The sequence below is a fragment of the Chroicocephalus ridibundus genome, chromosome 6 (genome assembly GCF_963924245.1).
Source record: "Chroicocephalus ridibundus chromosome 6, bChrRid1.1, whole genome shotgun sequence".
NCBI lineage: Eukaryota > Metazoa > Chordata > Aves > Charadriiformes > Laridae > Chroicocephalus > Chroicocephalus ridibundus.
The window spans coordinates 22,709,490-22,976,020 of NC_086289.1; the positions used below are offsets into that span (position 1 = coordinate 22,709,490).

General features: G+C 48.9%; 12 protein-coding genes and 1 long non-coding RNA gene across 23 annotated transcripts; 6 read left to right on the forward strand and 7 right to left on the reverse strand.

Annotated features, from left to right (window-relative positions):
* Positions 1-3,860: 3,860 nt before the first annotated feature.
* TLL2 (tolloid like 2) lies at positions 3,861-130,332 on the forward strand. Of its 7 annotated transcripts, XR_010071649.1 has the most exons (28): positions 3,861-4,072; positions 38,626-38,736; positions 62,234-62,311; positions 65,082-65,252; positions 67,240-67,357; positions 67,755-67,933; positions 68,231-68,336; positions 73,845-73,969; positions 79,255-79,370; positions 81,326-81,428; positions 84,634-84,750; positions 89,868-90,013; positions 91,043-91,238; positions 95,369-95,494; positions 97,190-97,350; positions 98,124-98,304; positions 99,642-99,767; positions 100,610-100,737; positions 101,383-101,596; positions 102,637-102,887; positions 108,670-108,786; positions 111,980-112,027; positions 113,215-113,268; positions 113,528-114,843; positions 116,222-116,623; positions 129,433-129,554; positions 129,633-129,735; positions 130,305-130,332. XR_010071649.1 is itself a non-coding variant. In XM_063339078.1 (21 exons), the coding sequence occupies exons 1-21, from the start codon at positions 3,919-3,921 to the stop codon at positions 108,709-108,711; spliced, it is 2,949 nt and encodes a 982-aa protein (XP_063195148.1). In that variant the 5' UTR covers positions 3,861-3,918; the 3' UTR covers positions 108,712-109,110. The 7 variants fall into 7 exon arrangements, 6 of the variants coding, with proteins under 6 accessions (XP_063195148.1, XP_063195146.1, XP_063195149.1 ...); XM_063339078.1 differs by lacking the exons at positions 111,980-112,027; positions 113,215-113,268; positions 113,528-114,843; ... (2 more) ...; positions 129,633-129,735; positions 130,305-130,332 and having other exon boundaries at positions 108,670-109,110; XM_063339076.1 differs by lacking the exons at positions 108,670-108,786; positions 111,980-112,027; positions 113,215-113,268; ... (3 more) ...; positions 129,633-129,735; positions 130,305-130,332 and adding an exon at positions 104,111-107,135.
* LOC134516946 (uncharacterized) lies at positions 15,142-17,522 on the forward strand. Its single transcript, XR_010071504.1, has 3 exons — positions 15,142-15,173; positions 15,929-16,062; positions 17,142-17,522. It is a non-coding gene; the product is annotated as an uncharacterized LOC134516946 (long non-coding RNA).
* LOC134517569 (cytochrome P450 2C9-like) lies at positions 117,657-123,926 on the reverse strand. The gene is made up of 9 exons (XM_063339198.1): positions 123,706-123,926; positions 123,198-123,360; positions 122,550-122,699; positions 122,091-122,251; positions 121,538-121,714; positions 120,873-121,014; positions 120,256-120,443; positions 118,968-119,109; positions 117,657-118,247 (listed from the first exon to the last, which is right to left on the reverse strand). The coding sequence occupies exons 1-9, from the start codon at positions 123,883-123,885 to the stop codon at positions 118,066-118,068; spliced, it is 1,485 nt and encodes a 494-aa protein (XP_063195268.1). The 5' UTR covers positions 123,886-123,926; the 3' UTR covers positions 117,657-118,065.
* A 2-nt stretch (positions 130,333-130,334) lies between the features above and the next one.
* LOC134517511 (zona pellucida sperm-binding protein 4-like) lies at positions 130,335-163,297 on the forward strand. 2 transcript variants are annotated; one of them, XM_063339081.1, is made up of 9 exons: positions 130,335-130,460; positions 131,987-132,388; positions 145,287-145,389; positions 145,959-146,114; positions 147,633-148,034; positions 160,502-160,623; positions 160,702-160,804; positions 161,374-161,529; positions 163,058-163,297. In XM_063339081.1, the coding sequence occupies exons 5-9, from the start codon at positions 148,010-148,012 to the stop codon at positions 163,105-163,107; spliced, it is 456 nt and encodes a 151-aa protein (XP_063195151.1). In that variant the 5' UTR covers positions 130,335-130,460; positions 131,987-132,388; positions 145,287-145,389; positions 145,959-146,114; positions 147,633-148,009; the 3' UTR covers positions 163,108-163,297. The 2 variants fall into 2 exon arrangements, 1 of the variants encoding a protein (XP_063195151.1); XR_010071651.1 differs by lacking the exons at positions 130,335-130,460; positions 131,987-132,388 and adding an exon at positions 145,086-145,208.
* On the reverse strand, positions 133,422-139,693 carry LOC134517577 (cytochrome P450 2C9-like). Its single transcript, XM_063339219.1, has 9 exons — positions 139,468-139,693; positions 138,960-139,122; positions 138,312-138,461; positions 137,853-138,013; positions 137,300-137,476; positions 136,635-136,776; positions 136,018-136,205; positions 134,730-134,871; positions 133,422-134,012 (listed from the first exon to the last, which is right to left on the reverse strand). The coding sequence occupies exons 1-9, from the start codon at positions 139,645-139,647 to the stop codon at positions 133,831-133,833; spliced, it is 1,485 nt and encodes a 494-aa protein (XP_063195289.1). The 5' UTR covers positions 139,648-139,693; the 3' UTR covers positions 133,422-133,830.
* Positions 149,094-155,321, reverse strand: LOC134517584 (cytochrome P450 2C9-like). Its single transcript, XM_063339231.1, has 9 exons — positions 155,116-155,321; positions 154,608-154,770; positions 153,960-154,109; positions 153,501-153,661; positions 152,948-153,124; positions 152,283-152,424; positions 151,666-151,853; positions 150,378-150,519; positions 149,094-149,657 (listed from the first exon to the last, which is right to left on the reverse strand). The coding sequence occupies exons 1-9, from the start codon at positions 155,293-155,295 to the stop codon at positions 149,476-149,478; spliced, it is 1,485 nt and encodes a 494-aa protein (XP_063195301.1). The 5' UTR covers positions 155,296-155,321; the 3' UTR covers positions 149,094-149,475.
* Positions 163,298-164,488: 1,191 nt separating the features above from the next.
* On the reverse strand, positions 164,489-170,140 carry LOC134517188 (cytochrome P450 2C9-like). Its single transcript, XM_063338439.1, has 8 exons — positions 169,909-170,140; positions 169,401-169,563; positions 168,753-168,902; positions 168,294-168,454; positions 167,741-167,917; positions 167,076-167,217; positions 165,800-165,976; positions 164,489-165,082 (listed from the first exon to the last, which is right to left on the reverse strand). The coding sequence occupies exons 1-8, from the start codon at positions 170,086-170,088 to the stop codon at positions 164,901-164,903; spliced, it is 1,332 nt and encodes a 443-aa protein (XP_063194509.1). The 5' UTR covers positions 170,089-170,140; the 3' UTR covers positions 164,489-164,900.
* A 4,576-nt stretch (positions 170,141-174,716) lies between these two features.
* On the forward strand, positions 174,717-178,357 carry LOC134517190 (zona pellucida sperm-binding protein 4-like). The gene is made up of 5 exons (XM_063338445.1): positions 174,717-174,810; positions 175,634-175,755; positions 175,834-175,936; positions 176,506-176,661; positions 178,190-178,357. Exons 1-5 carry the CDS (start codon positions 174,717-174,719, stop codon positions 178,237-178,239), a joined length of 525 nt encoding a protein of 174 aa, XP_063194515.1. The 3' UTR covers positions 178,240-178,357.
* A 1,316-nt stretch (positions 178,358-179,673) lies between these two features.
* Positions 179,674-185,888, reverse strand: LOC134517595 (cytochrome P450 2C9-like). The gene is made up of 9 exons (XM_063339249.1): positions 185,664-185,888; positions 185,156-185,318; positions 184,506-184,655; positions 184,047-184,207; positions 183,494-183,670; positions 182,829-182,970; positions 182,212-182,399; positions 180,924-181,065; positions 179,674-180,206 (listed from the first exon to the last, which is right to left on the reverse strand). The coding sequence occupies exons 1-9, from the start codon at positions 185,841-185,843 to the stop codon at positions 180,025-180,027; spliced, it is 1,485 nt and encodes a 494-aa protein (XP_063195319.1). The 5' UTR covers positions 185,844-185,888; the 3' UTR covers positions 179,674-180,024.
* A 4,489-nt stretch (positions 185,889-190,377) lies between these two features.
* LOC134517302 (zona pellucida sperm-binding protein 4-like) lies at positions 190,378-194,333 on the forward strand. The gene is made up of 4 exons (XM_063338677.1): positions 190,378-191,503; positions 191,582-191,684; positions 192,254-192,409; positions 193,938-194,333. Exons 1-4 carry the CDS (start codon positions 191,345-191,347, stop codon positions 193,985-193,987), a joined length of 468 nt encoding a protein of 155 aa, XP_063194747.1. The 5' UTR covers positions 190,378-191,344; the 3' UTR covers positions 193,988-194,333.
* A 1,039-nt stretch (positions 194,334-195,372) lies between these two features.
* Positions 195,373-201,613, reverse strand: LOC134517618 (cytochrome P450 2C9-like). Its single transcript, XM_063339302.1, has 9 exons — positions 201,419-201,613; positions 200,911-201,073; positions 200,263-200,412; positions 199,804-199,964; positions 199,251-199,427; positions 198,586-198,727; positions 197,969-198,156; positions 196,681-196,822; positions 195,373-195,963 (listed from the first exon to the last, which is right to left on the reverse strand). Exons 1-9 carry the CDS (start codon positions 201,596-201,598, stop codon positions 195,782-195,784), a joined length of 1,485 nt encoding a protein of 494 aa, XP_063195372.1. The 5' UTR covers positions 201,599-201,613; the 3' UTR covers positions 195,373-195,781.
* Positions 201,614-205,490: 3,877 nt separating this feature from the next.
* On the forward strand, positions 205,491-211,706 carry ZP4 (zona pellucida glycoprotein 4). Its single transcript, XM_063338446.1, has 12 exons — positions 205,491-206,482; positions 206,844-206,965; positions 207,044-207,146; positions 207,716-207,871; positions 208,227-208,414; positions 208,597-208,694; positions 208,959-209,086; positions 209,291-209,480; positions 209,554-209,701; positions 210,912-210,990; positions 211,314-211,430; positions 211,564-211,706. The coding sequence occupies exons 1-12, from the start codon at positions 206,284-206,286 to the stop codon at positions 211,704-211,706; spliced, it is 1,671 nt and encodes a 556-aa protein (XP_063194516.1). The 5' UTR covers positions 205,491-206,283.
* Positions 211,707-214,971: 3,265 nt separating this feature from the next.
* LOC134517686 (uncharacterized) lies at positions 214,972-248,270 on the reverse strand. 4 transcript variants are annotated; one of them, XM_063339466.1, is made up of 9 exons: positions 247,915-248,270; positions 236,581-237,434; positions 229,185-229,346; positions 226,151-226,331; positions 224,983-225,137; positions 223,712-223,738; positions 222,069-222,187; positions 217,477-217,596; positions 214,972-216,980 (listed from the first exon to the last, which is right to left on the reverse strand). In XM_063339466.1, exons 1-8 carry the CDS (start codon positions 247,961-247,963, stop codon positions 217,500-217,502), a joined length of 1,644 nt encoding a protein of 547 aa, XP_063195536.1. In that variant the 5' UTR covers positions 247,964-248,270; the 3' UTR covers positions 214,972-216,980; positions 217,477-217,499. The 4 variants fall into 4 exon arrangements, with proteins under 4 accessions (XP_063195536.1, XP_063195537.1, XP_063195539.1 ...); XM_063339467.1 differs by having other exon boundaries at positions 236,581-237,431; positions 247,915-248,268; XM_063339469.1 differs by lacking the exon at positions 247,915-248,270 and adding an exon at positions 247,661-247,805 and having other exon boundaries at positions 236,581-237,431.
* Positions 248,271-266,531: the final 18,261 nt, after the last annotated feature.

The window sequence follows — 266,531 nt, forward strand, 5'->3', positions numbered from 1 at the left end:
TTTCACACGGCTTTTTATGTTCCTTATGTGCACTGGTGAGGCACCTGCCCATCAAGATGACACAAACTGATCTTCTAAACACCGAGAAGCAGTCATTACTCTGCACGCGCTGCTTTGGCTCCTGGTTGCAAAATGCCATGATCGTTACTTGAGAGCCATTTCTAGAAGGGTCGAGCGGCTCTCGCGTTAGGGAATGGACATCCAGAAAGAGCCTGCTGTAGTGGGGGAACTTTCCTGTTCCTGTGTGGATAACAGTAATAGATGCCTTTGAACTCCCTCGCAGGCTCATTCTAATTGCACAATTAGGAACCACAATTTATTTTGCTCCCTTCTTCCTCCTTCAAATCTGTGGGATTTTCTCTTGTATGCCCGTCCATGTCTGTAATGGAGCTTATATATGCAGAAGAGGCTGACTCCCCAACATAGGCCGCAATCCTGGAAGAGGTGAGCAAACAGTTTCCATGTGGTCAAAAGACTTTGTTCTTACTGGATGGCAGCCCAAATCTCCACACTGCTGACGCGGGCAGTGCTTGCTCTGCTGATCCATGATGCTGGTCAGGGAAGCAGTTGACCCACCTTTGCCAGTGTTCAAGCTTTTATTTTTCAGCTTTCCATACCCTCAGAAAGTAACACTGCCGGGACCTTCTCTACACAAAAGAGAGAAGGGAACTCTTATCTCATAGGTGTTGGGAGTTCTTCTGAAGCACAGATGGGGATCCGCCTTTCCTTTTCATTAGGCTCTGGTCTTTGACAAAGTCATAGAAAGTAGCAACCTAATGCAGAAAAAGTAAGAGTTGTTAGCGAGAGTGGATATTTGTCTATGTTCCTCTTAAAAAAAAATACAGTGATGGAAATGCCCTCGGTTCTTCATGGCAATCTGCTCTTGAGCTTCCTTCTTTTACTGCTAGAAAGCTTGCCTGAAACCTTAATCTTTCTTGGTGCAGCTGATGCTTATTTTTCCTTTACATATTTGAAGAGGGCTACTGTTGTTTCCTCTCTACTCTGTGCAGGCTTCAGCTCAGGTCTTCCAGAGGGGTACCTGAAGCCCCTGGTAATCTTAGGCTAAGACGGTGAGAGCAAGAGCAGCAGCAAGATGCTTCTATGCATGTGAAGCCTTGGGTTTACAAAATTACCATTCCTTTCATTGTTTCTGTTCAGGACACTCATCGACGGATGGGTCAGCTGCGTTTCAAATCCTCACAAGTTTGGTGAGAACATGTACTTATTTAGGGCTCCTGTTGAAAGTGCCCATATTCTCCAGACTTGATCTCAACAGCTGGATTTGGTGTGAAAGCCCCAGTTTGCTGACCATCAGTGAGGGGTGAAGGGCAGAGAGTTTGGAATGAGCATCCTCAGGGAACCTGATGAGATCTTCACCAGTGGTAGAAAACTCTAGTGTGTTCGATCAGCAGAGCTTTTGACCATGGTCTTCATGCCAGGGTTTGATGCAGCCTTTTTGGCCTCTGTGAAGGTTTGGAGAGGATATTAATTTCCTGACTTTATCTTTTCTGGGAAGCCAATATTAAATGGGGGAGGGGGGGAGAGGCAGGAACAATTTGCAGTAGCTTGCGTTGCTGCTGAGGAGATGTCTGAATCACATTGTGCCTTTTTATGCTCAGGTATCATTCATTGCTGTAGACGAGAAGAGAAGTGACAAATTTATGGACAGCTGATGACAAGCCATCATCTGTCTGAGCGAAGGCAGGGTTTGGAGCTGGCACTGTAACGGGAAATACTGCTTGAAGATCCTGCTGCGGGGTCTTGGAAGTACGCAGTTGATGAAGCAAAGAGTTATGGCATGGGGAGATTGTAGTGGTATCTGTGTTCACCCCAAGAACCCCCCACCGGGCTTGTACGCTCGTCAGACCTCCTCTGCTCACCGTATAGCGTCTGTAATGTCTTTGCCTAATGCCGCTTCTGTTGAGCGGCACGAGGATGGGTGAGCTGCTATTGCTGCAGCCTCAGACCATAATGCCTTGTCTGAGCGGCGGCTGCCCTGTGCAGTGCTGAATTCAGACTGGAGCACCTGGACCTTGTGAGATGACTCACCAGGGAAGTGGTGGAATCACCATCCCTGGAGGTATTTAAAAGATGGGTAGATATGCTGCTCAGTGATATGGTTTAGTGGTGGTTTTTGTCAGTGTCGGGTTGATGGTTGGACTCGATCTGAAAGGTCCCTTCCAACCTAGGCAATTCTATGATTCTATGACTCTTCAGACTCTTCAGCATGCAGTGGGGTGGCCAGGCTTTGGGCATCTGCCATTTCCCTGCAAGGTCACTGTTTGAGTAGCAGGGACATCCCACCTGTGCAGACAACCTCCACCACAACCCAGCAGCCCTCAAGCACAATGCTTTACAGAATCACAGAATGGTTTGGGTTGGAAGGGACCTTAAAGATCACCTAGTTCCAAGCCTCCTGCCATGGGCAGGGACACCTCCCACTAGACCAGGGCTTTCCAAGGTGCTCTGCTGTTAAAGGTGTCTGAGACACCGCACAGCCGTGGTCCACCACATCAGACACCACAGCATGGATTTTGATGCAGCTGAGCATCTCGCACATGATCCACCCACCTGATTTCCCAAGCCTGGCTGTGTATGGAGTATCCCAAAGCCCATATTCTCAGTAAAACGACCCGGTTGCCCCTGAAAGCTGCTGCAAGGCGCTCAACAAGAGGGGGAGAGGGATAGATGCACATCCTTACCTTTTGTCCCATCTTTCTTAATTTCCCTGTACTTACTTACTTATTTGGCCCTTGAGGCCAAGAAGGCCAATGGCATCCTGGGGTGTATCAAGAGGGAGTGTGGCAAGCAGGTGGAGGGAGGTCATCCTCCCCCTCTGTTCTGCCCTGGTGAGGCTGCGTCTGGAGTACTATGTCCAGTTCTGGGCTCCCCGGTTCAAGAAGGACAGGGAACTGCTGGAGAGGGTACAGCAAAGGGCTACCAAGATGATTAGGGGACTGGAGCATCTCTCTTATGAAAGGCTGAGGGACTTGGGTCTTTTTAGTCTGGAAAAAAGACGACTGAGGGAGGATCTTATCAATGCTTATAAATACTTAGAGGGTGGGTGTCAGGAGGATGGGGCCAGGTTCTTTCCAGTGGTGCCCGGGGACAGGACAAGGGACAACGGGCACAAGCTGGAACATAGCAAGTTCCACCTAAACATGAGGAGGAACTTCTTTACTTTGAGGGTGGCAGAGCACTGGAACAGGCTGCCCAGAGAGGTGGTGGTGTCTCCGTCTCCGGAGACATTCAAAACCCTCCCGGATGCGTTCCTGTGCAACCTGCTCTAAGATGACCCTGCTTTGGCAGGGGGGGTTGGACCAGATGATCTCCAGAGGTCCCTTCCAACCCCCCGCCATTCTGTGCTTCTGTGTGATTCCCTTAAATTCCCAAACGAAATTTCTTAATTTAGTCAGGGAGGGGGCGGAGGGCAGGGTGCTTCCCTATCTTTCTCCACCCGGGGGGTCTCACCCCCCCCCCCCCCACTTACAGGGGGGGCTGCGTCTGCCTCGTATATCGTTTCCTCCCGCCGGCGGCCGAAAAACCCAATAATAATAATTAAAAATTATGGGGAAAAAAAAAAAAAACCAAACAAAAAATAAATTACGGGTATTACAGGCGAGCTTTGGCCGGTCAAGTGGGGCGACGGGGTGTGGGGGGGTCCCCGCCCCCGACGGACCCCCGATGCCCCGCCCGGCCCGGGGCGCGGGTCCCCCGCGCCCCGGGCCGGGCGGGGCATCGGGGGTCCGTCGGGGGCGGGGCAGAGACGCGGGCGTGGACTTGATTGGCTGAACATCCCTTGAGTGACAGCTGCGGTACCCCCCCTCCACACACACACCGCCCGCCCCGCCGCCGCGGGAAGCGGCGGGGCTGCAGTGCCCGCATCCCCGGGCAGCCGTGCCGCCTTCTCCCGTCGCTATGGGCCGCGGGGTCGGCCCGTTCCGCCGTTTGCTGCTGTCGCTTCTACTTCTACCCACTGCCGGGACGGGAGGACGGGGAGATGCCTTAAGGGTGGGGGAACCGGAGGAGGCGGCGGAGGAGATGATGGAGTACCGCGACCCTTGTAAAGCCGGTAGGGGGGAGAGCGGGAGCGGGCGGTAACTCCGGGAGAAGTTTGCAAGGACGGTGGTGGCGGACAGGTGTCCCTCACAAGCGCTTCTCGGTAACCTCCCGGTGTCGCCCGCCACCGGTCCCGGGCTCACCTGGCCGCGGCGGGAGCCCCTTCGGCATCCCGCCGTTCTCCCGCATCCCAGCGGGCACCCGTCCCGCCGGTGAGGAGGTGGTGGTGGGGGTGTGTGTGTTTCTGGTTGCCCCGCTGCCCCCATTACCTGCGGGTCGCAGCCCCGGGTGGTTTTTTTGTTTTTGTTTTTGTTTTTTTTTGTTTTGTTTGGGTTTTTTTTGTTTGTTTTTTAATTGGGTTCTTTAAAAAACTGTTTTGCTTCTTTTCTTAAAAAATTATCTCACGCTCCCCCCATCTTTTCTCCCCCCCTACCTGTTATCCGCCCCCCTCCCACGCCCGATCGCCTCTGCAAAGCCGTAGGGAAATGCCCGGCGGTACTTGGCGTTTTGGTGGGGTCGTTCCACCCCCGCTCCCCCCCCCCCCCCCTTGCCCCTCCCGCCCATCTCAGCTTTTTCTGTGCATTTTTGCAGCCTGTCGGCAGCTGTTCCGACTTGTCCCGGGGTCCCTCCGGCCGGGAGTTGCGGTGCGAGCCCCGCGGAGGCAGGAGGACGACGGAGCCCCGCGGGCTACCGCTCTGCCCAGGGGCTCGCCCAGGGCTCCCCGGCGGGCAGGGACGGCCACCACCACACCCCCGGGCTCCAGCCGAGCTTCCCTGCGAATCCCCAGACTTTACAGCTGCTTGTGGGCAAGTTACCGCATCCCTCCAGCTGCTGCCTCCCTCCCTTTTCCAGAGTTTTTCGTCCCCCTGTTAGACTGCGCTCAGTTCTTCCTCAGCTCGTTGTAACCCTTTCTAACTGCTTCATTTCTCCCAAGAGCTTCTGTCATCCCTATTAGCTTAATTCGAACCCGGGTTTTCTCTCTGGAAAACTGGGTCATACTCTCAGTGTGACTGTTACTCCTTTTGGTTCCGGCTATCGGCAAATGTTGTGGTCTTGAGAATTGCTTCTCTGCTGGGAAATTGGCAATCGATACCTTGTTAGTCTTGTTCCATTTACAGATAACTTTGCGCAAAGTCCTGTTTTCTTAATACTGTAGGAATTGAAAAAAAAAAAAGAGTTTCTTTGTGTGTGGTGGTTTTGGTCTCTCTTTTGAGTTGGGGCTTTCCCCCCGCCCCAAGTGCTCGCCTAGGTGTTCCTCAGTGTCCCTTCGTGATAGCTTCCTGTGTTATCAGCTCTCTCCTGACTGCTTTTAGGGGACTTGTAGCCGTATCTGCTCGCATAGACGAGCAATGTCTATCAGAGCTCCCCCGTCTTGTATAGCAAGTTGTTTAACTGACCTTGCACATGGGCTGTCATGAGTGGTTGATTTTATTCTGAAATTCAACTCGGTCCTCTTCTCTCCACGGAGTATTTTTTTGTACAAAACATTCCCTTGATCAGTTAGTCATCTGTGACTTGATATATGGTTTGGTGGGGGGGGTTAAATTCTTTTTAATCAGTATGGGACCCAGCCCACACAAATATGCTTTACTGTGTTTGTGTCTACTTCTGAATGGCTTCGTATCTCTCTCTTTCCAGTGAAAGTAGTTATTAATGAAAGAGCTATGTTACAGACCTGGAGACAGGCAGGTACAGTGCTTTGGCCTTCCCGTCTGAAAATGTATTATCCTTGCTTTCTCCTCAAAAGTACAGCGTCACCTCTGGTGTGCCTCACTTGCACTTGGGACTGTTGGGTGTTACTGTCAGGTCAAGTACGCGGAGGATGAGGAGTGCTCCTTTAAGGACCACATAGAGAACGTTTACTTTAATTGACTGACTGACATCAAACAGGGAACCTGCAGCAGAAAAGGAAAAAAAAAAACATTTCCCCAACCTGCCACTTACCTGCCTTTACTGTAAGACCCTTTCTTTCTCCTGCAGCCCCCGCATCTTCCAGGCTCTCTGCCTCTCACTTCTGCATGTACACAGAGAAGAGCCTGGACTGCAAACGCAGCTTCCCTGCGTTGTATGTCCTCACCTCTTCTCCTGGTGGGGAGAAAAACATTATGTGTGTTATTCCTGTCAATTCAATTCAGTCAGGATCAATTGCAGAAATGATCTGTATATTCTGACTTCTCAGGGCTTGCCTCTAATACTTTTCTAATGTCTTCTTTCCCATAGAGAGGAAGGAGTGAACAAGACCTCTGGAGGTCACACAGTGCTTTTCTGGAGCCCAGGGCCAGGCTGGTGTTTCTGCCAGTGCTGGCACCTCTGTCTGCGGCGGGGGCTGCCAGGCAGCCTGGCCCGGTGTTGCTTTGGCTTTTCTGTTGTCTGACCTGAGGCTCCAGAACTGCCATTTAAGTCTGCTTTTCTCCCCGAGTCTGCGTGGGTGTGGAGGACAGTACAGTGCCTTCTGCTTTGCTGCAGCCTTTCTCACCAGTGAGCACTGCTACCCCCTCTCCCGTGTTTCAGTCTTCTTTTCTATGGACCATATGACTCTGACTCTTGCAGCCTGACCAGACTGGCCGTGCTTTCTGGCTCTCTGATACAGTTTCACAGAATCACAGAATGATAGGGGTTGGAAGGGACCTCTGGAGATCATCTAGTCCAACCCCTCTGCCAGAGTAGGTTCACCTAGAGCAGGTTGCACAGGAACGCATCCAGGCAGGTTTTGAATGTCTCCAGAGATGTGGGCTGTAGCAACCTAAAGTGCAGAGCACTTGGGCTGTAAGACACTCCTCCCATGCCAGGTACCTATCTCTGTGCACTGAATGCCTCCAGTTTTTCAAGTCGTCCCCAAAACAGAGCAAGCAAGGCTTCTACTACACAGACCTGTGTTAGACCCTGCCTCTCCTCCTCCCCCTGCCTTGCATTTGCAGCCTTCTTCCTCTTCCAGTGTTAACAGAGCTAAGCAGGTGTTCACTGCTGAACATCCCAAAGGGTCAGTCCAGTCAAGGCTAACAAGTGACGAGGTCTGTTTCTGTAAGTGAGATGAAGTGAAGACACCTCTAATGGAGTTGTCCCTCCAAGATGGGCTATGTCAGGACTGTTGTCTAATAAGAAGTCTATCACACTCTCTTCCTGATGTGCTATAGCAGTGACAAGTCTTCTTAACTTCCTTGGGCCTGAGTTTCTCCACTGGTGGGACAGCGTCAGTATTTGTCTAGAAGCATGCCTGGCGAGAGGGCAGCGATTGCAGACCTGCTGTGAAAAGCTCAGGCGCCTGCTATGTTTTGCACGGGGAAGTTTTTGATGGTCTGTGGAAACAGAGCTGGCACCGTGAGACTTGCGGGAATGTTTCCATTGCTGCTGTAGGCACGGGCTCCTGGGCATGTCTTGTGGCTGCAGATTGTATGCAGGCTCTTGGACCATTGCGAAGACAAACTGCTGCTCCGCTTACGTGTTTTCCAAAGCTGTTAAAACTACAGTGCTTTGCTACTTTTTTTTTTTTTTTTTGCTGCAGGCTAATGGCTGTGACCCAGAGGCCGTGATGGATTTAGATCTGGCAGGTTATGAAATGAAACTTGCCAGTTCCTCATCCTTGGAGCTCATGCCCTGAGCTTGAGTGCAGACGGTCGATGGTTGATCTGCTGGTCTGGGAGCGAAAAGCCTGGCACATGCTCCTCTCTGTTGCATTAGCGAAGGGTGTAATCATCTCCAGCAGCAAGGCAGGATGGACAGCACAGGGCAGTAACCTCCTAAATCACTGCAACTGCTGAGCTACTGGTATAAACACGTGTCCAGTTACCAGGGCTCAGCTGATGGGCCGTAACCCCACTGCTGCTCAACCTCATAACTCCAGCCATCCAGGATTTCCTTTTCTTAATCTGTGGCTGCTTTCCTGCAGCCACAGCCTTTTTGATAGGGTAGGAAGAGAGGGCAGGATGCCTGAATGGGTGATAAAGGGGCAGTTGCGGCAGGGCTGTGCCGTGGGTTTGAGCTGCGGGGGGAGGTGGCAGTGCTGACTCTGCTGGGTGGGTTTTGCTGAGTGTTGTGGCAGGTCACTGGAGCACGTCAAAGGGAACGGTGCAAAGGTTCCTGCCCAGATCTGCTCCCTTATAGATGGAAAAATGTCATAAGCCTGACACGTGCTTTGGACGGATCTGCTGCTCAGAGGGTCCAGCTAAAGACACCCAGGCCAGGGTTCAGGTCTGAGTGAGGCTGCCCGACAGACAGGCAGCAGCAGAAACTATGGATGCCTGGTAAGCAAAACAAGCGCATCCTTCTGGGGCTCCTCAGGCAAACTGGAACCAAAGGAATTAAATAGGCTGCAATTCGTTCTGGTAGTTATATTGGTGCAAGCTTATATGAACTTTAATTGGAGGTGAAGAGCATAATCTCTGAGGTTCAAAGTGACCTCTGGAGATGGTATAGTCCAACTTAAGTCAGCGAGGGGAGGTGGGAGACATAAATAGGAAGGAGAGCTGGGCATGGAGTAATTTGTCCCCTGGATATTTACAGGCTTGATGACCCATTCCATCCAGCGGCAAGCCTGTGATGAGGCTCTTTTTCACTTGCCAAATGAGCAGGTGAGGAGAAAAAGCTGCAGTTTGGTCTCAGCATCTTGGTTCCTAAATGCTTTGGCTCCTAGTATAGTGCCTCCTGCCCTTTGTGAGCTGGTGGTGCAGTGTTGCTTCCCAACGCCTGGCATTTCCATCGGTAGGTCATTTTCCAGGATGGGGACCATTGAGGGTCCCCTGTTTCTTGACACGGTTCTGTCTGCTCCAGCTAGGCAGTTTGTTCTCGTGTGACATGTCCTGTCTATAGGTTGACCAAGTCCGACCACGGACCATACGGCAAGTCTTGACCCTCAGGCCAATCGGGCCATGGTGTTTCTCTGTGCAGGTGTTTGTGTCGGGAGACGGGCAGACCTGCCTGCCCAGCCACGTCCTCCTGAGGCAGGAGCCACAAGGGTCTGGGGCTCCTGCTGCCTGCGCCTGTCTCAAGTGCCCTTCAGGAGGGTTTGCGTTGCTGAGGAGGAATTGCATATAGGTACAAATGAGCCTTGCAAGCAAGTTCGGCTTCTTTCCATGAGATTTGGAGCCAGAGAAATGGCCTTTGCCCTGGGCCATTGCTTGTGGAGCTCCCAAGCAGGCGGCCCTGGTGTGGGGAGGCTGAGGAAGGGGATCGGGGCTCTGGCAAGCAGATGGCACCGGCAAAGTGAGTTGGTCACTGGGGATTTTGCGAAGTGCTGGGAATGTGAGCTCGGAAGGGGCAGAAGTGAGGCAAGAGGTGTGAGGAGGCACCGCTGGGGAACTGAGCAGTATTCCCATCTCCCTTGTTTCTTTCTCACTAGAAAAGTTGTTAGAGGAGCAGTTTGGCAACGATAGAGCAGCTTTTCCTGCCAAACCACTGCCCCTTTGTGGGTGGATGCTGTTCGCCTGGTCGCAGGGTACCACTGTGCATCCCTGTTCCTGCTCCACCTGGTGATTTGATACACCAGCTTCTAAATACCCCACGCCAGAGCTCTCACACCACGACTGAGTGCTGTCCCGAGAGAAGCTCTCACAGAGAGACATAAACTGTGCTTTGCTGTTGTTCTGTTCCTCTGAGCTCTCCCTCTGTAAAGGCACAGCGCCTTTTGTTCTGGAGGCAGCAAATTTCCTTTGGGTTGCGGTGCAAACATCTGAAGTTGTGCGCAGATATTTCTGTGGGCAGCTGAGGAATTTACTGTTAGGAACCGAAAGCCTTGCAGGGGTAATCCAATGAGAAAGGGGAGAGAGGATTTGTAAAGTCTGGGTCACTCAAATATTGCTCGGGTTTTGAGCGGGATGCAGATGCTGTTTCCTCTGTTGGAAGCATGGATCCGTCACGTTAGCAGGGGAACTTGAAAGCTTGTTGCAGGCCATGCTGTGGATTCAGCCCACTCAATTCTTGATGAGTGCCTTCCTGCAGTCTCGCAAGTTGTCCAGTTTGGTTTGGCAATGGTGGGAGCACTGGCAGAGCACGTGCCAACCCTCCCTTTGCTTGGGAATCCCAGATTCCTGTGGAGGAATCTCATTTGCATCTTATGGATTTTCCATAAGGCTTTGAAGCCTCTGAGCTGGTGTGGAAGGTGTAGGTGAGCGGCAGTGCAGCTGCGGTGAAGGTACCAGTGCCTCTGGTACCTTCATGGGGCTCTGAGTTGTAGGAGATGGTGGTGGGTGCCAACAGCTCCCCCAAGGGCGGTCAGTATGGTGGTGGCGGTACTGGGAGCTGAATCCTGGTCTCCTGACACCTGAAGCCATGTGGGCTTCCAGAAGAGAAAGTTTCCTTTCTTTGCCACCAGTACTTACACGTGTGCCTTGAGGGAAGAGTCTGGGATACAACCCAGTCCGTGGATTCCTCAATGCTGATGCAAACAGTTACAGAGGAATGAGAAAGCTCTCACCAGCAACCATTCCCCTTACGTTTTCCCCCACCCCCAGTAGGTTGTGGAAAGGGTTAAATGCTCAAGGAGGAAGTTGACTGAGTCTTTTTGGGTGGTCTGAGAAAGAATGAGAGAACAGACTGTTCAGCCTTTAATTTACCTGCTTTGGGAGGTGACAGCAGGAAAACAGGTGGGTGAGGACCAGAGACACCCTGTCTTTATAAGCATTCAGCAATGCAGCCGTTCGCCGTTGGGGAGGCCGTGTTTTGCAGTGAGGGAGAGCTGCAGCAGAAGCTTTCTCCTCAAAGGGAAGGTTTAAGGTGGATTTTGTTATAATCCTAGACTATAATCCAAGAACAAGTTAATGGCTGCGTCTTAAAGAAAAAATAACCACCGACCATTTTCTTGCAGCTTGAGGTTCCCAGGTACAGGAGCTCTTTGCCTGGGGAGTTTGAGAGCAAAACCTTATGATACCTGGGCAAAGGAGCACTTGAGATCCGTGCCTGAAGTCCTTCCAGTGTTTAGCTGTCTGTTTGGGATCTGACAAAAACGTGCTTGATCTTTCACGTTTTGTGTGGCGTGTTGGATCTGCTTGTCCTGCATAAGATGTAACACTTGGTGCTATAGCTACACCTTGGGGTTTAGCAATGAACAGGACAAGGGATGGGCAAGTTTAGGACAGAGGGCTTATATTTCCCTAAAGAAGCCTGGCAGGGCGAGGAAGAGGTGTTTGGAGTTGTCATGGATACTTCTCTGCAGTAGCAGGGGAGCTTTTATTGAAGTTTGTGGTCTGGGTGCAGTTCACAGGTGTGTGCCCTTGACCGCAGCCTGCACAGGTTTGACCAATGAAGACTGCTCGTTCCTCAGGTGTTCTGTGGCATAAGATTAGTAAATCACAGAGCCCCAGCCCAAGGCATTTGGAAACTGTGCTGCTGTTCTTACAGGCTTTAAAAGTCCACAGAGACAGGGATCTTGGTTTGAGGCACTTTCCACTTGTGTAATTATACTCTGCCTTCGCAGTTGTGTTTGGAGTCTTTCTTCTCCCTATGTAGTATGTCTACGCCTCGCTGAAGAGCTAAGCTAGTCCAAGAACGAGCTGCACGGTACTGGTAAGCCACCTCTTTCTGACTGCTGTCCCTGTGCCGGCGGGTGTCTCCCAGGGGAGCGGCTGCTGCCCCGGTCTGAGTGGGGAAGAGCCGGGTAACCACAGGTACCTGCTGCAGCCTGGCCAGGCTCGCGCGTTTGTACTTGGGAAATCGCAGGTGCCGCGTGCCTGATACGCCGGATTTTCTAGCCTCTTTTCTCTAATATGTCCATTTCCTTTTTTTTTTTTTTTTTTTTGTCGTGTTGCCTTTGCTGCAGAGACCCTTGTGGTCTCTGCCTGCTTCCCTCTGTGTTTCCTACAGACCTATTTCAGATGTTCCCCCGTCTCCCTTTTCCTGAAGCTCTCTCCAGTCCCTGCCTGAGGATTGCTCAAATCCTTCTTTGCTTTCTGTGATGGTTTCTCCCCCGGCCCGTGGGGTGCCCCATCTCCTCTCCCAGCCCAGCAGTAACTCAGGCTGTTCTCCCAGTGATCAGGAGGTTCTTCCATCCTCACCCACCTGACAGCAGCCCTGTGTGACGGTGTGCATTTACCTGCTGCGTTGGGCACGATGAGCCCGTTCTGTGCAACGGGCTGTTTGCTGTAATAGGGGGGCTGCTGTCCCAGTGTCCCCTTTCCTTCCAGAAACCAGAGGGAAACGGTGGGGCCGGCTTCTGTAAATCAGAGTCCAGAGCTGTCTGTGCCAAGGAGATGGTGCTGGGACTGGGGAGAACACTGACCTGACAGGAAGGTCTGTATGCTCTTTTTGGAGACGGGCAACCTTGGAAGGAAGGAGACACCTCTGATATTGAACAACCTGGTTGTCTTGGATTACTAGCATTGCAGGTACGAACCTGCACCCAAACTGCTTTCAATTAGTGCCGAAATGTGCTTTCACTGCTCAGAAGGGATGGATGACTGAGCAGAAACTGGCTGCTGTTTTGATTCAGTGACTAGGTCTTCTGTTTAGGTTTTTTTTCCCCCCTCCTTTGTTGTAGCTGAGCCTCCCAGAAATGCTGAGCTCCAAGGGCGCCTGTACTTTGATGTTCAGATCCACTCTAGCACTTCCTGAACAGGAAGGTTCCCCGTCAATAGGAACTGCTTAAGTGTGCAAGGAAGCCCTTGATTAAAGAACTCTCAATGATTGATTGCTTTCTTGGCCAGTTTGTGTCAGCCCAGCTTGGAATGGAGAGAAATGTTTAACTGCGTGTTGAAGGAAGCCCACGCGAAACCCCAGCCACTGGTAAATCACCCTCTGGTTTGGCTGATACAAATTGTCAGAGACCTGCAGCTGCTGCCGGTCCATGAATCAGCTCAGCTTCAGACCCAAGCGGAAATTCACATCCTCTCAAGTCATTTTGTATTCGTGCAAATGTCAGCACCCAAGCAAAAAGCATCTGTTTAACCTCCCCATCTGCAAACCCCAAAGCTGTTTGCAGAGCAGAGCGTACCACCGTGTTATTTTTACAAGTTCAGGTCTGCTGAACAATTTTTCTCCTCCTGTAGGGTTGGTGTTGGAGTACAGTTGAGTCCCTTTGTCTCCTTATTAGAAGCTGGTTGATGCGGTCCTGGAGGGTGCTGAGAATTACCTTTCTCCAGGCCTCGTGTCATGGCTGTGGGTGTTGCCAGTCTCCCCCTTGTCGTCAGCGCGACTTTGAACTTAGATAGCATTGCCTCATCAGCAATGTTTTCATTTGCTCAGAGCTTTGACAAAATTAGCTATTTTGGTTGGTGTTTTGCGTGCTGAATTTCAGGTGAGACTTGCTGGGGGTCGTTTGTTCATTTCGGAGTTTGGAGGAGAGAAATTGATGTACAAACCGTGCCCTGTCTCCTGCTAGCAGTGGCCGTACCTGACAGAAGGGCCTGTCCCTGCTCCAGGGGCAGGTGTCTGTTGTGGATGTAGAGGACTGTCCGCACTGATGTGTGTGTTGGCGGGATGCTGTGGGATGAAGGTATTGGTTCAGTAAGGCATGGATTTTGCTTTAAAATTCCCCAGATATAAAAACTCTTTGATGTACTGGACTTCCAAAGTCAAAACTCCATCTTGCAGAAATGCCAGTGTTAGGTCTACTTGAGAACTTGTGACGTAGCTCCTTGAAGGCAGCGTGTGAAGGTAGGCTTGAACGATGTGAACTGGAACTCTGCCTCTCTCGACCAGCTGTCCTGTGCAACGTGTCTACCCTGAGACCACATCAAATAGGGGTAACAAAGGGGACTTTGGCTGCATTGTCCATGTCTCTGTTGCAGAAGTTGGGTGGCAAAGGAGGCAACTGCTGCAGGAGAAGCTTGGACAGCTGAATGGCCAAGGTGTTTGAGCTGTACTGGAGTCAAGAGTCCCCGAACTGAGAAATGGCAGTTGGTAAATGATCCTGGCAGGCGGTGGGAGGACCTAATATATTGATCTATGAGTTAAGTGGTCTTGAAAAGGATGGAAGTCATGCACCTGCATTTCCCTCAGCAAGTATCTTTGGCCTAAGTAGAGCTGTTCCTTGAGTGGCCTATTGCCAGCTCGAGCTACATGTGGACAGGAGAGTGATAAAAGATCAAGGGTCTGCCCTTCTTTTATGCAGCCTGTCAGTAGGGCTCCAGTCAGAAGAAACCACCCTTCAAAGTTATATGCACCTGGCTTCAGATGTGTTTGATAGTCCGGAGGTCTAATTCAGGCTTCTGTGGCCACCAGATCTTGTATCCTGCCGTTGTCCAGTTGCTTCTCTGTTGGTTTGTCTGCTGCCTGTGAGTTCCCGACAAGAGTAAGGCACAGCTCTTATCCTAAAAGTGAGTTTTGAGAAGTTTTGTCTGCTGGGCCAAAAACTTTGTGAGTTATTTGCACAGTGTGACTTCTGATGCTGTCTGGTTTTTGTGTTTCTATTGCAGTTACTCAGAGACCTATAGACCATTTCGTGTTGTCCCTGCTGGCACGGCTGACCTGCGAAGGCAGAGGTGCTCCAGTTCTTGGGGCTGACCCTTCGCAGGGGCCGGGGTGGCCCGTCGGGCTGTTTTTGCAGGGGAGAGAAGGCTGTTGTTTGCTGTGCTGTTGATGTTGGGAGTGTATTTTGCTCTGAGCTGCAGCTGGCCCATGTATCAGGCTGCTGATGTGTTGTGCAGTTGACCGCTGCCAGGATTTAATCTCTAACCTTTGATTGTTCTTGAAAGCATGTTCTAGGAATTGCATTCCCACCCACACTGCTCCTCTGACCCCTTCCATTTCCTGGGTGTCTAAGTACAGCACAGAAAAGATTCATTAACCTGGCAAGTAACCTCTTTTTATGGGGGAAGTGATTTTCCGTCACGCTCTGTTAGATCCTATTGATTTCTGTTTTTCCCCTCTTTGGCCTCTTCTGCCATATATTCTCTTCTTTGTTCATGCTTCAGTAAGAAGGTGATATGTGATATGCTGGGGTGGGTTTTTTTTGCTGTTTCCTGGGCAGAGAGCTGGGATCTCCTAAGGCCATTGCTCGAGTGCCCAGGTCTCTGCCTTTTCTTGGAAAGCTTTGTTGTTAAGGTAAACTGCTGGTTAGTCATGGGATGCTGGCATGAGAAGTAAAACTCCTGGCTGCCTTCTTTTTTTGTCTGGACGTTGAGAAGAGCATTTTCTGTTCTTTTGCCCACTTCACCCATTGTCCAATCCCTCATCTCCTGGCAGAGGTGAGTTTGTGGTGGGGTTTCCAAGCACGCATGAAATGGAGACCCTCAAACCATCAGGTGTGCCAGCTCCTTCTGTCCTCCTGGGTGGTGTTGGGGGCTGGGTCCTGATGCATTTGTCGTTCCTGTATATTTCATAGCGATGCCTCTGCTTGGTGTGAAATGGAAGGAGCGGCCAGGTTTGGGCTGTCCCACTGGCCCGTCGTTACAGGTGTGGACTGGCAAGTGTGAGGGGAGGAGGCATGTCCTTGGAGCTGGGAGGGAGGGCGTGGGGGTGTCCCCTGTTCCAGGAGGAACAGGACGTTGTGTGCAAAAGTCCACACAGGGAATGTGGAAAATGTTTTCTTCCCAACAAGTTCCCCTCCTCCTGTGCACATCTGTATATTCTTCCATCTGGACAGTCATCTTTATCTTTGCAATAGCTGCATGAGCGTAAAATATTGCAAAAGTAAAAGCTAAATACACGCGCTCTGGGCAGGTTACCTCAGTTTTGAGAAGTCTGTTGCTGTTTACTAATGTATTTGATTTTTAGAGAGAGCCTTTCTGTGATTCAAGGCAGACTGATAGGTGGTATTTCACTAGTTGGAGAAATAGTTTCCCTTCCAAAAGTACACTTTCATCTTTTGTGTTAATTTCTCAGCTCTTGCTAAATTCCTCCTCTTGATGTATGAATATTTTGTGGTAGTCCTGTGTATAGAAGTATTGCAATCGAAGTGTCAAAGACTTAAAATCGAAGGGAGCATTCTTGTTTCTTTTAGATTTTCGTGCTGTTAGAAGAAGCTGTATTCTGAAGAAATGGTTGGCCTGTGCACTGCCTGTCCTGTGGCTGCTCAGGTTCTGCTGGTCAGAACGAGCTCTGCCCAAGGGGAGGAGTAAAGCTCGCTACAGCAAGGTTTGTCATCCAGGTTGTCCTAAAGGAAGGTGCATGAAGAATGGCTCCTATTTACAAGTGGTAGGCTGCAAAGGCTGAAATAGGCAATTAAACCCTGAGGGGTCAGTGAAGGGACCGTGAGCTGTGTTTGCAGACCAAGCAAACTGATCCGTGGGGATGTGGAGCGGAGCGCTGTGCTCCCAGCTCTCTGCAAAACAGGGCCTGGCTGTTTGGTGCTGGGCTGTTTGAAGGCTCGCTTTCACGGTTCAGCACATTACATGGGAGAAGGGGGAAAAGCTAATGGGAAATTTTTGTAGAGAAAGAGGGTGTTACTTTGGTGAGTGGAATACACCATGAAGCTCCTGAAGACCTTATGGGATCATAGTCTTCGCTTTTAGTTGTGAGTCAATGTGGGGAAACAAACAAGCTCAAGAGTCTTAAAATGCATTAGATTCAGCATTTACAGTTGGTTTCTTCATATTACTTTGAACTTTCAGTTTCTTTGTTGTTTGGTTGGTGTTTATTTTAAAGTTTCCTCATGTCCTTCATTAACCCCAAAGACTGCGAATATACCTTGAAAGGGGGAACAATAATCTGTACTTGTTAATACAGTTTGGAGTAGAGACTTTGGAAGGTCTCGTAGCAACGTTGCCAGCTTTCTCAGTTTCGCTATCAGCAGAAGGCGGCGCTGTCAAAGGACCAACTGGTGTGGGGCTGGCTAGGGGAGGTTTGGGGCACTTTATGGCACGCTTTGGAAGGATGTTTGCTATTCAGTGTGAACGCTGGGCTGGAGCTTGGTGACCTCTCCCTGCAGGACTGCTTTCAGAATGGCAAAATGCTCTTTCAGTCAATCCGAAGGCTCAAGGGATTATGTTTAGGGAGGTTACAGGTCTTCCATCCCATGTGTAAGGAGTGGACCTCTCTCCTGCTCTGTGATGCTGCTGTGCCACGCATGCAGCTGCTGCTTCCTTGAGGTCTGGCCTGAGCATGCCATCATCCTCTGGAGAAAGAAACTCTGGAATGAGCCGTGTCCTGGAGGGGCTGGAGGTGAGGGATGGGGTTGTGTTGCAGGTGGTACCTCTTCTCTCATTCTTCTGCAGGTGGTGCGGCAGGGATGGTGATGGATACAGAAGTCCTGTGCATCCCGGGGCTCTTGTTATTCATTGTCAGAAGCCTGCCAGCAACCTCTGTTACACTGTCACAAGCCAAGGTCCTGGCGTTGTCTCCATCCCCCTGCCTTGCCCCGAATTTTGCTAACATGCATGAATGCAGAGTCCTGAAATTCAGGTTCATGGTTCCAAAGTTCATGGTCTTGAGAATAAACAAAAAACTATTGTGGTGGCTGAGAGCTGGGTACCCCATTAACCCAGAATCATGAATATTTATCATGCTGGATTACAAAAGAACATAGAGACTATATTGTATTTCCTATAACTTTATTTCCATGGCATCTTTTCTTGGCGGGTCACTTTAATGTAAGCTTTGCTTATTTAGTTGCACACTTTAAGCCGATTAACTTTTACTAATAAAATGTGTGTTGACTCCCTTTGTCCCGGCTCCTGTTTGTTTGTACCTACACTCCTGTGACAAAGAGTCACAGAGAACTGCTTTAAGCTCCGGCTAAATCCCCCTGCTGGAAGCTTTGAACGAGCTGAATGTGTCTGGGGGTGATTTCAGCCTTGCATTTTCTCTCTCCCCCTCTTGCTGCCTGGAAGTTGGACCCTGCAAAGCAAACTCTTCTGAACACCACACCACCCCCCCCCAATTTCTGAAACTGTTTGCGGTGCTTTGGGGTTTGGCAGGAACGATCCAACCTGTTATTGTGGCTCTCTGAGCTGGGTCAGAGTAAAACTGCTAGTGGCTGGAGTTGGAGAAGCTTTCTAGCCATCAAGACTGAAAGACTGATCTGTGGCTTTGTGTGTTCAGTAGTTTACCACCTGGTATAATAACCACATTGTTCCTTCTCTGCTCGCATACCTTGTCCTGCCGTTCAATGCCCAGCATACTGCGTGTTTTGTTGTGACTTCTCTCTAGGAGCATCCCAGAGAGATGATTACATACTGACATTTTATTGAAGATGCTTTATAAAAAATTCTCCTTCTCCACCAAAGGCGGTTCAGACCAGAATTTTAAAGTTAGTTGGGAGCCTAAAGGTATGGATAAGTACTTGGAAAATACTTTCTAAAGGCCTTTTATAAATCTGTTCCTTTGTATTTGGAACTTTGCTAAAGCTAAAATGACCCCTTAGGAATGTACTGTTAATACTTAAGAATGGCTGATCTGCCTCAAAACAAACTCAGTGGCTTGTTTCCCTCAGGCCAGCAGCAAATGCCGAGGGAGGTGTAGATAAGCAGGGTAAAACAGAGCGAGTCCAAAAAGTGTCCCCATCTGTAGCAGACTCCTCAATCCCTGAGCCAGAGGTGTTTCATTGTCCTTAATGATCCTGGATAGCTTTGTCTTCCATCTGCTTTCTTTTTGAACCTGCATAAGCTTTTAGTGTCCGTAGCCTCCTGCGATGAGATGTGCCAGAGCTTAACTGCAGCATCCCTTTACTCTTTCATTATCCACTTGTGAGTCGGTGCATCAGGTGTTGCAGAGGTTTAGTTAGTGTTGTCTTCCAGTTTCCGTTCTTCTCTCCTTTTAGACCAAAGCTTCTCATGTGTTGTCTCTGTCTTGGGGAGATTGAGAGAAACACAGCTGGTTTTAATAGCAGAAAATTCTCATCCTTAGCTATTGTAAGAAAACCTTTTCTTTAAGAACTCCAAGATCACACTGGCTGGGGAAAAGGAGGGGAAATGGTGAGGGCAGTAGCAGACGTGTTTTGTGCCTCATGGGAATTGCTTAGTGCTTCTCTGCAGCACGTTTTGCAGGTGGGCCATTGCATTGGACCACTCAGGTTTGAGGGATAATTTCGAATGTGCCCATTAATTTACTCGCAGTGGAGAGGGGATGGCCAGAGGAGGTACATGCCGTTGCTCCCCCATTGCCTGTCCTCGCCAGGGAAGTGTCTAAAAAATTGTGTTGGGAGCTGATGGAAGGAAGGACGGTATAGGAAGGGGATGTACTCACTACTGTGGTATCTGGGAATCTAGTACTGGAAGTTTGAAACCCCTGTTACTCTGTTGGAGTTTTTGGTGAGGTGTTGTGGCTGAAAGCATGGTTTCAGAAAGCACCTTGTGTTTGTGACGGCCCTGATTTCGGGGAAGGACATTGTGCCTTTACTGCTGGACCCCTGAGAAAGATGATAAACAAGTTGTTCTTTACCCAGTCTCAGCTAAGCATTTGGCTGCTGTGATGTGGTTGTACGGTGGACATAGACAGGTAACTCCGAGTTGTGGCATCTACAGATGGCTGCTGTTGGTATTCATCATATGGACAGTCAGTAGGTGAACCAGAGAGGTTAAGAAGAATAAAAGATAATCTTCATAGAATCAGTAGTAGATCTGTAGTAGTGCTCCGCCAGCTGTGTTGGATGAAGCGGAGGTGTCGAGATCTGTGAGAATAAATGCGCGTCCTCTATCAGTATCAACAGAAGGAAACACGAAGGCAGTGCTGTGGGTGGGTTGGTTCTCTGGTTTGCCCTGAACCCAGAGCGTGCCAGTCTAGAGTGAAGCTTTGATTATATGAGCTTATAACTGCCTTTCAGCTAGTTTGGGATCCTGCTTAGGAGCTAGGGGTGACTAGAGAAGAGCAGCTTTAAAGAGCAATTGATAGGAACACTTCCTAGCTTGTGAAAGTTCATAACCTGTCCTCATTCTGATGGCACCTGGAAAGCATGCAGTGACAGTGCACCTCCTCAGGTAGTTTATACGCAGTATTGTCTACTGATGGCAAAAGCGAGTGTATTTAGTGCAGTGCATTGGTTTTTCTCTTGGAATATTTTTGGTTTTCTTTATCGCATCTAGATCTCTGAAGTTCCTTGGGTTGCCCTCCCCAGACTTCCAATGGCTGTTTGCCCTGCATCTAGGACTGGTGGAGCAGATGAGGTTTCACATGAGTCATGACTGATTTTCAACATCTAGTGTGTGGATGCAAAAGGGCCTACTAGCAATAAGCCCAGAGAAATACATTGATGTGTTCCCCCTTTCCCTTGTTCTCTGACCCATTGTGTCACCTTCTGTCATTGCTCTTGTGACCTTTCATGTGCAGTCAGACCTGGCGAGGGGACAAAACCAGCCTTAGCATGTGAAGCCATCACCAGCCACAGAAATACTGGTTCCCCATGTGACGATACCCAGTTCCTGCGGGGCAGCTGGGCCATGTCCTGCAGCAGGGACACCTTTGACGTGAAAGGACACCGTGAACTTTGGTCATCCCGCCTAACCAGCATTAAATGCAGAGTATAAATCTCTGTGCTGGATGCAAGCTTTTTCTTTGTGGTGCTGGCAGTATCTTTTTTGTTGCAGCAGTTCCAGCTAGAGACAAAAACTTAAGGGTCTTGGTGCTCTCGGTTTCCTCCTGGCTGAGTGAAATAAAAATTGGGTTGAACATGTTCACATCACCCCTCTGTCCGCGTTGTAGTTCAACAGTCTCCATCGTATCGACATATTTCAGGAGTGGTGTATTTACTGCAAATGCTGTGGAGTATTTGAAAGTGTCTGATGGAGACTGATGTTGGGCAGTAATGTCCAGGTAAAGGAATAAAACATGGGCACAAGGCTACTTGTATAGTTGAGTGCGGAGAAGCAATTGTCAGGTGTTGGTTGCTTTGTTTGAGGAATGGTATGTGAGGAACCGAGTTATGTTTTCTGCACTACCTTAAATATTACAATTCTAAACTTCCACAGACTTCTAGACCCTGGTAATACCTCTTTTTCCCAGTGGATTTGCCTCCTCTCAGCTGCTTAGTGTCTGATGGTGAGGGAGCTCCGTCCTCTCTCGCGGGTGCGTGAAGAGTGGGTAAAGCTTTGCTCCCCACGGTGCTGCAGGTCTGTGCAGAATCTGGAGGGGAATCAGGAGGGTGCAGCTTGAAGACCTCTGTGCTAGGCAATGCTGCTTTATGGTGGTTTTAATTTTGCAAGGTCAATATTAAAGTACAGGTGTGTACCATGGAGGGAAGCACTGGCATTTGGTGGGTTAAAAGTTGTGGTGTTGATGTGGCTGTGGAGGGATAACTGACAGGAGGGGAGCAGATCTGCTGCTGCTGGGTTGTTACAATAGCTGGAAACTCTTTTTGACGGCGGCAGCCCTTCTGGAAAGTGCTTGCGTTGTGCTTTCCGCTGATCCAGAACTGGCACGGGAATCCCGCTGCCTGAGAGAGTGAGCTGGGGTCAGATCTCCCTGCTCATCCTTCCTACTAACGGTGGGAAGGAAAGGGGTTTGCTATAGCTCCCGTGGGCTCTCCTGCTGAGCTAATCCCATGATTTTCTGGAGGGGCAAGATGTGATGAAAACCAGCAGCGGCTGGAGCAAATGCCTATGCGCTGGGTCCTCTTTCTGACCCGGCACAAGTGTCCTTCTGCAATAAATGAGCCACTTCCTATTTCCCACTTCACCTTCCTTTTTCCAGCAGTGCCGGTGACCCTGCCGATGCCCAGGGGTGCTCCTGGCAAGGCCTGGCTTACTGCTGTGGGAAACTGGAACCAGTTTCTACTTTGCAGTTCTTCAGGCTGGAGTTTTTCCTGACGTTGGTCTGCCTGGGGCTGGGAAGTGTTTTCAGAGCCTGAGCCAAAAAAAGGGCTTCACTGCCACAGAGCAAGGCCAACGCAGGGAGACTTTACTGGCACTGTTAATTCCTGGCAACTGCCTGAAAGCAGCTCTCTCCCCTCTCCCCTTTGCTCCCTGCTTTTGTCAAACTGCAACCTCCCACTTCAAAGCCAGGCACGCTCCTGACACCAGGCTGTTTGCTATCCAGAGGGCACAAACAGCTTGTCAGGGAAAGAAGTTGTCTTCATTCCCCGTGTAAAGTCATTTCATTAAGGCTGGGAAACGTCAAAATCGAAGTTGCTTTTGCACCAGCTCTGCTTATGCATTGTGATATTCGCTAATTATATGACTTCATTATGCCACTCCTGGAATAGGTCCAGCTGTGGGGCGGAGGGGACTGGTGATGACAGGGATCCTTTCTCTTCTCGTGCAGAGCCAGGAGGCGTGCACTGCGCGAGGATGAAAAAACCTGTCTTTTAGACAGCTGAGTGGCACCATGGCAGAGCGCGTGCTGATGCTCTGCATCACTGTTCCTCCATGGTCCCGAGGAGGAGAGTCTTCCCTCCCATCTTCTTTCTTCTCCCAGTATTGGTGGGCTGTGGAAAGCGAGGAGAATCAGGGACTGGGCTGGTTGAGAGCAAACTGGCTGTAGCTAATCTTCGCTAACAGACCATCCAGTTTCCATGAAGGTTTTATGTATTAGTGATCAAATGTGACTGGAAGGCACCGAGTTAACATTTATGGAGATGTGGAAGGTTGACCATACTTGCCTATGCATGAAGCATAAGCCTTGTTGAATGTCATCTTCTGCTGGATGCTTTAAGCGAGGCTTGCTGCAGGAGGAGACCGAGCTTGGTTAGGCTAGCTTATCTTTCTGGCCTTCCCTAGGAGGTAAAGGATTAACAATGCCTCCTTCAAATTCCTTGACGCTGTGGTTTTATGCCGACACTTCATACCTGCTGTGATGTGATACAGTGCTGAGTGCCATGAAAGGCCTTTAAATGGCAAACAGCTTCTACCTGAGATCCTCCTGACTTCAGAGCCTTTGATTCCATCTGGAGCTGGGTCTACTAGCAATTATATTTTGTCTGAATTCCACCAGCTTGCCTTTGGAGATGACCGTGTGTTGATTTTCCTCCTCTACCCAATCTCCACTGTACTGATGTCTGTTCATGAGAAGGCTTGTGTGTTCTGCAGTGATGTCCCCAAAAGCTAGGTCTTACGGTGAGGGGACAGACTGTGACAGAGAGCCTGAGTGTGTTCCTAGGACCTTCTAAGGCAAGCCTTCCATTACTGTAGCCTCATACTTGCATGTGCTCCAGGCTTCCTGCAGAGTTCAGGGCATGAAATAACTCCTGTAATTTGGACCCACAGGAAGAGGCTGAACTGGAGAGGACCTTGCACTAACAGTGGAGGAAGCAGAGGTGGCTGCCATTAGCATGCGGAATCGCACAGCATTTTCATTCATTCCAGCTGTTTAATGGGATTACATGAGGAGTGGCTTCTGCCTGCAGGCACTTAGTGCCTATGGAAATCTGCAGCTGTCTGGATCGGTTACGTGCAAATCCGATGCCTCCCCTTTATGCACAGGAATTTATGAATGACGGAAACCATGTGAATCAATTGCATGAGTAATTTTTCATGTGCGTCACCCTACATCAGATTCCAGGGGGACTTTCAGTTAAGCGTGTCTGTGGTCCCCGACAGCTTCCCCAAAGAGGGAGGAGATGCTTCGTGATGGCCACTAGGTGTAGGAATAGGATAGCTTGGGTGAACGTGAATCCCCTTGCCTTGGGCAATGGGAGACAGCCCAGTGTGTGAGTGAATGTGGAGCGGAATGCCCCCATCTTCTGCTCCGTCCAGCTGCCCTTTCTGAAGCATTGTGAAGTGTCGAGGACTTGAAGCCCAACTTCAAGGGAGGGAAGGGAACTCCAGCACCCGGGTGCTGGCAAGTGGCAGGTGGTCTGTCTAATGGATGGAGCACTGGGCTGGGGAGCGAGGACCTTGGATTCTGTGACCAAAAAAATGGCTTCACTTCTTCAGGGCAGCCTGAGAAACATTCCTTTGGATGACTCTTTGGGGCATCTATTTGGTGCCCGCTTCAGCAAGTTCTGTCTAAAGAGATTGAGGCAGGTTTTACTGTGCAGGGCCTGTTCCAAAGGACACAGATTCTGCGTTGCGCTTTCTGGGGGTTCTAGTATAACATGCCATTATCAACAAGGAAAATAGCAGCATCCATGTACTTTTCCGCTTTGAATTATTAAATCCTTCTAGTAGCCTCCCTGCATTTCCAAATAGAGAAATTTACTGTCTGCTTCCGTGACCAGATCTACTTTTTGGAGACCGCTACCCCTGAGTGAAGGCCTTGTCTGCCCGTCTGCTCAGTCCTCTCATCTGCCCAGCTGCAGACCATTAGTTTGGATGTGGTCTAGCTGTAATATGACAAATGACCTGTTGCCAGGCTGGAACTGAGCAAGAAGACACAATGGGTACATTAAAAGTGAGATGCTAATTTTGGCTGCACAAGAAAATGTGGAAACATGAAATTATAGCTTACATGGAGCCCCAGTGCCTCATTTGTGCTATGGGGAGTACTAACAGCTACACCCTGGCACCCAATGGTACTGTCTGGATGAGGGCTGAGCAAAAAGCATGCCTGTCTTATGAATAACTTCTCTGGAACCAGCAGCAGGGAGTGGTTGCAATGCCTGACCTGACAGATCATCTTCACATGTTGAGGTGTTTGCTACAGGTCTACTCACCACGGTCCATAAACCGTGTTGCTGTGGTGGCACGATCCCAAGTGGAGGTAGCGTTTGGACCGGTCAGCAGCATCTGACTGGGGAAGGGGCTGGGAAGCCCAGGCAGACCTGGGAACAAAGGAGCTGTTGCTCCAAGCTGCGCGATGAAACCTTTCTCTGTGGAAGCCAGACAATCTCCCCATTTATTTGCAAGTGGCATTCAGTCACAGTTTTTTGGCAACATATGGAAACTGTTTAAATTAGCCGTACGAGCATACATGAAACAGATGCATATTCTTGAGCAGGCTTTTGTCATTGCTGTTTGAGCGAGTGAAGGGTGCAGCTGGCTCGCTTGGGAAGTGGGGAGCATGTCCTCACCCAGACGTAGCTAAGTGCTTGAAGTGAAACAGAGAACCAGAACGTTACAGGATGTGCGTTGATAAAGCCCAACTTCTCATGGGCACCTACTGCATAAATAAGATGAATGGATGTGATGACACTTAACCCTTCACTGCTTTCCTGACTGCTCAATGCTGGTGCAGGATAAGTTGTGTCAACAGAAGACTGTATGGTCCATGGCTGTCTCGCTTGTGTCTTCCACTTGTATGCTAGTATATCCACACACTAGATTAAAGCTCTGAGGTTTGATCAGAGTACAGTTCTACACCTTTTTGAGCAATCTTAGTAAACAGAGAGCAATGAGATCTTGCTGAAGAAAGCAGAGCATTGTGACTGCTGTGGCTTTTGGGTGTGAATCTTGAGAGGAACTTTGTATGGGGAGAAACTGCATCCAAAATGTCTCCATAACTGGAGCCATCACAGGTTCTGAACTTTAAATCCTTGTGGAGCTCTGTACACCGGGAGGGTTGCGTTGCTGCACAGTCGCAGATGCTCACTGTGGTGTGTATGGCTGGGACAATAAAAAATGAGTATTAAGAACACTGACTTTATACATGCCAACTGCAATGGGATAGACCAAGATGAGAGTTCTGATACTGCAGTGAATGGTTGCTGTGGATGTTTGGATGGATGGATTTAGCTGATATGGGACAGTAACAGTGAAAGACAAGGATGGAGAGTTTATGGCAGTGGGGTTCAGAAAAGGGTGAGGAAGCAGTGAAAGAAGCGCTCTGGGAGCAGTGCTGATAGGGCTGACTGGAAAGGAAGAGGTTTTAAGGCATCAGAAGGAACAACCCGAAGGAAGGCCATGGCAGGATGCAAATCTCTCCTATGATGGCAGCACTGTGATTTTGTGTGCTGCACAGGGATGTCTGCAAGGGCAGTATTTGTATATGGGTGTGCTGCTGACGGTCTTGTAATGCTCCCAACCACAAAGCAGACTTAAAGAGTGTCTACTGGGGCGAGCTGCTTGGGTCCTTTGCCATGTGTCTCTAAAGGTGCAAATCCAGAGTGGTATTTGACCAGGCTTCTGAGCTGCAGAAGGGGAAGGAGGAGATCCTGTTTACTTTATACAAATCATGAGAAAAGTCTGTTTTTTCAGGCTTTCTTGTAGGAGTTTAAAGCAGGCATGGAATTACTAGGGGGATATGGGGTGTTTTAGGGGGCTCTAGTTGCCTCCCTGAGCCAAGTGTCCCTTGCAGCAGCCCGTACTCTGGGCCCTGTCACACTGAGCTGGCAGCACCGTTCCCATCCAGGGTATTGCTATATTCTGCAGGATTGTCCCCTTCCGGGAAAGCCAGCTCTTTGGATTACATGGCACTGGAGGTCAGGTTTCTGTGACCAAGGTGGGTTGCTTGGCAAGTGCCTGTTTCTGGGCAAATTGGTGGTACGGGAAGTTTGCCTGAGGTGCGTAGCGCAGGTGCGAGAGCCCCTTCTCAGACGCTTGATGGGCTGAGCCCTTCCCCGGGCGTGTGGGCACCAGGAACTGCCTACAAGCATGGGCAGCACCGCTCCAGAGGGGATTCCCTTTGCTGTAAGCTTCAAAGGCTTCAAATGTACGACCCATGTGTTTTCAAACTTAACAGGTGAACCAAACAGCTGTTAGTGGTGACTAATTCTCATATTTTGATTTATGGTCTAACCTCTCTTTTTTTTTTTTTTTTTTTTTCATTCATATGTTTCTTTGAACCGTTTTTGCCCGCAGTGGGATTTACCCGGAAGCATCCTTGTCACAGGCGTTACTCTAGTAATGTTTTGCATACTGCAGGGGGTGGAGCGCTTCATTTTCCAAGGTTATTTTTAACTCCTAAATACTTGTGGCGAGGCCAGTCCAGGATGGTGGCTGGATTCTTCACAAGGAAGGGCTGCGCTCCGCTGCCAGGGTGAACGATTTCCACTCCTCCTGCTCAGGGTGCCGCTGTAATTTTCTGTGCGTAATATCTCCCTCTGGGGAGTGTTTGTAAAGTTTGACTTTTTTTTTTTTTTTTTTTTTTTTTTTTAGAGGGAAGAGGCAGGAAAGGAGATAAAACCTGCCGATCCACTTTTGTTGTGGTTTGTTTGGGTTTTTTTGGTTGGGAAGGGGAAAAACTACCTTTTTGTATTTTTGCCCCTTATTAACGCAACATAAATGCTGTGTTTCAGACTGCATCACAGCTCCGCAAGCGCCTGGAGTGGTGCTGGTGCCTTGTGCAGCCGACCTGCTTCCTTGTTTTCTCCCCCAAACTTGGGTTGCTTACTGCTTTGCTGTGTTGTGCTATGAGACACGCTCACCTGTTTCCTCTGCTGTCACCTCTCGCTTTTCCTTGACACTTTTGATTTCGCAGTTTGCGAGGGTCCCACTCCTGTGGGGGGCTGAGCCTCTCGTTCCTGGACTGAGCTCCATGGAGGTTCTTGTTGGTTTGCAGAGCAGGGCTGTGGCATTTGCCCAGTGCCCAACATCACATACATGGATGGCATATTTTTTCTTGTCCATTCTGCTGGGCACCGATGCCTGGTTTAGGGCATGAACCCCGCTATAGTCTGGGGATGCCTTTGGTCGCATCCCATGCCCCTACCATGCCTTTCAGTGCCGCAGCCACTCTGGCTGCTAATCTCATTCTGATCTCTTCATTGTTGTGGTTTTGGCAACCCAAATTCCCCACCCAGGCCTGAGAATTTAACATCAGCACATTTGCATGACTGATCGGATTTGTCTCGCTTCTATGACGACATTGTTTCTATGGAAAATTAATGGATTCTCACGTTGTATTTTTAATGGCTGAAACCACCCCCCTGCCACCCTCTCCTCACCGAGCTCTCAGAGGGGAAGTCTGTAAACAGCTCAAATTAGCCATCCTCCATAAATAGCTCTCATTTCTTTCCTGCCTGCTGGCCATTTCTTTTCGCTCTTCCAACAGTGCTGCAACACTCCTCTCCTGGTGTTGGTGGATAAAGAACAATGAGTAAAATGAGCCTGTGTTTGCTTTCCTTGTCTGGCCCTTGAATAGATGTGATCTGCCACAAACCCTTTCCCTTTCATCCAGGACCATGTAGTTTTAAGTTGTCAGCCTGCCTTAAAGTTTGCTCCAAGCAGGCCTGGGCTGCTACCTTCCTTTTTTGAGGACGCACCTCAGCTAATGGCTCTCTACTTCTCTTCATTTTAGCCATGAGCCAATTTCTTTTGCAGGTGGGCAGGTGGCAGTGAATTCCCTGCCTGTCTGTTTGGGGTCACCCGTTCCCCTGACGCAGTGCTTGGGGTGAGAGCCATGAGGTTTCAACACCTAGTGCGTCAGGCCACCTGAAGGAAGAACATCCATCCCCAAATGATGCAATTAAATAAGCTGTAATGGTTCACTTTGCATTGTGGGCACATCTGCTGAAACGTCCTCAGTAGGGGGACAAGTGCTTAGCCACTGAACCACTCCAAATGAAGTTTAGGGTTAGAGCAGTTTTAGTCTTAAATTTCCTTCTGCCACCTCAACTTAATTTCAAGGAATAAATCCAGGGCAAGTCCCATGGTATGGGAATTACCCGAGGAGAAGGTCTGACCTGGATTGTCTCCTCCCAGAAGACTGAAGCTGGTGGCCAGAAGGCTCAGAAAGTCTCTCTTGTGGGGCAGCTGCTGAGGGGGGTGCAAATTTTTAGGTCAGGGTCTCCTAACCCATGCTACCATGAAAGTTGTGTTGAACAAGGACCTGAATGCCTGAAACAGAAACTGCTGGCAGCCAGTCCCTGTGCCTGTCCTTGAGGCGATGTTGGGATGAGCAGGTGATCCCTGACTACCAAACTGCTGGGAAATCAGGCCTTTTGTTCCCCACAAGGCAGAGGAGAAGGTCCTTTGAAAAGAGCTTGTTCCATTGCCACACAGCTGGGCTGCACTCAGTTGTCCTTATTCTCCTGCCTACCCCAGGCTTGGCTTGTGCACTGGGGCGTGCTGGCTGCTACAGGTCTTGCTTTCAGCCCCACAAGCCCAAGGTGAGGTGGTGTCTCTCACTGAGGATGGGTGGAGTTATTGGGGAGCCCAACTGAGCTTTGTGTTCCTACTTTCTGGTTTTAGGTCCAGATATCTAGAGTACAAGACCACCCTGGACGTCATGTTTGTGATTGCAATAGGCTTTGCATTAGTGCTTTTGAAATTAAGGTGCACTACTGCAAATGTCAGGCAGGAAACTAGTTGAACCCTATTGCTTAGCTACTTAGGACAAAAACGTTGCCAATTTTTTAGGCAAAAATGCTGCAGGTATGGAGATAAGGTGGTTGATTTGAATTCTCGTGGTAGGGGGAGAAAATGGGGCAGGAGAGGATCTGCTCAGTGCTGGGAGCAGCTGGGCTGAAGCAATCGGCTGTGCAAAGTGTTACTTTTCTGAATGCGATTGTTGCTGGGGGCTTTGGATTATGTTAGCGTGGAAAAAAATGCCTCCAAGTGAAGGGCCACAAATCATAGCTGGGCCAACAGAGAGGGAAAGAGGACTATAAAACAGGAAATCAATTTAATACTCAGTGGGTGTTTGCAGCGTGCTCACCCTTCCTTCAAATTGCCAAAGGAAAGATTAATTAAAGTTATATTGAGCAGCAAAAATGATGGAGGGTGTGAGATGGGGCTTGCGTGGTACAGCTTTCTCCATAATTAATTGACAAAGGCATTCTTGGATTTCATTACCCAGAACCTCGCCATCTCCTGCTCTTAAAGGGCAGCTGAAGCGATGCTGGAATTCCAAGCCAGCATTGCTGCCTCGCAGCTTGGGCTAACGAGGAACGTTTCATAGGCAATTGGGAAGGTGCTGCATCTGTGAAGTAGTGCCACTGTGCTATTTATGGGTCCTGTCATTTAGGATCAGACCATGACATGCTTTTGTTTGCTTGTGGTTTTGTTTCCTGGTTCCCACTTCTGCTGAGAGCTGTACGCACTGCAAGGTGGAGGTGTTGGCAGGGAATGGAGGTAGCTGGTGGCCAGGTCTCTCGTCTCTGCTGCCTTTATTTAGTCAGAATAACTTTTAAGCAGGGTATGACAAAAGCTACAGGAGGCCAGGGCTTGGCTGGACCACTTGCTAACTGTCAAACAGGGAAAGAATTGCATGCGGCTCCCCTTTCCCTGCATCATGATCCAGCTGCCATCTGTGTCCCTTCTGTACTTTTCATGAAAAGCTGCACCTGATCAGCGCTGTCTTTGTGAGAGGCTTTTCCTGCTTCCACCAGCTGCTTTTTGGGGCTGTTGTGTATTACTTTCCCTCCCTCTCTGGGATAGGCTTTGGAGGCACCAGGGCTTTGCCTTTGTGATGGAGTTTCAGAAGCCAACTCCTGTAATCTGAGATGCAGCTCAACCTGCCAGGTACTACCTATCTGTGGCTAGAGCATTCCTCCCAGATTTTCCCTTGGTTTGACGCCAGAGCTTCCCTTAAATCTGGCTGAATGTGAAGCTTTCTGCTCTTGTCCTGAAAAGGAGCCGCGGCAGTCCTCTCTGAGGGTGTTTAAACACTTTGCTGTGCAAGAGGGAGTTTCTACATACCACGCTGTTGTAAGGGCAAAGTTCTGCTGTCTGCCCAGCGGTCCATGGTCTGGCAATCCTGGAAGTTTGTTTCCTCTGTTTTTTTCCATAATAAATTACTGACTATGCTCACTAGTGTAGGGCTGGGAGATGTAGAGCAGGCTGAAGCTTTGGATTAATTGGATGCAGCAGCTCCAGTCTTTATTGGCAATATGAGCACCATGAGCATGCCCGACTTCTCTTTGTTGTGCGTTATTGCTGTGATGGCTGATAGCACCTGGCGGTGGGATACTGCAGAAAAGAACGTTTTGTTTTAAAAAAAAATGTGTATTTATAACAGTCTCTTGATGCAAGGCCAGCACTGGATGCTCCTAAAAGCAATTGTAATCGATTGGGCCAAGAAGAGGAGAAAGTGATCGCAGCTTAGTGCAAATGCTGGGTTTGGCACTTCTTAAACCAGCTAGGACAGAAGAAACAATGGTTGAGTTGGTCAAATTACATGAAGTTGGCAAATCAAGGGTTTCTTTTTTTCTTTTGTTTTGTTTTTGGCAAGGGCATCTTGCCAAGGCTGTTGGCTTAAAGAGAAGATACCAGGTCTGTTCTGAGTCACTGTTGGCTTTTCCTCTGTGTGGCTCTGAACTTTGTGTAACTTGGAGAACAGACAGACTTATGAACACTAGCCCTGTTTAAAAGCAAATTCCCTGCACTCTCTTCTACAGGCTAGGTGTTAGCTGCTCAGCTTATGGATGTGGGTAGCTAAAGACAAAAAATGTGTGCTTTCTCATCGTCCCTGGATGGTCTAAAGACAGATTGTTGCATCGTAGTCCACATAGTGCAGTAAAAGATGGTTTTTCTAGCCTACGTTATGTGCAGAGTGCCTCCTCAAACAGTAAGCAATAGCAACAGTAAGCAATAGCAAATGGAGATGTGTCCAGGCAAGGATGGAATGGCGTGATGTCCAGTTGAGAACTAGACACTAGGGTGGAGGGAAGAAATGCTGAGCTGGCAGAAGTTGCAGAGGAAAAATCTTACTTTGAAGTGGTGGCACAGGGTCGGGGCATGCTGCTTGCACTTGGGAACACGCTGGATCTCAAAGCCCTTCCTGGCTTGTGAGAAAAGAAGGTGCTGAATTGATCCCCCCTCAGCAGAGTGGAGCATCCGTGGCCATGGTGGAGTTGGACAGGAGCCGGGAAGGCTACCTGTGTCCCTCTGGCAGCAGGAGGGGGCCAGGGTTGTCTGGGCAGAAGGCAGAAGGACAGACAAGTGACATGCAGAGCTTGCTTTCACTTGCACAAGAGTGAGGTCTCCAAGCGAATTTAACTGCCTGTGGGGTGGGTCTACGCGTGCCTGTCTGTGTTGTGGGGTAGAGATCAAACTCCATACGTTTGTGCGTCCATGATAGCTTCTTCCTAAAGTCTGTTGCCTGCCTACATGTAAAATGTGGCCAAGAGGCACTCTGCAGACTGCATACAGCTTTCAGGGAGAACAGTTCAGAGATGCACAGCCGAAGCCCTGTCTCATATCAGCATTGCCATGGGACATGCACCATCACCTAGAGCAGAAAGCAGAGAGTGCAAGAATGTTACGAAGCCGACACAGCTCAATTTACTCCAGGTGGAAACAGGAGGGGCTAAGCCAGTCCCTTGGGTTTGCACACCACATCACAGGCGAGTAGCATCCTTAACCCGGTAAGGTGGTCAGAAGCACAGGGCAGCAGACATCCCCCTGCTGTGCTTTCTTAGGAAGAGGCAGGTGTTTAACCATTTAAGAGCCCGTAGAGGGAGCTGCTTTGCTGCCTGTGGTATGGATTTCCAGCTCTGTGTGGTCACATACACCCTCCTGCATTGCTCCTTGTACCAGGAATGGATTCGTAGACCACTGGATTGGAGTGACTGCCATGTTGATGTGGAAAAGATGAAGAGCTTCGTTGAGGGAGCAACCAGCAGCAGGAGAGTTATGAATATTAAAATGAGAAGATCTTTCTCCTAACCTAATTAGGGCAGGCGCTATAATCCGTGCCACTGAATTGTTTGGTTCTTGGTTAAAATAACATGGCATTCAGCCAAGGGACGGCATGTATTGTTCCTTAAAGCTGGTCCATGTGTAGGGTCACATGTATGTTTGCAGCTTTGGACAAACTCAAGCCCAAAGTATTTCTTTGTTCCTGCATTGTCACCTTCCAGGAAGGGAAATTCACTGAACGTGAATAGGAATTTCTGGCCTAATTCGGTTACCTGCAGATAACTTCCCAAGACGGGGTACTGTGGGAGCACTACACATGATAATTTTGTCACTTTGGGATTTTGCAGAAATCTGAACAGGGATTCAGACTCAGATTCCCATGAGGTTTTGACGTTTTTGAAATACTTGTTGCCATTTAGAAGTGGCCAGTCTTCTTAGACATTCCTCCACAAACTGAGACTCATTTCTGAAATGGGACGTGCTCCCTGGGCAGGGAAGCTACTGCCCACTGAAAGCTGAATTGCCGAATCCCTATTTCCCAGAGGACACCCCACTGATGCCAGATGCCAGCTCTGGCTCCAGACACCCTTGCTGTTCGGAGGGGTTTGCCACCAGAGCCTTCAAGCCAGTTTATCCCTAAAGCTGGCCAGTGGGAAGCTTCTGATCGTTCCTACTGAAGAAAAACGAACTGACCCAGATGAAGACATAATGGCTGAATATGACGGTCTTGATGCTTTTCTTTTGCTCATTACTGCCGCTTGTTCCCCACCCTCCTTTGGCTCACATGTTCGATGCTCAGGATCGGACCCTGTTTCCAAAGTGTTGGTTTAGGACTCTTTCTCTCTCTTTTTTTTTTCACTGGTTTCTGCCTTATTTTGAGGCTTTGCTCCTTCCTCTGATGCAGTTGTTACTTTGTCCAAAGGAATGTGGTGAGTTTTTTCCTCAAGGCATAAATCTTTCTTAGCGTACTTCAGAATACCGTTCTGCTGGTTCCTGTGCCAGCAGGTGGTTCAGCAACAGCAGCAGACCTGTTATCTTGCAAAGAAAGGAATATGGAGGTGCTGGGATTGCGCTTTGGTCTGTTGATTTATTTCTTGTTAGGCTGCACAGCATTAGCCCAGCTCTCCTTGCCCGTATCCCATGTGGCCAAGCTGGGACATTGATATTCCTGTGTACTATATTTGGGTATGGTGCGTTCACCTCTGGAAGAAGAGGAGCTGGTGCCCTATGGGTCTTTTGGTAACAGAGATGATGGAAGGCAGATATCTGGGTGGGCATAGACATTGGCCCTCGCAAATACGTGTGGGATTGATCTCATGGGTGGGTTCACAGCGTACCCTTTGATTGCTCTGTGAGCCACAAACAGCTGGTGTGGCTCATCACTTGGGTAATACAGTTGAGTCTGCTGCCTGAGTTCCCTGACAGTAGCATCTGTTGATGCTCACAAAATTGGAGATGCCAAGGTTAATTGTGCAAACGCTTCTTTCTTGGGTATTTTACACTGGCAGGAGCAGTCATGAGGCATCCCTCCTGGAGAACCATCTACACACAGAGGTTGTGAATACCGGCAAAAACCGAGTTTGAGTCACAGAGGTTGTGAATACCGGCAAAAACCGAGTTTGAGTCACAGAGGTTGTGAATACCAGCAAAAACCGAGTTTGAGTCATGAGTATTGATGAAACAAGACTGAGGCATCTGCATGGGTTCACATTGCTATTTGTTTTTCATGCTCATTGCTGTACTGCGCTGTAGGAAACCTGCAGAGCAAGAGTAAAGTCCTTCCAGCAAAACTGTGTTAAAACTATGCGGGAAGAACTGAAATGAAGTCTGTCAGCGTGAGCTGTGCCAGCTGGCTGCGAGTTCAGACGAGACCCTCGAGCTGATGACATACACTAACATCATGTGGCTCTGGTCCCGCAGAAAGAGGGCTCCTTTGGCTCGAGCTAGAGGGTATAGTCTTCAATCTAGGTTCAGATCCCATTCAGCACCTAAAACCTGTCATTTCTTAATAAAAGCTTCAGTTGGTGAAAGAGTCTGTGTTTGAGGTGGAGTGGGCTGGAGGGAGATTTCTTGGCAGGGAGGGTATGCCTGTTTCCAAGGCCTCTTTTTCTGTGAATTTCTGTCACAGCTGGTCCTGATGCGTGCTACAGGGAAAATTGCAGCGGTCTCCCATAGCATCCAGAGGGTGACTGCTTTGCTGATCCCTGTCATCAGCGTCAATCTGGGGCCTGTACTGATGCCCTGGTGCAGGAATGGGGGCTTCCTGGCAAGGGGTTGTGGCAGGCAAATGGGTGAAAGTTTTGCTCCAGCTTTGTGGCTGGGGATCAGTTCAAACACAGACATCAGGTGACGTTTCTCAAGCGTGGAGTTATATTTTTCTTCTGTCAGCTCAAGTGGCTCTTGTATTGTATAAACGTGGAGCGGTGAGGGTGAAGGATACCCGTCCCTGGGTATTTGTCTTGAAGCATTAGAGATCGGCCTGTTTTTAACAAATCACAATATTGCATTTTTGTTTGAGTTGTATTTTTAGGAATGATGTTATTCAGTCTTCTGGCTGAATACCAGAAGCTTTTCTTGGTGATTTTTTTTTCCCTAATTTTTCTTTGGGGAGAAAAAAAAAAAGGACAAGAATTTTGTTAGAAGACCTGGGTGAGACCCACTTCTCATGGAAAATTTTAGACTGTTGTGAACACTTTAGTACTGACTTCTTGTTAAGAGACAGCAAAATTAGTTTTCTGCCCTGAAATCAGATTGTGCTACTTGGAACTCGGAAAGGGAAAAAATGGAAGCAGGGAATGGGAGAAGGGAATTGCTTGGGGGTGTTGGAGGGGGGGGAGGGGGACGGGGAACAGATTGGAGGTGATTTGCAGGGAAGAGCAGTGAAGATTTTATGAAGAAGAGACTTTGGGCTATCACACCACTTTGAAGTGTGCCAAAGCACCACCCCCCCACCCCCCCAAAAAAAAAGTTACTGTGGGAAATGAGCACTGTGAAGGCATTGGCGGGTTTGGACACTGTGGTTGTGTGTGAAGCACCTGGAGGAACTGTTCATCCTGTCCCCTGCCTAGAAAGAGATGTTCTCCTTCCCAGTGCCATCTGCCATACCGTCCAGGCATTGTGGCACCTCTGTGCTCCACGTGCAACGCAGACACCAGCATGTGGACTGTTTTCCTGGGGGGGAAACGTGCTGAAAATGGAAACAGCTTGCCAGGCTGCTTTTTTTCATGTGGGTGCTGGATTCATTTGTTACAGTCGTCCTTCCCTTTGCCCCAACAGACAAATGCTGTCTGGTTGCGTATGCTGGGAGGTGGTGAGGTTACATATTCAGGGCAGTTGGTGCAGGTTACTAGTCCAGCATAGAAGCAAACTCTCTTATATTGGCTCCATCAACCTCAGTAAGAGCTGCTCTGTGCTTACTATCCAGAGTGATTAATGCATCTTCTTAAAGAAAAGCTGGCACGCTGTCGCACCAAGTGTTAAGAGTTTGCACCTGGCTGTACACTGCAGAGCTCTCTGCCAAGAGAAATACTGGTTTCCAAGTTCATTAGCCTGCTGTTTGGAGATTTAAAATTTTTTTTTGTTTGTTTTTGTTTTCTTCTTTGGAAATCCTCCCACGTTAAATTAAAAAGGAGACCTTGGTAAAGAAAATCAGAAGGGATGCTTTGAGATGCTTCATTTGCCAGCAGTCTCTAAACTTGTGACCCTTTAAAATAAAGTACTTGGGCTTTCCTGTGGGACACCTCCCGTGGGGTGGAAGCAAGCATCTTTCAGGTTTGCGTGCCTTTAGGAAGGAGCCTTTGACAGCACAGGAGAAGTTGCAGCGCAGCATTCTCAGCCGGGACTTCCAGCGAGGAAAGTTGTTCAGCTGGTTCGGGGCTGTGATAAATCATGGTTCCCCTGGAGCACGCTGGGACTGCAGAGAGCTGGAAATAAGTGCTAGGGAAATTCAGCTTTTGTAGTGGGCCATCTTTCAGGATGATGTATGGCTTTGTAACAGAAAGAGATTCCTTTGCTAGGGCTGGGAGAAAACTGTTGCCTTCCATTGGGAAGGAAAATGTAACAGTTCTGTTGATCCGTGCTGCAGGCTTGCCCTGAAAGCTATGCTTGGCCATGGGCTACCTTAGCTGGGGAACAAACCGTGTGGTACTAATGGAAAAGAGCCACTGAGCGCCCAAGGTGGTGGCAATTAGTTTGGGACTGAAATGGGATGATAGGTTTGGCAGGAGGGTAGGGAATGGATATCTAGTTGGCCAGTCTAATAGTGACTTACTGAATGTGGCTGGGGAGGGAATCAGATAGCACGGGATGCCGTTTGCATCTCTGCCCCTTTGTCCTGAGCAACATTGTCCTGAGCAGATAATTTCTCTGGATGGATAAAATGTCTTCTCTTCAAACAGGAGGATGTGTCTCTGCTTTCTTCCACTGGCCATTCCCAATCAGCTGGGGATGTTTGGCCATACTTGTTAGCTGCCGGGGTTCTGACAGTATTTTAGGTTCTTCACTGTTCATTGTGAGAGCTTGGATTGCCAAAAAGTTGGGGAGAGCTTGAGTTCTGGGTTTGTGTAGCAAACAGAGGCTCTGTCCAAGTTAAAAATGATGTCAGTCTGTGTATAGGTTTGTCTACACTAACTATGGTCTCTTCTGGACCTGTCACTGTATTTCTGTACTCTGGGGTTTGGTAGCACTGTCAAGGAGACCCAACCAAAAATCCAGATCCAGCCTCCTTTGAGGCTGTCTCCCATTCCTCTGCTGTGGCCAGGTAACCAGGGGAAACACCTTTCTTCCAGGGAGAGGGGGAAGCATCAGAGTCCTACTCTGCTCATGCCAGGGCTTTGCTGCTCGTAGCAGCTCTTGGCTGAGGCAGTTTGTGGTAGCTGGGATGTGCCCCAGTAGAAGGCAAAGACTTCTTGCTGTTCCCATGTCCCAGAACAGTGACATTGGCAAATGCTATTCTACCGACTGGGGTGCTGAGACGCAGAATAGAGGAGGCAAGCGCTGCTTCAGAACAAGTGCTGTGTTGTATCAGAAAAAACTTCTCTGAGTTTACCTTTCATAACGCAGTTGCCGCAGACCGATTGCAGGTTTCTGATATTCAGGCAAAGGTCCATGTTTTGTTTGGTCTTGGTGGTGAAAGTGAGATGATCAGTTAAACCCAGTAGTTTCTCAGGCCTAACATACTTTGATCATTGGTGTTATTAGTGTAGCAACGGGACGTTCCCCCCCGCCGCCCACCCAAGTAATGTAAATGTTGTTGACTTAACAAGAGAGGAAAAAATGATTCCATCAAATCTGGTCACTGTTGCAGACAGCTACTCAATATTGCTCCTTGTCTGACTTACTGAGTTCTCTTGAACTATACCACTGATTAATTTGCTCTGGTTTGGGGTTTTGGTTCTTTTGTTGTTGTTGTTTTTTATTATTGTTATTATTAATTTTTGTCAACCTATGCGGTCTTCTCGTATAAGTTGTAACAGCTCTGTTTGTAACCTGTTTGTTATCTCTGAAAGATCTGTTCTGCTTGGTCAACTGCTTCATTGCCTGTGTTTATTTTGTTCAAATTCCCAAAATGGTAACTATACACTGCAGCGTCAACTCGGTCAGGATACTCCCAGGGTATAATTTTTTCCACTCAAATGATTTCCAGTCTGTTTCTCTGGGCTGTGAATGTTGAGGTATCAGTTTGTTTACCTTATTTTCATGGCTTCTGGCTGAAACTCAAGGATTTTTACAAAATTTAAAACTCTGCAAACTTAAATCTGGGTAACTGATCCACAAGGGGACAAGTAACTGGTGTTTCTCTGCTGAAGTGGAAATGGTAGGCTGGCTCTCAGCTTGGATTTAGAGCAATGCAGTGCGTCTGAGTGCTAACTATGTGTATGAGGTTCTGCAGGCTGACAGCCGTAGCCTTTAGATGTACGCGGCTGGGCTTGAGTCCTTCACCACTCTCCTGTCTTATGCAAATTGTTGGCCTGGGGATGGTGTGGATGCACCATCTCAGGATCTGAGCTGCAGCTTGGCTAACTACTTCGCACTAACTAGGGAAATACCAGTGATTGTCCTCCTTGTAGGCTTTGAAGAAGAGTGAACACCACCACCTTAGTGCCTAGTTGAGAGCCAGAGCTGTAACAACAGTTAACACAAGGAATCCCAGCTAATCAGCTCCTTTTGGTGGATCTGCACAGTGGCTTTAATTTAAATGCTGTTGCCTGGCCTCCAGCGATGTCCACTCCATCTGTACTTTTAAAACTACTGCTGTGTGTTACCTTTTTTTGGCCCATGGAGTACGTCCTTTTAGGTGCCATACAGGCCACATAGGAACTGCACTTTCCTTCCAAAATAAAAAGTAAACTAATTACAGTTTGTTTCTCTCCAGCTGCCTTTTGGGGCGATATCGCTTTAGATGAAGATGATCTGAAGCTGTTTCAAGTAGACAGAACTGTTGACTTAACAAAGCACTCAGATGGCAACGCAAGACACACTTCAGGTAAGGGCAGCCCCGGGGTGGTGATGCCTTCTTTCCCCTGGTTTTGTCCTTAGGGAGGAAGGAGTTTCCTCTCACTCCTGATGCCTGTTCCCACAGGCAGGGAGGTGCACGCAGAGCTTAGTTATGGGTCAGAGGGTGGGATCCAGCTCTGAACTTCGTTAAACAAAAACCGAATCGCAGTTTGATGTAGCCAGTCTCATCTTGTCTGAGAGAGAAGATTTTCAAATTTACAGCACCGGTCTCTTTCTACAAGCAACTGCTTTTCTGCAAATGTGTAAGGAAATGTGTTTGAAATAGGGACGCTCAGTTTGGCATTAGTTTTGACTCTGCTCCTCCCCTGCTTTTCATGCAATGTATGATCTTAGTGGAATAATGCATTTTCTCAGCTGTCTGCCTAGGTAAAACCCACTGCAGTCTTGCATACGGACTGCCCTGGAAGTGGTGTTATAACTGGAATAGGTTAACAATTGTGTTGATTTTCTATAAAGCAAATGGATGGGGTAACATATGCTTATGTTGCCCTCCTACACAGGGGCACACTCAGTCTCCTGCCAGACCAGAGCTGTTTCTTGACTCAGGAGCTCCGACTGGCCTCCAGCTCTAACAGTCTCTGAAATACTCTGCAGCTGGTTTGGAGGGCTCCCTGCAGTCTTGTTGCCTCTGCTCCACTTTATGCTGCAAGAGAGAAATTGTTGGAAGTCAGAGCTCTGAGAGATACCAGAGGGACTGGAGACAGAGCAGGTCAGGACAAACTTCTCTCTCTGCCGTTACACTCTTAGCAAGTAGGTAGCAAGTAGGGTGAAAGGTTGGGTAGAGCCAGAAATCACTGAAATCACATGTTCACCTGACCCCTGTGCATCTCAGCTCATATTGTGTCCTTTGTAAGGACTGGTGGCTGGTTCTGTTTCCTTGTGGCTGCCTAGCTTTGGTTTCAGAGCATCTAAGCACTGTGTATGTCCTGTTCCTGGGGATCAGTGCTCCAGCATCCTGTTGGGATGAGTATGAAAGATTACACATCCAACACAGAGGCATGTTTTTGATGTTGATTTAACTGACTAAACTCATGCGGATGCTGACATTCTGGGGAGGGAAGGGCTGTCCAGATTGTTCAGATTACGGATTTCTTCCTGGAAATGCAATTATCCTGCACTGTCGTGTCACATCACCCATTCGTGTTGTGTTTCAGGCTGTGGCGCATTCTCAGGTAATAGGTGATTAGGAGCAGGTTGCCTTCAGAGGAGAAGGTAAATCAGAAAATGAGGACTATGTGAGGCAGGAAGCACTCATTTCTTCCACATCCCTTTGGCAGTTCCTGAAGTTAGATGAGGAGACTACCGTGGAAGTAAAGCCAGACGGTGTTTGACTGTATTAGTTTGCTCTGGTGGCTTTTTTAGTTGTCATATCTAGCATATTTCTTTTCACTCAGCACTGGTGCCAGACCTGCACTGTCTGGCAAATGAACTGAATTTCATAACCCACATCTGTATCATGTAATGCCGTGTCGTGGTTTAACCCCAGCCGGCAGCTAAGCACCACGCAGCTGCTTACTCACTGCCTCCGGTGGGATGGGGAGAGAATCAGAAGAGCAGAAGTGAGAAAACTTTTGGGTTGAGATAAAGACAGTTTAATAGGTAAAGCAAAATCTGTGCATGCAAGCAAAGCAAAGCAAGGAATTCATTCACTGCTTCCCATCGGCAGGCAGGTATTCCGCCATCTCCAGGAAAGCAGGGCTTCATCACGTGTAATGGTTTCTTGGGAAGACAAGTGCCATAACTCCAAATGTCCCCCCCTTCCTTCTTCTTCCCCGTAGCTTTATATGCTGAGCGTGATGTTACATGGTATGGAATATCCCTTTGGTCACCTGGGGTCAGCTGTCCTGGCTGTGTCTCCTCCGAACGTTTCGTGCACTCCCAGCCCTCGATGGTGGTATGAGGAGCAGAAAAGGCTTTGACTGCTTAGCAACAACTAAAAGTGTTAGTGTGTTATCAACATTATTCTCATCCTAAATCCACAACATAGCACCATACCAGCTGGTAGTAAGAAAGTTAACTCTATCCCAGCTGAAACCAGGATGTGCAGACACTGGTCTCTTACAGCCATGGCTCATGTTGTGTGGTTGGACTCGTCTTTTCCTGGCACCTTTCACTGACTGAGTCAAAGTTGTGGATGCCCCATCCCTGGAGGTGTTCAAGGCCAGGTTGGATGGGGCTTTGAGCATCCTGGTCTTAGTGGGAGGTGTCCCTGCCCAGGGCAGGGGGTTGGAACTAGATGATCTTTAAGATCCCTTCCAACCCGAACCATTCTATGATTCTATGATCATACGATGCTTTGCATTAGGCGAATGGTGATGTCGTGTCACTCCTTGGCCCTGTCCTCATCTCCGACAGGCTCCATTCGTCCCCCTGGCTTCCAGCCCCTGGAAGCGCGAGCTGACACACGGGCAGCCCCTGTTCTGCGGAGCAGGCAGAGGGGTCTCTGTGTTCACCTGCCCTGCAAGGGGGCTCTCTGCAGGGGCAGGAGGGGTTGGTTCTTCTCTTGCAGGGCTTGCTTGACACTCATGTGAATTGTAAGAGGGTGGTCTACTTCAGCATGGTGGGGATTGGGACCCATTCTTCCCTGGGAGAAAGTCTGCTCTCCGCTTTTTTATTTCCAGTGGGAAGAATGCAACCTCTGTACAGAAACAGCCTAAGACCTTTTATGAATGGGACCACTTGAATGATAACATTTCATAGTTTCCTAAAGCTGTTAATCGGATTAGTTGTATAGTGGAGGAAGTACTTAATACGTATATACAGACACACAGCCTCTTCATATCTGGGAGCTGCAGTTCTGAACACATTTTTAGGCTAGGCATTCTTCTTCCCCTGTGTTGTTTCCTTGTCCCCAGAAAATGCTGTTTGACTGGGAGGAGGGGTGAAAATTGTGCCATTTGACACTGTTGGGCTGCCTGTAGGCATACACCCTATTGGCTTGTGTGGAGCATCTGCAGCTGTCAAGCTGTGGCGGAAGAATGAGGTTCCCATGTTCTTATGGGTGGAGGTGGACGTGGTTCTTCACTGGATCCAACTGGAGACTATTGTTTTTAGTAAAAGCTCTGCCTTGGTTCGTGAGGGCTGAGGCTGTCAGGTGTTTCAAGGTTTCCCATTTCAACTCCTCCTCTTCACCTTCTTCCGGTCTCAATCTAGAGGGATACCTATGCCCTTCTCTAGGCCCTTGAGAGAGGAGCAGGGAATCTGATCTGAGAACTGTCTGGATTCTGCCGCAGATCTCTGTGCTGAGCTCTTATTTTGCTGAATCAGCGGTGCCCTTGGCTTGGCTTCTGGGAGAGAATGGATGCCTTGAAATCCAATGTTTCCAAGCATTTTCTAAGCAAATTCGTAGCAAATTCGTAGTGTTTCATTCCTGCTATCAGGGATGTAAAGCAATGGACCGAATAGCGTTGTCCTCCTGGTGAAGTCGCAGAGCAGGGTCATGGTCCCTCCCTTCTGAGGGACATTGGCTCAGAGCTCTTTGGCAATCCCCTTGAAGACTGTTCATGTGGGGTGTGCAGACAGGGATAGCTGTCTCTTTGGTTCCCAACTTGATACCTTGCTTTAGAGCTGTAGCAATTATGTCCCTGTTTGGCTTTCACTGGATGTCTCTGTCCTGTGTGTCTGGATTACCAGGACGTCATGGTAAGAACTCGGCAGAAGGCCATGCTATCCCTGAGCTCTGCACCGAGCAGCTCCGATGTGGCCACTCAGACGGAGCTTACGTGGGAACATGCTGCCACCCAGGTGTCAGGTTGCAGGGTGTGCCCTGCTCTTGCGCCTGTGTTGAATGGCAGTGGTGAGCAGACCTGTGGGAGGTGTGCCCAGGTAGAGGAACTCCTTCACCTAGTGATGGAGCTCCGTGAGGAGGTAAGTCGTCTGAGAAGTATAAGGGATTGTGAACAGGAGATAGATAACTGGAGTCGCATCCTGCCTTCCCTGAAAGAAGCACCTCAGGCAGACAGAGCTCCACATACAGAGCACTCCCCACCCTCTAGCAGCACAGCTGAATGTGGAGATTCAGAGGACAGGGGCCAGTGGCAACAAGTCCCTGTCCGGCATGGCAGGTGTGCCACCCAGGTGACCCCCACACCATCCGAGGTGCCCTTGCAGAACGGATATGATGTTCTGCAAAGGGAACCGGAGGATGAGAAGGACATCAGCTTACTGAACTTGGAGTTGTCACTGAGGCCGAGACGGATTAAGCCTCGTATAACAACATCTTCGGTTAGGAAAGAAAGACGGGTCCTTGTAGTAGGGGACTCGATTCTGAAGGGAGTAGAAGGTCCCATATGTAGACCAGACCCAATCTGTAGGGAGGTCTGCTGTCTCCCTGGGGCCAAAGTTAAGGATGTCCGGAAGAAACTCCCTACCCTAGTTAAGCCTGCTGACTACTACCCTTTATTGATTTTTCAGTTAGGCAATGATGAAATTTCAGGAAGAAGCCTGAGGGCAATGAAGAAAGACTTCAGGGCCCTGGGACGGATGGTTAGGGGATCAGGAGCACAAATAGTGTTTGCTTCTATCCCAACAGTTGCAAGGATAGATGAGAAGATTAATAGGAAATGCCAGCTGTTCAATGCCTGGCTCAGAGACTGGTGTCATCGGCAGGACTTGGGGTTCTTTGATTATGGGCTGCTTTTCAGGACGCCAGGCCTGCTGGCAACAGACGGCAAAAGCCTGTCTCAGAGGGGGAAAAGGGTTTTAGGGCAAGAGTTGGCGGGGCTCATTGACAGGGCTTTAAACTAGATTCGAAGGGGGATGGGGATAGATCCAAGCTTGCTAGCAAAAAACCTGAAGGTGGCATGCTGGCACTAGACTTGGAAAAGATAGGGGGCGTTACCAGGCTCCTTAGGAATAAGTCTGGGGGTGGCAGAATTTCGGCTCCCGCCAGTAAAAAGGAGAAAGGACCTATAGCCCAGCTGAAGTGCTTATACACTAATGCACGTAGCATGGGTAACAAACAGGAGGAGCTGGAAGCCATTGTGCAGCAGGATAATTATGATGTAGTCGCCATCACAGAAACGTGGTGGGATGACTCACATAGCTATAGTGCTGCCATGGATGCCTATAGGCTCTTCAGGAAGGATAGGCAAGCAAGGAGAGGCGGGGGTGTGGCCCTGTATGTTAAGGAGTGTTATGAATGCTTTGAACTTAATGATGGTGATAATGAGACTGAGTGTTTATGGGTAAGAATCAGGGGCAGGGCTAACAAGGCAGATATCGTAGTAGGAGTCTGTTATAGACCGCCCAATCAGGATGAGGAGGCAGATGAAATATTCTATAAATGGCTGGGAGAAGTCTCAAGATCGCGAGCTCTTGTCCTTGTGGGGACTTCAATTTGCCGGACATCTGCTGGGAATACAATACAGCAGGGAGGGAACAGTCTAGAAGGTTCCTGGAATGTGCTGGGGATAACTTCCTGACACAGCTAGTGAGAGAGCCAACTAGGGAAGGTGCCCTGCTGGATCTGTTGTTTGTAAATAGGGAAGGTCTTGTGGGGGATGTGATGGAGGCTGTCTTGGGAACAGTGACCATGAAATGATAGAGTTTTTGATTCTGCGAGAAGCAAGGAGAGGGGTCAGCAGAACTGCTACCTTGGACTTCCGGAGGGCGGACTTTGGGCTTTTCAGGAGCCTGGTTGACAAAGTCCCCTGGGAGGCAGTCCTCCAGGGCAAAGGAGCCCAGGAAGCCTGGATGATTTTCAAGAAGGAAGTCTTAAAGGCGCAGGAGCAGGCTGTCCCCATGTGCCAGAAGACAAGTCGTTGGGGAAAAAGGCCGGCCTGGCTAAACAGGGAGCTAGTGTTGCAACTTAGGGAAAAAAAGAGGATCTATGGCCTCTGGAAGGAAGGGCAGGCCACTCAAGACGACTACAAAGAGGTAGTTAAGCTATGTAGGGAAAAAATCAGGAGGGCCAAAGCCCAGCTAGAGCTAAACCTCGCTTCTGTTGTCAAGGACAACAAAAAAAGTTTCTATAAATATATTAGCAATAAGAAGAGGACTAAGGATTATCTCTGTCCTCTAGTAGATGGGGCCGGCAACATAGTGACCAAGGATGAGGAAAAGGCTGAGGTACTTAATGCAGTCTTTGCCTCAGTCTTCAGCAGTAGGACCAGTTGTTCCCTGAGCACCCAGACCCCTGAACTAGAAGACAGGGATGGGGAGCAGAATGAAGCCCCCATAATCCAAAGGGAAATGGTGAGGGACCTGCTTCAGCACCTGGAGGTGCACAAATCTATGGGGCCGGATGGGATCCACCCAAGGGTATTGAAAGAGCTGGCGGAGGTGCTCGCCAGGCCACTTGGTATCATTTATGAGCAGTCCTGGACAACCGGGGAGGTCCCAGCTGACTGGAGGTTAGCAAATGTGACACCCATCCACAAGAAGGGCCGGAAGGAGGATCCAGGGAACTACGGGCCAGTCAGTCTGACCTCAGTGCCTGGGAAGGTCATGGAACAGATCCTCCTCAGTGCCATTACACGGCACATGCAGGAGAACAGGGTGATCAGGCCCAGTCAGCATGGGTTTGTGAAGGGCAGGTCATGCCTATCAAACCTAATATCCTTCTATGATAAGGTGACCCACTTAGTGGATGAGGGAAAAGCTGTGGATGTTATCTACTTGGATTTTTGCAAAGCTTTTGACACTGTTTCCCACAGCATTCTCCTGGAGAAACTGGCTGCTCATGGCCTGGACAGGTGTACTCTTCGCTGGGTAAAAAACTGGCTGGATGGCCGTGCCCAGAGAGTGGTGGTAAATGGAGTTAAATCCAGTTGGTGTCCAGTCACAAGTGGTGTCCCCCAGGGCTCGGTGCTGGGGCCGGTTCTCTTTAATATCTTTATCAATGATCTGGATGAAGGGATCGAATGCACCCTCAGTAAGTTCGCAGATGACACTAAACTGGGCGGGCGTGTTGATCTGCTTGAGGGTAGGTTGGCTCTGCAGAGGGATCTGGACAGGCTGGACCGATGGGCTGAGACCAATGGTATGAGGTTCAACAAGGCCAAATGCCGGGTCCTGCACTTGGGACACAACAACCCCATGCAGCGCTACAGGATTGGGGCAGAGTGGCTCGAAAGCAGCTTGACAGAAAAGGACCTGGGAGTGCTGGTTGACAGCCAGCTGAATATGAGCCAGCAGTGTGCCCAGGTGGCCAAGAAGGCCAACAGCATCCTAGCCTGTATCAGGAATAGTGTGGTGAGCCGGACTAGGGAAGTGATCATCCCCCTGTACTCGGCACTGGTGAGGCCCCACCTCGAGTACTGCGTTCAGTTTTGGGCCCCTCGCTACAGGAGGGACATTGAGGTGTTGGAGCGTGTCCAGAGAAGGGCTACAAAGCTGGTGAAGGGTCTGGAGGACAAACCTTATGAAGAACGACTGAGGGAGCTGGGGTTGTTTAGCCTGGAGAAGAGGAGGCTGAGGGGAGACCTTATCACCCTCTACAACTACCTGAAAGGAGGTTGTAGAGAGATGGGGGCTGACCTCTTCTCCCTGGTGACAAGTGATAGGATGAGGGGAAACGGGTTCAAGTTACGTCAGGGGAGGTTTAGATTAGATATTAGGAAACATTTTTTCACTGAAAGGGTTATTAAACATTGGAATAGGCTGCCCAGGGAGGTGGTGGATTCACCATCCCTGGAGGTGTTTAAAAAAAGGGTAGATGGGGCACTTAGGGACATGGTTTAGAAGTGGCTCTTGTCAGGGTAGGCTAAAGGTTGGACTCGATGATCTTAAAGGTCCCTTCCAACCTCAACAATTCTATGATTCTATGATTATTTTGCATGAGTGGTCACATAGGGGATTGGCATTATACAGGGAATTGCATCACTTGTGTTATGTATTTGCAAAGCCTTTTGCAGTGCAGAATATGACGTGATAGTCCCTATTCATATGAGTAGTCTCCTTTGCTCCAAAGGAGCTTCCTTTCCAAGGATTTGTCAGGAAGAGCACAGGTTGAGCAGTTTAAAACTGGAGAAGGCTTTGCAGTAGCATCTTGTGTGCGAGCATCATTCTCTGATACGTTTATAGCAGTGGGGGTTTTCTTCAGGCCATGTTGAGGGAAAGGCAGGCATGATGGCAGTCTACAGCTAAGTCTAGCCCACTTAATCCAAGTAGTTTTTAGGTGTCTGCATGTTGATCGCTGTTGACTTTGTTAAAACTCTGAGCGCTGAGTTAGTGAACTGGGCTCTGAGTTCATCTGCAAGCAGCGCAGCTGAACTCTGAGTGAATGCCAGGAGACATCCTCTTATAAGAGGGCTCAGGACTACCAACTAGTTTGTTGCTCATCTGGGCCCTTTCAGGATTTCCCTGAAGATTAATTCCAAAGTGCCTTCCTCCAACCCAATTTTAAATCGTTCCAGTAATGTGACCAGTGCTCCTTGCCACAGGTCTCTCAACCTCAGCTTTGCTCCACCTGAAGTTTAGTTTTACTCTCATCAGTGATTTGGTAAAAGAACCGTTTAAAGTTGCACAATTTGACCTCTCTTTGAGTTGAGGTAGTTTTTTTCTAATTTTCTGAACCAGGAAGAAAAATGTGGTTTTTTTTTCCCCCCATTAGCTGCTCTTCTTTGAAACCTAGGCCCTAAACTCAGAGAATTGCTTGTGTTCTTTTTGTTTGCTGTTTTTTATATTATTAGAGATTCTACACGTCAAACTATGCCCTCCACATCATCTGTTCATCCTGCTATAACCATCTGTAATGCCACATAAAGATCTGCCAAACAGGAAATTTCCTCCTCCCCCTTAAAAATGTTTTGCATCTAGAAGCAGGGAAAACCACTAAGGGATGTTGTTGAAACAAAAGTTTTGCTTTGCATTGAAAACGTTTGTTAGCTGCCTCTCTTTTTCCGTGAGATCAAGTTTAGATGTTATGTTTACTATGAAAATCAGTTGTTCTCATGCAGTGGATACCCTCAGGATTTGGCCCCGCAGAGATACAGTAATGGTTCAAAACATAATGAAATGCATCAGGTACCTGGAGATCTGCCAGCGAGCGCTATCCTCAGCAGGCCCACGCTTCACCAACTCCTAATCACTGTGATGAAAGATTTTTATTTTTTTTTTCAAAGAGCTTGCAGTTTGGAAAAGTTTCTCATAGATTTTATTTTTTTTTTTTTTAACTTTGGTGAAAATGTTTGCTTTTACAATGTAATTTTAGTTTAGAAGAAGCTTGTGTCAAAGCTTTGAGGCTTCCTGTGCTGCTGAGAACCCCCGGATGGCTTTGAAATGTGGGGAAACAAGAAAACCCCCAGACAGGTTGTGAAGCTGCAGTGTCACCTCTCTTTTGGACCCAAGTGAGCCCGCTGGTGCAAGGTGATTGTCTCTGCTTTATTGCTCTATCTGCTGAAGCATTCGCCACAGAGGAAGAAGGCCTTTTCTTTTCTTGCCATGCCTACGGGAAGGATGTGCCTGTGTAATCCTAGTGGGTTTAATTTAAGTCTTTTCAGGCAGTTTAGGGATTAAGAGGACTTTTCTGATATATTACCTCTTTTCCTGATTTTTTTTTTTTTTTGCATTACAGAGGCAGTTTCTAGTCCTGAAAGGCACCTCTGTGAGTGAAAAAGGCAAGTTTGTCTCTTCTGGGTTTGGCACCAGCAGACGAGGTGACAACAGGAGCCTGGCTGCCCTCGCTGATGCCATGCGGAGCTGGACTTGCTGCTGAGGCACTGACTCTGTGTCCCGCTGCCGCCAAGAATGCTTTTCAAGAACAGTCAAAACAGGTTTTCTATGCCTCTGATCCTGAGAGGTTTTTAGGCTCATGGCTGGAAGGCCTTGGTGAGGCTTTCACGCCGCCACAAACGAGCGGCAGGAAGGATTTACAGAGCATCTCTGCTAGCTAGAGTAATACTTTGGATAAGAGTGCAGCTGGGACAGGGATATGTTTGATCCCAGGATTTCTACTGATATCGGAGGGGAGATGGAGGCTGCCGTGAATGGCTGGAGGCTCTGGCGGAAAATTCGTGCAAGTTGTTCTCTGGCAAACGAGGCAGACAGGAGTTCTGCATTAAACCTTTTCTTAAGAAGAGCAGGGAGTCGGTTTGTTGGCACACGCTCCGCTGTTCTTGAGCGTGCTGGGGAAATGCAGGCAGCTACTCTGCTGCTTCACCAGATCGGCACAAGGCTCACACCTGCAGCAAGGTGCTTTGCTTTTTCTTGCTTTGGGATGCCCATGGTCACCCCATTTCACGGGACTCTTCCTGTTTGAGGACTGTGGCTCATAGCTTTTTTTTGTAGCACAAGAACTCAGGAATCACAAATTTCAGGGCGATGTGCATAAACTGCTTTGGGGCATGGAGGCAAACCTTGAAGGGATCAGAAGAATGTGCAGTCCTGTGTGAGCGCATGCCTGAAAGTCTGTATGGTGCGAGGCGGATGGCTGCAGTGCTTTTTGAGTTACATAGCAGCTTTTCGTTCACCTGTGGTGGGCTGTCACCCCCTGAAATGTACCTCACTGCTCTCTGGTTACATGCTTGAGGCAAGGCCTTGATTCCCACCTGAGCTGGGATTGTTTGCAGCACAGGTTGCTCAAGTGGAGCTCTCCTGCTAAGAGTGCGCTGTTTAGCCTCAGGGTGAAGAATACGGCCTCTCCTCCGGTGCAATGCTTGAGGTGCTGGAAGCGGTCACAAGCGGGGCTTCTGCTGCCTCTCTTTGGGAGATGTTGCTCAATCCAGGGGCCGTGGCCAGTTGTAGTGCTGCACATTGCTTCCAAGTCCCCTTTGATGCTACTGATGTGTTCCTAGTGAAATTGAAGTTAGTGCAAAATGCACTTCCAGAAGAATGCAAAATCCAGGGATTTTAGACCATGACTGACTGAGATTCCAGGGAAGATCTGATTTATGGATTTGAAGGAGAGATGGTTAAATTCATCTGACTTGGCACATGCATGCCAAGCTCAGAGCTGGTTTTCCCTTGTAACTCGTGTTTGGTGCTCTGCTGTAGTGGCACTTGGTTCGGAGTAGAAGGGATGGACCTTAGCGTTGCTGGATTCAGAGCTGCCTGGGGCCCAAACTCTAGTTCATTTAGGCTTAGAGCATATCTATGAGTTGTGCTAACTTAATCTGAGCTCTGTTGGTCATAACTGCCAGGAGCAATGCAAATAGCTATGTACGTGCTGTAACATAACCCACATCTGTGAACTCTCTACAGGGGTCTTCTCTTCCACTGGGAAATCTTTAGTGAAGGTTGCTTCCTCTTCTGCGGGTAGAGGAACATCTTTGTTCCAAGAGACCTGTCTGAGGGCTCTGTCCATCTGTTTGCATATCTCTTTTCAGTTTTCCACAACACGTGGTGTGCACTCTAGGGATTTCTCTTTGCGGTCCTTGCAGCCTCTTAACAGGAAGAGGAGCCTCAGCCCGCTCTGTGGAATGCTGGGTGCCAAATGCCTGACGCTGGCCTGACGCTGGCCAAATGCATGACTAGCCCCAATGTTTACCTTTTTGAGTCCGTTCAGTCAGGGGGTTTACCAGAGCAGACAACCATGAAATGAATTTCCCGTAGTTCTGTAGTTTCCTAAGGCAAGGCAGGAGCTTCCCTTTGGAAGAAGCAAGTCAGTCCTTTAGGGCTGAGAGTGCTCTTGTTGACGCCGCTCTTCTGAGTTACCCCCTTTCCCAATTACACATTTCTGTGCAATAAGCCAGTAATCTTCTCTTTGCAGAAAAGCAGATACTGTGTTTCTTCCAGCCTGGAGTCTTGCCATCCTATTGCAACCTTCTGAGACCTTCCTGGTTTTCTCCAGCATAAAGATAATTGCCTAGAAAGCCCACGACCCTTGGCTGTTGCTGATGGACCTTCTAATTCCCCCTGTAGTTAAGGCTCTTCTGCTAGCAAATGTTAATCTTTAGGGTTGATATTTTCACTGCAAATGCTTTGCTTTTTGGATTCCTGAGTGCCAACTTGAAGTCCTTGAGGGACTTTTCTCTATAATTACTGATCTTAGGGGTGCCCTTTTGCCAGTCATAGGAACAGAGCCTACCAGTCTGCTGCCTGACAGTAGGGAGAGGAGAGAAGGTGATCAAGTCAAGGTGCCAAAGCATGGGAGGTGTATAGGTGCAAAGACGGCAGATCTCCCTTGCAAGGTTGGAGAAGCAGCCCTGCATCGGGACAGCGTGGCTGCCAGGAGCAGGGAAGTTGGCTTGTCAGGGGTGTTTGCCTGTTCGCATCCTGCTACTGGATTGATCTGTCAGTCGGACGGTGCCTGTGGGAGGGGATCGCACAATCTTCGGGTCTAGAGCCCTGGGGATTTGGCGCATGGCACATGTGCTGGCCCATCCAACGCACTGCAGCTCCGTTCACAGGCACGGATTCTGCTCTGGAGGGCTTTGCATCTTACACTTCCAAAGGCACAGCTCAGGCCGGCTTTGTGCTTTTGGCTGGGCTGTTTTGCCCTTTCCGCACTGCTTGCTTCCAGTAAGGAAGAATTCCCCTAGCTGTTTGGTGTGAGGGCACAAGAGAGATGCAAAGCAGCAGCTCATTTCTCTGCTCCTGCCCTTGTACGAACAAGGGATTCTTCTGATTTCCTCACTCCACAAGCTCCTGTGGGTTGCACATTGGGCTTGATTCCTGCTTATCCTTGGGTCGCCCGTAGCCCCTTCCTCCTTGCCTAGAGGGCTGTATTCTTCTCCCCCAGGAGGCAGTTTCACCTTGCCCCCTGCCCAGAGAGGGTTTTGTGTGTTCAGCCGTTTTTCCCTTCCTGTGTTCATTGAAGGGAGTTCATTCTTTTCCTTACTTGCCTCTTCAGACACCTCCCTTAGGTGATACCCATGGAGAGCTGTCTCACATGCTGACAAATGCTGTCTCAGATGTTATCCCTGCTTCCCAATGTGGGTTTTGTTCCTACTTTTGCTGTGTTTTGTGCAGTCCCTATGTGACCTTGAAGTATGATGCGGGAGAGAGAGTGGTCTTTGTGTGATAGATAACATTTGAGTCAAGATCAGATGTTAATGGAGGGCTCTCCACTGCCTCCCTAGGCCGTGCGGTGCTGCTTGTGATGTGCCTGAGCAGCAACAAGAGGTGCTAGAGTCTTTACTCCACCTGCCCCACCAAAGGGTATGCAGGCTACGATTTTCTCTGAGTCTTTCCAGTATGATGCCTTGCTTCAAAACCAGTTGGGACCAGTGGGGCCTGCAGTGTTCCTTCAGCCAGTGTTCCAAACTTGGCTTGTGACAAGCAGAGAAATACTTCACTTGCTGAAAGAGAAATAGTATCTCCTCTTTCCCCTCTGCTTGTGATAAAGGTCCTGCAGGGCAGGGTAACGAGAGTCCCAAGCAATAGGTGAAGGTACCATCTGTCCCTTCCCAGAGCACAGCCTGAATGACACAGCCCTACTACTTGCTCTGCGTTTCCCGTGGAGTGAGATGTATTTTTTTTCCTCTTGTCTAGGTTCCTGATGGCAGCTGGTCATATGCACCACAAAGTTTGTTTTGCAAATGCACTGTTGCCTGAAATCAAGTTTTCTGGATGGTGGCCTCCCGCCTGTCAAAATAAGTGGTTTTATTTCTGCTGTGCAGCCAACATTCAGCCTTACATAGTTTTTCTTTTAGTGGTTTTACGAGCGCTGCAATATTGCTCAAATTAATCCACACAAGCAATAAAGCTTTCTCCATTGTAACGAAAATCCCCAGCTATTTCAAACTCTGCCACTTATTCATTCTTAGCGGAAACTTTGGTTGTGTTTATCCTGTGAGCCCAATTCATATGCTTCTTTCAGAAATCAGCCAGGAAGGCAGTAACTCAGCATCACTCTTGTCAAATGCTGCACATCAGAAATTAATCAGCTTGGATTTTGTTAATGAGCAATTAACTTTCATTAAGCACCCGAAGACATCTGCAGAAACTATGTATGTTGATGCCGTGGTTGAAGCTGCTTCCAAACAGCTCCTTCCTCTTCGATGTGGTGCGACCATCAGTGTTGGCCATAGCTGCAACAGTGTCGCTGCGCGGGTGATGCTGAATCCCTGCTGCTCCCTGCTTGACTTTGTCTGGTTTTGGCTCCCAGACCCACCGCTTTCCCCATCCCCTAAGTTCTCTTCTGGGCACATCTCAAGCACCTGGAAGTTGGTGCTAGATGGCATTATTAACCCTTTAAGGAGATGTGGTAGTCACCATGTAGAGCATTTATAACATCTGATTTCTATTTGCAACTGTCTTGCTCTCGATCGCTCTTAATTAAATTTTCTTTCGCTCTTGTCTACAGCTGGTGTAACACTCTGGGAGGCTGTTCCTTTTACTGATGCCAGAAGAGTCTTGAATAGTCTTTTGTGTTTAAGTGGAGGTTATTAAATAGCTTTATATTAATTAACTGTGATGCAGGGAACACATGGGCAAATGTACTTGAGGAGATCAGTTTATCCATATGGAAATTACATTGGAAGTTAAATCCATTACTCTAATTGTAAAATTTGACAGTGCTTAGCCAATAATTGCAGAATTGCCTAAATCATGCATTTGTTTCAGAGCTGGGCAAATGCCTGATTTCCTTGAATAGTTGCTCAAATGAAAAATTGAATTTGCCTCAACTGCGTAGGCTGTCGTTTCCGAGAGCGTTTTAGCAAATGAATTTGAGGCAGAAATGGCCAGCAAAAGAGTGGGGTCTAATAAGCTCTGAGAGCAGCCGTTGCAGGATGGTCACTCCGCGAGGCTGGCTTGGACGCCGTGACCCTCAGGCTCTCTGCTTTCAAGCAGGAATGTTGCTGTGCCCACAAAATAAATGTTTCTTACCCCGTTCGGCGAAATAGCCGGCAGTTCCAAGAAACAATCGGTGGCCAAAATGGCTTGATGGATAATAGCAAACAACAAATAAATTAGAAGAAGTTGTAAACTGCTCGTGGTTGATTGTGAACAGAAAGGGGTTACATTTGTGGAATAAATGCGTTCACTTCGAGCTGCTTGTTCGGGCCTAATTTGGAAAGAAGGCTGGCACTTGTAGCTACAGTGGACAAAAAGACCTTCGCTGCAGCTCCCCTTTTCAAATGGCAAGGACAAAGTATTTATTCAGCTGTCAAGTGGGGAAAGAAAGCAAATTAGTTTTAAGCTGAAATGCTGGATTGTGTTTGCTGCCGTAGTTCTGAGGCCAGATGGTGACTTGGACAGCCCTGGGGAACGGGTAACAAGTTTCTCCGGGGCAAAGATCAGAGGCAAAAGAAAATATTCAGATTATCTTGCTGTTCCACTTCCCAGAGTGGAGAAGATAGCGTGAGATGTACAGGGCTGTGCCGGGGAGGGGATTAGCCGCTCTTCTTTTTGCAGTTGATGGTGTTGCCGAATCCTGGAGTCGGTTTGTGGCAGAGAGTGGGTTTGAGACCGACCAAACTATCCCCCAGCAAACTGCAGCCATCCCTGGGACGGACGGGGCAGCTTCTCTGCCGGCAGCCCTCAGTGGGCAGCTCGCTGCAGTGAGGGAAGCTCCTCTGCCGCTTACCCGCCCAGCTCCCCCGCTGCGTATTTAATGACTGCAAATGATTTGGGCATCTGTTTGACCATGGGGCTGGAGGTGGCCTTAAGGCTACTCAGCAGTGGCCACGTTTGGCTTGTGCTCCCAAAGCTTTTCAAGCCCCACTAGCCCTACTTCATGCCTTAGTTTCCCTGCTGTTGGCAATCAGTTTGGGGTGTCCCTTAAAGGAGCTGTGGTGGAGCTGGTAGGTGACCAAGTAGACAGGGTGTCTCTGCTATGTCTACTTAGGGTGCTTAACTGCCTGTTAAACATGGCACTGGCTCCTGGGGGGTAAGAAGGCACCAAAAGTCTCCAAGAAGCTCCAGGATTGGGAGCATCGGAATATCCGGGCAGAAAGCAAGCTGGAAGTAAACATCTCTATGCTGGCACCACACACTCTCCGTGCAAGGAGTTTTAATTGCATTCGAACATAATTTAGCTTCCAGTGTAGTGTTTTCATTTTGAGTTAATTTTTATCCAGTATAAACAAGGTAAGGAGAAAACAAAAGGATTAGGAAGGCTGAGTGGGAGGAGCGGTCTGGCCGGGCTGCGGAGAGCCCCAGGCTCTGACTGGGAGCCCACAGCTGGAACGCGGACCGGGGCAGGGGGACGCTGCAAGGCAGCGCAGGAGCTGTGCCTGGCCCTGCCTGGAGTAGAGTGAGGCTGAAGCAATTAGTCTGTGCAGGTCAGAGGGAAGGGGATGTTAGCGGCGGGGGGCGGGAGGGTTTGTACAGCCTGCTGGAACAGTGGTGGGTGAACCCAAACAGCTCTTACGGTTTCCTTGCCACCTGCAAGTTCACTTCTGTTTTTCTTTCCTTTCAAAGGAGGGACACGGGAGGAGGAGGATTATCGTGAATTTAGAGCAATGTAGTAGAGAGCAAGACACCTGCTAGAAATAGATCTTGACCCTCAGAGTAATGAGAAATCAACGGGGTCGGGGGGTAGTTGGTGCTACACATTTTGGTGTTGATAGTTGTTGCTTTGATGCGCTGGGAGGGAAGAAGTTGCTATTTGTGTCGGGGGACCTGACCATGCAGCAGAGACATGTACATGGCCAGAGTACTTGTGTACTCGGTTTAGTTTTTAATTTTCACTTGCCTTAGTAAAAGCACTGGGACTTGCAGGACTCTCTCTCACTGGAAGAAATTGGTGACACGACACAGGTTGTAGGTAACTTTTTTCTTTCTTTTCTCTCTCATCTGTCTGTCTTTTTACCCCAGGGAACAGAGGGGGTGGTTGCTGCCTGCAGGAAAAGATCCCTTCCAGTCTTCTCAGTCCTTCCTTGTCCCCAGAGAGCTTTGCTCCCCTAAGCATTGACTCTCAGTTGAAAGGTTGGTGGAGAGATTGGGTCAGGTTGTCTTGTTTCTTGCAACACCTTCTGTAAAAAGAAGATGCATCACAGTATTAAAATGATGCTCCCACTTCCAGAACAGCAGGGAGTGCCCAGGGAGAAAACAGGGTGTCGGGGAAGGGTGCTGCCTATGCTCCTGCTGTGCCACACCAAACACAGATGGCGAGCAGAAGGGCTTGGTACTTTAAGTACTTTGCAGCTCATGTTGTGGCAGCTCTGCATTTTCTTAGCTGTGTTCACCTTCCACTTCTCATGAACTTCCCAGGGAGGCCGGTGTCCTCATCCCACACAAGCATTTGCAGAACTGATGTGGAGATGACACATCTGCTTGTCAAGCCTCTGGACCCTGTGGCTCTCCTGAGTTATTGCAGCTAGTCAGCTTACTCCGAATATGAAAAATAGATTCCTGCAGGGAATTTGGGGTTCAGAATTCTTCTCCTTTTTAATTTATTTTTCTTTAAGTAAATTGAGGGAACTTCAGTTATTCCACTGACAGGAAATGCTGAAGGATCTATCTCAAATCATTTGCTCAGATCTCCAGGGCCCTGGGGTTTATGAAAGGTTTTTGCTATAGAGTCTCCACCATCTCTGGGAAACATCTGTTCCACATTCTGAATGCATTTTCCCAGCAGAGCTTGTTTTAATAAAATCATCACTTTCTCTGTGGTTAGAAAATCCAGTGCAATAAAGTGTTTTTTCTGTGCTAAAAGGTTGTTGACCACTGGTTAATGAAGAAGTTAAAAAGCAGCATATAACATCAAGCTTGACTTATCCTGTTCTTCCAGAAGCTTCTCTGATGGGCATAATATGACAAAGTTTTCCAGAACTGAAGCTCAGTGATGTGTATTTAATGTTACCTGTGCTTTTTGGTTTTGTTGGTGCTTCCTTGTAGCTGCTGTTTGAAATCCAGTCTCCGAGCTGTGGCGTGTGAGTAGCACATATGTTGAATAAGCGTATGGAAGTGAGGTGTTTTAAGGCATGGGCAGGGGAAGTGAAATTATGAATAATTTTTTAAAAAATGTATTTTATGATGCTTGTTTTGCTGGTTGTGTCCTAGCTCTGAAATGGCCTTTCTTGCACACTAAGGCATATTAGAAAAAGTCTTGCTGAGGTTCAGTCCGCATTAGACCAGATAATTATGTGTACAGTCAAGTTATTCGCCTGGTGAAGTCCTCAGTGCTCCTTTGTCTTCAGCAGAGGTGATGAAGGTAGTGATAGTAGCTACCTTCCAAGTTCAGGTATGGAGCCCTTCCCCTGTGGGGACAGGAACCAGGGAAGGAAGAGGAGATCCACTGAACATGGAGGGAGTCTTCATCGGTCTGGAGAGGAAAAATTGTCCTGGCTTGAAACTCCTCTGGAGCTGTTAGGTTTTGATTTTAGTGGGAACACTTACACTTTGGAAAAAAGGGAGATGTTTCAATGTAGGAACATTTTGTGTTCTCAAACTGCAATTTTTCAGATGCCTACAATTCCTGTTGGATTCTAGTTGGATTTTAGACTAAAATTCTAGATAGGAGTAGTCTGAAAATGAAGCTTGAAGTATCTCGGGATAGACTGATGTTTCTCCTTTGCTTTCAGGTGGGTAACTCATCTGGCCCCAGAGTAGCGTTTTCAGATAAAAGCTAGAAGACAGGTGGTGTTAAAATGTTTTAGAAGTCGGCTGCCTCTTAAGCGGCTTTGAGGTCTTACAGGGACTCAATAGGAAGGTGGTGGGTATTTCTAGGCCCACTACATGTATCCTGATTCACTAGTGAGCTGCTTTGCCTAGCTTTCCTCTCCTTTTTCAGACAAGATGCCCCTCACGGTTTGTAATCAAGTGGAAGCAAGCACAGAAGCTTTATTTATTAAGAGATCTGGTTGCCCCCTCTTCGGTGGTTCAGACTACTTGAGTTTTAAAAAACCCCAGAATTAGAACATGCACAGCAATAAATATCTTCAGCTCTAAGTTGCATCTTGTGCAAGATAAATTTCCAGGTCCAATATATTACTACTTCTCCTAGTCTCACCCTGTCTTGTGGGAATTATGGGTACTGAATGGAGTCTGCTTCCTGCTCTTTCATCAGGTTACACATCTTTTATCCTGTGCTAGTGGTACAAGGGAACTGCAAACAGCATAGTTTTGATGGCATGCTTTTGTGCTCTCTCTCTCTTAATATGTTGTATTTTATTTTGGTTCCAGCTGAACAACTTGGACTTCTTTTAACAAAATTGGATTTTCATTTTCCTCTTTTGGAAGAGTGGGAGAAACTACTTTTTTCCCAATGATGCTACAAGCCCGCTGCTTTCTGCTTTGCTGGACCCCTACCTACCCCTTCAGGCTGCCTCTCTCATTCCTGCAAACAATTTAGGCACCTGTTCTTCATCCAGGGTTGCAAGCATAGTGGATTTATCTCAGATTTACGGTGCATTTGAACTACTGGATGTTTCTGTCAGTCAGCGAAGCTTCCTTGTCAGTGCTGGTCTGTGGGAAACAGAAAAAATGAGTTGTTGTACAAGTGCACTGTAGGTAGAAGATGAAATGTTCCCAGCCTGGATCGGATTGAGAATCTCCTGTGTGTTCTCTGCCAGGTCGTGCACAGAAATTAAGTTATCTAGTTAAGGAGTCCATCAGTGTCCTGCTGAGGTCATAGCTGTTAAGCAGGACAAATTGTTAGGAAGGATTGAATCATAAAAATGTGGGAGTTAAAAGAGCTTAGGAGATCTGGTACAGCTCTCTGCACGAAGGCATGATCTAACAAATTCTGTATGATCCCTGGCTGTGGTCGTAGCAGACAAAGCTTAAACAGTTGGGCTGGAGAAAGGTGATGTCTGGTCTGGCACAGCAGCAGGTGGGAAGTACTGAGGATGAAAGTTATCTTGGAGGGCTTGTTAACCACTGGATATATATTAAAAAACAGAAAAGCCAATCCTGTTTTGTTCGTCTCATTATGGGTTACTGTAAGCGGTAGACCAAGCCTGCCTATTTATTACAGTATTGGCCTTCCACAGAGCATTGTGTCAAACTGAATATCTCCATTCTCCCCTTCAGTGTTTCTAATGATAATAGGTTTCAATACATACGTGGGCATTTCATGCTCTGGAGCAGTAACGCTGGCATCTGCTCTGCTGTTGGAGGTGACAGAATGGACCGACAGAGAGATACAACTTCAGGAGCACGTTGAGGAGGCAACAGAACCTGCACCCTATGTGCAGCTGTTTCCAGATGCAAGGTGCATTTCTTGGCTTCCTTATTTATTGATTATGGCACATCAGTTACTTATCTTTGTTTTGCTGCGATCATGCATTAGCCTTCTCTTGGGAAGAATCAGAAGAGAGGGCTAACTGTCTGTCAAGTCACTTTAATCTTTGGGATATGTTTAGGTGTCATAAGGGTAGGAAATGTCTAAAAGCTCAAGCAAATATAGTAACAGTATCTTCCAAACTTCTCATGTATGATTCAAAAACACCCTTGTGGGAGAGAAGGTTATGGGTGCTCCCTGTCTGCACTAGTGGGATTAGTAGTGTTTGAAAATATCCGATATATCTGCACACCCATATCTGGCCTTTGTGTAGTGCTCTCCCTTTTCATCGGCTACAATGAGACAAAATATGCAAAGATGTTGTAGATTTCATTAGTCACACTAGTTTATTCAAACATCTCCTTTGCATAAGAAACCAAGGCTTGCACTGATCTCTGGGAAAGAATGTGCTCGCAGCTTGGAAAAGCAGCCTGCGCAAATGACACGGCAGCACGGCAGAGGTCAGCAGCTCGGGTGCAGGAGAGGGGCCCCGGCTGTAGGGTTTGGTGCCATCATTTGCAATTCAATCCCATACAGTTCCTTCTTAGGAGAACAATTCACTAAATGCGGAGTTGTTCTTTTTTCCTAATTCAGCATATAATTCACCTCCCAAATTCAATTAAGAAGCAATCTGTTTGTGACTGGAAGCAAGCTGCATTTATTTAGAAATACAAAATTATCCTTTGCTTCAGCAAAGACCGCATGCCTTAATAATTCTGGTGGTGAATGTCTGGTTGGGGTTTCCTTTAAATGGAATGGGATATTGTGTGAAGAATAGCATACTTTGGGGCGGGGGGGTGAGAATTCCTGGGGATGTAAAATTTAACTGAGAAGAGGAACTTTTGTTGGGATTGGGCTTAAGGAAGTGACGAGGACTGGTCATGAAAGAAAACAAAGGGAAATCTTAGGATGGGACATTGAGGCTGGAAAAGAGCGATAGAGTTCAGAGCAATCCATCTTGTTGAATCAGGCTTGTTCCTGTTCACACATCTAGTGGCTTTTGTCCAGTCAAGCGCTGTTAAATTATGGCACTTCCTCTGGGAGACAATCCCCTGATTTAGTGCGTCTCTTGGACCAGGAAGCTTTAACCTATAGTCAGCCGAGAGTGAGTATTTTACTTTCCTCCGGTTTATTTTATTGCTGTCTTTCATCATCCCTTTCCTGATATTCTAATTAGTTATAGTAGTATAATGTCAGAGAGGTAGAATTTGATGCCCCTCCTCCAAGGTGTCAGAGACGTACCTTTTCCCCTGTCCTTGCCCCCTTGGAGAAGGGTTTGTGAGAAGCCAGCTCCAGAGCAAAAAGAAGAGTTTTCCAGCTGGCAAAGCAAGACTGGTTTGGGGGCTGGAAGATGTCCAGCTCTCTTGAAAGTGGGACATCTCTCTTGAAGTGTCCACACAGCATCCAGCAGTGCTGTATGACTAACAGTGTCTCCCTTTCTGCATGTGGTGGTTGATCATGCTATTCCTGTTTTACCTTGCCATCAAGACTGTAAAAACTTGCTCTTGCTAATACCTCTGCAGAGATCAGCTCATTCAGCCTCCCTTCTGCTCACAGGGGAACCACAATAACAAGGTGGGGAAGGAGGGAGGGGGACAACAGCAGTGGTATCAGCACCACCTTCTTAAGGCTGTGATTGTAGTCCCAAAGCATGTTTTATTTATCTGTTGTACATCTTGCTGTCTCACATGTTGTGCTTTTCTCACCCTAGGCACTGTTTTTGAGTTCTCCCTCGTACTGCAGTCACTACAGAGAGCTTTCGTGCCAAAAAGGTGCTGGGCTGGTTTTCCATGTTGCGTCTGTGACTGTTCAGTGGCTTGCTGCCCAGGTTTCTATACTCTGTATAGTTGCTCTCTGGCTTCTGTGGTGTTCCCAAGTTGGACCTTGCAAAATGGGAAGCCCAGGAAACCTGGGAGACAGACAGCTATAGAAAGAAGACCCTTGTTCTTTTCTCTTTCCCCCTCCCCCATTTTCCAACCATTCTTCTGTCCCTTTCACTGCATTTTTCTTCTACTTTCTCTGTCCTGAATGTTGTCTTGCTGCTGGATGATCTCCTAGTTCTCCCTCCCTCCCCACACTCAGCAGCTGCTGGTACTACATAGAATTCAAATCTCAAGACTGTATGATCATTGGTCAACCTGCATTTAAGAGATGGCCAAAATACGAAAGCTATCCCAGGAACTTTAAATGCTTCCTGGAAGGTTGCATTTGGCGCAGCTCAAGTTACCAATGTAGCAAGAGGCTGGAGCAGGTACGCTGAAACAGTGGGAAACATCCCACTCCCCTTCCTTGTAGAATTCTGGTTTAAACTGTGAAGATTTGCACCTATTGAAGTGTCCAGATGCTGATTTTTAGAAATTCATATGTATTTTTTTTGCATGCGGGCAGGAGACATCTAAACAAGCCTTGAGAGGCTTTGAGTTACACAGTTTGGTGCACCTCACGTTGGAGATTCCATCCTTTCTCCCTGCTCCCCTTAGCGGGACAATCAGCAGATCCCTGGGTATATTTTATGGTAGACTGCAAAATTGTTAAGCACTCTGAACTTTTTATTCATTTAAACATTTTTAAGAAATTGAAAAATACCACAGAAAACCAATATTGTGAAAAAATAACTCTGCTTCTTTACCCACTTTGAAGTATTTAGCTTCTCAGAGTTTTGGGGATTGGGGGGGGCTTTATTGGTTTTTTTGTTTGTTTTTTGCTTTGCTGGATAATATTAGGGGAATTAGTTTAGAAACAGGCATTTTAGGGGAAGTGGAAAATGATGGTGATGAAAGATCAGAAAATATTTTGTGAACAGAAAAATATAGTTACAAAATCGAGACAGAAGATGCGTAATTCGGGGTCCTTCCAGTGCTCTAAAAACTGCTTTGATTAAAGCAAGTATCCATGAGCTGCCTGCGAGCATTCAGAACTTCGCTGTGTCTGGCACCTTGCTAGCCCGGTAGCTAAGTGAATATGAAGTGGAACTTGGTCCTCCTCCTGCGTTACCTGGTTGTGATTCTCTCTTAAGTAGATCATTCTTTGCCTTGACAGAGTACCTTTTTAGATTTGAGATTTAATAGTGGTACTTACAAGGAGGATGGTAGCAACAGTATAGCTCCTATTCTTAGTAAATCTCCGTGGAACTAGCCTTCCCTAGAGTGACTTTCTGCCTATTCAGAATATGGAAAAACTAAGGCACAGGATGGGAATGAGTTGCAAGGTGTCACTGTGAGCTAGGAACGAGTCCAGGAAAAGAGCCCAGCTTTATCAGGCTCTTAGTCCTTGTTCCTTGTACAGGGAAAGCAGTCAGTTTCTGTGGCTGCAGACCCACAAAAGGCATCACTGATGGCTGCTGTCCTTCCCATGTCAGAGCTCCGCCAGCCTACTCACCAGGAGATGCGTCTCTGCTCTTTTTCCTTTGCAGGAGGCCTGGGAGAACAGACTCTTGTGCCAAGTGAGAACGCCACTTCAACCGATCGTAGTAACAAAGCAGTTAAAAAGGGTAATGTGGTACCCCACCCAGACCTTTGGGTATCTTTTATTTACTTTTTTATCCCCTGTAAAACCAAGTTTTGTCCTGTGTTACATGTGTGTGCCTCCGTGCCTAGGAGACCAGCCTTGCCCAGGCATCTGCATTTGTTGCTGTTGGTGGACTCTCTGCAAGGGTGGGTTTGCCTTGTATAGTGTGGTGGGTTGACCCTGACCAGCAGCCAAGGACCCACACAGCTGCTGGATCACTATTCCCCTCCTCCAGCAGGATAGGTGACACAGCAGGAACAGCAAAAGTGAGAAAACTCAATGGTTGAGATAAAGACAGTTTAATAACTGAAGAAAAGAGGGGGGCGGGGGGAAAACCCAAACCAAAAAGAAGTGATAAAAAGCCAATTGCTCACCTCCATCCACAAGCAGACAGATGGCCAGCCAGTTTCTGAACAATGGCAACCTTGGAAGACAAAATCCATTTGACCAACTTGGGTCAGCTGTCCCAGATGCATCTTCTCCCAGATTCTTGCCTATCCCATGTCTACTTGCTTGGGGATTGGAGAGGGCTCAGCAGAGTGGGAAAAAGAAGGCCTTGACACCGTGCAAGCACTGTTCAGCAATAGCCTGAACATTGGTGTGTTATCAACACAGTTTTAGCCACAAATACAAAACATAGTACCTTACAGGCTACTATGAGGAAATTTAGCTCCATCCCAGACAGACTCAGTACATACAGGTAGCCATGACTGTCACCGGCACGGCAAAACCATTTTACTCCAAGGCAGAGAGCATAACGCTAGCTGGCTGCTCCTTGCTGTAGGGATGTTTCAGCTAAACCAGTTTAAGCTTCTGTTCCTCTAAAGCAAGGCTGTCACCCAGGCCAAGTTTTGCAGTTGGCTTCTCCTACTCATGTAGGTAAGGTGTTGCTTACAGGATCAGTCCAGACCTCTGATCTTTGAGCATTGCTTGTGTCTTGAGACCCTCTCCCTTCTTCCAGCTGTGGCCCTTGCAATGGCCCCAGCACTACCTCTGTGGAATACGTGTATCTAAGAAAGGGAGAGCAGCTCTGATTTCATTGTGGGAACCCACAACTCAGAGGGTCCAGCAGCTGGTTTGGGGATGGAGCAGCTTCTGAAATGCTGGGTGCAGCCAGCATGCTGGGGAGGTGCTCAGGAGGAAGAGGAATAAAAGGCAAAGTCCCGCCTTTGTCCTTTAATTCAGAGCAAAGCCTCCATCAGGAAGGGGTGGACCTGGTAAAGAAGGAGGGAGAGTTTGAAGTTCATTCCTTTCACCCCCCCTGCACTGCCTTAATTTCCTTCCCATTGTTTTGATCCCCTCAGCCTTGACAGTAGTGGTTTGCTTCCCTGTGCTGCTGCTGGAGGGATGAATGGGAGAAGAGGCTCTTGGCAGCTCCTCTAGTCGCTGGAGGAAGGTCTCGGTGGGGCTTGTGCTTTTTCATAACCCAACAGCCAATGTCCCTGACTTGGGAAGCAAAGCTGTAGCCAGTCTTGCTGATTTCCATACAAAGCACAAGACCGCAACTAAAGCTTAGATGCCTCCTCTTGGAGCTTCATAGAGGCCCACCAACACTGAGAAGCCACCACCAGCAGTGCTGTCTCTCAAGATGGCAAGAGAGTTCCCTTTAGGCCAGCACCCTCTGCAGGTGTAGCAACCCCTGCACTCTATTATTCCTTTGCCCAAGTCCAGCTGATGGGTTGGCTATGCAATACAGGCAGTTTATCTAAGAAATGGTGTCTACACAGTCCTTACATGTGCTAGTAAAACCCAGCTGGACTAAGGCTGCTTTGAAGTTTGGGGTCACCCATGGCAAAGGAAATAGGGGATGAACAGCCAGGAAGTTCTGAAAGGAGGATATTTTCTGCTGGATCAGACCCGCACCACATTAAAAGTGCAACTTGTGTAGAATCAGAGCAGAGCTGGAGCAGCACAGATGCAGGGCAAGGTGCGTGTCCTGCCTAGAAGCCTGCATGAATCCTCAGGCAGGTTTTGTGGCCAGCACCGAGCACCACAGCCAGGGCTCCTCTGCCTTTTTAGCAAGAAATGAGACACGTGTTCTGTTTTCCCTTTTGTATTTTTGCTCCTTTTCATTAAAATGAAGATATTCATCATGGATGGAGATTTGTGCTAAGTAGAGAATGCCTCAGCTTTTCCACCCTGAGCATCCCTCCTCCAGCAGAGACTGTCTGATCTGTATATGTTTCCAAACCACCCAAGACCAAGCACGTGAATACAAACAATTTTATATAATACTTTTCAGCCTTGAGTATAGGTTTCAGTCTGAGGGGTCTGTCCTTTTCTTCCAAGGGCAACTTGAATGAGTAGTTGTTGCTATTGTGAAGCTAAACCTGCCAGAACAAACCTTCCTCTGCAGGTCTGGATGAGTAGGGCAGGTTGAGAATATATAGTGACACCTGGGCTTGTTTGACCTCTCTCCTCCTATTCCCCTTGTTTAAGTACTGTGTCCCCATCTATAAAGTTGCTGTTGGAGAGAGTGGGTGGATAGAGATGGGGGGTGTCCCTCCATACTTTTCTGGGAGAACAGGTTTGGCATAGTGCATATTGACGCTCTAAGGCAAGAAGGGCCAGGTTGCTACAGATTAACTATCTCTAAATCCCAAACAAATCACTGGCAAATCTGGCAATGGCTTCTGGTTTGGATTAACATCTTGCTTTTTCTGTTTTTCTTTTTCTGAAGCTCCAGGGTATTACCTGAGGGCTGCACGTGGAACTAAAGAGGATTTAAACAGTGTTGCCACTCTGTCTTGCAGACGGCAGGCAGAACACAACGCTTGCGAGGAGGCCGAAGAGGAAGGAATATAAAGATGAGTCTGGGATGGATACACGCTCCTCTCCCAGAGTGCGCAGGGCAACCACAGCCAGGGCTGAGAGGATCTGGCCAGGGGGAGTCATCCCCTATATGATCGGAGGAAATTTCACTGGTCAGTAGTGAAAACATTGCTCCCTGTTTGCTCAGGGGTGAGTGTCTCAAAACGCGTGGGAGATCTCGGGAGCAGAGTTTTCCCACAAATGACTTGGATCCTTGGGAACCTTTCTCCTGAGGCAGGGTGGGCATGTGGATGCACAAGAAACTGTGCACTGTGGAAACCTGAGACTGAAGTGTGCGGTGAGGTCGTTCTTCTCTTGGAGTCCAAGAAATAATTGAGTGACTCAATTACTTTTCTTGATTGCTTCAGGGACCAGCACTTGTGAGCTGTGCTCACTCCCTGTGTTTCCCGAACAGGATCCTCTCTGCTGCTGGAAGAGCAGAAGTACCCTGGGTTGCTTTCTGAATCCCCACTCAGAGAACTTTCCCTGTGCACTTTGCTTCCTGACCTGCTGTTTTCTGGGCATCGAACTTCAGGGTCTCCCGTAGGTGTAGGAGGGAGAGAAACAGTGAGCTGTGTCCCACGGTGCATGAGGAGGTCTCTGAAGTATCCTTTTTAGGATCTTTATAGCATCTTCTGGGCACTGTCCAAACTAAAGTAACTCTTGTAAGTCTCTCATGCAAAGCAGACAGACAACTTGCTCTGATGCCACCTCTCCAAAGCTCAGTGGTTCCCCATTGGATTGGTTTCATTGACTCATGGATGACAAATGTTCTGTGCCTTACTGGAGCCAGCTCCTTCCCGTCTCCCCCAGGCTGGCTCTGCCATCTTCCTCATAGATCCAGCAGACCTTATTCCCTTGGGTTCCCATAATATATTTTGTCGGAGCACCCACACTGCTGCCAGGAGTCTATGAAGCCCCAGTGGAAGGGTCTGTTCACCTCCTACAAAGGGAGGGGCTCATGCAACCTGTCAGGATATTGAGTAGCCTGCTAGCCACAGCTGTCCCCCCACACTTGTCAGAGAACAGCCCTCTCCATCCCTTGGGATCTGATGAGAGAATCTTCTCTGTGTTACAGTGTCCCACTGCCCTAACTAGAGGTAGGTAGCGCCATCCTTCCCTTTGGGTGACAGTGTAAGAAGCAGCTCTTACTGTACCACAGTTCCTTCTTGCAATCAGCTTGGTGTTTTTCCTCAGCTTAATCCCACCCTGGAGCTCCTCTCTGTATTCCTTGGGTCTTACTGATGTACTTCTGGCCTTTCCCCCCTCTCTAGTCGCTCTTGAGAGTGGCAGCTTGCTCTGCATCCCTGTGGGTACTGGAGGCTGTGCTGGACAGGCAGTACTGTAGGGAAGCCTCCTGAGGCTGTGTACCGCTCTGGGGCATCGCTTCCCAGTTGTCTGTATGACCATTCTGGATGCTGCTGAGTGACTGCTGGAGGTACCCTGGTCCCTAGGGAGGGGAGGTTCTGTGGCCTCTCTTCTTGCTAGTGTGAGACAGGCGTATTACCTTACTTCTCAGGTGTCTCTGTTAAGTCCTGAGCTGTCCCTCAGTCGGAGCACAGAGCAGCAGTGTATCTCTGCACCTTCTTACACTGCCCTGAGACTGATCCTAGCTCCTACGTAGTTTATGCTTCTAATTTTAAAGATAAACTACCTGACGACAGCTTTGCCTTTGCCAGAGGAGCATTTGTAGCACCCATGAGATTCCTGGATCTAGAAAGCTGTGTGTGGTCATGTTACATTGTGTCATGAGAGCAAATTTGGCACACCACTGAGTAGCTGGTGTGCAGATCAGAACACCCGGCAGCTCTGCCAGAATGACCTCTATGTAGTGAGGTGACATTTCTCACATGCAGAAATATCGATGTGCTTCAGCAAGTTTACTACCTGCTTAATTAGAACAATTAAATCATGAAGCACAAGGAGAGAAAAGGATGATACAGTAAGTTAGTGCTATATTTGGAAGTGAGTCCTGGATTCCTAGAGTTATAAGATTGTTCGTTGGAAAGATTGACTGTTCCCCTGTCCAGATGAAGTCCATTAGAGATTTTCCTGAAAGCCAGGCTTTCACTGTTTGCTCTTCTTGGATTTCTTTTTCAGGAACGCAAAGAGCTATCTTTAAGCAAGCGATGAGGCACTGGGAGAAGCACACTTGTGTGACGTTTGTGGAGAGAACTGATGAAGAGAGTTTCATTGTGTTCACATACAGAACATGTGGGTAAGTGACACACACATTCCCTACAGCTATCTGTGTTGCAAACAGATGGGTTTCTAAGTCTAGCTCTGGTAAGAATAGACCAATGGCTACATGGAGGAATCTACCACAGAGATGCATCTGGTCACTTCCAGTAAGGATTGCCAGGATAATTTAATATTTGCTCAGAAGAAGGTGCTAAGCCTTTCTGGATTCTTTTTCCTGGGATAACACTTAAGTGTATATATGCATTTTTTGTCGATAAACACTTAGGTGTTTTCTTTATACATACAATCACATGTGTAAGTGTATGCAACTGCTGGCCTGTCCCGTACCCTGCCAGATGCCATCCTCTGTTCCTATGTCTTAGACTTCCCCAATTCACTGATGTGCTTCAAGGGGTTTTGGGTTTGTTTTCCAGATGTTGCTCATACGTGGGTCGACGAGGAGGGGGCCCTCAGGCTATATCCATTGGAAAGAACTGTGACAAGTTTGGTATTGTGGCTCATGAGCTGGGTCATGTGGTGGGTTTCTGGCATGAGCACACACGACCTGACAGGGACCAGCATGTCACGATCATCAGAGAGAACATACAGCAAGGTAAAATAGCACTTCAGGTTATTCCACCTGGCTTTGGATGGGTGGAAACCTTTCTTGCTGGACTTGTGGAAAACCCCTAGTGGTGTGTAGGTTGGGATGGAGAAGAAGAAATATTGCTAGTCCTTGCCTAGAACAAGGGTCAAAATAGTTGGGTGAATAGAGATTTTGGATGTCCATCTGGAATTGTTGGAACATAGGAGCATATCACTTTCATTCTAGGTGCTCAGAGGTGGAGGGCTTGCTTTTTTTTTTTTTTTTAAGTGATTTGTATTTTTCCCTTTGTGTCTGGCATCACAGGTCAGGAGTACAACTTTTTAAAGATGGAAGCTGGGGAAGTGAACTCACTGGGGGAGACCTATGACTTCGACAGCATCATGCACTATGCTAGGAACACATTCTCCAGGTGACAATCCAAGATTACATGTCCTTAGGACTATTTTCAGTAGTTGTCTGTGGGATACGTGGAGCCTAGAAGGAGACCTGTGATCTGTTGTAGAGATATGTGGCAGTTGCAGTGAGCTCTGCTGCATTGCAAAGCTTGGAAAACATTTGAAAAAGCAAAGTGGGTGAACAGAAGTATGGTGGACTCCTGTTTTCCTGTCCACACTATATTAACCCACTGCTGATAATCTCAGAGACCTTCCAAAGCCATGTTAGCATGTTTTGCAACCTTCCCAGACAGCGTGTATGTATGTGTATGTGTGTACCCTTCAAGGGGGTTATGCTAAAAACACCTTTCAATCTCTTGGTTGTCCAGCTCGTGCTTTGGAGTCACAATATTGCCTTCTGAATCCCTAGCAACTTTGCCAAGGGAGAATTTAAACTCTAGATCGTGATCTTTAATTGTGTGGCTATTTTTTTAACTGTTTATGCATGTGCTTTAGATGTGGCCTCTCAGATCTATGATTCTATGTGACTGGGTTCTTTATGGAGAATTTTTCAGTTCTGTTCCTGTCGCAAATAACTGGCTGATTTCAAGGGCTGTTTGCCCTTGATTTCCATCTCATCCCTGCAGATGGAGCCCATTTTATGATCAGACAGCTCTACTGGCTGTAGAGGTGAAACGAGCAGTTATTTATGTCCTGGATTTGGAATGAGAGCTACTGGATGACCAGCTCCATTTTGTTGTGTTATTTAAAGTTTTTTCCATAAATCCCACTACTTCTCCTTCGCAAGAGCTTTAATTTGCTGCATACCATGAGTAAAGGGGATCAGAGGCAGAATGCAAGTATTCACGCTCTTGAGAACTTTCTGTTGCAAAAATTAAGTCTTTGGGGCTTTCTAAAAATTTTCTTACTCACCTGTTGTATGGAATTGCCAAGCCTATTGTTTTCTGTTTTTGTTTCTGGAACTTCATGTCAAGCAGGGGGAAATTACCAAGCTTGCTGAAACGCTGCTTGTTCTGGCAGGGGAAAATGGTAGATGGGCAAGGGTGCTTTGCAGCCTTCAGAGATTTCTTTGGGTCAGATACCCAAAGCAAACAATTTTTCTTCCCTTGAGGCATCTGCTGGACCCTTCCAGCATTTGCTAGACTCTAAATGGTTAGAATTGTCTTGCACAAAAGCAGGATTAAGTTATTACTGCCATTTATATTGTGGATGCCTTTGAGTCTGTGTCTCTTGAAAACCATGGTCCTTCAGAACACTGCTGGGCCAAAAAGGGATAAAAATGGCAAGAGTCCTTCTAAATTTAAATTGGTGCTTAATAGGATTTTTAAGTCTGTTTTCTTTAAGCCCTTTGTCCCTATGACCCACCCTCACCCCAGTAGCAGTCTTTGTGTAGTGATTGAACTGAGCACTAAGTGCCTCTGTGGGCTGATTGTGCTCTCACAGTAAATAGGCAGGGCTGGGAACAGGCTTTTACTTCACCAAGACCTGTCTTGACATCTGCTCCCCTAAAGGAACGATGCTTCCTTTGACCAATCAGTAGAGATTTGTGAGTGTATGCATGTCACCTTCCCTCCTTACTGAGGTTTGCGGATGCTGGCCAATTGCAACCAAAACTGACAAAAGCATGAAGTCCACGAAGATAGTAAGTTCCAGCAAGGTTTCATTAAGATCAGTGGCTAGGATAGCCCCTGCATGATGCTGCTAAGGGAAGAACTGTAGTGGGCATGTTAATACATTAGCATACACCAGAAAGTCCACCTAGGAAAAAGATGGTCTAAGCAGCATCCCACCAGCAGAGATGGGATGTGTGAGTGAGGAGGAGGTGAAGGACACAGAGCTGTGTCTGTGACTTGTTGTCTTGAAGAAACTCTTATGTGGCACTTGGCACAACCTTGTTGTTCATGACTCCTGACGAACATTGATGATAGCAAATCATATGGCGTTTGCCATGGTCAAATGCGTCTGCAGATCCTACACCCTTTTTATTCTGAACTTTGTGCTTAGGACAGAAAGGTACAGTTTTTCTGAGATACAATGAATCATAGAACCATAGAATGGTTTGGGTTGGAAGGGACCTTAAAGATCATCTTGTTCCAACCCCCTGCCATAGGCAGGGACACCTCCCACTAGACCAGGCTGCTCAAAGCTCCATCCAGCCTGGTCTTGAACACCTCCAAGGATGGGGCATCCGCAGCTGCCCTGGGCAACCTGTTCCAGTGTCTCAACACCCCCACAGTAAAGAATTTCTTCCTAATATCTAATCTAAATATCCCCTCTTTCAGTTTAAAACCGTTAGTCCTTGTCCTATTGCTACATCCTCTCATAAAGAGTCCTAGCAGTGGAAATTGTTTCCCGTGGTGCTTTTGAAAATTTCTGCAGGAGTCACTGTTTGTTTTCAGTTCACAGCAAAACATATTTCTCGTTTGCATCTGTGGCTAATAGGAATAGAGTATGGCACAACAGACTGTAATGGCAGCAGTAACCGGTTTTTACCATGGGAACTTCTGTTCCTGTCTATGTCAGAAAGTTGCCTGTTTTGCAGAGTATGACTGCAGGCTTTTATTTCCTGGTGCATTCCTTACAGACGTGGCAGCAAATTAAATTGACTATTGCTGCCTCATTAAACAATTTATTTTACTGCTGTCAAGACTCATAAATGGCAGCTTAGCAATAAGAAAGTTTAAACGTCCATGGAGCCCTAAGCAAATAGCGGGTTACCTTAATTCTCTAAACCTCTTGCTAGTAGACATGGCAGCACAGCCTGGAGTTACAAAACATGACCTCTGCGAAGCTCCCATTTGAATCAGGATGCAGGTAGCACTGTCTGCATGTCAAAGGGCATCTTCTGGATGTATTGGCAACACACCATCCTAATCCTGAAAAGATATATACGCATGGCACTTACATCCTCCACAGGTTTTACTGTGTGAAGTAGGGTTATGTTGTCTCTCCTCTGCAGGTGGGCATATAAATACAGAGTTGGGACAAAATGTAGCTGTCTGCAGCAGAGTGTTTAATCTGCCTTCAGCATCTGCGTCCTTGAGTGGTGTTTAAAGCACCTGTATCTATTGGCCCATCAGATGGGATGGTGAATATTCAGTGTTTCTCAAGATCGGTTGATAATTTCATAATGTTTACATAACACTTTACACATTCAGGGTACTATGCGGATGCTAATGCCTTGAAAGCATCTCTGCTTAAACTCTGTCATTCTTAGCTAGTAGCTATGGTGGGTTGTTGTGCTTGACTTACCACTGCATTGGGCAGCTAATGCATGCTGCCCATGCCTGGACAACAGGAGAACAGGACATCCAGGATTCCTGTGTTCTTTTCCTACCTCTGGGAGGACAAGTTAGGTACCTTATTCAAGAATGGTTCTGGTGTTAGAGTGCCTGAGTTGCTCTGTTTAATGATGTCTGCTTGGTGTTTATTAATTTGTGAACCAAAGTATCGGTGCCCTTAGAAATGCTTGCAAACGTGCAGCTTAACATCGTAAAGTGTTGTTAAGCAGATAGGGTTTGGGTGGACAGCATGGGCCTGCTGGGACCTGTGTGCTTTAGGCCAGAAGGACTCTTCATTGTACTCAGTTCCTTTGATTGTAAAATGAGAGGAACTGTTCTTACTGCCTCCTAATTTGGAGTCATGTTCAGCAATGCACGTGAAGGAAGCACAGAATTCAGTTGGTGGTAAAAGCAAAACCAGAAATCTTATTGACCCAAGCTAGGGTACAGCCTTCTGGAAGAAAATGTGTGTGGCAGGTAAGAAGGGATCACAAATTAATTTGAAGCTGTGAGCTGTTTGTGTTGTGTGAGCAGTACCCTAAGTGTATGCTCTGTGCAGGAAGCTGGGGCTGTGAGTGCACAGTCATCAGCACTGGAATGGGAAAAAATCAAAAGTGTAGGTGTGCAAGTGATGGTTTCTCTATTAAACTTTGTCATTCTTCCCTGTTTGAGTCTGGAGATCTGCAGAAAGCATTTCACTGGCCACAGAAGTATGTCCCTGCCAAATGCTGAGTTCTTCTGTGAAGTCCTGAGGAGGCTTGAAAACTTAGTGAGCAAACCGACCTGTTTCTCTGTTTGTGGTGTTTCTGGAATTGGACAATTTATTTTCAACATAAACTTAAATAAATTAAGCCCGAGGCATGCAGCTGGCATGTAGAATGCCAGCCTGAATTTGTCAATCAAAATTTGATGGGCTTACCTCTGAGCACTGATTTTAGTGCTGATCGGGAATTTTCCTACTACTGGAAAAAAAACAACATCCCCTATGCAAGAGTTGATTCTAGCTTTTCAAACAGATTGAATTCCTTCCCCTCTATTTCTTCCTTCAGTTTGAATATTTACATAAGCATTTTTCCCTGCAAAATACGTTTAATAGAATGATATTTTCTGTTCAAGAACATTGGCTGCAGCTCTGGACAGCTGTGATCCAAATAGTCTGCTTGCAGTATTTATTTAAAATTAACCAATAAAAAAAAAAACCCTCTCAGACTTCTTCCCAAGGCTCTTATGCTGCTGAGCAGCCCAATGAACAGAATTACTGGTGTACTTAGAGCTTAACCCGTACTTGAAGACTCTTGTGTCAGGACTAGACAGCACTAAAATTATTGCTTCTGCCCTGATTTCCCATCAGACTTTACGGACAGTTGTATGCCGACCTTCAGAAAGAGAAGTCTGCCTCCCAGGGCTGATGCTGAAGCTGTTAGCTTTGGTACATCCAAGCCTGTTAGACATTCAAGGGTGCAGTGAAATGGTTTCTGTGGACTGGAGAGCCTGGCCACGAGAGCTTGGACTTTACCAACCTGGAGTTCAGGTTTCTTATTCCTCCCTCCCACTTTAGCCCTGCAGTCCTAATGCTGCCTTGGAGTCTCTCTTGCGTGCAAGCTCGTGCTTGGATGCACAGACTTTGCATTTTGATAAATCCTTTTCTGGACCGAGATCAGAAGTGCAGTAGAGAGCTCCTGAGTATGAAGTACCACGTGGAAGAAATAGTTGCGAGCGAAAAGAGGCATAGAGAAATGGAGTTATTAGCTTGGAAACTCTTGCAGAACAAAGGTAGAGCACTTGATCTTTTTCTCTTGTCTGTGGCAACTGCAATCACTGCCAGCCGAACCCCATCTGCTACTGAACAAACTCCCCTTCCCTCTGCTTCTCTGGCTTAAGTGTCCAATCTGTGCTCCTGCTGAGCCAGATGTGCCATGAACCTTCTGCAAGAATATTTCATTGCCTTTTCTGATTTATGGTAAGGAATGTGTCTATACTCAAACAGCGTCAGCAGCAATCTTGATATATCAAAAGAGGAATTTACTGGCTTGGCAGACTCGCCTGTACATTTGGAAGCTATCTGCTCTGGCGAGAAGGGCACCTCAAGACATGCAGTTATCACAACCTGCATTACTCTTGCTTGTTAGCGTGGGATATATGGTGAAGGGGATGGTGTGGGAGGCCTGCCAGGGTGACTTTCAGTGCATCGTATCACTTTCCCTACTTCACTGCACTTTGTCTCTTTGTTCTTCCCTTTAGAGGGGTTTTCCTCGACACCATCCTTCCCCGTCGTGATGATAATGGGGTCCGGCCAACTATTGGTCAGCGTATTCGCCTGAGTCAGGGAGACATCGCTCAGGCAAGGAAGTTGTACAAATGCCCAGGTAAATATGGCTTGTGGAGATGGCGACAGCTTTATTGTAGACATATGGTTTATCATGTTTTACACATAGACACATGGAAGGCACTGGAGTTCAAGAGCAACTTAACAATCCCTTTGATGAAAGAGACTCAGGAAATGTAGACCATCAAATGCTTCAAGCTGGAGCTGTGGGAGAATTGAACTTGCCTAACACGTGTCTACTATTAATACTTTGCCAGTATTCGGTTTGGTTTAGGGCTTCAGGTTTGTCCAGTGTTCTTTACTGAAACAGGTAAGAGTAGGCTAGGGAGAGAGGCTGGGACAAGGCTTGTATTTTGCTGCTATTTTTGTGTACGTACACAGTCTGGAATGAAGGGTGTAGGCTCTGTTCATAGAAGATGAAATTGATGTACACGACTGTGGACAGAGTGGGGACTAGGAGTTAGCAAAGTGGCAGAGGGCTATCTGGTAGATCGAGGTCTCTGCACACCAATCGTCAAACTTCTGTTGAGTTATTTATATAGGGGGTGTCCCAGGGATGAGCCTTAAGGAAACCATAAGTGTACCTCTGCGATTATGGTGTGTTGCTCCGAGGCTTGGGACATAACCTGGAAGAAAGCTCAAAGATGCTGGTTTGTGAAACAGCCAAGTGCTAGAAGCTGTTGCTTTGGACTGTTTACGGGAGGGCTGTATCTCTTCCTCCTGCGAGAGGGTTGATAAACCATGAAGAGTTTTGATAGAGAACCCATATATGTATGTGTGACGTGCCAAAGACCAGTGGTCTGGGTCCTGCTTTATCTGGAGTCTGAAAAAGACTGTCAAAAAGAGCATTGGGGTCACATATATGATTGGGAGAATAAATTTACCTATCAGAACAAAAGGATCCTTTTAAAGTGGAGACGTTAGACAGTGAAAATTTATGCAACAGTTTTAGCTGAATAGGTTAATAGAGAAAGCTAGATTTCAGAGAATAAATCTGCCAGACTTAAGGACAGGTTGAATGTGAGGATGTAAAGAGAGGCTCGAAGCAAAGGTAGCACCCAGTCTGGTGCCTGTGGCATGGACTGCAGCCAACTAGGAAGGGAGATAGCATGGGAGGTGTGGTGCTTGGAAGGAGAAAATTTAATAAGCTCTGTTGGATTTCTGCTGGTAGTGAAACATCCATGAGAAGATATTGGAGAATGAGAGAGTTGCCCTAATTTGACAGAATGACCCTGTAACATTTGTAATCATGCAGGGAGGAAAAAAAGGACTTTTGCAAGCATGGCCCAGGAGTTTATCTAAATGAGTCGGTCTGGCCAGCGTATGGATCCAATTGAGGGTGGCTTTTACTGATCATAAACCTAGTACAATCACAAATGACTGATCTCTTGGAATAAGCATATCACAGAGCGAGGGGAGAAGGGGAGCAGAGAGCTAAGTTTTACCATTATACAGAGTCACGTCTTAAGTGAGTGGCTGGATAGCACTGCTCTGTGAACCCATCGTGAGGCCATGGAAAATGGCCAATAGCTGGTGTGCAAATCTGTTTCTTCTCTGTAGGATCTCACTGAGGATCAGCAGTGCGTCAGGGGCCTTGATGTTTGGGGATCACTGCTTAGCTGACAGTGAGTGATATAACTTTCTTAGGTGTGCTAGTTCTAACTAACATTGGTGGGTTTTTTTACCACTCATAATTTTCTCTAATTTGCTTTTGGTTGAGCAAGGTGTAGCTCTTGGAAAACTACCTCGCAGATTGTTTTAGGTATTGGTTCATTTGAATACTCAAAAAAAAAAAAATTACGTATGTCTTGCACCATGTTTTTTGATTGAGTCAGACTTAATCCAAGTAGCCTTTTCATTCTGATAGCTGGAAGCATCAACTACAGATTCAGATTTCTTGAGGCAAGCTGAAAAGCCTCTTTGGCCTGAAGTTAAAGTCAAACTACAAGCTACAGAGCAACTTACTTTAAAATGAGGACCCTTCTGAGTTTCAAGTTTCCACTTGCAAAGCAGAACTTTTCTACTTTTTATTTTTTTTCCACAAAGTTTTGCAGAGGTTATTGCAGTTCAGAAAATATTTTGCAGCAGAACGACATGAGCTTTAAGACTACTAAACCAATTTCCTTCCAATATCTATTGTTTTGGTTTCTTTTTTTTTTTCTTTTTTGCTTTGCATCAAAATGCATACACAGGTTGCATTTGAAGAGGAGGAGAGAAGAGAAGGGGTGCAATATATTTAATAACATGAACATCTTCAGCTGCCATTTGAATCAGTAGCTTGAAAAGTTCTCTTCTGCAAAATGCAAACCACAGGAGTTCAAAAACAAGGGACTTAAGTTGTGGGTTCGAGCAGGGTCTGAATGAGACTTTTGGTTGAGGACAACTTTGTTCAGTAATCAAGCTGAGGATTTTTAGGTAAAACACAACAACATAATCCAGAAGTTGAATGGCAGATGGTTTCACTTTTAGAAAGAGAGTATCCATCTGAGAATGCCTGAGAAAATTCCCCAAAAAAAGAGCTAGCATGGTGTAGGATGAGTTACAAGTATGCACTGGTACGAGCCAGAACGACTGCTGTGTCTATTGTAAGAAACAGGGCTCTCCAACTCATTAGACTGGAGCGCTTGTGGCTACTACAGTTAGGGCTGGCTTAGCTTTTCCATTCTAAAACCCTGCTGTTTTAAATTGCTCTTAATTCCCCAAAGCTTATACCTGCTGGGTTAAAGTTAGTGCCAAACCAGGAGAAACCAGATGAAATTTGCTGAAGGAATTTCTGGAAGGCAAGACGCATTCTGCTGCATAGTAGTAAATGCTAGATTTGATGTGGCTGCGTGGTTGAGGATTTGATGAGTATAGTCACTACAAAAGACTTCAAAACAGCACGTCCTGCTGTCTTGTGCTGTGCTAAAGGAAACAGGCCTGTGTGGCTGTGCTAACTGTGCAGGAATGGCTTACTATAAATTGGGAATGGTCCTGCTTTATATCATCCCATCCAATTCTCTGTGCAGCTTCAAAAAGATGTAGTGTACCAGTAACCAGCTGCAGAGCAGTAAATACTCAACTACTCAATTTACAAATGGCTTCTGAAGCGTTCACCTTTTTACTTTGCTTTTCACCTCTGTTCCTCTCTGGCAGCTTGTGTGTGCTGAATGGCCAGCCTCTCCCAGCTTATCTGGGGAGTTTCCTCTGCAAAGTTTGGATAGTTAGCTAGGTCTCCTTTCGTGACGTTTTAGCAGCGTAGTGTTTGGTGGCAGATATGTTAGTACCTGTTCCATAATTACAGTCTTGCCAGGTACTGTGTAATTGCACTTAGGAGAATTGAGTCTGGGCTGTCAGAAACCTTCACTGTAGTTCAGCTGACAGCAGTAATCCTCTTTGTCCTGTGTCATTATGGTCATGTAGTATGTGTTTCAAGTGATGTAGAGCTCTCTTTATCGTTTCATATTTGTTTAAATAGATTTTTGAGCAGAAAAAGAACATTTGTATATCTTGGTGAATTGTGGATTGGAATCCCCTATTTATTGGGACACCTTGTGAGATGTTGCCGTTCCTAGAGCCATGCTAAGGTGGTGGTCACTCCAGACCATGCATTGACCACTGGTGATGCCAGAGGATCAGCTGAAGAATGGCTTGCTGTCCTCAGAATAAATATTGCTGGGACTCATCTTCTTTGAGTTTATCTGCTGTGGCAGCATGCATTTCCTGGTTGAGGGTCCTAGGAGCATCCTGGGAGCTGGAATTATCCTAACAGATTCTGACATAGATAACAAGGCAAGAGAGGGTTTGGACCCTCATTTATTTTTTTTATTCCTCTGGGGCAGATGTGTGCATTTACCTGCCTGTTTTGCCCACTGGTGCTTTTTTCTAGTAGTTTAAAATGCCTTTGGCTTTCCTGACAGGAATCACTTTGCCAGATGCCATGCTGACCTGTACCTTGAAATGTGTGCAACTTGTTCCTAGTAGTGACTCCACCTTCCAGAGCACCCCTAGGAGCTGTTTGTTTGAGCAAAACTCTTTTTTGTGTCCCTGCCTATTCATCTAGTCTGACCTGTCAAGCTGTGGGTCAAACTACTTCAGGGAAATTAAGAATTTCTGGCCTAGGTGACTCCCTCTTCCCTTTTTGAAGATATTAAACTTTTTGAATGGGACCAGTCTCTTTTCACCTCCAACTTCCGACCCGCCCATCTAAATGTGATCATGGCTGAAAAATTAGTGAGTGTGTGATAGCATCAGGCAGAGGAACATCCCCTGGCATTTCCATGAGAAAGGGAGCCAGATGTTCGGCCTTGTCGGATCTTTCAAAGCACTGCTGCTTAAGGAGGGATTTTTGGGAGCTTCCTTACCGTCACTGAGGAAACGAAGCTGCAGGTCAAGGGCAGCTTTGTAACATCAGTGGGTTATGAAATTAGAAAATACAACTGGAAAGCAGGCAAGCCAAGGTCCCTGCTCCTTGGGATGGTATCTGCATGTGCCTAGTGTGTACTCTGAAGGAAACGGCAGCTTTGATATTTGTGATCCTCCGACCTAGCCAGTCAGCTGCTCTGCAGATGAGATGGTCACTCCTTGTTCCAGCTCAGTTCCTGGCTCAGAGAGCAGGAACTACAGTAGTCTCGGCTTTTCCAGATGTTGGAAGCCGCAGTTTCCTAAAGGAGCATATGTGTGTGCACATTATTTGTTTCCCAAAAGTTGCTCTGGGATCTACATTTCATCGACTGCAGCAGGCCACAAAAACGGGAGGGTGGAGAGCAGAGTGAGCTGCAACGCTCATGTTTTACCCTGCGCAGAGTGACAGCAGGGTAGGTGCTGGACAGATGAAGCATGAGGGCAGTGGGGCTTGCCTTGCTTTTGTTGGGAAGTTTTAACCCCCCAAAAAGACGCTTAACAATGGTAACTAAGGAGAACATCATTGAGCAGCTTGTAATGAAGGGAAAACAGATTTGTTGGCAGCAGTCTTGGGGTTGTGAGGTGGGGTAGGGTTAATAGTTTGCATTTGATTAGTGGATGAGATATTTCTCAGTAGGGTTGAAACTTGAAAGTGCTGGCATGTGTAAGGAAGATGAAGGAAGAAGGCTGCCATTCAAAAGCTGTTTCCCGTGTGTCCTTGCACTGATCATCCTCTATCACGGGAATTCTGACAAATATCACATCACCCCTTTGGCAAGGTCTCAGGTGGTCAATGCCCTTTGGCTAGTACCATGAATGAACATCCTTAGAGTACCTGTCACCAACCTACACGCAGCAGCCATGTGCAAACATTTTGGTAGACCCTGATGTGTTTCAGAGAGTCACTCCTTATTGCGGGTTTTTCCTCCCCCTCTCTCGCAGCTTGTGGAGAGACCTTGCAGGACTCAACAGGGAATTTCTCAGCCCCTGGCTTTCCAAATGGCTACCCCTCCTATTCTCACTGTGTTTGGAGGATCTCGGTGACCCCAGGGGAGAAGGTAGGTGCCACACCAGCACAAGGTGTACCCAGCACTTCCCTTGCCTGTGGTTTTGCCTATGCTGACAGTGTTAGCAGCTTTCAAAAGATCTCTGCATGCCTGGAGTGCAGGGCTGGAGCCTGGAAAGGCTCCTGAACACCATCGTTATCCTGCTAGAGATGGGTTCAGGAGTGCGTGGTCCTGAGGAGAGAAGAGGTAATGGTGGAGCAGAGCCCCCTCACAGGTCTGGGCTGCGTGTCGATCTCTGATCCTTCCTCTCTATTCAAGGCTGAACCCTGCATGAACTTTTCCTGCCACCCACTAGCTCTGGCCGAGCTCACCTTTCAAAGCCAGGTGCCAGTCAGATGAGTTAGATAAAATGTGCCAGCAAGCTGGGCTCCCGAAGGGAGCCAAGGAGCCGTGAGTGACATTGGTGGCCTGCCCCTGTCACGCAGGCATAATGTCCCTGTCAGGAGACTCCCGCTCCCCGCCTCGAAACGCCGAGCCCCGCTGCGCATCAATCACCCACCCTGTCCACTTTCTTCCCAGCTCCTTTTGTTTTATTGATCTTCCTGTGGAAATGAAATCTTTCCTTAATCCACTAACGCCAGCCTTTCAGGCCTTTCATGCCGTACCAACCAGGCTGCAGGAATGCGCAGCCCGGCTTGGGAGCTCCTTGGCAGAGTGGCTTTGCTGAGGACCACCCTCAAGGCGCACTTAAGACTCGGATTCAAACAAAGAAGAGCAGAGCTCGCTCGTTTTGCAGCAGCCGCCTTGCTCTGGGACCCGGTTCTGTCCCCTGCAGGCCCAGTCCCATGCAGTGCTGAGCTCCCGCCATTAGCTGCAGGCAGAGCTTCACCAGGGGCAGAGGTGCCAAGAACTGTCCACGTTTTGGAACTACGGCCCTGGGAGTTTTGCAGTGTAAATCTTACTGCAAATTCTCCCTTCGTCTCCTAGCCTCTTCAGAAAGTTGTTTCCGATATAGGACCCAGCATCTAAATGCTGAACCACTAGCGCTAAAAAATAAAAATAAAAAAAGCAAGTTCAGATTAAATGCTTCAATGTATCTGTTTAATCAAATGCAGAAATTGGTACAAAGCAGCATCATAGCACTGAGGCATTGGCTTAGAACAGATACTGGGCTTGTAGTATTTGTCTGCGCAAAAACAGATGAATCTTCTTTTGCTGTCCAAAGTCAGAAAACTGCAAAACCGCAAACAAAGTAAGCAACATTGGTACAAACTGCACTCTGGACATCCAACCAGGGCTTTGGGGGAGAATATCTATTTTAATCTAATGATGTTTCTGTGTCAGACTATGGATGAAAATTAATGCATGGGCTAAATCTTGCAAGGACAAAAATGCCACAAGTACACCCCATCGGTGACTTCCATAGGCCCAGAGCAAGGCCTGTAATCCTCGTTACAGAGGAAAGAGACCAAAGGGATAGAATTGTCATGCAAAGCTCTGCTCCATAAAGCCACTGAACACAGTTGCATCACGGTGATGGTGTGAGTGTAATTGTCAGAATACGGAAACTTGTCAGCAAAATTAGCTCTTTCTTACATGCATCATTTATACAAGGGTATAGACCCCAAAACATCTGTGTTTCAGGGAAATGTATTTATGATGTTCACACTAATCAAAACCAAAGATTGAATTTTTAATTTTAAAAAACCCAAATTGGGCTTTTTTTAAGTAGCATTTTAGTAACTGAGGAGCAGTGACTGTGAATTACAGAATGGCTAGTAAAGTGCTGTCTTGCTGTCATGTACTTTCATGGTTTTGTTAAAATACTTTGAGAAGCCTTTCTTTTTTGAGGAAAGATGATTAAAAAATCCAACCAACTGTCCCACTGTCTTTTCCTGCACACTCACTTATGCACTGCTGTAGCAGAGATGAAGCACATCATCTGTAGGATCTTCTCTTTAAAGTAGCTCCCTTCCCAAAGAGAAGCGTGTACTCTCTCCTTTCAGATTATGTTAAACTTCACATCAATGGACCTATTTAAAAGTCGCCTTTGCTGGTATGACTATGTGGAGGTACGTGATGGCTACTGGAGGAAGGCTCCATTACTGGGTGAGTAGCTGGTTCATTTTAATTGCATTTCGTGTGGTGTTCTCGATGCTTGTGGGAGGGAAACAACCAGAAACAAACCTTCCTTTACCTGTAGGGAGCCTGTGTTCAGCCAGTGTACTCGCCATCCATTAATGTCTCCATCCGGAGATGTCAGCATGCTGTATTCACACCAGACGATCCATGCTCCAAACCCTTTGGTAGCAAAGACTTTATTCCTTCCTTTTCTAGCTTGAGAAGTTAGACAGAGAGGGAAGTGAGCCAGGGGCACGGATAGAACTAAAGATGTGGTCTCTGGAGTTTTAGTATTGCTTTTTTCTAAGACCTGGGTGGAACCATCAGGCAGTCAGAATGAAGCGGCCATAGAGCTCCTGGCTCAGGCTCCTGCCATTATTTCTCAAGTATTTGTGTTTACAAATACACAGGAGACTGTACTTTGAGTCTCTGTACTTCTAGCAGGGACCTTGCTAGACCATGCCTAGGATGTCAAACTGTGCAAGGGAGCTCCTGCTCCCAAAGATATCAAGGAAGTGCAGCTCCTCTGTGTCCTCCCCATTCCTCTGCCTCCTGCTATCGTAACTGCAAGTCTTCTGTCACCCTGATTGGGCAGTCAGGAGTCCCACCTCCTTTCCACCTGCTGTGATCCTGACTCCATCCCCTGACCTTGGTGTTCCCATGTGTGAAGTGCTGCACTGCAAACAGCCCCTTCTGTCTGAAAGGAAAGAAGCAATCAGAGATTGGCTAGTTGGGGCTTTGAGCAACCAGGTCTAGTGGGAGGTGTCCCTCCCCATGGCAGGGGATTGGAACTAGATGATCTTTAAGGTCCCTTCCCACCTAAACCATTCTGTGATTCTAGGTTGTGTAGCATCACCAGCTGTGATAGAGGTACTGTGCCCTGTGCTGCAGCACAAGACTGGGCTAGTCAGCGTGGGGTCAGTGGGTTTAGGAAGGTCTGGGTGCTCTCCTTGGCTCCACTGGACATCCCAGCCCTGGTACCAGGTGAGGTGCTGAGGCTGAAGCCGTGCTGCTCTCCAGAGTTTCTATGCCTTTCGGTGCAGAGTTGGCAGCCGTTTTTACTGCTTCCTGCCTGTTTTGGGGTTGGCAGTATTTATTGCTCTTTTCTTCTGCACATGCGTCAGGTAACGTTGCTACAACAGCTGCAACTTAGCTCCTCGTTATTTATTTTTTTTGCTGAGTAATTTAAAGGTATTTCAGAAGCCAAGCACCTCCCTGTCCCCCTAGTGCAGGTGGACTTGTGAGTGTTTCCATCTGGAAGGAGACACTGCATGAGTGGCCACAGCTCCCGCAAGGGGCTGAGCCCATGAAATTAGCTCGGAAGAGGCAGACAGACGGCAATTCAGCAGGGGGCGGGGAGGGGGATTAGTGTGAATTGTGAAAGCACGGGCTTCTTGCGGAGAGAAAAAAATACATGTGCGCTGCATATTTTCCCAGGGAAGTGTGTGAAAACCCAGCCTTTAAATGGTGTGTAACTTTTTATGAATGGGCCCTTTATCACACTCTGAGGAGTTTGCTCATTCTCGTTTCTCATCTGTGTTTCCTCTCCTTGACACCCTTGTTCAACTCCAAGTCTAAATCCAGGAGGTAGTTGCTCAGTGACCCTAGAGGAAGGAGCTTTGCAGCACTGATGGTGTTTGTTAGCATCCCCTTTGAGAGTTGAGATGGGAGATGCTATTAGCATGACACAGGGCTGTCACGCTGCCCCAACAGCAATGGGCAGCCTGGGGGCACAGGGACTCAGAATTTGAGTAGTCGAGTAAAGCTAGGGTCTGAGATAATATCTGGATGGGTCGCTCCTCGAGAGAAGAAAGTTGGTGGTGAAACTACCATTGAATAGAACGAAAATTTGCAACTCACATGATCTGTGCTGGCTGCCCTGTCACAGAGGCATAGACCTTGAAGGTCATAGTCTTCCCGAGGCTGCCAAGTGGTGAAGGTGGGGCAGGCAGAGTCAAAAGTGGCAATAGCTGACTGTGAGCAGCTGACTTAGCAAGAGGGCCCTAGGCTTTTCATGCACAGGATCCATGCCAACTACTCTGCCCTCCATACATAGGAAAAGCAGCAACCTTCTCTACCTGCCAGCCAACAGGCCTCGAACTATCTGTCTCCTTATCCAGTGAAGGGAACCACCAGTGCAGCCTGCTAATGAGATCTAAGGTGCTGTCTTGTAGGTAAGGCATTAACCAGGTTTTTACCCAGTAGAGGTTATTCAAAGAAGCCTTTGCCTGGTGTTGCAAGGCCAGGATCCCTATCACCGCTGTCCTGACTGAATTCAACTGGAGGAACTGCTCTCTGCTGCTGTCAAATTCCCACTGGGGATTCAGTTGCACAGGGTGCCAAGGCCATGCTGAATTCAGTATATAGCCTTGCTGGTGTCAGCTGAAGTGAAAACCTTGTTTGCACTATGTGCTTTCAGTGCATACTTGGTGCTTGCTCTACTTCTGTGAGGAACTTCTGGCTGGAACAGGTAGTGGAGCACCAAATTAGGGTTGTTGAGGTTGTTTGGGCTGTAGATGGCATCCGCAGCTGTTCTGCTTCAGGATTCATATTTGCTGGAAGGACTCAAGTATTTACCAGTGCTGGTGCATGAGAGAGCTCAAAGCTGGATGAACCATGGAGCAAAAAGGTGCTTGGTCTCTTTCTCTTGAAAAAGATTGAATGACTGCAGAGGCTTAACTGGGAAGAAATGAGAGCAGAGGATGAGATAAGGGGTGTTTTCTCATCAGCATGGCCATATCCTGCCCTCAGTTTGATTTGGACAATGTGCTCTTGGGTGCAAAATGCTGAAGGAATTTCCAAGGCCTAGCAGGTGGAAAGGGTGTTCCCTAATGTCACAACTCTAGAAGGACAGCGCATGGTTCTCCAGCCTTGAAGCTCATTTGCCCAATTATGTGATCAAAGCAAGAGTCCTTTTGAATTTACCAGGCCTGAATCTGTGACTACTGGATTCTGCTCCCAACTGAAGAAAACCTGTATTCATTTCATAATTGAAGAGAATATAAATTAATGAGGGGGTGGGGGAGGAAGCAGAAACTCATTCAAAAGCGTCAAGTGGTGGGAGTGAAAGGATGTCTTACACAAACACGCCTCTTTTAACCACAGACTATTTGCTTCCTGGAGCCGCAGGTGCCTGCTATGCTGTGCTTCCCATCAGCCAGGAGATCTTGATCATCTCTTTCCTGCCTTCTAGGTAGATTTTGTGGTGACAAGATCCCTGAACCGGTATTCTCCACGGACAGCAGGCTATGGATTGAGTTCCGGAGCAGCAGTAACATCCTGGGCAAAGGCTTCTTTGTGGTCTATGAAGGTACAACCTTTAGCTAGAGGTCATCTGTCGTGTTGCATGGAGCAGCCAGAACGAGATGCAGGGGTTATAGGATCAGCAGGAGCTCCGCTTCACCATGCGGTTAGGCACAGCCCCTGGTCTTCTTTTCATGGGAATTGTTGGATTTTGCAGGCTGTTTCAGCAGACAAGGCATGGATCTTCCAACTAGATCATCACAGTTTTGAGGGTGACAACAAGATGGCAGTGCAGAGCAATAGCTCCTGTTCACAGCCCAGGTTCTATTTGCCCTAACCAGCCCCTGCAAGCAGCGGTGTTGGGCATAGCAGCAGTTCCTTACAGAAATTTAACAGGCAAAGTTCTGTTTCAGATCATACGTTTTATGTCGCTTAATGCAGCTTATTTGGGGGGGGGGTTGCTCAAATGCAGAGATTGTTCTTTTGTTTCTCCCTTGTATGTTTTACTTACAGAAGATTAGAAATTAGCATGTCAGATCTTCTGCAGGTTAGTTGTTTTGTAAACTTGCATGGCACTGGGATGCTGAAACCACTTCAGAGCAAGAGCAATACTACCAAAGTCACTAACAAATCACTATCATCCCTTCTCCATATATGCCTATTTCTTACAATAATGATTCTAAAATGTATTAAAAGCCTTCGTTGTTCTCTGGGCAACAGGCATTTTCTTAGAAGTACCAGTGTTGTCAACAGTATTGAGGTTGACTGCATTGGTACTGATTTTGCATCTTCTTTCTGCAGCCACAGGAGCAAGCATGTCACTGGAAGCCCAGTGCCCAAGTGTCCAATATGCTTATGAATAATGATACTAACAGAGTGACGTGAAGAAAACACGGGACTGTTGGGGAAGTGCAAATAAAGTATATAAGGATTTCACAACAGTGTGGGGCTAACAAGTCTGTTTCACAGGAGAAATATCTGGTTTCTGCAGGAATTGTTGCCCCAGAGACAGAGGTAGCTTGCCCGATTATTTTTTTTTTATGTCTCTCCTGAGAAGCAGCTGTTGCCTGGACCATATGGTTTGTAACACCCCTTTTGTAGTAGTTCGTTGGAATTAGAAGTGATCAAACTAGCATGCCTCTAATAGACGGTTTTATTTTGGCTTATTGTTTTGGTGGGCTAGGCAGCTTAGTTCTTACAGTGGGTGATTCCCCAGTGATATCTGCTCCAGCTTTAAAAGAAAAAAAACAAACATAAGGTGAGGGATGGTTTTGGGAAGCAGCTTTTCTGTTCTTCATCGTGTATGTTAGTATGGCATCACGCTTCATATTGAAAGAAAAAAAAATTTACATTGGCTACGTGCCACAGTCACTTTGCAAAACTTCCTTTTCTCTTGATAATTTTCCGTATTTCCTCTTGATTAATAAATGACCCCTAAAGGTTCAGTAAAGACGAGCAGTACCTGCTTCATTTGACTTTTGAGGAGAGCAAATGAAAGTGCAGCGTGCATCTAGCGGTCAAACTTTGTATCCCTCTGACTGTTCATATTTTCCTGCTTCTTCAAAGCTCTGGCTTTTTATGTAACCCTTTCCTGCAAGAAATTTCCCATTGGAAATATATGAAATCTATTGCTAAGCCTGAGAGCAAGCACAGAGTATGACTGTGCATAGAGTACTCAGGGAGCTGGCGGGAGAGCTCACCAAGCCTCTCTCCATCATTTATCAACAATCCTGGTCAACAGGGCAGGTACCAGATGACTGGAGGGTGGCTAATGTGACGCCTGTCTACAAGAAGGGTCAGAAGGAGGATCTGGGGAATTACAGGCCTCTCAGCCTGACCAGGAAAGGTCATGGAGAGAATCATCTTGAGTGAGCTCTCAAGCAAGTGCAGGGCAGCCAAGGGATCAGGGCCAGCCAGCATGGGTTTGGGAAGGGGAGGTCCTGCTTAACCAACCTGATCTCTTTCTATGACCATGTGACCCGCCTTCTGGATGCGGGGAAGGCTGTGGACGTTGTCTATCTGGACTTTGGTAAGGCCTCTGACACCATCCCCCACAGCATTCTCCTGGAGAAGCTGGCAAATCATGGCATAGACAAGTGTACTCTTCCCTGCGTAAAAAACTGGCTGGATGGCCGTGCCCAGAGAGTTGTGATTAATGGGGTGAGATCCTCTTGGCATCCGGTCACCAGTGGTGTCCCTCAGGGCTCAGTTTTGGGGATAGTTTTGTTTAATATCTTTATCAATGGTCCGGATGAGGGGATTGAGTGCACCCTCAGTAAGTTTGCAGAGGACACCAAGCTGAGTGAGAGTGTTGATCTGCTTGAGGGTAGGAAGGTTCTACAGAGGGGCCTGGACAGGCTGGATCGATGGGCCAAGGCCCACTGTATGAGGTTTAATAAGGCCAAGTGCCGGGTCCTGCATTTCAGTCACAACAACCCCAAGCAACGCTACAGGCTCGGGGAAGAGTGGCTGGAAAGCTGCCCAGCAGAAAAGGACCTGGGGGTGCTGGTGGATGGCCAGCTTAACATGAGCCAGCAGTGTGCCCAGGTGACCAAGAAGGCCAGCAGCATTCTGGCTTGTATCAGGAATAGCGTGGCCAGCAGGAGCAGGGAAGTGATGGTGCCTCTGTACTCGGCACTGGTGAGGCCTCACCTCGAGTACTGTGTTCAGTTCTGGGCCCCTCTGTACAAGAGGGACATTGAGGCGCTGGAGCGTGTCCAGAGGAGAGCTACCAGGCTGGTGAGGGGTCTGGAGACCAGGTCATAGGAGAGGCTGAGGGAGCTGGGCTTGTTTAGCTTGGGGAAGAGGAGGCTGAGGGGAGACCTCATTGCCCTCTACAGCCACCTGAAAGGAGGCTGGAGAGAGGTGGGTGTTGGCCTCTTCTCCCAGGTGAATAATGACAGGACCAGAGGAAATGGTCTGAAGTTGGGGCAGGGGAGGTTTAGATTAGGTATTAGGAAGAATTACTTTACTGAAAGAGTGGTCAGGCACTGGAACAGCCTGCCCAGGGAGGTGGTGGAGTCACCATCCCTAGAGGTATTTAAGAAATGTGTAAATTTGGCACTTCAGGGCATGCTCTAGTGGCAGGGATTGCAGGTTGTTTGGTTGGACTCGATGATCTTAAGGGTCCTTTCCAACCATGAAGATTCTGTGACTGGTGGAAGCCAGCCTGTACCACAGAAACAGTGATGGCCCATTGCAAACTTCTTTTCCTAGCCTGGCCTCTTCTGGTCAGAGGGGCAGGTAATAAGATTATCTGCATCTCTGTCCGTAATTTATTTGTTGAAATAGGAGTTTCCAAAAATCTTCCTTAAGCCCTATTTTCCTCTGATGCAAGCTCTGGTATTGGCTTGTTTCTTTCCTTTGTTGTCAGGTAGCTTGCTCAGCTCTTTCATGACTTAAGTGTCTAGGCAATAAGGGTAATCTTTATTTCCAGGAAGGCTTGTCCTTAAATGTTCGATTTTCTATGTATTTTTGTCCAACAGCTGTCTGCATTGCTGTTAGTTCCTGTTTTTCTTTTGAACTCTTCTCCCTCATGTACTAAAAAGCCAAAGTGGGTTTTACCACTGCTTCTCTGTCCTCTGCATGTAAATGCTCGTGCATCTGAACATTGCTGGGAGCTTTATGGGCAAGCACTGATTTTTTGGATTTGGATTCCTCCAGGTCTTGGCCCTAACGTTTTCAGTAGATGGGAGGAAGGAGGGCCACATGTGTCCACATGATGGGAGAATTATTTCACACTAAACGACAGTTAATGTAGTGAAAGTGCCCTCAAAGTTCTGTCATATTGTTCCGTTTCTTTCATGAGATTCAAGATGGGAAGATGCTCATGGTTTTCCCCTACAGCACTGCTGGCAGCCCCAGATTTGTCATCATTATTACTTTCTCAGACTATCAGCAGATGTTCTTTCCATTTTGCACTAAAGCTCTTCCAGTACGCTTAGCTGCTCAGATGAATTTCAGCATGAACTAGTGCAGTGGACAGAGAAAATACTGTTTGCTGGCTGACAGTTTTATGGCTGAAAAAAAAAAAAACAAATGTCAATTCTGTGTTCTTGTAGTCCTCTTTCTCTTAGGTGGAGGAGACAATTCTCTAAAGGGTTCCTCAGAGGTTCTCTCTAGCACCAGTTGTAGCTCTGAATTCAAATGACAACCAAAATTGTGCTCTGCAGCTGAATTTGGGGTACAACTATTTGGAGGTGCCTTAGCATTGGTTCTCTAAACAAGAAGTTAGCACTGTGCTACTGAAACAGTGCTTTTAACTAGGTCGCGGTTAAACATTAGCAGCTTAAAAGGCAAAACCAAGACAATGTTACTCAATTCAAGCAATTTCCAGGACAATGTAGGGAGCCCCAGATCTGAACTGCTAATGCAATGAGTTGTGGGAAGACCCCAAGTGTGAAAATGGTTGACGTCTGGCAGGTGTCATTGCAGTGCTCTCTCTCTTGTGCTTACTGTCAGTGCTCCTTGTTTGCTTGACTTTAAACACAGCCAAAACATTCATATGCCTTCTTTAGACATGTGTGTCTTGCATCATGGGGTTACACAGGTTTTAGCCTGTGATCTTATTTTCATTTGTTACATAGTCTTGCAGACAATTATGCTGAAGTGCAATTGTCTTTGAGGTCTCTGCTAGTTTTGTGTTAAACTAGATTTTTGTTAAATTTTCTGTTCTTGGTCTTCAAATTTACTCATTCATACATTTCGCACAAAACTTTAATTTGTTCATGCACAGCAGTCAGCCTTTGGGTCTCCTTGTGAACAGCTCGACTCACGCTTGTTAATATTGCCATCGTGTGGCTGGATTAGATTTGCAGCTGGTTTTTATTTGTTTGGGTTTTTTTGTTGTTTTTTTTTCCCCAGCTTTTCTTGGTTCTTAGTGCTGGTAGCAGGTTTTAAGCAGCTATGAAGGTGACCAGGAGTGTGGAACACACAAATCCATAAAAATTCTCTATCTCAGCCAGTTCACCTTCTAAGGAGGTTGTCACAGCAAGATGGGAGACACTGTCACTAACACAAAATGTTAAATTAGTAAAAACTTCTAAGACTTGTGTGTTGCCTTTGTGGAAAAAGCAGTATTGATACAGATTTGAATGAGGAAGAAGGCTAAGTATGGAACGGGCTTTACCTGAGGAAAAACCTGCAACCTCATGGGTTTTTCTGTTTGGTTTTTTTTTTATGAAGCTATTTGTGGTGGAGAAATTCACAAAGATGCTGGCCAGATCCAATCTCCCAATTACCCAGATGACTACAGACCTTCCAAAGAGTGCATCTGGAAGATCACAGTTTCTGAGGGCTTTCATATAGGAATCACATTCCAAGCCTTTGAGGTGAGAAATATCATTGTGTATTATATTACAGATATCATTTCACTTCTGTAGATCCTTTAAAATTAAGAAGGGAGTGATGTAAATAACAACAATAATAATAATAAAGTAAATCTTTTGAATAGTTCAGAACAACATTTCTCCTCACCAGGAGTTTGTTCAGAGAGTTTGAAAACAAGTTTTACATACTATGAGGTTTCACAAACTGTTACACTGGACAGAAAGTATTAGAAGGGGCACAAAATTGCTGATGATGTTAAGTCGGGATTAATGAGTCCTTAAATTTTCGCTCTGGTCAAATGAAATTAAGGAAAAAAAATCCTGTTGGTGTCGCTGGGACTTGGCTGATTTCAGGATGTTTGTGGTTCTCTAAAGAAACATCATGTTCCCAGATGGTAGACAGGATCTGAAGAGCTCAGAAAAGGTTTTCTCTTATTGATTATAGGATGTCTTACACTCTTAGTTAGGTGCATATAACAGAATACATATATTCTGTTATATATAATCAGAATTATATCTGAATAATCAAAATAATCTGAATATAATCAGAAATACAATCATGTATTTCTGACTGCTGATTAAGAAGTCACAGACAGGAGTGGACAGAACCTGGGCTGGTGCCTAAAACCCTTCTAGCCCATAGGTTCCTGTGGCTTGTGCACACTTACTGTGCTTGTCCTGGAAAGGGATGACACCGTTACCTCCTGGCTGTCACCCCTTGAGCCTTTTTGTTTGTAGTTGTTCTGCACTGTCACTTACAGTTTCTCATGGAAAAGCTTGCAGGTAGTCAGGGATCAGGTTTTGCTGGAGGGTAGCCATGAAACAGCAGCAGAACTGAGATGTGCCTGGGCTCCAATGCAATTTCAACTGCAGCAGAGTTCAGTGGCAACCATGAGGCAAGTACCTAGTTGTGACCAGTTGTTTGGGATCCTTCTTTGTAAGCTGATCTCTGGCCAAAGTCTAACTGGATAGCTAGACTGACTCAGAGAACTCACGCTAGTGAGCTACAGGCACACCCGTTTCCCATTGCAGATTGAATGGCATGATGCGTGTTCTTATGACTACCTGGAGATCCGAGATGGCCTCACTGAATACAGCCCACTGATCGGTCACTTCTGTGGCTACGAGAAGCCAGAAGATATCAAATCCAGTTCAAATAAAGTATGGATGAAGTTTGCATCTGATGCAACCATCAATAAAGCAGGCTTTGCAGCAAATTTCTTTAAAGGTATGTGATCTAGTACCTCTCAAAGGCAAAGTTGGGCATCACTCATTGCTTAACTTACTGCCATCCCAAAGTGATGAGTTACCATTGTATCTGCACATAGCTAAGAGCTGTTAGACTTGTCTGTACAACTGCTAATACCAAGTTTATATACAAATCGCTTTGAGAGTGTGGAGGTGCTTGATGCTGAGGCATGAACACCACCTCGCTGTTTAAGACAGAAAGCCTACCTCAAAAAACCATTAACCTTTCATTTATGTGTCAGCACCAGCACAGGAACTAACACAGCAGGACAGAATGTGACCCCCAGTTATCCAGGCAAGGGGACACTGACATTTTCAAAGAAAAGGTACTAGTGCTGTATAAAGAGTGTTAAAAACAACTCTCTGCTTAAGTTCTATTACAAAAGAAACTTCTGGAGAGAGGGTAAATTTGATTGCAAGTAAAATCCCGGGGAAAGTTTCAGAGTGCTTTAGGACACAAATGTGTTTCTAAACTGAGATTCTCTTCAGGAAGATGCAAATGAAGACTAAAATTCTTGTTAAAAGCTGGACCCAAGCCATGGTCCTTTGCCAGCATACTGGTGACTTGATAGAGGCAAGAAACAAATATCTAACCACTTGGGAAAATACCTGCAGAGCTGCTGCGAGGTCACATTTCTTTTGGGTTCAGTAACAATTGTTCAGAAATAATAGCTGCAATGCCAGTATTTGGATTGCATAAGACCTTTATTTGTTTCTACTTTAACTTTTGTCTTGCATTAAAGGTGTTACGGTCCGTTTGGATCTCTCAAATTTACAGGACAATGATGTGCCCTGTGAATTAAAACTTTTTTCATGAGCTCATTAAGAAATACAACAAACAAACACGGCAGGGTTCAATTCCTTTTGCTCAGACTAGTCTATTACATGAATTCACTTATTCAACATTCAGGTCATAACGTTTCATAACTTATAACCCATAATTCTTAATCTGTGTGCTTACGTGCAAAAAAGAAAAAAAAAAAGAATTCGTTAAATAAAGTTTAGTTCACAGAGTATGTTGTCCTGTAAATTTGAGAGATCCAAATGGACCATGACAAAGGGTGATTACAAGATCACTGGCAAATACTGCGGTGTTTAATTCCAGTCCCTGAACAACTCTCACAGTGCCTAGGCTTCCTTGTTTAAATTTCTCAGGTTCCATAAAGACACAGAAAATACTTCTTCCTAAGGACATTTTGACTTCTTCAAGAGCTCTGATAGTGCAGACTGGCTGTGGCAGAGATGTCTTCCAGGGATTAACGCATGGAGACTTCCTGGCCTGCAGCAAGTCAGTTTATAGAATTTGAGGTTCTCCTGCAAGTTTGTAGGGGAAGAAAGTTGCACACCTGAACCTGGGATGCTTTCCTTGTGATACAGATAGCCAGAAATAAATTTATTTCTTTTTTAGGTAAAAAAATACATAAACATGCACTGCTAGTACAATTGCAGCCACAGGTATTGTCTGTGGAGTTTTTGCTGGCAGACTAAACCTTGCAGTGTCTGCTCAGACTTCATATGTTTGAACCAGAAGCCGTGTAGCTCATGAATCGTTAGTGTTGCTAAATCCATGTCAGTAAGACCAGCTGAGGAGCAAAGTGTATTTTCTTGGACCAAGCACCACAGTAGCCATAGCCACACAACTTCTAGCCAGCTTGCACTGTGGGCAGAGATGATGTCTGTTTGCAAAAGCTGGGTAGGCACGCCTGCAGGGTTCAAGTGGAGTTTCAAGCTGGCATCTGAAGTCTGCAGCCCTTTACTTCTATATCCAGAGGGATTGTGACTACCAGCCATTCCATGAACAAAGTAAATGAACAAATTAGATGGCTCTGCAGGCACTCTTCAGACTGCCACCCACAGCTGCTTGAGCAATGGGACAGCTTTGCCATAGTGAATTATGAAAGGAATAGAGCTTCAATTACATGTCTTGCAACATTGAAAGAAAATAACTCACCTTAAAAAAACAGAGTTCAGGACGAAATTGAATGTTATGCTTTGTGAGAAGTTGCAGTGGTAACTTCTAACTTTTCAGAGAAAATAAACTTTCAAAGAGCTCAGGGAGGGTAAGTTATTGGTCATATCCATAAGACAATGTGAGGAAAATATGAAGAGCAATTACGTCATGTCCATCCCATCGTGTCTATCTCAAGCGAAAGCTCTAGGATTATTCTTTATTACTTCATTTTTGTTACAAATTGTTTGTATCACTGAAGCCTCTTTCATATATGGTTGAAGTGTTGGTAGTGATGTGCTTGTCTTACGCTCACATTGTTTTTGAGTTGTTGTTTCTTCTTCATGGCAAACATTAGAGGAAAGAAAATACTTTGCAAAATATACTTGCCCATAGCCAGGATGTGTCCCTCCCATGGTAAAGATTGATGACAAAAGGGTGTTTTGATGATTGTGGGAGTTGCAGCCTCTCTTTTCTCTCAAGCAAGTGATTTAACAGTCAGATCAGAAGCTACTGAACCTGTACCCAAGAATGGAGCAGCAAAGAAATATTCTACTTTCTTCATAGCGAATCCACAGACAGAAGCCAGAAAATAAAATCTGTTTGTACTGGAACTGTTGCAGTGCAGGATTCTTGGCTCTGCAGAAAGACAGCGTTATCAATGGAATAGAATATTTCAGTTGGAAGGGAGCTACAATGATAATCTAGTCAAGACTGTTCCTATTTGATGTACGAAGCAGTAACTGTTACTGGAAGATTATATTGAGTCTAGGTGTCAAGGTGTCAGCAGTGGGAGGCTGCAGGGGCTGCCCCGTGCCAGACAGATGGTTCAAGCTGGCTCCACAGTGGACCCACCGCAGGACACAGCTGGGCCCATCAGCTGAGCTGGTGGCACCTCTGTGAAAATATGTTTAAGAGGTCAAAAATGATGGGGGGGAGAGAGGAGGAGGGAACAGAAAGTGTGAAACAGCAAAGGTAACACCAAGGCCTGAGGAGGAGATGGTGGAGGTGCTTCAAGGCAGAGCAGATATTCCCTGCAGCCCGTGGAGGACCCATCTTGGACCAGGCGGGGAAGTATGAAAAGGAAGGAACGGCAAAGTCATGTACTGATTGCAGCTCCCCATCATCTCCTGCCTTTGCATGCTCCTGGCTTTGCTGAAGGGATTGAGTGTAAGCTGCAGTGGTACAAGGCAGGAGAGAGGAGTGTGGAATGAAGCTGAGCCTGGGAAAGGAGGTGCAAAAGGTGTTTACCCCAAGTGTTTTAACATGTTTCTTTTTTTTTGTTTGTTTTTTGTTTCCCAATACCCAAATCAGTACTCAAATATTTACATTAATTGGCAATAAATTAAGTTAAATTCCCCAAAGTTGGGTCTGTTTTGCCCACAGTGGTAATTGGTGGGTAATTTCCCTGTCTCAACCGAGGAGCTTTCCTGCTCCTGTTCTTCATAATTTTTCCCCCATTCCACTGCAGTGGGGGGCTGGGCAGTGAGCAAGCAGCTGGATTGGAGTTTGGCTGCTAGCTGAAACCAACCCACCACAACCATCTTTATAAAACCATCTATTAAGGGATGCACATGGAATCAGGGATCAGGGTGAGAAGGCCGTACAGCTGGCTGGCTGTATATTAAAATGTCAGTTCAAGTTACTGAGATGTGATTGGAAGAACCTGACTTCAACGTCTAGGGTAGCAAGACTTGGTGTGTCTATGAAAAGGAAGAACTACTTGCGTGTCCTTCCAGGTCCTTTGCTGCACCCTGTTCAGTGGGGTATGTCCTTCCATAGCTTCATTGCTGTGGGCACCATAATGGGCTGGTTCCTGGTAGCTCCAGTCCCTCAAAAGCATAAGGAATTTAAATACCAAAACAAAACAAAAAAAAACCAGGGGTAAATGAGAACAAAATGCAGTGAAGTCTTTACAGGAGACCATGTTTCCCTGCGCCTGTCTAGAAAAAGCACTCTTGACTAGTAACAGTAATTGTAGTCTTTTATGGTTTTGGTGGTGGGAGTGCTTTAGCACTTGTGAGGTTTGCTGCAGTGCCTGCTCCCTGGGCTCGGCTTGTCAGCTAGTGCTCTGCTCCTTCTGGCCAGAACTGTTGCAAGAGGAATAGGATGGGGTTTGGGTTTTCGGGAAAGGGTGACTTGTCCTGGTTGTCTCCTGACAGAGATGGATGAATGTTCTCTGCCAGACAATGGTGGCTGTGAGCAGCACTGCGAGAACACACTGGGCAGTTACAAATGCACCTGCGAGCCTGGCTATGAGTTGACAGCTGATAAAAAGAGCTGTGAAGGTGAGTAACCTACAGGTTGAGGCATCTGTCTATAGGGTGGGTACTACAGCTAATAAGGAAATCTAAACAATCTTGGAGATGATTTTCCTTGCCCCTACATCCTCTTTGTTTCTATTTATCTTAACCCATGTGAAAAATTTCTTTTTGTCAACATCTTCCATTGAAAAACAAGTTGTGGTTGGAAAGCTGAAATTACTCTGATTCTCTACTGCTAAACCTCTCTAAACCCAGTTGTTCTTCATGCCCAGAGATCTCCATTCAGACCAGATCTCCCACGGTGCAGCGTAAGGGAGGGCGGTCATTACAACCTAACTGTTGAGTGACCCAGAAGTATTTCAATCTAAGGCTGAAATTATTCTATTTTTTAAAAGAAATATCTTTTGGATAATAAAATATCAATGTTTTGCTTGCATGCAAAACAGACATTCTCCATACTCAGGAGTCAATTCCCTTCCTCTGTTATGGGGAAAAAAAAACCATGTCTTTGATAGAAACTGTTTCTTTCAGCTTTCTATTTATACAGCTAGTCTCTCGCAACAAGTGTTTGCTCCCACCAGCAATACAGCTGCTGGTGTGGTGAGAATCCACCCATTGTTCTTGTCTCATAGCTCTGCCTTTCAGCTGAGAGGTGGAGGGAGCTCCACGCTGTGAGTGGTGCTCAGCCGGTTTGCCCTGACTTCTGCTTTTGTCAAGCTGTTTGGGGAAGGCTCCTATCAACTTGGCAAGGGCAGAGTTAGGTGTGTGCAAAAAGCTTTTGGAAGCTTTACTTTGTTTTTTTTTTAAATAATTTCTTGCACTTTTGAGCAAGCCAGTTGGTATAGCTTGGCAAACATTTTTTGGACTTCGCTCTTAACCTCCTATTTTAAACTTCATTTGTGTATTAAATTGCTTTTGTTTCTCCAGACATACTTGCTTGGTACACTTTTTGTATTGAAGCTGCACCCTTGGCTTAGTTCTCTTAATGTAAAATGATGTTGGGAACAAGACACAGGAAGCTCTTATCCCTGTGGGTTTTGAAGATCTGGCTGTATCTCATTACTCCCAAGAAACAGCAAGAAAAAATTGCTTCATTGCAAATAGAATTTTGCAGCAAAAGAGCAAACTGAGGTTGATTCCTTTGAGTTAAAAGCCATGCCCTCCCACAAGAGGATGAAGCTGAAATGTCCTAAATTTTTAAAAGAAATGGGATAATAAAGCTAAGTCTTTGGCTTTGTCTTCAATTTTCCCTAGAGAAGATGCAGTCCACATATAATGAGCTACTGAAGAGTTCACAGGGGTGTCTTCCCTAGGATTCCATTATCTTCTCATTATTCCATTACTGATAAACTTGAAATAGTAAGGTTTGTAGGACTGACTGTGGGTCAATTTACCAAGCTCACCTTTCCAACTGTATTGTACGTGTCAAGTCAACTCATCCACAGTAAGCCCAAGGCTACAGAGTAAAAAGGAGATCAATCTTGCACGGTTTATGTGGTGCTCAGGGCCATAGCCTGGCTCTGTGTGTTTCACTGGTGATTTATAGCAGTTGAGGTTTGTCTTCTTCACAGCTCCCAGCATTTTAAACCTGTTCTGGAGGCTGGGATTTGAAATATGCCACCAACCAGGATCTGATTCATTTCCTAGCTAACAATGTGGCCCAATCTGTGTGTCTGAACAGAACCAAGTAAAACTTGTGTTCATTTATTGCCTCTCCAGCTGCCTGTGGGGGCTTCATCACCAAGCTCAATGGGACCATTACTAGCCCTGGATGGCCCAAGGAATATCCTACTAACAAAAACTGCGTCTGGCAGGTGGTAGCTCCAGCCCAGTACCGGATCTCTCTGCAATTCGAAGTGTTTGAGCTGGAAGGCAATGATGTACGTAACCGGTCCCTGCAACTCAGAGGTGTGACTATTGGCTAACTCAGAACTGGATGAATCCTTGGGGTACAAGGAAGAGGAGACTCTGTCTTACTGGTGGAGCTTCTGGTTGTTTCCCTGCCCTTGATATAATAAGCCAATAACAGTGATTGTTCTCCTTGAAGTCCGGATCTGCTTTCTCTATGGAGTGGAAGGATTAAAGCTGTTCTGTTATAAATAGGCTTCTTTTCTCTGCCAGTTTTGCGTAACTATAGGTGTTTTCCATCCTTAATAGGTGTCCCATCCCCCCTCTTCCCCAGAGCTGCCTTTGCAGGAAAATAATTGGAAATGAACAATGAATACAGTTCTTCAAGGATAAACAAAATAACCAGTAAGAGAGTCTGTTCTCTGCCCTGCTAAGGACAGGGTGGAATTTGAACAAAGCATTCAGGTCTCGCTTTCCCCACTGTAAATGGGAGCAGTAGCTCTTCCTTAATTCAGCAGGCTGATGAAGTTCATTCAGCACTGACGTGTTCTTGGGTAAGGTGTGAGTAATTATTTTAGATAAATTAAATGGAACCTTTGCTATTCTGATAAACACACCCATGCTTTAAGACCAGGGCAGCAACAGAAGGGGGTGAGAACACAGACAGAGGAGAATTTGGGGAAGTTAGGAATGTGTTTGAATATAAGGCTGTTTCTGTTCCCTCTCAGTCAAGCCTCTGTCACCTGCCTCTGAAATGTTCTGTTCCAAGTCCATCGAGCTGAGAAATCACCTCTTCTCTTGGCAGGTCTGTAAATATGACTATGTTGAGGTTCGTAGTGGGTTGGCTTCTGACTCCAAGCTGCATGGCAAATTCTGTGGCTCAGAAAAGCCTGAAGTAATCACGTCGTATGGCAACAACATGAGACTGGAGTTCAAATCAGACAACACAGTCTCCAAGAAAGGCTTTAAAGTTCACTACTTCTCTGGTACGTGGCTGTATTCTTTCACTTGCTTAGCTGTCTCCTCTGACTGAACCTCTTGGTTTTGGTGAATTTTCTTCAACCTCCTGTCAAATCAGGCAGAATCTGACATAGTTAATTAAATCTAAAAAGCATGGTTGCTCTGTGCTGTGTCACCTGTCGTCTTGGTTTCTCAGTGCAATGTATGGTCCAGTTTCATAGTGTGGTGTCAGCAAGATGCATGGATTTCATCAATGCCTCCAGTCCTTCCACAGCAGGAAGCAATGGGAAGCCTGATCCTAGAAGTTATTTCTGTCGCTGGTGTCATTAAAGAAAAGCTTTTTCCTCTGAAACTACAAGAGTTAGAAAATTTCCAGAAGTCTTCCATATAGCAGTTCTCCCCATCAAAGCAGTGCACGCTAGTGGAAGTTTCTAACACTCTGTTCTGAATCTTTTGTAGCTCTTGGTGTCAGTGACGTACCTTCTTGTCAGGCAGTTAAGGAGGTTAACTGTACATCGTATGGAAGTGGAAATTCAATTTTGTGCTGTGTTTTCAGCAGAGACCAAGCAGTATTAATGTTTTTGAGGAGGATGATCAGGCAAAAAGGCCTTGAATTAAGACAGTTGCAGAGTAGAATCAGGGCTAGGGGTTTGGCTTATTAAATCTAACAAGAGGAAGGATGAGGTGGGGCATGTTTCATCTAGAAATGCATTTGGGAGTGAGGAGACACATGAGGTTAATGAGGTCCAGGGAGGGCACTGACCCAAGAAAAATTGGAGATAAACTGCTCATAAATTAAATTGGACTGGAAACCATGAGCATATCTGATGGTCAGAACAGTGAGATCCAGGAATGCATGGTCCTAAACACACAGGAGTGAACATCCACTGGGCCATACTTCAGCTTCAGGGAGCAGTTTGTTCCTTAGATCCTCTTCTCCATCTGGCTGCTTGTGCTCTTGGACAGAACTTTTCAATGATCAAGGCTCATCAGAGCATCTAGGAACTTGAAAATGTAAAAATTGGCCAGTAAGTTTTTGCCTAGGCTAATGAATTTGTTTGATACTTTTCCTGGACCCTGTTCTAAAAGAATGAGATACTGCTATAGGTTTCTTTTAGATAGGAGTCTTTAACCATTCCAAACCTACATTATATAATAAAACACATTCGTGATGCATTTTATGGAATGAAAGGCAATTGAAGAGAATTGTATCTGGGCTAAAAAGCTGACTGGACTAATCCAGCAGCAGAGGTAGGAGGTTTGTACTGGTATCTGCCAGTCTGGGTATGGGACTTCCAGCTGGCAACTGTGGTAGTCTGTTTCTCATTGTCAACTCGGTGTTTGTCGGTTTGATCCTGCCCAGACAAGGACGAATGCTCCAAAGACAACGGTGGTTGCCAGCACGAATGTATCAACACCTTTGGGAGCTACATATGCCAGTGCAGAAATGGCTTCATGCTGCATGAAAACGGCCATGACTGTAAAGAAGGTAGGATCCCTGCTCCCTGTCCTCAGGAAAGACAAGGTGCCTCAAACACAATTTGAGCCAGGATACTTCCTGCCCAGGGTTGGAAGGATGTTCGTACAGCATACGAGGCTGGGGCACTGAAAAAAAGCCAGCTAGCTGAAAAGCTACCTAGAAGAAGGAAGAAGAGGGCTTGTTTTCAGCTGGATCCATTCCCCAGTCTGGCCCTCTATATGGCCATGGGGGTGGACAGGGTGGGGGCAAGAAGTTGGGCTAGCAAAAGGAGAAGTTGGGGGTCATCACCATTAGACTAGCTACTGCTGCTTCATTTAATTATTGGGTTTGAGTCAGATGAGTTGATCTAACTGCTTGCTGCTGCCAAAATTATCTTTCTCCCTACACCCCTACCCCTGCTGTGTGCTGCCATGGCCTTCCTGTGTACAGTCTCTGGTCCTTGTCTCATCCCTCCGTGAGCTGATTCATCTTTCCAAGTTGGCAAAACAACTCAAGGCTGAGATAGCACCAGAGTCAATATGGTGGTGGGGTTGGACACCATGTCACTGGGAACAGGGCAGACAAGAGGATGAGCCCAAGAACATGTCTGGGAGTGAGGAGATGGATGAGGTTAATGAAGCCCAGGGAAATGGGATGGTCCATTTCACCAGCTGTCAAGTTAGCTCAAAAAAGTATAGGACAAACCCACCAGAACTATGTAGTAATACTAAAAGGTCTTGTTCAGTGACTGAAGCCTTCCCTGTTTCTGCCCTGTTGAGGGTCTCAGTGGGCAGAGAGGGGCATGTAGGACATTACGTGCTTCCCCTGTGAGACCTGCCTTGATGCCTTCATCTTGTGATCTCTCTCTCAAGCTGGTTGTGAGCACAAGCTGAGTGGTGCAGAGGGAACGATGAGCAGTCCAAACTGGCCTGACAAGTACCCCAGCAGGAAAGAGTGCACCTGGGACATCTCTGCAACACCTGGCCACCGAGTGAAAGTAGTGAGTAACCAGTGAGCGGGAGTGCGAGGGGAGAAGCAGGCTGGATTGTGAGGGACTGAAGTGACTTTCCCCCACCACTGCGTGACTGGGAGGTTGATCCCCATAGGTCCTGTGTGGGGTGCTTGGTGGAGGGCATCCCAGGAGGCTACCCCTGGCCTGCAAAAGGGCAGAAGGTCTCACAGGGGCATGAGGCAGGGGTGAGGCAGTCGGAGGAGACTCCAGCAGATGAAAACTGTGGAGCATTGCTCACTCTGTTTACAGAAGGTGTAACGTGCCCTCCCGCCCCTACCCATCCTTGTGAGTCACTCTGTTGGGACCATCTCTGCATAAGGTGGTATCAGGGTGTGCTAGGCAGGGTTCCTGGTAGAAAAAAATAAGGGTATATAAGGCTTGTAGTTGAAAACTGTTGTCATGCACCCACGTGAGGCAGCAAAGCTAAGGCTACACAGCACATTCATATGAACTTCTGAGCTTTGCCACCCTGAGATCACTCTAGTCTGAAAGCACAATATTCTGTACTAGTTTTTGGGAGGACTGGGACAGGCATAGCATTTGATCTGTTTCTCACTTGGCATCTCATCCTCTGCTAAATTGCATGCTCAGATTTACAAATGTCTGTCTTAATTCTCCTTATTCTCACTGTAGACCTTCAATGAGTTTGAGATTGAACAGCACCAAGAATGTGCCTATGACCACTTGGAAATGTATGATGGGCCCAACAGCAAGTCACCTGTCCTTGGCCGCTTCTGTGGCAGCAAGAAACCAGACCCGGTAGTGGCTTCTACCAACAAGATGTTCCTCAGGTTTTACTCTGATGCTTCTGTGCAAAGAAAAGGTTTCCAGGCAAAGCACAGCACAGGTAAGCTGGTTGCCTGCCAATACCACACTGATGTCATCAAATCTCACTGCATCATTTACCAGGCAAAACAAGACACGCTTTTCTCCCAAATAAGCTTAGCCTGAATTTTAAGTGGTTGTAAATTGTGCTAGCCAGTTCCTAGACCATTATTGGCACCATCAATGCCAGCTTCCTTATCAGCTCAGAGGTCTCTTGATGTCAGGCATTCCTGCTCATTTCTTTAGTTTAAATTGGAGGTGTTTGGTTGAGCAGCAACCCGTTCTGTTCTTCATCAGCCCTCAGAAAATGAGGTGATGCCGGTGTATTGGCCCACACACGGAACAGGCTGGTTATGGTGGAAGCAGAGATGTGCTGTGGACAGACACAGTAAGCTTGATCTTCTATCTGTGGCAGCCCAGAGGTGGGTGTCTTGTACCAAGGTTCACTTTTTTGAAATCCCTGCGGCTGTAAACAGATGAAATGTGCTCTGAGCAGCAGCGCTTGAGAGTGGCGAGGAGACGTCTTCCTGATCGGCTGCAGGGAAACTTTGCACCAAATCACATGGGTTTAGCACAAGCATGGGGCTACCTTTCTGCAATGCGTGGGCAGAAAAGGGTTATTTTGGTACTCAGTTTTTTAACGTGCTTTGACTTACTGCTGGTAAAATACATGAAGTCAGAATTTCAGCTGCAGGACGAGTGCAAAGAACATGTTATGTCTTCCTTTTAAGCAATTGCTCTATAAAATAATACGTTGTTCCAGAGCATAGTGTGGCAGGAACCCCATTCTGCCAGTTTTAATTGATTGTCTCTTTCCCTCCATGTTCTGTACCAAAAGGACCAAGCTTCTCTATGCTATGTGGGTCAATGGATTCATGGGTGACTGGAGAATTCGCTGGTTTATGGTAGTTTGGTGCAGTGGTTAATTACCTTCCCTGTTGTACATACACTTCATGCTGGAGGTTTTCTCTCCCTATGGCTGGCCCAAAATTGAGATGGCAAGTCTTCGTTGTGAGGCAGGGCCTTTGATGAGACTGTGTTTTGTGCTCTTTTCGTTTCCAGAGTGTGGTGGGCTCTTAAAGGCTGAAGTACGAACTAAGGAGCTGTATTCCCATGCTCAGTTTGGAGACAACAACTACCCAGGTCAAGCGAACTGTGAATGGGTGATTGTAGCTGAAGACGGTTACGGGGTGGAGCTGATATTCCAGACATTCGAGATCGAGGAGGAGGCCGACTGTGGGTATGACTACATGGAGATTTATGATGGTTACGACAGCACTGCACCCCGCCTGGGACGCTTCTGTGGCTCAGGGGTAAGCCATGGTGGTGGAGATTTCATAGGCATAACTGAAAGTGGCAAGGAAGGGTACTCTTATACCGTTTTTGGAGAGGGGCAGCTTTCACAAACTGGAGATGAGATTGCCTGGTGTGTCTGGGTTTTGTTTCTTCTGCTGCTGCTAGAGATCACAGCCATTTTATCTGATGCACAGAGCTGTCTGAAAGCCTTGCTTGACTGACTTTCCCTTGTTAATGCAGGGCCATGTGCAGCAGCACGGGACTGCTGCGCTGCTGTGCCCCAGCCCTGCCACAAAAGTGTTGTGTAAATGTTGGAAACAACTTCCAAAGGCCAGTTTCATCCTTAGTTACTTCCTGCCTGAAGCCAAGTCTCATTGTGGCCATGCTATGGCAAGGGAGAAGGGTGGAGGGACTTGCAGAGCTGCTTGTTGACTCCAGGGTGGCTTGCTGTCTCCTAAACTGTTATCTGTGTCCCCATTAAGAGGTGTGACTCTGTTAATGTGAGCAATAGTGTGTGGTATTTAAAACCAGAGGTTCTATGTTTAATTTCTCTAGGACTTCAGCAATGAAATGGAGAAGGTTCTTATTGCATTTAGAGATATCCAAGGAGCAGGTGTGTTGGAACAGTTCTTGCAAACTGGGGAAATGGTCTGGAAAATAAACAAAGGCATAGCAGCTTGGTGTGAAGAAGCTCAGGGCAGCAGGGTAGTAATCTACCTAACTCCACACTGTCAAATGGAGAATGGCTGGGAAAGTGTTAGTCCTGCAGAGAAGCACAGGGGTGCTGTAGCAGGTCACAACAGTGGTGGAGATAAGCAGAGTTATCATGTAAGATACGTGGCTAAGTTATTTTGCTGCTAATGAACCCCGAGAGGGCCTCAGCTGCCAAACAGGGTCCAGTTTGGATTGTGTTATTTCCTGAAAAGATTAGGACAAATTAGAGAAAACTCAGAAGACTGGAACAAGAACATCCAGGGAGTCCTGTGAATGTGACCTACAAAAAACAACTGGAAGAACTGGGATTGTAGAGCGGGCTGGCATCAGCCTTCAAACATAAAGGGCACGCATGCAAAGAGCAAGGGAGTGTGCTCAGGAAGTCGGAGCAGGGCAGGAGGTACTGGGCGCTCAATGTTTGTGTTTCCTGGCCATTCTGTGGGATTAAATTCCAGCATCATAGCACAGGCAGTTATTTAGCCTGCAGACTTGACCACTCTGTGCTGTCTTCTTTACTTTTCTGCAGCCTCTGGAAGAAATCTACTCTGCAGGGGATTCCATCATGATTCGATTCCATACAGATGACACCATCAACAAGAAAGGCTTTCATGCCCGATACATAAGTACCAAATTTCAGGATGCATTGCACATGAGAAAGTAGTTTGACTGCTCCTCACAGCCATTCCCATCTGAAGACTGAGACATTTAACTGTGATCTTTGTCTTTTTTTTTTTTCAAGCTTCTGTGCACGTGGCCAAAAGCGGTGTACAGTATTTTCTGTAACTGAAACTAAATCCAGTCTCAAAGGTTTGCCTCTGAAATTATTAGCATGACCCTTTCTTGTTAACATACCCAGGACCAAAAATTGTCTTCTAATCATACCTGCCAGGGCATAAATGTTGTATTTTGCACAGCTTGCCATGGGGCTGAGTGAAGACTGATATTGAATTGAGGAAAGCCTTCATCCTTGCATATCCTGTTTCTAGGTGACATTTCCTAAGCATCCTGTACACATGAGCTGTCTGAACATATTTTCTGGAGCAGATGATGTGGACAGCCACCCTGTAGGATTTTCTCAAAGGACCTTGGGAGTCACCCGCTCTCCCCTACCAGCCCAAAATACTTTGTGCAATAAGTGAACAACCAGATGGTTGGGACTCCATCACTCCTTCTGTCCCATCTATTTATTGTCTTGGTTATTGTGGATTGAAAGGTAGGCAGGGGCATGGGAACAGTCTCTTTAGGGCTGCTAGCTACTTGGATCACAGTGAACAAGAAGGGCCCAGTGCCTGTTTTGCAGTAATTGTCATGGAATGACAATGTCATATGTTGAATGGAAGTACTTTGATACAGTGGCCAAGGGAAAGGTGGTGGCTGACAGGGGAAGTGCTGTGGTGGCATGCAAGGCATGACTGTGTAATGGTGGCAGAACTTAACAGCTGAATTACTGACAGCGTGCTCCAGTTACACCACCAGACAAGGCAGCTCAGAGGGCCATGGCAGCAGTCCAGGCCTTGTCTTAAATAAGGAATCTCTCCTCATCACTGCACCCATGTTTTCTTTCTCAGCCTTCTTTACGCTGCTTCCTTTCCTTAGTACCACTTCCATGTGAGCCCTTCCTTTTCACAGCTGAGCTGCTCTCCCCAGGGCTCCCCACCACAGCCTAGGAGTGCTCTGCAACATCAGCTAGCCGGGGTGTCTTAACGAAGGAAGCGCCAGGCCAAAGATAGTCAGGGTGTTCCTGAGGCAGAGGAACACAGGCCATCTCTGGTGAGCTCTGGGAACCTGTCAAAGATGTGCAAGCTCCGGGCACGGGACTAGGAACAGGAGAGCTCTGCTGGTTTCTGCTTCCTCCCTGTTTCTCGCTGGCCTATGGCCCAGTCACTTAACTTCATGGCAGGGGTGGAAGCGAGATGGTGACTTAAGCACTTTGAGCTATAAGGCTCAGACATGCTCTGTGTTGCAGTTCTTTATGTACGTGGAAGCTACTGCGCCATGGACTTGCAGATTTAACGGGTAGCTTGGCACTTCTTTGGGAAAAAGTAGGGAAAACTGTGCTTTTGGGGGACCTGCTGTAATTGAGCTGTTGATATGGAAGAAAAAAAAGAGAAGAAAAAAAAAGACTTTATTCTGAATGATATTTCATTAAGGCACTCATGGGCAATTATGAGCTAAAAGCTGAGGTATGTTAGCTTTAATAAAGTATTTATAATCCAAGGATTACTATGTTTACATAACCAATGTACTGTCAGGCTCCGGGGTGACACCTCCTCTCTGGTGTATGACTGCGGAGAAGTGTGGGGCCAGCGCCACTGTCAGGCACAAACGACATTCCTGGAGATGGGGGCATTTCCAGATGGATAATAAATAGACCCAACCCTCTCCAGAAGTCCTTGAACAGAATATGGTCCAAGTATTGTGAATACTAGGAGAAGCAAATGCATGAAAATATTTTCTTGCTTAGAACAAGAAAAATAAAGTAATTTATACACACACACACAAGATTATATGTATATAAAATGTGCATGTAGAAGACCGGTAGTCAAAGCCTTAATAAGTGTCATGTGAATAATACAGTACCATTGACTATAGCTTTATTGCAGGCTGTATAAAACCATGTTATTTCTGGTTTGGTTTTTTAGCTCTGTTTTGTTCCTGTTTTCAAATTTTGTGGCCTTTTACCGGGCAAGACCTCTGATCTCAAGCTGTTTGACCATGCAGGTCTGGGGAAGTGAGCTCTGCTAGATGGGGTCTGCGTTTGTCCTTCTCTTCCTTGCTCCCATTCAAGCAAAATCGCAGTGATACAGGTCTGGAAATAAAAGTGTGACACCGATCCCTGTGAAACAGAAGGAAAGTTCCAGGTGGCAAGCGGTGGTTCAGGTTTCCTGTCTCTCTAAGGGGAGCAATGACTCTGGAGAGAAGTGACTGTAGGAGCTTCCCGTGTACTTTAGCATCTCTGTTCCATGTTCTGTTAATTTCCCATCTTCCCCAGACCGGTTCACTGCAGATGCTTGCAATGTTGTTTGACAGATCTACTACGCTTGTTAGCATTCATGCAGGTGTCTCTTGTGACAGTGTGCTCACAACTGTTGTACTGTGCATTTCAATCAATAGTCTATGTAGAATATTTCTGCTGTACTGACTGGGCTTAACAGTCGATAATTCTAAATGTGCGAAAGTTTCTTAAGAAAAAAGAAAAAAATGTCAGATCCTCTAAGGTGTGTATACGTATTCTGGTCTTTGTGTGGTTCTACATTTCACTAACTAAAATAAATTTCTAAGAGGGGGAGGAGAGGAGGGTGTTGGGGCAATCGCAAATGTATACCTGTGCCCAGAATGAGTCTCTGCATTCATTAAAGACCGTGGATTCAGTTGCGCATTCTGTTGTATGCATGCATTTACCACTTCCTCAAGGGGAGGAAACTTCTTAATACATTCCTTGTTCTGCCAACTGTTGTTTGTGTCTACTGCTAATACTGGGTGGGATTTACTCTCTGCAGGAAGTGACTTTCCCTTGGGCCTTTAGCTTTGTCTTGGCTTTTGCAATCAAGAGGGCATTTAGGAAGTAGGGCAGAGGAACAAGTTGGTCAGCCAAAGGACTACATCATTGTGTTTCATGTTCTGCATTCGTGCTTTAGTGGGCTCAGATGCAGATCTGCAGTGATAAACATTAGGGATCTGGGAATTAGTAGAACAGGAATAATAAGTAGACTTCAAAAGAGGAGGCTCATTTACTACACTACAGGGGGTATGGCCTTCAGCAGCAGGTCCCAAAGAACCCTGGGACATGAAACTCCTGTGCAAAGGACAGCAGCATGAGCATCAGGCTAATGTTCCTTACTGCAAAGTTGTGGTCTGCACTCTCATTGTGGCAGCAAAATGTTCAGTAGCTAGGCAGCACCTAAAATGCTTTTCTTTCTGTCCACTGCTTGTTGTCTACCCTGCTTGCTAAGGATTGTGCCTGTGTTCTTTCCCCAGCACAGAGCCAGTTCATGCATGTCCCACTACCCAGAACATTTCCTGTGGTGTGTGTCACAGCTGTTCAAACATTCGTGGTGACTGAATTTCCTCCCAGCTGTTCCCCAAGGGAAAGCAGCAATGGAGATGAAGTTAGGAATAAGCATCCCCGTGTAGCCTCCTGCACCAGAGTATCGTGGTGCAGTATAACCCTGGAATGAGTCTGGAGGCTGACAGTCAAGTCATCAGGTGGACATAATTTCCAAAATGAGGGCCAGAAGCCTTCAGTCACGCAGAGAGTTACAGTCTAAAGCAATGTTGAAACACTAGAAATGATGCAGCCCAAGTGGAGCTGGTAGGAAACAGGAGGTAAAATAGAAGGTGGAATATGAACTGGAGTTACAGCTACTAGAGAAACACACAGACATTTGCAATTGTAGTGAGGTTGGTTCTTACTGTGTGCATGATCTCTCTGTTGTACGTGTAAAGATCTTTTGCAGGCTTACATCTTCCCTGCTGTTCAACTACCATGTTCCCTTAATGTCTCTTTCCACACTGACTGCCTGCCACCAGTGTTGTGTGACATGGCCAGTCCTCATTTTCTCTGCTTATTTCTAGAAACAGGACTTCATTTTCCAGAAAGCACCCAAGGACCATCCAGTCACCGTGTGTAAGAACGTGAAGGGAATATCCATTGTTTGCCAGGAGATTCATCATCTTTTAAAAACACGAGTACCCAGTGTTATAGCACACTTCAAAGAGCGATGCCTCAGACCAGACAGGCTTGTTGGTCTTGGCATCAAGCCAGCAGAAATCCTCCACTTTGTCCTGGCCTTTCCAGCAAATGTGCTCTGGCAGACGAGGTGCAAGCCTTAGAAAGCAAAAGCAGGATTCCCCTCAGGCTGATTTGTGGTACATGTTAAACATGCTCTGGGAGGCAGGAGCGGTTTTCTTTGCCATGGGGCAGGCAGCGAAGAGGTGGAATGCCCAGAGCCCTGAATCCCAGCTTCCCAGGCGCATGCCAGACCCTGCCCCTGGCAGGGACTTGGCTCTATCAGGTGTGCTGGGACCCAGCCAGCTTTTCTGAGTCAGCCCGAGAGAAATGCTCTCGCCTCTTCCTCTTTGCAGGTTCGCAGTTCTATTTTTAGCAGGAAGAGAAACTCATCCTAAAAGGAGCGCTAGTCCTGGCATCCGGCAGTCTGCCATTAACGCCTGCTGGGACTTCTCGGGGAGAAGACCGAAATGGTGAGTGGAGTCGTCCTGTTGAGTCGGTTGGGTCTTGTCTGCATGGAAGTAGCGGGGGAAGGTCAGAGTGCAGGAGAGGTGAGGCCACGGGACCGCTAAGCTGTTGGATGAAAAGCTCCCTGGGAGTGTTTAACCCTCCCGTTTTCTGTCCCAACCAGATCAATCAAGCTGGTCCCTTTGTTAGCTCTGCGTCTCCTTGTGGCGCAACCAATGGTTTCAGACACCTGCTTGGATTTTAGCATCTGCCCCAGCTTTTCTGTCCTGGAGGTATTGCCTGGTCTTAGGGCAGTTGGAGCAAAGAGGAGGCTTGTGCCCTGGATCATGCAGTGGATCTTTCTGGAGGAGATTTCCTGTCCTGGGAGATGAGACCTGCTGAAACGTATGCTCTCTGTTTAGAAATGGCCAGGTGAGAGTGGCTTGGAGTGAAACCTCCTTCCTCCCAGCAGCTAGGCAGCTCTGAGGCTAAAGCAATGTTCTCTGAAATATAACAATGAATTAATTTCAGGAGCGTTCACTGAAAACATGCTCTCGAAGGACCTTGAATTGACAGCAGAGCTTGGGGAGTGCAGCACCAAGTTAGTTGTTAACAGCATACAAACAGAAATAATAGATTAGTGGCTTTAGTACCTCTAACCTCTGTTGATCTTTCACTTCCCCATATTGGTCCCCTTGGGATCTCTCTTTGTCTCCCTTCCGCAGTCCTACCCAGTAAACGGCAAGTAGCCTGTGCCAGCTCCATCCAAGAGCTGACCAGGTGTTACCCCTGGAGCTGTATAGGCGCAGAAGAGATGATCCCTACCCATGAGCAATCACAGTTTAAGCAAATGCAAGAAGAGCTAGGGGAAAGGGAGTATTATCTGTACGTTGGAGAACTGATGCTGAGAGATGGAAGCATCTGTGGTAAATCTAAGAAGTAAACCCAGAAGTAAATCTAATGTCTGGACCTGTGTGTTAACTGCAACTTCTGCTCCTTTCAATGAGAGGCTCTCTGTACTGAGTCATAGGATATCCCAAATCCTGCATTTTGTAATTAAAGGCAGTCAGAAGAGAGCACAAATACCCAGTGCCCTGCAAGTCACCTGGTAGAGATTTAAGTGCAGAACCGGGCGTTTCCTTTAAATAAGGCCTTACTTATACAGTCTGTCTGCCAGTGTCCCACCTCAAGAAACTACGTATTTAATCCTGGCCTGGAACTGTGATCGAATAAACTAGGAAAAACATTTCTACTCAAATTAAGGCCTACCAACCAGGTTATTGTGAGTAATAGACCTGTTCCTAGATGGCAGCTTACATTTGTAAATAGTCAGTTGCACACACAAATAGTTTCACAGATAACTTGAGCACAGAAAGGTGGCGACCATATGTAAATATGTTACTTAGGTGGATCCTTCTAGTCAAGCCTTCACTTAACCTGTATGCACAATCCTAGAAATAATAGTGAAGTCCATTAAGTGCCCTGTCTTTAACCAAGAAGGAGGAAATAAAATAGATTTACAGCTTCTGAGAAGAGGCAGATATGAAAGTCCAAGCTCAAACGTTAACAGGTCAGCTGTTTGCAAAGGTGTGTTTCAGTAAGTTCAAGGAAGGCACAGTAGAAAATTTGGGTGAGAAATGTCACTGCTATATTTCATTCCCAGCTGGCAGCCTCAGTGCAGCAATACCTGCACCTCTAAGGAGTTTGAAAGAGATCTTTTTCGCCCGGTGACCCATTGCTAGCTGTGTCTGCACGCTCAGAGGCATTCATTTCACCACGTCTGTGGTCCCATAAGCTAAGCTGTTCAGAGGTTACGCTTCCAGTGTAACAATGCCCACAGCTTGCGTATAAAGGTCACACTTCTAAACAGGCCTCCAGATGGTGTGTGTAATGGGAGGGTGAATCCTGGATCTTTCAGTAATTTCATCCCCTCTTTGACTTTTCTGTGGATTATGGTCCTCAGCACTCAGTGGTGTGCCCTGCTCCCAGACTGTAGGACTTAGGCTGAGCCACATCTCTCATAGCTTGCATGCATTTTGAGTCTTTCTTCTCCATAACCTGCAGTATCCAGACTTTCATTGGCAAACTTTCACTGCGTTGACCTCCTTGTTGTGAAGTAGCCAGGCCCTCCTCAGTGCATGGCAGCAGAGCTTCACGCAGTCAGAAAAAGGACAACTCTCTGCCAGCTTCCTCTCTACTGGCTTTTTGTGGATGCAAAGCAAAGCTCTTCCAGCCTTTTCCTGTCACCTTCCAGAGACCTCATCAGTTTTGCTCTTTCACTCCAGTTTATTTAATTCTTACCTGTTTCTGGGACTGGCTGGAGTTCAGGAATAACACTGAATCTAAGAGCTTAAAAGAGCTGTTTTATATAGCTGTGCATACTGCTTGCCCCTGGACTGTAGGAGAGGCTCCTGCACTGCTTGACCTGATAACCCCCCTCTGAAGCTGAGCTTCTCCGCAGTACCATTCCCACACTGTCACTAGCACCGATTCCAACAGGCAGCCCCAGCTGCCCACAGAGCTCACCATGGGGTGGACCCAGTATTGCTTCCAGCAGTAGAGATGCACCAGTGAAGGAGATTAAGAGCAGCTTTCAGCTGTCTCCAAGCCACTTTCTGTGTTCCTCCCAGATGGCAGAGTCTCTGTATCTCAGCTGACAGACGGACAACGCATCTAGCAGGGACTCTTTGGAATACCTTCCTTCCTATGCGTGGAAACAATTTATTCAGGAAGGAGTAAATGTGTTTCTATCATTTTCAGCTGTCCTTGAATCAACAGGAGCAGGCACGTGTCATTAGTTTGGCGCTTAAAGGCTGCAGGTCCAAGTCCTTGCTGTTTTACAAGCCCTCACTGTACTTCATCTCCTAAGCCATAGTGGGGTTAAACAGCATTACGCTTTCTCACTGGGGACGTGTCAGGGTAAATGTGTTAAATGATAAGACCTAGACTACTCAGAGGTCCTGCGTGGTATAAACAATTTAGGCAAACCAGTTCATGTTTCCTCATATCACTTTCATCAGTAGCATGGCATGGGTTTTGTTTTCCCTGGAGTAACTAGCATGACTTCCCTGTTCAGCTCAAATGAGTATATTCTCATGCCATCATTTCCAGTCACTTCAGAAGCTCCCCTCCCCAATCCTTCACCTGGACAGTGGCATCTACCAACTGCTAATGCTCAGTTCTGGGTTTCTTGATTTTATTTATTTTCTTTCTCTGCAGGAGGAAACAACATCTTTCTCGCCGTTTTACAACAGAGTTGTAAATTCAGTAAGTACACTGCATAGGATGAAGATCAACTGACTACTCGCCATGGTGTTATCTGTAGGAGCTGGGGGGTGGGATTCTGGAAGAGAAATTGCTGCCTTTATGGGTGAGTGTTGATGCAGATCTTCTGACAGACTGTCCTACTGCTGCTGACATTGTATTGTAGCAGTAAAGACAGGTGAGATGCTTAAAGTACACAACAGGAATCTGTGCACAGGTATTTGTGCCTGTTTTTCTGTTTATTTAGAAATGAGAAAATCCATCTAGAGGTGACTTTGCTAAGCGTGTAATGCAGCTGAACTTTCTTCCTGCTCCTTTCACCAAAGGGAATGTGAATGTCATTTCAGACTTAATTTCTGTTCTCTCCCAGTGAGAGAGGGGGTGACGAGGGGTGTAGGCTGTTAGCCATCGCAGCAGTTACCAGAGGGTCCTTTACATGTCCTGCCACTCAATTAAGATATGTGTCACTGTCAATTTTTTGCTAAGAGACATGGGGTTCCTCTCTTTTCCCACAAAAAATCATGGGCATGCAAACATCTTTCAGTAACAAGTGAGGCACCTGCCGTCATCACTGCCTGTGTGATGGACTTCCTCCTTGCTGGAGCTGCCTTGTCATTTGGACCTGAATGTGACATTTTGCAATGCCTGTAAAAAGCCAGAGGGTTTTGGTTTCGGCTACACCAGGTTTGCCAGTGCCCAGCACTGCATGCCTTGCACCTGCAAGCCAAGGTAGTGATAGATCCTCTGGGCAAGGTCACACAGGCAGCTGCCCCCAGCATCGTGGCAAGGACAGAGAGTAGAATGTTGCAAAAGCACATCTTTTCTTGAGGCTTCCTGCTCCCCTTTGTGCTGCTTTACCTTCTGAATCCAGCTTTCTCTGGCATATAGTTGTGTTTATCTCTTCTATATGCTTTGTATATGCTTTTTTTTTCAGCCTCAAGCCCCTTTTTGAGAAAAAAACCCATATATTCCTTCCATTCGGTCAAACCCATTTTTGGATGAATCAGAGTTTGTGTTCTTGCTTACAACTGGCGAGTAGAGGCCACGGCCTCAGGGCGCAGCTGAGTGCTCCGTGTGTTACTGGCCACACGCTGTTGTTGGAGTCTTGCAACTCCTCACTCAGCCTCTCTCCTTGCTTGCTTTATGTGAAACATTTTTTTGTACGTGTTCTATAACCATCTTATTCCTAGACTTCTGCACATACAACTGGAAAAACAACTGTCCAGGCAGATCATTCTTCTGAGGTAAGAGTTTGTTTCGTTATTTGATGCAGTTGATTATTTGGAATGTTTTCCCTCTGAAATCAAATCTCTGCTTCCCCTATCCATCCCAGTATGCAGTACAGCTGGGCTGGATGCCACTGTTTTGATCCAGGGTTGCAGTTTTATTCCTCACATTGGGTTTTCTTGCTGTTGTATGATAGCCACTCGCTTGGCTACTAAGCACAGAGTTAAAGGATCACACTGCATGCATTTGACCTGACTGTCTTTCTTTGTAAGTTAGTATGAGCCCTGGGTGGTTGAAGTGGCAGCAGCGATACCCAGCGTTCTGGCCTTGGTCCTTTTAGTCATCTTGGCAGTGGTCTGTGTTCGCCAGTGGAAGAACTACAGCTGGAATCAGGTGACTACCTTCCATCTCGTGGGTGCCTTGCTACTTCCAAGCTTAGGTCTCCGCATCAGAAACTTGATTCAACATCCTCTGCAGCTCTCAGGAAGTTCAGGACCACATCTCTTGGCACTCAAAGTGTCTCTGCTCTGACTCTCAAAGTCTGGACCTCAGCCTGGGAGTTGAAGGTTCATAAAGATAAAAGAGAAATTCATGTGAAAATACTGAAGGAGCAGTGCTAAGTGGTCTGTTAACTAGCAGGAAATTTAAAAAAACCCAAACTATCACCACTGTTCTTCAGTGGATTTCTCTGTCGTGTCCCATAGGAAACCATTCATTTAGGGATCCTCTCACTCCAAAAAGGTGTTACTTAGCTCCGGAAATGCTGCCAAGGTGTTTCATAGTATGTTTAGCCTGGTCACCTTTGTTTCCACTGTTGCAGCCCATGGGGTGGGTCTTTGTGCTCTGCCTACCTCCCCAGGGCTGGGGTAGAGTTTCTGTAGCAGCACACTTCCTTCCTCGCCCACATCACCAAAGACACAGTCAACCTGCCTATAGAGGAAGAATGCCATGACGCATTCTGGCACCCAGACGTTGACAGTTCTACTTAACAGGGCCCTTTCCTTCCCCTGCCACTTTACAGATGTTTTTAACCAGCTCTGGTACTTGCATAGATCTTTATTTCCTCACTTTAGACAGGAAGGTGTAACAGTACTGAGGGAGATGAATTCCTTGTAGTTGTTGTTGGTTAACATCACCTCTTTTTTTTCTGGATGTAAATGTGAAAGTGAGGTTTTTGCCCTGTGTTAAAAGACCAAACAGATTTTAGATGTTCTAATAAAGGCAATACTCAGGCACTGAGGTTTCCCCTCTGCAAGGCCATTCGCATGGGCAGGCATCAAGTGGGCCCTGTGATAGTTCCAAATTGAAGAGTCTTTTGGCATCCAGCTTAGAATATGTTGGGTATTATCCCCAATATTATCCCTTGTGTGGTTATTTGTCCCTGAGTACGTCCCAAGTTCTGGAGCTGTTTAGTAACAGAACGTTTTCTCACTGCTCTGTGCTTCTCATGCAGTTGTTTGTCAATTGTAGCTAGATGTTGTTTGTCACTGCTCTGTTCATTGCTTCAGATGAACCAACATCCCAATGGGCAGGAAGAACATGAATATGAAAATGAACATAAATATGGATCATCCCCTCCCAGACGTCCAGACGTAAGTCATCTATTAACTGATTCTCAACATAACACACGTGCTGCTGAGTGCGTTCCTAAATGCAGGACTGGCTTCAAGGGTAGCCCTACAGAGCTGTGGTGGGTTGACCCTGGCTGGACACCAGGGGCCCAGCAAAGCTGCTCTATCACTCCCCCTCTGCACTGGACAGGGGAGAGAAAGTATAATGAAAGACTCATGGGTTGAGGTAAAGATTGTTCACCAATTACCATCACAGGCAAAACAGACTCACCTTGGGGAAATTAGTTAAATTTATTACCATTCAAATCAGAGTAGGATAATGAGAAATAAATCCAAATCTTAAAGCACCTTCCCCCCACCCCTCCTTTCTTCCCAGGCTTAACTTCATGCCCAGATTCTCTACCTCCTCTCCCTGCGCAACACAGGGGGATGGGGAGTGGGGGTTGTGGTCAGTTCATCCCATGTTGTCTCTGTCGCCCCTCTCTCCTCACGGGGAGGACTCCTCACACTCTTCCCCGGCTCTAGCATGGGGTCCCTTCTAAGCATGGGTCCCTTCTACGGGGTGCAGTCCTTCAGGAACACTGTTCCAGTGTGGGTCCCCCACACGGTCACAAGTCCTGCCAGCAAACCTACTCCAGCATGGGCTCCTCTCTCCATGGCGTCACAAGTCCTGCCAGCAAACCTGCTCCAGCATGGGCTCCTCTCCCCATGGGGCCACAGCTCCTGCCAGGCGCCTGCTCTAGCGTGGGCTTTCCCACAGGGTCACAGCCTCCTTTGGGCATCCGCCTGCTCCAGCGTGGGGTCTTCCACAGGCTGCAGGTGGATATCTGCTCCACCATGAACCTCCATGGTCCGCAAGGGCGACAGCCTGCCTCACCATGGTCTTCACCACGGGCTGCAGAGGAATCCCTGCTACAGCGCCTGGAGCACCTCCTCCCCTCCTTCTTCACTGACCTTGGCATCTGCAGAGCTGTTTCTCTCACATATTCTCACTCCTCTCTCCAGCTGCAGTTGCTGGGCTGTTTTTTTCCCCCTTCTTAAATATGTTATCCCAGAGGTGCTACTGCTGTCACTGATGGGCTCGACCTTGGCTACTGGTGGGTCCATGTTGGAGCCAGCTGGCATGGGCTCTATCGGATGTAGGGGAAGCTTCTAGCAGCTTCTCACAGGAGCCACCCCTATAGCCCCCCTGCTACCAACACCTTGCCACCTTGCTTTCCTTCTTGAGGGAGAAGGAGGGTTGAACCTGGAATGTGAGCAAATACGATATTTTACTCAAAATACCACCAAACATTTCCAAAGAGAGGTGGAAAATGCTGCATATTGTATTCTCTGCAGTACTCACAAGGTCTCCGAGTACCTTGTGACTACCATCACAGAAATTATGTTTTACCTCTAGGACTTTTATATGAACATGATGCAGGGGACAAGAAATACCTACGTAAATGAAGATCAAGACAAGCGCTGCAAACCAGACATCCAAACACAAGCAAAGCCCGCGAGGACAAATAAGCCCAGAGGAGAGCCACCTGTGGTGGAATCCATTTATGAAAACCATCCACCCTGTCACTGAAGGAAAAGCACCGAGTAGGGGCTGGGACTAGAGATAACAGACACGATCCTTTTCCTGGACACCAGGGGTCACGCGGTTGCAGTTTATGAACAAGAGAGTTTTCTCTTTGTGCGTACATGAAATTCTACGGAGGACAGGACAAAAGAGACTTTGGAGAGGGGAAGAACTTGTTTGCAATGACGCCTCTGAGATGCAGAAGCTAAATGAGATTCCCCTGGAATACCCAAGGTCTCTGGGAGAGTTGGTTTTGCTGTCCTCCTAAATTTAAGTTCATTCATTTTAATAAATATCATCTAAATCCTCGCAGTGATTCTGATGGTAGAAAGGAGCAGCCAGAGAGTTGTTTGCAGTCCCCATGGCTCAGGTGGCTGAGCTTCTCCCAACAGCCTGCAAAGACAGGGATGCACTCTTTTCATTTAGCAGAAGGAGTCCAGACCATAAGGGAGATGAAGTGATATGCCCAAGAAAAGTGGGAAGAGAATACAACTCCAGCTGCAGAACTTACCCCCTGTGATGGCAACTTCCCATCATTCTCAGCTGTTCCTTACCCACCATGGCCTCTCACTCACACTGTTCTCTCCTCTGTACCTTGGCATTTCAGCTGGGAGGTGGGACGGGAGTGTGATTCAGGCAGGAGACACCCTCCACAGAAATGATCTCCTCAGCAGCCCTATCTTGATTCGCGTGGGGGTCCTGCGTGGCCGCAGTGACAGGCAGGGCTGTCCTCGAGGACAACAGAAGGCCTGGGGGAGATGGTAGGAGAAGGACAGAGAGGAGCCATAGGGCAGGTGCTCCCAGCTTGTGGGAAGGCTGGACCGTAGAGTGCCTGAGAAATGAGAGGAGCCCCCTGGACCAGCCAGAGGTCCCATCGAGGGGGTGAAGGCAGCTGGAGCTTCAGCCTCTGAACTGAGGGGAGAGTGTTCTCCTCCAGGAGGGATGCTGCAGCTATCTTACATCCAGCTGTGAACAGCAGGATCGGTAGCCCCAAGAACAGACGATAGAGCTGCTGATAGCCCCCAGGCTGCAGGGGCCCCTTCTCCTCCCACACCATGAGCCATCCTGGCTGGTGGTGTGCTGCCACTGCCCAGGGGCTCCCTGCGGGCAGCAGCACCGTGTCCAGTGGCTCAAGCAAGCAGGACCCTTGCCCCGGGAGGGACAGCCCTTCCCACAGGGCACTGGGCACAGGTGCTGCAGATCTACCCTGCAGTGGAGCAGCAGATGGGGTGCTGCCCCAACCCAAAGGAAATAATGGCTCAAATAATCATAAAAAGATTTTTCTTTATTGGGTCATTAATGTACACACGTGCAGCGCTAACCATCTGCAAAGCATGCTGCTCTTGGTGGGACACATGCTGCAGGAGAAGCAGGTCGTGGGCAGCCATGGGAGCTGTGTGTGTGAGCAAATCAGCTATTTGATGCAGCCATTGCGCTCAAGGAGCCCACGGAGAGAGCATCAGTGCAACAGGCTGCAATGTCACCCAGGGCCTCCCTGGGATGTGGTAGAGCAGTTCCAGGAGGCTTTGAAGGTGCCTACTCTGTGCACCTGTGTTTGGGCTGTCTTCCTGGAAGCCTTAGGGAGGTGCGCCAATGCTTCTGCCATTGGTTTTAGTAAGGGAGATGTAAAAGGAGTAGCCAGGCTCAGGATACCGTGCAAAGAGTTTCTGTGCTTTTTAGCGGGGGACAGCACAGAGCTGGTAGGCAGGAGGTACGTTGGCTGTCCCACTCAGTGTTGGGGTTATGCTGAGTTCCTGGGGGTCAACGACAGGCTTCAAGGTAAAGTTCTGCAAGATGATGGCCATGAGTAGGAATATCTCCATGCGTGCCAGGCTCTCTCCGGGGCATATTCGCTTCCCTGGAAGTGAAAACAGCAAATAGTGCTCGACAGGTGTTGCCAAGTAGACAAGAGTTTGTACTAAGCAGGTATGTTAGGCAGCTTTATTTACCAGATACAGCTCCAGCAGTGAGACGACTGTCGGGATTACTAAGGACGTTTGCAAGAGAATAGTTTGTTGGAGAAAGATGGACGCCCACCCTTGGCAGTTTGGTTGGGTGTGTGAAGGAAGAACAAGAGCAGAAGAAGTCTTGAGCATAGAGGGGGCGTCGCAGAGGGCAAGGTGAGAGAGAGTAAGGGCACATGAAGCAGAGATGAGAAAACAGAGGGTAGGGGCTATTTGTAGGTGAGTGGTTGCGTGTAGCCCGAGAGGTACTTAAGAGGTGCTGGGAAAAGTGCAACTACCACGGAAAGAGAGGATGGTTAAGGATGACTTTGGTGGTTGTGTCGGAAGGTGACAGGTTTTTTAGAAAGCGTCAATAGATCCCATTCACATCATTACGTCGGCAACTCCCAGTAGGAGGTTTGAGAAGCCTCCAGGCCTGAACACGATGGGAGGTGCAGCTGGGGAACGGAGCAGCAGGGAGGGGTTATCCAGAGAGCAGTGAGCCCTATGGAAGCACCGGTGGGACCACGCTGGGAAGAGGGAGCGTGTGTTATAGGGAAAGGCAGAATGGTCCCCAGAGGAGGAGGAGGACGACGGCGACAGGGAGAGGAAGAGAGAGAAAGCCAGTGCTTTACCTGCTGAGAAGGGCATGAAGAACTCGCTCTTCCTAAAGGTGCCGTTCTCGTTCAAGAAGTGTCCAGGGTTGAACTCATTTGGGTTTGGAAACTCTTTACTGTCGTGGAGGACAGAAGTGAGGACAGGAAAGATTGTGGTGCCCTGAGATAACACAAGGAGAAGAGCAGAATATGAAGGGGAGGTGAGTTAGGTCACTTAATCCGACTGCCTGCCAAGTTAAGACTGAGCATCCCAGCACAGTCCTACTAGTGCCTTTGGTTTCCTTTTGGGGACCTTGCCTTTGGGCAGGCAGCTTTAGGGAGAGCCTGCTAGATGGGACAGCAGGGACAAATGTTGGCTGATCTTCCTGAATGCTCCCTCTCACTTTCAGACCATTTATCCTCACTTTGCTCTAGTCGTCTGGGGACACCCCACCTAATTCTTCCTCTTTCTCAGTGTTTCACCCTAATGAACTTGTAGACGTTCCTTCTTTTCTGTGAGCCCCGAAAAGCAAAAGGTTGCTTTCCCGTCTCCTGACAAATTTCTTCTGCCACAGTCCTCTTCCTTCCCTCTTCCTGACCAGCCATTGGTGGGGGTGTGAGAGAAGTAATCCGACAGTGATGACACAAGAGCCATCTGCTAGAAGCTGAGCAGGTCCCTGGGTCCTGCCTTTTGATTTTACACAGACAGCTGAAAATTAAAAGGCCAACAGCCTGTGTGCTGCTGTTCCCCTGCTGTACGCAGGCAGCCAGAAGAGCAACGAGCGCTGCTGCGACAGGCCAGGCCATGGGTTGCTGTAGCCCATCAGCCTGCCTCTGGCAATGGCCAGCAGTGACTGCCTCAAGAAGTGTGTAAAAACAGGCAAAGAGGTTTTGCTCGTTCCCTTGATTGCAAACGTAGTCTTCAGCACTTTGTGGCTCTGGGGTTTTCTGTGCTCAATAACCACCAACTGACTTTGCTTCCAGGCATGCGCACAGGCTCTCCTGGAGGGTGGTGAGCAGTTCCATGGCTTTGCTGCCTTTTGTGTGAGGAGTCACTGCTCTGGTTTTTTTGTGAACCCACCGTGTTTCTGCAGATGGATAAAGCTGCGGAGCAAGTGAGCAAAGGTGTTGGGCAGAGCTACTGTTCCAGTCTTGGCCCACGGAGTGGCAGCAAGGGGCTGCAAGTGAGCTACAGGAGCCTGAGGATAACACCTTCCTGAAGGGCTGGGTGATACTAGGTCAGGCCACTGCACTTCTAGCTTCTGGCTTGTAACTGCCAGCCTAAGAGCAAAAGTGCTGCCGAACTTGAGGGACCTTGCCCACTAACCTTGGGAATGACATACTCTCTGAAGCAGAGGTCTTTGGTCACAGCGCGAGGGACACTCAGGGGGACGAGGGAGATGAAGCGCTGGATTTCATGGACCACCGCATCTGTGTAGGGCATCTGGGTCCGGTCAGCCACGCAAGGTTTTCGTGATCGTCCTACTACCCGGTCAATCTCTTCTTGAACTTTCTCTGTCATGAGAAGCACAAACCATAAAATGGGTAAATAAAACCAAACCTACCTAAACAGGTTGCCCTAAGCAGCCCACAAATCACACATCACAGGTGACAGGAGCACTGATGTTGGTTTGGGTGTCGACGAGAACACAGTTCCACTGCGGCCCATGCAAAGAATGTCCTCCCAGTGACTTGACTAAATAGGAGTACTGGGCGGTAAAGACACACAGTCAAGTCCTTGGCTGTGAGGGGAGTGCAGCTGATGATGATGCCAGTGAAGCTGAGGGATCTCTAATGCCTGCCCTGGGGAATGACAGTGCAAGGACTTTGCCCATTTGGGTAAAATGTGCGAGAGAGAGGAGGAAAGTTGGGAGAAGGATGTGGTGCTAGAATCGTGCCCAGCCCAGGGGAACAGCTAGAGAGGAAGAGGTCACAGACTGGTACCTTGTATCTTCGGGTATTTGAGAAGAAGCAGAAGCCCATATCTTACAGTCGTGCTAGTTGTCTCAGTCCCGCCAATGAACAAGTCGAAGGCGCTGGTTATCAGGTTCTTCATGTGGAAACTGGAATTGGGGTGCTCTTTCTCCTAGGGAAAAGGCTGGTCTGTTTCTCTGGCTGGGGTGAGAAAAGTTGCCCTTTCTTGTGTCATCCCAGGCCTTCTTTCTCACCCAGAGCTCTTGCATTTCTCTGCTAAGCTGCAGCAGCCACCTGGGACATTGCAATGCTCTCTTTGTGCAGTAAGCTCAACGCCAGCGCGGCCTTCTTTCAAGCTGTGCACCAAATGGTACGTAGCTGCATGTCTGCCCTTGCTGTGCTAACTGCTTTCCAGTGGAAGAACTGCAAGACCAGACTGCACACATCCCTGTGTTTCAGTGAGAGCAGATGAAGGTCTTGCTGTCCAAGCAGGTGCAGGTAGGGGCTGGTGAGTGTGCAGACCCAGAGCTATAAGCTCTAGCACAGGCAATATCTGGGGTATTGCTGGTGCCTTCCCACTGCACAGCCTAGCTGCCTGGGAAGGGATCATCCCAATGTCTGTGTTACTTAGGAGAGGGAAGGGGCTCAGCGTAGGTGTGTTGGGGATGAGCTGGGGCTGTACGCTGTCTCCTTACCTCCTGCATTTTGGTGAGGAAGCAATCAATGAAATCCTGAGGGGAGCTGGGATCTAGGGTGGCTTGGTGTATCTTCACCTCCTCTGCCACAAAGGCTTTTAGAGCATCAAATTCTGTGAATATTTTGTTGTGTGGGCCAGGCAAGTAATCCAGGATATTTGAGAACATCTGGTAGAGCTGGAAAGAAAGAAACAGGAGGGTCCCTAGCATGACCATTGCCCCATCCTTTGATATTACCAAAAAGCCTAGGAAGTTCACAACCCTCTCAACTGAGACAAGCAGAAGGGCAGTGAGGCTGGGCAGTCTGACAGGGCAGTAGGGGCTTGCTTAGTGGTAGGAACCTTAGGCGGAGAAGAAGGGTGTCAGGACTAGGGGGAAGCACCCTCAGCTCTCCATTGGTGAGGGTGCGTCTTGCTCTTGAATGAATTCCCTCCTGTGCAGCAGAGCACTGACGGGGTCCTACTTAGAAAACTGAGATGGGACTTCACTGGGAGGAAGGCTCCTTGCTCCCCTAGGAGAATGTTGACACACTAAAATGCCTACTGGATTGTACCTGTCCCCAGTAGGAGTTCATCATCTCAAAGATGTTGTTCATGTTATTCATCAGGGCCAGGAACTTCTTGTCTTTATAGTCATATCGTCTCCCAAAGACAATGGAGCATATGACGTTGGAGACAGCACAGCTCAGCGTGAAGGTTGGGTCAAAAGGCGTTCCTGGGATTTCAGAAAAGTTACAAACCATAAAGAAAACCAACTATGGCTACTCATGGCTACTGTGGGTAACCTGGGCTCTGGTTGTTAGTGGAAATACCAGAACAGAGTCTCTGAACGACACAGAAGGGTCCCCAAAAAGAACAGTATGTGATCACGGAATTATTTACTGCTCTGTAACGAGGGGCAGCTGGTGCATGGACAAAGCACGTGCTAATTCTATTCTATGCTAAAGACATGGGTCTCCCTTAATACAGTCCTTTTTCTTGCAAACATAAGCTATATTGAAACTGTAGCATACCCTTTGTTTTGTTGATCTCTTCTAGCAAGTGCTCAGATTCCTCCTGGATCCTCTCTTCAATGCTCCTCTTCCCCATTCCAAAGTTGCGCAGAGTGCTGAGAGCAAACCGACGGACTTGTAACCACTCCTGGTTGTTGCTAAAAATAATCCCTGCAGAGGAAGAAGGAAGAGCAAAGACCTGGCTTGGGTGTGCTGGGTGTGAGATGAACAGAGGCTCACAGTGAGAGCGAATCCTGTCCCTGGGAGAGCACTGTCACGGTAGTGTCATAGAGTACTGTGGTTTGGAGACGCTCTATGGAGGTACTGTAGTCCACCTGCCTGCTTTTGGCCTTCTCCACCACATGCCCAACCTCCTTGTGAACAATTCATCGCTCGTATCTGCACATAATTCCCCTTGCTGCAGCTGGGGGCTGTTGCCGCTTGCCCTTTCACTGCACATCACTAAGATCAATCTGACTCCATTTCTCTACTACCCGCTTTGGGTGATGAAAGGCAGCAATTACAGCCCACTCTGCCTTCCCTTCTCCAGGTAGGACCCACCCACTCCCCACAGTCCTCCCTCCTGCGTGGTACATTCCAGCCCTGATCTGCCAAATGAACGCTCAGCCCTTCCCTTCTCCTCAGAAGGAGCTCACTCAGCAAACATACCTAATCCGTTGTTCGCCCTGTCTCCTATTGGCATGTGTCCTCTGGCAGCAAACTCGTCCGCGCGATCAACCAAGGCTTCTTTCACCACATCATGTCCGTGCAGCACCACCACTGGGTCAGAGCCCAGGTGCACTGTGAACACTGGTCCATACTCTTCACTGAGCTGTCAAAATGCAAGACAGAAGATGGCCATGGAGCAGAGCGGCAGGAGGAGTTGAAAAGTGGCCTTGCTGCTGCATCCCACGGCAGGCAGTGCAGCCTCACAGAGCAGCAACGTCAAGTTTTCGTCCTCTCCTGACAAATATAGGTGTGGAGAGGGTTCCCAGCTATCAGGCCCTGTGCAACAATGACAACAGCAGTGCGGGGGAGCAGCTGAGATCCTCATGGCTTTTCTGCTCCTCTGGGATAGCTGCTTATCAAGCTATGGTCACAGACTGTCCCCACGCACAGGTCCCACACACTTCTCGCCCACAGAAGAAAGTAAGAGAGAAGAAGAAAGTGGCCTCACCTTCTGGAGGGTTGTGGCCAAGTCCTTTGGTTTCACCTGCAGCAAGTTACCTAGGATGGGAAGGGGAGCCGGTCCCGGAGGCATCTTCCCCTTTCCAGACCTCCCTCTCCATGCTGTGATGGAGAGCAGGCAAGCAATGCAAACCAGGAGGACAACAGTGGCTGCTCCCAGGAGCTCCATTTGCTTCTGTGGCTCAGGAGGGAGTGACTCTGGCTGCCGGAGCCCGAGTCTATATACCGAAGGGCTATGTTAGCTATGCTAGCTATGTTACCTCAACAGCAGGTTTTGGATCACGTGGCTGAGTCAGTCAATATTAGTAGTCAATCATTTGTTTGACTGCCCTGTGTTATGAAACTAGGACTTCTCTCAGTGTTAATTGGCCATCAAAGACACACCTTATCTCAAACAATTGCAGAGGCCAACTGAGGTTAAGAAATTTACAATGTGTTCCTAAAACTTGTTTTGTTTCATCTAAAGTTTATTATTAAAGAGATCACACTAGGGGCACACTCTTCGACTCAGGCGCTCCTGGAAATTCACTGTCACGAGAGTATCTTCGAAGTACTTCAGTGCTGTTTGCATTTTCTGTTCTTTGGTATTAATCGTACAAGCTCTCAGTGGGGTGAGCCATCCTTGCTTGTTCCTGAAGTCTTCCTGACATTATCAGTGGAGTTCGCACTGCGTGTGATGTGCCAAAGAACATACTGACGTGTTCTCCTCAATGCACAGCAATTGCCTCGGTCTCTCTCCCTAGAGATGTCTGGCCTCACAGGAGGGGAAAGTATAAAATATCCGTCTGGCAAGGGCAGAAAGGTCTCCAGACGTCACAATAGATGAGAAAGGATTTGCCGGGAGAGATAAGAAAAAGACATAAGAAAAGGGGACTAGACCTTGGGACTCTGACCTCTTTGAGGTCTCCTAGAGGAAAGGGTGAGAGAAGCAGGTAGAGAAGAGAGAAATCTTGAGATGGGTCTCTTGAGAGGGTCTCTGGGCAATGGCTTCCCAAGCTGAGCCAGAGGTGCGCTTGTGAGAGGCTGGGTATAGGTCAGTGCAACCTGGCCACTACTCCTTGCACTTGCAATGACCCAAGCAGTGCACCCAAGCTACTGCTAGAAGCTGGCACGTACGAGTTCCCTGTTTAGTTGTTGTCTGACTCCAACATGAGGAACTGCTCCCCTGGAAGGGCCAGAGGTGCTCTGGGAGACTGCAGAGCATGTCTGGTGTGTTGCAAGGGCTTCAAAAAGAGCTGGGGAGGCTTCCTGCCCACTCTGGGGCTGTGTACCTGCGAGGTCCCAACAGCAGTGGCAACGGCGGGTAGAAAGGACCCTCAGGGCTGTGGCACTGCCTGTGCTCAGCTCGCTCAGTCTGGCCATATCCCTCTGTCTTTCCTGAGCTGCGACGCTTCTGCAGGCAGACAGGACTCATCCCACTGAGCGGAAGGTGTTGCGAGGACAGGGGACGTGGGACTTGGTGGGAATCAGCGAGGGGCCTGGGTGAACCAGGTGCTTGGTTGCAGTGTGCTGGGTTTGCTGTGCCGCAGCGTGTTAGCGTGAGTCTCCCCTTCACTCAGAGGAGCTAGCGAAGTTTTGCAAAAGTTTCTGCAGCTTCCCCGTAAGTTCTTACGTCATCCTTGCTCTCTTGCATTGGTGCAATAATTTGCTAGCTGTTCTTTTAAAATGTCATTTCACTTCTTAAAACCTGTAGTTCGTTTAAAATGTCATTTCACTTCTTAAAGACCTGTACTTGATACTTTGGTGGAAAAACTGAATTGCCAACAAGTTTGGGCTAGTTGCTTATCGGCTGACATGAACTCCTCTGCATCGGCTCAGATGTTGCCAGGGCAGTTCATGGGAGTTCATGTCGCTCTGGGTGAAAGCGGAGTTCATGGGAGTTTACACGGCTACAGGAGGTCTCTCTGCTGCCTGAGTTCATTGCCTTGCCACCTTCCCTGTAAAGTGCCGTTGATCCTGGGGACGAGGGCTTACTTCCTAGCTCTACCTCACAGTTTGAGACACACTTTGGGCAAGAGCCCTGGAACTGGGAATACTTTCAAGCTTTCTCATTTTTGTCAGAATAAAATCATTATATTCCAGATATTCCCAGCGCCCTGGCAGACACACTGGGGGTTTACAAGGGAGGAAAACACATCAGACTAGTCACTCAGACCCGTCCCTGTGGGAAAACACAGACCTTTTCATGTCACAGTAGTATTCCAGGGTTTTCCGAGTACTCACTTCTGTTTGCAGATGCTAAGAGTAGGCAGGACTGCTCTGTCCTCTCCGTTCACGTGAAAGTCCAGGAAGGCCAGGCTGAAATGCCCTCCTCTCCATCTTCACCAGGAGCTTTGGTTTTAAGTGAATTGGAGGCACCTATTGGGGATAGTCAAAGAAAAGGCTGCCAGTGTTGTAGCTTTTTCTCTTTTTTTCTAAACTAAAGCACAAGCTTGAAGCAAAACTGCCATCGTTGTGTAGAAGGCTTACTGCCTGAGCCTTCTCTTTTTGGACCTTGATTCAGAAGGTGGCACTGCAAAATGCCTCTCCTGCCCACTGTGCTGCCAGCACCCCTCATCCCCGGGAAGCTTGGTGTGGATGTCCCTGCTGTCGGCAAATACTGTTCACCTTCTGTGGAGGATTGTTTTGACCGAGCCTCTCCTCCATGCACTGCCAGTTTGTGCCACATATGGTGCACAGTACAAGCCAGACACTGCGATCTCGTCAGAGGCACTCCCACAATGCGCAGGGCGTTTTCTACGCCTCTTTCCAGCACTTCTTTGTGGTGGTGCTTAATACTTACTTTTCTTTCCACAGAAGCTCTAGAGAGCTTTCTACAGCCAGGGCTACTCCTACACTGCCGCTATGTCTGTCCCAGTCTCCAGGCTCAAAATTGTTAGGAGGAGAGGATTCTCCTGATGGATATCCCAGGAAGATTTTAGCTTGCTGGGGTCAGCTTCAGGCTAGTGGCCTACGGAGATTTTTTGCCTGCCCTACCTTCATCTTCTGCGTCGTCCTGTTTGTGGTGGTCTTGAGTGCTAGCTAAACTGGTGCTTACAGCTGGGTCACTGTACTGCGTGAGAACTATTAAATGGATGAGGAAGAGATTTGCGAGGAAGAGAGACCTGCCTGTTTCCTCTCAGCCAAGCTGCTTTCCGCTGCCTATCCCAACTTCTTCTGAACAAAGCATCTCGTTTCCGTGAATTTCAGGCTCATTTTCGTCACCTCCCATCTCCACGTCCTCCAACACAGCTGTCAAGTGTCTGCGCGTCGAAATTAGGAAAGGGCACTTACCTGAAACCGTTCTCAGCACAGGTATTGCCTGGGGGATCTACAGCGTTCCCAGTGTTGTTTCACAGAGAGTTATTCTTCACGTACCTGTAGATAATTTTTCCTATGAGCATAAACAAAGTATTGGTGGGTTAAAGTGTAATGAAAGCTATCTCTATAGCTCCAAAGTGCTTCATTTATTTGTTATTTTTTACCCATTTATCAGCAGATAATGCAGTGAAGTGAAGCATTCAGCAGTCACGCGGTGGCTGTGAGATTTGGGCAAGCTGTCCTGGCACAAGCTTCTACAGAGATGAAGCCTCCCTCCCTGCCAAAGTCCAAATGTTTTCCCCAGGTTCCTCTCCACTGTGGCTGCCCGGTGCCCAGGCAGGCGCTGGGACCAGCCCATTTGGTTCGTGAGCGCGGCTCAAACAGCAGCCACGCAGGCAGCCTGTCGAGATCCATTTGCTTCAGTCTCTGCCGGGCAGAGCAGCGGGAAAGGTCTTGTACTTTGTGGAACAGCTCTCCTGGTTGGTACATGAAAGAAGCAGCGCGCAGGGCAGGCACAGTGACGTTCTTCACCCGGCTGGCCGGCTGGGATCACGGCATCCTGTGCTGCTGTAGAGGAGCGACGGGCTGTGGGCTAAGGTGGAAGAGCAAAGGAAACACCTCCCTTGGACTCAGCTACGACCCATGCCTGCTGCTGAGGGCTGGCTGGAGGGGTGGGCACGCTGCCCGCTGCGTGGGGCTGGGCAGCCGTCCGGAGGGTCTGCTGAGAGCAGGAGTGTGGGTGGCTACCAACGGCAGTGCGTTATTAAGGGTCAAGATTAGACGATCTCGGGATGATCTAGTCCCAAAGAAATAAGCAGATTACAAAAGAACACGGCGGCACAGGCTACGCCAGCGCTGCTGCTGCAAAAAGCAGGGCACAAAAACGCACGCACCAACTATGTGCGTGCCACCCCTGCAGCAGCGTGAAGACATCCACGCCTCCATTGCGTGAATACAGAAACATCTGTACGGAAAGATGGCCTTCCCATATGGAAATAAGGCTTTTACTCAGTGTGGGTGCTGTAGCCTGATGTGTGGCGAGGGAGAGAGAAGGCTCTACGTGAGACACGCTGCAGGTACAGGCAGGCGATGGGTGCTGGCAGGCAGAGGCTTTCTCTGGGATTACAGAGGCTCCCCTTACCTGTGTCTCAGGCCCATCCTGTCAGCCCACTTGGCCAGCCTTTGGGGGTGGGTGTCCCACAGAGCACATGGTCCTGCCACCTAGCAGCCATGCCCCGAACAGCCCTGGACTGCAAACGGGGCTGTAGTCCACAGCCAGGACCGTTTAAGGGGAATCACCTCCTTTTAGGTGTGCAAAGCCTGCCCGAGCGCCACAGTTTTCCACAGATTTCATGTGGAGGGCTATTTCTGTGCTTCTGTGTTGGCACCCCATGTCCGGCATTTGAAGCGGCGGCTCCTTTAAAAGAGCAAAAGAGCGTTGTCACGCAGCTTCTTGCACTCATGCCATGTAATGAGCAATTAGAGCAGCAGTAGGGTACATGGGGAAAAGCTGGTGGATCTCCTGCATGGGCCAGCAGCGGGAAGAACTCGGGGTGAGAAAAAAGGGTTTGAAGACCCTCCTGGGGCTGGACAGTAAATTGCACAGAGGAGTTCCTCTCAGCTTAGTGACATGAATGCAGGCTCGTCTCTTGACATAAGCACAGCTCCTGCTTGCACACCTTCAAAGGGTGCAAGCAGATTGCGCTGGGTTCAGAGCCAGGTGAGAGCAATGGAAGGTGTTAAACTGCTGGGCTGGGTCCACCTGGACACTTTGGGAATTTGTGGTCCCAGCTGGCTCTGCAATTTAAAAGGCTAGGCTGAGAGCAGCTGCTTTATGGTCCTTAGCAAGAGAGCAGGATGGGTGTTGCAGGGCAGTCTAGGGCTGCATTTGGAGCTGTGCTCTTCTGGGGCTTTCTTGGTCCCCTTGTTTGGGTTGTGGGGGCTCAGGGTAGTGTTTTTTCTGATCCCACCCTGCTGGTTTGTGGCCAAGAAAGCCTGCAGTTCACCTTACCTCCAGGCTGGGAAGGGAACGCTTCCTTTGTGCTGACTACTTGGGGTAAGTGAGGGTGGTGTCAAGAGGCTTTCTTACTGCTGTATTTTGGCACAGTGCAGGTGTATGCCTGGAATGAGGAGAAAGGGGCAGCTTTGGTGTGAAGTGTTGTCTAACGGCTTCAGTGCATCTTGTGTAACCAGGGGGCTGTTTGTATGACCTAGCAGTCACGGGCTTTGGTGGCGTGCCGTGCCTAGATCTAGATGGTCTTGGCTGCTGGGTCTTGGCTCTTCCCTCACGCACCCCTGCTGGCCCAGCCCCTAATACTGGCTAGGGCCTTTTTTCCGACAGAAGGGTAGGATTGTAGCGGACCCCGTCTTCAACGTGGGATGCTGAAACCTCTGCTGCTGCCTCCTCTTTCCCTAGATACCGAGGGGGAGGCACACGTTCTGCAGAATGACTCTGAGTGTGGGCTCTTGGTATCTGGGACTCCAGATGGCTCCAGGAAAGTATTGGTCTCCTATACTGGCTGTTATGTCTTTGAATGGGTGAGTGACCTTAGGGGTTCTGCTGGGACTGTGGCTGCTGCTGCTCTGGCTGCCCTGACTGGTGTGGCTCTCCCCTAGGATGGCAATTACCTCATGCTGGTTGGGCTTGAAGGAACAGACGATGCTGGACAAAAGGTTCTTCATGAAGAGAAGCTGCTCAGGTGCCCTGTGGACCTTCCTGGTAAGACTGACAGCTCATTAGGAAGTCCCGCTTGTATCTTGTGGTGATGAGTGCCCTTCCTTTTGGATGTCTGTTCCTAGTCAGTCTGGGGCTGGGCAGAGGGACTTACTGCTGTGCAGGAGACTCCCTGGAGAAGGGTTTCAGACAGAAGAGCCACCAACTTGCTGAGGGCTTGTGCCTCCTCTGCAGGGTCAGCAGGTGAATGTTCCTCATGTCTCCTAGACGTGTTCTGACTGCATCGATCCCTGCAAGTTCAGGGACTGAGCTGGAGACTGGGTACAATGATTTTTCCAAACTACCAGAGTTGATCCGGAATACTTTATCTTGACAGATCCCATACAGTCTAGTCTCTTGTGCGTGGCTTCAGGGGGAGTCTCTGTTCCAGGGAATGCAGGTCCCTTCTAAGCCGGCTTCCGTGCCAGCTCCAGGCTGTGTGTTTCACCCTCACTTGAGCCTAACTTCCCTCGATTTGCATGCAGAGTCACCAAGACATCTGCCAGCAGTGTCCTCTGTGTCTTTACCCCGCTGCTCCTTGTGCCTTAGCTGCAAACTCCTGCTGTTTCTTCCAGCCCTGGATGCTCCAAGCAGTGGTGTCTGTTCTGCTGTCCTCAGCCAAGACCGGCTGCCGTGTGCCTCCTTGCCTATCAGCCAGGGAGACTGTGAAGAGCGAGGCTGCTGCTATGACCCTAGGGACAGGGTGAAGCCTTGTTACTTTGGTAACACAGGTAAGTGTGCCTCCTCCTGGAGGAGCCGTGAACTGGGATTCCTTACTTCCCTGGTAGAGCAGTATTGGTGTGTACCGGTGCTGCTGAGTGCGTTCCTAAATGCAGGACTGGCTTCAAGGGTAGCCCTACAGAGCTGTGGTGGGTTGACCCTGGCTGGACACCAGGGGCCCAGCAAAGCTGCTCTATCACTCCCCCTCTGCACTGGACAGGGGAGAGAAAGTATAATGAAAGACTCATGGGTTGAGGTAAAGATCGTTCACCAATTACCATCACAGGCAAAACAGACTCACCTTGGGGAAAGTAGTTAAATTTATTACCATTCAAATCAGAGTAGGATAATGAGAAATAAATCCAAATCTTAAAGCACCTTCCCCCCACCCCTCCGTTCTTCCCAGGCTTAACTTCATGCCCAAATTCTCTACCTACTCTCCCCGCGCAACACAGGGGGATGGGGAATGGGGGTTGTGGTCAGTTCATCCCATGTTGTCTCTGTCGCCCCTCTCTCCTCACAGGGAGGACTCCTCACACTCTTCCCCTGCTCCAGCACGGGGTCCCATCCAAGCATGGGTCCCTTTTATGGGCTGCAGTCCTTCAGGAACAGACCGTTGCAGTGTGGGTCCCCCACATGGTCACAAGTCCTGCCAGCAAACCTGCTCCAGCATGGGCTCCTCTCCCCATGGGGCCACAGCTCCTGCCAGGCGCCTGCTCTAGCGTGGGCTTTCCCACAGGGTCACAGCCTCCTTTGGGCATCCGCCTGCTCCAGCGTCGGGTCTTCCACAGGCTGCAGGTGGATATCTGCTCCACCATGGTCTGCAAGGGCGACAGCCTGCCTCACCATGGTCTTCACCACGGGCTGCAGAGGAATCCCTGCTACAGCGCCTGGAGCACCTCCTCCCCTCCTTCTTCACTGACCTTGGCATCTGCAGAGCTGTTTCTCTCACATATTCTCACTCCTCTCTCCAGCTGCAGTTGCTGGGCTGTTTTTTTCCCCCTTCTTAAATATGTTATCCCAGAGGTGCTACCGCTGTCACTGATGGGCTCGACCTTGGCTACTGGTGGGTCCATGTTGGAGCCAGCTGGCATGGGCTCTATCGGATGTAGGGGAAGCTTCTAGCAGCTTCTCACAGGAGCCACCCCTATAGCCCCCCTGCTACCAACACCTTGCCACACAAAACTAATACAAGAGCTCATGGTAAGGTCTCTCCCCGTGCTTGCCTGGGGATCCTACGTGACTGCTCTTTCTGGTTGCACCTCTGTCCATTTGAGGCAATCCTAGATGAGAGGCCAGCAATGGTTTGCCATTGTTTTAGAGTACACAGGCATTAAAGCTGCATCCTGCGTGGGCAAAAATGGAGGGAGAAGGAGGGATGAACCTGGAATGTGAGCAAATATGATATTTTACTCAAAATACCACCAAACGTTTCCAAAGAGAGGTGGAAAATACTGCATATTGTATTCTCTGCAGTACTCACAAGGTCTCCGAGTACTTTGTGACTACCATCACAGAAATTGTATTTTACCTCTAGGACTTTTATATGACCATGATGCAGGGGACAAGAAATACCTACGTAAATGAAGATCAAGACAAGCGCTGCAAACCAGACATCCAAACACAAGCAAAGCCCGCGAGGACAAATAAGCCCAGAGGAGAGCCACCTGTGGTGGAATCCATTTATGAAAACCATCCACCCTGTCACTGAAGGAAAAGCACCGAGTAGGGGCTGGGACTAGAGATAACAGACACGATCCTTTTCCTGGACACCAGGGGTCACGCGGTTGCAGTTTATGAAGAAGAGAGTTTTCTCTTTGTGCGTACATGAAATTCTACGGAGGACAGGACAAAAGAGACTTTGGAGAGGGGAAGAACTTGTTTGCAATGACGCCTCTGAGATGCAGAAGCTAAATGAGATTCCCCTGGAATACCCAAGGTCTCTGGGAGAGTTGGTTTTGCTGTCCTCCTAAATTTAAGTTCATTCATTTTAATAAATATCATCTAAATCCTCGCAGTGATTCTGATGGTAGGAAAGAGCAGCCAGAGAGTTGTTTGCAGTCCCCATGGCTCAGGTGGCTGAGCTTCTCCCAACAGCCTGCAAAGACAGGGATGCACTCTTTTCATTTAGCAGAAGGAGTCCAGACCATAAGGGAGATGAAGTGATATGCCCAAGAAAAGTGGGAAGAGAATACAACTCCAGCTGCAGAACTTACCCCCTGTGATGGCAACTTCCCGTCATTCTCAGCTGTTCCTTACCCAGCTTGGCCTCTCACTCACACTGTTCTCTCCTCTGTACCTTGGCATTTCAGCTGGGAGGTGGGACGGGAGTGTGATTCAGGCAGGAGACACCCTCCACAGAAACGATCTCCTCAGCAGCCCTATCTTGATTCGCGTGGGGGTCCTGCGTGGCCGCAGTGACAGGCAGGGCTGTCCTCGAGGACAACAGAAGGCCTGGGGGAGATGGCAGGAGAAGGACAGAGAGGAGCCATAGGGCAGGTGCTCCCAGCTTGTGGGAAGGCTGGACCGTAGAGTGCCTGAGAAATGAGAGGAGCCCCCTGGACCAGCCAGAGGTCCCATCGAGGGGGTGAAGGCAGCTGGAGCTTCAGCCTCTGAACTGAGGGGAGAGTGTTCTCCTCCAGGAGGGATGCTGCAGCTATCTTACATCCAGCTGTGAACAGCAGGATCGGTAGCCCCAAGAACAGACGATAGAGCTGCTGATAGCCCCCAGGCTGCAGGGGCCCCTTCTCCTCCCACACCATGAGCCATCCTGGCTGGTGGTGTGCTGCCACTGCCCAGGGGCTCCCTGCGGGCAGCAGCACCGTGTCCAGTGGCTCAAGCAAGCAGGACCCTTGCCCCGGGAGGGACAGCCCTTCCCACAGGGCACTGGGCACAGGTGCTGCAGATCTACCCTGCAGTGGAGCAGCAGATGGGGTGCTGCCCCAACCCAAAGGAAATAATGGCTCAAATAATCATAAAAAGATTTTTCTTTATTGGGTCATTAATGTACACACGTGCAGCGCTAACCATCTGCAAAGCATGCTGCTCTTGGTGGGACACATGCTGCAGGAGAAGCAGGTCGTGGGCAGCCATGGGAGCTGTGTGTGTGAGCAAATCAGCTATTTGATGCAGCCATTGCGCTCAAGGAGCCCACGGAGAGAGCATCAGTGCAACAGGCTGCAATGTCACCCAGGGCCTCCCTGGGATGTGGTAGAGCAGTTCCAGGAGGCTTTGAAGGTGCCTACTCTGTGCACCTGTGTTTGGGCTGTCTTCCTGGAAGCCTTAGGGAGGTGCGCCAATGCTTCTGCCATTGGTTTTAGTAAGGGAGATGTAAAAGGAGTAGCCAGGCTCAGGATACCGTGCAAAGAGTTTCTGTGCTTTTTAGCGGGGGACAGCACAGAGCTGGTAGGCAGGAGGTACGTTGGCTGTCCCACTCAGTGTTGGGGTTATGCTGAGTTCCTGGGGGTCAACGACAGGCTTCAAGGTAAAGTTCTGCAAGATGATGGCCATGAGTAGGAATATCTCCATGCGTGCCAGGCTCTCTCCGGGGCATATTCGCTTCCCTGGAAGTGAAAACAGCAAATAGTGCTCGACAGGTGTTGCCAAGTAGACAAGAGTTTGTACTAAGCAGGTATGTTAGGCAGCTTTATTTACCAGATACAGCTCCAGCAGTGAGACGACTGTCGGGATTACTAAGGACGTTTGCAAGAGAATAGTTTGTTGGAGAAAGATGGACGCCCACCCTTGGCAGTTTGGTTGGGTGTGCGAAGGAAGAACAAGAGCAGAAGAAGTCTTGAGCATAGAGGGGGCGTCACAGAGGGCAAGGTGAGAGAGAGTAAGGGCACATGAAGCACAGATGAGAAAACAGAGGGTAGGGGCTATTGGTAGGTGAGTGGTTGCGTGTAGCCCGAGAGGTACTTAAGAGGTGCTGGGAAAAGTGCAACTACCACGGAAAGAGAGGATGGTTAAGGATGACTTTGGTGGTTGTGTCGGAAGGTGACAGGTTTTTTAGAAAGCGTCAATAGATCCCATTCACATCATTACATCGGCAACTCCCAGTAGGAGGTTTGAGAAGCCTCCAGGCCTGAACACGATGGGAGGTGCAGCTGGGGAACGGAGCAGCAGGGAGGGGTTATCCAGAGAGCAGTGAGCCCTATGGAAGCACCGGTGGGACCATGCTGGGAAGAGGGAGCGTGTGTTATAGGGAAAGGCAGAATGGTCCCCAGAGGAGGAGGGCGACGGCGACAGGGAGAGGAAGAGAGAGAAAGCCAGTGCTTTACCTGCTGAGAAGGGCATGAAGAACTCGCTCTTCCTAAAGGTGCCATTCTCGTTCAAGAAGTGTCCAGGGTTGAACTCATTTGGGTTTGGAAACTCTTTACTGTCGTGGAGGACAGAAGTGAGGACAGGAAAGATTGTGGTGCCCTGAGGTAACACAAGGAGAAGAGCAGAATATGAAGGGGAGGTGAGTTAGGTCACTTAATCCGACTGCCTGCCAAGTTAAGACTGAGCATCCCAGCACAGTCCTACTAGTGCCTTTGGTTTCCTTTTGGGGACCTTGCCTTTGGGCAGGCAGCTTTAGGGAGAGCCTGCTAGATGGGACAGCAGGGACAATTGTTGGCTGATCTTCCTGAATGCTCCCTCTCACTTTCAGACCATTTATCCTCACTTTGCTCTAGTCGTCTGGGGACACCCCACCTAATTCTTCCTCTTTCTCAGTGTTTCACCCTAATGAACTTGTAGACGTTCCTTCTTTTCTGTGAGCCCCGAAAAGCAAAAGGTTGCTTTCCCGTCTCCTGACAAATTTCTTCTGCCACAGTCCTCTTCCTTCCCTCTTCCTGACCAGCCATTGGTGGGGGTGTGAGAGAAGTAATCCGACAGTGATGACACAAGAGCCATCTGCTAGAAGCTGAGCAGGTCCCTGGGTCCTGCCTTTTGATTTTACACAGACAGCTGAAAATTAAAAGGCCAACAGCCTGTGTGCTGCTGTTCCCCTGCTGTACGCAGGCAGCCAGAAGAGCAACGAGCGCTGCTGCGACAGGCCAGGCCATGGGTTGCTGTAGCCCATCAGCCTGCCTCTGGCAATGGCCAGCAGTGACTGCCTCAAGAAGTGTGTAAAAACAGGCAAAGAGGTTTTGCTCGTTCCCTTGATTGCAAACGTAGTCTTCAGCACTTTGTGGCTCTGGGGTTTTCTGTGCTCAATAACCACCAACTGACTTTGCTTCCAGGCATGCGCACAGGCTCTCCTGGAGGGTGGTGAGCAGTTCCATGGCTTTGCTGCCTTTTGTGTGAGGAGTCACTGCTCTGGTTTTTTTGTGAACCCACCGTGTTTCTGCAGATGGATAAAGCTGCGGAGCAAGTGAGCAAAGGTGTTGGGCAGAGCTACTGTTCCAGTCTTGGCCCACGGAGTGGCAGCAAGGGGCTGCAAGTGAGCTACAGGAGCCTGAGGATAACACCTTCCTGAAGGGCTGGGTGATACTAGGTCAGGCCACTGCACTTCTAGCTTCTGGCTTGTAACTGCCAGCCTAAGAGCAAAAGTGCTGCCGAACTTGAGGGACCTTGCCCACTAACCTTGGGAATGACATACTCTCTGAAGCAGAGGTCTTTGGTCACAGCGCGAGGGACACTCAGGGGGACGAGGGAGATGAAGCGCTGGATTTCATGGACCACGGCATCTGTGTAGGGCATCTGGGTCCGGTCAGCCACGCAAGGTTTTCGTGATCGTCCTACTACCCGGTCAATCTCTTCTTGAACTTTCTCTGTCATGAGAAGCACAAACCATAAAATGGGTAAATAAAACCAAACCTACCTAAACAGGTTGCCCTAAGCAGCCCACAAATCACACATCACAGGTGACAGGAGCACTGATGTTGGTTTTGGTGTCGACGAGAACACAGTTCCACTGCGGCCCATGCAAAGAATGTCCTCCCAGTGACTTGACTAAATAGGAGTACTGGGCGGTAAAGACACACAGTCAAGTCCTTGGCTGTGAAGGGAGTGCAGCTGATGATGATGCCAGTGAAGCTGAGGGATCTCTAATGCCTACCCTGGGGAATGACAGTGCAAGGACTTTGCCCATTTGGGTAAAATGTGCGAGAGAGAGGAGGAAAGTTGGGAGAAGGATGTGGTGCTAGACGCGTGCCCAGCCCAGGGGAACAGCTAGAGAGGAAGAGGTCACAGACTGGTACCTTGTATCTTCGGGTATTTGAGAAGAAGCAGAAGCCCATATCTTACAGTCGTGCTAGTTGTCTCAGTCCCAGCAATGAACAAGTCGAAGGCGCTGGTTATCAGGTTCTTCATGTGGAAACTGGAATTGGGGTGCTCTTTCTCCTAGGAAAAAGGCTGGGCTGTTTCTCTGGCTGGGCTGAGAAAAGTGACCCTTTCTTGTGTCATCCCAGGCCTTCTTTCTCACCCAGAGCTCTTGCATTTCTCTGCTAAGCTGCAGCAGCCACCTGGGACATTGCAATGCTCTCTTTGTGCAGTAAGCTCAACGCCAGTGTGGCCTTCTTTCAAGCTGTGCACCAAATGGTACGTAGCTGCATGTCTGCCCTTGCTGTGCTAACTGCTTTCCAGTGGAAGAACTGCAAGACCAGACTGCACACATCCCTGTGTTTCAGTGAGAGCAGATGAAGGTCTTGCTGTCCAAGCAGGTGCAGGTAGGGGCTGGTGAGTGTGCAGACCCAGAGCTATAAGCTCTAGCACAGGCAATATCTGGGGTATTGCTGGTGCCTTCCCACTGCACAGCCTAGCTGCCTGGGAAGGGATCATCCCAATGTCTGTGTTACTTAGGAGAGGGAAGGGGCTCAGTGTAGGTGTGTTGGGGATGAGCTGGGGCTGTACGCTGTCTCCTTACCTCCTGCATTTTGGTGAGGAAGCAATCAATGAAATCCTGAGGGGAGCTGGGATCTAGGGTGGCTTGGTGTATCTTCACCTCCTCTGCCACAAAGGCTTTTAGAGCATCAAATTCTGTGAATATTTTGTTGTGTGGGCCAGGCAAGTAATCCAGGATATTTGAGAACATCTGGTAGAGCTGGAAAGAAAGAAACAGGAGGGTCCCTAGCGTGACCATTGCCCCATCCTTTGATATTACCAAAAAGCCTAGGAAGTTCACAACCCTCTCAACTGAGACAAGCAGAAGGGCTGTGAGGCTGGGCAGTCTGACAGGGCAGTAGGGGCTTGCTTAGTGGTAGGAACCTTAGGCGGAGAAGAAGGGTGTCAGGACTAGGGGGAAGCACCCTCAGCTCTCCATTGGTGAGGGTGCGTCTTGCTCTTGAATGAATTCCCTCCTGTGCAGCAGAGCACTGACGGGGTCCTACTTAGAAAACTGAGATGGGACTTCACTGGGAGGAAGGCTCCCTGCTCCCCTAGGAGAATGTTGACACACTAAAATGCCTACTGGATTGTACCTGTCCCCAGTAGGAGTTCATCATCTCAAAGATGTTGTTCATGTTATTCATCAGGGCCAGGAACTTCTTGTCTTTATAGTCATATCGTCTCCCAAAGACAATGGAGCATATGACGTTGGAGACAGCACAGCTCAGCGTGAAGGTTGGGTCAAAAGGCGTTCCTGGGATTTCAGAAAAGTTACAAACCATAAAGAAAACCAACTATGGCTACTCATGGCTACTGTGGGTAACCTGGGCTCTGGTTGTTAGTGGAAATACCAGAACAGAGTCTCTGAACGACACAGAAGGGTCCCCAAAAAGAACAGTATGTGATCACGGAATTATTTACTGCTCTGTAACGAGGGGCAGCTGGTGCATGGACAAAGCACGTGCTAATTCTATTCTATGCTAAAGACATGGGTCTCCCTTAATACAGTCCTTTTTCTTGCAAACATAAGCTATATTGAAACTGGAGCATACCCTTTGTTTTGTTGATCTCTTCTAGCAAGTGCTCAGATTCCTCCTGGATCCTCTCTTCAATGCTCCTCTTCCCCATTCCAAAGTTGCGCAGAGTGCTGAGAGCAAACCGACGGACTTGTAACCACTCCTGGTTGTTGCTAAAAATAATCCCTGCAGAGGAAGAAGGAAGAGCAAAGACCTGGCTTGGGTGTGCTGGGTGTGAGATGAACAGAGGCTCACAGTGAGAGCGAATCCTGTCCCTGGGAGAGCACTGTCACGGTAGTGTCATAGAGTACTGTGGTTTGGAGACACTCTATGGAGGTACTGTAGTCCACCTGCCTGCTTTTGGCCTTCTCCACCACATGCCCAACCTCCTTGTGAACAATTCATCGCTCGTATCTGCACATAATTCCCCTTGCTGCAGCTGGGGGCTGTTGCCGCTTGCCCTTTCACTGCACATCACTAAGATCAATCTGACTCCATTTCTCTACTACCCGCTTTGGGTGATGAAAGGCAGCAATTACAGCCCACTCTGCCTTCCCTTCTCCAGGTAGGACCCACCCACTCCCCACAGTCCTCCCTCCTGCATGGTACATTCCAGCCCTGATCTGCCAAATGAACGCTCAGCCCTTCCCTTCTCCTCAGAAGGAGCTCACTCAGCAAACATACCTAATCCGTTGTTCGCCCTGTCTCCTATTGGCATGTGTCCTCTGGCAGCAAACTCGTCCGCGCGATCAACCAAGGCTTCTTTCACCACATCATGTCCGTGCAGCACCACCACTGGGTCAGAGCCCAGGTGCACTGTGAACACTGGTCCATACTCTTCACTGAGCTGTCAAAATGCAAGACAGAAGATGGCCATGGAGCAGAGCGGCAGGAGGAGTTGAAAAGTGGCCTTGCTGCTGCATCCCACGGCAGGCAGTGCAGCCTCACAGAGCAGCAACGTCAAGTTTTTGTCCTCTCCTGACAAATATAGGTGTGGAGAGGGTTCCCAGCTATCAGGCCCTGTGCAACAATGACAACAGCAGTGCGGGGGAGCAGCTGAGATCCTCGTGGCTTTTCTGCTCCTCTGGGATAGCTGCTTATCAAGCTATGGTCACAGACTGTCCCCACGCACAGGTCCCACACACTTCTTGCCCACAGAAGAAAGTAAGAGAGAAGAAGAAAGAGGCCTCACCTTCTGGAGGGTTGTGGCCAAGTCCTTTGGTTTCACCTGCAGCAAGTTACCTAGGATGGGAAGGGGAGCCGGTCCCGGAGGCATCTTCCCCTTTCCAGACCTCCCTCTCCATGCTGTGATGGAGAGCAGGCAAGCAATGCAAACCAGGAGGACAACAGTGGCTGCTCCCAGGAGCTCCATTTGCTTCTGTGGCTCAGGAGGGAGTGACTCTGGCTGCCGGAGCCCGAGTCTATATACCGAAGGGCTATGTTAGCTATGCTAGCTATGTTACCTCAACAGCAGGTTTTGGATCACGTGGCTGAGTCAGTCAATATTAGTAGTCAATCATTTGTTTGACTGCCCTGTGTTATGAAACTAGGACTTCTCTCAGTGTTAATTGGCCATCAAAGACACACCTTATCTCAAACAATTGCAGAGGCCAACTGAGGTTAAGAAATTTACAATGTGTTCCTAAAACTTGTTTTGTTTCATCTAAAGTTTATTATTAAAGAGATCACACTAGGGGCACACTCTTCGACTCAGGCGCTCCTGGAAATTCACTGTCACGAGAGTATCTTCGAAGTACTTCAGTGCTGTTTGCATTTTCTGTTCTTTGGTATTAATCGTACAAGCTCTCAGTGGGGTGAGCCATCCTTGCTTGTTCCTGAAGTCTTCCTGACATTATCAGTGGAGTTCGCACTGCGTGTGATGTGCCAAAGAACATACTGACGTGTTCTCCTCAATGCACAGCAATTGCCTCGGTCTCTCTCCCTAGAGATGTCTGGCCTCACAGGAGGGGAAAGTATAAAATATCCGTCTGGCAAGGGCAGAAAGGTCTCCAGACGTCACAATAGATGAGAAAGGATTTGCCGGGAGAGATAAGAAAAAGACATAAGAAAAGGGGACTAGACCTTGGGACTCTGACCTCTTTGAGGTCTCCTAGAGGAAAGGGTGAGAGAAGCAGGTAGAGAAGAGAGAAATCTTGAGATGGGTCTCTTGAGAGGGTCTCTGGGCAATGGCTTCCCAAGCTGAGCCAGAGGTGCGCTTGTGAGAGGCTGGGTATAGGTCAGTGCAACCTGGCCACTACTCCTTGCACTTGCAATGACCCAAGCAGTGCACCCAAGCTACTGCTAGAAGCTGGCACGTACGAGTTCCCTGTTTAGTTGTTGTCTGACTCCAACATGAGGAACTGCTCCCCTGGAAGGGCCAGAAGTGCTCTGGGAGACTGCAGAGCATGTCTGGTGTGTTGCAAGGGCTTCAAAAAGAGCTGGAGGCTTCCTGCCCACTCTGGGGCTGTGTACCTGCGAGGTCCCAACAGCAGTGGCAACGGCGGGTAGAAAGGACCCTCAGGGCTGTGGCACTGCCTGTGCTCAGCTCGCTCAGTCTGGCCATATCCCTCTGTCTTTCCTAAGCTGCGACGCTTCTGCAGGCAGACAGGACTCATCCCACTGAGCGGAAGGTGTTGCGAGGACAGGGGACGTGGGACTTGGTGGGAATCAGTGAGGGGCCTGGGTGAACCAGGTGCTTGGTTGGAGTGTGCTGGGTTTGCTGTGCCGCAGCGTGTTAGCGTGAGTCTCCCCTTCACTCAGAGGAGCTAGCGAAGTTTTGCAAAAGTTTCTGCAGCTTCCCCGTAAGTTCTTACGTCATCCTTGCTCTCTTGCATTGGTGCAATAATTTGCTAGCTGTTCTTTTAAAATGTCATTTCACTTCTTAAAGACCTGTACTTGATACTTTGGTGGAAAAATTGAATTGCCAACAAGTTTGGGCTAGTTGCTTATCGGCTGACATGAACTCCTCTGCATCGGCTCAGATGTTGCCAGGGCAGTTCATGGGAGTTCATGTCGCTCTGGGTGAAAGCGGAGTTCATGGGAGTTTACATGGCTACAGGAGGTCTCTCTGCTGCCTGAGTTCATTGCCTTGCCACCTTCCCTGTAAAGTGCCGTTGATCCTGGGGACGAGGGCTTACTTCCTAGCTCTACCTCACAGTTTGAGACACTTTGGGCAAGAGCCCTGGAACTGGGAATACTTTCAAGCTTTCTCATTTTTGTCAGAATAAAATCATTATATTCCAGATATTCCCACCGCCCTGGCAGACACACTGGGGGTTTACAAGGGAGGAAAACACATCAGACTAGTCACTCAGACCCGTCCCTGTGGGAAAACACAGACCTTTTCATGTCACAGTAGTATTCCAGGGTTTTCCGAGTACTCACTTCTGTTTGCAGATGCTAAGAGTAGGCAGGACTGCTCTGTCCTCTCCGTTCACGTGAAAGTCCAGGAAGGCCAGGCTGAAATGCCCTCCTCTCCATCTTCACCAGGAGCTTTGGTTTTAAGTGAATTGGAAGCACATATTGGGGATAGTCAAAGAAAAGGCTGCCAGTGTTGTAGCTTTTTCTCTTTTTTTCTAAACTAAAGCACAAGCTTGAAGCAAAACTGCCATCGTTGTGTAGAAGGCTTACTGCCTGAGCCTTCTCTTTTTGGACCTTGATTCAGAAGGTGGCACTGCAAAATGCCTCTCCTGCCCACTGTGCTGCCAGCACCCCTCATCCCCGGGAAGCTTGGTGTGGATGTCCCTGCTGTCGGCAAATACTGTTCACCTTCTGTGGAGGATTGTTTTGACCAGACACTGCGATCTCGTCAGAGGCACTCCCACAATGTGCCGGGCGTTTTCTACGCCTCTTTCCAGCACTTCTTTGTGGTGGTGCTTAATACTTACTTTTCTTTCCACAGAAGCTCTAGAGAGCTTTCTACAGCCAGGGCTACTCCTACACTGCCGCTATGTCTGTCCCAGTCTCCAGGCTCAAAATTGTTAGGAGGAGAGGATTCTCCTGATGGATATCCCAGGAAGATTTTAGCTTGCTGGGGTCAGCTTCAGGCTAGTGGCCTACAGAGATTTTTTGCCTGCCCTACCTTCATCTTCTGCGTCGTCCTGTTTGTGGTGCTCTTGAGTGCTAGCTAAACTGGTGCTTACAGCTGGGTCACTGTACTGCGTGAGAACTATTAAATGGATGAGGAAGAGATTTGCGAGGAAGAGAGACCTGCCTGTTTCCTCTCAGCCAAGCTGCTTTCCGCTGCCTATCCCAACTTCTTCTGAACAAAGCATCTCGTTTCCGTGAATTTCAGGCTCATTTTCATCACCTCCCATCTCCACGTCCTCCAACACAGCTGTCAAGTGTCTGCGCGTCGAAATTAGGAAAGGGCACTTACCTGAAACCGTTCTCAGCACAGGTATTGCCTGGGGGATCTACAGCATTCCCAGTGTTGTTTCACAGAGATTTATTCTTCACGTACCTGTAGATAATTTTTCCTATGAGCATAAACAAAGTATTGGTGGGTTAAAGTGTATCTCTATAGCTCCAAAGTGCTTCATTTATTTGTTATTTTTTACCCATTTATCAGCAGATAATGCAGTGAAGTGAAGCATTCAGCAGTCACGCGGTGGCTGTGAGATTTGGGCAAGCTGTCCTGGCACAAGCTTCTACAGAGATGAAGCCTCCCTCCCTGCCAAAGTCCAAATGTTTTCCCCAGGTTCCTCTCCACTGTGGCTGCCCGGTGCCCAGGCAGGCGCTGGGACCAGCCCATTTGGTTCGTGAGCGCGGCTCAAACAGCAGCCACGCAGGCAGCCTGTCGAGATCCATTTGCTTCAGTCTCTGCCGGGCAGAGCAGCGGGAAAGGTCTTGTACTTTGTGGAGCAGCTCTCCTGGTTGGTACATGAAAGAAGCAGCGCGCAGGGCAGGCACAGTGACGTTCTTCACCCGGCTGGCCGGCTGGGATCACGGCATCCTGTGCTGCTGTAGAGGAGCGACGGGCTGTGGGCTAAGGTGGAAGAGCAAAGGAAACACCTCCCTTGGACTCAGCTACGACCCATGCCTGCTGCTGAGGGCTGGCTGGAGGGGTGGGCACGCTGCCCGCTGCGTGGGGCTGGGCAGCCGTCCGGAGGGTCTGCTGAGAGCAGGAGTGTGGGTGGCTACCAACGGCGGTGTGTTATTAAGGGTCAAGATTAGACGATCTAGGGATGATCTAGTCCTAAAGAAATAAGCAGATTACAAAAGAACACGGCGGCACAGGCTATGCCAGCGCTGCTGCTGCAAAAAGCAGGGCACAAAAACGCACGCACCAGCTATGTGCGTGCCACCCCTGCAGCAGCGTGAAGACATCCACGCCTCCATTGCGTGAATACAGAAACATCTGTACGGAAAGATGGCCTTCCCATATGGAAATAAGGCTTTTACTCAGTGTGGGTGCTGTAGCCTGATGTGTGGCGAGGGAGAGAGAAGGCTCTACGTGAGACACGCTGCAGGTACAGGCAGGCGATGGGTGCTGGCAGGCAGAGGCTTTCTCTGGGATTACAGAGGCTCCCCTTACCTGTGTCTCAGGCCCATCCTGTCAGCCCACTTGGCCAGCCTTTGGGGGTGGGTGTCCCACAGAGCACATGGTCCTGCCACCTAGCAGCCATGCCCGGAACAGCCCTGGACTGCAAACGGGGCTGTAGTCCACAGCCAGGACCGTTTAAGGGGAATCACCTCCTTTTAGGTGTGCAAAGCCTGCCCGAGCGCCACAGTTTTCCACAGATTTCATGTGGAGGGCTATTTCTGTGCTTCTGTGTTGGCACCCCATGTCCGGCATTTGAAGCGGCGGCTCCTTTAAAAGAGCAAAAGAGCGTTGTCCCGCAGCTTCTTGCACTCATGCCATGTAATGAGCAATTAGAGCAGCAGTAGGGTACATGGGGAAAAGCTGGTGGATCTCCTGCATGGGCCAGCAGCGGGAAGAACTCGGGGTGAGAAAAAAGGGTTTGAAGACCCTCCTGGGGCTGGACAGTAAATTGCACAGAGGAGTTCCTCTCAGCTTAGTGACATGAATGCAGGCTTGTCTCTTGACATAAGCGCAGCTCCTGCTTGCACACCTTCAAAGGGTGCAAGCAGATTGCGCTGGGTTCAGAGCCAGGTGAGAGCAATGGAAGGTGTTAAACTGCTGGGCTGGGTCCACCTGGACACTTTGGGAATTTCTGATCCCAGCTGGCTCTGCAATTTAAAAGGCTAGGCTGAGAGCAGCTGCTTTATGGTCCTTAGCAAGAGAGCAGGATGGGTGTTGCAGGGCAGTCTAGGGCTGCATTTGGAGCTGTGCTCTTCTGGGGCTTTCTTGGTCCCCTTGTTTGGGTTGTGGGGGCTCAGGGTAGTGTTTTTTCTGATCCCACCCTGCTGGTTTGTGGCCAAGAAAGCCTGCAGTTCACCTTACCTCCAGGCTGGGAAGGGAACGCTTCCTTTGTGCTGACTACTTGGGGTAAGTGAGGGTGGTGTCAAGAGGCTTTCTTACTGCTGTATTTTGGCACAGTGCAGGTGTATGCCTGGAATGAGGAGAAAGGGGCAGCTTTGGTGTGAAGTGTTGTCTAACGGCTTCAGTGCATCTTGTGTAACCAGGGGGCTGTTTGTATGACCTAGCAGTCACGGGCTTTGGTGGCGTGCCGTGCCTAGATCTAGATGGTCTTGGCTGCTGGGTCTTGGCTCTTCCCTCACGCACCCCTGCTGGCCCAGCCCCTAATACTGGCTAGGGCTTTTTTTCCGACAGAAGGGTAGGATTGTAGCGGACCCCGTCTTCAACGTGGGATGCTGAAACCTCTGCTGCTGTCTCCTCTTTCCCTAGATACCGAGGGGGAGGCACACGTTCTGCAGAATGACTCTGAGTGTGGGCTCTTGGTATCTGGGACTCCAGATGGCTCCAGGAAAGTATTGGTCTCCTATACTGGCTGTTATGTCTTTGAATGGGTGAGTGACCTTAGGGGTTCTGCTGGGACTGTGGCTGCTGCTGCTCTGGCTGCCCTGACTGGTGTGGCTCTCCCCTAGGATGGCAATTACCTCATGCTGGTTGGGCTTGAAGGAACAGACGATGCTGGACAAAAGGTTCTTCATGAAGAGAAGCTGCTCAGGTGCCCTGTGGACCTTCCTGGTAAGACTGACAGCTCATTAGGAAGTCCCGCTTGTATCTTGTGGTGATGAGTGCCCTTCCTTTTGGATGTCTGTTCCTAGTCAGGCTGGGGCTGGGCAGAGGGACTTACTGCTGTGCAGGAGACTCCCTGGAGAAGGGTTTCAGACAGAAGAGCCACCAACTTGCTGAGGGCTTGTGCCTCCTCTGCAGGGTCAGCAGGTGAATGTTCCTCATGTCTCCTAGACGTGTTCTGACTGCATCGATCCCTGCAAGTTCAGGGACTGAGCTGGAGACTGGGTACAATGATTTTTCCAAACTACCAGAGTTGATCCGGAATACTTTATCTTGACAGATCCCATACAGTCTAGTCTCTTGTGCATGGCTTCAGGGGGAGTCTCTGTTCCAGGGAATGCAGGTCCCTTCTAAGCCGGCTTCCGTGCCAGCTCCAGGCTGTGTGTTTCACCCTCACTTGAGCCTAACTTCCCCCGATTTGCATGCAGAGTCACCAAGACATCTGCCAGCAGTGTCCTCTGTGTCTTTACCCCCCTGCTCCTTGTGCCTTAGCTGCAAACTCCTGCTGTTTCTTCCAGCCCTGGATGCTCCAAGCAGTGGTGTCTGTTCTGCTGTCCTCAGCCAAGACCGGCTGCTGTGTGCCTCCTTGCCTATCAGCCAGGGAGACTGTGAAGAGCGAGGCTGCTGCTATGACCCTAGGGACAGGGTGAAGCCTTGTTACTTTGGTAACACAGGTAAGTGTGCCTCCTCCTGGAGGAGCCGTGAACTGGGATTCCTTACTTCCCTGGTAGAGCAGTATTGGTGTGTACCGGTGCTGCTGAGTGCGTTCCTAAATGCAGGACTGGCTTCAAGGGTAGCCCTACAGAGCTGTGGTGGGTTGACCCTGGCTGGACACCAGGGGCCCTGCTCTATCACTCCCCCTCTGCACTGGACAGGGGAGAGAAAGTATAATGAAAGACTCATGGGTTGAGGTAAAGATTGTTCACTAATTACCATCACAGGCAAAACAGACTCACCTTGGGGAAAGTAGTTAAATTTATTACCATTCAAATCAGAGTAGGATAATGAGAAATAAATCCAAATCTTAAAGCACCTTCCCCCCACCCCTCCGTTCTTCCCAGGCTTAACTTCATGCCCAAATTCTCTACCTACTCTCCCCGCGCAACACAGGGGGATGGGGAATGGGGGTTGTGGTCAGTTCATCCCATGTTGTCTCTGTCGCCCCTCTCTCCTCACGGGGAGGACTCCTCACACTCTTCCCCTGCTCCAGCACGGGGTCCCATCCAAGCATGGGTCCCTTTTATGGGCTGCAGTCCTTCAGGAACAGACCGTTGCAGTGTGGGTCCCCCACATGGTCACAAGTCCTGCCAGCAAACCTGCTCCAGCATGGGCTCCTCTCCCCATGGGGCCACAGCTCCTGCCAGGCGCCTGCTCTAGCGTGGGCTTTCCCACAGGGTCACAGCCTCCTTTGGGCATCCGCCTGCTCCAGCGTGGGGTCTTCCACAGGCCGCAGGTGGATATCTGCTCCACCATGGTCTGCAAGGGCGACAGCCTGCCTCACCATGGTCTTCACCACGGGCTGCAGAGGAATCCCTGCTACAGCGCCTGGAGCACCTCCTCCCCTCCTTCTTCACTGACCTTGGCATCTGCAGAGCTGTTTCTCTCACATATTCTCACTCCTCTCTCCAGCTGCAGTTGCTGGGCTGTTTTTTTCCCCCTTCTTAAATATGTTATCCCAGAGGTGCTACCGCTGTCACTGATGGGCTCAACCTTGGCTACTGGTGGGTCCATGTTGGAGCCAGCTGGCATGGGCTCTATCAGATGTAGGGGAAGCTTCTAGCAGCTTCTCACAGGAGCCACCCCTATAGCCCCCCTGCTACCAACACCTTGCCACACAAAACTAATACAAGAGCTCATGGTAAGGTCTCTCCCCATGCTTGCCTGGGGATCCTATGTGACTACTCTTTCTGGTTGCACCTCTGTCCATTTGAGGCAATCCTAGATGAGAGGCCAGCAATGGTTTGCCATTGTTTTAGAGTACACAGGCATTAAAGCTGGATCCTGTGTGGGCAAAAATGGAGGGAGAAGGAGGGATGAACCTGGGATGTGAGCAAATATGATATTTTACTCAAAATACCACCAAACGTTTCCAAAGAGAGGTGGAAACTACTGCATATTGTATTCTCTGCAGTACTCACAAGGTCTCCGAGTACCTTGTGACTACCATCACAGAAATTGTGTTTTACCTCTAGGACTTTTATATGACCATGACGCAGGGGACAAGAAATACCTACGTAAATGAAGATCAAGACAAGCGCTGCAAACCAGACATCCAAACACAAGCAAAGCCCGCGAGGACAAATAAGCCCAGAGGAGAGCCACCTGTGGTGGAATCCATTTATGAAAACCATCCACCCTGTCACTGAAGGAAAAGCACCGAGTAGGGGCTGGGACTAGAGATAACAGACACGATCCTTTTCCTGGACACCAGGGGTCACGCGGTTGCAGTTTATGAACAAGAGAGTTTTCTCTTTGTGTGTACATGAAATTCTACGGAGGACAGGACAAAAGAGACTTTGGAGAGGGGAAGAACTTGTTTGCAATGACGCCTCTGAGATGCAGAAGCTAAATGAGATTCCCCTGGAATACCCAAGGTCTCTGGGAGAGTTGGTTTTTCTGTCCTCCTAAATTTAAGTTCATTCATTTTAATAAATAACATCTAAATCTTCGCAGTGATTCTGATGGTAGGAAAGAGCAGCCAGAGAGTTGTTTGCAGTCCCCATGGCTCAGGTGGCTGAGCTTCTCCCAACAGCCTGCAAAGACAGGGATGCACTCTTTTCATTTAGCAGAAGGAGTCCAGACCATAAGGGAGATGAAGTGATATGCCCAAGAAAAGTGGGAAGAGAATACAACTCCAGCTGCAGAACTTACCCCCTGTGATGGCAACTTCCCGTCATTCTCAGCTGTTCCTTACCCAGCTTGGCCTCTCGCTCACACTGTTCTCTCCTCTGTACCTTGGCATTTCAGCTGGGAGGTGGGACGGGAGTGTGATTCAGGCAGGAGACACCCTCCACAGAAACGATCTCCTCAGCAGCCCTATCTTGATTCGCGTGGGGGTCCTGCGTGGCCGCAGTGACAGGCAGGGCTGTCCTCGACATCAACAGAAGGCCTGGGGGAGATGGCAGGAGAAGGACAGAGAGGAGCCATAGGGCAGGTGCTCCCAGCTTGTGGGAAGGCTGGACCGTAGAGTGCCTGAGAAATGAGAGGAGCCCCCTGGACCAGCCAGAGGTCCCATCGAGGGGGTGAAGGCAGCTGGAGCTTCAGCCTCTGAACTGAGGGGAGAGTGTTCTCCTCCAGGAGGGATGCTGCAGCGATCTTAATCCAGCTGTGAACAGCAGGATCGGTAGCCCCAAGAACAGCCGATAGAGCTGCTGATAGCCCGCAGGCTGCAGGGGCCCCTTCTCCTCCCACACCATGAGCCATCCTGGCTGGTGGTGTGCTGCCACTGCCCAGGGGCTCCCTGCGGGCAGCAGCACCGTGTCCAGTGGCTCAAGCAAGCAGGACCCTTGCCCCGGGAGGGACAGCCCTTCCCACAGGGCACTGGGCACAGGCAATGCAGATCTACCCTGCAGTGGAGCAGCAGATGGGGTGCTGCCCCAACCCAAAGGAAATAATGGCTCAAATAATCATAAAAAGATTTTTCTTTATTGGGTCATTAATGTACACACGTGCAGCGCTAACCATCTGCAAAGCATGCAGCTCTTGGTGGGACACATGCTGCAGGAGAAGCAGGTCGTGGGCAGCCATGGGAGCTGTGTGTGTGAGAAAATCAGCTATTTGATGCAGCCACTGCGCTCAAGGAGCCCACGGAGAGAGCATCAGTGCAACAGGCTGCAATGTCACCCAGGGCCTCCCTGGGATGTGGTAGAGCAGTTCCAGGAGGCTTTGAAGGTGCCTACTCTGTGCACCTGTGTTTGGGCTGTCTTCCTGGAAGCCTTAGGGAGGTGCGCCAATGCTTCTGCCATTGGTTTTAGTAAGGGAGATGTAAAAGGAGTAGCCAGGCTCAGGATACCGTGGAAAGAGTTTCTGTGCTTTTTAGCGGGGGACAGCACAGAGCTGGTAGGCAGGAGGTACGTTGGCTGTCCCACTCAGTGTTGGGGTTATGCTGAGTTCCTGGGGGTCAACGACAGGCTTCAAGGTAAAGTTCTGCAAGATGATGGCCATGAGTAGGAATATCTCCATGCGTGCCAGGCTCTCTCCGGGGCATATTCGCTTCCCTGGAAGTGAAAACAGCAAATAGTGCTCGACAGGTGTTGCCAAGTAGACAAGAGTTTGTACTAAGCAGGTATGTTAGGCAGCTTTATTTACCAGATACAGCTCCAGCAGTGAGACGACTGTCGGGATTACTAAGGACGTTTGCAAGAGAATAGTTTGTTGGAGAAAGATGGACACCCACCCTTGGCAGTTTGGTTGGGTGTGTGAAGGAAGAACAAGAGCAGAAGAAGTCTTGAGCATAGAGGGGGCGTCACAGAGGGCAAGGTGAGAGAGAGTAAGGGCACATGAAGCACAGATGAGAAAACAGAGGGTAGGGGCTATTGGTAGGTGAGTGGTTGATTGTAGCCCGAGAGGTACTTAAGAGGTGCTGGGAAAAGTGCAACTACCACGGAAAGAGAGGATGGTTAAGGATGACTTTGGTGGTTGTGTCGGAAGGTGACAGGTTTTTTAGAAAGCGTCAATAGATCCCATTCACATCATTACGTCGGCAACTCCCAGTAGGAGGTTTGAGAAGCCTCCAGGCCTGAACACGATGGGAGGTGCAGCTGGGGAACGGAGCAGCAGGGAGGGGTTATCCAGAGAGCAGTGAGCCCTATGGAAGCACCGGTGGGACCACGCTGGGAAGAGGGAGCGTGTGTTATAGGGAAAGGCAGAATGGTCCCCAGAGGAGGAGGAGGACGACGGCGACAGGGAGAGGAAGAGAGAGAAAGCCAGTGCTTTACCTGCTGAGAAGGGCATGAAGAACTCGCTCTTCCTAAAGGTGCCGTTCTCGTTCAAGAAGTGTCCAGGGTTGAACTCATTTGGGTTTGGAAACTCTTTACTGTCGTGGAGGACAGAAGTGAGGACAGGAAAGATTGTGGTGCCCTGAGATAACACAAGGAGAAGAGCAGAATATGAAGGGGAGGTGAGTTAGGTCACTTAATCCGACTGCCTGCCAAGTTAAGACTGAGCATCCCAGCACAGTCCTACTAGTGCCTTTGGTTTCCTTTTGGGGACCTTGCCTTTGGGGAGGCAGCTTTAGGGAGAGCCTGCTAGATGGGACAGCAGGGACAATTGTTGGCTGATCTTCCTGAACGCTCCCTCTCACTTTCAGACCGTTTATCCTCACTTTGCTCTAGTCGTCTGGGGACACCCCACCTAATTCTTCCTCTTTCTCAGTGTTTCACCCTAATGAACTTGTAGACGTTCCTTCTTTTCTGTGAGCCCCGAAAAGCAAAAGGTTGCTTTCCCGTCTCCTGACAAATTTCTTCTGCCACAGTCCTCTTCCTTCCCTCTTCCTGACCAGCCATTGGTGGGGGTGTGAAAGAAGTAATCCGACAGTGATGACACAAGAGCCATCTGCTAGAAGCTGAGCAGGTCCCTGGGTCCTGCCTTTTGATTTTACACAGACAGCTGAAAATTAAAAGGCCAACAGCCTGTGTGCTGCTGTTCCCCTGCTGTACACAGGCAGCCAGAAGAGCAACGAGCGCTGCTGCGACAGGCCAGGCCATGGGTTGCTGTAGCCCATCAGCCTGCCTCTGGCAATGGCCAGCAGTGACTGCCTCAAGAAGTGTGTAAAAACAGGCAAAGAGGTTTTGCTCGTTCCCTTGATTGCAAACGTAGTCTTCAGCACTTTGTGGCTCTGGGGTTTTCTGTGCTCAATAACCACCAACTGACTTTGCTTCCAGGCATGCGCACAGGCTCTCCTGGAGGGTGGTGAGCAGTTCCATGGCTTTGCTGCCTTTTGTGTGAGGAGTCACTGCTCTGTTTTTTTTGTGAACCCACCGTGTTTCTGCAGATGGATAAAGCTGTGGAGCAAGTGAGCAAAGGTGTTGGGCAGAGCTACTGTTCCAGTCTTGGCCCACGGAGTGGCAGCAAGGGGCTGCAAGTGAGCTACAGGAGCCTGAGGATAACACCTTCCTGAAGGGCTGGGTGATACTAGGTCAGGCCACTGCACTTCTAGCTTCTGGCTTGTAACTGCCAGCCTAAGAGCAAAAGTGCTGCCGAACTTGAGGGACCTTGCCCACTAACCTTGGGAATGACATACTCTCTGAAGCAGAGGTCTTTGGTCACAGCGCGAGGGACACTCAGGGGGACGAGGGAGATGAAGCGCTGGATTTCATGGACCACCGCATCTGTGTAGGGCATCTGGGTCCGGTCAGCCACGCAAGGTTTTCGTGATCGTCCTACTACCCGGTCAATCTCTTCTTGAACTTTCTCTGTCATGAGAAGCACAAACCATAAAACGGGTAAATAAAACCAAACCTACCTAAACAGGTTGCCCTAAGCTGCCCACAAATCACACATCACAGATGACAGGAGCACTGATGTTGGTTTTGGTGTCGACGAGAACACAGTTCCACTGCGGCCCATGCAAAGAATGTCCTCCCAGTGACTTGACTAAATAGGAGTACTGGGCGGTAAAGACACACAGTCAAGTCCTTGGCTGTGAGGGGAGTGCAGCTGATGATGATGCCAGTGAAGCTGAGGGATCTCTAATGCCTGCCCTGGGGAATGACAGTGCAAGGACTTTGCCCATTTGGGTAAAATGTGCGAGAGAGAGGAGGAAAGTTGGGAGAAGGATGTGGTGCTAGACGCGTGCCCAGCCCAGGGGAACAGCTAGAGAGGAAGAGGTCACAGACTGGTACCTTGTATCTTTGGGTATTTGAGAAGAAGCAGAAGCCCATATCTTACAGTCGTGCTAGTTGTCTCAGTCCCGGCAATGAACAAGTCGAAGGCGCTGGTTATCAGGTTCTTCATGTGGAAACTGGAATTGGGGTGCTCTTTCTCCTAGGGAAAAGGCTGGGCTGTTTCTCTGGCTGGGCTGAGAAAAGCGACCCTTTCTTGTGTCATCCCAGGCCTTCTTTCTCACCCAGAGCTCTTGCATTTCTCTGCTAAGCTGCAGCAGCCACCTGGGACATTGCAATGCTCTCTTTGTGCAGTAAGCTCAACGCCAGCGCGGCCTTCTTTCAAGCTGTGCACCAAATGGTACGTAGCTGCATGTCTGCCCTTGCTGTGCTAACTGCTTTCCAGTGGAAGAACTGCAAGACCAGACTGCACACATCCCTGTGTTTCAGTGAGAGCAGATGAAGGTCTTGCTGTCCAAGCAGGTGCAGGTAGGGGCTGGTGAGTGTGCAGACCCAGAGCTATAAGCTCTAGCACAGGCAATATCTGGGGTATTGCTGGTGCCTTCCCACTGCACAGCCTAGCTGCCTGGGAAGGGATCATCCCAGTGTCTGTGTTACTTAGGAGAGGGAAGGGGCTCAGTGTAGGTGTGTTGGGGATGAGCTGGGGCTGTACGCTGTCTCCTTACCTCCTGCATTTTGGTGAGGAAGCAATCAATGAAATCCTGAGGGGAGCTGGGATCTAGGGTGGCTTGGTGTATCTTCACCTCCTCTGCCACAAAGGCTTTTAGAGCATCAAATTCTGTGAATATTTTGTTGTGCGGGCCAGGCAAGTAATCCAGGATATTTGAGAACATCTGGTAGAGCTGGAAAGAAAGAAACAGGAGGGTCCCTAGCATGACCATTGCCCCATCCTTTGATATTACCAAAAAGCCTAGGAAGTTCACAACCCTCTCAACTGAGACAAGCAGAAGGGCGGTGAGGCTGGGCAGTCTGACAGGGCAGTAGGGGCTTGCTTAGTGGTAGGAACCTTAGGCGGAGAAGAAGGGCGTCAGGACTAGGGCGAAGCACCCTCAGCTCTCCATTGGTGAGGGTGCGTCTTGCTCTTGAATGAATTCCCTCCTGTGCAGCAGAGCGCTGACGGGGTCCTACTTGGAAAACTGAGATGGGACTTCACTGGGAGGAAGGCTCCCTGCTCCCCTAGGAGAATGTTGACACACTAAAATGCCTACTGGATTGTACCTGTCCCCAGTAGGAGTTCGTCATCTCAAAGATGTTGTTCATGTTATTCATCAGGGCCAGGAACTTCTTGTCTTTATAGTCATATCGTCTCCCAAAGACAATGGAGCATATGACGTTGGAGACAGCACAGCTCAGCGTGAAGGTTGGGTCAAAAGGCGTTCCTGGGATTTCAGAAAAGTTACAAACCATAAAGAAAACCAACTATGGCTACTCATGGCTACTGTGGGTAACCTGGGCTCTGGTTGTTAGTGGAAATACCAGAACAGAGTCTCTGAACGACACAGAAGGGTCCCCAAAAAGAACAGTATGTGATCACGGAATTATTTACTGCTCTGTAACGAGGGGCAGCTGGTGCATGGACAAAGCACGTGCTAATTCTATTCTATGCTAAAGACATGGGTCTCCCTTAATACAGTCCTTTTTCTTGCAAACATAAGCTATATTGAAACTGTAGCATACCCTTTGTTTTGTTGATCTCTTCTAGCAAGTGCTCAGATTCCTCCTGGATCCTCTCTTCAATGCTCCTCTTCCCCATTCCAAAGTTGCGCAGAGTGCTGAGAGCAAACCGACGGACTTGTAACCACTCCTGGTTGTTGCTAAAAATAATCCCTGCAGAGGAAGAAGGAAGAGCAAAGACCTGGCTTGGGTGTGCTGGGTGTGAGATGAACAGAGGCTCACAGTGAGAGCGAATCCTGTCCCTGGGAGAGCACTGTCACGGTAGTGTCATAGAGTACTGTGGTTTGGAGACGCTCTATGGAGGTACTGTAGTCCACCTGCCTGCTTTTGGCCTTCTCCACCACATGCCCAACCTCCTTGTGAACAATTCATCGCTCGTATCTGCACATAATTCCCCTTGCTGCAGCTGGGGGCTGTTGCCGCTTGCCCTTTCACTGCACATCACTAAGATCAATCTGACTCCATTTCTCTACTACCCGCTTTGGGTGATGAAAGGCAGCAATTACAGCCCACTCTGCCTTCCCTTCTCCAGGTAGGACCCACCCACTCCCCACAGTCCTCCCTCCTGCATGGTACATTCCAGCCCTGATCTGCCAAATGAACGCTCAGCCCTTCCCTTCTCCTCAGAAGGAGCTCACTCAGCAAACATACCTAATCCGTTGTTCGCCCTGTCTCCTATTGGCATGTGTCCTCTGGCAGCAAACTCGTCCGCGCGATCAACCAAGGCTTCTTTCACCACATCATGTCCGTGCAGCACCACCACTGGGTCAGAGCCCAGGTGCACTGTGAACACTGGTCCATACTCTTCACTGAGCTGTCAAAATGCAAGACAGAAGATGGCCGTGGAGCAGAGCGGCAGGAGGAGTTGAAAAGTGGCCTTGCTGCTGCATCCCACGGCAGGCAGTGCAGCCTCACAGAGCAGCAACGTCAAGTTTTCGTCCTCTCCTGACAAATATAGGTGTGGAGAGGGTTCCCAGCTATCAGGCCCTGTGCAACAATGACAACAGCAGTGCGGGGGAGCAGCTGAGATCCTCGTGGCTTTTCTGCTCCTCTGGGATAGCTGCTTATCAAGCTATGGTCACAGACTGTCCCCACGCACAGGTCCCACACACTTCTTGCCCACAGAAGAAAGTAAGAGAGAAGAAGAAAGTGGCCTCACCTTCTGGAGGGTTGTGGCCAAGTCCTTTGGTTTCACCTGCAGCAAGTTACCTAGGATGGGAAGGGGAGCTGGTCCCGGAGGCATCTTCCCCTTTCCAGACCTCCCTCTCCATGCTGTGATGGAGAGCAGGCAAGCAATGCAAACCAGGAGGACAACAGTGGCTGCTCCCAGGAGCTCCATTTGCTTCTGTGGCTCAGGAGGGAGCGACTCTGGCTGCCGGAGCCCGAGTCTATATACCGAAGGGCTATGTTAGCTATGCTAGCTATGTTACCTCAACAGCAGGTTTTGGATCACGTGGCTGAGTCAGTCAATATTAGTAGTCAATCATTTGTTTGACTGCCCTGTGTTATGAAACTAGGACTTCTCTCAGTGTTAATTGGCCATCAAAGACACACCTTATCTCAAACAATTGCAGAGGCCAACTGAGGTTAAGAAATTTACAATGTGTTCATAAAACTTGTTTTGTTTCATCTAAAGTTTATTATTAAAGAGATCACACTAGGGGCACACTCTTCGACTCAGGCGCTCCTGGAAATTCACTGTCACGAGAGTGTCTTCGAAGTACTTCAGTGCTGTTTGCATTTTCTGTTCTTTGGTATTAATCGTACAAGCTCTCAGTGGGGTGAGCCATCCTTGCTTGTTCCTGAAGTCTTCCTGACATTATCAGTGGAGTTCGCACTGCGTGTGATGTGCCAAAGAACATACTGACGTGTTCTCCTCAATGCACAGCAATTGCCTCGGTCTCTCTGCCTAGAGATGTCTGGCCTCACAGGAGGGGAAAGTATAAAATATCCGTCTGGCAAGGGCAGAAAGGTCTCCAGACGTCACAATAGATGAGAAAGGATTTGCCAGGAGAGATAAGAAAAAGACATAAGAAAAGGGGACTAGACCTTGGGACTCTGACCTCTTTGAGGTCTCCTAGAGGAAAGGGTGAGAGAAGCAGGTAGAGAAGAGAGAAATCTTGAGATGGGTCTCTTGAGAGGGTCTCTGGGCAATGGCTTCCCAAGCTGAGCCAGAGGTGCGCTTGTGAGAGGCTGGGTATAGGTCAGTGCAACCTGGCCACTACTCCTTGCACTTGCAATGACCCAAGCAGCGCACCCAAGCTACTGCTAGAAGCTGGCACGTACGAGTTCCCTGGTTAGTTGTTGTCTGACTCCAACATGAGGAACTGCTCCCCTGGAAGGGCCAGAGGTGCTCTGGGAGACTGCAGAGCATGTCTGGTGTATTGCAAGGGCTTCAAAAAGAGCTGGGGAGGCTTCCTGCCCACTCTGGGGCTGTGTACCTGCGAGGTCCCAACAGCAGTGGCAACGGCGGGTAGAAAGGACCCTCAGGGCTGTGGCACTGCCTGTGCTCAGCTCGCTCAGTCTGGCCATATCCCTCTGTCTTTCCTGAGCTGCGACGCTTCTGCAGGCAGACAGGACTCATCCCACTGAGTGGAAGGTGTTGCGAGGATAGGGGACGTGGGACTTGGTGGGAATCAGCGAGGGGCCTGGGTGAACCAGGTGCTTGGTTGGAGTGTGCTGGGTTTGCTGTGCCGCAGCGTGTTAGCGTGAGTTTCCCCTTCACGCAGAGGAGCTAGCGAAGTTTTGCAAAAGTTTCTGCAGCTTCCCCGTAAGTTCTTACGTCATCCTTGCTCTCTTGCATTGGTGCAATAATTTGCTAGCTGTTCTTTTAAAATGTCATTTCACTTCTTAAAGACCTGTACTTGATACTTTGGTGGAAAAACTGAATTGCCAACAAGTTTGGGCTAGTTGCTTATCCGCTGACGTGAACTCCTCTGCATCGGCTCAGATGTTGCCAGGGCAGTTCATGGGAGTTCATGTCGCTCTGGGTGAAAGCGGAGTTCATGGGAGTTTACACGGCTACAGGAGGTCTCTCTGCTGCCTGAGTTCATTGCCTTGCCACCTTCCCTGTAAAGTGCCGTTGACCCTGGGGACGAGGGCTTACTTCCTAGCTCTACCTCACAGTTTGAGACACACTTTGGGCAAGAGCCCTGGAACTGGGAATACTTTCAAGCTTTCTCATTTTTGTCAGAATAAAATCATTATATTCCAGATATTCCCACCGCCCTGGCAGACACACTGGGGGTTTACAAGGGAGGAAAACACATCAGACTAGTCACTCAGACCCGTCCCTGTGGGAAAACACAGACCTTTTCATGTCACAGTAGTATTCCAGGGTTTTCCGAGTACTCACTTCTGTTTGCAGATGCTAAGAGTAGGCAGGACTGCTCTGTCCTCTCCGTTCACGTGAAAGTCCAGGAAGGCCAGGCTGAAATGCCCTCCTCTCCATCTTCACCAGGAGCTTTGGTTTTAAGTGAATTGGAGGCACCTATTGGGGATAGTCAAAGAAAAGGCTGCCAGTGTTGTAGCTTTTTCTCTTTTTTTCTAAACTAAAGCACAAGCTTGAAGCAAAACTGCCATCGTTGTGTAGAAGGCTTACTGCCTGAGCCTTCTCTTTTTGGACCTTGATTCAGAAGGTGGCACTGCAAAATGCCTCTCCTGCCCACTGTGCTGCCAGCACCCCTCATCCCCGGGAAGCTTGGTGTGGATGTCCCTGCTGTCGGCAAATACTGTTCACCTTCTGTGGAGGATTGTTTTGACCGAGCCTCTCCTCCATGCACTGCCAGTTTGTGCCACATATGGTGCACAGTACAAGCCAGACACAGCGATCTCGTCAGAGGCACTCCCACAATGCGCAGGGCGTTTTCTACGCCTCTTTCCAGCACTTCTTTGTGGTGGTGCTTAATACTTACTTTTCTTTCCACAGAAGCTCTAGAGAGCTTTCTACAGCCAGGGCTACTCCTACACTGCCGCTATGTCTGTCCCAGTCTCCAGGCTCAAAATTGTTAGGAGGAGAGGATTCTCCTGATGGATATCCCAGGAAGATTTTAGCTTGCTGGGCTCAGCTTCAGGCTAGTGGCCTACGGAGATTTTTTGCCTGCCCTACCTTCATCTTCTGCGTCGTCCTGTTTGTGGTGGTCTTGAGTGCTAGCTAAACTGGTGCTTACAGCTGGGTCACTGTACTGCGTGAGAACTATTAAATGGATGAGGAAGAGATTTGCGAGGAAGAGAGACCTGCCTGTTTCCTCTCAGCCAAGCTGCTTTCCGCTGCCTATCCCAACTTCTTCTTACCCATTTATCAGCAGATAACGCAGTGAAGTGAAGCATTCAGCAGTCACGCGGTGGCTGTGAGATTTGGGCAAGCTGTCCTGGCACAAGCTTCTACAGAGATGAAGCCTCCCTCCCTGCCAAAGTCCAAATGTTTTCCCCAGGTTCCTCTCCACTGTGGCTGCCCGGTGCCCAGGCAGGCGCTGGGACCAGCCCATTTGGTTCGTGAGCGCGGCTCAAACAGCAGCCACGCAGGCAGCCTGTCGAGATCCATTTGCTTCAGTCTCTGCCGGGCAGAGCAGCGGGAAAGGTCTTGTACTTTGTGGAACAGCTCTCCTGGTTGGTACATGAAAGAAGCAGCGCGCAGGGCAGGCACAGTGACGTTCTTCACCCGGCTGGCCGGCTGGGATCCCGGCATCCTGTGCTGCTGTAGAGGAGCGACGGGCTGTGGGCTAAGGTGGAAGAGCAAAGGAAACACCTCCCTTGGACTCAGCTACGACCCATGCCTGCTGCTGAGGGCTGGCTGGAGGGGTGGGCACGCTGCCCGCTGCGTGGGGCTGGGCAGCCGTCCGGAGGGTCTGCTGAGAGCAGGAGTGGGGTGGCTACCAACGGCACTGCGTTATTAAGGGTCAAGATTAGACGATCTCGGGATGATCTAGTCCCAAAGAAATAAGCAGATTACAAAAGAACACGGCGGCACAGGCTACGCCAGCGCTGCTGCTGCAAAAAGCAGGGCACAAAAACGCACGCACCAACTATGTGCGTGCCACCCCTGCAGCAGCGTGAAGACATCCACGCCTCCATTGCGTGAATACAGAAACATCTGTACGGAAAGATGGCCTTCCCATATGGAAATAAGGCTTTTACTCAGTGTGGGTGCTGTAGCCTGATGTGTGGCGAGGGAGAGAGAAGGCTCTACGTGAGACACGCTGCAGGTACAGGCAGGCGATGGGTGCTGGCAGGCAGAGGCTTTCTCTGGGATTACAGGGGCTCCCCTTACCTGTGTCTCAGGCCCATCCTGTCAGCCCACTTGGCCAGCCTTTGGGGGTGGGTGTCCCACAGAGCACATGGTCCTGCCACCTAGCAGCCATGCCCCGAACAGCCCTGGACTGCAAACGGGGCTGTAGTCCACAGCCAGGACCGTTTAAGGGGAATCACCTCCTTTTAGGTGTGCAAAGCCTGCCCGAGCGCCACAGTTTTCCACAGATTTCATGTGAAGGGCTATTTCTGTGCTTCTGTGTTGGCACCCCATGTCCGGCATTTGAAGCGGCGGCTCCTTTAAAAGAGCAAAAGAGCGTTGTCACGCAGCTTCTTGCACTCATGCCATGTAATGAGCAATTAGAGCAGCAGTAGGGTACATGGGGAAAAGCTGGTGGATCTCCTGCATGGGCCAGCAGCGGGAAGAACTCGGGGTGAGAAAAAAGGGTTTGAAGACCCTCCTGGGGCTGGACAGTAAATTGCACAGAGGAGTTCCTCTCAGCTTAGTGACATGAATGCAGGCTCGTCTCTTGACATAAGCGCAGCTCCTGCTTGCACACCTTCAAAGGGTGCAAGCAGATTGCGCTGGGTTCAGAGCCAGGTGAGAGCAATGGAAGGTGTTAAACTGCTGGGCTGGGTCCACCTGGACACTTTGGGAATTTCTGGTCCCAGCTGGCTCTGCAATTTAAAAGGCTAGGCTGAGAGCAGCTGCTTTATGGTCCTTAGCAAGAGAGCAGGATGGGTGTTGCAGGGCAGTCTAGGGCTGCATTTGGAGCTGTGCTCTTCTGGGGCTTTCTTGGTCCCCTTGTTTGGGTTGTGGGGGCTCAGGGTAGTGTTTTTTCTGATCCCACCCTGCTGGTTTGTGGCCAAGAAAGCCTGCAGTTCACCTTACCTCCAGGCTGGGAAGGGAACGCTTCCTTTGTGCTGACTACTTGGGGTAAGTGAGGGTGGTGTCAAGAGGCTTTCTTACTGCTGTATTTTGGCACAGTGCAGGTGTATGCCTGGAATGAGGAGAAAGGGGCAGCTTTTGATGTGAAGTGTTGTCTAACGGCTTCAGTGCATCTTGTGTAACCAGGGGGCTGTTTGTATGACCTAGCAGTCACGGGCTTTGGTGGCGTGCCGTGCCTAGATCTAGATGGTCTTGGCTGCTGGGTCTTGGCTCTTCCCTCACACACCCCTGCTGGCCCAGCCCCTAATACTGGCTAGGGCCTTTTTTCCGACAGAAGGGTAGGATTGTAGCGGACCCCGTCTTCAACGTGGGATGCTGAAACCTCTGCTGCTGCCTCCTCTTTCCCTAGATACCGAGGGGGAGGCACACGTTCTGCAGAATGACTCTGAGTGTGGGCTCTTGGTATCTGGGACTCCAGATGGCTCCAGGAAAGTATTGGTCTCCTATACTGGCTGTTATGTCTTTGAATGGGTGAGTGACCTTAGGGGTTCTGCTGGGACTGTGGCTACTGCTGCTCTGGCTGCCCTGACTGGTGTGGCTCTCCCCTAGGATGGCAATTACCTCATGCTGGTTGGGCTTGAAGGAACAGACGATGCTGGACAAAAGGTTCTTCATGAAGAGAAGCTGCTCAGGTGCCCTGTGGACCTTCCTGGTAAGACTGACAGCTCATTAGGAAGTCCCACTTGTATCTTGTGGTGATGAGTGCCCTTCCTTTTGGATGTCTGTTCCTAGTCAGTCTGGGGCTGGGCAGAGGGACTTACTGCTGTGCAGGAGACTCCCTGGAGGAGGGTTTCAGACAGAAGAGCCACCAACTTGCTGAGGGCTTGTGCCTCCTCTGCAGGGTCAGCAGGTGAATGTTCCTTATGTCTCCTAGACATGTTCTGACTGCATCGATCCCTGCAAGTTCAGGGACTGAGCTGGAGACTGGGTACAATGATTTTTCCAAACTACCAGAGTTGATCCGGAATACTTTATCTTGACAGATCCCATACAGTCTAGTCTCTTGTGCGTGGCTTCGGGGGGAGTCTCTGTTCCAGGGAATGCAGGTCCCTTCTAAGCCGGCTTCCGTGCCAGCTCCAGGCTGTGTGTTTCACCCTCACTTGAGCCTAACTTCCCTCGATCTGCATGCAGAGTCACCAAGACATCTGCCAGCAGTGTCCTGTGTGTCTTTACCCCGCTGCTCCTTGTGCCTTAGCTGCAAACTCCTGCTGTTTCTTCCAGCCCTGGATGCTCCAAGCAGTGGTGTCTGTTCTGCTGTCCTCAGCCAAGACCGGCTGCTGTGTGCCTCCTTGCCTATCAGCCAGGGAGACTGTGAAGAGCGAGGCTGCTGCTATGACCCTAGGGACAGGGTGAAGCCTTGTTACTTTGGTAACACAGGTAAGCGTGCCTCCTCCTGGAGGAGCCGTGAACTGGGATTCCTTACTTCCCTGGTAGAGCAGTATTGGTGTGTACCGGTGCTGCTGAGTGCGTTCCTAAATGCAGGACTGGCTTCAAGGGTAGCCCTACAGAGCTGTGGTGGGTTGACCCTGGCTGGACACCAGGGGCCCTGCTCTATCACTCCCCCTCTGCACTGGACAGGGGAGAGAAAGTATAATGAAAGACTCATGGGTTGAGGTAAAGATCGTTCACCAATTACCATCACAGGCAAAACAGACTCACCTTGGGGAAAGTAGTTAAATTTATTACCATTCAAATCAGAGTAGGATAATGAGAAATAAATCCAAATCTTAAAGCACCTTCCCCCCACCCCTCCGTTCTTCCCAGGCTTAACTTTATGCCCAAATTCTCTACCTCCTCTCCCCGCGCAACACAGGGGGATGGGGAATGGGGGTTGTGGTCAGTTCATCCCATGTTGTCTCTGTCGCCCCTCTCTCCTCACGGGGAGGACTCCTCACACTCTTCCCCTGCTCCAGCATGGGGTCCCATCCAAGCATGGGTCCCTTTTATGGGCTGCAGTCCTTCAGGAACAGACCGTTGCAGTGTGGGTCCCCCACATGGTCACAAGTCCTGCCAGCAAACCTGCTCCAGCATGGGCTCCTCTCCCCATGGGGCCACAGCTCCTGCCAGGCGCCTGCTCTAGCGTGGGCTTTCCCACAGGGCCACAGCCTCCTTTGGGCATCCGCCCGCTCCAGCGTGGGGTCTTCTACAGGCTGCAGGTGGATATCTGCTCCACCATGAACCTCCATGGTCTGCAAGGGCGACAGCCTGCCTCACCATGGTCTTCACCACGGGCTGCAGAGGAATCCCTGCTACAGCGCCTGGAGCACCTCCTCCCCTCCTTCTTCACTGACCTTGGCATCTGCAGAGCTGTTTCTCTCACATATTCTCACTCCTCTCTCCAGCTGCAGTTGCTGGGCTGTTTTGTTCCCCCTTCTTAAATATGTTATCCCAGAGGTGCTACCACCGTCACTGATGGGCTTGACCTTGGCTACTGGTGGGTCCATGTTGGAGCCAGCTGGCATGGGCTCTATCGGATGTAGGGGAAGCTTCTAGCAGCTTCTCACAGGAGCCACCCCTATAACCCCCCTGCTACCAACACCTTGCCACACAAAACTAATACAAGAGCTCATGGTAAGGTCTCTCCCCGTGCTTGCCTGGGGATCCTACGTGACTGCTCTTTCTGGTTGCACCTCTGTCCATTTGAGGCAATCCTAGATGAGAGGCCAGCAATGGTTTGCCATTGTTTTAGAGTACACAGGCATTAAAGCTGCATCCTGCGTGGGCAAAAATGGAGGGAGAAGGAGGGATGAACCTGGGATGTGAGCAAATATGATATTTTACTCAAAATACCACCAAACATTTCCAAAGAGAGGTGGAAAATACTGCATATTGTATTCTCTGCAGTACTCACAAGGTCTCCGAGTACCTTGTGACTACCATCACAGAAATTGTGTTTTACCTCTAGGACTTTTATATGACCATGATGCAGGGGACAAGAAATACCTACGTAAATGAAGATCAAGACAAGCGCTGCAAACCAGACATCCAAACACAAGCAAAGCCCGCGAGGACAAATAAGCCCAGAGGAGAGCCACCTGTGGTGGAATCCATTTATGAAAACCATCCACCCTGTCACTGAAGGAAAAGCACCGAGTAGGGGCTGGGACTAGAGATAACAGACACGATCCTTTTCCTGGACACCAGGGGTCACGCGGTTGCAGTTTATGAACAAGACAGTTTTCTCTTTGTGTGTACATGAAATTCTACGGAGGACAGGACAAAAGAGACTTTGGAGAGGGGAAGAACTTGTTTGCAATGACGCCTCTGAGATGCAGAAGCTAAATGAGATTCCCCTGGAATACCCAAGGTCTCTGGGAGAGTTGGTTTTGCTGTCCTCCTAAATTTAAGTTCATTCATTTTAATAAATATCATCTAAATCCTCGCAGTGATTCTGATGGTAGGAAAGAGCAGCCAGAGAGTTGTTTGCAGTCCCCATGGCTCAGGTGGCTGAGCTTCTCCCAACAGCCTGCAAAGACAGGGATGCACTCTTTTCATTTAGCAGAAGGAGTCCAGACCATAAGGGAGATGAAGTGATATGCCCAAGAAAAGTGGGAAGAGAATACAACTCCAGCTGCAGAACTTACCCCCTGTGATGGCAACTTCCCGTCATTCTCAGCTGTTCCTTACCCACCATGGCCTCTCACTCACACTGTTCTCTCCTCTGTACCTTGGCATTTCAGCTGGGAGGTGGGACGGGAGTGTGATTCAGGCAGGAGACACCCTCCACAGAAACGATCTCCTCAGCAGCCCTATCTTGATTCGCGTGGGGGTCCTGCGTGGCTGCAGTGACAGGCAGGGCTGTCCTCGAGGACAACAGAAGGCCTGGGGGAGATGGCAGGAGAAGGACAGAGAGGAGCCATAGGGCAGGTGCTCCCAGCTTGTGGGAAGGCTGGACCGTAGAGTGCCTGAGAAATGAGAGGAGCCCCCTGGACCAGCCAGAGGTCCCATCGAGGGGGTGAAGGCAGCTGGAGCTTCAGCCTCTGAACTGAGGGGAGAGTGTTCTCCTCCAGGAGGGATGCTGCAGCGATCTTAATCCAGCTGTGAACAGCAGGATCGGTAGCCCCAAGAACAGCCGATAGAGCTGCTGATAGCCCGCAGGCTGCAGGGGCCCCTTCTCCTCCCACACCATGAGCCATCCTGGCTGGTGGTGTGCTGCCACTGCCCAGGGGCTCCCTGCGGGCAGCAGCACCGTGTCCAGTGGCTCAAGCAAGCAGGACCCTTGCCCCGGGAGGGACAGCCCTTCCCACAGGGCACTGGGCACAGGCACTGCAGATCTACCCTGCAGTGGAGCAGCAGATGGGGTGCTGCCCCAACCCAAAGGAAATAATGGCTCAAATAATCATAAAAAGATTTTTCTTTATTGGGTCATTAATGTACACACGTGCAGCGCTAACCATCTGCAAAGCATGCTGCTCTTGGTGGGACACATGCTGCAGGAGAAGCAGGTCGTGGGCAGCCATGGGAGCTGTGTGTGTGAGAAAATCAGCTATTTGATGCAGCCACTGCGCTCAAGGAGCCCACAGAGAGAGCATCAGTGCAACAGGCTGCAATGTCACCCAGGGCCTCCCTGGGATGTGGTAGAGCAGTTCCAGGAGGCTTTGAGGGTGCCTACTCTGTGCACCTGTGTTTGGGCTGTCTTCCTGGAAGCCTTAGGGAGGTGCGCCAATGCTTCTGCCATTGGTTTTAGTAAGGGAGATGTAAAAGGAGTAGCCAGGCTCAGGATACCGTGGAAAGAGTTTCTGTGCTTTTTAGCGGGGGACAGCACAGAGCTGGTAGGCAGGAGGTACGTTGGTTGTCCCACTCAGTGTTGGGGTTATGCTGAGTTCCTGGGGGTCAACGACAGGCTTCAAGGTAAAGTTCTGCAAGATGATGGCCATGAGTAGGAATATCTCCATGCGTGCCAGGCTCTCTCCGGGGCATATTCGCTTCCCTGGAAGTGAAAACAGCAAATAGTGCTCAACAGGTGTTGCCAAGTAGACAAGAGTTTGTACTAAGCAGGTATGTTAGGCAGCTTTATTTACCAGATACAGCTCCAGCAGTGAGACGACTGTCGGGATTACTAAGGACGTTTGCAAGAGAATAGTTTGTTGGAGAAAGATGGACACCCACCCTTGGCAGTTTGGTTGGGTGTGTGAAGGAAGAACAAGAGCAGAAGAAGTCTTGAGCATAGAGGGGGCATCACACAGGGCAAGGTGAGAGAGAGTAAGGGCACATGAAGCACAGATGAGAAAACAGAGGGTAGGGGCTATTGGTAGGTGAGTGGTTGATTGTAGCCCGAGAGGTACTTAAGAGGTGCTGGGAAAAGTGCAACTACCACGGAAAGAGAGGATGGTTAAGGATGACTTTGGTGGTTGTGTCGGAAGGTGATAGGTTTTTTAGAAAGCGTCAATAGATCCCATTCACATCATTACGTCGGCAACTCCCAGTAGGAGGTTTGAGAAGCCTCCAGGCCTGAACACGATGGGAGGTGCAGCTGGGGAACGGAGCAGCAGGGAGGGGTTATCCAGAGAGCAGTGAGACCTATGGAAGCACCGGTGGGACCACGCTGGGAAGAGGGAGTGTGTGTTATAGGGAAAGGCAGAATGGTCCCCAGAGGAGGAGGACGACGGCGACAGGGAGAGGAAGAGAGAGAAAGCCAGTGCTTTACCTGCTGAGAAGGGCATGAAGAACTCGCTCTTCCTAAAGGTGCCGTTCTCGTTCAAGAAGTGTCCAGGGTTGAACTCATTTGGGTTTGGAAACTCTTTACTGTCGTGGAGGACAGAAGTGAGGACAGGAAAGATTGTGGTGCCCTGAGATAACACAAGGAGAAGAGCAGAATATGAAGGGGAGGTGAGTTAGGTCACTTAATCCGACTGCCTGCCAAGTTAAGACTGAGCATCCCAGCACAGTCCTACTAGTGCCTTTGGTTTCCTTTTGGGGACCTTGCCTTTGGGCAGGCAGCTTTAGGGAGAGCCTGCTAGATGGGACAGCAGGGACAATTGTTGGCTGATCTTCCTGAATGCTCCCTCTCACTTTCAGACCGTTTATCCTCACTTTGCTCTAGTCGTCTGGGGACACCCCACCTAATTCTTCCTCTTTCTCAGTGTTTCACCCTAATGAACTTGTAGACGTTCCTTCTTTTCTGTGAGCCCCGAAAAGCAAAAGGTTGCTTTCCCGTCTCCTGACAAATTTCTTCTGCCACAGTCCTCTTCCTTCCCTCTTCCTGACCAGCCATTGGTGGGGGTGTGAGAGAAGTAATCCGACAGTGATGACACAAGAGCCATCTGCTAGAAGCTGAGCAGGTCCCTGGGTCCTGCCTTTTGATTTTACACAGACAGCTGAAAATTAAAAGGCCAACAGCCTGTGTGCTGCTGTTCCCCTGCTGTACACAGGCAGCCAGAAGAGCAACGAGCGCTGCTGCGACAGGCCAGGCCATGGGTTGCTGTAGCCCATCAGCCTGCCTCTGGCAATGGCCAGCAGTGACTGCCTCAAGAAGTGTGTAAAAACAGGCAAAGAGGTTTTGCTCGTTCCCTTGATTGCAAACGTAGTCTTCAGCACTTTGTGGCTCTGGGGTTTTCTGTGCTCAATAACCACCAACTGACTTTGCTTCCAGGCATGCGCACAGGCTCTCCTGGAGGGTGGTGAGCAGTTCCATGGCTTTGCTGCCTTTTGTGTGAGGAGTCACTGCTCTGGTTTTTTTGTGAACCCACCGTGTTTCTGCAGATGGATAAAGCTGCGGAGCAAGTGAGCAAAGGTGTTGGGCAGAGCTACTGTTCCAGTCTTGGCCCACAGAGTGGCAGCAAGGGGCTGCAAGTGAGCTACAGGAGCCTGAGGATAACACCTTCCTGAAGGGCTGGGTGAGGAAAGTTGGGAGAAGGATGTGGTGCTAGACGCGTGCCCAGCCCAGGGGAACAGCTAGAGAGGAAGAGGTCACAGACTGGTACCTTGTATCTTTGGGTATTTGAGAAGAAGCAGAAGCCCATATCTTACAGTCGTGCTAGTTGTCTCAGTCCCAGCAATGAACAAGTCGAAGGCGCTGGTTATCAGGTTCTTCATGTGGAAACTGGAATTGGGGTGCTCTTTCTCCTAGGAAAAAGGCTGGGCTGTTTCTCTGGCTGGGCTGAGAAAAGTGACCCTTTCTTGTGTCATCCCAGGCCTTCTTTCTCACCTAGAGCTCTTGCATTTCTCTGCTAAGCTGCAGCAGCCACCTGGGACATTGCAATGCTCTCTTTGTGCAGTAAGCTCAACGCCAGCGCGGCCTTCTTTCAAGCTGTGCACCAAATGGTACGTAGCTGCATGTCTGCCCTTGCTGTGCTAACTGCTTTCCAGTGGAAGAACTGCAAGACCAGACTGCACACATCCCTGTGTTTCAGTGAGAGCAGATGAAGGTCTTGCTGTCCAAGCAGGTGCAGGTAGGGGCTGGTGAGTGTGCAGACCCAGAGCTATAAGCTCTAGCACAGGCAATATCTGGGGTATTGCTGGTGCCTTCCCACTGCACAGCCTAGCTGCCTGGGAAGGGATCATCCCAATGTCTGTGTTACTTAGGAGAGGGAAGGGGCTCAGTGTAGGTGTGTTGGGGATGAGCTGGGGCTGTACGCTGTCTCCTTACCTCCTGCATTTTGGTGAGGAAGCAATCAATGAAATCCTGAGGGGAGCTGGGATCTAGGGTGGCTTGGTGTATCTTCACCTCCTCTGCCACAAAGGCTTTTAGAGCATCAAATTCTGTGAATATTTTGTTGTGTGGGCCAGGCAAGTAATCCAGGATATTTGAGAACATCTGGTAGAGCTGGAAAGAAAGAAACAGGAGGGTCCCTAGCGTGACCATTGCCCCATCCTTTGATATTACCAAAAAGCCTAGGAAGTTCACAACCCTCTCAACTGAGACAAGCAGAAGGGCGGTGAGGCTGGGCAGTCTGACAGGGCAGTAGGGGCTTGCTTAGTGGTAGGAACCTTAGGCGGAGAAGAAGGGTGTCAGGACTAGGGGGAAGCACCCTCAGCTCTCCATTGGTGAGGGTGCGTCTTGCTCTTGAATGAATTCCCTCCTGTGCAGCAGAGCACTGACGGGGTCCTACTTAGAAAACTGAGATGGGACTTCACTGGGAGGAAGGCTCCCTGCTCCCCTAGGAGAATGTTGACACACTAAAATGCCTACTGGATTGTACCTGTCCCCAGTAGGAGTTCGTCATCTCAAAGATGTTGTTCATGTTATTCATCAGGGCCAGGAACTTCTTGTCTTTATAGTCATATCGTCTCCCAAAGACAATGGAGCATATGACGTTGGAGACAGCACAGCTCAGCGTGAAGGTTGGGTCAAAAGGCGTTCCTGGGATTTCAGAAAAGTTACAAACCATAAAGAAAACCAACTATGGCTACTCATGGCTACTGTGGGTAACCTGGGCTCTGGTTGTTAGTGGAAATACCAGAACAGAGTCTCTGAACGACACAGAAGGGTCCCCAAAAAGAACAGTATGTGATCACGGAATTATTTACTGCTCTGTAACGAGGGGCAGCTGGTGCATGGACAAAGCACGTGCTAATTCTATTCTATGCTAAAGACATGGGTCTCCCTTAATACAGTCCTTTTTCTTGCAAACATAAGCTATATTGAAACTGGAGCATACCCTTTGTTTTGTTGATCTCTTCTAGCAAGTGCTCAGATTCCTCCTGGATCCTCTCTTCAATGCTCCTCTTCCCCATTCCAAAGTTGCGCAGAGTGCTGAGAGCAAACCGACGGACTTGTAACCACTCCTGGTTGTTGCTAAAAATAATCCCTGCAGAGGAAGAAGGAAGAGCAAAGACCTGGCTTGGGTGTGCTGGGTGTGAGATGAACAGAGGCTCACAGTGAGAGCGAATCCTGTCCCTGGGAGAGCACTGTCACGGTAGTGTCATAGAGTACTGTGGTTTGGAGACGCTCTATGGAGGTACTGTAGTCCACCTGCCTGCTTTTGGCCTTCTCCACCACATGCCCAACCTCCTTGTGAACAATTCATCGCTCGTATCTGCACATAATTCCCCTTGCTGCAGCTGGGGGCTGTTGCCGCTTGCCCTTTCACTGCACATCACTAAGATCAATCTGACTCCATTTCTCTACTACCCGCTTTGGGTGATGAAAGGCAGCAATTACAGCCCACTCTGCCTTCCCTTCTCCAGGTAGGACCCACCCACTCCCCACAGTCCTCCCTCCTGCATGGTACATTCCAGCCCTGATCTGCCAAATGAACGCTCAGCCCTTCCCTTCTCCTCAGAAGGAGCTCACTCAGCAAACATACCTAATCCGTTGTTCGCCCTGTCTCCTATTGGCATGTGTCCTCTGGCAGCAAACTCGTCCGCGCGATCAACCAAGGCTTCTTTCACCACATCATGTCCGTGCAGCACCACCACTGGGTCAGAGCCCAGGTGCACTGTGAACACTGGTCCATACTCTTCACTGAGCTGTCAAAATGCAAGACAGAAGATGGCCATGGAGCAGAGCGGCAGGAGGAGTTGAAAAGTGGCCTTGCTGCTGCATCCCACGGCAGGCAGTGCAGCCTCACAGAGCAGCAACGTCAAGTTTTCGTCCTCTCCTGACAAATATAGGTGTGGAGAGGGTTCCCAGCTATCAGGCCCTGTGCAACAATGACAACAGCAGTGCGGGGGAGCAGCTGAGATCCTCATGGCTTTTCTGCTCCTCTGGGATAGCTGCTTATCAAGCTATGGTCACAGACTGTCCCCACGCACAGGTCCCACACACTTCTTGCCCACAGAAGAAAGTAAGAGAGAAGAAGAAAGTGGCCTCACCTTCTGGAGGGTTGTGGCCAAGTCCTTTGGTTTCACCTGCAGCAAGTTACCTAGGATGGGAAGGGGAGCCGGTCCCGGAGGCATCTTCCCCTTTCCAGACCTCCCTCTCCATGCTGTGATGGAGAGCAGGCAAGCAATGCAAACCAGGAGGACAACAGTGGCTGCTCCCAGGAGCTCCATTTGCTTCTGTGGCTCAGGAGGGAGTGACTCTGGCTGCTGGAGCCCGAGTCTATATACCGAAGGGCTATGTTAGCTATGCTAGCTATGTTACCTCAACAGCAGGTTTTGGATCACGTGGCTGAGTCAGTCAATATTAGTAGTCAATCATTTGTTTGACTGCCCTGTGTTATGAAACTAGGACTTCTCTCAGTGTTAATTGGCCATCAAAGACACACCTTATCTCAAACAATTGCAGAGGCCAACTGAGGTTAAGAAATTTACAATGTGTTCCTAAAACTTGTTTTGTTTCATCTAAAGTTTATTATTAAAGAGATCACACTAGGGGCACACTCTTTGACTCAGGCGCTCCTGGAAATACACTGTCACGAGAGTATCTTCGAAGTACTTCAGTGCTGTTTGCATTTTCTGTTCTTTGGTATTAATCGTACAAGCTCTCCGTGGGGTGAGCCATCCTTGCTTGTTCCTGAAGTCTTCCTGACATTATCAGTGGAGTTCGCACTGCGTGTGATGTGCCAAAGAACATACTGACGTGTTCTCCTCAATGCACAGCAATTGCCTCGGTCTCTCTCCCTAGAGATGTCTGGCCTCACAGGAGGGGAAAGTATAAAATATCCGTCTGGCAAGGGCAGAAAGGTCTCCAGACGTCACAATAGATGAGAAAGGATTTGCCAGGAGAGATAAGAAAAAGACATAAGAAAAGGGGACTAGACCTTGGGACTCTGACCTCTTTGAGGTCTCCTAGAGGAAAGAGTGAGAGAAGCAGGTAGAGAAGAGAGAAATCTTGAGATGGGTCTCTTGAGAGGGTCTCTGGGCAATGGCTTCCCAAGCTGAGCCAGAGGTGCGCTTGTGAGAGGCTGGGTATAGGTCAGTGCAACCTGGCCACTACTCCTTGCACTTGCAATGACCCAAGCAGCGCACCCAAGCTACTGCTAGAAGCTGGCACGTACGAGTTCCCTGTTTAGTTGTTGTCTGACTCCAACATGAGGAACTGCTCCCCTGGAAGGGCCAGAAGTGCTCTGGGAGACTGCAGAGCATGTCTGGTGTATTGCAAGGGCTTCAAAAAGAGCTGGAGGCTTCCTGCCCACCCTGGGGCTGTGTACCTGCGAGGTCCCAACAGCAGTGGCAACGGCGGGTAGAAAGGACCCTCAGGGCTGTGGCACTGCCTGTGCTCAGCTCGCTCAGTCTGGCCATATCCCTCTGTCTTTCCTGAGCTGCGACGCTTCTGCAGGCAGACAGGACTCATCCCACTGAGCGGAAGGTGTTGCGAGGATAGGGGACGTGGGACTTGGTGGGAATCAGTGAGGGGCCTGGGTGAACCAGGTGCTTGGTTGGAGTGTGCTGGGTTTGCTGTGCCGCAGCGTGTTAGCGTGAGTTTCCCCTTCACGCAGAGGAGCTAGTGAAGTTTTGCAAAAGTTTCTGCAGCTTCCCTGTAAGTTCTTACGTCATCCTTGCTCTCTTGCATTGGTGCAATAATTTGCTAGCTGTTCTTTTAAAATGTCATTTCACTTCTTAAAACTTGTAGTTCGTTTAAAATGTCATTTCACTTCTTAAAGACCTGTACTTGATACTTTGGTGGAAAAACTGAATTGCCAACAAGTTTGGGCTAGTTGCTTATCCGCTGACGTGAACTCCTCTGCATCGGCTCAGATGTTGCCAGGGCAGTTCATGGGAGTTCATGTCGCTCTGGGTGAAAGCGGAGTTCATGGGAGTTTACATGGCTACAGGAGGTCTCTCTGCTGCCTGAGTTCATTGCCTTGCCACCTTCCCTGTAAAGTGCCGTTGATCCTGGGGACGAGGGCTTACTTCCTAGCTCTACCTCACAGTTTGAGACACACTTTGGGCAAGAGCCCTGGAACTGGGAATACTTTCAAGCTTTCTCATTTTTGTCAGAATAAAATCATTATATTCCAGATATTCCCACCGCCCTGGCAGACACACTGGGGGTTTACAAGGGAGGAAAACACATCAGACTAGTCACTCAGACCCGTCCCTGTGGGAAAACACAGACCTTTTCATGTCACAGTAGTATTCCAGGGTTTTCCGAGTACTCACTTCTGTTTGCAGATGCTAAGAGTAGGCAGGACTGCTCTGTCCTCTCCGTTCACGTGAAAGTCCAGGAAGGCCAGGCTGAAATGCCCTCCTCTCCATCTTCACCAGGAGCTTTGGTTTTAAGTGAATTGGAGGCACCTATTGGGGATAGTCAAAGAAAAGGCTGCCAGTGTTGTAGCTTTTTCTCTTTTTTTCTAAACTAAAGCACAAGCTTGAAGCAAAACTGCCATCGTTGTGTAGAAGGCTTACTGCCTGAGCCTCCTCTTTTTGGACCTTGATTCAGAAGGTGGCACTGCAAAATGCCTCTCCTGCCCACTGTGCTGCCAGCACCCCTCATCCCCGGGAAGCTTGGTGTGGATGTCCCTGCTGTCGGCAAATACTGTTCACCTTCTGTGGAGGATTGTTTTGACCGAGCCTCTCCTCCATGCACTGCCAGTTTGTGCCACATATGGTGCACAGTACAAGCCAGACACAGCGATCTCGTCAGAGGCACTCCCACAATGCGCCGGGCGTTTTCTACGCCTCTTTCCAGCACTTCTTTGTGGTGGTGCTTAATACTTACTTTTCTTTCCACAGAAGCTCTAGAGAGCTTTCTACAGCCAGGGCTACTCCTACACTGCCGCTATGTCTGTCCCAGTCTCCAGGCTCAAAATTGTTAGGAGGAGAGGATTCTCCTGATGGATATCCCAGGAAGATTTTAGCTTGCTGGGGTCAGCTTCAGGCTAGTGGCCTACGGAGATTTTTTGCCTGCCCTACCTTCATCTTCTGCGTCGTCCTGTTTGTGGTGGTCTTGAGTGCTAGCTAAACTGGTGCTTACAGCTGGGTCACTGTACTGTGTGAGAACTATTAAATGGATGAGGAAGAGATTTGCGAGGAAGAGAGACCTGCCTGTTTCCTCTCAGCCAAGCTGCTTTCCGCTGCCTATCTCAACTTCTTCTGAACAAAGCATCTCTTTTCCGTGAATTTCAGGCTCATTTTCATCACCTCCCATCTCCACGTCCTCCAACACAGCTGTCAAGTGTCTGCGCGTCGAAATTAGGAAAGGGCACTTACCTGAAACCGTTCTCAGCACAGGTATTGCCTGGGGGATCTACAGCGTTCCCAGTGTTGTTTCACAGAGAGTTATTCTTCACGTACCTGTAGATAATTTTTCCTATGAGCATAAACAAAGTATTGGCGGGTTAAAGTGTAATGAAAGCTATCTCTATAGCTCCAAAGTGCTTCATTTATTTGTTATTTTTTACCCATTTATCAGCAGATAATGCAGTGAAGTGAAGCATTCAGCAGTCACGCGGTGGCTGTGAGATTTGGGCAAGCTGTCCTGGCACAAGCTTCTACAGAGATGAAGCCTCCCTCCCTGCCAAAGTCCAAATGTTTTCCCCAGGTTCCTCTCCACTGTGGCTGCCCGGTGCCCAGGCAGGCGCTGGGACCAGCCCATTTGGTTCGTGAGCGCGGCTCAAACAGCAGCCACGCAGGCAGCCTGTCGAGATCCATTTGCTTCAGTCTCTGCCGGGCAGAGCAGCGGGAAAGGTCTTGTACTTTGTGGAGCAGCTCTCCTGGTTGGTACATGAAAGAAGCAGCGCGCAGGGCAGGCACAGTGACGTTCTTCACCCGGCTGGCCGGCTGGGATCACGGCATCCTGTGCTGCTGTAGAGGAGCGACGGGCTGTGGGCTAAGGTGGAAGAGCAAAGGAAACACCTCCCTTGGACTCAGCTACGACCCATGCCTGCTGCTGAGGGCTGGCTGGAGGGGTGGGCACGCTGCCCGCTGCGTGGGGCTGGGCAGCCGTCCGGAGGGTCTGCTGAGAGCAGGAGTGTGGGTGGCTACCAACGGCCGTGCGTTATTAAGGGTCAAGATTAGACGATCTCGGGATGATCTAGTCCCAAAGAAATAAGCAGATTACAAAAGAACACGGCGGCACAGGCTACGCCAGCGCTGCTGCTGCAAAAAGCAGGGCACAAAAACGCACGCACCAACTATGTGCGTGCCACCCCTGCAGCAGCGTGAAGACATCCACGCCTCCATTGCGTGAATACAGAAACATCTGTACGGAAAGATGGCCTTCCCATATGGAAATAAGGCTTTTACTCAGTGTGGGTGCTGTAGCCTGATGTGTGGCGAGGGAGAGAGAAGGCTCTACGTGAGACACGCTGCAGGTACAGGCAGGCGATGGGTGCTGGCAGGCAGAGGCTTTCTCTGGGATTACAGGGGCTCCCCTTACCTGTGTCTCAGGCCCATCCTGTCAGCCCACTTGGCCAGCCTTTGGGGGTGGGTGTCCCACAGAGCACATGGTCCTGCCACCTAGCAGCCATGCCCGGAACAGCCCTGGACTGCAAACGGGGCTGTAGTCCACAGCCAGGACCGTTTAAGGGGAATCACCTCCTTTTAGGTGTGCAAAGCCTGCCCGAGCGCCACAGTTTTCCACAGATTTCATGTGGAGGGCTATTTCTGTGCTTCTGTGTTGGCACCCCATGTCCGGCATTTGAAGCGGCGGCTCCTTTAAAAGAGCAAAAGAGCGTTGTCACGCAGCTTCTTGCACTCATGCCATGTAATGAGCAATTAGAGCAGCAGTAGGGTACATGGGGAAAAGCTGGTGGATCTCCTGCATGGGCCAGCAGCGGGAAGAACTCGGGGTGAGAAAAAAGGGTTTGAAGACCCTCCTGGGGCTGGACAGTAAATTGCACAGAGGAGTTCCTCTCAGCTTAGTGACATGAATGCAGGCTCGTCTCTTGACATAAGCGCAGCTCCTGCTTGCACACCTTCAAAGGGTGCAAGCAGATTGCGCTGGGTTCAGAGCCAGGTGAGAGCAATGGAAGGTGTTAAACTGCTGGGCTGGGTCCACCTGGACACTTTGGGAATTTCTGGTCCCAGCTGGCTCTGCAATTTAAAAGGCTAGGCTGAGAGCAGCTGCTTTATGGTCCTTAGCAAGAGAGCAGGATGGGTGTTGCAGGGCAGTCTAGGGCTGCATTTGGAGCTGTGCTCTTCTGGGGCTTTCTTGGTCCCCTTGTTTGGGTTGTGGGGGCTCAGGGTAGTGTTTTTTCTGATCCCACCCTGCTGGTTTGTGGCCAAGAAAGCCTGCAGTTCACCTTACCTCCAGGCTGGGAAGGGAACGCTTCCTTTGTGCTGACTACTTGGGGTAAGTGAGGGTGGTGTCAAGAGGCTTTCTTACTGCTGTATTTTGGCACAGTGCAGGTGTATGCCTGGAATGAGGAGAAAGGGGCAGCTTTGGTGTGAAGTGTTGTCTAACGGCTTCAGTGCATCTTGTGTAACCAGGGGGCTGTTTGTATGACCTAGCAGTCACGGGCTTTGGTGGCGTGCCGTGCCTAGACCTAGATGGTCTTGGCTGCTGGGTCTTGGCTCTTCCCTCACGCACCCCTGCTGGCCCAGCCCCTAATACTGGCTAGGGCCTTTTTTCCGACAGAAGGGTAGGATTGTAGCGGACCCCGTCTTCAACGTGGGATGCTGAAACCTCTGCTGCTGTCTCCTCTTTCCCTAGATACCGAGGGGGAGGCACATGTTCTGCAGAATGACTCTGAGTGTGGGCTCTTGGTATCTGGGACTCCAGATGGCTCCAGGAAAGTATTGGTCTCCTATACTGGCTGTTATGTCTTTGAATGGGTGAGTGACCTTAGGGGTTCTGCTGGGACTGTGGCTGCTGCTGCTCTGGCTGCCCTGACTGGTGTGGCTCTCCCCTAGGATGGCAATTACCTCATGCTGGTTGGGCTTGAAGGAACAGACGATGCTGGACAAAAGGTTCTTCATGAAGAGAAGCTGCTCAGGTGCCCTGTGGACCTTCCTGGTAAGACTGACAGCTCATTAGGAAGTCCCGCTTGTATCTTGTGGTGATGAGTGCCCTTCCTTTTGGATGTCTGTTCCTAGTCAGTCTGGGGCTGGGCAGAGGGACTTACTGCTGTGCAGAAGACTCCCTGGAGAAGGGTTTCAGACAGAAGAGCCACCAACTTGCTGAGGGCTTGTGCCTCCTCTGCAGGGTCAGCAGGTGAAAGTTCCTCATGTTTCCTAGACGTGTTCTGACTGCATCGATCCCTGCAAGTTCAGGGACTGAGCTGGAGACTGGGTACAATGATTTTTCCAAACTACCAGAGTTGATCCGGAATACTTTATCTTGACAGATCCCATACAGTCTAGTCTCTTGTGCGTGGCTTCAGGGGGAGTCTCTGTTCCAGGGAATGCAGGTCCCTTCTAAGCCGGCTTCCGTGCCAGCTCCAGGCTGTGTGTTTCACCCTCACTTGAGTCTAACTTCCCTCGGTTTGCATGCAGAGTCACCAAGACATCTGCCAGCAGTGTCCTGTGTGTCTTTACCCCCCTGCTCCTTGTGCCTTAGCTGCAAACTCCTGCTGTTTCTTCCAGCCCTGGATGCTCCAAGCAGTGGTGTCTGTTCTGCTGTCCTCAGCCAAGACCGGCTGCTGTGTGCCTCCTTGCCTATCAGCCAGGGAGACTGTGAAGAGCGAGGCTGCTGCTATGACCCTAGGGACAGGGTGAAGCCTTGTTACTTTGGTCACACAGGTAAGCGTGCCTCCTCCTGGAGGAGCCGTGAACTGGGATTCCTTACTTCCCTGGCAGAGCAGTATTGGTGTGTACCAGTGCTGCTGAGTGCGTTCCTAAATGCAGGACTGGCTTCAAGGGTAGCCCTACAGAGCTGTGGTGGGTTGACCCTGGCTGGACACCAGGGGCCCTGCTCTATCACTCCCCCTCTGCACTGGACAGGGGAGAGAAAGTATAATGAAAGACTCATGGGTTGAGGTAAAGATTGTTCACGAATTACCATCACAGGCAAAACAGACTCACCTTGGGGAAATTAGTTAAATTTATTACCATTCAAATCAGAGTAGGATAATGAGAAATAAATCCAAATCTTAAAGCACCTTCCCCCCACCCCTCCTTTCTTCCCAGGCTTAACTTTATGCCCAAATTCTCTACCTACTCTCCCCGCGCAACACAGGGGGATGGGGAATGGGGGTTGTGGTCAGTTCATCCCATGTTGTCTCTGTCTCCCCTCTCTCCTCACGGGGAGGACTCCTCACACTCTTCCCCTGCTACAGCACGGGGTCCCATCCAAGCATGGGTCCCTTTTACGGGCTGTAGTCCTTCAGGAACAGACCGTTGCAGTGTGGGTCCCCCACACGGTCACAAGTCCTGCCAGCAAACCTGCTCCAGCATGGGCTCCTCTCCCCATGGGGCCACAGCTCCTGCCAGGCGCCTGCTCTAGCGTGGGCTTTCCCACAGGGTCACAGCCTCCTTTGGGCATCCGCCTGCTCCAGCGTGGGGTCTTCCACAGGCTGCAGGTGGATATCTGCTCCACCATGAACCTCCATGGTCTGCAAGGGCGACAGCCTGCCTCACCATGGTCTTCACCACGGGCTGCAGAGGAATCCCTGCTACAGCGCCTGGAGCACCTCCTCCCCTCCTTCTTCACTGACCTTGGCATCTGCAGAGCTGTTTCTCTCACATATTCTCACTCCTCTCTCCAGCTGCAGTTGCTGGGCTGTTTTTTTCCCCCTTCTTAAATATGTTATCCCAGAGGTGCTACTGCTGTCACTGATGGGCTCGAACTTGGCTACTGGTGGGTCCATGTTGGAGCCAGCTGGCATGGGTTCTATTGTATGTAGGGGAAGCTTCTAGCAGCTTCTCACAGGAGCCACCCCTATAGCCCCCCTGCTACCAACACCTTGCCACACAAAACTAATACAAGAGCTCATGGTAAGGTCTCTCCCCGTGCTTGCCTGGAGATCCTACGTGACTGCTCTTTCTGGTTGCACCTCTGTCCATTTGAGGCAATCCTAGATGAGAGGCCAGCAATGGTTTGCCATTGTTTTAGAGTACACAGGCATTAAAGCTGCATCCTGCGTGGGCAAAAATGGAGGGAGAAGGAGGGATGAACCTGGGATGTGAGCAAATATGATATTTTACTCAAAATACCACCAAACATTTCCAAAGAGAGGTGGAAAATACTGCATATTGTATTCTCTGCAGTACTCACAAGGTCTCCAAGTACCTTGTGACTACCATCACAGAAATTGTATTTTACCTCTAGGACTTTTATATGACCATGATGCAGGGGACAAGAAATACCTACGTAAATGAAGATCAAGACAAGCGCTGCAAACCAGACATCCAAACACAAGCAAAGCCCGCGAGGACAAATAAGCCCAGAGGAGAGCCACCTGTGGTGGAATCCATTTATGAAAACCATCCACCCTGTCACTGAAGGAAAAGCACCGAGTAGGGGCTGGACTAGAGATAACAGACACGATCCTTTTCCTGGACACCAGGGGTCACGCGGTTGCAGTTTATGAAGAAGAGAGTTTTCTCTTTGTGTGTACATGAAATTCTACGGAGGACAGGACAAAAGAGACTTTGGAGAGGGGAAGAACTTGTTTGCAATGACGCCTCTGAGATGCAGAAGCTAAATGAGATTCCCCTGGAACACCCAAGGTCTCTGGGAGAGTTGGTTTTGCTGTCCTCCTAAATTTAAGTTCATTCATTTTAATAAATATCATCTAAATCCTCGCAGTGATTCTGATGGTAGGAAAGAGCAGCCAGAGAGTTGTTTGCAGTCCCCATGGCTCAGGTGGCTGAGCTTCTCCCAACAGCCTGCAAAGACAGGGATGCACTCTTTTCATTTAGCAGAAGGAGTCCAGACCATAAGGGAGATGAAGTGATATGCACAAGAAAATTGGGAAGAGAATACAACTCCAGCTGCAGAACTTACCCCCTGTGATGGCAACTTCCCGTCATTCTCAGCTGTTCCTTACCCAGCTTGGCCTCTCGCTCACACTGTTCTCTCCTCTGTACCTTGGCATTTCAGCTGGGAGGTGGGACGGGAGTGTGATTCAGGCAGGAGACACCCTCCACAGAAATGATCTCCTCAGCAGCCCTATCTTGATTCGCGTGGGGGTCCTGCGTGGCCGCAGTGACAGGCAGGGCTGTCCTCGAGGACAACAGAAGGCCTGGGGGAGATGGCAGGAGAAGGACAGAGAGGAGCCATAGGGCAGGTGCTCCCAGCTTGTGGGAAGGCTGGACCGTAGAGTGCCTGAGAAATGAGAGGAGCCCCCTGGACCAGCCAGAGGTCCCATCGAGGGGGTGAAGGCAGCTGGAGCTTCAGCCTCTGAACTGAGGGGAGAGTGTTCTCCTCCAGGAGGGATGCTGCAGCGATCTTAATCCAGCTGTGAACAGCAGGATGGGTAGCCCCAAGAACAGCCGATAGAGCTGCTGATAGCCCGCAGGCTGCAGGGGCCCCTTCTCCTCCCACACCATGAGCCATCCTGGCTGGTGGTGTGCTGCCACTGCCCAGGGGCTCCCTGCGGGCAGCAGCACCGTGTCCAGTGGCTCAAGCAAGCAGGACCCTTGCCCCGGGAGGGACAGCCCTTCCCACTGGGCACAGGCACTGCAGATCTACCCTGCAGTGGAGCAGCAGATGGGGTGCTGCCCCAACCCAAAGGAAATAATGGCTCAAATAATCATAAAAAGATTTTTCTTTATTGGGTCATTAATGTACACACGTGCAGCGCTAACCATCTGAAAAGCATGCAGCTCTTGGTGGGACACATGCTGCAGGAGAAGCAGGTCGTGGGCAGCCATGGGAGCTGTGTGTGTGAGCAAATCAGCTATTTGATGCAGCCATTGCGCTCAAGGAGCCCACGGAGAGAGCATCAGTGCAACAGGCTGCAATGTCACCCAGGGCCTCCCTGGGATGTGGTAGAGCAGTTCCAGGAGGCTTTGAAGGTGCCTACTCTGTGCACCTGTGTTTGGGCTGTCTTCCTGGAAGCCTTAGGGAGGTGCGCCAATGCTTCTGCCATTGGTTTTAGTAAGGGAGATGTAAAAGGAGTAGCCAGGCTCAGGATACCGTGGAAAGAGTTTCTGTGCTTTTTAGCGGGGGACAGCACAGAGCTGGTAGGCAGGAGGTACGTTGGTTGTCCCACTCAGTGTTGGGGTTATGCTGAGTTCCTGGGGGTCAACGACAGGCTTCAAGGTAAAGTTCTGCAAGATGATGGCCATGAGTAGGAATATCTCCATGCGTGCCAGGCTCTCTCCGGGGCATATTCGCTTCCCTGGAAGTGAAAACAGCAAATAGTGCTCGACAGGTGTTGCCAAGTAGACAAGAGTTTGTACTAAGCAGGTATGTTAGGCAGCTTTATTTACCAGATACAGCTCCAGCAGTGAGACGACTGTCGGGATTACTAAGGACGTTTGCAAGAGAATAGTTTGTTGGAGAAAGATGGACGCCCACCCTTGGCAGTTTGGTTGGGTGTGCGAAGGAAGAACAAGAGCAGAAGAAGTCTTGAGCATAGAGGGGGCATCACATAGGGCAAGGTGAGAGAGAGTAAGGGCACATGAAGCACAGATGAGAAAACAGAGGGTAGGGGCTATTGGTAGGTGAGTGGTTGCATGTAGCCCGAGAGGTACTTAAGAGGTGCTGGGAAAAGTGCAACTACCACGGAAAGAGAGGATGGTTAAGGATGACTTTGGTGGTTGTGTCGGAAGGTGACAGGTTTTTTAGAAAGCGTCAATAGATCCCATTCACATCATTACGTCGGCAACTCCCAGTAGGAGGTTTGAGAAGCCTCCAGGCCTGAACACGATGGGAGGTGCAGCTGGGGAATGGAGCAGCAGGGAGGGGTTATCCAGAGAGCAGTGAGCCCTATGGAAGCACCGGTGGGAACACGCTGGGAAGAGGGAGTGTGTGTTATAGGGAAAGGCAGAATGGTCCCCAGAGGAGGAGGACGACGGCAACAGGGAGAGGAAGAGAGAGAAAGCCAGTGCTTTACCTGCTGAGAAGGGCATGAAGAACTCGCTCTTCCTAAAGGTGCCGTTCTCGTTCAAGAAGTGTCCAGGGTTGAACTCATTTGGGTTTGGAAACTCTTTACTGTCGTGGAGGACAGAAGTGAGGACAGGAAAGATTGTGGTGCCCTGAGATAACACAAGGAGAAGAGCAGAATATGAAGGGGAGGTGAGTTAGGTCACTTAATCCGACTGCCTGCCAAGTTAAGACTGAGCATCCCAGCACAGTCCTACTAGTGCCTTTGGTTTCCTTTTGGGGACCTTGCCTTTGGGCAGGCAGCTTTAGGGAGAGCCTGCTAGATGGGACAGCAGGGACAATTGTTGGCTGATCTTCCTGAATGCTCCCTCTCACTTTCAGACCATTTATCCTCACTTTGCTCTAGTCGTCTGGGGACACCCCACCTAATTCTTCCTCTTTCTCAGTGTTTCACCCTAATGAACTTGTAGATGTTCCTTCTTTTCTGTGAGCCCCGAAAAGCAAAAGGTTGCTTTCCCGTCTCCTGACAAATTTCTTCTGCCACAGTCCTCTTCCTTCCCTCTTCCTGACCAGCCATTGGTGGGGGTGTGAGAGAAGTAATCCGACAGTGATGACACAAGAGCCATCTGCTAGAAGCTGAGCAGGTCCCTGGGTCCTGCCTTTTGATTTTACACAGACAGCTGAAAATTAAAAGGCCAACAGCCTGTGTGCTGCTGTTCCCCTGCTGTACGCAGGCAGCCAGAAGAGCAACGAGCGCTGCTGCGACAGGCCAGGCCATGGGTTGCTGTAGCCCATCAGCCTGCCTCTGGCAATGGCCAGCAGTGACTGCCTCAAGAAGTGTGTAAAAACAGGCAAAGAGGTTTTGCTCGTTCCCTTGATTGCAAACGTAGTCTTCAGCACTTTGTGGCTCTGGGGTTTTCTGTGCTCAATAACCACCAACTGACTTTGCTTCCAGGCATGCGCACAGGCTCTCCTGGAGGGTGGTGAGCAGTTCCATGGCTTTGCTGCCTTTTGTGTGAGGAGTCACTGCTCTGTTTTTTTTGTGAACCCACCGTGTTTCTGCAGATGGATAAAGCTGCGGAGCAAGTGAGCAAAGGTGTTGGGCAGAGCTACTGTTCCAGTCTTGGCCCACGGAGTGGCAGCAAGGGGCTGCAAGCGAGCTACAGGAGCCTGAGGATAACACCTTCCTGAAGGGCTGGGTGATACTAGGTCAGGCCACTGCACTTCTAGCTTCTGGCTTGTAACTGCCAGCCTAAGAGCAAAAGTGCTGCCGAACTTGAGGGACCTTGCCCACTAACCTTGGGAATGACATACTCTCTGAAGCAGAGGTCTTTGGTCACAGCGCGAGGGACACTCAGGGGGACGAGGGAGATGAAGCGCTGGATTTCATGGACCACCGCATCTGTGTAGGGCATCTGGGTCCGGTCAGCCACGCAAGGTTTTCGTGATCGTCCTACTACCCGGTCAATCTCTTCTTGAACTTTCTCTGTCATGAGAAGCACAAACCATAAAACAAGTAAATAAAACCAAACCTACCTAAACAGGTTGCCCTAAGCTGCCCACAAATCACACATCACAGGTGACAGGAGCACTGATGTTGGTTTGGGTGTCGACGAGAACACAGTTCCACTGCGGCCCATGCAAAGAATGTCCTCCCAGTGACTTGACTAAATAGGAGTACTGGGCGGTAAAGACACACAGTCAAGTCCTTGGCTGTGAGGGGAGTGCAGCTGATGATGATGCCAGTGAAGCTGAGGGATCTCTAATGCCTGCCCTGGGGAATGACAGTGCAAGGACTTTGCCCATTTGGGTAAAATGTGCGAGAGAGAGGAGGAAAGTTGGGAGAAGGATGTGGTGCTAGACGTGTGCCCAGCCCAGGGGAACAGCTAGAGAGGAAGAGGTCACAGACTGGTACCTTGTATCTTTGGGTATTTGAGAAGAAGCAGAAGCCCATATCTTACAGTCGTGCTAGTTGTCTCAGTCCCGGCAATGAACAAGTCGAAGGCGCTGGTTATCAGGTTCTTCATGTGGAAACTGGAATTGGGGTGCTCTTTCTCCTAGGGAAAAGGCTGGGCTGTTTCTCTGGCTGGGCTGAGAAAAGTGGCCCTTTCTTGTGTCATCCCAGGCCTTCTTTCTCACCCAGAGCTCTTGCATTTCTCTGCTAAGCTGCAGCAGCCATCTGGGACATTGCAATGCTCTCTTTGTGCAGTAAGCTCAACGCCAGCGCGGCCTTCTTTCAAGCTGTGCACCAAATGGTACGTAGCTGCATGTCTGCCCTTGCTGTGCTAACTGCTTTCCAGTGGAAGAACTGCAAGACCAGACTGCACACATCCCTGTGTTTCAGTGAGAGCAGATGAAGGTCTTGCTGTCCAAGCAGGTGCAGGTAGGGGCTGGTGAGTGTGCAGACCCAGAGCTATAAGTTCTAGCACAGGCAATATCTGGGGTATTGCTGGTGCCTTCCCACTGCACAGCCTAGCTGCCTGGGAAAGGATCATCCCAGTGTCTGTGTTACTTAGGAGAGGGAAGGGGCTCAGTGTAGGTGTGTTGGGGATGAGCTGGGGCTGTACGCTGTCTCCTTACCTCCTGCATTTTGGTGAGGAAGCAATCAATGAAATCCTGAGGGGAGCTGGGATCTAGGGTGGCTTGGTGTATCTTCACCTCCTCTGCCACAAAGGCTTTTAGAGCATCAAATTCTGTGAATATTTTGTTGTGTGGGCCAGGCAAGTAATCCAGGATATTTGAGAACATCTGGTAGAGCTGGAAAGAAAGAAACAGGAGGGTCCCTAGCATGACCATTGCCCCATCCTTTGATATTACCAAAAAGCCTAGGAAGTTCACAACCCTCTCAACTGAGACAAGCAGAAGGGCTGTGAGGCTGGGCAGTCTGACAGGGCAGTAGGGGCTTGCTTAGTGGTAGGAACCTTAGGCGGAGAAGAAGGGTGTCAGGACTAGGGGGAAGCACCCTCAGCTCTCCATTGGTGAGGGTGCGTCTTGCTCTTGAATGAATTCCCTCCTGTGCAGCAGAGCACTGACGGGGTCCTACTTAGAAAACTGAGATGGGACTTCACTGGGAGGAAGGCTCCCTGCTCCCCTAGGAGAATGTTGACACACTAAAATGCCTACTGGATTGTACCTGTCCCCAGTAGGAGTTCGTCATCTCAAAGATGTTGTTCATGTTATTCATCAGGGCCAGGAACTTCTTGTCTTTATAGTCATATCGTCTCCCAAAGACAATGGAGCATATGACGTTGGAGACAGCACAGCTCAGCGTGAAGGTTGGGTCAAAAGGCGTTCCTGGGATTTCAGAAAAGTTACAAACCATAAAGAAAACCAACTATGGCTACTCATGGCTACTGTGGGTAACCTGGGCTCTGGTTGTTAGTGGAAATACCAGAACAGAGTCTCTGAACGACACAGAAGGGTCCCCAAAAAGAACAGTATGTGATCACGGAATTATTTACTGCTCTGTAACGAGGGGCAGCTGGTGCATGGACAAAGCACGTGCTAATTCTATTCTATGCTAAAGACATGGGTCTCCCTTAATACAGTCCTTTTTCTTGCAAACATAAGCTATATTGAAACTGTAGCATACCCTTTGTTTTGTTGATCTCTTCTAGCAAGTGCTCAGATTCCTCCTGGATCCTCTCTTCAATGCTCCTCTTCCCCATTCCAAAGTTGCGCAGAGTGCTGAGAGCAAACCGACGGACTTGTAACCACTCCTGGTTGTTGCTAAAAATAATCCCTGCAGAGGAAGAAGGAAGAGCAAAGACCTGGCTTGGGTGTGCTGGGTGTGAGATGAACAGAGGCTCACAGTGAGAGCGAATCCTGTCCCTGGGAGAGCACTGTCACGGTAGTGTCATAGAGTACTGTGGTTTGGAGACGCTCTATGGAGGTACTGTAGTCCACCTGCCTGCTTTTGGCCTTCTCCACCACATGCCCAACCTCCTTGTGAACAATTCATCGCTCGTATCTGCACATAATTCCCCTTGCTGCAGCTGGGGGCTGTTGCCGCTTGCCCTTTCGCTGCACATCACTAAGATCAATCTGACTCCATTTCTCTACTACCCGCTTTGGGTGATGAAAGGCAGCAATTACAGCCCACTCTGCCTTCCCTTCTCCAGGTAGGACCCACACCCACTCCCCAGAGTCCTCCCTCCTGCATGGTACATTCCAGCCCTGATCTGCCAAATGAACGCTCAGCCCTTCCCTTCTCCTCAGAAGGAGCTCACTCAGCAAACATACCTAATCCGTTGTTCGCCCTGTCTCCTATTGGCATGTGTCCTCTGGCAGCAAACTCGTCCGCGCGATCAACCAAGGCTTCTTTCACCACATCATGTCCGTGCAGCACCACCACTGGGTCAGAGCCCAGGTGCACTGTGAACACTGGTCCATACTCTTCACTGAGCTGTCAAAATGCAAGACAGAAGATGGCCATGGAGCAGAGCGGCAGGAGGAGTTGAAAAGTGGCCTTGCTGCTGCATCCCACGGCAGGCAGTGCAGCCTCACAGAGCAGCAACGTCAAGTTTTCGTCCTCTCCTGACAAATATAGGTGTGGAGAGGGTTCCCAGCTATCAGGCCCTGTGCAACAATGACAACAGCAGTGCGGGGGAGCAGCTGAGATCCTCATGGCTTTTCTGCTCCTCTGGGATAGCTGCTTATCAAGCTATGGTCACAGACTGTCCCCACGCACAGGTCCCACACACTTCTTGCCCACAGAAGAAAGTAAGAGAGAAGAAGAAAGTGGCCTCACCTTCTGGAGGGTTGTGGCCAAGTCCTTTGGTTTCACCTGCAGCAAGTTACCTAGGATGGGAAGGGGAGCCGGTCCCGGAGGCATCTTCCCCTTTCCAGACCTCCCTCTCCATGCTGTGATGGAGAGCAGGCAAGCAATGCAAACCAGGAGGACAACAGTGGCTGCTCCCAGGAGCTCCATTTGCTTCTGTGGCTCAGGAGGGAGTGACTCTGGCTGCCGGAGCCCGAGTCTATATACCGAAGGGCTATGTTAGCTATGCTAGCTATGTTACCTCAACAGCAGGTTTTGGATCACGTGGCTGAGTCAGTCAATATTAGTAGTCAATCATTTGTTTGACTGCCCTGTGTTATGAAACTAGGACTTCTCTCAGTGTTAATTGGCCATCAAAGACACACCTTATCTCAAACAATTGCAGAGGCCAACTGAGGTTAAGAAATTTACAATGTGTTCATAAAACTTGTTTTGTTTCATCTAAAGTTTATTATTAAAGAGATCACACTAGGGGCACACTCTTCGACTCAGGCGCTCCTGGAAATTCACTGTCACGAGAGTATCTTCGAAGTACTTCAGTGCTGTTTGCATTTTCTGTTCTTTGGTATTAATCGTACAAGCTCTCAGTGGGGTGAGCCATCCTTGCTTGTTCCTGAAGTCTTCCTGACATTATCAGTGGAGTTCGCACTGCGTGTGATGTGCCAAAGAACATACTGACGTGTTCTCCTCAATGCACAGCAATTGCCTCGGTCTCTCTCCCTAGAGATGTCTGGCCTCACAGGAGGGGAAAGTATAAAATATCCGTCTGGCAAGGGCAGAAAGGTCTCCAGACGTCACAATAGATGAGAAAGGATTTGCCGGGAGAGATAAGAAAAAGACATAAGAAAAGGGGACTAGACCTTGGGACTCTGACCTCTTTGAGGTCTCCTAGAGGAAAGGGTGAGAGAAGCAGGTAGAGAAGAGAGAAATCTTGAGATGGGTCTCTTGAGAGGGTCTCTGGGCAATGGCTTCCCAAGCTGAGCCAGAGGTGCGCTTGTGCGAGGCTGGGTATAGGTCAGTGCCACCTGGCCACTACTCCTTGCACTTGCAATGACCCAAGCAGTGCACCCAAGCTACTGCTAGAAGCTGGCACGTACGAGTTCCCTGTTTAGTTGTTGTCTGACTCCAACATGAGGAACTGCTCCCCTGGAAGGGACAGAGGTGCTCTGGGAGACTGCAGAGCATGTCTGGTGTGTTGCAAGGGCTTCAAAAAGAGCTGGGGAGGCTTCCTGCCCACTCTGGGGCTGTGTACCTGCGAGGTCCCAACAGCAGTGGCAACGGCGGGTAGAAAGGACCCTCAGGGCTGTGGCACTGCCTGTGCTCAGCTCGCTCAGTCTGGCCATATCCCTCTGTCTTTCCTGAGCTGCGACGCTTCTGCAGGCAGACAGGACTCATCCCACTGAGCGGAAGGTGTTGCGAGGACAGGGGACGTGGGACTTGGTGGGAATCAGCGAGGGGCCTGGGTGAACCAGGTGCTTGGTTGGAGTGTGCTGGGTTTGCTGTGCCGCAGCGTGTTAGCGTGAGTCTCCCCTTCACTCAGAGGAGCTAGTGAAGTTTTGCAAAAGTTTCTGCAGCTTCCCCGTAAGTTCTTACGTCATCCTTGCTCTCTTGCATTGGTGCAATAATTTGCTAGCTGTTCTTTTTAAATGTCATTTCACTTCTTAAAACCTGTAGTTCTTTTAAAATGTCATTTCACTTCTTAAAGACCTGTACTTGATACTTTGGTGGAAAAACTGAATTGCCAACAAGTTTGGGCTAGTTGCTTATCCGCTGACATGAACTCCTCTGCATCGGCTCAGATGTTGCCAGGGCAGTTCATGGGAGTTCATGTCGCTCTGGGTGAAAGCGGAGTTCATGGGAGTTTACACGGCTACAGGAGGTCTCTCTGCTGCCTGAGTTCATTGCCTTGCCACCTTCCCTGTAAAGTGCCGTTGACCCTGGGGACGAGGGCTTACTTCCTAGCTCTACCTCACAGTTTGAGACACACTTTGGGCAAGAGCCCTGGAACTGGGAATACTTTCAAGCTTTCTCATTTTTGTCAGAATAAAATCATTATATTCCAGATATTCCCAGCGCCCTGGCAGACACACTGGGGGTTTACAAGGGAGGAAAACACATCAGACTAGTCACTCAGACCCGTCCCTGTGGGAAAACACAGACCTTTTCATGTCACAGTAGTATTCCAGGGTTTTCCGAGTACTCACTTCTGTTTGCAGATGCTAAGAGTAGGCAGGACTGCTCTGTCCTCTCCGTTCACGTGAAAGTCCAGGAAGGCCAGGCTGAAATGCCCTCCTCTCCATCTTCACCAGGAGCTTTGGTTTTAAGTGAATTGGAGGCACATATTGGGGATAGTCAAAGAAAAGGCTGCCAGTGTTGTAGCTTTTTCTCTTTTTTTCTAAACTAAAGCACAAGCTTGAAGCAAAACTGCCATCGTTGTGTAGAAGGCTTACTGCCTGAGCCTTCTCTTTTTGGACCTTGATTCAGAAGGTGGCACTGCAAAATGCCTCTCCTGCCCACTGTGCTGCCAGCACCCCTCATCCCCGGGAAGCTTGGTGTGGATGTCCCTGCTGTCGGCAAATACTGTTCACCTTCTGTGGAGGATTGTTTTGACCGAGCCTCTCCTCCATGCACTGCCAGTTTGTGCCACATATGGTGCACAGTACAAGCCAGACACAGCGATCTCGTCAGAGGCACTCCCACAATGCGCAGGGCGTTTTCTACGCCTCTTTCCAGCACTTCTTTGTGGTGGTGCTTAATACTTACTTTTCTTTCCACAGAAGCTCTAGAGAGCTTTCTACAGCCAGGGCTACTCCTACACTGCCGCTATGTCTGTCCCAGTCTCCAGGCTCAAAATTGTTAGGAGGAGAGGATTCTCCTGATGGATATCCCAGGAAGATTTTAGCTTGCTGGGGTCAGCTTCAGGCTAGTGGCCTACGGAGATTTTTTGCCTGCCCTACCTTCATCTTCTGCGTCGTCCTGTTTGTGGTGCTCTTGAGTGCTAGCTAAACTGGTGCTTACAGCTGGGTCACTGTACTGCGTGAGAACTATTAAATGGATGAGGAAGAGATTTGCGAGGAAGAGAGACCTGCCTGTTTCCTCTCAGCCAAGCTGCTTTCCGCTGCCTATCCCAACTTCTTCTGAACAAAGCATCTCGTTTCCGTGAATTTCAGGCTCATTTTCATCACCTCCCATCTCCACGTCCTCCAACACAGCTGTCAAGTGTCTGCGCGTCGAAATTAGGAAAGGGCACTTACCTGAAACCGTTCTCAGCACAGGTATTGCCTGGGGGATCTACAGCGTTCCCAGTGTTGTTTCACAGAGAGTTATTCTTCACGTACCTGTAGATAATTTTTCCTATGAGCATAAACAAAGTATTGGTGGGTTAAAGTGTATCTCTATAGCTCCAAAGTGCTTCATTTATTTGTTATTTTTTACCTATTTATCAGCAGATAATGCAGTGAAGTGAAGCATTCAGCAGTCACGCGGTGGCTGTGAGATTTGGGCAAGCTGTCCTGGCACAAGCTTCTACAGAGATGAAGCCTCCCTCCCTGCCAAAGTCCAAATGTTTTCCCCAGGTTCCTCTCCACTGTGGCTGCCCGGTGCCCAGGCAGGCGCTGGGACCAGCCCATTTGGTTCGTGAGCGCGGCTCAAACAGCAGCCACGCAGGCAGCCTGTCGAGATCCATTTGCTTCAGTCTCTGCCGGGCAGAGCAGCGGGAAAGGTCTTGTACTTTGTGGAGCAGCTCTCCTGGTTGGTACATGAAAGAAGCAGCGCGCAGGGCAGGCACAGTGACGTTCTTCACCCGGCTGGCCGGCTGGGATCACGGCATCCTGTGCTGCTGTAGAGGAGCGACGGGCTGTGGGCTAAGGTGGAAGAGCAAAGGAAACACCTCCCTTGGACTCAGCTACGACCCATGCCTGCTGCTGAGGGCTGGCTGGAGGGGTGGGCACGCTGCCCGCTGCGTGGGGCTGGGCAGCCGTCCGGAGGGTCTGCTGAGAGCAGGAGTGTGGGTGGCTACCAACGGCCGTGCGTTATTAAGGGTCAAGATTAGACGATCTCGGGATGATCTAGTCCCAAAGAAATAAGCAGATTACAAAAGAACACGGCGGCACAGGCTACGCCAGCGCTGCTGCTGCAAAAAGCAGGGCACAAAAACGCACGCACCAACTATGTGCGTGCCACCCCTGCAGCAGCGTGAAGACATCCACGCCTCCATTGCATGAATACAGAAACATCTGTACGGAAAGATGGCCTTCCCATATGGAAATAAGGCTTTTACTCAGTGTGGGTGCTGTAGCCTGATGTGTGGCGAGGGAGAGAGAAGGCTCTACATGAGACACGCTGCAGGTACAGGCAGGCGATGGGTGCTGGCAGGCAGAGGCTTTCTCTGGGATTACAGAGGCTCCCCTTACCTGTGTCTCAGGCCCATCCTGTCAGCCCACTTGGCCAGCCTTTGGGGGTGGGTGTCCCACAGAGCACATGGTCCTGCCACCTAGCAGCCATGCCCGGAACAGCCCTGGACTGCAAACGGGGCTGTAGTCCACAGCCAGGACCGTTTAAGGGGAATCACCTCCTTTTAGGTGTGCAAAGCCTGCCCGAGCGCCACAGTTTTCCACAGATTTCATGTGGAGGGCTATTTCTGTGCTTCTGTGTTGGCACCCCATGTCCGGCATTTGAAGCGGCGGCTCCTTTAAAAGAGCAAAAGAGCGTTGTCACGCAGCTTCTTGCACTCATGCCATGTAATGAGCAATTAGAGCAGCAGTAGGGTACATGGGGAAAAGCTGGTGGATCTCCTGCATGGGCCAGCAGCGGGAAGAACTCGGGGTGAGAAAAAAGGGTTTGAAGACCCTCCTGGGGCTGGACAGTAAATTGCACAGAGGAGTTCCTCTCAGCTTAGTGACATGAATGCAGGCTCGTCTCTTGACATAAGCGCAGCTCCTGCTTGCACACCTTCAAAGGGTGCAAGCAGATTGCGCTGGGTTCAGAGCCAGGTGAGAGCAATGGAAGGTGTTAAACTGCTGGGCTGGGTCCACCTGGACACTTTGGGAATTTCTGGTCCCAGCTGGCTCTGCAATTTAAAAGGCTAGGCTGAGAGCAGCTGCTTTATGGTCCTTAGCAAGAGAGCAGGATGGGTGTTGCAGGGCAGTCTAGGGCTGCATTTGGAGCTGTGCTCTTCTGGGGCTTTCTTGGTCCCCTTGTTTGGGTTGTGGGGGCTCAGGGTAGTGTTTTTTCTGATCCCACCCTGCTGGTTTGTGGCCAAGAAAGCCTGCAGTTCACCTTACCTCCAGGCTGGGAAGGGAACGCTTCCTTTGTGCTGACTACTTGGGGTAAGTGAGGGTGGTGTCAAGAGGCTTTCTTACTGCTGTATTTTGGCACAGTGCAGGTGTATGCCTGGAATGAGGAGAAAGGGGCAGCTTTTGATGTGAAGTGTTGTCTAACGGCTTCAGTGCATCTTGTGTAACCAGGGGGCTGTTTGTATGACCTAGCAGTCACGGGCTTTGGTGGCGTGCCGTGCCTAGATCTAGATGGTCTTGGCTGCTGGGTCTTGGCTCTTCCCTCACGCACCCCTGCTGGCCCAGCCCCTAATACTGGCTAGGGCCTTTTTTCCGACAGAAGGGTAGGATTGTAGCGGACCCCGTCTTCAACGTGGGATGCTGAAACCTCTGCTGCTGTCTCCTCTTTCCCTAGATACCGAGGGGGAGGCACACGTTCTGCAGAATGACTCTGAGTGTGGGCTCTTGGTATCTGGGACTCCAGATGGCTCCAGGAAAGTATTGGTCTCCTATACTGGCTGTTATGTCTTTGAATGGGTGAGTGACCTTAGGGGTTCTGCTGGGACTGTGGCTGCTGCTGCTCTGGCTGCCCTGACTGGTGTGGCTCTCCCCTAGGATGGCAATTACCTCATGCTGGTTGGGCTTGAAGGAACAGACGATGCTGGACAAAAGGTTCTTCATGAAGAGAAGCTGCTCAGGTGCCCTGTGGACCTTCCTGGTAAGACTGACAGCTCATTAGGAAGTCCCGCTTGTATCTTGTGGTGATGAGTGCCCTTCCTTTTGGATGTCTGTTCCTAGTCAGTCTGGGGCTGGGCAGAGGGACTTACTGCTGTGCAGAAGACTCCCTGGAGAAGGGTTTCAGACAGAAGAGCCACCAACTTGCTGAGGGCTTGTGCCTCCTCTGCAGGGTCAGCAGGTGAATGTTCCTCATGTCTCCTAGACGTGTTCTGACTGCATCGATCCCTGCAAGTTCAGGGACTGAGCTGGAGACTGGGTACAATGATTTTTCCAAACTACCAGAGTTGATCCGGAATACTTTATCTTGACAGATCCCATACAGTCTAGTCTCTTGTGCGTGGCTTCAGGGGGAGTCTCTGTTCCAGGGAATGCAGGTCCCTTCTAAGCCGGCTTCCGTGCCAGCTCCAGGCTGTGTGTTTCACCCTCACTTGAGCCTAACTTCCCCCGATTTGCATGCAGAGTCACCAAGACATCTGCCAGCAGTGTCCTCTGTGTCTTTACCCCGCTGCTCCTTGTGCCTTAGCTGCAAACTCCTGCTGTTTCTTCCAGCCCTGGATGCTCCAAGCAGTGGTGTCTGTTCTGCTGTCCTCAGCCAAGACCGGCTGCTGTGTGCCTCCTTGCCTATCAGCCAGGGAGACTGTGAAGAGCGAGGCTGTTGCTATGACCCTAGGGACAGGGTGAAGCCTTGTTACTTTGGTCACACAGGTAAGTGTGCCTCCTCCTGGAGGAGCCGTGAACTGGGATTCCTTACTTCCCTGGTAGAGCAGTATTGGTGTGTACCGGTGCTGCTGAGTGCGTTCCTAAATGCAGGACTGGCTTCAAGGGTAGCCCTACAGAGCTGTGGTGGGTTGACCCTGGCTGGACACCAGGGGCCCTGCTCTATCACTCCCCCTCTGCACTGGACAGGGGAGAGAAAGTATAATGAAAGACTCATGGGTTGAGGTAAAGATTGTTCACTAATTACCATCACAGGCAAAACAGACTCACCTTGGGGAAATTAGTTAAATTTATTACCATTCAAATCAGAGTAGGATAATGAGAAATAAATCCAAATCTTAAAGCACCTTCCCCCCACCCCTCCGTTCTTCCCAGGCTTAACTTCATGCCCAAATTCTCTACCTACTCTCCCCGCGCAACACAGGGGGATGGGGAATGGGGGTTGTGGTCAGTTCATCCCATGTTGTCTCTGTCGCCCCTCTCTCCTCACGGGGAGGACTCCTCACACTCTTCCCCTGCTACAGCATGGGGTCCCATCCAAGCATGGGTCCCTTTTATGGGCTGCAGTCCTTCAGGAACAGACCGTTGCAGTGTGGGTCCCCCACATGGTCACAAGTCCTGCCAGCAAACCTGCTCCAGCATGGGCTCCTCTCCCCATGGGGCCACAGCTCCTGCCAGGCGCCTGCTCTAGCGTGGGCTTTCCCACAGGGTCACAGCCTCCTTTGGGCATCCGCCTGCTCCAGCGTGGGGTCTTCCACAGGCTGCAGGTGGATATCTGCTCCACCATGAACCTCCATGGTCTGCAAGGGCGACAGCCTGCCTCACCATGGTCTTCACCACGGGCTGCAGAGGAATCCCTGCTACAGCGCCTGGAGCACCTCCTCCCCTCCTTCTTCACTGACCTTGGCATCTGCAGAGCTGTTTCTCTCACATATTCTCACTCCTCTCTCCAGCTGCAGTTGCTGGGCTGTTTTGTTCCCCCTTCTTAAATATGTTATCCCAGAGGTGCTACCACCGTCACTGATGGGCTCAACCTTGGCTACTGGTGGGTCCATGTTGGAGCCAGCTGGCATGGGCTCTATCGGATGTAGGGGAAGCTTCTAGCAGCTTCTCACAGGAGCCACCCCTATAGCCCCCCTGCTACCAACACCTTGCCACACAAAACTAATACAAGAGCTCATGGTGAGGTCTCTCCCCGTGCTTGCCTGGGGATCCTACGTGACTGCTCTTTCTGGTTGCACCTCTGTCCATTTGAGGCAATCCTAGATGAGAGGCCAGCAATGGTTTGCCATTGTTTTAGAGTACACAGGCATTAAAGCTGCATCCTGCGTGGGCAAAAATGGAGGGAGAAGGAGGGATGAACCTGGAATGTGAGCAAATATGATATTTTACTCAAAATACCACCAAACATTTCCAAAGAGAGGTGGAAACTACTGCATATTGTATTCTCTGCAGTACTCACAAGGTCTCCGAGTACCTTGTGACTACCATCACAGAAATTGTGTTTTACCTCTAGGACTTTTATATGACCATGATGCAGGGGACAAGAAATACCTACGTAAATGAAGATCAAGACAAGCGCTGCAAACCAGACATCCAAACACAAGCAAAGCCCGCGAGGACAAATAAGCCCAGAGGAGAGCCACCTGTGGTGGAATCCATTTATGAAAACCATCCACCCTGTCACTGAAGGAAAAGCACCGAGTAGGGGCTGGGACTAGAGATAACAGACACGATCCTTTTCCTGGACACCAGGGGTCACGCGGTTGCAGTTTATGAACAAGAGAGTTTTCTCTTTGTGTGTACATGAAATTCTACGGAGGACAGGACAAAAGAGACTTTGGAGAGGGGAAGAACTTGTTTGCAATGACGCCTCTGAGATGCAGAAGCTAAATGAGATTCCCCTGGAATACCCAAGGTCTCTGGGAGAGTTGGTTTTGCTGTCCTCCTAAATTTAAGTTCATTCATTTTAATAAATAACATCTAAATCCTCGCAGTGATTCTGATGGTAGGAAAGAGCAGCCAGAGAGTTGTTTGCAGTCCCCATGGCTCAGGTGGCTGAGCTTCTCCCAACAGCCTGCAAAGACAGGGATGCACTCTTTTCATTTAGCAGAAGGAGTCCAGACCATAAGGGAGATGAAGTGATATGCCCAAGAAAAGTGGGAAGAGAATACAACTCCAGCTGCAGAACTTACCCCCTGTGATGGCAACTTCCCGTCATTCTCAGCTGTTCCTTACCCAGCTTGGCCTCTCGCTCACACTGTTCTCTCCTCTGTACCTTGGCATTTCAGCTGGGAGGTGGGACGGGAGTGTGATTCAGGCAGGAGACACCCTCCACAGAAACGATCTCCTCAGCAGCCCTATCTTGATTCGCGTGGGGGTCCTGCGTGGCCGCAGTGACAGGCAGGGCTGTCCTCGAGGACAACAGAAGGCCTGGGGGAGATGGCAGGAGAAGGACAGAGAGGAGCCATAGGGCAGGTGCTCCCAGCTTGTGGGAAGGCTGGACCGTAGAGTGCCTGAGAAATGAGAGGAGCCCCCTGGACCAGCCAGAGGTCCCATCGAGGGGGTGAAGGCAGCTGGAGCTTCAGCCTCTGAACTGAGGGGAGAGTGTTCTCCTCCAGGAGGGATGCTGCAGCTATCTTACATCCAGCTGTGAACAGCAGGATGGGTAGCCCCAAGAACAGCAGATAGAGCTGCTGATAGCCCGCAGGCTGCAGGGGCCCCTTCTCCTCCCACACCATGAGCCATCCTGGCTGGTGGTGTGCTGCCACTGCCCAGGGGCTCCCTGCGGGCAGCAGCACCGTGTCCAGTGGCTCAAGCAAGCAGGACCCTTGCCCCGGGAGGGACAGCCCTTCCCACAGGGCACTGGGCACAGGTGCTGCAGATCTACCCTGCAGTGGAGCAGCAGATGGGGTGCTGCCCCAACCCAAAGGAAATAATGGCTCAAATAATCATAAAAAGATTTTTCTTTATTGGGTCATTAATGTACACACGTGCAGCGCTAACCATCTGCAAAGCATGCTGCTCTTGGTGGGACACATGCTGCAGGAGAAGCAGGTCGTGGGCAGCCATGGGAGCTGTGTGTGTGAGCAAATCAGCTATTTGATGCAGCCATTGCGCTCAAGGAGCCCACGGAGAGAGCATCAGTGCAACAGGCTGCAATGTCACCCAGGGCCTCCCTGGGATGTGGTAGAGCAGTTCCAGGAGGCTTTGAAGGTGCCTACTCTGTGCACCTGTGTTTGGGCTGTCTTCCTGGAAGCCTTAGGGAGGTGCACCAATGCTTCTGCCATTGGTTTTAGTAAGGGAGATGTAAAAGGAGTAGCCAGGCTCAGGATACCGTGGAAAGAGTTTCTGTGCTTTTTAGCGGGGGACAGCACAGAGCTGGTAGGCAGGAGGTACGTTGGCTGTCCCACTCAGTGTTGGGGTTATGCTGAGTTCCTGGGGGTCAACGACAGGCTTCAAGGTAAAGTTCTGCAAGATGATGGCCATGAGTAGGAATATCTCCATGCGTGCCAGGCTCTCTCCGGGGCATATTCGCTTCCCTGGAAGTGAAAACAGCAAATAGTGCTCGACAGGTGTTGCCAAGTAGACAAGAGTTTGTACTAAGCAGGTATGTTAGGCAGCTTTATTTACCAGATACAGCTCCAGCAGTGAGACGACTGTCGGGATTACTAAGGACGTTTGCAAGAGAATAGTTTGTTGGAGAAAGATGGACGCCCACCCTTGGCGGTTTGGTTGGGTGTGTGAAGGAAGAACAAGAGCAGAAGAAGTCTTGAGCATAGAGGGGGCGTCGCAGAGGGCAAGGTGAGAGAGAGTAAGGGCACATGAAGCAGAGATGAGAAAACAGAGGGTAGGGGCTATTGGTAGGTGAGTGGTTGCGTGTAGCCCGAGAGGTACTTAAGAGGTGCTGGGAAAAGTGCAACTACCACGGAAAGAGAGGATGGTTAAGGATGACTTTGGTGGTTGTGTTGGAAGGTGATAGGTTTTTTAGAAAGCGTCAATAGATCCCATTCACATCATTACGTCAGCAACTCCCAGTAGGAGGTTTGAGAAGCCTCCAGGCCTGAACACGATGGGAGGTGCAGCTGGGGAATGGAGCAGCAGGGAGGGGTTATCCAGAGAGCAGTGAGCCCTATGGAAGCACCGGTGGGACCACGCTGGGAAGAGGGAGCGTGTGTTATAGGGAAAGGCAGAATGGTCCCCAGAGGGGGAGGAGGACGGCGACAGGGAGAGGAAGAGAGAGAAAGCCAGTGCTTTACCTGCTGAGAAGGGCATGAAGAACTCGCTCTTCCTAAAGGTGCCGTTCTCGTTCAAGAAGTGTCCAGGGTTGAACTCATTTGGGTTTGGAAACTCTTTACTGTCGTGGAGGACAGAAGTGAGGACAGGAAAGATTGTGGTGCCCTGAGATAACACAAGGAGAAGAGCAGAATATGAAGGGGAGGTGAGTTAGGTCACTTAATCCGACTGCCTGCCAAGTTAAGACTGAGCATCCCAGCACAGTCCTACTAGTGCCTTTGGTTTCCTTTTGGGGACCTTGCCTTTGGGGAGGCAGCTTTAGGGAGAGCCTGCTAGATGGGACAGCAGGGACAATTGTTGGCTGATCTTCCTGAATGCTCCCTCTCACTTTCAGACCATTTATCCTCACTTTGCTCTAGTCGTCTGGGGACACCCCACCTAATTCTTCCTCTTTCTCAGTGTTTCACCCTAATGAACTTGTAGATGTTCCTTCTTTTCTGTGAGCCCCGAAAAGCAAAAGGTTGCTTTCCCGTCTCCTGACAAATTTCTTCTGCCACAGTCCTCTTCCTTCCCTCTTCCTGACCAGCCATTGGTGGGGGTGTGAGAGAAGTAATCCGACAGTGATGACACAAGAGCCATCTGCTAGAAGCTGAGCAGGTCCCTGGGTCCTGCCTTTTGATTTTACACAGACAGCTGAAAATTAAAAGGCCAACAGCCTGTGTGCTGCTGTTCCCCTGCTGTACGCAGGCAGCCAGAAGAGCAACGAGCGCTGCTGCGACAGGCCAGGCCATGGGTTGCTGTAGCCCATCAGCCTGCCTCTGGCAATGGCCAGCAGTGACTGCCTCAAGAAGTGTGTAAAAACAGGCAAAGAGGTTTTGCTCGTTCCCTTGATTGCAAACGTAGTCTTCAGCACTTTGTGGCTCTGGGGTTTTCTGTGCTCAATAACCACCAACTGACTTTGCTTCCAGGCATGCGCACAGGCTCTCCTGGAGGGTGGTGAGCAGTTCCATGGCTTTGCTGCCTTTTGTGTGAGGAGTCACTGCTCTGTTTTTTTTGTGAACCCACCGTGTTTCTGCAGATGGATAAAGCTGCGGAGCAAGTGAGCAAAGGTGTTGGGCAGAGCTACTGTTCCAGTCTTGGCCCACGGAGTGGCAGCAAGGGGCTGCAAGTGAGCTACAGGAGCCTGAGGATAACGCCTTCCTGAAGGGCTGGGTGATACTAGGTCAGGCCACTGCACTTCTAGCTTCTGGCTTGTAACTGCCAGCCTAAGAGCAAAAGTGCTGCCGAACTTGAGGGACCTTGCCCACTAACCTTGGGAATGACATACTCTCTGAAGCAGAGGTCTTTGGTCACAGCGCGAGGGACACTCAGGGGGACGAGGGAGATGAAGCGCTGGATTTCATGGACCACCGCATCTGTGTAGGGCATCTGGGTCCGGTCAGCCACGCAAGGTTTTCGTGATCGTCCTACTACCCGGTCAATCTCTTCTTGAACTTTCTCTGTCATGAGAAGCACAAACCATAAAATGGGTAAATAAAACCAAACCTACCTAAACAGGTTGCCCTAAGCTGCCCACAAATCACACATCACAGGTGACAGGAGCACTGATGTTGGTTTTGGTGTTGACTAGAACACAGTTCCACTGCGGCCCATGCAAAGAATGTCCTCCCAGTGACTTGACTAAATAGGAGTACTGGGCGGTAAAGACACACAGTCAAGTCCTTGGCTGTGAGGGGAGTGCAGCTGATGGTGATGCCAGTGAAGCTGAGGGATCTCTAATGCCTACCCTGGGGAATGACAGTGCAAGGACTTTGCCCATTTGGGTAAAATGTGCGAGAGAGAGGAGGAAAGTTGGGAGAAGGATGTGGTGCTAGACGCGTGCCCAGCCCAGGGGAACAGCTAGAGAGGAAGAGGTCACAGACTGGTACCTTGTATCTTTGGGTATTTGAGAAGAAGCAGAAGCCCATATCTTACAGTCGTGCTAGTTGTCTCAGTCCCGGCAATGAACAAGTCGAAGGCGCTGGTTATCAGGTTCTTCATGTGGAAACTGGAATTGGGGTGCTCTTTCTCCTAGGGAAAAGGCTGGGCTGTTTCTCTGGCTGGACTGAGAAAAGTGGCCCTTTCTTGTGTCATCCCAGGCCTTCTTTCTCACCCAGAGCTCTTGCATTTCTCTACTAAGCTGCAGCAGCCATCTGGGACATTGCAATGCTCTCTTTGTGCAGTAAGCTCAACGCCAGTGTGGCCTTCTTTCAAGCTGTGCATCAAATGGTACGTAGCTGCATGTCTGCCCTTGCTGTGCTAACTGCTTTCCAGTGGAAGAACTGCAAGACCAGACTGCACACATCCCTGTGTTTCAGTGAGAGCAGATGAAGGTCTTGCTGTCCAAACAGGTGCAGGTAGGGGCTGGTGAGTGTGCAGACCCAGAGCTATAAGTTCTAGCACAGGCAATATCTGGGGTATTGCTGGTGCCTTCCCACTGCACAGCCTAGCTGCCTGGGAAGGGATCATCCCAATGTCTGTGTTACTTAGGAGAGGGAAGGGGCTCAGTGTAGGTGTGTTGGGGATGAGCTGGGGCTGTACGCTGTCTCCTTACCTCCTGCATTTTGGTGAGGAAGCAATCAATGAAATCCTGAGGGGAGCTGGGATCTAGGGTGGCTTGGTGTATCTTCACCTCCTCTGCCACAAAAGCTTTTAGAGCATCAAATTCTGTGAATATTTTGTTGTGTGGGCCAGGCAAGTAATCCAGGATATTTGAGAACATCTGGTAGAGCTGGAAAGAAAGAAACAGGAGGGTCCCTAGCATGACCATTGCCCCATCCTTTGATATTACCAAAAAGCCTAGGAAGTTCACAACCCTCTCAACTGAGACAAGCAGAAGGGCTGTGAGGCTGGGCAGTCTGACAGGGCAGTAGGGGCTTGCTTAGTGGTAGGAACCTTAGGCGGAGAAGAAGGGTGTCAGGACTAGGGGGAAGCACCCTCAGCTCTCCATTGGTGAGGGTGCGTCTTGCTCTTGAATGAATTCCCTCCTGTGCAGCAGAGCGCTGACGGGGTCCTACTTAGAAAACTGAGATGGGACTTCACTGGGAGGAAGGCTCCCTGCTCCCCTAGGAGAATGTTGACACACTAAAATGCCTACTGGATTGTACCTGTCCCCAGTAGGAGTTCATCATCTCAAAGATGTTGTTCATGTTATTCATCAGGGCCAGGAACTTCTTGTCTTTATAGTCATATCGTCTCCCAAAGACAATGGAGCATATGACGTTGGAGACAGCACAGCTCAGCGTGAAGGTTGGGTCAAAAGGCGTTCCTGGGATTTCAGAAAAGTTACAAACCATAAGGAAAACCAACTATGGCTACTCATGGCTACTGTGGGTAACCTGGGCTCTGGTTGTTAGTGGAAATACCAGAACAGAGTCTCTGAACGACACAGAAGGGTCCCCAAAAAGAACAGTATGTGATCACGGAATTATTTACTGCTCTGTAACGAGGGGCAGCTGGTGCATGGACAAAGCACGTGCTAATTCTATTCTATGCTAAAGACATGGGTCTCCCTTAATACAGTCCTTTTTCTTGCAAACATAAGCTATATTGAAACTGTAGCATACCCTTTGTTTTGTTGATCTCTTCTAGCAAGTGCTCAGATTCCTCCTGGATCCTCTCTTCAATGCTCCTCTTCCCCATTCCAAAGTTGCGCAGAGTGCTGAGAGCAAACCGACGGACTTGTAACCACTCCTGGTTGTTGCTAAAAATAATCCCTGCAGAGGAAGAAGGAAGAGCAAAGACCTGGCTTGGGTGTGCTGGGTGTGAGATGAACAGAGGCTCACAGTGAGAGCGAATCCTGTCCCTGGGAGAGCACTGTCACGGTAGTGTCATAGAGTACTGTGGTTTGGAGACGCTCTATGGAGGTACTGTAGTCCACCTGCCTGCTTTTGGCCTTCTCCACCACATGCCCAACCTCCTTGTGAACAATTCATCGCTCGTATCTGCACATAATTCCCCTTGCTGCAGCTGGGGGCTGTTGCCGCTTGCCCTTTCGCTGCACATCACTAAGATCAATCTGACTCCATTTCTCTACTACCCGCTTTGGGTGATGAAAGGCAGCAATTACAGCCCACTCTGCCTTCCCTTCTCCAGGTAGGACCCACCCACTCCCCAGAGTCCTCCCTCCTGCATGGTACATTCCAGCCCTGATCTGCCAAATGAACGCTCAGCCCTTCCCTTCTCCTCAGAAGGAGCTCACTCAGCAAACATACCTAATCCGTTGTTCGCCCTGTCTCCTATTGGCATGTGTCCTCTGGCAGCAAACTCGTCCGCGCGATCAACCAAGGCTTCTTTCACCACATCATGTCCATGCAGCACCACCACTGGGTCAGAGCCCAGGTGCACTGTGAACACTGGTCCATACTCTTCACTGAGCTGTCAAAATGCAAGACAGAAGATGGCCATGGAGCAGAGCGGCAGGAGGAGTTGAAAAGTGGCCTTGCTGCTGCATCCCACGGCAGGCAGTGCAGCCTCACAGAGCAGCAACGTCAAGTTTTCGTCCTCTCCTGACAAATATAGGTGTGGAGAGGGTTCCCAGCTATCAGGCCCTGTGCAACAATGACAACAGCAGTGCGGGGGAGCAGCTGAGATCCTCATGGCTTTTCTGCTCCTCTGGGATAGCTGCTTATCAAGCTATGGTCACAGACTGTCCCCACGCACAGGTCCCACACACTTCTTGCCCACAGAAGAAAGTAAGAGAGAAGAAGAAAGTGGCCTCACCTTCTGGAGGGTTGTGGCCAAGTCCTTTGGTTTCACCTGCAGCAAGTTACCTAGGATGGGAAGGGGAGCTGGTCCCGGAGGCATCTTCCCCTTTCCAGACCTCCCTCTCCATGCTGTGATGGAGAGCAGGCAAGCAATGCAAACCAGGAGGACAACAGTGGCTGCTCCCAGGAGCTCCATTTTCTTCTGTGGCTCAGGAGGGAGTGACTCTGGCTGCCGGAGCCCGAGTCTATATACCGAAGGGCTATGTTAGCTATGCTAGCTATGTTACCTCAACAGCAGGTTTTGGATCACGTGGCTGAGTCAGTCAATATTAGTAGTCAATCATTTGTTTGACTGCCCTGTGTTATGAAACTAGGACTTCTCTCAGTGTTAATTGGCCATCAAAGACACACCTTATCTCAAACAATTGCAGAGGCCAACTGAGGTTAAGAAATTTACAATGTGTTCATAAAACTTGTTTTGTTTCATCTAAAGTTTATTATTAAAGAGATCACACTAGGGGCACACTCTTCGACTCAGGCGCTCCTGGAAATACACTGTCACGAGAGTATCTTCGAAGTACTTCAGTGCTGTTTGCATTTTCTGTTCTTTGGTATTAATCGTACAAGCTCTCCGTGGGGTGAGCCATCCTTGCTTGTTCCTGAAGTCTTCCTGACATTATCAGTGGAGTTCGCACTGCGTGTGATGTGCCAAAGAACATACTGACGTGTTCTCCTCAATGCACAGCAATTGCCTCGGTCTCTCTCCCTAGAGATGTCTGGCCTCACAGGAGGGGAAAGTATAAAATATCCGTCTGGCAAGGGCAGAAAGGTCTCCAGACGTCACAATAGATGAGAAAGGATTTGCCGGGAGAGATAAGAAAAAGACGTAAGAAAAGGGGACTAGACCTTGGGACTCTGACCTCTTTGAGGTCTCCTAGAGGAAAGGGTGAGAGAAGCAGGTAGAGAAGAGAGAAATCTTGAGATGGGTCTCTTGAGAGGGTCTCTGGGCAATGGCTTCCCAAGCTGAGCCAGAGGTGCGCTTGTGAGAGGCTGGGTATAGGTCAGTGCAACCTGGCCACTACTCCTTGCACTTGCAATGACCCAAGCAGCGCACCCAAGCTACTGCTAGAAACTGGCACGTACGAGTTCCCTGTTTAGTTGTTGTCTGACTCCAACATGAGGAACTGCTCCCCTGGAAGGGACAGAGGTGCTCTGGGAGACTGCAGAGCATGTCTGGTGTATTGCAAGGGCTTCAAAAAGAGCTGGGGAGGCTTCCTGCCCACTCTGGGGCTGTGTGCCTGCGAGGTCCCAACAGCAGTGGCAACGGCGGGTAGAAAGGACCCTCAGGGCTGTGGCACTGCCTGTGCTCAGCTCGCTCAGTCTGGCCATATCCCTCTGTCTTTCCTGAGCTGCGACGCTTCTGCAGGCAGACAGGACTCATCCCACTGAGCGGAAGGTGTTGCGAGGACAGGGGACGTGGGACTTGGTGGGAATCAGCGAGGGGCCTGGGTGAACCAGGTGCTTGGTTGGAGTGTGCTGGGTTTGCTGTGCTGCAGCGTGTTAGCGTGAGTCTCCCCTTCACGCAGAGGAGCTAGTGAAGTTTTGCAAAAGTTTCTGCAGCTTCCCCGTAAGTTCTTACGTCATCCTTGCTCTCTTGCATTGGTGCAATAATTTGCTAGCTGTTCTTTTTAAATGTCATTTCACTTCTTAAAACCTGTAGTTCGTTTAAAATGTCATTTCACTTCTTAAAGACCTGTACTTGATACTTTGGTGGAAAAACTGAATTGCCAACAAGTTTGGGCTAGTTGCTTATCCGCTGACGTGAACTCCTCTGCATCGGCTCAGATGTTGCCAGGGCAGTTCATGGGAGTTCATGTCGCTCTGGGTGAAAGCAGAGTTCATGGGAGTTTACACGGCTACAGGAGGTCTCTCTGCTGCCTGAGTTCATTGCCTTGCCACCTTCCCTGTAAAGTGCCGTTGACCCTGGGGACGAGGGCTTACTTCCTAGCTCTACCTCACAGTTTGAGACACACTTTGGGCAAGAGCCCTGGAACTGGGAATACTTTCAAGCTTTCTCATTTTTGTCAGAATAAAATCATTATATTCCAGATATTCCCACCGCCCTGGCAGACACACTGGGGGTTTACAAGGGAGGAAAACACATCAGACTAGTCACTCAGACCCGTCCCTGTGGGAAAACACAGACCTTTTCATGTCACAGTAGTATTCCAGGGTTTTCCGAGTACTCACTTCTGTTTGCAGATGCTAAGAGTAGGCAGGACTGCTCTGTCCTCTCCGTTCACGTGAAAGTCCAGGAAGGCCAGGCTGAAATGCCCTCCTCTCCATCTTCACCAGGAGCTTTGGTTTTAAGTGAATTGGAGGCACCTATTGGGGATAGTCAAAGAAAAGGCTGCCAGTGTTGTAGCTTTTTCTCTTTTTTTCTAAACTAAAGCACAAGCTTGAAGCAAAACTGCCATCGTTGTGTAGAAGGCTTACTGCCTGAGCCTTCTCTTTTTGGACCTTGATTCAGAAGGTGGCACTGCAAAATGCCTCTCCTGCCCACTGTGCTGCCAGCACCCCTCATCCCCGGGAAGCTTGGTGTGGATGTCCCTGCTGTCGGCAAATACTGTTCACCTTCTGTGGAGGATTGTTTTGACCGAGCCTCTCCTCCATGCACTGCCAGTTTGTGCCACATATGGTGCACAGTACAAGCCAGACACAGCGATCTCGTCAGAGGCACTCCCACAATGCGCCGGGCGTTTTCTACGCCTCTTTCCAGCACTTCTTTGCGGTGGTGCTTAATACTTACTTTTCTTTCCACAGAAGCTCTAGAGAGCTTTCTACAGCCAGGGCTACTCCTACACTGCCGCTACGTCTGTCCCAGTCTCCAGGCTCAAAATTGTTAGGAGGAGAGGATTCTCCTGATGGATATCCCAGGAAGATTTTAGCTTGCTGGGGTCAGCTTCAGGCTAGTGGCCTACAGAGATTTTTTGCCTGCCCTACCTTCATCTTCTGCGTCGTCCTGTTTGTGGTGCTCTTGAGTGCTAGCTAAACTGGTGCTTACAGCTGGGTCACTGTACTGCGTGAGAACTATTAAATGGATGAGGAAGAGATTTGCGAGGAAGAGAGACCTGCCTGTTTCCTCTCAGCCAAGCTGCTTTCCGCTGCCTATCCCAACTTCTTCTTACCCATTTATCAGCAGATAATGCAGTGAAGTGAAGCATTCAGCAGTCACGAGGTGGCTGTGAGATTTGGGCAAGCTGTCCTGGCACAAGCTTCTACAGAGATGAAGCCTCCCTCCCTGCCAAAGTCCAAATGTTTTCCCCAGGTTCCTCTCCACTGTGGCTGCCCGGTGCCCAGGCAGGCGCTGGGACCAGCCCATTTGGTTCGTGAGCGCGGCTCAAACAGCAGCCACGCAGGCAGCCTGTCGAGATCCATTTGCTTCAGTCTCTGCCGGGCAGAGCAGCGGGAAAGGTCTTGTACTTTGTGGAACAGCTCTCCTGGTTGGTACATGAAAGAAGCAGCGCGCAGGGCAGGCACAGTGACGTTCTTCACCCGGCTGGCCGGCTGGGATCACGGCATCCTGTGCTGCTGTAGAGGAGCGACGGGCTGTGGGCTAAGGTGGAAGAGCAAAGGAAACACCTCCCTTGGACTCAGCTACGACCCATGCCTGCTGCTGAGGGCTGGCTGGAGGGGTGGGCACGCTGCCCGCTGCGTGGGGCTGGGCAGCCGTCCGGAGGGTCTGCTGAGAGCAGGAGTGTGGGTGGCTACCAACGGCCGTGCGTTATTAAGGGTCAAGATTAGACGATCTCGGGATGATCTAGTCCCAAAGAAATAAGCAGATTACAAAAGAACACGGCGGCACAGGCTACGCCAGCGCTGCTGCTGCAAAAAGCAGGGCACAAAAACGCACGCACCAACTATGTGCGTGCCACCCCTGCAGCAGCGTGAAGACATCCACGCCTCCATTGCATGAATACAGAAACATCTGTACGGAAAGATGGCCTTCCCATATGGAAATAAGGCTTTTACTCAGTGTGGGTGCTGTAGCCTGATGTGTGGCGAGGGAGAGAGAAGGCTCTACGTGAGACACGCTGCAGGTACAGGCAGGCGATGGGTGCTGGCAGGCAGAGGCTTTCTCTGGGATTACAGAGGCTCCCCTTACCTGTGTCTCAGGCCCATCCTGTCAGCCCACTTGGCCAGCCTTTGGGGGTGGGTGTCCCACAGAGCACATGGTCCTGCCACCTAGCAGCCATGCCCGGACCAGCCCTGGACTGCAAACGGGGCTGTAGTCCACAGCCAGGACCGTTTAAGGGGAATCACCTCCTTTTAGGTGTGCAAAGCCTGCCCGAGCGCCACAGTTTTCCACAGATTTCATGTGGAGGGCTATTTCTGTGCTTCTGTGTTGGCACCCCATGTCCGGCATTTGAAGCGGCGGCTCCTTTAAAAGAGCAAAAGAGCGTTGTCACGCAGCTTCTTGCACTCATGCCATGTAATGAGCAATTAGAGCAGCAGTAGGGTACATGGGGAAAAGCTGGTGGATCTCCTGCATGGGCCAGCAGCGGGAAGAACTCGGGGTGAGAAAAAAGGGTTTGAAGACCCTCCTGGGGCTGGACAGTAAATTGCACAGAGGAGTTCCTCTCAGCTTAGTGACATGAATGCAGGCTCGTCTCTTGACATAAGCGCAGCTCCTGCTTGCACACCTTCAAAGGGTGCAAGCAGATTGCGCTGGGTTCAGAGCCAGGTGAGAGCAATGGAAGGTGTTAAACTGCTGGGCTGGGTCCACCTGGACACTTTGGGAATTTCTGGTCCCAGCTGGCTCTGCAATTTAAAAGGCTAGGCTGAGAGCAGCTGCTTTATGGTCCTTAGCAAGAGAGCAGGATGGGTGTTGCAGGGCAGTCTAGGGCTGCATTTGGAGCTGTGCTCTTCTGGGGCTTTCTTGGTCCCCTTGTTTGGGTTGTGGGGGCTCAGGGTAGTGTTTTTTCTGATCCCACCCTGCTGGTTTGTGGCCAAGAAAGCCTGCAGTTCACCTTACCTCCAGGCTGGGAAGGGAACGCTTCCTTTGTGCTGACTACTTGGGGTAAGTGAGGGTGGTGTCAAGAGGCTTTCTTACTGCTGTATTTTGGCACAGTGCAGGTGTATGCCTGGAATGAGGAGAAAGGGGCAGCTTTTGATGTGAAGTGTTGTCTAACGGCTTCAGTGCATCTTGTGTAACCAGGGGGCTGTTTGTATGACCTAGCAGTCACGGGCTTTGGTGGCGTGCCGTGCCTAGATCTAGATGGTCTTGGCTGCTGGGTCTTGGCTCTTCCCTCACACACCCCTGCTGGCCCAGCCCCTAATACTGGCTAGGGCCTTTTTTCCGACAGAAGGGTAGGATTGTAGCGGACCCCGTCTTCAACGTGGGATGCTGAAACCTCTGCTGCTGCCTCCTCTTTCCCTAGATACCGAGGGGGAGGCGCACGTTCTGCAGAATGACTCTGAGTGTGGGCTCTTGGTATCTGGGACTCCAGATGGCTCCAGGAAAGTATTGGTCTCCTATACTGGCTGTTATGTCTTTGAATGGGTGAGTGACCTTAGGGGTTCTGCTGGGACTGTGGCTGCTGCTGCTCTGGCTGCCCTGACTGGTGTGGCTCTCCCCTAGGATGGCAATTACCTCATGCTGGTTGGGCTTGAAGGAACAGACGATGCTGGACAAAAGGTTCTTCATGAAGAGAAGCTGCTCAGGTGCCCTGTGGACCTTCCTGGTAAGACTGACAGCTCATTAGGAAGTCCCGCTTGTATCTTGTGGTGATGAGTGCCCTTCCTTTTGGATGTCTGTTCCTAGTCAGTCTGGGGCTGGGCAGAGGGACTTACTGCTGTGCAGGAGACTCCCTGGAGAAGGGTTTCAGACAGAAGAGCCACCAACTTGCTGAGGGCTTGTGCCTCCTCTGCAGGGTCAGCAGGTGAATGTTCCTTATGTCTCCTAGACATGTTCTGACTGCATCGATCCCTGCAAGTTCAGGGACTGAGCTGGAGACTGGGTACAATGATTTTTCCAAACTACCAGAGTTGATCCGGAATACTTTATCTTGACAGATCCCATACAGTCTAGTCTCTTGTGCGTGGCTTCAGGGGGAGTCTCTGTTCCAGGGAATGCAGGTCCCTTCTAAGCCGGCTTCCGTGCCAGCTCCAGGCTGTGTGTTTCACCCTCACTTGAGCCTAACTTCCCCCGATTTGCATGCAGAGTCACCAAGACATCTGCCAGCAGTGTCCTCTGTGTCTTTACCCCCCTGCTCCTTGTGCCTTAGCTGCAAACTCCTGCTGTTTCTTCCAGCCCTGGATGCTCCAAGCAGTGGTGTCTGTTCTGCTGTCCTCAGCCAAGACCGGCTGCTGTGTGCCTCCTTGCCTATCAGCCAGGGAGACTGTGAAGAGCGAGGCTGCTGCTATGACCCTAGGGACAGGGTGAAGCCTTGTTACTTTGGTAACACAGGTAAGCGTGCCTCCTCCTGGAGGAGCCGTGAACTGGGATTCCTTACTTCCCTGGTAGAGCAGTATTGGTGTGTACCGGTCCTGCAAGCGACCTAGGGCTTTGTTTTTGGCTGTCAAGAATACTCTGTCCCATTGAAGTGTCTGGCCCTTTCATATGTATTGCAACAGACGATTGGGTTTTATGGCCAGAATGAGCGTTGCTGTTAGAGCTGGTTGCACTTGTCTTGCTGTGCTTAGCACTTGCTTTGGGAGTTACAGGCAGGAGAACTTGTAGGACTTGCTGGCCTTGTCTTTGCTGTGATGCTTGAGCCTCCTTTTCTCCCTGAGCTCAAGACTGATTATTTCTTTTTCTCCAGTGACAGCTCATTGCACACCAGGTGGCCAGTTTTCCATTGCTGTCTCTAGGGATGTGACCCTGCCACCCATCATCCTGGACTCTGTGCAGCTGGCTAGTGGACACAGTACTGACTGTGTCCCTGTCATGAAAAACAATGTCTTTGTTGTGTACCGGTTCCCACTCTCTGCCTGTGGCACCACTTTTCAGGTAAGAGGTGCAGCTGTCACTAGGCTGGAATAGCAGGAGCTTGTGGACCTGGAACAACCTGATGTGGCTTTGGCTACTTAACGGGCACCCTATGGACTTCCAGGTGCCAAATGCTGTTCTCCAGCCTGGCATTAATCCAGCTTGACTTTACTGCAACGACAGTGCCTGGTCTGTCATTCCAGGTGACTGGAGACCAGGCCATATATGAGAATGAGTTGGTGGCATCCAGGGATGTGAAGACTGGGAGCCTTGGCTCTGTCACTAGGGATAGCACTTTCAGGTAATACCCTGGTGCTGATATTGCTGGGTGCCACTGTGCTCAATGTCATGAGAGAAATTCCTGCTTGTCATAAGCTCTGAATTCACTCTGCAGACTCAAATTTGAACTTTGAAGAGAATTTCAAGTATTTGTTAAAAGGGAGTGCTGGGGGAAAGGCTGGGGATATGGCTAATTAAAGCAGATGTTACATTGCCATCTTAAGAATGGTCATTCTGATATCTCCTTTTTCTATCTGCCTGATTTGGGGTTTTCCTGTTTCACCAGGTTACATGTCCGCTGTAGTTACTCCACTGGGAGCTTCCTTCCCTTGAGTGTTCAGGTCTTCACGTTGCCACCGCTCCCTGCTGTGTCCCAGCCAGGACCGCTGTCCTTGGAGCTGCGTGTTGCCTCAGGTATGAGAGGTTTGCAGGGCTTGCTCAAGGCTCTTGGCACAGGGCTCTGGTCTCAGCTGCATAATGAAGGAGTATTGATGGGTGAACACAGCACTGCTGCTTCTCTGCCATGGTGGGAATTTCATGGCTATAAAGGATGCTTTCACTTTGCCTCTTTCTGTTTGTTCCTGCTCTAAAATGGCTCTTGGGTTTCTCCTGTCCCAGATGGAAGCTATACTTCCTACTATACTGACAGTGACTATCCTGTTGTGAAGACTCTGAGAGACCCTGTTTATGCAGAAGTCAAGGTCCTACAGAGAACAGACCCAGACCTGGTTTTGGTCCTGCACCACTGCTGGGCCACACCAAGTATCAACCCCCAGCAACAGCTGCAGTGGCCTGTTTTGGTGGATGGGTAAGTGACTTGCAAATAGCTTTGGGTCAAGGGGATGACTCACTCTTTTTCACTGCTGGCCTGTCTTTCTTAGGTGCCCTTATGCAGGGGACAACTATCAGACACAGCTGGTGCCTCTGAGTCTTGCCTCAGGACTACTGTTCCCCTCTCACTACCAGCGTTTCACCCTCTACACATTCACCTTCGTGGAGTCCACTTCCCAAGAGATGCTTTCTGGGCTGGTAAGATCCTGTCCTTGCTGCCTAGCTTCCTACTGAGGACAGGTAACACATGTGAGCAATAAGCACTTCAAAACCCTTGGCCTTTGGCTGGGGGTGGGGGTGCAAAGACTAGGAAAATCCCCTCCTGAAACAGGAGGGGAGATGTTGAAGCAAGAAACTCTTTATTCCCTGAGACAAATGTGGTAGAGGTAAGATGCATCACTAGAGGGGTGTGACAGAAAATGAGACTACTGAAAGGGTAGGTCTACTTAAGCAAGTGCTAGCTTGCTGCCTAAGCTGTTTTGTTGAACTAGCTTAGGGTGTGTGCTCTAACTGTGCTAATCAATATTCTCTAACCTAAATTTCTTGGCCAAAACAACTTAGAAATAGCTTTTGGTACCTGGGCAGCATTTGGGCTCTGAATCTCATGAGCTTCTGAGCAGTTAAGTCACATGAAGTTCACCATGCCTTATGCTGTTTGCTCAGTGCTCCTGGGATCAATAAATACTCAAAACTGGTCCCAGCTGTACTAGCAGCAGGGGGCTCCAAGGCTACAGCCTTTATGTGAAGCAAGACAAAGCAACCTTTCTGTCTTCCTTCTTCGGTGACCAGGTGCACTGTGTCTGGCTCGATGGAGTTAACTTTCCTCATAGCACCCCATATAGTGCTGTGGTCTTGGATTTGTGGCTAAAACAGTGTTGATAACACACCTAGCTATTTGCTGAATAGTGCTTGCACAGCATCAAGGCTTTTTCTCCTAGCTCTTCTGTTTCTCAACCCCAAGTGAGTAGGCATGGGGTAGGGTAAAAGCTGGGAGGCAGCACAGCTTACCCAAATTGGCCAAAGGGATATTCCATGCTGTATGATGTCATGCTCAGCAATAAACACTGGAGGATTTTGTCTTGCAATGTAGCTGATGCTCAGAGACTGTCTGGGCATCAGTCTGCTTGCAGGAGCAGGGTGGGTGATTTGCCTTCTGTATCACTTGTGCTTTGGTTTTGTTTTTCCCTCTCTCCCTGTCCTTATCAAACTGTTTTTATCTCTCCAGCCATGGGTTTTCTTGCTTTTGCTCTTCCTATTCTCTCCCCACCCTGCTGGGGCAGGGTAAGGTGAGTGAGGAAGTGGCTGTGTGGGTGCTTAGCTGCTGGCCAAAGTCAGTGCAGCACACTAGGATATCACCCATCTACAGATACGGCCTGAGTGATTCCAGGCTGTGTCCCATTCTTTCTAGGTGTACCTGCATTGCAGTGCTTCAGTGTGCCACCGGTCTGTACAGGAGTCCTGCACCACCACTTGTCCTGCTAGAGCCAGTAAGTGTCCTAGCCTTCCTGCTTCCCCATCCAAGGGGGCAACAAGGATCTAGCTTGCAAGCTGGGGGTTAGGGGGATGTGTAAGCTATGGACTAATTCCCTCAAGCTGTGGACAGCTTGACAAGGCATTTCTTGCTCCTTTCCACCAAGGAAGGGTCCTTGCCCTTAAACCAAAAATGCAGAGGCCTTCATAGGCTGTGTTGACTCACATGAAAGGCTTGGCCTTCAGAGCTTCTCATGTGTTGAGAAGCTGACCTGGACAAAGTTTGCTGACCTTCAGGGCTATACACCTTCTCATATAAAATCTTTATATTGCTCTGTAGGGGGTAAAAGGAGTGCCGAGCATCCTCATAAGGATGGTGCCTCCCATGTCTCCAGCAAAGGCCCTGTGATTTTCCTCCAGGATGAGCTGAGTTGGGACACAGCAAAGGATGGCCTTGGTAAGCATGCCAGCCCAGCATAGCCAGGCTGGGGAAGGGGCTGGTCTACCTCTTTCCTGCAGAAAGACTGAGCCCCAGGGCATCCCTGTGCCTCACCTGGGGGATGTTAACTGGGGCCTCTCTCCCCCCACAGGAGCAGCTGTGCCTGCTGCAGCCACCTGGGTTCTGGGGTTTGCTGCTGTGGCAACTGGGGCATCTCTGTGTGTGGTGGTTGTGGCTGCTGTGCTGTGGCGAAGGAAGGTGCCTGTAACACATGAAATCAATGTATTGCAATAAAGTGGCTGTCAAACCCACCCGGTCTGTGGAACTCCTTCTCCCTGGCCTAGAGCACATGGTGTTGAACTGAAGTGTCCCAGGGACCTGTCCTGTCTGTAAGCCTTTGTTTGCAAGACAAATGTTATCCTGATGGTTGTGAGAACTTTCCAAATGCTGTTTCTCAGAATCTGTCTCTCTTTCTGGCTATCATTTTGCTCTGGGATTAGTGTTAACTGCCTGCTGCTGTCAAGATGGAGCCCTTGTTGTAGCCTGGGCTCCTGGGAAGCTGCAGACTGAGACAGGTGCGATGCTGGGTGGTGTCTGCTCTTCTGTCAGTGGCCAAGGTGGTCTTCAAAAGTACTTATCTTGGCTCTGCTCAAACACTGAGTAGAAGTGCAGTAAAACTAATTAAAGGCAAATCCTGCAGCTGCTTCTGCAGATGCAGAGCTGGTATTTGACTGCGGAGAGGAGCTGGGAATTGCCCACTTGTCCCTGAGCTCATGAGGTAAGTCGGGGCTGTGTTCATGTGGCAGGATGCAGAAGCAGGGATGGCAAAGCAGTAAACAAATGCGCCTTCCTAATGATGTTGTATATGAACCGACCTTCCTTGCTCTGGAAACAAAAAAGGGCAGGTGGGAGGTTTGGGGTGTTTTTTCTGGAGGATGAGAACAGGGAAACTTCATTCCACCTGAAAAAAAAAATCAAAGGGCCTAGATGGTTTGAACTTCAGGGAAAAAATTCCAACTTGATTTGAAGATTAATCTTAAACCTTCATGTGAGAGCAGACAGTTAGGAGTCTTCAAAGCTCTCAAATTAAAGCTAATTTGACACCACTGTTGGCATAACAGTACCATGAATGTCCCTTTTTGAGGTGAGAAATAAAACTTCTGAGCATCAGAAGTGGTTCAGTGGTGTGGGCAGTCACAGCAGCTGAGCAGGATCATTCTCAGCTTCCTCAGGTCCTGGACAAAAACAATCCAGCAAACCTCTCCTGATGCTGAAGCGGGGAAAGTGACTCCATACACCTGCCCTTCCTGCCCAGGCTGGGGGAGCTCTGGTGCTTGCACTTATACTGAGATCCCCTTACAGCTGATGGGGTAGTCCTTGAGAAATATACTTAAGGGGAAGGAAAAATATGTTATTCATACTTTTTTTTCCTGACAGGCTTGGTAAGAAATTCCCTCTGTTAAAAGACAGGGGAGTAATCTTAATCATACTGCTTAGAAGCCCTTTTTAAAAGGGGAAGAGCAGCTCTTATGTACATGGAAGCAAAGAACTGCTTGAGGTAGCAGATATTGTTCTATTTAATTGGCTTCTGCCAATACTGTGTGACTGGAAGGTGTTAACAGGTGCTGGGAACTATTTTTTAATTCCTTCTTACTCTAACAAGGAATTTCAGGAATCATCTTACAATGTTGGGTTTTTTTCTAGCAGAACTTTGCTGCTTCCAGGATAACGAATGCTCTTACTCTTGCCTGCTTTTAAAATCTCATCAGAAGAAGAGAAGATAAGGCTCCTCCAAGTGGTATGGTGGGAGGGTGAAGGAGGTCACAGGCTGAAGAAATCATCAGCTGGAGATAGGTCAAAGAGCCTCCTCCTTTAGGGAGTGCCTCTGGCAACTAAATGTCTTTGATACAGGTGGAGCTCTGTCTGGGAAAGCAGAGTGCAAACTCATAATGTGCCTTACGACAAGTCTTTAGCAGCTGTCTCTAATGTTAATTAACTGCACAATTAAAGGAGTAATACAGACCACACCTTTTCAGTACACCAGGCAGGGTGCTCTGGCACTGCTCTTTACTGTGTGTGGTAGCCAAGATCTAAACACCTTCCTGGCTGCTGCTGGAGTCTTCCCATGCCTCAGTAAGGCAGACAAAAATATTTGCTTAGAGAACTCAGATGCCTGTGTGGAGGCTGAAGGGGTGGGGAGAGGAGAGTCCCTGCTGCCCTCCATGGGGTTGCTGAACCGTCCCGAAGTGGCAGGGAGCTCTGGGGATCGGGCCGATTCCCCTGCAGTGACCATCCCTTCTGGTGCAGAGCTCGATCTTGCTGTAATGGACCTGCTGCTTAGCGCAGGGCACGTGCACTGATAAAGAGAGGTGGGGGAGCAGAGGAGTGAATTTAATTCCCTCACCTGTGCTGTGGGGAGTCTTCTGTGCTTAAGGCTTGCTGTTTGGTCCCTAGCAGGAGGGGAAGGGCACAAACAGCAGTGGGATGAGAGTTGTCTGTGCGAAGGTTTCCTCTGGTGCCTTGTCTTCCTCTTTCTAGCCTGTTCTCCACCAGAGTTTCATTGCTGCTTTGTTCTGCAGTTTTTCTCTCCTGTAAATGTGTACTCTCTTCCTTCTGCCTTCACAAGTGGATTTCTGGCTTTTGTTGTGTTTGTTTTTCTGTTTTGTTTTTTTTTTTTTCTAGGCCTCTACTTCGTTTAGCTGGATCTCATTGACTTTTCTCCTTTACTTTCTTTGGAGTAACTGCACGTGACTTCTGGTGTGAGCATCCTCTTTTTAGCTTCATACTGCCTGGTTATACAGCTGAACTAAAGGTGGTGTGGTTTGCTGTAGACATTGGCTTAGGCTCCTCTTGGTGAAGAAAAGCTGCTCTGTCCAGGAGGCTACTGTAGGCTGTGAATGAAGGAGAAGCTGAGAAGCAGCCCTGTGGCCAGCCAGCACCTGCCACTTGAGGCTGCTGTGTGGTGCTGCTAATGAACCCAGATTTTCAGAAAAAAAAAAAAACCCTGATGCTGAGCATCAGTGTACTTTGTCCCCAGTGCCTCCGCCCAATTCCTCTGGAAGCGGTGTGTGCTGCCCTGCTGTGTCTGCCCACCCTGCAGCTTTGGAAGCAAGGTCTGGCAACAGCACCTAATACAGGGCTGCTCAAAATTAATATCCTTACTCGGCTGTATCAGAACTTTCCAAAGGTCCTCTTTGTCCTTTGGATCTTCTAAGAACAGCACCAGCCTCAAAAGAACAAACTTGCTTCTTTGCCAGAGCTAAAGAAGTTCTTTAAAAGACTGGAGGCAACAATTCCTTTCTTGACCAACTAAGCTCAGCTGAAACCTTAAATATGTGGCAGTTGCTATACTACAACCCAGGTGTTCATTAATAAAATATCTGGAAACAATTATAATAGTGATGCTTTTATTAAATTTCTTATGCTTGTATTACAATGCATCTTGGAGTGGAGAACTATACAGTATGTTACACATTATAAATATATTTATTTCTGAAAATACATGAATATATTTTATATAATGCTGTAATAAAAAAGAGTGCTCGTTAATTTTAGTTAAAAATAAAAAAAAAAAAACCCCGACAAACCTATAATGTGAATGGAGGTGGTGGTGGGGAATACCAGTTCATGATACTACCTCTTAAAACACTTTAAATTCAGTTTGCACTGATTCACGTTCCTTACAGTCTCTGTAAAGCTTGAGGGATAATGGAGGATGTAAGTAAATGCAGGATTTTAGTCCCCTGTATTTATGGAGATATACAGACTATTCACAGAATAATCAAGTTATAAATCTTTCTAGCTTTGTATGAAGCTAGCAAGATATACAGTGAATAACCAAGTTCCGCAGCAGCAGCTACAACTGAAATATTAAACACAGCACCTACTTTAGGGTGCTAACTTTGAGTCAGCACAGACCATATTTTTTTTTGATTGTGGTTTGTTGGTTGTTGTTTTTTTTTTATTACTCCTGGAGGTGCTAAGTACCAACCCCTCTAAGTACTTGGAGGACCAGGCCTGGGCTGCTGCCTTCACTCACCCCTGCAACTACAGCTTCTCTGGGAAAGTGTGGCTGGGGTGCTTTGAATCTTGGAAGAGATCCTGCTCTGGTATTGAGGACTGTGAGTGCTCCAGCTGATCTGGGCGAGCAAGGGGGAAGCATCTGTTACTGAAAGGCTAAACCTGCTCAAGGTGATCCATTCCTGTCAGCTTCTCAAATCTTGGATACCAGGCAAGTTTGGGTTGAGGAAGGATTTTTAAACAGTGATTGCCTGACTTGTAATTATATTGTAATTTAGGGGTTAGAATAATGTTTTAATGAGAGGCAAAGTTGGTTTATTTAAATCTTTACTCCACATGCATCCGTTCCTGTGCTAGTACCAATAACAGCTGGTGTGCAGAGACCACTGCAACCACGGAACCTTCGGAAGCGGGTGCTGCCTGACCCTTGAGTCTGGAATCGGTGGATGTGTGGCAATAAGGTAGCCACCACGCGTGGCCGTGGTGTTACGCAGTTGGTTAACATGGCCCAAAAGAGCAGCAGCTTGTAAAGGTTGTATGCATTGGAATAACACTTCCTTGCAGCTCGGCTCTCCCCGTTGCCTTTTCCCAGCAGAGAGAGCTCACGCTGAGCAATAGCGCAGTGTGACTACCCCACCTGCAGCCTCAGGCCCTCACCTGCACAGCCAGAGGATTTAACTTGTAACTTAAAAGTAGGAATTCAAGCCTGGTTCCCCCCTGCCCCCCTGAAAGATTGATAACACAGGAGCTGGGCTGCCTGGTGAAGCTGAGGCGTTGCCTTGAATGCAGCTTCCAGTCTCTTGAAAGGCTGGTTCCCGCAGTGCCCCTCGTTCTGGTCTCTGCTATGAGCCTGCACGATGCCGACTTCTGCGTAGGGTAGTGCTGGAGTTGAGGGACCTCTGCAGCAGGAATTTAGAAGCTAGTGGTGGATTCAGGAATGGCTTCGTAGGAAGTCTTGGCTTTACAGGCTTGATTTTCCTGTTGGATTCCAGTAAAATGGCACAGCTGGCCAGACGCTGCTCTGGAGGGAGGAGATGTGTTGGGGACACGCAGAGACTGCAACTCAACCCCCCCAGAGGGAGGAGGCTGTCCTTCCAACAGCTGCTTCTGCACCAGGCAGGGAGTCCCTGGCACTCTTCTAGATGCTGCTGTGTCCCATAAGGTTAAGTTTATTTCATCTGGGGAAGGTCCCCAGAAAGCAATGATAACTTAAAAGCTTCAACGTTTTAGGTAATTCTGTTCCTAATCCAGAGAGGAGGAAGAATTTCCAAATCTTACTTAAAAGTCTCTGTTGCTTATGTTGCCAAGATGCTAACAGCAATTTTCATCTGTAGCTTGACTTTTATAAGTGTACTTCAGATTCAGCAGCGAAGCCGTACATATCTGAGCATGCATCTGTCCACAGACCCTTCTCAACCTCCCCCTTCCCTCTTTTCCTTCCAACGCTCAAATTGGAGTTGCTCTGTTGACAACTGTAGGATGCAGACTGCACAAAGTAACCCCGGGGTTCTTGGGTTTGTGTCCGTTGGTGTTTCCCATTTTGCCTTTCTGAAACAGAAGCATGCAGTGAGTGTGAGAGATCAGAAAGGGTTTCTCTGCATTTAACCCATGGGCTGAGTTGGGAAGGTGGAACAGGAGGCTGAGCCTGGTTCTCTTTTAGTCTTGATTATGGGCAGGTTGCCTATTTCCCAAGACATCTGGTTGGCTTGTTATTTGGGAATCTTTTTGACTGACTGCAGTTAAATGAATTTGCTGCTGTACTTTTTGTGGAAAGGCTGTATGATGTAGCCTGTATGACTACAGATGCCTTTAAATTGTGGGTTAAAAAAAGAAAGTGGGGGACTATTAAAATTAAGGTATATGGGTCAGTCCTCAGATGGCATAAATGCATTTAATTTGAACTTCAAAAAACCGACCTGTTCCCGTCTTTGCATATTGGAACATGTCTGGGTGACGGAACAGGACTGTCTCATTTCTGTGCTGAGAAGAGGCAAAAAAACCCACCCAACCCACAAAGAAACACATGCTGCTTTACTTATTTTACCTTGTTCCATTTAACTTGGGTTATCAGAAAGGCCATATGTTTTCATTCTTTGTATTTTGCCCCAGAACGATCATGGAGTTCCTCTCAGTTTTCCTCAGCTCCGAAGGCATAATATCTGGCCTTAACAAATGGAAAAATACAATTAAAGTTGACAGCCGTCAGAATGTATGGCTGTATTCTTAGCAGTAATATGCTATGCATATGTATCCAACATCCAAGCTGCACCCAAAGCAGCTTCCCCCTCTCCAGTCTGAAATTCCAAAACAGATGCTGTCCAAATATTTGTGGCAACACCCAAAACAAAAAAAAAAAAAAAAAAAAAAGAGCTACAAAATGCAGCACTTGGCATGGAGTCACAATGTAATGGATGGACACAAACACCATTTTGTTGAGAGCAACCAGTATTTTCTGCCTAGCTGGAAGCGAGGGGGAGAGACTGGTGCATGAATGTCACAGGGAAGTTAAAAATTATGGCCTGAAACAGTAAGTAGTAAATAAGATGTTTTGAAGAACAACGCTAAACTAGCTGCTGTGGACTGTCTCCAGCTTGTTTTTCTTTGTTCGTTATTTATTACATACAATTGAAGTAAGCGTAACGCATCCTGTTTGGTTGTAATGGCTGTTAGCTCAGGCCTCCAGGACTTATGAAAGACAAACCTTTTGCAACATTTTTTTTAAAAATAGCTGCTGTTTAAGAAAGAAAAACTGTAGTTTTGGGGGTTTTTTAAATGCAGTATTTCAAAGCTATTTACAGAAAATAGCTATTATTATTTGAAATAAATAGCTATCAGATATTTATTTACTTCAAGTCTTTGGTTCGAAAAATTTTTCAGCTCAAAGTGCTGACTGATGTGGTACAGACTTTTTTTTGCCAGCTGCTAATTTGTTTTCTCTTTAATCTAAACACTGTATGATTTTGTTTGTTTGTTTTGTTCGGTTCTTAATTCTTTTTACTATGGAATGGTCAAACTTCTGCCTTGATGTTATTCTTTAATTCTTTGGCCTCTTCTCAACCCTGAGTGCAGAGATCCCCCTTGGCAGTAATTTCCTACGCGAAGAGCAGTGTTCAGACCTGGGTCTGCAGCTCTAGGGCCATTTTCAGATGTTGCTAGACAATACTGAAGATGGGTTTTGTAATGTTAGAACCGCGCTGTCCTTCCTAGCTTACTTCACCCTAACCACAAAGTAGTCATCGTGCAGCAGCAAGCTTTTTTGGTGGCTGTCAAACTGAAACTAGCATCCTTACCATGAAAGATATTGTCATTTGAGGTTAGCTCATTCCCACGCAGCTGCATTAAAGCTGCAGCTTCCATAGATACACAGATGTGTGTGTCTACACAGGAATGACAGGCTGGGATTGCCCAAATTAGATCCTGCCTTGGAAAGGGGTTGGGGATAGCATCAGAAAAGCTCCTGAGCACAATTGCTTTCATTGAGATGGCTGCCTCTCTGTCTCTGCCAGGGCTGGAACAACTGCTGGTCCAGTCTGCTTCCTGGCAGCAGTCATGGCAAGTAGTGGGAGGCTGTACATCCCATCTGTTTGTCCTCAAAGGGAGCTAGGGAAAGTAAGAAAAAAAATGACATGAAGGTGCTAATGCATTCCTCCTTGACTCTGGATTTTGGGGGATCATTTGTAACATGATCTAGCCAGAGACAACTTCACACATTTTATAATGTCAGATGGAGTGGCAATGTCCAGGCAATAAATCGATCAAGGTAGGCTCCTGCAGAATTTGCAGCCCAGCTTCCACAGGCCAGGCTGGATTCTCTCCTTACTGTTCAAAGCAGCATCAGACTCTAATTGTTCAACAAGGGCCAGTATTTGACCATACAATGCTCCACTATCATTTGAGAAGTTTTCTGTTACTAAAACCAACCACAGTGGAAAGGCAAAAAGTTCTCGTCTTGGGGGTCATTTGAGCTGGAAGGAAGTTCCTTGCCCTTTCTGGAGGGATCATTCTGCAATGATTTGGGGAGGAAATCTACTTTTCCTGCTATAGGTAAGATTCAGGTCCACGTGCTGCTTAACACTATGATCAAGTCATTCATCAGTCTGTTCTGGCCCTTTGCACAAAACAGACGTTGCTTTGTGGGAGTAAATGTACTAGCAGGAAAAAGAAAATGAAATGAAAACCTGAGCCTGTTTAGAACAATGTATGACAAACCACCAAGTCTTGTGCCAGTATGTTTGCCTTGGCAAGCCCCCCTCTCTCCCGCTGGAAGAACCAAGTTCTCTCTCTACTATGAGAATTCTTTTGTGGATGTTAAAAAAAAAAAAAAAAAGACAGAAAAACAAAACAACCGCCCTGGAGCAGATCATTCATCATAGGCAGAGTGGGAGCATGAAAGGATTTGCTTTGACCTAGTTACAAAAACAAAAACAAAGAGACTTTCTCTAATTGCCCAAATGACTCAAGTGGGACTGGGTGTCAAAAGCAGCAACTCTCTGCTTCCTTCAGAGCTGTGTGTTAATGCAGGGCACCAGCATCCAAGCCGTTCCAGTTCAAGACCTCAGGAGCTGTCTCTGGGCCCAAGGAAGCCCGGGTAAGCAAAAGCAAGCCAATTCCATACGCCTGCATGTACAAACAGGACCAGGAGCCAGGACAAACACATTTCATAAATTATAACAAAGACAGTGGCTTTAAATGCTGAGAGTATCAGGGCTTCAATGTTTGCTTTGCCGAGAGCTGCAGACAAGCGAGACTTTCTTGCTTTACCATTCTGGTACTGCTGTAGGAAGGGCCTGGCTTTCTGTCCGGCAGCATCTGCTGGGGATCCACTAAGCCTAACTTTTTATTTCAAAGGAGCCTGATGGCAACTGCATATCCAAAAAGCCATAGGAGCAAGGTGCCTAGCTTTTCCAGGCACCAGTGAAAAGCCCAATGTCAGTGCATTGCTATTGCAGGGTGCGGGGTAAAAAAAGCAAGAGCAAATAAGGAGAGGGCTGAGCAATAGGAGCTAGGAAGAAGGAGAAGAGAAAATGGAGGGAGGCAAGGGGTTTATGTAGATATATGGGAGAAGAAAGTGAAAGGAAAGAGAAGGCCATTCATCAGCTACACAAAGCAGCCTGGAAAAATCAGGGTACAAGACCTCTGGGACTGCCCAGTTAGAACCAGGTAGAAAATTGTCCATTTGGCATCTCATTGTACAGCACTTCCATGACAGTAGTAGTTGTCCAGTATAGGTGTGAAAGGGGCGCAAGCTGTTTCTGTTAGGAGCTGTTGGGCTGGCCCTTCGTTGGGAGTACCTCGATTTAGCCAGCTGCGGCCTAGCCTGCAGTTCTCACACAGGGAGCGCTGACAGCGTCCTCGGTGCCGCAGAGAAAGGGGCAAGCGGGACGTTACAGAAACAGGGCTTTTCTGCCCCCCAAATGAAGTCCTGGTTCTACTCAGGTTTAGAGGGAAGGTTCACAAGAGTTTGTATTTCTTCCCCAGCTGGTTCACCATCTATTTTAGATGGAACTGTTTGATCTCTTTCTGCTTTGTGTTTCTTTCAGTTTCTCAAACAATAGGAGGAAGCTCGCCTGTTACGTGTGCTTGGGCCCCAACCAAGCTTTTCCCAGCTGGAAAAATCACTCCCTGAACTACAGAGTTTGTTTTTTTTTTTTTTTTCCCCAGCTGTAATTACAAGATTCCCAGTTCCCTTATGCATTCTGTAAGGTAGGTACAGGCTGTCTAAGGGGAACAATGGGACATTCCTGAGTGCTTAAACAACTGCCAGTTTCCCCACCATCATCCCCGCTAAAACCTGAGGAGGCCTTAAGCACATTTGAGCTGTTCAACTCAAGGTTACTGAGACCTCAGCTGAAAAAACACAGGGAGGAGCACAGTTCCATGTCATGCTCCTGCTTTGGTGAGTAATGTACCTAGGCTCTTCCTGTTACCTGATTACATACAAAAACGCCCCAAATTCACTAAACCAGCTGGGAAGATTTGGCAAGCGCACAGGGAATATCTGTGCAAGGGGTAGCTGGTATCACTGCCATCACCTCAGACAGACATGCACCACACGGTATTTCTGTATATAGTATACAGTATATTATAGTATGTAACTAGCCTGATAGACAAACTTGCCCAAGAGACCAGCACAGATCTCTTAATAGAAATGAGACCTCATGCTTGACCCAAAAGTTCATCCACAGCAACAAGTGGGTCCTACCCAGGAGCACATGCTCAGCAAACTTCATCTCCTCTAACAGGATACCTTCCAGCTGATCCTGACTGTCCCATCCCATCAGACATTAGATGCAGTATGTGTTACCCTTCCAATGGATGAAAGGTGTGAAGGTGGATAGAGGAGAGCATTAACCTTGACTGGAATGCTTAGGGGGGAGCAGAAAGGCAAATAGGCTTTGGCTAATTGTCAACATCCCCTTGCCCTGTTGGGGATAAGCACCCTCTTTTAGGGACCCTAATGTTTCCATTATTCTCACAGAGGTAACATTTATCCAGTTGGGACCTTAGAGTACCTGAGCACTAAAGAAGCAAATGGCTGTGCTGGCCAGGACCGCCACATGGAATGGAGACAAGGTAAGGAGGGGTCTTCTCCAGCCAGCAACAACCAGAGGTGAATCTCCCATAGCTCCGCCTTACCTGTACAACTGTGGGCAGGACCTCTTCAGAGCAGCAGAGGACAGCCCCAGCTTGTTCTGGTTTCTCAGCCGTGTCTTCCTCATAAGATCCCTCATTCTCCCCCAAGCATGGCCCTCACCCTAGGGAGCAAAAAGAAACCACATCTTGAAGGACGTGAGGCTAGCTGCTGGCAGACCCTATCTGGCCAACATATGATGCTTTGGGGTACTCCAGGGTGGTAGGAAGAGGGGAGCTTTGGTATTTCATATGGAAAAAGGTCAGGTCCCACAAAAGAATTTTTAACACCCTTCAATGATGCCCAGTGGCCAGCCTGTACCTGTATAGGGCACAATGAGACAGGAGGGATCAACTGTCGGTAATACTATCCTTTTTGTATTTTGTTTGGTAACATGTCAGTACCTAGGACTCTGCTGTTGATTCTGACTTAAGGTTTCAGAGAGTGAGAGCACTTCACTTGTGAGGGCTGAGTAGCTGCCTAAAGGCACGTTTTACCTTATTGTTACGCTGTACTAAAGGAAAAGATCAGTTTGGTTTCCTACCTACTCACATGCACCCAGGGGGGCCTTTACAACAAAAACAACCCAAAAAAGCAGCTTGACTCCCTTCTTTCTATTAGGCCAGGTGCATTGGTATCAGCCCTTTTCAAGGTGGTGACTTTTGTGGACCATGAATTAGAAGAGATCAAGCCTTTGTTTCCCTGTCACGTCTTCAAGCCACAGCAATTGGGCACTTATATTTGAAATGCTAATAGAGATTATCAGGAGGTCAGGGAGTCTCATGAGAGCTACCCCCACCCCCCACCCCCCCACAATGTTTGTTCTCTCAGGGCTGAGCTCATCTGGATTTATGAACCAAAAAGGAGCCACGCATAAAAAAAACTCATGGTTTTATGCTACATTGTTTTAAATTTCCTAAAGTAATGACTGGAAAACCTTGGGAAAAGAACAAAAAGAGATCATGCCCCAGGACTAGTGTAATTGGGAGAAACGATTCCTGTCTGAGTGGAGTTCTCAAACCACTGTCACGTTCAGGGCATTGTTCTGCCCTGTCGGGAGGTGCCTTCCCACTGTGCCACCAGCAGAGCCATTGCTCCAGGAGTTGTGGCCACCTTGGGAGCACAACCTGGCTTCTGCCCAGCCACACACGCCAGCCCAGGCAGAGCCTGTTGCAGTAATTCGTCTTGGGGCTCTGTTAAGTTTTCAGTTCAAAACTTCAGATGAGGTCATGGGCTCAGCTGAAAACTGCAACACCGGTTTCTGTGCTATTGAGTTAATTGCCTGTAAGTGAGACTGTTTACTCATGGAAATATCAAACCTTTGTGTTTACTCCTAGGATTTAGGTGTGCTGTGGAAGGGTTTTGGAAGCCTGGCCAGTTAGTCCCTCATTGTGCTGGTGGTGTTGCAGAAAAGCAAGCACTGCTAATACCACAGAGAGCCTGAGCAGTTGCCTGCTGTCTGCAGTGAGGGTGGGACAACAACGGACCACATGCAGTAAGTCATAATAAATGTGTGTCTGTTACTTTGATAGTAAACTTCGGGGGTCAGTGAACCTCTTTTGTTCATGTATAATGCTGTGCACTACAGGGGCTTGGTCTATGATAATGCAGGTACAAGTTAAATATATTCTGCAAAGGCAGTACATACCGAGATGTTCCTGCTGACGTCCAGACCCTAAAAACAAAAGGCAAATACGTTGATAAATAACAAGGCAGCAAGACTATCTCACAGTGCTGGGAACAGACTGGGCTTTGTTCTCAGCTCTGCCCTGGAGTCCACCCATAGCCTTGGTCAAGTCCATTATCTCTTTACGATTCAGTCCCTCACACGTGTGATAATCCCTTCTTTACTCCTCCACCTCTCGCCTCCCTTTTGTATTTAGTCTGCCAGTTCATGTGTATAGCACCTAGTAGCCTGGGGACTAGTGTAGCAGGATTCCCATATGGTACCTGACTGTAGAAGTAAATGGGGCACTTTATACTCAGGGTACACAATGCAATGCTAAGTGACAATGCTAAGGTGTGGTGTAACAAGAGAGCACCAGGACTCAGTTTTAAAGAGTGTGGATCTTGATTCTGCAGTCCTGTGAAGTTATCAGGGCTTCCCAAGTGCTCACAATAATGCTCGTACTCCAGAAGCTGGCTGGACACAAGCCAGAGCATGGAGCACCTTTCAGGATTCAGCCTTGATTTGGTTTCTGAAGTTCGAAATGTTTGCAACCTATTTGCAACTTTGGGGTGGAAATCTCCTGAGAAGGTCTTTCCCATGGCAGAGCTACTCCTTCCTCTTTCCTGTCAGGCTGGGAATACTCTGATTAGAGCCTCTGCCCTGGCATTTCAGCACTTCTGATCCCCACCGGAACCTGAAAGTGCTGAGACAGCCACAAACAATGGGAAAGAAAGAGAGAGGAAAAGCATTCCTCCTGACTCCCTTGGACTTCAGTGACACAGTTTCCCTGAAACATGCTTTAGGGCCTGGAGTTAATTACACTGATATGCTGCCAGTCTGGTAATAAGCGTTGCCAGCTAAGGATTGATGCATTAAATTTTTGTATGTGGTAATGAATGTGTGATTGGTTTAATCTCACTAGCAGCAGTAGTGAAGATACTTATGAGAGGGTTCACACAATGAGTTATCTGGAGTTAGCAAGGGCCCATGCTGCTGCCTGCAGTACTCCTCTCTGCTGCACCAGTGCTCTGTTTGTGCCTTTCTTGGCATAAAGACATAGCCATTGTCTTCATTTAAGGCTGGGATCAGAAAGGCACAGAGGACCCTGGCCCTCACTGCCCCAGCCCTGTTCAGTAGCAGATGGGGTTGGCTTGTTCTCCTGGCACCCCACTCTGATCTGCCTGAGCAGAACTTCTCCCTGCATCTCCCACAGGTCCCACTCAAAGTCTGGCTCCAAGCTTATCACTCACCTTTCTTACTGCAGGGTCCTTTGATGGAAAAGCCTGTCCCTCAGCCATGCTACCAGCTTCTCTGAACTCATTCTCCTTGTTGTTCCTATTGTTTGACGACTTCCTGAGCCCCACCATCGGCTGGCTGTTTCCTGACTCTGGGTATCTCTCACCTCCTGCAATGAAATACAAGAACTTGCTCACATTTCTCAGCAGTGTCCTGCTAGGATGGCCTCTGGGCAGCGCTGCCAGCAAGCTGCAACTCCAGATGGGATGAGAACCCAAGTGACTTAATGGTGGGATGAGACCTCATGTGTTTTCATGCCACACTTCAGTGGAAAGAAGGTAAATGCTCCAATAAAGCATCCGACCACAGCAGGCTTTCTAATGTCTTCCTCATGGCCTTATTTTCCTTCCAGGCCTGCTCTGAAACTGCCAGGAAAGAGCATTTCTGAACCTCAGCACTAGAGATCCCAAAGGCCATTACACTCTGACTCAATCCTGCTAGGAGGTGTGTTGATGCTCTGTGTTTCAGCAGGTATTGGAGGCAGGCTGGAGTCCAAGGTTTGAAATAAACCAACCAGGCTCTCTTAGTGGGCTGGTTCACATCTAACATTGGATCCAGACTTTTCAGCTGGCTTTATCATCAGTAGGCTGAGCTCAGTCTTTCTCACCCTTCTGGAAAAGTTGGTCTCTGGATCCAAGCTTTGCAGCTGTGGCTTATTTCCACTTAGTCTATAGAATAAGTCATCTTCCAGGAATGTGTTCTGTGCCTGCTTGAGAGGGAAGGAGACTAATAACAGGCATAAGGCTTTCCATCTTAGATCAAATCCTACCTTGGCTGGGGGGGATTTTAAAGCCAAATGGAGGGGCTCCACTAATGGACCCATTCAGGCATGCTAAGTTTCCAAAAGAGAGACCCGTTTTATAACGCATTTGTCCTAATCTTTGTAGCCACATCTGCAGAGCAAAAAGTCCTGCTTCACACATGTGAAGAAGCAAGTGTTAAAATCCTAGGTGTAGACAAAGCATTTTAAAACACATCTCTCAAATTTTCAGCTAAGGTTTAATTCCACTAACACCTTGCGCTGTTCCCATCTTTCTTTCCTGGGGAAAAGGAAGGTGCTGGTTAGCTTATTTCACCAACTGGTGGCAAGCAGGAGGGCAGGTTAGAGGTATTTGAACTCACCATTGCTCAGCTTTTCAGTGTTTGCTCCTATTTCTGGGATGATGGAAAGATCAGAAGGGTTTCCAGTCTGAACCAAGAGGCTGTGAGGTCTGCTTCTCCCAGCAAACAACGTCTTCACGTCTTGGTACGAGTGGAGGAAGATGCTGGCAGCTCCACAGGAGCAATGTTGCAGAAGGTACTCCTACACAGGACAAGAAGAAAGTATGTGGATTCTCAGGTAACCATGTGGTGTGATGTTACACAAATTGCAATCATTCCATCAGGACCCAGACAAATTATTTAACTCTTCAAAAGGCTGAGGAGCCTGGAGTTGGCACTGTAGATTTTTCATGGTTTTTTTTTTTTTCATGGGTTCATTTGTGTTTAATTTAAATTGTTTGATACTCAGCATCTTTTGGGGTTGTTTCCCAGAAGGAATTGAATACAAGTTTCTAAACACAGAGCTGCTTGGCTAAGGCATTTGTGTAAATAAACTGATCTGTTAAAGCAGTGACTCGCATTTTAAGATAATACTATTTGTTTTGGAATGTGCACAGAGAGCAGTATCTTACATTTTTATTGATGGGATGCCATAGTTCTCTTACATGTTACCAATGAGATTCGCTGCATGTGGTACTTCAGCTGCTGTATGGTGGGTAGATTTTGTACCTTGCACAGCCATGTTGCACAAGAGTTTAGGAGGGCAGAAAGCAAGGAGACATTTATGTAGCTGAAGTGGAAAGGGAACCAAACTCTTTATTGCTGTTCGCCTCTGGAGACCCCCAAGCAATTGACAGTTTTAATGTAATGTTTCATCTGGATATGTTGCCACAGCTGGATGGCGCTTTGCAGTACCTATACCTTTGGGTCATGCTTTGAAAATCTCATGAAAGATGCTGCTTTTGGCCCAGGGCATTGAAGACTTCCTTGTAAAGCAAAGGATGTGGAGTATCTGTGTTCCCTTTGTGTCCCAGGATCAATACCATACACAGCAGCACCTGCTGTGGTTATGTCTGGGAGGTCTCTTCATAAGGTCTTCAAGATGGTGAGATCTAGTAGGTTTACAGCAAAGGTAAACAATGATATAACTCTCTATTTTTTTTTGTTTGTTTTAAAGATCCATGATTCTGCTGGAAAAAGCTGCTCGCTGCAACTGCACAGCATTTTGCAAAAGATAAATGTTTCAGATGTTTCAAAATGTTCTAAGTTTTCCATCATCCCACTTGGTCAAGGCTAGTCCTGTTAATGACGGAGTGCCTTCAGCTTCCTGCGATCTAAACTGCCTGGTACTTTATGGAATAAATCAGTACAGCTCTGTCAGCTTCAGCAACCTGCATCATCTGAGTGCTTCTGGAAACGTCATTGGTCTCTGTGGCAATGTCTGTACCGCTCTCAAAACAGCATTGGGGCACTGCCATCTACGGTCCTCGTGACCAGCTCTTAATACCATACTAACCCATCTCTGCTCTGGGGATTCTGTCTTCCTTAGCCATGTCTGGGGTATGGGAAATTCCACGCTCATAGTCTGCATGGAGAGTGAACATGGTTTGGAAAATAGCCTCCCAAGTATGATGTGGACAGCAACCTCCACATCTCATGGCAAACTGGGGTCGTAGCATTCCTCTTCTACACAGAGGGGCTGTGACTCTGAAGAGGAAAATGATGGAGAGCTACTGAGATATAAGAGATGCAGGCACTACAGAGATACCTGAGCGAGATCACCCAGTTTTGTAGAGCACATTGCAAGTGCTGAATGTTACATTTGGGGGTCCAGTTCCCCACTGAACAGTATGGGACAAAGGCGGCTGAGAAGGCACTGCTGAGAGATCTTAGAAAAAAGCAGAAGATAAAAGTTTCAAATATTTAAATGAAAGCACGGTGCCTTTCATTTCAGTGGGAGCTGGGGAGGAGGGGGCACATACACCAGATGAGGAATTGACCCTGAATTTGCAGCTTGGAAGAGTTACTTTGAGCAATGACTCACAGTTGTAAAGCTTCAGGAAATGTGTTAACAATTCCCAGGCTCTATGTAGGAGGCTGCATTCCTCTGAGCGTGAGAGATGGGTACATGGAAATGACAGGCTATGCTGCTTTGCAACCTGACTCACAACTTGGCTTTGGCTCTGAGGAGTCGTCAGTCACCTACTGCAGATCCAGTCCCAGCAGGTGGGAGAGCAGCACCAGGGGAGGAATGATGCTGTCGGGAGAATAAAAGACTTGCCACAGCATGGCTGGGAAGAAATAGCTGAGTGTGACAAACCCCTTCTGTTCCTTCGGGGGTGATAAAATAAATACAAAGGGAGGGGACAAAAAAAGCTGGAAACGTGGTGTGATGGCCAAAGATAAAGAACTGAGAAGCAGAGTGGGGTAGAGCTGAACCAAAATATGCAGGGGCTAAAAAGTGCTGTTTAGGAGGACACTGAAATGATTTGCAAATTTCAGTCAAATTCCCCAGCAAGCTCTGGCTGATTAAAAAAAATACTATTAGAAATGCTGAGAAGTTTCATGTCAGAGATTCAGCTGGAAGCTCAGAGGCGCAGGAAGGGAAAGAGAGCATGGAGTTGAGTAGCAGTGCCACTGTTTCTCTTTCCCATTGTGTCTGTTTTGTGGGAAATCCTGGGATTTTGACAGTTTGAAACCAGAAGGAAAAGAGCGAGCTTTTAATTCAAAACACAATTGCTAAGGAGGTCCATGGAAATGTTTTGTTTTGATAGCATTGACAGGGGCAGATTGGTTCTTGGGAAGTTTTCAACTGTGGAGAAGTAAAAGCTTCTGACTTCGAGCTTGGCCATCGCATGAGGTGAGAGGGATGCTTTTTAACTCAATAGAAGCAAGCACATCTGGGAGACAAAAACTGAACAAGAACAGAAACCCAAGCCCACCCTAAGGGAAGCTGAGCCCACTGTGGTAGATGAGGGCTCCCTGAAGATCAGAGCACCCAGCCCAGGTGGGTGTGGGGTCCAGTAAATCAGCATCTTCCCCAACACAGATGTGGAACTTTCCATCTGGGCCTTGAGTGTACCATTTAATGGAAGATATTGTGGTGTCTGCTTACCTCCTTTATCTGCCTCATCTTCTGCTCTTTCTGCAAGTTGCACACTTGCTTTTGGAGACGCAGGTTGTGCTCCTGCAGCTGCCCAATCTTCTCAATCAGTTGGCAAATGTGTTCCAGGTATCCCAGACCAGATCCCAGGACTTTGCTGTTACCTTGGTTCACCTGCAAGGACAATACAGCTTGGACCACAGAGTAAGTTACAGTTCCGTGGGCCATGGTAAAGACACTCAGGCTTCCACTTGCAAGGTTATAGCCAGATTTGAGCTGCAGTGTTGCTTGCTTGCTCGCAGCTCTTTTCTGGATTACCCAGCAAGATGTTGCATCAGAGGTACTCTTCTGACTGATCCCAGGCTGACACAGAGGTAAAACTTGTGATGGCCTGTTTCTAGTTTCACCTCCCAGGCTAATTTTTGTCTTTCACCGGCCACAGTGCGCTTACAAACATTGTCCTGCTGTATGGTATAGATGACTGGGGTTAGTATGGCTCATTTAGCCTGTTGCCCTCAGTGCAAGTCATGCTTATGTGTATTGAGGCTGAGCTTGGCTCCTACCCAAAGGCACACATCTGCAGGTCACAGTGATTTGCTGCTTTGTGACCAACTTGGGGACGCATTTTGTCTGCCTTTGGCAATCTGCAACCACTACAGCACAGCTGAACTCGGACCTTCATCACTGGTGGGTCAGTGAAAGGGATGCATGCCTGAACCAAGCTGCCAAAGTGAAAGAACATCTTTCCACTGTTGTTTAGGAGATCCCAGCTTATGTCCCTGCTGCTACATTCTCAGTCATTAAGAGATGCCTGAAGAAAGTCTGCAGGATCAAGCTTGCTGTCTGGCTATGGCGGGACACTCTGTACCACTCTCTCCCCCCACCCAGGACTTGCGGAGTCTCACAGCTGCTCAGTGCTGGAGACAGACAGTAATCCTGTGGTAGAGGACAGGCATCAGCGCTTCCCAGCCTCCTGCTCGGCGCCTCGCCGTTTCTGGCCCCAGGACTTCCCCAGGCGCAGCGAGTGTCCTCTCCTGCACCGCAAGCGGACTCTGCCGAGCGTGCTAACAAATACATACAGAGGCTCGCTTCCACCTTGGCGCTGCCTGACGATGTGCGTGTGATATCAGTAAGTAAAATAAGCCTCGATCTTTACAAAAGCGGTGCTCTAAGTTTATCTTACTTCAAAAAATAAGTTTCCTCTACAAAAGCAGGAAGCTTACTCTGTCTCCTTTCCCACAACAATCTACATTTTTGGGGAAATGCCAGCCTTGGGACTCTTCCTGTATTTTCATTATGTCAGAAAGCTCATGGTGTGTTCAAAAATAATCAACATTAGGATTTACTTCTTTTTAAACAAATGATGATACAATGTTATTTATAAACAGGTATTATTATGTCCAGATGCTTTTGTGTCTGAGGTCGGGACAGAGGTCACATGAAATCATATGAAAAACTGCAGTGACTTCAAGCCAACCAGTCATTCACATTCATGATTTTTATTTTCCTCTCGGGCAGAGCCTGCAGAAGCGGTGGCAAGACAAAGGTTACTCGGCCATAAAACAGCCCTCAGCGTGTCTGTGCAGTGGGACGGGGCAGCCCCAGGACTCACAGGGAGAACAAAGTCCGCATGGTGCCTGCTGGGAAAAACTTCAATCAAACGCATTATAACCAACATACCTGAAAGCAGCTAGGGATTTTGGTGTGCCCAGCTTCAGAAACATGATTTTTCAGAAAGTACATGAGTATTAGCTTCTGAAAATCTGTGGGTTTTTTTAAGCTGTCCCAAAATGGGTAGTCAAAAGCTCCTCATTCCCCTTGAAAATTAGGCTTTCTGCCACTCCATACCGTCTTTTTGCACATTTAACAACTTCCTTTTCTGTCAGTTTGCTGTTCCAGTGACTGATGGCATGCCTATATTGTCCTATGGAGACAGTGAGCCAAATTCAATCCATTTTATAGCTGTAGAAACAGAAGGGAAGACTACAAGGGACAGAGGAGCTCTTGGAAAAGAGGATAAAGTAAAACATTTGGCTGTAACCTCAGGATTGAGGAGAGAGCAGGAAGCTCTTGACTGTCACCTCTTTCAGGCAGGGACCCTCTTTGTGTTCCATATTTATCCAGTGCTTAACACTTAAGGTCCTGCTTTGTGTTTGCAGGTGCTAGGTTTATAGGGCAAAACGGGCAGGGGAGGAGAAGAGAAGGTGGCCCAGATTTCGAGTGCCATGTGCATAGGGCTGAAGGCACTTGAAAACAAAGGGGTTTTGAGCAGGCATGGAGAAAATCTGGCTTTTAGCAGAAGTTAGAGAGAACTTCCAACTCCTGAGAATATAAGTCCCTAGAAGAAAAAAAAAAAAGGGATGGAAAAGGTGTAGAGCAGTTGGTCCAGGCCTTGGGGCAAGGGGGATTTATTCTTGTGGAGAACCTAAACCAGACTGAAGGTTGGACCCAATATGCTGGATGTGTGCTGGAAGCCCCTGTTTCACAGCCATCCTTCAGAGGCTGCTCAGGGCAGGCAGTTTGGGCTATTTAATAGGAAATTAATTTGCATTTTATTGAAGTGATCCCAGTGAGTGCAAATGAGCAAAAGGCAAATCAGGCTGAGCCTATAGTGCCTGCCCATCCCTGCAGGGTCAGCCACCTCTGTGGTCGGCATGCAAGGGTAAAAGGTTTTAAGGGGGGGGATACTTCACCTTGCTTCCCTAGTTAGCATGAGGATTGCTCAGAGATAGCAGGCATTCAATACAGAAAACTTGTGTAATTCAGCTGGTTGCCCCCAAAACAATTGCTCAAAGAGGGCCTCTCCAGTGACCCTTCCAGGACTTTTTCTCTTCCATAAACTGGAATTACCTAAACAGCCCTTGCTATCTTCTGGTCATGCCACCTGCAGCATAGAACCTGCTCTGTCGCATTCTGGTCTAAATATTTTCCTCTCAGCACCTGTGAGAGTTTTACGCTAGCAGTGGAGGATGAGCAACCATAGGAAAACTGCACACATTTTCCAGGATGAGTCTCTTCCAGCCTCTGTCCTCCCAGTTGAAGCTTCCCAAAACACACACCTAACAGGACTGAATTTTTTCCCATTCCCCACATGGGGACTGTCAAATGGTATTGGAACAAAAGCCATGTACCCATTTTTGAGTTGATGAAACCTATGAAGAAGGAAAAACATCTCACCTATTTTTTTGAAGGCAAAGATGCAGAGGATCAGACAGACACAATTTATGAATCAGATGGTTAAAGTTGTGCTAGGAGAGTAACAACATAATGCACAAGCAGGTGCCACATTTTGCTTTCAGGTACATCAGAGTGAACCAGACCCTCAGCTGGAAGAAAAGGAATCCAAGACTCTCAGCCATATTATGCTGAGTTACTCCCACTACAGTTTTGACCCTGCAGAGTTAAGGTGCACTACACTGACTTTATACCCATGGAGCTAAAAAGAGATCTCTGCCCTTGTGAGTGCTCACCTAAGTAAGTTTTGGGGACTGGTTTTCAGTACATGTATCCCTGCTCAGCTGGCAATAAACCACAATTGTGCTGGCCCACAGATTTCTTAGGAAGCTTAAAAAAACAGGATCAGCATCTGCACTGGGAACTCTGGCTTATCTGGAGCCCTCCAGTCAATATTTTGACTGGTATAAAATCACGTTTTTTTCTCTGAAGCCACCAGAGTCGCAGAGGTGGGAGTCTGTCCCTCTGTCTCTGTGAATGTGTAACATCGTGCGCGCTGCAGCACCTGAGCACTACAAAGGTTTGAAGTTCAGTGGGAGCTGCAAGACAGACGGTTGTTTTCAAACCTCTTGTCCAACTGAGGTATAATCAAAACCTGCATTTCTGATCCATCTAATCAGCATTTTGTCCTGACTAATTGCAGCCATGATGTTACTTTGATGCATGTGATGGGTTTTTCTTCAATTGGGCTCAATGGAAAACTGTCCTGGGCTGGACTTGGCAGCAGGAGCCAAAGCTGATGGGCAGGACTAGCTTGCAGGTAAAGGTCTTCATTCAGACAAGAGCCCACTGACGTTTCTTGCAGTGACTTAGGTTTCTGCACTTCATGCAATGCTCTTCACTTTCTCTTGTGGATAGTTTTGAGTTGTACCATGCTCCATCCTCCCATACATCCCTCACTGCCCACTCATGCTGCGTTAACATGGCCAGTACAGAGGCAGCATGGTCACTGCACCGACAGCCATGGAATGCAATTACAATCCTCCCACCGTGGGCTTGGAGCAACTGATTAGTGACGCCACAGGCTGAGTGGGAAGCATTTGTCACTGGAAGCTGACAGCACCGAAAGGCTTGTGAATAACAGGAAAGAGAGGGATCGTGCTGTATATTTTTCACGGCTCCACCCTGTTGTCCAGGAGGGGCTGTGCTTACTGATAGCTTCTGGTTTCCTCCAAGCGGCACGCACAGGCTATGGGGCTGACCATCACAGGTTGCCTTGAACCATACCACTCTCTGCAGAGATGTATTTTGACTACTTTTGCCCAGAATAATTAGCACTGTGTGGATAATGGTGGGTTTGTTTTGGTTTTTTTTCATTTAATGACGACAATGCTCCCACCCTCTCATTTCTTCTAGGGGTATGGGCTGACTTTAAATGTAAACTTTATGGAGCGTGAGGAAGTGTTTGCAAAGCAAAAGCATCAAAAGCTATGTATCTTCAAACTGACCCCAAACACTTAATTTGGCTTAAAAGGAAATGCTTTTATTTAGGCTTCAAAGTTCTTTTACTTGTTGTTTGACAGCTTCCACTTTCTTTCATCTTTCTAAATGTAGGCAAGTTTCAAAATAATGACAGTTCAAAACAAAAGATCAGAAATCTTTGTTTAAGAAACGCCAGACTGAAACAATTTGATGTATATTTTCAGCCAAAACCATCCACCAAATGAATCCAAATGGTCAAAACATTTGGTCATTTTTCAGTCTCTCTTTTTCGGCAGTTTCCTTCCTGTTCTCTTGGAAGTGGCCTCAGCAGTGAGAGAGGCTGGGAGGACATCAAGGGACATCCTCATCCAGAGACTGAATCCTTGCTCGGCTGTGGTGTGCCAGTAAGCACAGTGCTGTTGGCATTGCCACAGCCAGCTGGGCTAGGGAAACTCAACTGCTCTCCTGTTACTTGCAAGTTGTATTCCCAAAACCAGCCACAGGACTGAGGAAGTTGCTGTCACCTATAATTAAATAATGCTCTCACCTGGCATTAAATACAAGCCAGGGTAAGCACTCTTGCATCTCTAGCAATATGAATTTAATGCAGCGGGAACTGATTCGATGGAACAATTTGGTTTGCCATGTTTTTTGCCAAGCAGAGTGGGAATACCTTGAACTAGCTTGCTATCTTTCAGACAACATTGAGTGCATTTACAGGGGTATCTGAGTCCCTGAGATAATATCGGGCCAGATGGCTCCTAAGTACCATGTTCTATCTTGGACAGGTTATGGGCAAATGTGAAAACCACAGAGTAAGCCTGAAGCAGAGCCTCAGCTGGGGTGAACCAAGATGCGCCCATCAGCTCTATGGGCAAATGATCATCTGGACATTGTTTCTGAGTGGGTCTCACTCTGTCCTGCCTCTGTTGTACGACAGTGAGGACAAGTCAGCCTTGTGCAGGTCTGGGGGGGGCAGGGCCAAGTAGAAGGCTCTGCCCCATGGCAGAGGATGTCCCTGTGCGCTGTGGCACACAGCGTAGCATCAGCACTGGGGCTCTGCACCAGCTGGGGGCATTTCTTGCTACCTGGCATCCCAGCAGTTTGAAGAGTGCTGCTCTTGACATGCCTGGAGGTGCTCTGTGGAGAGGGGCAAACTTCCCCAGCATCTAGGTCACAGCTGTATTTATACAGCTCGAAAAACAAACAAAGAAAAGTGCTCTGGGGCACAGAGCTTTAGCACTCAGCCAGTGAGGATATTAAAAAGGAGGGGAGATAAGCCATCAAGAGCTTCATTTCCTCTTCAGCTTCTTTCTAATTTATTCTCTTGTTTATTTAAATGTTCTCATTTGGGAAACTGAGGCTCCATTTCACAAAGGATTTAAAGGAATTTCATGGGCAGCCAGAGCTGTCAGACACGACCAAGCTGGCTGCAAACCCTCTGGAGCGCAACAGAGAATTTAGGTAACTTTTTATAAAGTGTCCTTGTATTCAAACTCTCCTGCTCCATTCCTTTTTTGAACTCCCTGCCAAAAGGCCAGGTTGCTGTCTGTTTGGGAATCATGCAAAATAGACATCTCTCTTCTGCCGTGTGTGAGAGAGCTCTGGCGAGGAAGGGGTTGCTGTGTTGGACTGTGTGGTGCTTGTGCTGCCTCGATATGCAATGTTTACAAAGATGGGCCATCTCTGACCTTCCTCGCTGCTCGGGAGGGTTTGATGTGCTGGAGAGGAAGGCCATCGCCTGATGGCTCAGGGCCTGGGCAGAAAGGTCATGGTGAAATTACCTACACAGCACTTGTCACTTGGCTTCCTCCCACCCATCTCCCGTTCCAATTCATCACTATTACCACAATGAATGCCCCAAAAAGAAATCTGATATTTCTTTGATATTTTTGCTGTGTCTGTGTGACCCTCTTCATCTAGCCCCCACCACCACCCTTTCCTTTTGCTCGTGGGGCTTTTTGGTCCGTCTCTCTATCAAGAATCAGCTCCCCAGTTAGATCTTTCTGTCACTGGTTCATGGAGGCCACTGCAGCGGGCAGGCAAGGCAGCGATCGGCAGTGTGGGGCTTCAGGCAAAGCACTGGGATGAGCGCTTGCCAGCATCCACTATGGGAGAAGGTGCACAGAAGGGCTTTTTATTCTCCTGTCAGTCGGACAGTGTACCCAGCAAGGGGGAAAGTGTAGGACAAGCTGCTGAAAATATTATTTACATCGCAGCTGTGCTAGAAGGTTAAAATGGGATCTCCATGCCCAGCCCAGCAAAGATTCGAATTTGTGCATTAGTTCCCTGCTCACTCATTATTTGAGAGAGCTGGTTCAAGAGGACAGGACAGGCCTGGACAGGAATGAGCTGCCCCTTAGACAAGTTCTTTCCAAACTTCAGTGCCCCAACAGCAGTCCAGCTGTTCCCAGGAACAGGAATAACCTGACCTTGAAAAAGAAACTATGCTCTGATCCCCATCCCATGTATCAGAGGAAGATGACTAACTTCATAATCTTCATTTTAAGACCAGAATCAAGTCCATCCTCTAGTCTAGGGCTTTTTGAAACATCAGATCTCCATAAGCCATTAGTCATCCTTACCCCACTCTTAAAAATCAATTGTCAAGATCTCTTGCTTACAACAGTTTCAGGGGAGATTTTCTAACTCACTCAGATGTGCCCTAGTTTGTGACAGATGATAGGACTTGAACTCTGACTGAGGTATTTGGACAGGCCTAGCTATTAGATTCACTTTAGGTGTTTCTTACCTCACTCAGTCTACAGCATTCATCCATGTATTCATCCAGACTGTCACTTGTGGGGTACTTCTTCAGCTGATGACCATGGATCTGAAGGTCTTGCATGCTGCCAAAATTCTCCGGGAAATTGTCAGTAATTGTCTTTGGCTCTTCTGTGGGAGGTGGGGTGGGAAGAGTGTTTTCCCTGGGAACGTCTGTCTCTGGGGTAGGTTCCTTTTCCAGAGATTGCCTTTCGCTTTGGTCAAAATGTTCACCATGACTTTCTTCCTGAGGGACGCTGAAGTCTTCTAAGGAAGCTGTAGGACCCTGCACAGCGTCTGCCTCCTGACTGTAGTACTCAGCTTGCTTTTCACTCTCTGGATCTTGGTGGCTGACATTTCTGGCACGCTCTTTACATGTTCTCATTATCAGATGGTCAATTTCTGGAGAAGAAGAGGTGCTAAGCACGCCCGAGTCACAAAATGAGTCTCTGCTGGGAAGCACAAAGCTCTTCTCTGAACCTGTCGGCGTTGATGGAGAATTAGCCCCACTTGGCAATTCAACCCCTGAGTCCTCGGATTCAAATTTGGAGAATCTGTGAAGTCGGCACTTGGATTCAAAGGTGCTGAGGTCAGGCAGGGTGGCTACATAGTCTGTGCTTGCTGGGGCATCTGCATAGTCCGGATCTGCCAGTGCAGCTGCGGCATTGGGATTTCCCTGACAGTCCGGTGGGAGGCTGGTGCCGGGGAGATGGGACTCTTCTGTGCAGGCTGTGTCAGCTGGAGCCTCTGGGATTAACCCTGGGTTTTGAATTCCTTCATTGCTCAGTATCTTCATATGTGTTAGCACGACTTTGTCCTCAGCACGTGGGCTCTTCTTACCTGCTTAAAAGAGAACAAGCAGAAGGTCACAGGAGGCTACGAAACTCAGTGTATGGTGCATCCCCTGAGGGATGTGAAATGTAAAACTGTCTATAGTAAGGTGGTAGAGGAGGGAAGCCCTAATTTGTTTTTCTTGAGCTATGTGAAGCTTTCTTGTATGCTTTGCTGCCACAGAAGTGTTGTGTTTCATAGCCCCAGAGTCCTTCAGGGGAGTCATAAATGCACACTGAGTTCTGATTTAGCAGACAGAAAACAACACATATAGCCAGATAACTTCTTAGTGATCACCTGCATATAGACACAGAGAAGTACATGTTCTTTCAGCATGATAGACACTAATTTAAGGCTAAAATATTTCCTCTGATTAAATGTATTCCAAACCAGCGGAAAAAAGGGTAAAATGAAATCTCTTTCCATAGGCTTAAGTGAATTTTGGGCTGCAACAAGCAATTCGCAAACTGTTTGGTGTTCTCTGCAGTATTCTCTGTGCACATACAGGTGACAAAAAGCAAGTACTGATAGGAGAAGCAAACAAGACACTGTAGATCTTTTCCGCTCCCTGTATGGTTTTAGCTATGAAGCAATTTCTTCAAATGAACTCTTCTTTGTGAAGAGAAAGGAGATGGGGGCAGCTTTGTTCATGAGCTTTTTGCACATCGACAAAGAAGACTTGTTTTCACATCACAATTATTTCACACAGTAATGTGGTAGAACAGTCTCTGGATGAAAGGCTGATCTACAGGAGTTGAAGATCTGCCCCTAGGTTTTCTTACTGTTTTTCTGAATCAAGTATTTCACAGCGGCAGACTTCTGCTTCTGATATGAAAGAGGGTGAAAGCTCTGCATCCACCCATTAGCAAACTGTAAATCTCAGCTCCAAATCCATCTGTTTGTGGATTTGGGACCAGGAATTGTTGCAGTGCAAAACTTCAGTTTCTCTGGTATCTCTTCCCTTATTAGTGCCTGACCCAGAACACCTCAGAGGGCTACAATGCATACACTTTTCAGGATATCTAACTTCCTACTTCATTTCCTTTCATTTCCCTCTCCTAGTTCCTTTGTTTTTGCCTGACATCAAACCAGCAGCTGCTTTACAAGCTTGCTCAGGGTAGGGTAATTATCCCTAAGTAGGCAGGGAAGCCTGGGACCCCCCCGCTAGCAGTAGAGTGGGGAGAGCTCCGCTGTGCAGCCCTCCTTCACGGTAACCCAGAAAACTCCCTGTTTCAGAAATAACCTGTTTTCCAGCCTTCCCTCCTCCAGCTTGCTTTCCGCAACGTCCACAGACAAGGGAGACTTTTACTCATTAAGGCCAAGCTAGCTATTAAATGAATCATTTTCTCTTTTATTTAAATTCCTTCTGTTTGATCTTGAGAATTTCTCTTGACCTTGAGAAAGCACTGAAACATGCCCTTTACTGTCCATAGGCAGACAGAGATTTAATATTTTACACTGGAGTTTCAAAAGGACTGTCAGTGATAAATAATCCCATATGGTGGGCTTTTTATGTCACTTGGGCACGTAGTGCTTATAGTCCCTTATAGAAGACCTTGTTTATCATATAGAGAATTGCAACGGCCTCCTTTGGTCTCTCCACTATGAAGAGCCACATTTGGGGCAGTCAGTGCCAGTCTGCAGTGCAATACCAGTACATTGCTGTGGTGGGGAACAAGAGAAAGACATTACCCATGGAAATATCACAGGAAAGCTCATGAGGAGTTGCCTGTGCTGGGCTGGGTAACAGCCCTCCCACTCTTGGGATGAGCATGATGGACCCTGAACTGAGGACCAGGAATAGGGTCTATCCTCTTGGAAGGAGGAGGTGGAGCTGAGACATTACTGGTTTGGAGTGAAGAGGATCGACCTGCTCAGCTGCAAACACCTCTTGGCAGCAAGAGGCAAAGTGTTCTATCTGCATGAAAAACAGAAGGCGTACAGGCTCTTCTGATGGCATCACCACCCCAGATGGCACAACAAAACCACTGAGAGTCAGAGAGCAATAGCATTGCTGCACTTTCTTTTTAAGAACAAATCATACAGCCGTCACTCTTACCAGGAATTACTATATGCAATGGTAGTCCCTTCCCACAGACTCTGATTGCCTTCACTTATTAATCATGCCATGTTTTCCTTTGATTGGAGATTCTCTCTCTCTTTCAATCTGCCCCTTTTTTTCTTGCTTAACCGGTTTCACCCTGGCCTACACAAATATTTCTTTGTCTGAAATCAGGAAGCAGCATATTAAAATGAGGTCTTGCTGCTTACAGAAGATGTCAGATGCTTTAATTCATATCTTTTATAAATACAAAAGCTACAATGTGTACCAGAAGGCTTGGCTGGAGTAGAAAAAATAAAAAATGAGATTAAATCTCTGAGCCTCTGCGTGAGGGTCCCCTTGATGCCAACAACCGCAGTGCTGAGAAAGGTCTGTGCTCTGGACAACACAGTCCTTTGCTCTCCCCATCCTGTGGTCACTAGCAACATCGCATGGTTTCACAACAATTTCTTGTTTATCTGTCCTAGGCTGCAAACCATTGATCTCGGCACTGGCAGGTCCTAGTAACCACAGTGTTTGAGCATTTCTGATTTATCCTCCCAGCCCCTTGTGATGATGCAAAATGTTATCATCCCCTACCACAAGTCCAGAACAGATGCAAAGGATGGCAGGATTTTGCAACACACTTAGGCACCTCATCCTCACGCGTTCAATGACACTTTCCCATGGTCAATGAGGTCATCTGTGCTACAGCAGAGATCTCCCATGATTAAGGCAGTGACCTGAAACTCAAGTTTTTCTTGCTGCACCTCACTGAGGGAACAGTCTCTTCTTCCTCTCTGTGAACCGGGTTATGGAATCTAAACCACAGGGCTTCCAACAAGCATATTGTTTCTGCTACAGATCTTGAAAGAGGCATACAAAAACGCTCAGCTCTTCCAAGCGTATTGCTAGCAAACACCAGAATGGTGCAATTAAAGCTCATCTGTGTAATTACCAAAAAGAAAAAAAAAGTTATCCAGACCCTCAGCTGCTATAAATTAGCTCATTACCAGGGCCCCTAACAGAATTTTGTTAGCTAATTCTGGCTGAGGACTTGGCCTGCGAGTGCTCAGTACAACAGTACCAGGGGCCCAGAGCAAAGCGGGGAAGACGGCGGCCTGCCTGGCCCTGGAGGGAGCGTGCTGCAGGGGTCTGGTTACAGTGCTGCACGCAGGCTTCTGACGGGAGGTGTGAAGAGCTCCAGAGAGCTGAACGGCGGCATGAAGGTTGGTAAGATGTATTTACTTGTGCTGGAAGCCAGCCAGGTTTGACACTGCTGCTCCTGGGAAATCAGCCAAGAGGGTTTTTTTGTTATTGTTGGGTTTTGTGTCCTTTCCCCTGGACTGATTTTCCACACCCCTTCTGGGGTGGGGGTGAGGTATGGGCAGATGCTGCTTTCAGGCAGCTGGCTGGGACACTGGTATGGCAGCAGGGGAGGAACTGGAGTTGTGTGTCTACGCTTAGGAAGCGGTATAGCTTCCCGCAGCATCTTCGGCAACACATGTCCAGGTCAAACATTGTCTTGGGTTGAATTGTGCTACTTGGCTAGTAGCCTTCTCAAAGGGTTATATGGCTCTGTAACCACACTAGAGATAAACAGGGTTCCCTGGGTTGTAATAGAAGCTGTAACTGAGGGTGACTGATTATGTGTAACCTCGTGCGAGTTGCTGGACTTCCTGTGCCTGTACAGTTGGAGAATAAGACTGCTTCCCATCTCATAGGGAGGCGATAACAGTGAACTAGCTGATATCTGAAGGTAATTAGTAGGAAGTGAAAGGAATTGATGTGTCCCAGCTAAGTCTCTAGAACTTTGCTTTACTTCGTTTCCTTTCCAAATTGCTTTGTAGGATACTTGTCTGTTGGCGGTTAGCAAAACCTAGCTGAGAAACTTAAATCCTTCAAAGGTGGATACGCTCTCATCAGCTGCTGTCCTAAGGCTTTCCTTTCCTTGGAGTTTTAAGTCCAAGTGTATTTTTCCTGTTGCACAATAACTAGGAGCTGCCAGTGCACAGCCTAGTGTGTTAATATAGAGATTTCTGACCTGAGGAAGGAGAGAGAATATCTAAATATGAAATTGCTTTTAAGCAGTTTCTTTGAGAGTTGCATTGAGACGCACTCAAACAGCCCAGGCAAAACTCCTACGTGTTCCCAGTCCCTGCCCAGGCCCAATTCCTGCAAAAGCTCCCACCTTTCTAGTAAACCAGGCTGAAGTCTGTATTCAAATCCCTATACTCCAAAGCATTGAAATCCAGGTCCAGTTTTTTCTTTTTTGCCTCTATGCCCGTGGCTCAAAGCTGTGTTCCACTGGCAATTCCTTCGGTGCAAGCCCTGTTAAGCTCTGCTGCGTCCCTGAGAGGGGTCTTTGGCCTCTGATGCACTGACTCAAGTATCATAGCACATGGTCTTCTGATACATCTGTCTGATGGAAGTACTGGTGGTGGGAATAGGCCAGGCTCGAAGCAGGATGAGTGCCCTGTGCTGCTTTCCTCCCTCTGGTCTGTGCCTACCTGTCTTCTCAAAATGTTCATGCTGATTTGTAGGCTGCTTGGCATGGGGGAGACTCACTGTTAAACAGGTGTGCAATGACTGGCACAACTGGAGCCAAGGCTTTGCTTGTCTCCGTCTGCCGTTGTGTTACAAAGGGTAGCAGCATTAGAGCCATGGCAGCCCTCTTCTTGTCCCCAAAGCCGCTGCAAGGTTCGTGTGCACAGCAAACCCACCTATGGTGGGTGGTGCTGGCAGGGTTATGTAGGGTGGCAGTCTTGGAGAGAGGCATAAGGTGAGCCATCCAGAGATGCTCAGAGTGCCTGTTCCCCTCCCCGTTCCCATCTACCGCAAGACATGCAACACCCTCTAGATTTAAGCCCATAAGGCCAGTACTTTCCAACTGTAGTGTGCCACAGGAACAGAGCACCAGAAATAAAGGGCATCACCAATGACTTGGATTGCTGAAGTAGCAGGGATTTTGCACAGCTGCCCTGCAAAGGAAGACCTAAGTCAAACCCCATCATTCCTACCACTACGATTATCCCTAAGCACAGGGGCCAGATGTACATGGAAGACCCAGAAGTGGTTTTTCAGCATCCCACAGAGCAGCCGCACAGCCTGCCCAGTCAATCCTCTCCAGCTGTGCCAAGGATTAAATCCTCTGCCATGCAGGACAGGTTCTGTGATGGGGCTGTGGCCTCCAAGTACAGACTAAGAGATGATCATCAGCTTTTGAAGAATCATCAGGCAGCAGGAACTAGTGAGCTGAAGTCAAACTCATGACCTAGAAATGAAAGGCTGCCTCTCCTATTCAGTCCTTGCATTCCCTCATTTTCCTTCCTTCCTTTACAAAAAGTCTCCCTTTAGTCCTCTTGCTGCGAACACTGCTGGCAGTACAGCTCAGGTGGTATTTCCCTTTCACTGTGAAGAGGGGATTTTTTTTCTCACCAATGATGAGGTCTTGATTTCCCAGCATTTAAGAGAAAAGGGGTCACTTCCTTTCTGAAACAATAGGCATTTTTTGCTGCTGACTCTTCCCCTATATGTGCTGAGGGGTGGAGCTGGGTGGTGGGGCTGTACTGGCACCTCTTTCTCAGCACTAGCCCACCAGCTGGCCCCCACCCAGAGCCGCAGGAGCTGGGTTACCTTCCTAGCTGGGCAATGGCTGTTCCTTGCACAGCCCTGCGGGCACAGGGAGCCATTACATGGACTGGACCACAATATTTAGAACTGGATTACTCTTACGCTGCCAAAAAACCCAAAAGAAAACAACCCACAAACAAACAACCCCTACCCCAAAAAAACCCAGCAACCACTACAAATTGACCCTCTGGGAGGGAAATCTATCTCCACATAGATTTGCTATGGACTTCCATGTGCTGAGGATCTCCCTGCTTCCTTGTGCTTCGCAGGCCTGTTGAAGACCTGATGCCAGTCCTGGCGATGGCAGGGGTGCTGCTTGGCACCAGGTTCCTGCAGACAATCTGCCTTCCCAATGCCTTTCAAGCAAAACTAGTCTGTGAGCATGCTGCTGTACTGTGGGGTGCCCAATCTGAGCAAGGGCTTCTCCTAAACAACTAGGACACTCATGAGCCTAGGAATTTCTAAGGGGAGCTAATGGAAAGGTCTTGTGTCTTCAGTGCATCAGTTACAACCTCTATCTACAACAGCAGAAACTTGTGAAGGCTTGAAAATCACTGTCATAGAAATGTTGGTTTGGTGCTTTGTTTTTTTGTTTGTTTTTTAACTGGAACTGTGTCGTAGTTTAACCCCAGGTAGCAATTAGGACCATGCATCCACTCACTCCTTCCCCGCTGCTCTCCCACCCCCCACCCCCCCCCAGGTAGGTTAGAGAAAAAAAGGAGGGGGGAAAAAAACCTCTGTTTGAGATAAAGACAGTTTAATAGCACAGTAACGGAAGAGAAAATAATAATAATAATGGTAAAAGAATATACAAAATAAATGCTCTCACCACCCAGTGATCAATTGCCCAGCCTCTCCCGAGCAGCGATCGCAGATCCCTGCCCCCTGGCTAACCCCCATGTATATACTGAGCATGACATCTGTGGTATGGAATATTCCTTTAGTCAGCTTGTCCTGTTTATGTTCTCTCTCAGCTTCTATGCGAAGCTGGAAAAAGTCCTTGACTTAATTCAAATGTTACTCAGTGACAACTAACACAGTATGTGTTATCAACACTATTCTCATACTAAATCCAAAACACAGCAGCTACTGGGAAGAAAATTAACTCTATCCCAGCTGAAACCAGGACAAATTGTGACTGAAAAATTCATGTTTGCAGAGGAACACACTCCCGTGTGGTAACTGAGTATTTGCATGATAGACCCAATCCTCAAAACTTCAATTTATCCATCTGGGGAACTGAAATGCATGTGGATTTCATGAGAGTATAGATACAATTTGATTTGCTTGAAATTTTGAAGCACGAAGTTCTTGGATCGTTTGGCTCCAAGATGCTCTCCAGTCTCACTGATAGTTGTGTGAAGTTCCTCCAGATGATAGTTCGGTAATACAATGTGACCAAAAATGTTATGGATCATCCATAGTTGCAGCTGGTAATGATAAATCCATATAAAATAGATGCTGAGAGAAAGATAACAGGGTTCAAGGACTCTGACTGAAGAGGCATTCATTGCTTTAATACGTATGTTTCAGAAGAGGAGGAGATAATTATAGCTCTTTTCAGGCAGTTGAGGCGGAATGAGAGGGAGATTGATTGTTTACTGATGGATATAGTTGGGTGAACTAAAGAGGAAATGGATTTCCAAGTAGAGAGGCCACTTGACATTTTTACAGCTTGCTTCTATTCATTCCAAGTGACCTGTGAAGTTTTTGAAACAGGGGGACAGGTCTGATTGATGAGTGACCTCTGGCAGAAAGTCCCCCTGCACAGCAGGTCCCCCACAGGCCACCTGGTTCATTGGAGTTACTTGTGTAGGCTGGCCGTCACCAGTTTTTAGACCAACACCTGACCTTGCGCAGAGCACCAGCTAAAGAGCCTCTCCCACTCATTACTGCATTTACCCTGCAACTTACTTCTTAGGATATATAGCCCAGTGGGAAAACCAGGACAAGGATAATTTTGATGTAAAAGGATCTGTGCCCAAGTGCTCCCTACTCTTGAAAAGTAACCACTCCTGGGATGGGGGGAGGCTCAAGGTCCCATAGTCACCTATGGTGCTTGTTTGTGAGACTTTGTCAGGGAGATGACAACTCTCACTAAAGACCTGCAAATCCTTCTCCTTGGATATTCACGTGTGCTGCTTCAGGAGAAAGCTTCAAAACATTCAATAAAGGAAATGGTGTTTTCATAAGCAGCCCTGTGTAATAGCAAAAGATTATTTGGCACACAGCTCGCTAGTGTATCTGAGCAGAAAATGAAAACAATGGAAACAAATATACCACACCTTGGCGAAAACTGTCTAATTTGGGAGATCTTTCCTTGCCCATCTGATTTGCAGGCTACCTCATATTACAAGGGAGTATTCCACCAGAAAGGAACTAGGAGATGGGAGGCCCTCTGCAAGGATGGAACTTGCCCCCCAGGGATGACAAGTATGTAGTAATTCAGGTTTTATTGCCTATAACAAGCTTGGATAAACAACTGTTCAATTGCCCCACAGACTAAAGCCATTAAGACCCCAGTGCTTCAACTGAAGCCAAAGGAGCTCATGAGTTGTATCAGAAAGGTCACTGTTAACCCATTCTTCATGTGCAGTCATTTCTGTCCCTAGGCAAGACCCCAGAGAGCTGCTTCTGCTCAAATAAGGTAGTGGTGGGCAGGTGGAACCATACTTTTTGGTATGTCTGAAATATTTTATGGTTGCAGTACAAGCAGTGACAATTTTTGGTTTGTTACTCTTGCTGGGGCCACACAAGGACCTTGGCGAGATAAAGAGGAGGAGGTGATGATGCAGGGCTCTGTAGCTGCAGTAAACTGAACTTGCTGATACAAGAGATCCTGCCCCTCAAGGACAGGGGGAAGATCCAGCCTATATGCCTATTATTGCTCTGCCACTCTTAATAAAAAAAAAAAAAAAAAAAAAAATCAGTTTATATTCTCTATCTTAAGCTGCATTTGGAGATGTAACTTTAAAGTCCCTGCCACAAAGCTTGTAAGAAACAGCATATTCTTGACTCTTTCTGAGTAGAGATGGGGTCCAAACCAGGACACAAATAATATCTGGTGCCTCTTTTCCAGGCAGGGTGACTAAGGAGTGCTGTCCCTGTTTCTTATTTGGAGATATCCTAGCTGAATCTCTTTTTGATTCCTCAGTCCTTTGTGTGATAAGTCTGTTCCCTCACCAAAGCTTCTGCCTGCCCCTATTCAATACTGCAGTGTCTGGGTGATGAGTGACACTTCCATGTGGAAGAGCAAGCTTCCTTTCCCCTCCTAACCCCGCTGTCAGGCTTGCACTATATAGTTTGGGGGAAACAAGTTCATGGCCAAATTACCTCCAGGGAAAAAACAGAGCGGTTTCCACCATACAGTAAAATGGTATCTCTTCAAACACTCTCCACTTGTGGTCATGCTGGAGCGCTCTCACAGCATCACTACTCTAGAGCTCTTTGTGTCACTGGGTAAATATGCAGTCTCCAGACCAAACTCATGCAAAGCGACGTGCTTCAGCAGCCCTTGCTAGTGCAGTGCCCAGCAGTGACCTGCTCTGGCACCTCAGAGAGGCTCCAGCTCCCGCTGAGCTCTGAGACACTCACTGCTGGGAAGCGCAATCCCAGCAGTGAATGCCTGGGCAGATGCCCACAAACATGGCACCTCTGGTGACTCCACAGGAGCTGCTAGCACTGCAGCCGTCCAAGGAAGTAGGAATTCAGCATACAGATGGGAAGTTAGGACCCCAGGAGGCATAACCACTCCAACCCAGTGTTTTGCAATATCTTTACCATTCTGCTGTTGCACAGCACCCTATGCTTGAGACTCTGGCAAACCCTGTCTGTCACCACCTCCACGCCAAGCAAACCAACTGAGTGCAGTGATGTTAATGGGACAGAAACTGCAAATCTCATTTACAGCTGGCACAAGCCAAGCTGAAGGGTAAACGGGGATGCTGAGGGGATTCTGCTACCTGGGGCTTGTGATCTCACAGCCTGCAGCGCTGGCTAAGGAGTAAAGCATACGAGAGCCCTTGTGCCCGAAAAAGGCAGTTTGAGACCACATCATTTGTTTTGACAACAGACGTAAAAAGTTACAAGTGATCTGCTCCAGGACCACAGCTGCCTTCCCTGCCTGGGTCACCTCATCTGCGCAGAGCAGGAGGGAGCAAACACAACCGCTCAAACTCGGGACAATGACTCCCCGTTGGATGGGGATGTGCCAGCCTAGAAAGCGATCCGATATCCATCGCCAGCGCAGCGACAGGCTGAGTGAGCGCAGACCCCATCCGTCCCCGCTTAGCGCAAAACCCCAGCGATACCAGTGGGACCTGTGGGCGCAGCCGCTCAGCTCCTAATTCCCCCCTCTTCCCCCTTCTGCTCTATCCCGGGCAGCTCCCCCTCCTTCAGCCACAGCCCGCTCGGAGTCGCCGCGCTCCCTCCTCTCCGGCTGCCCTCTCCCCAGCTCACAGACACAAAATAAACCCGTTGTAAGAGGAAAGCAAAGCGGTTCCTAAAGCGCCATCCTTCCCCGCGGCAGGAGCTGAAGCGAGGAGGGGGCTTATTGCAGCCTTACCTGCCTGGGGGCAGAGGCAGCCGGCGAGCAGGGAGCGCAGCATGGGGCCGGCGCGGCGCGGCGCGGTGCGGTGCGGTGCGGGCAGCCCGTCCGGCGGGGCCCGGGAGCGGGGCGGGCCGGACTGGTCTCGCCCTAAGTACCGTCTGCGCGGCCGCCGAGGGGAAGGAAGGGGGTGGCGGAGGAGCGGGCTCGGGGAGGTGTGCCGACAGCCCTCGGCTGGCCCCCGGGCAACCCCGGGGGGGCGGCGGACTCACCTCTCCTCCAGGGCGCTGCCAGGGTGAAGCTCCGGTGCCAGCTGAACATCCCGGCAGCAGCCGCCCTCAGGGGCGGGCGGGGGACGGGGGTGCCATCGCTGCCAGCCCTCCCCGGGCTGCTGCGTGTCCCCCGGCGGGCGAGCGGGTCCCGGGCTAGGGCATGGTGGGCAGCGAGCGGGCAGCAGGCAGGCAGCGCGGGCAGGAGGCAGCGCTGCCGGCGCGGAGGCTGCGGAGCGGCGAGCGGGCGCCTGGCCAGCAGTGACTTATAAAGGGAGCAGCCCAGAGGAATGCATCTCCTTTGGCTGATAAGCCGAGATGACTGGAGGGGTTTGAACTACCTTTGCAACCCCCGGAGGAGGGGGCGGGGGGGAGAAAAAAGGGACGGGAGAGAAGAAAAAGAAAAATGTTTCAGCACTTGCATAATGTCAATAAACAACCCCCCTCTCAAGTGGCAGGAAAGGAAAGGCTGGAATGTTTTGGGTGGGGAGGAGAGAGAGTAGAGTGGGTTTAGGTGGTTTTTTTCTTTTTTTTTTTTCCCTTTCTTTTTCTGTTTAAATTGTATGTTATGTGTTCGTAATACAAAACTCTGCCTTGGTTGTAGCTGGGGCTGCAGGCTATGGGTAAGAGGGGTGAGGGGGAAGTGTCAGGACTGTCCCAAATGCCAGCTCCCGTGGGCACGTTTGTGGTGCCACCCCACTGGAGTGAACTCCAAACATGCAGGCCGGGCATGAAGAGCTCTGGCGTGCCCTGGGCATGGCTGCGCTCACCAGAGTGCTGCCTTGGGAAACGCATGGGAAATTACTCCTAGGCTGGGTTTAAGCAATACAAGCTCCCTACAACCAACAGCCCCGTGACCTATACGGGGTCTCTGCTTGCTAAGGGAGCGCCAGTCCCTGCATTACTTTTCCACCTAGGCTTCTGCTGTCTTGAGCACTGTCAGGAGAAAATGTGCTGCTACACCGGTTAAACCGGCCTAATTCTGTGGACTTCAGCTGTCCACAGAAACAGCGGCCCTGAGGAGACTACAGAGAGCAGTGGGTGCTGCAGCCCTGCTACAAGTGCCATGAGAAAGCCAGGCAGGAGGGGAGCTGTCAGGGGAGATCCAGTCCAGCTGACCCCTCACTCTGCTCCCCCAGGTGCCGCTTCTCCGGCGTCTCTGCAACAAACACCATGGGCCAGATATCAACTGAAGTGAATTGACTTTTTGCTGTAGCAGTCACTGGAATTTGCTGATGGCACTGGCCACAGTTTAAAGACAGGGTGTTTAATTGGCCCCTTTTCCCCACCACATTGGTCTTGTATTTAGTTATTATTTTATTGCTCCTAAATTCATGTCATCCAGCAGAAGGCATCCTTCCTCTCCAGGCTGGGAGATTCATTATATTGCTCCCCCTTTGCCTCCCACTGCAGTGGGATAGAGTGTTTGTGGGCTGCACCCAATTTCTTGCAGCACTCCAGGCACTCATCATGCACCCAGCGCCTGCTGCTGTTTTTCTGGGAAAGGCAGAGAGCTGTGTCCAGGGCTGGTGAGAAGGAAAGCTGTAAAATCCCTCGGGGAAGGAGGTCCCTGTTTCTTGCACTGAGGTTCCCAGTCCAGGGAGGTGTGCACCGCTGTGTTTTATCGCTGTGTGCTTGGTGTGCATTGTGCTGCCAGGCTCTACCCGTGCTACCAGCCCGGGCTCACCCATTCGGTTCCCAGCTGCAGTGCGCAGACTTAAATTATTAGAGCAGCATAAGGGTAATTTACAGGATCCTCAGCATGAATTCAGTAGCACTGTTAGGAGCCAGAGGAATTCTGGGGACAAAGTGTTACCCTCTCACCTGCAGCTCTGCTGCCCATGTACCATTGCACACTCCTTCCTTCCTCCCCCAAGCTCCACTGTTTTGTACACTGCTGAGCACACTCCTATGCCACCCAGAGGCTTATTTGTTTTAAATAACGAGTTTGGAGAAGGGAAAAAAGCTACTATCTGATGTCTGTATATAGCTGGAACTCCAAGTGCTCTGAAATGCATCTAATTTGTAGTGAGCAAAATGTTTGATGCTGTCAGAAAACTATGTTCCTAAGGAGAGTCCCAAGCTGGCCATTTCTAAGCTCAGTTTACCTTCTTGTGTTCAACAAGCACTTGGGGCCAACAGAAATGACTGTGTTACCAAAATATAATAAATAAAAGAATCCAGTGACAGTAAGCTTTTTGAACAAGAATAAAGCATCCTGTGGAATGCACACAAGCCAAGTGCTCCAGCCCTGAGCTAGGGGAAACATGGAATGAAAATGGCTGGCAATGAGCGCAAGATTTTAATGCTCTAGGTGCTCTCACAGGAGGGTGTGTTTGTGTGTATGAAACTGATAATTAATATTGGAAGTGCCCTGTGTTGACACAATATGTGACAGTGTTTAGAGTCTAGAGGGCCCCACAAAGCTGTCATTAGGTGTTGCGTGTGGTTATTTTTATCTACACTTGAAAAGTTTTAGTAGCATAACTGTGTTTTATGTATTTTTTTCAACTCAAGCGTATTGGCTATATTAGCATCAAAATGTTTTACACCTGAGTAGCTTGGCACTGGAAAAGGAAAAAGCTATAGCATACTTAGGACTCTTATTCCTGTGTCAATGCATCTGCCTGAAGGGAGATTTTACCATTTTGTGATTGTATTATTAACAGCAGTGAAGCTTTCCAAAGGGTGGACACCACCGATTCCAGCCCTCATCAAAAACAGCACACAAGCAAGAAACAGAAGTGGTACCTGGTTTTGGTGTCCAAACTTCAAGAAAGTGCAGAAAAGGAAAACTGATTATTAATTTGCTTTTGTCTAAACCTTGCGAACACCCTTGATGCGGAAAAGGTGATATCCGCTCTGTAGAGAAATACATTGAGCCCAGTTGCTGCTGTAGTCCAGCGAGAAAGGAAGGATGCTTCTATCCTGCAGCTTCATGTCTTGTCTCACAGCAAGAGTATTGCTAGGTCTCACCATTTAATTGGGAGTTTTGAGACAGGCTGGCTCCTTTTCCTTAAAGTCCAGCCTGTCAGTGAGAGGAGTGGAGCGCTGGGGCCGAGCTGCGTGTTGCTGAGCTGGGAACAGAGCACAAGGATGGGGAGGAACCAGCTGGGCAGGGAAATGGACCTGGTCTGAGGACTGGGGCCACGTTACCAGGTGCCCCATAAAGATGCTGTGGTTTTTGGCATACTCTACATCTGCCCTTTCCCCACGGCTGCCAGTCCTTGTGCCGGGGTGCCTTCCTGTTCAGCCGTGTGCTGAGAGTGTGGGATGGATTCTCCGAATTGCAACCAGTCAGGAAATTCCCTCTCGAGCTGCAGAGGATGTAACGGGAAGAGGAAAAACCTCTTAGTCAGCATCGGCTTAATTTCTGATGGATGCATCAATTTCCTCAGCCATAAGAAAACTCTCCACCCAAAGAAGTCCCCGCGTGTGGAAAGCTGTTGTGTCTTTGGATCCCCTGGGCATACAGCTGCATCCTACCTTTCTTGCCACTTTTGTGACACTTGGGGCTGGTGGGAAGCGACTTCAGAGCAGAGGGCACTTCCCTGCAGTGGAGGAGCCAGGCAGGAGCTTGCAGGTAGCTGCTCAGCCTTTGCAGCAAGGAGCGTGGGTGAGGGTGTGTGCCAAGGTCTGTTTATAGTGCAATTCCCAAGTTAGGCACCTGGAGATACATTTAGTGGTGATTCCTAAAACTATGTGGGCCATGGTGCTGTTCCTCCATGCCCAGTTACTACCGTGCAACGCAGGGGTTGAAATCACCACCAAATCTTCCATAAAAGTGATTGCTACAGTGTGCGTTGAGATGCTCTGACATTGCAAACGTGAACCTTTCTTCAAAAAACTCCCCAAAAGCCAAATTACGCAGTAGCAGGACAGAGCCCTGAGCGTGTGCAGCCCTGCATGGGTGAGCTCTCCTGGCTGGGACAGGTTTTCCTCTGCTGTTTGGCTTTAGGCAAGTCCCCCTGTGCAAATAACTTCATCTCCTTCTGCCGTGGCTTGTCTGGCAGAACAGGATTTTTGTAAGTAGTTTCAGGACCCGTCTTCTTTAAGTTGTGCAGCCCCCAAATCACAGGATTTCTCATGCATGTAAAAGGCCCCTCCACCTGCCGTGAAGTATTCCTGGTGACGAAAAACACATTCCAGTAGCCTTGTCACTGTGTTTTTCACACTGAAGCACACAATGAAATAACTGTCAACCTTTCATCATATGTATATATTAGACCTCATTTTCCATCCCCTTCCCTGACCCCTTAGTTAAAGGCTGGATCTGGACAGGTTGCTTGACTACCTCCTGGTTTGGCTCGTACACCTGCAGTGTGGCACCAGAGGACCCTGTGCAATGCAGTCACCTCCTCGACTCAAATACGTTTTTCATTCTGTTACAAGCAAGGTTTTTGGAAGTAGCTGGCAGAGGGACATTGGATCCATGTGACAGCCTGGGAAAAAGGAGGACGTAATGTCATGCTGCGGGGGGGCTCCCCATCAGCAGAGAAAGTACAGGGAGGGGATGGTCTGTGCAGCAGCCATCAGGGTTGGCTTGGACTTGTCCCCGATGGGTGACTGTAAGGGGTTGCTCTTTGTCTTAGGTTTTAGTGACTGTTGTCTGATCAGCCATGCCAGCGGTGCTGTATTGATCTCCTTTAAGCAAGGACTGGTAGCACCTCGTGGATGAGGGTGTGCAGTGCCTCCCCAGGGGTACCCTGGTGCTGTGCCGGCCCGTGTGCCTGCGTGCATGGCTCCAGGGAGCCGTGCTGCCGCAGCCGGAAGCCCCTCGCACAGGGGCTGGGTCAAGGGCAAAAAGAAAAAAAAGGAGAGAGGGGGGCGTTCAAAGAGGAAATGCATGATACTTGCATTCCTGTACACGGAAGTTTCCAGACGACGCCAGTTTCCTGTGAAACGGTTCTCCTGCTAACTTGTCAGTGGCCTGCACGTGTCCAGGTGAAGGTTTGGGGTCACAAGAGAGGAAGTTGTTTTACTGCAATGCCCTTACGGTGGAAAAAATAGCTTGCTGGGGTAGTGAGCAGCTCTTGAGTCTGTTGGCAGTAATGTGTTAACCCCTGCGAATCTTGTGTCTTGCTCCAGACACTTGGCTCAATCTAGATACATTACAGTTTCTGCTCTTTACTCAGGGAATCTGATAAATGCACTAAATACTCAAGATGAGCAAAGCCTGGCTGTACAAGCAAAGCCCCTCTGCATCTCCTCTGCCTCTCGCATGGATGCTGCTGCCCTGAGCGATTCCCCAACCACAGAGTAGGAGAAAGCTGCCACCCAGCTCAGACCTACTGCCCCAGTTCTGCTTGCTGGTGCGTCCACCAGCCTTTCCGGAGCAGAGAAGGCTCAAATGCCAGATGTGTTTTGGATCCTGGAGCAGGCACATGGTCCCCACTTCTCCCGGCTGTGAAAGGAGCCCTGGTGTGCCAGGTGGGAACCAGATGCCCAGCACTGTGCCCCGGGGAGCCTGGCTGGTCGTTTGCCAGGCACATCATTTCCTTGTGTGCACGACGGAAACACCTTTGTGCTCACTGAGTCAGGCTGAAGGGACCTTTGACTTCAAAAGCTGTTGCAACCTGTGCTTAAACTCCGGTTGCTGCTCACTAACTCTCCGGAGCCAGCACAGTCCCCCTCGTTCTCCTGTGGATTACCTGCCCTCAGGGTCCACACCTTTCCCAGTTAAGGGACAAGCTCATCAACACCTTCCAAAGGCAGGCTGAGCTGCACTGTGCTGTGCTGGCTGCTTTCCAGGTTATGGCACAACCCAAACCTCTGCTTTCCTCCTGTGATGCTGCAGGCTGGCCGGTCGCATGGGGGCACAGAGGGGTCCCCATCAGCTCTTCCTCCCCCCAGCACGCCTGCACCCCTCTCCAGTGTTTTTGGGTCAGGTGTCTGAGTCAGCGGGCACTGGGGCTCAGCCAGGAGAGAAGAGTGTCTGGCTCAGGACGGGATGGGCAGCAGAGCTGCGGTGGGCAGATTGGGACCATACACTGGTGGGAGAGTTGGGCACAAGTGGAGGAGTGGAGGGGAGCAACGCCGGGGAGTTGTTGAGGAGCAGGAAAAGCGGCAGAGGTGCTTGAGGAGCAGCGACAAACCCTTGGAAGGAAGGAAGGAAGCAAGCAAGCTGAGCTGGTTTGGGGAGAGAGGTGCCTTGTTTTTCTGCTGGGATCTCAGTGTCCTGGGGGTGCCAAGGGGCTGCTTCAGTGGCTCCAACAAAGGGCCAGTCATGGCCAGGGGCACTCTGCTCCTGGGCTCTGCTGGGGGCTGTTGCCCTTCTCCAGGGGTGGGGGACAGAGCCCACTTTTGCTGCACTGACTTTATGATTCTTTAATTTGTCTTGTGATGGAGGGCAGCATCTCCTCCAGCTTAGCAGCCCTCAGCTCAGTGTCTCCATGGGACAGTCCTGATACGTGCTATGGGGTTACTGTGAGGAGCACTGGGTCACTCTTCCATCCCAGTTCACCTACCGGCATCCCCCCACTTCGTGCCAAGCAATGGGCAGCACCCCTCACCAGAGCCCTGCTGTCACAGGAGCCGCCTCGGTGCCAGCCTTGTCCTCCTCTCACCACCTCACAGGTAACACCAGAACAGATGGATGGGGAGTTTTAAGGTGTCACAGCCCCAGGAGCAGAAGTCACGTGAAGGTGTCTGCCTTGAGGAGCTGCACCTGCTGCCTGGCTCCTGGCCTCCCTGGGGGCTGTGAGCCCATGCCCGGCAATGAGCCTGGGCTCCGCCATCCATCCAGCTCTCAGCATCCCCCAGTGCTGGGCCAAGCTCTGTCTCTTTGTATTTTTTTTGTCTGAAGATACAGGGATGGGTCAGGGTAAGGCGAGGGTGAGGGCACGGCAGCATAGCGCAGCAGGGCTGGGTGCAGGGCAGCGGGAGCCTTTCCCCTCCACAAAGCCCTGGCCGAGCACGCTGGAAGTGCTGCATAGTTTCATGCTCTGCTTTGTCAAGAGGAGACTGGTAAAACTAGATAGGAATCCAGGGGACCGTGACAGAAAAGATCAGAGGGCATGAGGGAAGGGTCGGGGAGTTTCCCACCATGAAATCGGGTGACAAGGTGATGAGGAGGAACGCAGAAGAGCGGTGTTGTTGACCTGGGCCTCCCTTTCCACCCTCCGAGGTGTTTGCAGCCCTGCAGAGCTCCAGCCAGCCATGGGCTTGGACCTGTTTCTCTGTCCCCATTGTGGCTCTGCCCGGTGCAGAGCAGCAGGTACCCTCTGCCCTCGCTCGGTGTGCCGCCTCCGGGAGGCACCAACACGGTGTCCTGGGCCAGAGCTGGGGGGCGGGAGTATCCAGAGCATCCCCTCAGCCTCTTTGTTTCTTTACTTTTTATCCCTGGAGAATCCCAGCAGCTGTGAAAGGGCTGCTTAAACTTTGCAATTAACAGGGCTGAGGGTTTGGCAATCACCGCCTCGTTTACCTTGTTGCAAATGCTGCATCCGTGTAAATGCTGCAAGTGCTTTAGTTTGGAAATGCTCGCTCTCAGTTTAGAGCAATCTGTTCCAATGGAGTGCAAGAGAGGAGTCAGATGTGGCTTGCTAAATATATCACCAGAGTTTAAAGCAGTACAAATAGCAATTAGTGAGATCCTGGGCAATTTGCATTGCTTTCCCCTGAATATATGTGCACACATCCGTGGAACTGAATATTTTTCTTGTGTAGCAATTTAATTAGACCTGATTAAAGTAAACATGTCCTGAAGGTTTGAATATCATAGCAGCATTGCATTATAAATGTCATTTTGATTAAATAATGGCTTCTTTGCTTGAACAGGATACCTATCCACCCGAAACACAGAGGTGAAACTTTAGTTAATAATAAAACTCCCACCAACTTCAATAGAGCTATATTTCACCTTAATTGTACTCATAATTACACTTTCACAGTTTGATTACAGAATTGACTGTTTCCCCCTTGGAGGGAGTATACATTGTTGTATACCTCCTACAAAAAAACTGGGAACCGAGGACTGTTGTCATGCAGGGCAAGAGCCTGGACTCAGGAATGAGGTGATTTGCCCTGTCCAGTGAAATGATGGAGCTCCCTTGTCCCTGGATGCGACAGGAGCACTGAGAGTTGCCACATGGGCTCTCATTAAAGAAGACACTATAAGATTAGCCTGGAGCAGTGGTTGCCAGTTCCTGTGGATCTGGCTGCTCCGGTATTCGAAAGAAGTAACTGAGGAAAGCAGGCCAACTGTGAGTAGGTTTAAATATGCTGCACGAGACCTATCCTCCGCTGGAAAAGCATACAGGGCCTTCCCAGGCTGAAAAATGTTGAAAACAACTGTCCTTGATGAACAGATAGCATTCAGTAGCCAAGGACCTGTCTGGATAACCCCAGGACATACTTTACAAATAGCATCTGTTTCTGCAAACCTGCTATTTAAAAAATCTCTTGCTGAAGCCAAATCAATGCTCTTTCATTTGTGTACAACACTGATATCCAGTTCTTGGGTGTGTATTTCCTCTGGACATCCCGGAGGATATCTCTGGCTCCACTGTTTGTGAACTGAGGTCGGTAACGTGACTGTGGCCCTCACTCCAGGGTCTGCGTACATGACTGGGTGCAGCAGCAGGTGCGTGCGGCTGCTTGGCCCCGCATCTGGCACCTCCTTCACGCCGTGGAAAGGGCACAGGAGCTCAGATTTGACACCAGCGTTGAGGTGCTCTGCCTCCTCAGTGCATCAGTTCAGTGCTCTGGGCTTTTCATCTCCCTACCTGAAAAAAGGAGGTAAAAATATTCTCCTTTGTAAAGCTGCCTGGGCATTAAAGCTGTGAGTCTGTATCAAACTGTGTGTTTCTATGAGCAATAAGTGACCATGGCTGTCCAGAACAACAAAAGCAAGTTCAAGACATTTTTTCCCCTCCAAGCTCACCCCAAAGCAGGCCTCTTCTAGGTACAGTTGGGAAATGCCAATGACGTGTTCATATCCCCTCTGTTCAGATCTGACCTAAGCCCACCAAAGAAAATTAAACACTAACAAGGACTTTCAGGGGTTGGGACCAGGACCTTTGTGACTTTTATCTTAGCAGTTCTTCTTGTGCTTTTATTTATAAAACTCTGCTTCTCTTTGTATGCTTGTTTTGTGTGGGATGAATGGAGACAGTCTGCTGTTTTACTGCAGACTTCCCTGTGCTTACTAATTTAAGACTGCCGTTCAGACTGAAATTTCCAGGTTGGCTCATGATGAATCCGTTGTCTATGTGCAGCGCTTGAGAGATATTTCCGTATCCTGAAATAACAGGAGGCTTGTGATACATCACTTCATGACTCTGCGGTGCTCCGCGACTCACGGGACGGAGGACAGATGTCACCAAACTGTTGTACACCAAAACAGTCACTGCGCAACGATCCTTCACTGAAAGCCAATATGATTGAACTGGCACATGGATTTCCATGCCAGGTAAAAATAATGGGCATATGTATTTTTAGGGTGTTTGTGTTAGGAGACCTTTCTTTGGTGCCTTCCACAGAGTTCCAGGCAGCGCTTTTTAAAAAAAAAAAAAAAGAGAGAGCAAGAGCAAATACTGACCTCCAGATGACCCAGCTTTGAGTCTTGGTGATTTGCAGTCCAACAGCACAATTTGCTTGCTCCCGAGTTAGTTTTAATGTGATGGAACAGGCGAAAACACAATAAAATATTGTCCCACGTTTGCAAACTGAATCAGTCAAGTTCCAGGCTGTCAAAAGGAGCAGTAGGTGGGGGCCAGCCTTACCCTTGCCCCGATAACCCGCCTTCGTGCAGGCTGAGACGGCAGCAGGAGACAAGGGAAGGGCTGCAAAGGGCTGCAGAGCAGATTTCAGGTAAGCTTGGCTGCCAGGGAGGCTCCCAGCTAAGAGTCCGACATTTCAGGAAAGGCTCCACATCTAACTGTTGCAGGGATATTTAAAGTCATGTTTTCAAAGCACACCATTACAGAGAGCCCTCTGGGAAGAGCTGGCTGCTCATTTTAGTGCCCAAAAATGCAGGCTAAGCTGTTCGGAAGATCTAGCTGTTTGTAGCTGCTGAACTGTTTTAAAAGCCAAACCCTTTTTTCATATAAACACCAAACTGCCTGATGTCAAGTCAGGTTTGCAAGATAAGATAAGAGTGCTTCAGTAAGGAATAGATGGAGGAGAGTTTATGGAAACTGAGTTATGGTAAATAGCATCAAGAAGAAGGGGGTTTTATGTGGTGCTGGGTGTAGCAGAGGTGGATAGAGACTGTATATATGTTTTTCAGAGCTGTGGGAGAAGACAACATGTGGGAGGCCAGGGGTTCCCCACCCCTGTCATTGCAGCAGCCAGGAACCCCATGCCACAGGTCTGAGCAAGGGGATCTGGAAGCCGGTGGGATGCAGCAGCACGGGCTCAGTGTTTCAGAGACAAGTTCTGAGGGCGATGAGAGGAATGGAGGGAATGTGATAAGGCCGGGGGAGGATTTGGAGAGGGAAGGGTAAGGAACGAGCAGGGTAAAGGAGGGGGAGTGGGCAGGTCAGGAGTGCCTGTTTCCACTGTCTCCCAGTTTCCCCATACTGGAGGCAGGTTTGGGTCCCTCAGCTGAAGCACCAGGGAACTGCTGTACTGAGGGGTGTCCCCGTTCCTCTTATAGATAGCAGATACCCTGACTAGTGTCCCTTCAGCCGTCCCCAATGGCAAGCACAGGGGACAGCATGCTGCCAGCAGCCACTCATCCTGGCCACCAGCAACCTCAGAAATAGCAAGTGTTTGTTGTCATTGTCCTTGTGTTTGTAGATGACTTGTCCTAGGCAAAGATGAAAGCCAGTGGAAATCCTTAAGTTGCTATGGATGTTCCTGTGAAGACAGTACAGGTCTGTAGGATCATACCTTAGAGATTTTTTTTTAATGGAGAGCTCTTGCTTTTTGAAAAGGTGGACCAATGTGATTCCACAACACAGAAAAACGCTCAGGGGATTGCAAGTGGTTACGCTGACAGCCCCCGGGAAGCTGCTGAGCTGTGCTGTGTAGCCACAGTGCTGCTGGATGCTGAAGGCAGAGCAGCCGCAGCCATACACCACTGCTCCCCGTCAGAGCTGGTGTAACGTTTCTGGCTCCAGCACTAACCCAGGTGTCTGCACATTCTTATCAGCAAGCCTTGCAGGTAGCGTTACGTGTTTGTCCACTTGAAATAGAAATATTCCTTAACTCTGAACCTCCCTGGCCTCTTTCTTCATATGCCGGTCTCCCTTGGTGGCCAATAGACTGATATGTTTATATTTAACCTTTCTGTCTATATAAAGTCATGCCTGCAATGGCTCACAACTGTTAGAATTCAGAAAAAAAGATAATTAGAGAAAGTCCATCATAATGCACATGTACAAGTGAGTCTGCAACTCACTCGCTATCCCCACACGTGTGAGCTAATGATCTGGCAGTTTTGAGGTATGAACATAACCCAAGCCCTATAGAGATTTAGAGAGATTTAATACAAATTTGGATTGGGTAGCTCAGAAACACTTTGAGAAAGCTCTAGGAGACACAGAGGTGATCTTTAAAGCCATGGGTGGAGGAAGACAGTAGGATATAAGACAGACAAAGCTAGACAGGTGACACAGCTCTAGGTAGCACCCAACTGGGATTTTTTTTTTAGAGGATTCTTTGGTGTAGATCCTAGACTTTTTGGGTCATTGACCAATTTTAACTCTCAGTTTCTTGCAAACCATCAAACGTTTAGCTGAAAGCACTAAAAGGATGGTGCTCTGCAGATTTCCTGGCCTCCCGGAGCAGACCAGACTTCACTGCTGGCACAGAAAATACTATGTGGAAAGAATTGTGGTGAGAAAAAGATTTCACAATGTCAGCAGTATCCAAAGGGAGGACGAGGTGGAGCTCTCAATGAGTAATGTGAGGTTTGGTACCAGCAGGTCTAAATATCTCAGATAAAAGTTGTGATTTCATCCTGGTATTTTGAAGATCTGGCCTATCAAGCGTGCTGTGGTCACCCTGCTTTCCCCCCAGAAAAAAAGGAGTTGTCTTCCCTCCCTTGCTATCGGGGCGCTGGCCTCCTGCAAGGGAGAGCATTATATCCCCCTTCTCACTCCATCCCACCAGCCGGCCAGCAGATGGGCCTCCTCATCTTTCCAGCGTTGCTTCTCAGATTCTCCCTGTATCAAGTGGGCACATCTTGGGCAACCTCTACCTCTTCAAAACCAGATGCTGCTTTCCCACCATCACACACACACACTCTCTGCTGCAAAACACAGTAACAAGTGCTTAAGTCAATGTCAGGTGGGTCCCCAAATGTCACACCTGTCTGGGAGGCAGGCAGCTGAACTCTGTTTGTGCTGCAGCAGAGGGCCGTGCGGCTGGGTCTCAGTGGGATATTTTGATCTCGCAGTCAGACGATGTGCCGGTGAAAAAGATGCGTGTGATTGGTGCGCTGTCATTTTGAGTTGGAGGAGAAAATGGCAAGGAGCCTGCATTAATTAGTATTAAACCGCACTTGGCAGACGCTGACTCCTCCGCAAAGTATCTGTTGCTAGAGGGCACGAAAATATACCTGTTGAGTTGGATGGGCGAGGTGCAGAGATAGTACCAGGAAGAAGGATTTACACCGAGACGCTGCAGAAACCAGCGTGGTGTTCTTGGGTGAAAGATCACTTAAAAGCAAGTAGAGATGTCCATCTCCCTTTTCACTTGGGCACTGAAATCAGCCAGTGTTAAAGAGAAAATGGTTGGCCTATTATAGGCAGGAAAATGCGACTAAGATTGTTGATGACTGTCTGAGAGATCTGGGAAAAAATATCCCAGCACATGGAAGTGGCAGTGTGTTTCTACTGGTGTTTCACCAGTAGATCTCAATGTGTTTTGCAGCAAAAGTCTCTACGGTTATTTCCACTTTTCTGTGGGGAATACAAGCCTTGGGTACCTGAGGGTAGGTACAGGGAAGGGAGGGAAGTCAGGCATTGTAGGAAATCTGCATAAACTGTTACCCTCTTTAGGGACACATGATAATTAAAGCAAACATAGAGAGAGACTTTGGCCAGCATGAGGTCTCAATAAACTAAAACCTGCAATTCATTGCCTCCATTTTGTGACAGTCACTTGAGTGTAACAGCAAGTCCTGTTGGGAATGGGAACTTTTTTTCCTGTTTACCAGCAGGTGAAAACTAGTGTTTCCAATAAAAGCATGCGAGGTACCAGCATAGCTGACAATGGCAACTACTCCCTGGGCTCTCAGGTTTGTCTTCATCTGCTAGGAACCTCTGCCTCAGGCAGTCTTGTGGGCATATTCAGTGTTCATATTCATGTTCTCACGGGTTTCAGGGGAAATGAAGTGTCACTTCAGCTTCTCTCCCCACAAATCTTCAGTTTTCCCACCACCGCCCTAACAAAACCCTCCAGCACTGAACACAATAGAACATTAAACCTAAATTGATGCCTTCAGTATTACTGGAATACAAGTAAAGAAAATTTCAACACAGCATTAAAAATATGTCACCTTCGCTGTGGCATTGTACGGGAACTGACATGACTTCTTATTTTGTTTGCCCGTGGAGGGGAACTGTCATTTTCATTGCTAAAATATTTGTCCATTGGATGGAAATAATTACAAATGGAACAAAACAAAATGTTTTGATTAAATACAGGGCTGGTCTTGTTTTTTCCAGTAAATGTTTGATGTTTTCAATTCTCTTCCCCCTCTCCTGGGGACAATATAATGGACGGTAACAGATCACCTTCCATCTCAGAAGATCCCAGATTGCATAGGGATCACTTCTTTTGCCACTGAAATGTTGGTACCCAAGGAGCAAACACCAGGGACCAATTTATCCTCACAGGGTACCATAGTGAAGGTGAGTCATCTTCCACAGAGCAGGGGAGTTTTCAGGAGACAGACTCCGGTTCATAATTCGTGCCAAACCCAGGGGTTAACACTGAAGTGTCAGATCTGTCTACCCCATGGCTAAGGAATGAAAACCAGCAGCTGTCTGAATTCCAGGGATGGTGCTGGGAATAGCTGCGATGAAACGAAGTCCCACCAACTTTGATCTTGGATCTCCTGCACAGGATTAAAGGGGTAACTGAGTTTGGGCCTGAGGCACAGGCATTTGGGGAAGCAGCAGCAGGAATTTGCTAAATTTTCATGGGAGTTTACTGAGCATATGATGATAAAGCAAAGATAACTCTCTTTTATCATCGTGATCCATTTCTTTTAACTGTGAGTGCTTCGAGGCCCCTGCAGGATCACAGCGAGGACATCGGCAGACTTGCAGTGCTGCCTGCGCGGTGCTGCTTTGTTTGGGTTGAAGAGGTGACACTTTGCCCTGGATCAACCCTGTAAATAAGAATGGGGCAAGAAAAGATTTGTTTGCACAGATCCAAACACTTTCCTCGTTCCTCCCACTTTCTCCCAGGTTGGATGTGATCGGTTCATATACGCGCCACTTCCCTAGGACATGAGCAGCTGCCAGAACCCCCTCTGGCTGCTGTCAGTCTGGCTCAAGACACCTTTGCAGGAGCGGCTCCAAGAGAGGAGAGTGCTGTCCGTACAGATACTGCATTCGATCTCCACCGTTGTCAGAGCGAGGAATCATATTTCCCCCACCCCTGCCCTCTGGGTAAGAAAAGGCTAACATATCATAAAGGTACCGCAATAAGTCTGCTAGAGATGTCTTTGCAGCCTCTTTCTCCTCCCCAAACTGGAATGTGCCTAAGCTCCTTCTGGTCTGCTTATTTCTTTTTTCTGGCAGCCCTTGGGGAAGGCACCTAATACCTTTTCGCAAACATTATTTATGGACTCAGAATGCCAGGAACGTGTCTTTACAAATGGTCTGTACAATATGTCCTGAGCCCTCCTGTCTGGCACCTAATTATGTCAGTCCACAATGCTCAGATTTCTTTGGCTTTTTGCTGTAAGCCAGATTTACCAATCCTGGGCTGTTTCCACGTGAGCAGAGCGCTGTAATGAGCGATGAGCTGCACTTGTAGGACTTGCACGGTAGCATCCCAGTTGTTCAAAGTTCCTGGTGATTCCTGCTTAGGTCCTAGGGCCAATGTTTAGTGTTTCTTGAAAAGAGAAAGGTCAGTTCTAGTCCTGCAGTACCTGTGTCACATTGCACAGCACCCTAGGATGCCACAGGCTTGCCCCACAGAGGGTGAGCTCCCTTGATTTATAGTGGACCATCTCTTCCCTAGCACCACCCCCTTCTGTGAGATCTGTATTAATTAGATGCACCTATCAGTCCAAGTGGGAGGTCTGCTTATGTACCCAGCACTAAGTTCAAGAGCAGGTCCGTACCAGAGAGGCAGCTGTAGATGCACTTTTTATCAAAAACCACCTAAAAACCTTCCTTTGGATGAAAACCACTGGCTTTGTTAGTATTTCTGCCTTTTCAGGATCAAGACTGCAGCATAAAATCTTGTGAGAGAAGCTTGGTGAGTTTGGCCTCTTCTCTTTCCTAAAAGAAAGAGAGAAAGGCTGGACTTTCACACCTTTATAGCACTTCCCATTCCCTGTGAATCTGGAATACTTTATAAATGAGGTAGGCCTTGGTCTCAATGTAACAGCGTTAAAGGAAACACCTCACTGCCAGTCAAGAGTTTGAGACAAAATGGAGAAGAGTGTATGCAGCTGAAACCACAGGGCAGAAAGTGATCGGACAGAGAATTTCGTCTGGGTGCAGATATTAACATCTCTATTATTCAGTGAAAAATTACGTGACCCTTAACGGCTGTAGTTGCATGAAAACTCCGGTTTTACATTGAAATCGAAGTGCAGTATTTCCACCAGCACAGGACCTGTAGCTTATCCTGTGTTGTTTGCACATGTAGTCTGTACCGTAACGCTTTCTGTGACTTGGGGGTTAAAAAACAATAGCACCACTAGGCTACCACTTATCATGGCTTGTCTTCTGCTCATCCCTTATGTTGAGTCATTCATTCTTGGGCTGTGCATTGTGACTGGATCACAGCAGAAGCTTTCATGAACAGCAGACTCTAGAGGTACAGAAAATCTCAGGCGAAATCCTGGGAATTTTAACAGAAATTTGGCGAGGATATGCGCTGACATGGCAAAATACTCAGTGGGTTCATTGAGGCTGGGATTCCCTCCAGTTACCCCTGGACGTTTTGCTGGCCATCTCAGCCCCTCTCCAAGGCCTCACCTACAGCTACTCCTGAACCACCGTGCACCTTGGTTTTTCTTCAAGGAAGGCTCTGTCTTCTAGACCAGTATTTTCTGAACGCTGGCAGAAAGGATGGGACTTGCTGACTTCAGACAAGATGCCAAAGCATGCAGAGGGGACTCTACTGTAAACAATCTCTTAAAATTCATTTTAAAAGGAGAAAAGCATGAGGGGAGGAAAACCAAAATACTCAGAGATGCTGACTTGCCATCTACAGTCATCCTCCCTCGCGGGTGATTAATCGTCTCCCCCTTTGAGCCCAACAGACCAGCTACGCACATTCCTCATTCTCGTCATTGCTGGAAAGAAATTTGATTTTTGGCATGCCTTTTGTAGGATTCAAAATACCTTTGTGCTGTGGTGGGTGTGAGGGAAGGGAGTTTCACTTCTCAGCAGATATACTAAAAGCATGTGTTATGGGCTGGGCTTTCCACCCCAGCCAGGTTTCAGGGAGCCATTTGTGGCTGTCTGATCCCACAGCTCTGGCACACACTGCACTTACCAGGCCGGAGAATCTGGGTCTGTGTATCTTGATGCCTGTTGCTGGAGATCAATATGCTCTTGTAGGGTGAAAATCCCTTCTGAGTCACCAAAAAATTGAGTATGGAGGAATCAGAAGGCATGGGATTTTAAATAAGACATAACTTCCCTTTACTGTCTGCACGCTGTGAACTAAGTGAATTTTGGGTCCTATATTACAAAATATAAATAAATCACATTAGTAAGTACAATCGCAGGTAAACTATGTCCGAAGTAGATTCCCCTGAAGACAATCTAAGTTTAGTAAAGAAGGTGCTGACTAAGCCCTGGGACAAGGTTCTTAATGGCACTGACAGGTCCCTTTCCGCCATGGCTGTCACTCAAGAGGCCTTCAAGAAGGCAATGTGAGTGAGAATCTGGCCCTCCTTACTGCTGGGCTTAAACCACGGTCTTGCTAATGACGCAGCATTTCCTTATATTTGTAACGACAATTAAATGGGTAAAGAACATTTACTTGGTGATAAAGCTTGTAGCTAGCCCAGTTCTGAAGGAGTTACAAAAAGACAAGACTGGTCATCTCATGCAAACCAGCTGTCATGCAGTGTGCCTGAATCACAGTCATCAAAAGCCACAAAAGAAGGACCTGATTTATGGACAGAGTTTCGTGAACATCATGGTGCTTGGACCACTCTCACGTGTCATCAATGCTGGGATTTGCCTGTACGTATGTGTCTCCCTGCTCTGTGTTCTCAACCTGTAGTGAGATCTCAACATGCATGTTTGGCACATTGAGCTCACGATGTTTGTGTTACCCCTTTGCCTTCCAGCAAAAATTTCACAAGAGTTTTCCTTTAGCGTGACTTAGAGGTTATTGTCTCATGTGACACTCAAAAATGTAATCTTTCCTGGTTGGAGTTGACTCTGACTGTGAGGAGAAGCAGGGAGTTGGCATGTTCAAATGCAGGTGAGGGCTCTCTCTGAGCCTGCACATCTGTAGGTTGCTGTGCAGCACGTGCAAAGCTGCACCCAATGATCCGCTTTTCCAGATCCCTTAGAAACAGTCTGTGAGCTTCCAGTGTCCAGTGGGTCACAGGCCGCTGTCAGTCATGCTGTGACCCCCAGGCTTCACTGGCAGATTGTCAAGAGTGCTGAGCAGGTAGCAAGCAGAAGCACAGCAGGATTTCTGTGCCCTCCCTCTCTGCCTCACACATAACATTTTCATTTCTTGCAGCCACAAGCAAAGAGGTGGTTTAGGGGCTGGGAGCTTTGTCCAAGGGGGCTGGATGCCTTCCAGGGTTTGGAGCCACCCTGCCCGCATAGGGTGCCTGGAAATTAAGGCATAAGCTCTGATCCCAGTATGTATTCACATCCAGTGAGAACAGCCCGTAGTTTTGGAGCAGAAGGTTATCAGGATGAGTGCCATTTTTCATCGTGCATGAAGTTGGTGACTGTGTAAATGCACAGCCACAAATCATTGCAAAGAGCCAAATGGTTACGGGCAGAGAAACTAGGAGAGGATTTTGTTACAGTTACCCAAATGTAAGCCAGGAAACACATTGCTGACAGAACTTAAATGCTTGAAAGATTTGGACCAGGTGATGAGCTGGATAAAACTGTCATTTCTTAGCAGATGTCATATTCTCAGTTACAAGCGGAAGTGCTGTAATATCCAGACCTAATCATAGTGAAAAAACACAAGCAATCTTTTAAGCAACGCATGAATAAAAGCTGTGTATTGAAACACCAGGCTAAGAGCTCACTGTAACTGTCAGACCAATGTGGGGATTTTTTGGTCACTTTTGCAGCAGCTTTTTAAGGAAGGATCCTGGCCCCCAAGAGAACTGCTTACCTGCTGAAGCGTAATATCACGCTATCAGTCCTTTTCCCTGACAACCCTAATCCTGCTCTGTCTTGTCTGGGCTGCGTGCTGCAGCAAGAGCGAGAAAACTGAGAGCTGTAAGCTGAAAAACCTTGGGATGTTGATGTACAGAATGGTGGGTGGTG

What these genes read in the sequence shown, in the direction of transcription:
- TLL2 (XM_063339075.1), top strand. Translation starts at nt 3,919, where the DNA reads ATGGGCCGCGGGGTCGGCCCGTTCCGCCGTTTGCTGCTGTCGCTTCTA. An exon ending in GCTAGGAACACATTCTCCAG is followed by an intron (nt 68,337 to 73,844) that starts GTGACAATCCAA and finishes TCTTCCCTTTAG; the next exon opens with AGGGGTTTTCCTCGACACCA. An exon ending in CGGTGACCCCAGGGGAGAAG is followed by an intron (nt 79,371 to 81,325) that starts GTAGGTGCCACA and finishes CTCTCCTTTCAG; the next exon opens with ATTATGTTAAACTTCACATC.
- LOC134517584 (XM_063339231.1), bottom strand. Translation starts at nt 155,295, where the DNA reads ATGGAGCTCCTGGGAGCAGCCACTGTTGTCCTCCTGGTTTGCATTGCT. An exon ending in CGAACTCCTACTGGGGACAG is followed by an intron (nt 153,125 to 153,500) that starts GTACAATCCAGT and finishes CTTTCTTTCCAG; the next exon opens with CTCTACCAGATGTTCTCAAA. An exon ending in CTTCATGCCCTTCTCAGCAG is followed by an intron (nt 149,658 to 150,377) that starts GTAAAGCACTGG and finishes TTTCACTTCCAG; the next exon opens with GGAAGCGAATATGCCCCGGA.
- LOC134517577 (XM_063339219.1), bottom strand. Translation starts at nt 139,647, where the DNA reads ATGGAGCTCCTGGGAGCAGCCACTGTTGTCCTCCTGGTTTGCATTGCT. An exon ending in AGAGATCAACAAAACAAAGG is followed by an intron (nt 138,014 to 138,311) that starts GTATGCTCCAGT and finishes CTGAAATCCCAG; the next exon opens with GAACGCCTTTTGACCCAACC. An exon ending in CTTCATGCCCTTCTCAGCAG is followed by an intron (nt 134,013 to 134,729) that starts GTAAAGCACTGG and finishes TTTCACTTCCAG; the next exon opens with GGAAGCGAATATGCCCCGGA.
- ZP4 (XM_063338446.1), top strand. Translation starts at nt 206,284, where the DNA reads ATGGGTGTTGCAGGGCAGTCTAGGGCTGCATTTGGAGCTGTGCTCTTC. An exon ending in CTTTGTGCTGACTACTTGGG is followed by an intron (nt 206,483 to 206,843) that starts GTAAGTGAGGGT and finishes CTCTTTCCCTAG; the next exon opens with ATACCGAGGGGGAGGCGCAC. An exon ending in CACAGCAAAGGATGGCCTTG is followed by an intron (nt 211,431 to 211,563) that starts GTAAGCATGCCA and finishes CTCCCCCCACAG; the next exon opens with GAGCAGCTGTGCCTGCTGCA.
- LOC134517511 (XM_063339081.1), top strand. Translation starts at nt 148,010, where the DNA reads ATGAGATTCCCCTGGAATACCCAAG. An exon ending in ATTCCCCTGGAATACCCAAG is followed by an intron (nt 148,035 to 160,501) that starts GTCTCTGGGAGA and finishes CTCTTTCCCTAG; the next exon opens with ATACCGAGGGGGAGGCACAC. An exon ending in GTGCCCTGTGGACCTTCCTG is followed by an intron (nt 160,805 to 161,373) that starts GTAAGACTGACA and finishes TGTTTCTTCCAG; the next exon opens with CCCTGGATGCTCCAAGCAGT.
- LOC134517190 (XM_063338445.1), top strand. Translation starts at nt 174,717, where the DNA reads ATGGGGAAAAGCTGGTGGATCTCCTGCATGGGCCAGCAGCGGGAAGAA. An exon ending in GACCCTCCTGGGGCTGGACA is followed by an intron (nt 174,811 to 175,633) that starts GTAAATTGCACA and finishes CTCTTTCCCTAG; the next exon opens with ATACCGAGGGGGAGGCACAT. An exon ending in TTGTTACTTTGGTCACACAG is followed by an intron (nt 176,662 to 178,189) that starts GTAAGCGTGCCT and finishes TTTTACCTCTAG; the next exon opens with GACTTTTATATGACCATGAT.
- LOC134517569 (XM_063339198.1), bottom strand. Translation starts at nt 123,885, where the DNA reads ATGGAGCTCCTGGGAGCAGCCACTGTTGTCCTCCTGGTTTGCATTGCT. An exon ending in CAGGGCGAACAACGGATTAG is followed by an intron (nt 122,700 to 123,197) that starts GTATGTTTGCTG and finishes CTTCCTCTGCAG; the next exon opens with GGATTATTTTTAGCAACAAC. An exon ending in TGAACTCCTACTGGGGACAG is followed by an intron (nt 121,715 to 122,090) that starts GTACAATCCAGT and finishes CTTTCTTTCCAG; the next exon opens with CTCTACCAGATGTTCTCAAA.
- LOC134517302 (XM_063338677.1), top strand. Translation starts at nt 191,345, where the DNA reads ATGCTGAAACCTCTGCTGCTGTCTCCTCTTTCCCTAGATACCGAGGGG. An exon ending in GCTGTTATGTCTTTGAATGG is followed by an intron (nt 191,504 to 191,581) that starts GTGAGTGACCTT and finishes GCTCTCCCCTAG; the next exon opens with GATGGCAATTACCTCATGCT. An exon ending in GTGCCCTGTGGACCTTCCTG is followed by an intron (nt 191,685 to 192,253) that starts GTAAGACTGACA and finishes TGTTTCTTCCAG; the next exon opens with CCCTGGATGCTCCAAGCAGT.
- LOC134517618 (XM_063339302.1), bottom strand. Translation starts at nt 201,598, where the DNA reads ATGGAGCTCCTGGGAGCAGCCACTGTTGTCCTCCTGGTTTGCATTGCT. An exon ending in TGAACTCCTACTGGGGACAG is followed by an intron (nt 199,428 to 199,803) that starts GTACAATCCAGT and finishes CTTTCTTTCCAG; the next exon opens with CTCTACCAGATGTTCTCAAA. An exon ending in CAAATACCCAAAGATACAAG is followed by an intron (nt 198,157 to 198,585) that starts GTACCAGTCTGT and finishes TTCTCATGACAG; the next exon opens with AGAAAGTTCAAGAAGAGATT.
- LOC134517595 (XM_063339249.1), bottom strand. Translation starts at nt 185,843, where the DNA reads ATGGAGCTCCTGGGAGCAGCCACTGTTGTCCTCCTGGTTTGCATTGCT. An exon ending in GAGAGTATGTCATTCCCAAG is followed by an intron (nt 181,066 to 182,211) that starts GTTAGTGGGCAA and finishes GTGTTATCTCAG; the next exon opens with GGCACCACAATCTTTCCTGT. An exon ending in CTTCATGCCCTTCTCAGCAG is followed by an intron (nt 180,207 to 180,923) that starts GTAAAGCACTGG and finishes TTTCACTTCCAG; the next exon opens with GGAAGCGAATATGCCCCGGA.
- LOC134517188 (XM_063338439.1), bottom strand. Translation starts at nt 170,088, where the DNA reads ATGGAGCTCCTGGGAGCAGCCACTGTTGTCCTCCTGGTTTGCATTGCT. An exon ending in CAGGGCGAACAACGGATTAG is followed by an intron (nt 168,903 to 169,400) that starts GTATGTTTGCTG and finishes CTTCCTCTGCAG; the next exon opens with GGATTATTTTTAGCAACAAC. An exon ending in TCCTCACCAAAATGCAGGAG is followed by an intron (nt 167,218 to 167,740) that starts GTAAGGAGACAG and finishes CCTTTTTCCTAG; the next exon opens with GAGAAAGAGCACCCCAATTC.
- LOC134517686 (XM_063339466.1), bottom strand. Translation starts at nt 247,963, where the DNA reads ATGTTCAGCTGGCACCGGAGCTTCACCCTGGCAGCGCCCTGGAGGAGA. An exon ending in AATGCTGTAGACTGAGTGAG is followed by an intron (nt 229,347 to 236,580) that starts GTAAGAAACACC and finishes TTGTCCTTGCAG; the next exon opens with GTGAACCAAGGTAACAGCAA. An exon ending in AGATGAGGCAGATAAAGGAG is followed by an intron (nt 226,332 to 229,184) that starts GTAAGCAGACAC and finishes TGTCCTGTGTAG; the next exon opens with GAGTACCTTCTGCAACATTG.